This window comes from Hirundo rustica, chromosome 1, assembly GCF_015227805.2.
Source record: "Hirundo rustica isolate bHirRus1 chromosome 1, bHirRus1.pri.v3, whole genome shotgun sequence".
Classification (NCBI taxonomy): domain Eukaryota; kingdom Metazoa; phylum Chordata; class Aves; order Passeriformes; family Hirundinidae; genus Hirundo; species Hirundo rustica.
In genome coordinates this window covers 121,490,328-121,778,685 of record NC_053450.1, presented here as the reverse complement: position 1 = coordinate 121,778,685, position 288,358 = coordinate 121,490,328, and the positions used below count along the sequence as shown (strand labels likewise).

General features: G+C 40.5%; 1 protein-coding gene across 2 annotated transcripts; it reads left to right on the top strand.

The window, feature by feature from the left end:
• Positions 1-49,347: 49,347 nt before the first annotated feature.
• CREB5 (cAMP responsive element binding protein 5) lies at positions 49,348-284,712 on the top strand. 2 transcript variants are annotated; one of them, XM_040084092.2, is made up of 11 exons: positions 49,348-49,384; positions 72,266-72,337; positions 75,521-75,614; positions 84,101-84,222; positions 112,591-112,763; positions 212,883-213,009; positions 215,124-215,234; positions 272,669-272,992; positions 278,120-278,347; positions 279,308-279,416; positions 280,575-284,712. In XM_040084092.2, the coding sequence occupies exons 2-11, from the start codon at positions 72,284-72,286 to the stop codon at positions 280,736-280,738; spliced, it is 1,506 nt and encodes a 501-aa protein (XP_039940026.1). In that variant the 5' UTR covers positions 49,348-49,384; positions 72,266-72,283; the 3' UTR covers positions 280,739-284,712. The 2 variants fall into 2 exon arrangements, with proteins under 2 accessions (XP_039940026.1, XP_039940035.1); XM_040084101.2 differs by lacking the exons at positions 49,348-49,384; positions 72,266-72,337; positions 75,521-75,614; positions 84,101-84,222; positions 112,591-112,763 and adding an exon at positions 184,437-184,485.
• The last annotated feature ends 3,646 nt before the right edge of the window (positions 284,713-288,358 follow it).

Here is a 288,358-nt window from a genome sequence, read left to right as displayed (position 1 = left end):
GAGGTAAAAATCTCTAGTTTGAGAGTAAAAGTCAGAATCCAGGTTGCACTTCAGGCTATAACTACTCTCCTTAGTGCCAAAGCATGTTATTACTTCCCCACAGCTCCTCCAAAGATGTAGTTTCCTGACCTTGTTCTGTTTCCTTAATTACACGTATGTTGATTGGAACATGGGGCCTGCAATAATCTGCATTTCTATGCAGCTCTTTAGTGGAGAAGAATTTGAGAAATCTTCCTCCTAACATTCTGCTGATTTTTTTTTTTTTTTTTTTTTTTTTTTTTTTTTTTTTTTTTCCCCAGGATATTTCTTGGGTTCAGGTGGGAAAGTGAGAGAGACCGGCTAATCTAGTGTATCTTTAAGAAGTTAATGGCACAGGTGGCATAGGTATCAGTTCAGTGCAAGGTGAATAAAAGACAACCTATGGAATTTGTGTATGTATGTATGTGTTTAAAACCAAAAGATTTAAAAAAATTATTCCTTTATTCCAGCTTAGTCAAAGGATGTGGAACTTCCCCCCCCCCCCCATGAAAGTATGGTTAAACCATACAAAATAACAAAGATAGTACCTTCCTTACTCTTTCAATACTAAAAATGTCAATACTAAAAATACTAAAAGGAAAAAGAGATTTGTCCAGGTTTTAGATAAGATCTGAACACCTTCCTGTGAAAGGAGTTAGGCAAATATCTCTCAGAAAGGTTAAAGTCACCAAAGAGCTGTGGGGTTTTACCCTAAAGCATGTTTCTTTTTTGTATAAACCTGGCCCATCAGTGTGGGGTCCTACAATAGTGGTGCACCTTGATTTCAGTCGGACCAGCAGATGCGGCAGCAGTAGCAGCAATGTGGTAGTTTGACACTTTGGAAGTGTTGTCATTGCCTGGCTGTGCTTGGGTTTTGGATCCAAATGTTCCAGGTCTGAAAACAATCAACCTGGGGGCAGCCCTAAGACATCTATGAGGAGCACCTTGAAGGGAGCAGCAAAGCTGGGAACAGGGTTGGAAGGTGTGTCCTGTGAGGGGCGACCTCATTGCTCTTTACCTCTCCAAGGGGAGGGACATGCTGATCCCTTCTCCCTGGGATCCCTGAGAGGACATGTGGCAATGGCTCAAAGCTGCACCAGAGGGGGCTCAGACTGGATGGATATAAGGAAACATTTCTTTACCAAGAAAGTGGTCAAACACCGGAACAGGCTTCCTAGAGAGCTGGTCTATGTCCCACACCTGTCAGTGTTTAGCAGGCATCTGGATGATGCCCTTAATAACCTGCTTTATCTTTTGATCAGACCTAAAGTGGTCAGGCAGTTGGACCAGAATATCACAGTAGGTCCCTTCTAACTGGACTACTCTATTCTGTAGCTAATCTCCACTTTTAATCTGATTTAAGATGTCTTCTTCCAGAGAGAAATTGTGCCCTGGAAGCGCCTCTGTATTCCCAGTGAAAGTTAGCACCCTTTAAACGCACATGTAGATACATATCAGAGTCGATCAGAGGAATTCCATACTTGGTAATTTGAATCACCAGTTTTAACGATGATATAAAGAGTAAGCTTCTATTTTTAAAATAGTGATGTTTAAACTTGTTCTGCCTTTTCTTTTTTTTTTTCCTTTTCCTGTAAAACACTCATTTTCTTTGGTTAGAGAAGCAGTTAAAACAAATAAACCCTTCAAACACAATTTGATACTTGGTTGTGGTTTTGGGGATTTATTCCTCCCCAAAAGGGCATAATACATCTAGAAATGTTTATATAGCAAATAAATAGTTTAATATTTATCCAAACTCTCAATATTTATTTATATTTCTTCATATCAAGAAATGGCAAAGCATTTCTTATTTACTGAATTCTAATTTCAGCTTTGGATTTTATCAAACTGCATTTAGATGGAAACTGTTAATGGTCAAAAGCTAACATTAATAATTTTAGTAATTTACTTGTCAGAAAGTGTGCAGTAAAGAAGAAAGCTTATGAAATAATTGTTTTGAATGGAAAATTAATAAAGCTAACGAGTCTATGAAAGAAACCATGATGGTACCACAGACTGGGTCTGTGCACCACAGACGTGGTACCTAAGAGTCATGTAAAGTAAACTTTGTCTTCAGAAGGGTTTCTGAAAATGCCCAGCCAGCCCAGTGCTCAGCTGCTTGTATAGCAATTACTGAGGGACAACGTCTGTGTGAATTGAATCCTCTGAAAACTTTGCATGCTCTCATGCCTTTGGGAAGTGGGTATCTTCACCAAGATTCTGATTCTCTGATCTGTGTCAAGGATATACCCTCTTTAATGATTTAAATGAGGATATAAATTTTCTTGCTTTTTTCTCCCCAACTGTCTAACACATTTCTTAGCAGTATAAATGGAGGAAAGATTCTTCCCACTGCTGTAAGCTAACTTAAATGTTCAGGGGAAATTCAGGCAAACTTTTTTTAATACGCTATGGAGTCTGAATGTGCTTTCAGTCAGGAGAAATGTAAATATCAGAAGTTGCTTAATTGAAAAGACTGAAAATAATGTAAATATTTAATGTAGTGCATGGCTTTGCAATGTATTTATAAGGTGAGCTGACCTCAATAGTTTCCTTAACTACATATAAGAGTAGCACCTTTTATCTCATTGGAGTTTAAGGAGAGCTCATTGATTCAGAATATTTTTTAAGTGTACATAAGCAGTTTTCAGGTATTAAATCTTGGCCTGAATGTAGGGTGTTATAAAATCAAATGTAACTTTAAGCAGACCTATTTTTTATAATAAAAATATGTTTAAATAGGAAAAAATATTAGCTGCTATAAAGTAGCAAATGTTATCCATCCTGCTAGAATTGTTTAAAAATCCATTGGTTTTATAGGTTATTTTGGCTCATGTAAATTCAAATTTATCAGGCTGGCTGAGGCAGGTGATGCGAATGGCCTACATCTTTCTGTCCAAGGGAGCTAAAAATCTGGTAGTTAGACAGTGAGTTTGGAGTGGGTATTTCAATCTTGGATTCTGATCAAGCTGAAGACCTTAGACAGAGAGACTATTTATGGCCTTGGCCAAGAAAATATGAAGGCATTGTGGAGAGTGATAGACTAGTCATGCAAAGAATTCCCTCGACTCCAGGGAGAGCTGAAGTCCACCTTCTCAGCAGGGAGTGGATGACCAGGAAGCCACATCTTCATTTGAAGAGAGAAGATACACCCTGTGAAAGTCCTTGTGGCTTGTGGAAGCTAGTAGGTGCAGAGCCTACCTGTGTGCCATTTCTGTGACTGTGGTTCATCTCTTCTGCCTGTTCCCTCTGCCACCCAAACTTATCCTCATCACCTTCTCCTTCAGCTGCCTGGAGCATCCTGGGCAGTGGGTGATGCTGCAGCAGCTGCCAGAGGCTTGCCCAGGTCCTTGTGAAGCAGGGAAAAGAGGCATGAAAAGTGAAGAGAATGTGTGAATCGTGGAAAAATCCACCAGCAACTCACAGGTCCCTTACACAGACAAACCAGCACTGGTGACACCTAACGCAGCTCAGTCACACTTGTCCTTGTGAAGTTTTAATCACTGCTCATGCAACAGCAGGTAAATAAATAACCAAAGGGAAGCAATTCAAGTTGAGCAGTTCAACAACCCCTCATGTCTCCTCTGAGCAGCATTATCAGTTGTCCTGGGGTCCATATTTCCTTGGGAAAAGCCAAGAAGATTGTTATGTCTGGACAAAATACTGCTTTTCTCTGCTGACATTTCTCTTTAAGGAAAAGGTGTTTCGAAGAAAAGCTCAGAATATTAAGCCTTCCTCAGATGGATGTGTCACTTTTATTGGAATTCTAATTAAACATAGACTCATAAAAAAGAATACCTTCCCAATTTAAATATGGCTAGCTCTCATGTCTGTATGATTCCACAACTTATGATGACAGATTAATGACTAGACCGAAAGTCTGTCATAACCTGGTAGGATAAAGCTAATCCAAATCGACTATGTGCCATGATTTAATGACACAAAGTTATTGAAAAGTACAAAAATAATTAAGTGGAAATATAATGGAGGAAGTATTTTTCTGAGCTCTGGCACTGTGGACAGAGCCTGCCACCTGATATGGCGGGTTAGAATAGCAGGTCTGGAGTAGTAATGCATTTTTATGCTACTTTTTAAAGAAACTGTGGTTCAAGTAGTCCATCAGTAAAATTTGTTCTGAAAAAAATCATGACAGCTTTGGCAGTTATAAAACAGAGGTGCTTTGTTTAACTGGGTGATACTAATTACAGGTAAGATCTCTATAAACACAATCTTTTGTTCTCTGGAAGCTGGACAGCATACAATAAAACTCTGGCATAACAGAAATGTCATCTATAAATAAACAGAAAATTTCATTTTAACTGAACACAGAGAAGAAAATAAGTTAGGGGAACTTAAGCTTAATTTAAGGCTTTTTTTTTTTTCTTCCAACAATGCTATTGAAAAGCTCTTTGGAATACCTCCATCTGGGTCTTTCAGTGGTGTTACTTGAATGCAGGCTGAGCTGTGCACTGATCCAAGCTAGTCACCTTCATAAACTCGTTATTTTGGTCCAAATCTCTGTGTCTGCTTAAGACTGGCTATGGGCACGGTGTAGGTGCTTTGTCTAGTGATGACCAATATCATGGACAGCAGAGTCCTATCAGTGTTACGTTCTGTCTGAGCCAATGAATGCTAGTAAGAGGCTGAATTCAGGTCACATTTGGATTCAAGACAGAGCTAGGATCCTTGCACAAGTCCTGTACTCCTCCATGCAGACATAACAGCTTCACTAATGCTACCTGGATTTGCCTGCCTTGTGTTTTCCATCACACAGAGGAGATGTATGCTAAGAGATGTCACTTTCTAAGGCTGAAGAAGAAGTGGCCAAGTGGAGGTGTGTCCATCGATAAGAGAGACATCAGAGTGTTAGCAACAGATTAATTAATAGCAAGTATTATATAAACTGCAGGTGAAATTCATCTCCACTATCCTGTATGTCTGAAACCTACATGAAGCTCATCTATGCTATTTATCCAGAGTTCTCTGGAGCTGGTGGAGGGAGTAGTGCTACTCCAGAGGATGAATTGCCACAGAGTATGCCTGAAGTATGCTAGGTAAGACACGCTTTGTCAATGCTTTACATACTATTTAGGACATCTGGCCTTAATATATTTCAGACACTTTAGTGCAAACATTATTTTAAGTATTGCCATACTGAGTATTAATGCAGAAAGAACTAAAATGTAGATATTTTCTGGTTTGCAATTGGAAATATATATTCTGTACAGCTGAAGTATGTTTGGGGTGGGTGAGAGAAATATGTGCAGAAGTCAGGGTAGTGTATGTGGCTACTTTGACAGATGCTGAGGCACTACAATGCCTGTAGAGCAGGCTGGACTGTGCCTGGCAGACCAATGTTTCATCACCTGAATGCAGTGAGGGAGCATGTAGGATGTCCGTGCTCATCCTTGAAAGCCTGAGTTCAAACCATTTCTTACCATTTCTGCAGAAGGGCCAACTCCAAGTCACTGTGAAACACCTTCCTCCCTCAGATCCACCTCTCATTTCACTGCATTTTGGAAATCCGTCTGCAGTTCTCTGTGGTGGTGGTGGAGGTGAAGAAGCAAGCTCTTTGGATGCGATGAATTTTAGAGGTGTGAAGAAAGGTGGCTGTGGGCTCTGTGGGATTTTTGCCATCTACCTCAGGGCCTTGTTTATCAAGAGTGCTTTCCACACGCCCAAGTCCCATCCTATAGGCCAGGCGATGTTTTAACAATCCGGGAAAAGTTTTGTAACTGTTCTTTTCTAAACAGCGCCAGCTCCAGTGATGTGGATGTCCTCACGTGTTGGCCGTCAGTCACAAATTCAGCAGCGGCGCGGTTGCGTGGCTGACCCGACGGTAAGAACCTGCTCTCCTCCAGCTCCTCCTGCCTGCCGGCGCGCCCATGGCCCGGGGCCGGAGAGGGGCCGGAGCGGGGCCGGAGGGGGCTGGAGGGGGCTGGAGCGGGGCCGGAGGGCGGCCCGTGGGGGCCGGAGCGGGGCCGGAGGGCAGCCCGTGGGGGCCGGAGGGGGCCGGAGGGCAGCCCGTGGGGGCCGGAGGGGGCCGGAGGGGGCTTGAGCGGGGCCGGAGCGGGGCCGGAGGGCAGCCCGTGGGGGCCGGAGCGGGGCCGGAGCGGGGCCGGAGCGGGGCCGGAGGGCAGCCCGTGGGGGCCGGAGCGGGGCCGCGCCGGGAGCAGCAGAGGGAGCTCTGCGATGGGGAATGGCCCGGGCGCGGCCCAGCGCGCCGCAGCTCCGCTCTTCTCCCGGCCTCGGGGAAACCGAGCGAGCCCGAGCCCCGCGGAGAGCCCAGCCCTGCCGAGCAGTCGTGGGCAGCCGTGGGATCCTCTGTCCTAGCCGTCCCCAAACCGCGGTATCAGCGTGACTTCAGCTCTTTCTCGGAGTCGGGCTCTGCGGCGCACGCCGCGGAAAGGCTGCCCAGAGATGGCATCTGTGTGGAAATCCTGACCTGGGACAGCGGAGCGAGAGCAGATGGGCCCTGGGCGGCGTGGGCACGGGAGAGCAAGGGGGTTCACCTCGCACGCTCCGAGCGTGAGACGCCAGGTGAAAGGCCGAGGGGCAGCAAGCGCTAGAGCAGGAACACGGCTGGAAGCCCCAGCGCTTTCCCGGGATCAGAAAATATGTTTGTATTGGTGGGGATGAAGTATTAAATAAATTAGTTTAAAACCCCAAGTGTATTCCGAGTGGGTTTTCATGGCTTTTTAATTGCTGTACTTAAATTACCAGGTATACCTCTCGTTTCAGCAGATGCTTTACTAGGTTTTCAAATAATATTCAGTTTCTTTTAAGCTACTTGCTGAAGAGCAATAACAAAATTTTAGGACAACTTCTTTTCAAAACAGGACCAAACTAGGTAGCTTACTCTTAGAAAAGCCGAAATAACTGAAGTGCTTGGAGCTAAGCAGCTTGCAGAAAGTGCTTGTAACATGGATGTGATAAATGTGCTAAAGTTAATTCGTGTTATCAAATTATACAAGGTAAATGTTGAACTGTATAAAATATGAATGTTAGAAATGTGTTCAAATGTACATAAAGTAAAGGTAAAATGTAGAAACTAAAAATTAGAAAATTTCCTGGCTTGGGAAGCACAGGAGGGACACGAGGAAAGTATGATTGGAATTACCAGAGAGGGGGCCTTGAAACTATTGCTGCCGGGAATCCCTGAAAGGGAACAAAGAACCACGGAAGAAGAAGATACAAGTCCGGAGACCAAGATAATCACGTCAGATGGATATCTCTACTCGTCTCCGCTGAAATTAACATATACACGACACACCCGGGCCCGATCATCAACAGCATTGTTCCACCCTACCGGTCTATTCAGACCTCCGATACCAGGACTTGAATAATTAATGAAGACGCCTCGGAGAGGATAACGTCAGAATTTCGGACTTCACTCCGCGATCTTGTGTATAAAAAGGGACAGCCGGAGACCAGAAATTGTGAACTTGGGGGGGATACCAGGCTGACAGAGCTTGTTATCCGTGTTCACCCGGCACCGATCCCGGGCTCGGCGCTGTCCTTTTAAATTGTGGCTTTCCGAGACTGATATTTTGTCTCAAAATAAAATTCTAAATTTTGATACTTTGAATTTGGTCGATCTTATTTATAACAATTCTGGTGACCCCGACGTGATTGGAGTGATACCGGGACCCCCGAGGGACCCCCGTCTCTGACCAGGAGGCGCACTGCTGAATTCAGCGGCCTGGCGGAACTGGGGTATCCGGGAGGAACCGATCAACCACACGACGAACAAAACGGCGAAAGCCACATTTAAAAGGGAGATAGGCGAGGTCAGAGCTCTCGGGGAACTCGGGGAGGTTTTTCTTTGGAAACAGAACCTCCGGAGCCGCGGTGAAGAAATCTACTCATAAAAATCTACGTGCACGAAGAATCCACGCAGGAAAAGGATCGTAAGTATTGCGTGGTTGAGTGGGGAGTGACCGAGCGTGTGAGTGAGACGTGATTTTATCACGAAGCGAGTGGGACCCCAAAATCGCAGTTCCATAGTCCCGCGAGGGGCGTGGTCGGTTGCGGGGGAAGCGAAAGTTTCGGGGGTAAAACGCACCTCACACGTTAAGCCCTGAAAACTCGGGAAGTTTTCGGAAAAGGGGGGTCGGTCACAGGAAGGCTGGGAGGGAAGGTTACGTCCTTACAAGAGTTCCGGGGACTGGTAAACCTTCCAGCCTTGGACCAGGGACGGTCCGGGAAGGAAGCAAGGAGAAGAGAGCTCGCATACACCAGAGGAAACCCGGGGGGGGAGCGATCACCCACAAAGGGCTAGTATCTGGTAAACTCACACCATGGGACAGACAAAAAGCAAAGCTAGCAAAAGGAATCTTAGGAAACCAAAGCGGGGAACCGGTAAAGGAATCCCTGAAATCCCAGTTGAGAGCCCGCTGGGATGGATGTTAGAACATTGGGAAGAATGCCCCATAAGGGAGAGAAAATCCAAGAAACGGATGGTGCATTTTTGCATAGAAGTATGGGGTGGGGTAGAAATACGGGATCACGTAATTTGGCCCGTGTTTGGAACATTTGAAGAATGGATATGTAAGGCATTGGTACGTTATGTCGGAGAAAAGGGAACTGCGGAAGAACGGGAATATGCTGGGGTCTGGGGTAGAATTGATGCAAAATTACTGCCCATAAGGATAAAGGACCCTGCCGATGTTTCCGGGGATAAGTGGGAGCCTTTAGACAACTTGCCTCCACCTTACATAGTACCCTCACCCCCTCCCCTCCCTGAGCAGAACAATCCACAGAACCCGGGGAGATTGGGACCCCCTCTGGGACGGAGAATCCCTATATCCCCGTCTCTCCCCTCTGCCCCTCCGTTGGAGTCACAGACAGTGGCTCCGGTCCCACCGGTTGGGCTCCCTCCCCCGCTAGAACCTGTACAAGCCACTCAGCCACTGGGAAGAGGTACACAAAGTACAGACACCCCTGCGCCAGCCCGAGATGACCTGTTGCCTGATCTAGATCTGGCGGCTTTCTTTAATTCTCCTGAAAACACACAGCAGGGTTGGGCAGAAGCAAAACACTCACCTCCCGCTAGGAGGACTAGGAGACAGCTAAAGAGGATGAATGAGACGGAGAGTGAAGGGGAGGGTGAAAGAGCAAATCTTTTCCCCTTAAGGGAAATTCCCACTGCTCCAGGAATTATCGGGTACGTAAACGTCCCGATTAATACCAGTGATGTGAGAGCCTTTAAGAAGGAGATGGGAAAACTTATGGATGACCCTTTAGGGGTCTCCGAAAGACTAGATGAATTCTTGGGAACTAGCATCTATTCGTATGAAGATCTCACAGCTATTCTCAGATCTTTGTTCAATACGGAGGAAAGGGAAATGATCAGACAAGCAGGGATACGGGAATGGGAACGGAGGAACCCTCAGAGCACTCCTGGAGATCAGAAATGGCCAAGCCAAGATCCCCGATGGAATGCTCAAACTGAGGAGGGTAGGAGAAGCATGATTGATATGAGGAACATCATCATACAGGGAATTAGAGAGGCCGTGCCCCGGGGACAAAATCTGAGCAAGGTCTTTGGGGAATGTCAAGGGAAAGATGAGACTCCCACAGAATGGTTGGAAAGGTTGAGAAAAAGCCTCCAGATATACTCTGGGACAGACCCTGATTCTCCCGTGGGGGAGGTACTTTTAAAAACCCAGTTTGTAGCAAAATCATGGGAGGACATCAGGAAAAAGCTGGAAAAGATTGAGGGGTGGCAGGAGAAGGGATTGCAGGAATTACTGCGGGAAGCCCAGAAAGTCTACATGAGAAGGGATGAGGAAAAACAGAAAATACAGGCTAGGGTGTTAGTAGCTGCAGTGAGGGAAGCCCAGAAACAGGAACGCCCACAAGCTTCGGAGAAACCCTTAAGGAAAGCACCTCCGAGGGGAGCCACACGCCCGCAAAAGGGGACTTCAGGAAAATGGATGGAAGGAATGGAATGTTTCTATTGTAAAAAGAAGGGACATATGAAAAAAGATTGTCCAAAGAAGATGAGAGATGAGAAGATGTTCCGGGAGGACTAGGGAAGTCAGGGGCTCTATCTTTTGGGGTCCATAACATCAGGAGAGCCCTTGATAACATTGAAAATAGGACCCCAGGGAACAAAAATGGATTTTTTGGTAGATTCAGGGGCTGAGAAAAGTACATTCAAACAGCTGCCCCCGGGATGCCGAGTAAGTAAAGATTCTATGGTAGTTATAGGAGCTAAAGGGGAGCCATTCAAGGTACCTATAGTTAAGAATGTGGAAATAGAATCAGAGAATAAAATTTGTTTGGGAGATATGTTGCTAGTAGAAGAGGCTGATTACAACCTGCTAGGTAGGGATTTGATGGTTGCACTGGGGATCAACCTCATCATAAGGAATTCACAGATTACGGTTAGTATATATAAACTAACCTGTGAAGATGAGGACAAAATTAATCCCAAGGTATGGCACACAGGGAAGGAAGCGGGGAAATTGGCTATGGAACCTATATCAATTGAGATTGAAAAGCCTGAGGATCCCATAAGGATCAGGCAGTACCCAATCCCTTTAGAAGGGAGGCGGGGGCTGAAACCTATAATAGAGGATTTGATCAAAAAGGGCATATTGGAGCCGTGTATGTCCAGACACAATACCCCAATACTGGCTGTTAAAAAGGGAGATGGGAATTATAGGTTAGTGCAAGATTTAAGAGCCATAAATGAAAGAACAAAAACTCGGTTCCCTGTAGTAGCTAACCCCTACACCCTTCTGAATAGGATCTCCCCGAGAGATACTTGGTACAGTGTTATAGACCTAAAGGATGCATTTTGGACCTGTCCTTTAGCTGAAGGCAGCAGGGATTTTTTTGCATTCCAATGGGAGGATCCAGACACTAACCGGAAACAACAGTTAAGGTGGGCCTCACTTCCCCAGGGATTTGTGGACTCCCCAAATTTATTTGGACAAGCATTGGAAAAGTTGCTAAGTCAGTTCTCCCCTAGGAAAGGGACCAAGATCTTACAATATGTAGATGATCTATTGGTGGCTGGTGAAACAGAGGAAGGTGTAAGAGAATGCACTATTGATTTGTTAAACTTTTTAGGGGAAAAGGGATTAAAGGTAGCAAAACAAAAGTTACAGTTCACAGAATCTGGGGTGAAATACTTAGGGCATTGGTTAGTAAAAGGGAAAAAGAAATTGGACCCTGCAAGGGTAGCTGGAATCATAGAACTGCCCCCCCCCTAAAACCAAAAGACAAGTACGTCAGCTATTGGGGCTGTTAGGTTATTGTAGGCAGTGGATAGAAGGATATAGTGAAAAAGCAAAATTTTTGTATGAAAAATTAACTGCAGAGAGGATAAAATGGACAGAACAGGATGATAAGAAATTAGAGCGATTAAAGGGTGCTTTGGTGACTGCCCCAGTATTGAACCTCCCTGATATCAATAAGAAATTCCAATTATTTGTGAATGTAGAAAACCACACAGCACATGGGGTATTGACACAAGAATGGGCTGGGGATAGGAAGCCTGTAGGTTACCTTTCAAAATTGTTGGACCCTGTAAGCAGGGGGTGGCCTACATGTTTACAGGCGATAGTAGCAGTTGCCTTATTGATAGAAGAAGCCAAAAAGATTACTTTTGGGGCTCCCATCACAGTTTATACTCCACATAATGTAAGAACAATTTTACAACAAAAAGCTGAAAAATGGCTCACAGATGCCAGATTGTTGAAGTATGAGGCCATTCTCCTTCATGCTCCAGAATTAGAATTAAGGACAACACAAGCAAGTAATCCTGCTGGGTTCCTGTTTGGGGAAGCTTCATCAGAGCCTATACACAACTGTATAGACCTAGTAGAATTACAAACAAAAATTAGGGAAGATCTGGAGGACGAGGAGCTCGAAGAAGGGGAAAAATGGTTTGTAGATGGGTCAGCCAGGGTTATAGAAGGGAAAAGAAAATCAGGATATGCAATTATAGATGGGAAAACTGGGGGAGTGATAAAGTCAGGCCCCTTGGGCACTTCATGGTCAGCTCAGGCATGTGAATTGTATGCTGTGTTGCAAGCACTCAAAGGACTTAAAGGAAAAATAGGGACTATTTTCACTGACTCAAAGTATGCGTTTGGGGTAGTGCATACCTTTGGGAAAATCTGGGAGGAAAGAGGACTGGTGAACACTAGAGGAAAAGGGTTAATACATGAGGATCTAATAAGGCAAATTCTCAAGGCAGTAAGGGAACCAAAAGCTATTGCAGTGGTATATGTAAAGAGTCACCAGGCTGGACTACAGTTCAGAATACGTGGGAATAATTTGGCTGATCAGGAAGCCAGGAAAGCAGCTCTCCTAACCCTGGATACCCTGGAAAGCAGGACAGAAAATTTTGGAGAAGGTTCTCCTCATCCCACAGAAAAGGAGATTGAGGATTTCAAGAAAATGGGGGGAAATTTAATAAATGGGAAATGGAAATTGACTGACGGTCGAGAATTGATCCCAAAGGCTTATGCAAGGATCATATTAAAAAGATTGCATGCACAAACTCATTGGGGAACTCAAGCTTTAGCAGAACAATTTTTGAAATTTTTTGGATGCAAGGGTATCTTCGAGTTAGCCAAGCAGGAGGTTCAGAGTTGCTTGGTCTGCCAGAAAATTAATAAATCAAAGGTCAAACACAATGCATTAGGGGGACGTCCTTTAGCATATCGCCCCTTTGGGAGAATACAAGTGGATTTCACAGAATTACCAAAAATAGGTAGATATAGATATCTGCTAGTGATAGTAGATCAATTAACACATTGGGTGGAGGCATTCCCTAGCCCTAGGGCTACAGCTCAAACAGTAGCACGGAGATTATTGGAGGAAGTAATTCCCAGATATGGAATCCCTGATTCCATTGATTCAGATCAGGGAACCCATTTTACATCTAAGGTCATAAAAAGCTTAGCAGAGGCTCTGGGAATCAGATGGGAATATCATACCCCATGGCATCCTCAGAGCTCAGGTCAAGTAGAGAGAATGAATCAAACTCTGAAGGCACAATTGTCAAAACTTATGCTAGAAACTAGGATGACTTGGATAAAATGCCTCCCTCTAGCCCTCCTAAACATCAGAACACAACCTCATTCCGGTTCAGGATTATCTCCATTCGAGATGTTGTACGGAATGCCTTATGAGCATGGAATGCCAGTTGGACATCCCCGGGTGGAGGATTGTCAGATCCAGTCTTATATCGTTGTGATTAACAAAAATTTGCAGGAACTCCGGAAGCGTGGGTTAATAGCACAAAGCACCCCGCTGGGGTTTGCTATCCACAAGATCCAGCCGGGTGATCGAGTGTTGATCAGAGCGTGGAAAGAAGCACCGCTGTCATCGCATTGGGAGGGACCTTTCCTCGTCCTCCTCACAACAGATACTGCCGTGAGAACAGCAGAGAAAGGCTGGACCCATTGCTCCCGAGTGAAAAAGGTGGAACAACACAGCAGCTCTCCGCAGTGGAAAATCACCTCTGCGCCTGGAGATTTAAAGCTGAAAATTCACCGAGACACCCAATGACCAGCGCTTATCGGATAAGTTGCACTCAGGCAGGATGTCCCTGCTATCCTTTTGTTCATTTTAAGTGCGGGTATTGTGAACAAGTTTGGGTAACTCATTGTGTCCGGGGGGCTAGACCTTGGAATTTGTGTGTACCTTGTTACGAGGAGGAGGTCAGGCTTACCAATCTATTCCTATACGTTGCCACAGAATCGGGATTGTTCGAATTGGATTCTCCTGAGTGGTTCCACTATTACACTAAAGGGTTAAGGGGAGGATTGAATAAAAGGGCGGATCCACTCGTAATTGAGTGCAGGAGAACGTTGAAAGTACCCTGTAGAGGAGATCAAATAAGGAGAACGAGGTGGGAGCAGTACAAGAGGCGATATGCTCAGAGAAGCACCGGCAGGGACCCGGAAGAATATCCCTGCTGCCAAGAAGATGGATTACCCCGCCGCTGGTGGCAACCCAACGGGCGAAGGGTGGAGCAGAGGGATAGGTCTATGGGTAACCCTGGTGATCCTGAGTCAAGCCATGTGCCCCACGAATGGCCTCCACGAACCCCAAGAGGGGATGGGGATGGAAACTAGTCTCCCCACGGTCCCTCCAAACCTTACCCGGAACAGAGTTTTGGAATCCAGGGTACGAGTAGACGGGTTTACACCAAAAAGGGGGGAGAATCGCCAGTGGAATGAAGGGGTTAAATTGAACAAATCCAATCACCCGATGGCAACGGCTAGGAAAAGGAGGGAGGTAAGCAGTCTTCCTTTGATCACAACATGCAAAGAATGTAACAAAACTGTGTGGATTGGAGGGAAAAGGGAGAGTACCTTTGTGGGATATCTCCAAGTTAACCCTTTATGTTATGATAAGAGGAAACTGAAGATGTGTGCCTTGAACGGGAAAACATATTGGGTGGGACAAAATGAGAAATTGCAAACAGCTGCTTTAGCTAATGGACCTATATTACTCGATATGTTGGGGGAGAACGATGAAAGGGTTTGTTTAAGAATGGATAAAGTTTTTTGCTTTTCCAAGGACGAGGAAGGGTTAGACCCTGAGAACAAGATACAAAAGGTAGCCCTGGAATTTAAACGACAAGAATTGGCAGCTAAGAAAAAGAGAATGGAGCAGGAAAGAATGAGGACATTAAGTGAACAATATGATCAATTGGAAAAACAGTCTAATGATTGGAGTCTGGCTACTTCCAGCAAAAATCTTTTCCTGGATTTGGTACAGGAGATTGCTACCGAGTTAGGGCTAACTAATTGTTGGATCTGCGGAGGATTAAAATCCGCCGAAAGATGGCCATGGAAAGGTGAGAGTTTAACTCCTGAGCAGTTGCTAAAATGGGATAATAAAATCTTAAACACTTTAACCCGGCCAGGAGGGTGGACACTGGATGAACGAGTAATAGGGACAATCTGCATTAGTAGGGAAGGGAATGTGTACAGTGATGTAGTGGGATACACCCCTTGTCTATCCACTCTAGCTGTAAATTCCAACAACAGATCCAAAATGTGGCAACCAGAACCCCCAAATGGGTACTGGGGAAAAGAGAAGCAAGGAAAGTGTAATTGGGTAGAGGAAATTGAACTCTGTTGGCATGAACTCACTAACGCTAACCCATATTACTCCTTAACTGAACTGGTGGAATTTTGGGACAAACCAGAAAATATAGACATTAAATGGAAAGCTCCCAGCGGGATTTATTGGATCTGTGGGAAAAGAGCATACAGTGAATTGCCCCGGAAATGGAAAGGGTCCTGTACCCTAGGTATGATTAGACCCTCTTTCTTTACACTCCCCAGAACTGGTAGCAATTTACTAGGGGCCCCTTTGTATGAAACCCTCAGCAGGAGAAAGCGAGAGGTAAAGAAAGGACTCCCACAAGTGGGAGGGAATCAGAAATGGGGAGAGGAAGAATGGCCTGCAGAGCGCATCATAGAATACTATGGTCCAGCCACCTGGGCACAGGATGGAAGTTGGGGTTACAGGACCCCAGTATACTTATTGAACCGGCTAATCAGGTTACAGGCTGTAGTAGAAATAGTGTCTAACCACACCTCAGACGCCCTGGAATTGTTAGCCAAACAACACTCACAGATGAGAGCTTTCGTATACCAAAATCGAATAGCTCTGGACTATTTACTAGCAGAGGAAGGGGGTGTGTGCGGGAAATTTAATGACTCAGAATGCTGTATCGAAATCAATGACTATGGAGAAACTATTAGAGATTTGGCTGCAGAAATTAAAAAAGTGGCGCACGTCCCAGTGCAGAAATGGAATTCGATCCTAAAAGCATCATGGTGGGATCAAATATTTGGAACGGGAGATTGGTGGAAGAAGGTGGGGTTCTTTATCCTGTGCTCAGTGGCTGGGTTAGTGTTCTTACCTTGTTTAATACCTTGCTTAATAAGACTAATTCACACTGTGGTCCAGGGAATGCAAATAGCAGCCCTTCCTATGGATCCGGAATTAGCTTCAGGAGGATCAGCCAAAGGAAAAGCCACCTCAAAAATTATGAATTTAACCGAGGAAAAAAGTACTGCGGCTCAGGTGTTAGAAAAATTTGAAGCCCAGATACAGGAAGGAAACATAGAGAGAACATATTGGAACAAAACGACAGGGGAAAGGTTAACAGAATAATGGTTAAGAGGCTTTTTTATCTTGATAGAGAAAAAAGACTATAACCAGAACACGAATTAAATTGGTGAATTTGGAAGAGGGGGGATTGTGATAAATGTGCTAAAGTTAATTCGTGTTATCAAATTATACAAGGTAAATGTTGAACTGTATAAAATATGAATGTTAGAAATGTGTTCAAATGTACATAAAGTAAAGGTAAAATGTAGAAACTAAAAATTAGAAAATTTCCTGGCTTGGGAAGCACAGGAGGGACACGAGGAAAGTATGATTGGAATTACCAGAGAGGGGGCCTTGAAACTATTGCTGCCGGGAATCCCTGAAAGGGAACAAAGAACCACGGAAGAAGAAGATACAAGTCCGGAGACCAAGATAATCACGTCAGATGGATATCTCTACTCGTCTCCGCTGAAATTAACATATACACGACACACCCGGGCCCGATCATCAACAGCATTGTTCCACCCTACCGGTCTATTCAGACCTCCGATACCAGGACTTGAATAATTAATGAAGACGCCTCGGAGAGGATAACGTCAGAATTTCGGACTTCACTCCGCGATCTTGTGTATAAAAAGGGACAGCCGGAGACCAGAAATTGTGAACTTGGGGGGGATACCAGGCTGACAGAGCTTGTTATCCGTGTTCACCCGGCACCGATCCCGGGCTCGGCGCTGTCCTTTTAAATTGTGGCTTTCCGAGACTGATATTTTGTCTCAAAATAAAATTCTAAATTTTGATACTTTGAATTTGGTCGATCTTATTTATAACAATGGACATAAATGTGAAGTTTCATGTGCCTTTCTTACACTACCAAGTAGTATATTTTAAAACCCTAGTTTGCCCTGGAGTTGTGAAAAACATTAAATATGTTGCCAATTGGAAATATGACTGTTCGCTTTAAGTGTCACCCGTAAATTAAAAATTAAATAGAAAATCAAACAAAAAAGAGAAATTAATTAAATTGAAATAAGCCCAAGTGAGTAAGTGCAATATCTCACTCAAATGAAAAAGCATAGGGCAAGAGCTTGTTTGCTGGAGACTTTTTGTCCTCCCTACATAGATTTTGTCTCACGTTTCTAAATGGTATAAATACTTACAAGTTCTGGGTATTTTCAATTACTATTGTTAGACAGAAAACCAGCTTCAGTTTCTTCAAACCTTATTTCATTGAATGTGTCTGAGTCATAGGAAAAGTCATTCCATCATGTCTAGAAACTGTTTTTACTCAGAGCACTTGTCAGGAAAGAAAATAAACAAGTATTAGTTCCTGCCACCATTCATTTCAGAACAGTTACAACCAATATAATTAGGTCTCAGAATTTTTTTTTAAAGGTCTGAATGAAAAGATATAAGATTATATATGTCAGTTGCTGAACATTTGGCATGAACAGCTTTTCCAACACTTGCTCTGGTTATTATAAGGTTTAAGTTGTAAATGACTGCATTCAGCAGCAAACCTGTCAGGTTGGAGAGCTTTTCATTAAATGTTTGATCTAGAAATTTTTAATCAGCGCACAAATAAAACAAATTATTAAAGCACTACATCAGCTGAAGTATGTGTAATTGGGATGAACGGGGTGATGTAACTGGTGGGGAACAGCACAAGCATTCTTGACAGAAGGCCTGGAGCTACAGAACTTGTTACCACTGGAGATGAAACAGAGCCTGAGTCTTAAACTGTATCTTGAAAATGGTAAGATGCACCTATTAAAGACATTCCCAGATAACCTGGTGATAAATCATGTGCCTTGCAGATCTTTATTGGAGAAGCTGGGGAGGGATCACCTTCTAGAATATCTTGCGTTTGTGGAATAATGCTGGGATGGAGTGTGTACTGAAAGCACGTGAGATTTTATTTATAAAAGGAAAAACAAACATTTTCTATTCTTAAGTTTTTACTCCTGTTATCTGTCTTAAGTGAAGGTTCTTTAGGATGTTACCTGAGGTAAACTATTTAGTGATTTCAGTACATTAATCAGGGTTAGTAGTTGTAACTGTGATGAAATCAATGGACCTACTATGTCTTCAGTACTTGAGATGCTGGTACAAGTTATACTAACATTTTACCTTAAAAACAGGAGGTTTTTTTAGCTTGTCTGGTTAGTAAAATTTCTGAAAATATCAGCAATGAGGTGCTGTAAGTAGACTAACAATGAAAAGGGCAGCTAATTGAGATTAAAAGCCAATGCCACATAACAATCACATACAATTTTTAGGGGGGGGTTGTTTAACATTTATATTTGGACCGAGATACAAAATTTTAAAGTTTTGTTTCTTGTCATTGAAGAGTTTAAGTTAGGAAAGAATACAAAAGCAGGGAGTAACATTTTGCTGAGAAGTCTGCAATAAAGCTAATGTTTCACAGCTGAGAAATCTGCCCTTTTTCACTCCACCAGAGAGTGTTGCTGCAGGTTTGTGTGCTTGAAGTCAGCAGCTGTGGTGAGTCAGTGAGTATTCCTATAGTCAGACTCAGGGGTGAAGTCGTACCCCCAGCCAAATCACCAGAATTTTTACTGCTCTTTTCAGGGGAGACAGAACTTTGCCTTAAAACATTAAATGTGGCATCAGCAAGGGATCCCAGCAATTTGTATCACAAGGGTTACTGTTGGCTTTGTGCTAGGATGCCCATGCAAACTTTTGAATGTTTTCATCTTCTATCCCAGGTATGGCAGAGGTAGAAAAACTTGAGCTCTGCTTCTGGTCCAGAGCCTCACAAGTCTGAAACCACAGGAAGAGAGATGTCTTGAAATTGCAGGATCTGTCATGGTTAAACACAGCCATGTGACAAAAACTCAGTGAAGAAACCAGATCTGGCTCTTGGTCTCTAGGCACACACATTGGCTAATACTCACCACATGGGAAGGCACCAAAGGTAAATGAAAACAATTTTTGGTCAAAAATCTTTCAAATCCCACATTTTAAGTCTGTAGGGCTGCCAGTCTTCGGTGGTGTCTCCTTGCAGGATGAGGGACCGGGAGGTGTTGGAGCAAAATCCATGAGGGCAGGAGGGGTGCTGAGGGGCTGTTTTTAGATGTCTTTGGAAAAATTTGTCTTTAGTGCTCTGTAGGATAAGCAGATTAAAAGGTTTTATTAATTGGTTTGATGGAAGCTGGTTTGGCTGAGGCTCCCTAGGCCACAGGGAGCTCTCTGTATAGCTCGGCAGCCTCAGCTGGCTCTGCAGCTCCAGCCTTGACAGAGGTGTTGTGTTTCCCTCCCATTGTGTCTTTCTCGACCACTGTAGGGTCAGAAAATGTGACTAGTAAAATTTGCCATCATCTCTAATCTTTACTCCCGCTGTATCTTTAAAATTAAGTGTTTCTTCTTCTTCTTCTTCTTTTTTTTTTTTTTTTTTTTTTTTTTAAATATTTATGCCTTGCTTTTTGAACAGCAATTTATATCCTGTGCGCCTTATCTCAGGTAAGATAAAAATAGTGGCTTCACTCCATCAGTGTAATCAGTTGTGTTAATATCTCTGATTGTAGTCTTGGCTCAGAGTTTGCATTACCCCATACAGGCTGTGTCTGTGCAAGTACAGTCTATAGATACCTTTAAAATCTACCACATGTTTTAAAAAATGGGAATGATGAGACAGCAGCTTTTAAGATACTTGAGAACAAAAAAATTCAATGTTTTCTTTCAGATTACAAGTCTTTAAAACTTATCACTTGAAACTGAACAACTTAGTGTACTTTGTCTCATTTCTATGTAAGTTGCTAAACATGCTCTGACAGAGTATAAGCCGGTGCTTATATACACTGCAGAAAGTTCCAGCGTGAAAATCATCATGTGTTTCTCTATATGGTAAATAAGCATATAATTACATGCTAAAATTTTCTGCCTTTGAAGAAGGTTGACTTTCGTACGGCCAAGTATCTAATAATATCCCCGTTGGCTCTCATTAGTTTATTTCTTCTCTGTTTCCCTGAAGTCCTCCCCACATACTACATCTCATACTTCGCCTGGCTATTTTCTGCTCCACTTACAAGATGAATGCTTCCAAAAGAAATTAAACTCCTTAGGTAGTGCTTAGCTCCCTGTTTCAAAGTTAGTCTTTCTTTTCTAGAGACACTCATCAAGCAGCAGAGTTCTAGACAAACTTTCTCTTTGTTATTTCATTCCTGAGGCATGGACAACCTCGGCATTTTTCTGTGCATATATTTTAGCAGCTCACAACACTTCACCCTCTCTAATCGTCGTACCTGCTGTTCCCTGTGTGTCCTCCCCAGTGGGGAAAAACTGGGATGTAAACACCAAGTCAGCAGTTCATAGTAAAACTTGTATAATAATCGCCAAATCTAGGATTTCAGCAAAAGTCTTTTTTCCCCCTCACACTTCCAGCAGGTTTTTTGCCATTTCTTAGGGCTTTCTGCAAAAAATTGATGTCTCAATCAGTTGTAATTGCCTTCTACTCTCCTGTACACAAATAAGCTGTTACATTTTTTTTCCTAAGTATTTTTGTTAAAGAGAACCAGCTCTATCGCTGTCTGGCCATTTAATTTCCATTCTAGCCCTGTGATCTTTACAGCACTGTTTATTTCATAAATACCTTGTGCAGAGTGTCATCGGATCTTCTGGCAAGGGTTGTGTCGTTTTTCTCTCCTGACATTAGCTATTTATCTTCGCTACTGAAACAATACTTGAAACCCTTTAGGAGTACAGCTTCAGAAAAACAGGTTCTCCCTTCTTCCACGATGCAGCTTTATTTCCTAAAGGCGTTTCTAGCAAACCTTGCTATAGCTGAATGATTTTTAGTGGTGCTGTTTGCTTAAAGGACCTAGGAAATCCATCCTGGATATGTAAGTGCATGCATCTTTTCTAGCAGCAGACACTATGAAAAGCTGTTTTATTTCCCATTCTGAATTCTTTTCAAGCTCGGATATGTCCACTCCAGCTATACAAGAGGTAGCAATGGGTACTTACTGCCCAGTTTGTATGGTGGTTATTAAGGTAAAATTGAATTGAAGTGGGATTTTTTTGAGCTAGGAGGATGATGTTTAATTTCTATGCCTCTCCATTATTTGCTCATATAGACCCCCTACCCAGCCATGCTCCCTTGTAATTTATTGACAGGCCCTTGTGAGGCTTTTATGCTGACAAATATTGCAGGGATTCACTTTTATTCTTATTCCTACAACTGAAACATATAACTTTCAACAGGAGTTAATTTACTGTCTTGTTTGGCATCAGGTAAGTCTGAATTTCGGTTACTTGTTTATTTACATAACATGTTAATTTGGTGGCTAATGCTGCTATTAGATGAAGTTCAGCTATGTCTGAATAAGGGTCTTATTTATGCCTTTGTGTAAAATGCAAGAAAAGCCCCTCCTTGAAAATCTCACTGCATCTCATGTACTTTGTATTTTAGAAGACTTTTAAAATTTGTTTGCCTTCAGTGTCACGTTGCAAATATAACTGTGACATACAGTGTGTTGCTTGATCTGTGAGGGGAAGGAGAAGGGGAAATCAGGTTCAAAATGTGTACTGTGTCTTTTGTCCTACTTCTCAATTTACTGCTTTCATATGTCATTTCTTCTTTTTCACACTACTGTGCTGAGGATGGAGACAAACTTCATGCATTGTAAAATAAAATAAATGACCTGAGAATATTCCTGTCTTATTTTTTTACATTATCATCTAAGATTAATGACTGGCTCCATTTCAAAAGTGAAGATATTTGAGTGTTCCTCCCTTTTAAATAAGGAAGAAAACAAGCAAAAGAAAATTGCACAATTAAAACGTAAACAACTCAGAAAGAGATTAAATTAAAATCAATGTATTTTTTAATACCAAGTATCAAACATGCTTCAAAAATCCAACCTACATACAACTACAAGTTATGTAAATATTTTCTCTAGGAGTAACTAGGAGAGGCATTAATCCCTGAATCGCAAGTCTTCAAAATATTTGCAAACTACTCAAAGTATTTTGCTGTAATTTTTTTCCAGTGTAGTCATACATTGGATCCTGTTACATTTTAATAATTGATTACAGACATGGGATGAAATGTTGGTCACACTGAATCCATGGAAGTTTTCCTATTGACTTCAGTGAAGCCAGGATTTTACCCAGGAGTTACATCAGTAAAACACAAGCCTGATTCCGTACTTCAGCTAAAATAAAATCCAGGGCACGTTCTGTGTTACAAGAGTGAAAGCAAAGCTGTACCCATTCTAAAAAAGGTTTTGTGCATCTATATGATTTTGACTAAATGAATGTTTTTGCACCTGTTGGGTTAAAAGCAATAAAAAGCAAACCTGCTATGATTGTTTTGGAATGTGTATCTTATTTTATAATATATAGCACACTACTTCATCCTTCAAAATTAAAAAAATTGCAAGTTTAATTTTTTTTCGTACACAAGTAATATAATCTCTAAGTCACAAGTGAAACTATCATGTAATTTATATAGTCATGATGTCAGTAGTATATTATGTAAGTTCTTAATGGCAGATGAGGTTTAGTAGTGCAGACTGATTTTTGTTTTACTCAATGTGACTTTTGCTAATTTTCCTCTTGAAAAAAGATTTTTTAATCCTTGGGTCACCATGGCTTTTTATTTCTTCCTGAGAGGGCTGTTATTTGCATGTGTCTAAACAACATCATGCTAGAAAAAAAGTTATTGACTTTCCTGACGTGTTTGGGTGAAATGCTGGCAGTACTGCATGGCAGCAAACACATTACTTGTCTTGCTGCAATATCACAATTACAAATTTTACAATTACATGGGAGCTCCTGGGTTATCCCCCTTCATCTCCTTGTCAGGTTTTCAGCTAGAAAATAAGACAAAAGCTTGATTCGCCCTGCAAAGCGCATCTAAGCAGAGTATACAGAGAACAGTAGGAGTGGTTCTGAATCCACAAATTGTGGGAATCTCCATTACAACCCCTCTTCAGCCCTCATCTGCAGGCTAGAAAATGAGCCCCTGACAGCCCATACTGCTGCCCCAGAGTACCTGCACATTCTCATGCAATATATTTTCTCTCATTCAGTTTTCAGCAGCAAAACCCATGAAGTGAGTAATGTGAAGGCATGAGTGAGATATCTTTATAGCACATTTTAAGGGGGAGGAACATCTCTGTATCTCTGACATCCATGACATCCCCAAGAAGAGAACCAGTAGAAGGCAGTCTGTTAAAAAATCACAAACCCACTGAAAAAATGTCTCTAAGATCTTTTTGCCACATGAGTCTATGATTTTTGTCAGTAAATACAGCTGTAATGTTATTTGATTTCATTAATAATCAGAGATTTGACCAAATGAGACAGATAAGAATTTGTATTTTTTACTTCTTGTTTAAATACTGTTTCTAAATTAGGCTCTCAAAAGCATACAAAGATGGTATATCTTTCAACTCCTTTTTTTTTTTTTTTAAGGTTTTTTTTTTAAAAAGGTTTTTTTTTAAAAAACATCATTCTGTTGTAAAACTAAAATAACAACAACCCACCAACTAACACAATCCATCAACTTAAAAAAACGCAGTAATCCAATAAACTGAAACCAACTAAAATCCAGTCGAGGCCAAAAATCTACCTAAACCTCCATATGTGTCTAACTGGAGCTATAGCACGTAAAAATTGTTTATCAAATCAATCTTCCATATCATGCACTAAAAAATTATTACTAGGAGAATTCCAACAAACACAGCATTAAAAATGGTAAAATAAATACAGAAAACATCACACAGGATCTCTGTGAAAGAAAAATAATTTTGTTACCTCATCCCAAAATTCCACAAAATAATGATGTCTGAGTATGAAGGGAACAAACTGTTCTTTTTATTTCCTTCTACACTCACAACAATTCAAAGTCTCTCTTTTTGGTCCCCTGGAACAGAACACATGGCACAGATCTACAATGAAGATATCATTCAGGTATCTGGGATCTGACCTGCTTGGAGAACTATTGTGCACCTGCTTGTCTGCTAGAGGTGAGGAGTTAAATGGCATTGTGTATCAGAGCTGAGAGAACATGTATGCCTTGAACAGGCATCGAGAACAAATGTACACTGAGATCCTGAAGGAGAGGAGGTTGGTCAAACTGCACCTCCTGATATGCTGGTGTCACTCGTGAATGGTGCAGGAGAAATGATGAAAAAAGAGGAGACAATTCTCTCACAGATCTGGGCCTCATGTGCATCCTTGCTATTGTCACCATGTTGAGGAGGCCAGCACACACCTTTCTGCATGAATGAGCTTCCATTTGGGTCTTTTCCATGGGAAAGGCTGTGCTTCTCCATTATTCTGCTCATTCTTTTTATGTGGCACAAGCATGACCTACAGATACCCTTAACTTTACCAAGAGAAAGGAGAAACATGAAATAACACTGATTCTGGGTGACTTAAGAGGAGCATAAAGCCATCATTTTAAGTGTTGCTTAAAGCCCAGTTAGATGCACCCAACCAACACATCTTAAACAATGGTTAAAACCCACGCGTCTAGAGCAAGCCTCCTTCCACCAGCTAGCTCTTCTCAGTAGTTAACACACATCGATTTTCTCCTACAGACACTCAGCAGTTTAGTTCAGACAGGGGAGTTTGGACTTAAGCGATTTGATGCTTCACAAGCAGCCTTCCAGGAAGTGGAAAACAAATGGTCAATTTCTGGGCTGTGGCTTCTGCAGCGCAGATGATGTGAAACACAGAGAGCTCCTGCTTGGCTCATCCGACTTCAAGTCACTTTGCCTTTGCAGATAAACTCTGTCAAAGAGAACATGAATCCCCTCTTAGATCCGTTTTCAGTGCTCTAATAACCTTGTAAAAAACAGCAGGTACTGCTAGGCATCTTTATTTCTAGAGGGCATCAAACTGTGGCAGTTAGTACTGTTATGGGACAAAATGTGCTCTCATGCTCCATATTACAGATGTATGTAGAAACTTACGCTTTCCTGCTTTGCTGTACTCCTACTGAGACGTGGCTCTCTATGTTTGTCACCTGCTTAAGGCACAAATATCATTAAGAAAAAGTGAGACCATCAGATGAATGGGTGAGGAGATGTACGAAGAGCACAGAAATGCAGACGTGACTTGCTTGGCATCCCACACGACTGTTTCACATCCCTGCAATGTATCACACTTCCTTTCCTCTCCAGTCCGCTCGAGAAATGATACAGTTGAACAGGAACGTTGCTTACCATTTACATTTCAGATAAGAGAACTTTTTAGAAAAAAAAAAAGTTTGATACTACTTAATTTCTGGTTAACTTGACTTATTCACCAGTTTCTGTCTCAGCTTTAAGACTAATCCGGTACTTCCTAGTGAGCTCCTGAAACCATAGAAAATACTTGGTTCCCTTCACTGATATCCCGTTCAGTCTGTTATTAAAATAAGGAGAGGCAAGGTCTGAACAAAGATGTAATAATAAAGAAATTGAGCATTTCATAAAAACACCAGAATTACATTTGTTCAGGATATCACTAGGATTATTATACACTAAATAGCATAATTTGTACCTCCTTTTAAAATGTATTTTACTATCACCATGGATTAAAATCTATGTTAAATCTAGAAATCAAATTTCCCCTTACTGTTTTATTTCTTAGGCTTCTGTGTGACTAGTGCTGAATTACTTTTTTTGTGGATATTTTCACATGATAGATGGAGAGAGCTGAAGTTTTAGTAGCACGTAAGGAGGTGAATATATTACTGTTCGATTAGACTAAAAGATATTGCTGAAAAGTACTTGTAACAGGATAATTGCAAGTGCCAGAGCTGAGAGTAACGCTCAACACTGGCAGCAGCTTAGTTAAACCTGTGGTTAATGATGTTACAGGAAGAATGGGTATGTAAAACATTCATCTCTACGAGCAGTAAATATTCATTTTATGTGACAGCAATAGTGACTTGCTGAGACTGATATCTGACATACAAAACTCCTATAATTATGTTAATGTCTTTACTTCCCAGTGGTTTTAATGATATGACAATGAATTTAGGTGTTTGCTGAAACAGCACTTCTGTCATTTACTATTAGTCAAACAAAATGTCATTCTAACTCATATCGCTTCAAATGTCTGCGTAGTTTTCATACCCATTAAGCTGCTGTCGTAAAGAGTGTGTTCTTTTCAGGTTTTATACTTACAGACTAAAACTGACAAAGACCTATATGGTAAACATTTGTTAGAACATACAATACAGAAAAGTATTTAAGTCGAGATTTTGCCATCAGAAGAAAGCAGCTTTATAAAGGCCTGAGCATAAAAACAGAAAAGCAGCATATGACTTTGTACCTTTAAATTAGTTTATGAAAAAGCAGGCAGTGTCTCATGGACTTGATTGCTCAGTACTTTTCATTACGAGTTTCTTCAATCTCTTAAAAACACTGCCAAGTTTTGAACCATTCAGGATGGAGTTTTCCTGCCCTAGGCAGGAGTATTTTCGAAAACTGCTTCCAAAATTCAATTACTCCTGAAGCAATATTCCATAAAAAGGAAATATCCTTGCCTAACATTAACCCATATTTTGCAAGCTGGTGTTTTTTGTTTGGTGGTGTTTTGTTTTGGTTTGTTTTTGTGGTGTTTTTTTTTTTTTTTAATTTATTTTTTTAAACATATAGTGCTTTTGGAGCATGAACCTGAAGTTCTACAGAATGATCGTTTCGCTGTTCCAGGAGGTGCCTTTGATTAGCCTCTAAGATTTGTTCAAATTTGTCCCCCGTATAGAGCATGTTCTCAAGTTACGGCTTGTCAGCTGAGCTGTGGTAACTGACTCTGCGTACATTCCTCATTTGCCGAGTGGAATATGCTAATTCAAACCACCTTTAGAGGATTTCGTATTAAAGAGTTGTATTTCACAGTGACAGAACACAAGCAGACATCAGCTCAACTTGAAAGCAGCAACTTTGCAGGCAGATGAGCATCTCATTTACTATCAAGACCCCACAGTTTAAATCAAGAAAGAACTTGGCAATTATATTTTCTCTCAGTGTCCCTTCTCTGCTCAGTGTCCTCAGGCTGAAGGCATCGACATATTTTCTTCTCTGTGAACGGCTCAGCTGCCAGGGATTAAAGTGAGCATAGAACAAAACAAAGCTGCATTTCAGTGCTCCTTTTCACATCCCCATTCAGAGATCAGAGCGGTCGCCACAGGATAGAGAGAAGGTTGGTAACAGGCAAAAGAAAAATGGAAATAGAGAAGTAAAGAGCTGGAAGAGGGAGGAGAGCAACAGAGTCTGAGGGTGGCAAGTGAAACAGAAGTTGGGCATGGGGGAAAGCAATAATATGTGACACATATTGCAGCAGATTTCAACCTCAGAGGAACCGTTGACATTATTTTGCACTCATTTTACCCCCCCCCCAGGAGTACAGCTCATTTCAGGAGTCTTTCCTCGGGCCCTGAGACTCATATCAGGAACCCCAAACCTCTCTGCTCTGCTGTCAGCGAAAACCAAGGTAACCACATGTCAAAGCATATGTCATGACTCTCTATGGGGCAGACACACACAAACTGCTGCCACAAGCTGTCTGTCTCTTTAAGTGGTAGAGATGTGTCAAATATCTATGTGGCAGGTAAAGCTATTGACCCGAATAAAGTGTTCTCCTCATCTTGCTTTAGGATCTTTTTTTGCCTTAACTGAGTCTTTCTACAGAGGTAGCCAGTGGATTTGGGCCCTGTTGTCCTTGACTGGCACCTGAATTCTCCTTTGCCGTTTGCAGTTTGGTCTCATTGAGAAAACTGGAGAAAAACCTCACTGCAATCCCAGGAAAACCAATCGATCAGCCACAGTGCCAGCTGCATGTCTGTGAGAAGTGTGAGTACATTAAGTGTACGATGAAATCTCAGTGAGAGACGCAGAGCTGTTTCCTGCACTAAAATCTTTTTGTCATGGCTTTAAAAACCGCTGTGTTTGTGTATGCTAAACCCTTCCCGTGGGACAGAAATAACTGCAATTATTAATTTAGTCATCTGTGTAGTTTATAATTTCAGGACATTTAGAGGTAGGGCACTTTGCACTCAATATGCAATTTCCAAAGATAATACCTGACAAAACGAAGGCTTACAGTGACAGCATCATTGAGCTTTATCCTAAGGAGTTAAATGAGTTCAAAACCTATCATCAGTCACTGATAGGATCTGCTTCTATCTGCTTAAATCCTGTATAAAGTGCCAGTGAATTGTTAAAAGCTGAAGATGATAATTAGACAGCCTAATATAAACCTGCGAAAGAATGGTATTATTAGGAGTAAAGTGCTGTATTATTGCCATTTGTAAAGTGGTTCCCAGTTTTGGCAGTACTTCTTATATTACTCTCTCCTCTCTTAATGGAATATCAGAGAAAAAAACCAAACGGAGTAAGCCATTGCAGATTCTGAGACCCTCAAAACTCTCAGCTTTCCTCATGAGACATTCTGGGCTTAGGTGCTAAAACACTGCATCAGAATTAAGTCATACCTCCTGGCATGAATCAGCTGCTAAATCCAGTTCAATCATGTGTATCTTTGATACGAATTCCTCCTGGATAACTGCAGTGTGGAGTAAGGTGCCAAAGGAACCTCCAGACCCAGGTGCTAGAGGCATTGCTTAGGAGCACTAAGCTGAGAGTAAAAAAAAAAAAGAACCAGAAAAAGAGGCACTGAAGTAGTTACAGGGTGGAACACAAACTTTGTCACCGGCAATGGTCCCGGACGACGACACAGAGACGCTGCCAACTAGATGCAGAATGTTTAAATGTTCGAAAAGCTGTGATTGTATCAGTTAAGACTCTTTGTGACCACGCTGCTTCAGCCCCGCTGGGGTTTCGCCGCGGCATCAAACGCTGCCAGGCGGACACCGGGCACATCGGGGCAGGTTGACAGCGGCGCACCCTCGCAGGGCTGCAGCCGGGAACGGAGCTTTCCCCCCCTTCCCGGGCAGCGCGTTACTTCTTAGACGTTTCCTAGATAAAGAAACTCAAGCAAACAAAAATAAGCCGAAAGAGTTCGGGGCTGCAGGACCCGCGTCCCAGCTGAGCGCGGAGCCGCCGCTGTCGCTCAGCAAAGGCTCCGCGCCTGCCGGAGCTCGGCACGGGCTGGCGACCGGTTTCCCCCGGCACCCCCCCGCCCGGCCCGGCTGCGCCCCTTCCCGCCCGGGCACGGGTGTCGGAGCCCGCGGCAGCGGCGGCGCGGGGGGCGGGACGCCGCTTCCAGGCTGACTCACCCCCGCTCCGCCCCGCACCCCGCGGGGGTGGGACCGCCCGAGGCCGCGCCCCCGCCCCGCGCTCCGGCCCCCCCCCCGCCCGACACGGACCGCAATGATTTAGAAGTTCAGGAATCCCACGTGACGTCACGGAGGGTGATGTAATGCTTCTCTAAATAGAACGTATTGTAACCGTCCCTCAGTCCAACGTGGTTCCTCCGGCCGCGCTGCCGGTCCCGTCCCCGCCGCGCCGGGCGGTAAGTTCCTAAAAATACGGGGCTGCCCCGGGAAGGCGCCCGGCGCGGCGCGGCGCTCCCCGCAGCGCGCCCCGCTCCGAGCCGAGCGCAGCACCGCCGGGTGCGCGCCTGGGGAAGGGGCAGCCTGCGGCTGCAGGGGCTCTTCCCTCCGCCACCGCATCTGCTCCGGAGGCGGCGGCGCCGGTCTCCGTCGCGCCGCTGCCGGGCGCGGGGTCCCGCCGCTCCCGCGTCCCCGCCGTGCTCGGGGCGAGGGGGCGTGAGCGACCCCGCGTCCCGCGGAGCGTCGGGCAGGGAGGAGAGGCGGGGGGCGGGAGCGCACGGTCGTCGAGACGCGGGGAAGCCGTGCTCCCCGTCCGCACTTCAGGGAGTTTGGGAAGTCCGTGCGCTGCTTCCCGGGACGGGATGGGATGAGATGAGATGGGGCGGCCGCCGCGGAGCGCAAGCAGCATCCCCGCTGGTGCTGCCCCGAGCGGAGCGGGAGGGTGGGCAGCTCCCGGCGGAGGCACCGCGGGGTCCCCGCGCCCACGGCGGGCTGCACGGCTGCAGCCCCCGCGTGTCCCGGAGGCACCCGGCGGTGACAGCTCGGCGGCGCGCTGCCCCGCCATCCTCTCTCCCCTCCGTCCCCAAAACTTCTGGATAAGTTTCGCGGCGGCGGCCGTGGTTCCCAGCGAGCCGGGAGCTGCCGGCGGCGGCCGCGGAGCGGTGCGCGGCCGCCTTCCCCGTGAGACACCCCGGGTGCCGGGCTGCTGCCGGCCCTTACGTCATGCTGCGGGCCGGTGCGGGGCTGATGCTCCTCTTCTGATGCCCTCGGGTGCGGGGCGGGGGCGAGTGTTGACAAGGTCCCCTCTCTGCAGCCCTTCTCTCCCTTTACAGCCCCTCTGCTCCGCTCATCGCTCCCCTCCCCAGCTCCGCGTCCCCCCGCTACTGTCCTCTCTTACAGGGGTCTCTCTCTCCCCAGCGAAGTTTTCAGGACGATAAGCGCTGCAGGAGTGTAAGGGGAATACTTGCTAAACTCTGCCTCCTCTCTTATTTATGTCCGAGCATGGTGAGTGATCCTTCATCTCCAGGGCTCAATATAAGCTTTATAATTGGAAAGAGAGAGGTAGTTTCAGAGTTGGGAGTAGGAATAAAGGAAAATGAAATGTCCATATGTTGTTTGGTTTTTCTTTATTTTTCTTTTTTAAATATCCAGACCGATGAAAAGTGACTTAAGCAGCAAGATTAGAAGATTTCCATATATTATCAATAAGAAACGGTGCTTATCTAGATGAAACTGAAGCTTGAACAGAAGAATAATAATTACTGTGAAGCATCTTACTTGGGCTTTTTTTGAGACTGCAGTTTTTAGAGAAAGACTCGCCCGCTGGTGTGCACCAGACTTTCCTTGTCTGGCCATTTGGACAAGCAGCAGTGCGTCAAGGAACAGTGGTGTAGGAAAACTTTCTTGTCAGATATATGCAGGCATAATCCAGAAACCGGACTGAAAGAAAAGTGAGAGGTGGAAAGTGAGAGCCAAATGCAAAAATGTAGGGTAATTTGTGGGAATTTTGCTGAAGGAGGTATGCTTCCATAGGGGTAACAGTTTATTTTTATTTTCAGTATAAAAGTGTACAGTGGTGAAAGTCCCCGCACAGTGTTTTGTAACTTTCATGTGGCGAATGAGCTTGTCGGTATCCAAAACTGGAAATTCTTAATAAAAAATGGCTAAACTCCTTATTGGTGACTCCTTAATCCTAAAGGGAGCTGTACAGGTCGCAAAGCACTAGGGAAAAGTGTGATTAATGATCAGTGATTAGTGATAAGTGATTAGTGGTTTTATTCAAACTGTTACCTCTGACCAGAAGCACACATCAGAGGATTAACAGGCTCTTTAGATAAATGCTCATTAGTGGAAGGGGGAAGGCAAAGATAATAGGCGTGAACACAGGGACAACTTTCTAGGAAAATCATTCCTGTCTCTGGCATAATAAGCTCTATTAGCAGAAAGGCTCTTTAATTTAAAAGTTGCTTTTATCTTGTAAATCAAAGATAGATGTAGAAGTTTGCTGCGCTATTATAGCCTAAATTTTCCCATATCCCCTAGATGTGGATTATCTCAGTAGTGATATTTTATTAAAAAAACCCCAAAACAACAAAACGCACACCACAATTGAATCTGTAAGAAACTGAACATTCCCAAGGGCTAAAGCCCTGCATCCCGAGGCATCTGCTCCCAAAGCCTGCTGCGGGCAGCTAACTAGATGGCGCAGTCCTGTTGTGTGCGAATATACGCTCCTGGGTTACGAACTTAGCAAGTAGCAGCTTGCTAGGTGTCCTTCAACACTTACAACAAAGTTGATTCTGTGCTGGGTTGGAGGCTAGACAGTGCTATGAGTTTGTAGTCACATTTTCCACTTCAGTTAATCTAGGGAGTTAAAGGCTGCTGGAAAAATTAGTCTCATTTACTGAAAGAGATGGTGAGAGAAAGAAGAAGAGAATGAGAGAGGGGCAAATAGCTACAGCCCGGGACATAACTCTTGATTGCACTGTTTTGTACTGCTTAAATGAAGTACAGTTCTGATGGCCCTAATTAATGAAGCCTGAAAGCTCTTGGGAGTAGTTCCCCCAGCTATCACTGGCAAAGTGAGTGTTGTTGTTGTTGTTGTTTTTTTTTTTTTTTTTTTTTTTTTTTTTTAATAAGTCACTAAAAAGAAGGAACAGTTGGTGTGGTGAACAAAACAACTGACTGTGCTTTACAGATTATGGTAAGGAGCCTGTTTTTATGATAACTAACCAGGGATTTTTTCATTACTCTTAATTATACGTGGCTTGGGAAGAACTGGTATCTGCTGCTGTTGGTAGCTGTTGATAGACTTGGGGGTTTTCTTTGTCCCATTAGCTTGCATGGGATTTATGTTTGGTTTCAGCTGTGGGGATCATCAAAGTTTCAAAACTTAAAAAGAAACACTTGAGTGAAACAGGAAATAGAAATAATGAATTTATGGCATGAAAAAGAAAGGGCTTTAGTCTCCTATTGTTACATCTTTCATTGGAGACTCTTAGGAATAGTTGGGCTAATGCTTAAAATCAAAAAGTTTTGTAATAGCGTATAAAAAAGGCAATAAGTGCTGTCTGCCAGTCTTGAATATTGGATGGCACTTTTCCAGGATTTAAAATTGCAATATTTTAAAAAGTTTACACATTCAGAACAAGCGGAAACCTTTTCCCCCTTCCAAAACACCCATTTATAGTTCGGCTTCAATTTATCACACTCCACTTCTGCTAATTTAACCCAGGGAATGTAAGGGGAAAGACACCATGTATATACATTTAAAGAAAAGATAGAAGCGAGATTGTGCATGTAATTTTATTTATATCACCACTTAGCAGAATGACTTACACAGATAAAGAGTAATAGGTGCTTTTTAAATTTGATATTCACTTCCTCACACTGAGAACCTAAAATGTGCTGCAATCACATTTATCCTGTTCACTGCTGAGGAATCTTCTGTAAGAGATTGTTGCTGTGAGAGCTAGAGTTCACAGTGGAGTTGTTAAGAGAGAGGTAATCTCCCAGTGCCGTCAGAAGGCAGCTTTTACATACTAAACCTTTCAACTCTGTGTGGGCAGAATCTTTCTGAGTTCAGTAAGTCTTGCAGGATGATTTGAAACTGGGTTATTAACTTGTCTCCTTGTGGCCCCCTCTAAAAACCTGTCTCTGTGCCCCTCATCAGGGTATGAGGATCTTAACTATTAGAAGAATTCTTGCATGGTTGCTGTTGCTTTTAAAACAATTTCTTTAGTCAAGGACTTTTTCTCTAATCTTTGTCATCCTGTGTCTCTAATTTCTGCCACTAGTTAACTTTCTGGATTTCTTATAAACCTGTGAATTTGAGGGTTTATACCTATGTTTTTGCATTATTAGATGTCTTTCAAGCTTAATTTTAGTTCCAGTGACTGCCCTCCTTATAAAATCTTTATCATGAAAAAACTATTTTGGGACAAGATTTTGCAATAAAAGAAGAGAAAAACTGTTTCTACTTCAAAAATTGCTATTAAGGACCGTGTGATTTATTATTGGAACAAATTGCCTTTTTTTTTTTTTTTCTTAAGGCCTGTGAACACTGATTTTTCTTGTAACTCATTACAGGAATACTCTACTCAGTAGATGCAGTTGCTGGAAAAGCAGATGTATAAAGCAGCAAGACTTTCAGTTCTATTTCACAGGTCTAGATGATTCTTTTGCTTTGATTCCATTTTAGTTATCTCATGTTAATCAAATTAGTAGGCAGACATATATAACTAAGCCAGCCTTTTTGGCTTACTCTTTCATATGTAAACTCTCATTGATACACAGACATAGGAGTCCTATTAGAAATTATTAAAATGCTTTGCGATTCTGTCAGTTGCAAGTACTAACTTCAGGGCTGATCAGAGAGCTTGGTGGGTCACTCTGAAACATCTCAAAACAATTTTTGTTGATTTGCCCTCTCTCCATGATGCAAGCTATCCAACCTGTTTCACCCCCCTTCCATCCCTACCCCCTTATTCCTTGGTAAATTATCTCAGCAAATTATAATGCTCCAGAGCTTTCAGGGCTCTAGCCTTAAAAAGAACTTCTAGGGCTTTTGCATTTCTCTGCCTCGAGAAATGATCAAAGTTGATCACAAATTTAAAGCAACAGTTTGAAAAAAGAACTATGAAAACGTATTTTTTCCTCTTACCAAACATCATATTACTATGCTAATTTGCAATTCTGAAGGTGTAGTATTCTTTGACACAGACAAAACAGTGATCTCAGACAATATGTTATCATGTTGTATTTTAACTTTAGCTGTGTTATTTCAGTAAGTACAGAATTTAGCTTCTGTAGACTTGACATGTAAAAACACAATCGTGTTATGGAAATACTTTTTTGTTTTGGTTACACATACAATCAAATAAATTATTTAAATAGTCTCAGGTGTACATAACAAGCATAACATTACATACTTAAAATAATTGTTTTGGATATGTGATGAAAGAACTTGTTCAAGCAGATAAGCTTTTGTGCCTTTTTAAATCCGTGGAGCTCTTGTGTTCGTTTGTGCACTGATTGTTTTGCTCCTATTATGGCTCACGTTGATGGGGCAACCCTGAAACTCTAAAATAATACTTAATCTACTATTTTTCACTGAGGTGTTATTTTAATCTATAATTAAAATTACCGAGAGTCAGCATTTCTTTACTAGCTGTTGCATGGGAAATGCAGGTGTTATTTGCCCTTAGAGAGTTAGGAAGGGGTCGCTTGCACTGGTTTATAGTTTTTAGGTAGTGATATCAAATGCTATTTCATAAACACAAAGAGATTTTCCAAGGATTTTGCTGAAGGCTGTAGGATTTTCGAAGTAAAACATTGAAAGCTTACAACAATTTCCTTAGCTTAAAAGATGTTTTGCTTTTGGTTCTTGTTTCCGTCTTAAACTTTTTTGAGAATTTGTTCAAGAAGTCAGTCCCACACACTACTCCAGAATAAATGCCTTGAAACACTGTCACCAGCAGTGTTTGTGTAGGTGTGTGGTTTTAATAATCTCTTCCTTTGAGACAGCTCATGTCACCGTTGTGCTGCCCTGCCACGTAAGGTGATTTTAAGGTGGGGGCTGCAGCCCCGCTTGGCCAGAAGGCTCCACTTCGTGAGTGATAAAAATTGCAACATCTTTAGAAGAAGCCAGAAGGAATGAGATTTGAATTTAATAGGGAAAAAATACTACAAATCCTCTCTTACCTTTGCCAGCTGATTATTCTGCTTTTTTTTTTTTTTTTTAGCTCTGAATGTTTTCATTGCTCTTACTATGGTACTGAGACCTCTGATAGCTCAGGAATTCGGCATGGTTTGATCTCACCTGTAGCTTCCTACCCCACATAAACTCTACAAATGATTTCTACTGCCTTTTAAAGCTTTGCAGTGTTTTCTCAAGTAGCTTACTTTTCTCTCATCTCAACTTCTTTCCTTCCTAAAGGCCTTGTCTTTGGGTGCCACCAGTCAGTGAACATTTCAATGCAGTTGAAATGTCTGGTCCCAATCTCAGTATGTTTGTGTATTTTAAGGTTTTCTGTCCAGGGGTGTATTGGGTGCACACTAGTCATCCTTAAATACACTGCCTAAAGTTAATACCGAGATGTGTAATTGATTTGGTTGATTTTTTTCTCATTTAGAGGAAGCTGCCTTTTTTCCTTTTCCAAGCTTTGTGGGCTTGTGCCTTTAGTTACTCCCTCACTGCATGTAAGGCAGCACTGTTCATTGCCACCTTTTTCTGAGCTTTTTGCAAGTACCCAGAAACAAATTTGTCTTTTCTGGGAAATGAACCTTGACCAGTGGCTCCTAGATCTAACATCTGATTTTTTTTTTTTTTTCTTTTTTTTCTTCCCTGCTGGTTTAATGTAAGGAATGCTAGTTAATATGCTTAACACAGGGGGCTCTGTAGCACAATAAACAGAATCTGAAATTGGATTTGGGATGCCTTGTATGGAGCAGCGATAATATTAAGCAATAAATTGATATATTACTGTATTGTACTCCCTCTCTCATTTTTTCCTTTTCTGTCCTTTAAATCTTTAAGTTCCAGAGTGCTGAAAATACTACCTGTAGAATAATATTCTGCCTAAGTAAAGGTTCCAAGATATGGATGATGATATTAGTAGATCACTTGGTCATGCACTAATGCTGCAAATCAGCTGCCAGTAATCCAGTTGTAGCTGAACTAATTTGCAATCATTCCCAGTTGAAATATACTTCTCACTTAACTTTTCAAAAAACTTTTATTCTACAACAATACTCTGGTACTAGGTGCAGAGCTTTAAATTATGAATGGCCTCAAGTTGCACCACAAGAGGTTTAGCTTGCATATTAGGAAAAATTTCTTCACTGAAAGGGTTGTCAAACATTGGAATAGGCTGCCCAGGGAAATGGTTGAGTCACCATCCCTGGAGGTAATTACAAGATGTGTAGTTGTGGCAGCTGGGGACATGGGTTTTGTAGCAGATTTGGCAGTGTTGAGTTAATGGCTCAGCTTGATGATCTTAAGTGACTTTTCTAACTTAAATGGTTCCATGACTCTGTAATAGTAAATCATACCTCCACAGGTACTACTCTGAATTAACTTTAGGCAATTGCTTTGGTTTCATCTGCTTTTGGTTCTGGTCAAGTCAGTGAACGATTTTTATGGCTATTTTTTTTTTTAGTTGCCCGGCAGGAACTCCAAAGGTGACCTGAGTGTGTGATGGCAAAGAGCCTGGAACTGTGCTTGTCCAGAAATGACACTGTCTGTATCAGAAATTTGGGCTTGCCTGTATCTTACTTATAGAAAACTTCTTTTCTGGGGATGGTTGTAAAATACAACCTGAAAAAACTAAAACTGGAGCAATGGAGTCGAAACAGGTCATCGATTTCTTTGTTCAGGACTATCTTTTCCTACCTATTGTTTAACTTCATTACTGAATGAATGCTTTAGGAAGAAGAAATTTTGGTTAAGGGTTTGTGATCATTTCAATCATGACATCAACTTCATTTGTTGTGATTTAACACACACCACCCCCCCCCCCCCCCCCCCCCCCCCTTTTGCTGGGGATGATTTGGGTGTGGGGGAAAGGCATTTGCATATTTTTCTTAGAGGTTGAAGAGATCAGGATCAACATATGTAGAGACTTCCATAATTTTCTAGAGTGCACAAAATGAGGGATTTCCCTTCTTTTCTTACTTCCATATGCTTAAGTATATCAGCGTAGCTCGTAAAAGTTGTTTTATATCTTATCAAATAAGGCAAGTGTAAATTTCTTTTACTGGATGTGTGATGGAAAAGTATTTTAAAAAGGCAGTGGGAGAACAAAATAAGTGATGTAAAACTTAAACCAGTTTCTACAATTCCTGTACTGCCCTTTCATTCTTCAGCACTAGTAAAGCAGTATGTGGACTCAGGCATGTAAACAGGTTAAATTTGAGTAATTGATGGTTTATCACAAAAAGTGAGAGAAAGCAGTAATTTAATTATTTTGATGAGAATATTTAAAAGACAAGCTTCTGTAAATAATTTGCTATGAAAGTAGAAAGGATCAAAAGAGTCACGGGTTTTATGACTGGATAAGTAGAATTACATTCCTGTGAATTTAAAAAATATCATAGTAGAGCCTAATTCTCCACTCACCCTGATACAAATCTGGAGCAACTCTATTGAAATCTGTGGAGTTACCAACTGCAATAATACTCATTGAGAAGAAAATTAGATTCGCGGGGTCTATTCTGAACATAGCCTATCAGTTGTGCGCTGTGCAAATCCCATTATTAAAGTAATAGCCTTACATGTCACGTTAAGGACGGCTGTTTCCCCAAGATGAACATGTTTGCAGCTCTCCTCATCTTGCGGCTACTTTTTAAGGGGGCAGGGGGATATTGAGAATACTTATTTTCTGCTCAATTAATATTCCTTCCGTGCACTCTCCTTCCTCTCACGCGCTTTATGTGTGGGTGCGCAGTCTGCACTCTCCATCATCTATCTGTCTGTGTCTCTTTGGCTGTGACAGTCACCACTCTGGCCTCAGGCTTGCACAACATAGATGAAAAGCCCCACCAAGGTTTCCAGTTAAACATGGCAGGATATAATTCTGCTCCTAAATATGACATGCATTTTCACTCTTAACGATGCCGCTGCGAATTGGAAGTAACACCTTAGACTTCAGTTACATTTTATACGTGGAGGTTTTGGGTATTCTTCCAGTATTTGAAAAAGAAAAAAGGCGATGGAGGGTGAAAGAAGTGAGTGCAGCTCGGCAGTTTTAATAAATTGGAGTATTTGTCTCGGGCATCTTGCATAGCACTCAAGCTAGCCTGAGGGTGGGAACAAAGTCTTTGAGAAATGGGGGAAAGATATCATCACTGCCTGAGCTGCTCTGATTTTGTTTTTTAAACAGCAATAAACAGGGAATTTTGAGTAAAGAAAAAGATTGTAAAAAATGATAAGTAGACAGTGCCCAGTGTACAACCCACAGTTTGCCCAGCCCTAATCACATACACTTATTTTTTCCCCAGTTTTCTTCATTTGGCCCAGCATATGTGGAGGTCACCTCTGTTTCTTTTGAAATTGGCATAAATTGATTGAATCCTCTGAAGCTGTGTGGAGTGAGGGTTATGGCCCATGGTTGATTATTAATGGTACACAAAAGGCAACTTCTGTGTATATTCTTTTGTGAGAGGCTATAACAAATATTTTTAGGCCCTATAACCACTATGGTGTGCAAAGTCTCTGGATCCTTAACAATCCAGAGGTTAATTTATTAAAAAAAAATAAAAAATTAAACAAACCCACAACTATTATTTCATTGCCAAACATTTTTAAAAAGCACTATTTATGTAGGCCCTATATAAGCACACATTGTTTTATGTTCCTTCTGCTGGCTTTGCGTTTGACTAAACCATTATTCTCGCAGTGCTGTTGTGCTGAGATCATCAGTGATGATGGTGTGAAAACAAACAAGTTTTAGCATGAGAAGTCACCATATAATTTGACAGGGAGGTTGTCAGCACCAAAACATCTACATTCATTTCATCTCTGGTCAAAGCAAAATAAAAATCAGATGGCTAATGGGAAAAAATAGATTCTTAGGAGGAAGGGAAGGGGATTGGATCTAATTCTGCAAGGTGCTGTGTCAATCAAAAGTGGGACCAATCTCAATTCCCATGGAGGTCAATGGTTGCTGAGGGCACTCAGGGGACTAGTGGCATTGGGCCCCTTTCCTCCAAAGTTTAGTAAAACTGCTGAGATGAAACATAGTTCTTCATTAATTCAAACTGTTAACAAGTTCTTGGGAGTAAAGCTCTCTTTGTTAAAGATCAAGATATTCTGCAGCTCCTCAATAGAGAGCTAAAGAAGTATGTGCTCTAATTCTGTAGCCTTCAAGGAGTCCTTCAGCATGAAGAGTTCTGCATATACTTTAATGGTACAAAAATCCTGCTTTAGAGAAAAACATTTCTGGCCTCCGTTACATTACACAAAATAGGGAATTTTATTCTTTTGAAAGTGACCTTTAATGTTATCAAGAATGATTTTGTATTCCCTAGTGTTAAGTTTAAAAGCTTTGGGACTAATGAATGCAGCTATGTGTAGTCAATAGGTACTGTGAAAAATAAGCTATCGGCTACATGCATGCCCCCCATCATTTTTTCTTTGTTCCTCAACAAAAATTATAGTGGTCTGTTTTTAACAGAAACAGTTAAAGTCAATGGATCCCAGATGAGTCAACCAACTTAATAATACCCTAAAATTTAGGAGTTCCAGATAGTTTGTTTTACTGCTATGTGGTGGCCTTACACTTGAACCTCTTACTGGATTACCTAAATTGAGTGGAGCTTACAGGATACACGAGGAAACACTGAAAAACTTTGCTCCCTCTGTAGCAGTCAGGATGCTACATGTTGTATTTTCTCTCTCGTGCTGTCTGGTTCTATTTGAATTTCCTTGCCAAAAAGTTGCTATTCCAAAATATTGAGACAGCCTATTTCTAGGCTGTCAGTCTTCCAGTTTTCATTTCAGAGTTTTGAGTCAGTGCACTGTCAGCCAAAAGTTTTTCAGCAGGCTGAAAGCTTTTAGGCGCAGAAGGAGCTTAGAAGAAATACTTTCAGCATTGTAATTAAATCCAAATTAATTTATGATGAGGACAATAAGAGGCATGATGATGACTGTTTTATCAAGCTAGTCATGAAAATAGATTTGATTTTCTTTTAAAATTTGAATTTGCTGTGTTAATGTCAGATAGCTTAAATGTACTGAGAATGCCTAAATGAAGCGAGGCGTCAGTTTGGCATACTGAATATGCAGAGATCCTCATTGTAACTCCTCTTTAAAGGAAACAGCCTTCCTTGAACAGGGAAAAATGTGGCATTGGGAGTGCTGCTGAGCCATGTGGCCGTGTGACTGTGGCAGTGGAATCTACCTTAAGCCTCTCCCAACCAATAATATTGCAGCCACCAGAGTTCGGGGCTTTCATAAAGCACAAGCAAGATTTCAAACAAATTTCTCATGTGGCTACACTGCTTAGAAAATACTGGACAGGGGAATGCCTATGTCTACATTTATAGAGTGGTATGTGCTCAGTAGCACCTGGAATGGGCAGGTATTGCATAGAGAAGGGATTTTGTAAAGTATCTTTTTTTTTTTTTGTAACCTGACATCACAGAATTTTAAGATTAAAAACAAGTCTGCAGTTTGGCAGCTGGTTTGTATGGACAGACTCTTGTGTACACAGTAAATGATACACAGCAGTAAACTGTGTAGCTTATTGTTAGGCAAGAAATAGGTAAAAATAAGTGGTCCATGCCATGGAAGTAACATTTTTGATAGAGGTTGGTTGCAAAAGAATTAAATAAAAATCCAAACAGGAGTACCCTTTTCAGCCTTTTATAATTCTGTGGATATCACTTTCCTCACATACCTAGTGCTTTCCTAATAACTATCTTCAAAATATATGCTAAAACAGCATCACCCTTTTGGAGCCCACATTAAAATGCCAGCTATTTCTCCATTTAATGACCAATTCTGTCTGTGCTCACAAGTATGGTGCATGTGAGGTGGTTGGAGAAGTGGCAAGGTCCTGACACAGCCTCTCGTCTCTTGCTAAGCCCCATATTTAGCACAGAGGGGATTTCCTTGCTGTTGTGCAGAGAAGACAGTTGGGCCACAGGGGTTTTTTCTGCACCCAATCCAATCCTGAGTTAAATCAAGTAGCAGTTGCCAGGGGTTAAAGTTGGTGCCCTCTGAGCAGCCTCTTTGGAGGGGAGTACATCTGGCCTTTGCAGCCAGGCTAGTGACATTTTTTGAGGGAAAAAAATACTCACCAAAGACTTGCACACAAAGAACTTTACTGAAAAGAATAGAGGCCTGAAGGTATTCACAGTTAAAGATCAAATTTTCTGAGTAGCTTCAGCCAAAATAAAAGGGGAGAAAATTATGTGAACAAGTCAAAATACTCTATTTCAACATTTTTTCAAAATGAGGTACATCTTCTTTGAAAATTTATTTGTATTAAGGGAAGACATAAGGCACTACATCTTTCAGAGGATTTTTTTTTTTTTTTTGTGATAAATAAAGTCTTTCAGCTTGATGCAAACACTTTTATGTTTATCTGCCTTCATTTGTCTGCTCTTGGCTTGGGAGGCTGGGGTCTCTTTATCTTCCTTGTCTGAACAATATAGTTCTGTGCGTGTAAGACAGGGACAAGCTCCTGGAAAGCTGTGCTGTTTGAAAACTTCAAATAGCTGGGTAGAGGCCTTTTGTTGGCCACATCTCCCAAATATTTCCTAAGACTTGGTCTGGTCTGATTTGACTGGAACAGGGAAGATGATTGCCTTCCCTGGAGTGTGTTGCAAAATCAATGCACCAGACTGATGGGATCAGAAAAAGATGGGCTGAAAGAAACCAAGTCTTTGTGCAACACCTTTGCTGAGAGTAAATTTAGGAGAGGCTGTCCTCTGCTAAGAATACAGTCAGAAATATCTTGAACTTTTTTTGAATTAAATCATTGTGTAATTTTTAAAATTCAGAAATTGGAGTATATGGAGAAAGAGTCTTTTTTAGTTATGCTACTGGCTTAGGTTTTTAGGGTATTTAAAATATATCTCTTCTTTATGGGAAATGTAGATGACTTAAATGGATTTCTCTTACTGGGAATTATCTGGTGGAAGTTCTGATTAATTTAAATATTCAAGGATGGATTAAAAGGGAGCTGAAGGAACAATTAATGTTTCCTAGGTATGGTGCTTTTTTTTTTTTTTTTTTATCTTTGAGCAGATTAGTTTTTCATTTTTTATCAGGAGACATACTAGGATTTGATGAGGAAGAAATTCTGGCTTATTCTAGTTGTGTGGAATTGCTTTTCTTAGACCATGTGTAGTATTTAATCTCCATGTGATGGCTCTTTAACTTGTCTTTTCAAGTGTGTGTTTTGGTGGTTTGATGGTATGTAGAACATTTCCTTCCTGTACTTCAGCATTTTTAACCAAAATCTGAGCATGTTTGAAACCTTAGCTTATTCACACTTCCTAATCATAATCCCCTTGGTTTCCTTGTCAGCACCTTTGTGGTATTTCTCTGGACACCTCTATCTAATATCTCCAGAGGTTATTCTACAGAGTAACCTTTGACAAGATCTATTACTTACTACTTACTGCTTTTAGCAAGGTGAAAAGAGGTCAGTCTCTGTAAAAGGCAGGCATTATTAGAAGACTGCTGTAGAGTCTCTTGGTGGCTTGTCCATCTCTTCTAAGCAACACTGCAAATCAGTTCAGGCACCTCCTCTACAGCACGAAGAAAATTACATTCATGACTGGATGCGATCATATGCAGGTAAGGAATGTCCTTGGGAAAGTGGCTACTTTGTGCATTACAAAGCTCCAGGTGATTTCTTTGTCAAGGTTGTAGCACACTGATGCACCCACTGGAATCGGTGAGATTTTAGCTGTCAGCTCTAAGGGTAACAGGATTTCAGCCTGCTAGTTTTTGTATGATCCATATAATTGAACTTCAAGGCCAATGCTAATGACGTTTGCTGCTGCAAGAGTTGAATTGATAATTTGGTTACCCCTCTTGTCAGAGTTCAGGATCTTCTAAATGAAAGTTGGTGAGTTGGTGGTGTCTGTTTCTTTGCCCAAATTAAGATGCAAAAATCTTTCTGCTTTGAAAAACACAGATTGCAAAATCTCATTTTGCCAAAAAAGTAACTACAAGATCATTTTGGCTGACAATACAAAATCCTAGAAATTAGACAAAACGTATTTTCTTCCAGATTAATTAAAAAGGTGACAAATTGTTCAGGAGACTTTAGACAGTTCCCAGAGGTATTGAAAATACAATTTAAAATTAATGCCTAGTCAGTTTATCTGCATGCATCCTCTAAAAATGAATGAAAAATCTTCCCAGGGAGTTTTGAAATATCTCAGTCTGGGGTTTTGTCAATGAAGGATGATGATGTTTTTAGCCTGGTTCTATCAGTTGCTAATCACAACTTGTTTTTTCATGGTTTCTGTACACATAAATTCTACAAAAACTGCTGGTATACCTTTCATATGCAAATAGGTGTAATACAGGGAAAAATGCCCTGTGAGGTTTAACAATAAATCATAAGGATTTTTCCTCTCATCCCCAAACACTAAAACCCAGACTAACTTGTTGCTAACATGGCTTTCACTTTCTGTCCATAGTCTACCAATTAAGCACATGCAGACAGCGACTGAAATGCTCTGTCTTGGAGTAGAATTTAAATTTGATTTACCTAATGGGAGCGCTCATTGCTACATGACTACTGTGTATGTATGGCTTGGGCAGCTGGGCCTGAGCTCTTTGCAAAAATTAGGTATAACTGTCTGAGAATATTAAAAGTAAATAGGAGGAGCAGGGTATAAATGTGAAATGTGTATTACTTCTTCTGCTTCAAATAAGAAAGTGAATAATGAAGAAAAGTAAACTTTTTTTTCAGTGTGATCATGTAGAGATTAAAATTTAAACTGCCAAGGCAAAACAACTTTCTACAAGATGAAAAAGAGGTTTCCTTGAAGTGTGGTGGTTCCTGATGTTCTGCTTGTTTTCTCTGTCTGCAACCTCCCAAAAATTCATTCACTAAGAATTTACCTGTAAGAGTGCTTGGCATTTTCCTTTATGCCAAGCCCACTCTTTATTTTTAAGCATGCGGAGAGGTACTCCTGTGTTTATATGTGTGTGATTTTAGTTTTACTTTTTTAATTGCGTCTCCCCCTTTGGTTCAAACTCTGTAGCTGGAGATTTAGTAATTAACCAAGCGAATTGGCCTTGCAATCAAGCATTACAACCAGAAGCTGTATCCTGTGGTTACTGTTAAGGGCTCTGTCCTTGCAGAGATGAGCAAGCGTTTGCAGAATGTTACTTTGAGACTGAACCTGAGAGAATGAGACCAAGGGGCTGTAAGGAAACTGGAGGCATCAACACAGCAGAGCAAGAAAGTATATCCAGAGCCTTACTAACAGAGAGGTGGAAGAGCTTGCAGACAATTCTCTGGTCTGTTTTTGGAGGGAGAAATGTAAAGAGCCTCTAGTGGGGATGTTGGAGGCAGGAGCTAGTGTAGAACCAGGGTAGGACTAGCCAATAGTGGGTGAAATCTGCTTCTTTCTCAAGGCCTTCGGGTTTTGTGGAGGCTCTGAAAAAAACCATGAAGTCATCCTCCACAGGTGGAACCTTTCTGTGCTAGAAACTGTTGGCCTTTTACAGTAAATTAAGTCTCAACACAAATTTAGTACTTTGTGCATTTTAAGTTCCAGCCACCAAAGTAAGGTGCTGTCAGAACAGAAAGTAATTACTGCTCTATTTTTGCTAAGATATGGTAACTCGCAGTTGATGAATAACATCTGACTTATATTCTGTCTGAAAAGCTTGTATATGTCCTTCTTTGTTTATTTTATTTCTCCCCCAGACCAGCCACAAAAACCCTACTGCTCATCAGTGGAAAACCTTGCATTGACTGAAGGGGGAATTCCATGTACAATGGCCCAATTAAAAAAAAAAAAAAAAGCAGAGAGAGGCAGGAAAAAGAGTGAAAAAAGGCTTTCTGTTTGTTTTCATTTGCTTCCATGCTTCCTTTTACTCAAGATTTTCAATTATTATCAATGTTAGGAACTCTCTATGTCCCGTTTTTGTTGCACTAATGCTGTAAGGGGGATTTGCATGGATTTTACAGTTTGCTTCAGACAAGAAAAAAGCCTCTGCATGATGGGTAAACTATCACTTAAAATCAAACTCCTGCTGGTCAGTTCCCTGAACCAAGTGGTAGGTGGCACCCAGCTTTGCTACAGCCCCAGAATTTGATGGCTGGGCAGTCTCTCTGCTGAACTACCAAACCTCTTATTAACTGTAAAAAAACTATGAAGCTGTAAATACAGAGAGAGTAAGGAGTTGCAGTGGAAGGTAAAGGCCAAAGAAATTTAGAGTTCAAAGAAAAGAAGGAAAAGACTCAGTGAATTCTTGTGTGTGTGATGACTGAGAAGACTGACTCCCTCAGTGGTTAGCTTTTGTTTGTGCAGAACTTGGTTGGGAAAATTTTGACCAATCTAAGTGCATTTTTTATTTTTTTTAAGGTACCTGTGTGATGGTCAGCTTTAGGAAAATCAAATTACAGCTACAGATATGTTAACCGTGGAGAAACTCACAGCTCTCCACCTTGTGTACCTATGATGTGTTAAAAAAGGGGATTTCTATACAAAATATTTGCTTTCACTTTAAGTGAAAGTTGGAAATGGGAGGTCTGTTTGGTCTAGCTGGGTGCCTGCTTGTCCTCATGGGTATGGCTTTTCCAAGTGATGGTTCACAACATTCTTGGTTTGAATTAGCTGGAGCAGAAATCTGGGACCTGCAGGGGCCTGAGGCTCTCCATCAACAGTTTGGGCTGTGTTAGCTCTTGCTACTCAGCTGTTTCCCGATTAGGAGGATGCATCTGTCCTATCTCCACTGGTACGTGTTGGATAGAGGGAAGGCACATCCCTTGCTTGTCCCTGTAACTTTCTTAGTAGGTGGTCTGCCTGGGACAATCTGTTCCACATAAATCAGGGAATTCCTCCACTCTATGGTCATCAAAATTACGTCTAAACATGGTGTCCTGCAGTGTTCCTAACAGAAAACACCAGCTTATCTGAGCACAAGGCGTGTTTGCAAATTTCTGGAGGTATTCAGAGGTGGCAGGAGTCGTGGTAGGTGAGTGAATATTCTTTCTCCACAAGCTGGACCCAGTTTGGAAGATGGGATGTTGCTTTCTGGCAGACCATGCTCAAGAGAAGACCATCTCTGTGCTCCTTGAGCAGTGTCTTCTGGTGGCCTTCTGTATTCTGTCCCTTAAGGCTGATGAAAAAATCTTGGAGGAAACAGCACCAGGTGAATTGGGAGAAGGGTGAAAGTGAGGAAATGTGATATTTCCCAATCATGATGTTCTCAACCCCTCCCATGTCTCCAGGATAAAGTTCATTTGCCATAAGATAAGGTAGGTTTTCTTATCATGAAAGAATACTTCAGGAAAACATTGGCTTTAATTTCAAAGCAAAGGCAAAATGCGAATTCAGATCAATCAGAAAGACAGTGAAGGTGTTTTGTGTCAAAAGACATGTTCTTTTTTTGTCTGTAAACATTGTTACACTATTTGCTATACAACACTGTTTATACTTCTAACTTTTTGCCCATTAGAACAAATTTACTTTCAAGATGATTAAAAGCTTTTAATTTTAAAACATTCTCTTTATCTGGTTGTGTAGTGATTGCGATTTCTTTGGGAATAAATTTTTGAGGTTAGGTGATTCTGCTGTGCCAGCTGGATGAAAGACCTTGCAGTAAATCAGTATGGTATTAAATCAGATTGCTGCTGTTTCTGCTGTTGAGCTGGGATTCTGCTCTAAGATGCTTGCAATTTCTCCATTTTCAAAGGCTTGGAAAAATACTCTCATGAGAAACTAAACATAGTGGGTAATGAAGGCTAAAATTGTTTATGCTAATCACATCAATTGGAAAATGATCTTCACTCAGCAACTCTTCTACCAGCAAATTAAGACAGCCAATGAGTACGTTGGTGCTGGGGATCGGCTTTACTTTCCGGCGACTTCTAGGGGGCTCTTGGCCTGTATTCAGCCTCCAAACAATGAGTGCATCTTCTCGTCCTCTGTGAGGGCTTTTCTCAGTTGTATGGTTTGTGTAACAAGCCATGAGTACGTATATGCTGCAATTTGTTGCAGACTATCCAGCAGAAGTCTGAGTTCGTGGTCTGCGCTATCTGGGCTTTTGAAGAGCGACTGCAGCCTGTGCACATCTGCCTGCACCTCGGTGGTGCCTCTTCACATCATTAAACACAGCTTTTGGTTACCTTTCACAGTAGATAGAAAAAAGTTGGAAAACCTGGAGGAATTTCTCGCGTACTTTTCTAAAGAGTAGGAAGGAAGAAAATCGCAGCACCTCCAAGGAAAGCACGAGCGGGCTTTTGCCAGTGTTTAATGCCGTGCGAGCACCCCTGGCAGAGGCGGGGATGCTCAGCTGCGGCTGGGGGAGCCGGCTCGGCGCTGAACGTCGGCCGGGATGCCGGTGCCGGATTCCCGGGCCCTCTCCCTGCGCCCGGTCGCCAGCAGAGGCTGCTGCCAGCCCGCGCCTGGCGCCGGGAAGGGCGGGACACAGCGGGCCCGCCCGGGCAGCGGCTGCGGCCGCACCCGCGCATGGGTGGGTGGGTGGATGGATGGATGGATGGATGGATGGATGGATGGATGGATGGATGGACCGACGGACGGACGGGGTCACCCACGGGGTGAGCCAGGGGTACACACACACAAAACCTGAACCACGCAGCTTCAGAGGGGAATGTTTCATGCTGTGAGAACGCCCTCTTAACAAAGCCCAACCAAATGGGGCTTATTAAGGGAGCTGTTGACTTCGCGTTAAGAACTCGGGGCATTTTTCTCCTCTGTACATTTTCAACCCATTCAGCCTTTGCTTTCTGCAGCGATGTTTGGTTTAAAGCAGACTCTCATCTGTCAGTTTGTTTCGTGTGTTCAAGCATTCGGTAACCCAAGGGACTCAACATCAGATGTACATAAATCTCTCTAAAGAGCAGGGAAACTATACAGAGAACTGACTTTTTTGCAGGATCAAGACTAAAAGGCAAGGAATTAGTGCATTTCTGCTATGGGACATTAAAAACACCATTTACGTTAGCAGGGATCCCAATATTTTTGTGATAATATTCTACTTTTTTAAAAAAACCTGAGCATGATAGGTGTCAGTGACTATTTTCTATGGACAAATGAGAGCTCTGTTTTTTTCCCCCCAGGAGTGCATGGCGTTTAATCAGCAAGATTTAGATCTTGGGCTTGTTTTCTCAGCATAGTAGTAAATCATTCCTAAATCTTAAGGAGATGTGCCACAAATTCTACTGGCTTTCAATGTATAAGCCTTCACATCAAACAGCACTGATTTAAGTATAGGTCTCTTGCCTTTTGAGAATATACCATCTGCTTAAATTGTGTTTACTGTATGGCAGAAGTCAGGATTTTCCTGGTGAATTATAGAAAAGTGATAGCATGACTTAGTCTGTGACACCTGTTTAGGAATAATTTGTTAATTGCTACTTCGAGGCTGAGTCTCATGTTCATCAGCTGAATTAGGTTTAGTTAATATCAGATACTAATTTACTGAATAGCTGCTCAGTCTAATGCAACACTAATAACATGTAATTACCTGCTGCGGTTACTCCAGTCTCCTTGCAGGGCTCAGCTCTGGGGAGAGAGAATTATGTGGGATAGGGAGGAGGTCATATTCTTTACTGGTGTAAAGTCACATTATTCATTCATGTCAAGAGATTGCAGTTTGCAATTCTGCCACCCACTTACTTGGTTTTGGGAGACTTTCTCTGGAGGAGCTCCGGTGAGGTACAGTCCTGCTTCCTGCAAAGAGGGCTGCCAGACTGCAGTGCTGGTGTTTGCGTAACTGCTCTTCTGAAGCACGTAACTCCTTCATTTTAGTCCACTTGCAGTCCTAACAGCTGGCACATGTTGAAAATGATAGAAAATTTTTACTAGTGAAACAAGGCAAGTTTAATACTTTTTGTGAAGTTATTGTGCATATCTTCTTTCTATGCCCGATTTGCACATGAAATTTATATCTGACATTATCGCAGACTATATATATAGGCATTAATGTACTTCTGGTAATTTTATTTACTTAGGACACATGTAAAGTTGTTAACTGTGAATGTGGAACTTCAAAATGAAGCTGGGCACATGAATGAAAATTGAAGATACTCTGTTGGGTGTACCCGGCTCTTACTGTTGTCAGCTGGAGATGTAAGTGCTCAGTCGGTGAGGAAATTTGCTTCAGACGTATGTACTGCTGATGCAGGCTGGATTTTGGTCTATGAAAGTCTTTATATAATTGTAGTGAGGTCTTTTATTGGTGAATATTTAGTTGTTTCACCCAGTATTTTTTCACAGCATGTACTATACACACCAGTAACACAGGCAATGCATAGTGATATGGTTTAATGTGGGACTTAAATTGTATTCCAGTAATGCACGGGAGAATATATCAGTCACTTTATTATAGGAAATAGATTTGTTTACATAAAGAAGTAAGTGAGAAAATAGATACCAACAAGTACAGCATGTGCAGTACATACATGGGAGTAACAATTACAGTGATGATTGATTTTGCACTTGCTTGTGCGTGTATGATGGTTATGCATTTGGCTACAACAAGGAAAACTATGAGGGAAAACCTTTTTTTTTTTTTAATAGCTCTTCCCTTCTATACAAAGGATACTACTGGGAAACCGGAGAGGGACCCCTGCCGAAAAAGGGCAGCAGCCACAACAGGGCAAGTGGGCACTTCATGTACAACACTGTGAGCATTAGCATGAGTGGACACCACATTGCAAAGAGAAGCTGCCTTTAGTGATATAACTATTTACAGGGATACTGCAGCTCTTGCTATTGCTAAATCCAGGTGCCCGTAATGCATATGCATGAGCTGTAGCCACCTGGGTGATCTCAGTAGTGAGTTTGGCTTATTTTGTTTATCTGTGGGAGGCTGGGTTGTTGCTCACTCATGACTGGTGAGTGGGCTTGGGAGTGCGCTACTGAGATTTGTCTAGCAACTAGATCTTTCTCAATTTGACATACTTTATATTTTTAAATTTTTTTAAAAAAATCATTTTAATTTGTCTGCCTTTGCCTGTTTTCACTATCTGGACTTTGACTTGCAGACTCCCCACCATAACCACTCCCTGTACAAGGCTGGATTTCAACTGAGTACAAATGTCACATCACTGATGCATATCAAATCTGGAATGACGGTCAAATACTCTGCCCACTTGTGTCTGGGTGTTTCTTGGGGGTCTTGGATTTCTTAGGATTTAGTATTGAGTCCCCATGTCCAAAGCAGGAAGTCACACTGCTTTTTTATTTCAGCTTACCAGTTTTCAGCCTCCTACTCTGCTGCGTTTAGGAATAACTCAAATCAGCTCTTACAGTCTTGAAATGCTTCTTCCTTAACATCTTCTACAGTGACAGCAACACTAATACACAAGTCTCTTCTCATGTCTGGTCCATTTTACAGTAGGCAAGCCCTTGGTGTTTGTATTTGCTAGCCAATAGTTGAGGCAGTGTGCCAGACCTACTTTTATCATCTTAAACTAAGATGCCCTGAATATTTTGCTCATTTCTACAGGTACAGTGTTTTTTTGCTGGGTTGCTGGGTTCAGTAGCTCTCACAAAGCATAACACCCCATGCATTTTTTTTTTTTTTTTTGTGTGTGTGTTGTTTGTTGTTGTTTGTTTGTTTGTTTTTTTTTCCCCCCCCCCCCCCCCCCCCCCTTGGCTTTACCTTGTTTTCTAGGTGTTCCTGTCTTTGAAACTTATCCTATGTGTTCAGCCAGAGGACTGCATGACCCACAGTGACTATTCATTCTCAGGGTATTAGATGAAGGAGTCGTGGTGTTGTGTTGCATTCAAATCAGTGTCTTGCTCTGCCCCGTTGCCCAGCGGTGGGTGGTACTCCTATGAGTCATCTGCTATAAATGCCAAATGATAGCATCTTTTGCTTCATGATGTTCTTGTTGGCAGCGTTGTGCATCACCAGCACTTGGTCACATTTTTCCTGTCTAATATTGCTGCTCATCACAATTGTGATCATGTTGCATCTGGCTGCACAGCCCAGCTGCAATCTAGCTAGTTTTTAATCCAGGAGCACATTTGCAGATACAGCTGATAGTTTTGTATAGTATTTGTACACAGGAGTCTTTTCTTAAGTTACGTGTCCTATATTCTTCTCTTAGATTGGATTTTTCTGTCCTCAATCACTGCCCATACAGCTACATTAGCTACTCACTCACTCCCTTCCCCAGGATTACTGTGGCATTAGTATATAGAGCAGTTCTGTTTCCCAGAGGTGTCCATAGTTTGTGTATTTTTTTTTTTGTTTCAGCCTTTCCTGATGCTTTCCAGATCCTGTGAACAGGAGCAGAATGCCAGCAATCTCAGTCTCTGTTCTGCCTTCTAAATTCTTCAGATGTGTCTCTATGTATTTAATCTTCACTAGAACTTGTCATTGTTTTGACCCTCTCTCTGTGTAACTCAGCTGCCCGTGGTGTTTGCAGGTACTTACCTGAGGTTAAATTTGTTTTCTTCTATTGATAGTTCTACAAATGCTCGTGCCCTAAGTAATGTTCTTTATCTGTCTAAACTTGAAGTGGTTGGCTGCATTCTTCATTCTCTAATGCAAGCATCTATTCCTTCTTCATGTCTCATGGCATCAGGCTGAATTATTTTTCTACACTATCTTTTTATTTGAGGTCACAGAACTCACTGTAACTGATTTTTTTTTCCCCCCAAATATTTCCAGCATTTAAAACATAATCTTATTCACTTTTTGTCTATTTGTTCCCTATACTATTCACTGTTAGACTGGGGGAGAGATGGGACAATGCAGCAGAGCTTTTAAAAATTGGTACGAATTCAGACTGTGGAATGTGTTTTATATGAAAATCATAACTTTTTTTTTGTAGCCTGAATCCCTGCATGTTGCCAGTACTTTCTGTTTCTAAAAGCTACGTAGGTCTTTGTTTTTAACTTTCTGGCTATCCTGCTAGGCTGGTTGGTGTCATGTTTTTGGTATGTTGGGCACTGATTATCGATGCTGGAGGATTCTGTTCTGAAAGTGAAACTTTTAAAATCCAAAAGCCAGCCTGCCACTTTTGTCAATGCCAAATGCTACAGAGTGTCTCTCTAACTTTCTGAACCTGTGGGCAGTGTCAGTGAAGTCAGCGGGCACCAGCTGTTCTTCATCCTCTGGCCTACAGCTGCAGGGGGTACCCAACACACTGGGTACACCTGGACGGCCCAGTGCAGGGATGCAGCAGGGATTTAGGGCAGGGCAGTCCAGATCTGCCTGACCCATGGTGAACCACGCTGATGCAGACCTGCTGTGACAGAGTTACTCAGGTGTCACTGGAATATGTTTCCTGGCACTCTGAGTCCTATGTGGGTAAATTTGATACAACACAAACTAGTCTGCATTGCTCTCATGATAACAGATTGAGCAGGAGAGCAGTGCTTGAATCACCACCTGACCCCAGAGCCTCACAGGCTCCATGTAACACCAGGTACTGCTTTTCTCTATCAGGAGCACAGTTAATCCGCTGAATCTGGAAAACCACCCATACATAATCGAGAGTTGGGCGTGCTGGTGTGTGCTGAAACTTAAGAGCGCAGTTGAGAGCTTTGATGAATCAGGGAATTGATTACCCAAGGTGCAAACCAGTGGGGAAGTGGAACCAGGACTCCTGGGACTTCAGTGGGAACATGGAGAAAACAAAGAAATTATCCAGATTTTAAATCTGAATTCCAGAAGCAGTTGTGGTAATCCTGCAACTGTCTTGCTCTAGTGGTTAGCTTGGGAGCACCAATCTCTTCTTTCCTGCAAATCTGTGCTTCCTTAAATTTTTAACTTTTAAGTCTGTCTCATTCTTAATCTATTCTAAACACAGTACTTCATGGCCCATCATCTCTTGTTTTAATTTGTTCTGATACTGATGTTTTCTCTCCCCTGATGTCCCTTTGCTCACGTACCCTGTCAGTAGAGCAGGGTGAATACCACCTCTGCACCTTCTAATGTTAGAAGTTAGTGGCAATGTTAAAAGGTGGCAGCTGACCCCATGCAGCCCCTCACATCAACAGAGAGGAGAACTGGAAGGGTAAAAGTAAAAAAACCCTCATGAATTGGGATAAAGATAGTTTAATAGGAAAAGAAAAAGCTGCACATAAAAAGAAAGCAAACCAGGGAATTCAGTCCACTTCCTATGAGCAGGCAGATGTTCAGCCCTCTTCAGGAGAGCAGGGCCCCGTCAGCCACAATGGTGACTTGGGAAGACGAACATCATCACTCAAAATGTTCCCCCCTTCCTTCTTCTTCCCCCAGCTTTATACACTGAGCATGGCATCATTTGGGATGGAATATCCCTTGGGTCAGCTGTCCCAAGGTTGTCCTGGTTGTATCCCCTCCTAGCTTCTTGGGCAACCCCAGCCCCCTCCTTGGTGTGGTGGTGTGAGGAGCAGGAAATGTCTTGACTGCATCAGCATTGCTCAGCAGTAACTAAAATATCCCTGTATTATCACAGCTTTTTCCAGAGCAAATCCAAACCATAGCCTGATACCAGCTAATATGAATAAAATTATCCCAGCCAGAACCAGCACAACGTTTATTTATGCTAAGCTCTTTAAAACTGAAAAGTTGTTGTTGTTATTATTATTACAGTATTTTACTGTGAATCTCCTAAAATGTTTTAGCTATTCCAAATTATTTTTAAACTTTCATTTATCCTGCCTTTGCCAAATCTTGAGACTCATTCTAGATTCAGAGCCAGTAACATCACTGTTATTCAGAATTTGATTGGAATGGGTATATCTTCCATATTGGCCTGCACTCCATCATGGCTTTGAACTAGAAAGGTCTTTGCCCCTTTTCTGAACATAATTTCAAACACGTTCATGCCAAAGGAGAACAAGTAATTGGCTAAAAACAAGTGATCATAGTATCTTTTAAAGAAGTCATTATGTTAATTTTCTGTGAGGGGCTTCCTTTTGGATTGTTCTGTAATGTGTTTTTTTAATTAAAAAAAAAAGAAAAAGAAAAAAAATAAAAAGGAACTGTTGGCTCAAAAGCTGCCTCACTGGTTATGAAAGTGTTGGTATTGCACTTATAGTGAATTTAGTTTTTTGGGGTTTTTTTTTTGGGTTGTGGGTTTTTTTGTTTGTTTTTTTTGTGTTGTTTTGGTTGGTTTGGCTTAGTCTTTTTATGCACCAAAAGACAATCAGTGTTTTTTGAAATGAAAGAAAAATGAGGAAAATGCAAATATTCCCTTGTGCTGGAGTGATATATTTCTGGGGAGATACCAGGCCAGGAGTGGCTTTCAAACTTCTAAATCTGTTTTATGTGGTGTATAAGAGATTGCTGTCATCACCCAGATGCAGGAAATACCAGTGCTGGGCTTAAGGGGGACAAAGTAAACTCGACAATGGACTGAAAAGAAAAATAAACAAGCGACCAACCGGTTTTATGGCATGTTTTTTCTCTTGCTTTAACAGTAACATTCACCTTCATTTACCAGAGTTCTGTGAAACATCTGTATCAAGCCTTAAACTTGCTTGACCTTAGTTTAGGTTCAAGGTTCAATATATTCCATGTGCATGGATGATTCTACAAATCCACAAGAGCTTGGTCTCTTGCAAACCTTTTTCCCTGTCCCAGATTTTGCCTCTTTCTCACTAAATAAATCCAAGGACAACTTTCTCTCTCTGTCTTTCTTTCTCCAAAGATTGCTGCAGGGGTGCCCTTGGGGCTTGCAGGGTGTTACAGGGCTTAGGAACAGAGAGGGAAAGTTGCCTTAGAGGATGAGGTCAACCTACTGTAACAGCTGCCCCGGATGGAATCTTTTATGACTTGAAGAATTGAATTTAAAGGCTTCATTTTGCTAAATCTCCCAAAACAAATGGTTCAGCATTTGTATAATTTTTAAATCTATGCTTCTTCTCTCATTTGTAAAATGAGAAAAGATCTCTAAATGGCTCAGAGCAAGTCTCCGAGCTGAAAAATTTCTCTCCTCCTGCTGCCTAGCTGTATTTCTTTGCAGGGTGTCTCTGGGTTACTTTAAAACTACTTAACAAATAGCTGCCTGTATAGGATACAAAATTTGGGTCTTAAAGAAGAACTTGGTGGCTCCCAAACCTGGAAACAGAAATTAAGTTTTTAATTTGTTACAGTTCCCAGCACAAGCTATATTGATATGATTATCATTTGAAACTATTTAAAAGTAACTTCTGTATGGAATAGCATACATGCTCAATTGATATCTCAAGGTGATATCTTGCACACTTGTTATCTTGCAGCTGTACTTCGGAGAAAGAAGGATGAGTAAACATGACTTGTTTTGAGTGTCTTAGATACTCCTTGTGCTGGATTGGCCCCACAGTATGAGATGCCCCACCTTGCTTAGGGTCCTGCATCATGGTGGTTTTCCACCTGAGGAAGATCTGCACATACTCAGCTGGAGGGTTCTGGTGTCGTTAGGGGGGTCACCATGATAGTGTGAAGCATTCCTTTCACATGGATGGTGTAGGGTATTTCCTCTTGCTGGTTCCAGCCAGACCCATGGCCAGGTGGTCTCACTTGAATGAAGTGAGGAAATTGGAGTCAGCCTTCTGCTCTGGTGACAGCAAAACTCAATCCAGCTGCAAAAAAAGTGACCTACCTTGAACAGTTTTTGAACCTATGACTTTCTACCTTATCAGTGCTTTATAAATATGGATAGCACTCTTCGGACAGGCAGCCAGCATTCTTCTAGCTCAGACATCTGTGGCAACGTCGGGTGTGGAAGAGTTGGTTTTTCTGACGTGGTGCCTGACTTAATCGTCCAGTCTTCTTCCAAAGCTAGTAGTGAGAAATTGGCAATTCTAGCTCATGATTCTTCTCTTCTTAATGGAGATGTCTATATCAAGTGGACAGCATTCATGTGCCTGTTTCTCTCTGTTGACTGTGGAGGAGGTCTGGAATGACCGACTGAGATGGAGATACTGAGGACACTTGAAGCCAAGATGATTATGTGCATATCATATGAAGCAGAAACCTCTCAGATGGGTGTGGTGGGCAGATTTCTCTCTGGAAGGGGCATATCCCCATCAGCTGAATTCTGTGTTTAGCTTCACTGAAAGATGTGGCAGATTAGCTCAAGAGCACTGTTGTGCCGATATTACTTCCACAATGTGAGCTGGTTATCTCTGCCCAGCTCTGCACTGTGCCCTGTAAACAGCCACGTTCCCTCAGAATCAGATTTGAGTATTTTGTGTGGCACAGCATTAGCCCAGGCATAACTTTTTGAGGCCACAGTAGATTTTTACATACCTATAGGCAAGTTAATTTGAAAGTTTTGCTCTCCAGAGGGCATGAGTTTTGTTGAAGAAGCACATAAGGCACTGATACTTGTTCTTGTCTCCAAGCAGAAAAGGCCTCCTTACAGACTGGCAGGAGACAACTCTTCTCCACTAATGACTTTGATGCCATGAGATGTACATGCCTTATTTATCAACACACCTCTGGGAAACTATGGATCCCTCCTGCCCTTTCATTCCCCCACAGTCAGTTCAATTTTTCCTTGAAGTAAATGAACTTTTAAAAGAACTCAGGTTTATGGAAGAGGGTTCATGGAGCTGTGATAAAGCACTTCAGGCTGTAACTTACACTTGTTTCTGAGGCTTCACTTTTATTGCTTGAAAAAATTCTCATATGATCTCATTTTAGAATTGGGTACTTCAAAGGTTGTTCAATCCATGTTCCTTCGAGGCTGCCTATGCAGCCCTATAATTTTTTCCCATGTTCTGTTATTTTTTTTTTCCCCCTTCCTTTCATCCTTATTAACTGGAAAACACCAAAGGGATTTTCACAAACCAAAATGAGTAGCCCGGCAATATCGTAGCCATGCTGCTTTAAAAGTTACTGTAAAATCAGTCCATGGTGGATGTGCATTTGCACGTTTGTGCTCTATTCCTAAGTGCCTGAACTAGTCTTGCTACCCAGACTCTGTTATGGTAAATCTGCAGGCAGAACTACTCTGGTAGAGCCTTCAAAAGGGATTTGATTTAAATTAGAAGTAATTGTTTTACCAAATGTGGTTTATCACACACTTACAGCCTTCCGTCAAAAAGCACAAGCTGTGTGAGAAAGGATGAAGGGAAGAAGGGATCTTTCTCAGCATACCTGTAATCTTATGGTTTTTACTTTCTCCTCCCTGCTTCCCAGATATGGAGTCATATTCGGTAGTGAAATGAACTTGACCTCTCTTGAAATGAGGTTGGAGTGTATGAGTCCTATGTTCTCTGTTTGGAAGTTTTGATGGCTGCAAAATGTCGTTCTCTCAAGTCCTGCAGAATAGATTTCATTGTCAGTCACATCATGTGTGTGAAGAGCTGACCTGGAACTATAAAATTCCCTAAAAACAGCACTGAGCATGAAACCCCCAAAATTCCAGAATTCTCCTCTGAACTCTGTGACACAGACTCCTTCACCAAATATTTTTTCACACTGGTTTCAGTTTCCTTTCACTTTTCTTTTTCAGTAGGAAAATGTGAGAATAAGAATAAGATTGCCAGAGAAAGACATTAAGAAAAGAAGAGAGCAAATATTTTCTTAAAAAAATCAACTACTTTCCTTTAGTTTCTTGTTAATGTTAGGGACCAAAATGCCCAGGTTTTTGTTGTTGTTGTTGTTTGTTCTGACACTTACTTGCCAAAGTGATTCATTTCAGTCCTTGTACCTAAGACTGAAATCTGTAAGGAAAAATATGGAGTCTACTTAAAAGGGCTAAGCATTAGCGCTCTTGCAGGAAGCAAGACAACCTGTGAACACCTTTCACAAACAATTGATTGAAATGAAATAAGCTTTCAATGTATTGATCTTTGTTCTTTTATATTTGTTAGAGCTTAGGTAGCACTCAGTGGAATTTTTTCAGGTTAACTTCAAGTAGAAGATGCAGCCTGTATCTCCACATATGTTTTTTGTTATTTGTGATGTGATACCAGAAGAGACCCTTGTATTTTAGATTTGTTAGTTAGCCCAGATGTTCTTACATGATTAGAAATATTTTGTTGCTTCTTTCTTTACCATTGCCTTCAAAGTGCCTTGGAGATGGACCTTATTTTTTTAAACACTGTAGCAACAAAAAGTTCATAATACGCTGCCTGCTACAGGCAAATGCATGCTATGATATAATGCAAACCTGCATTAAACAAACTGTTATATACATAAAAGCAAAATGAATGATCCAAGATCAGAGGTTTCTTCATTTCAGACCAAGGCAGTGCTTGAGAAAGGAGAACATGAGGGAGGAGGAGACAAGTGCAGCGTACGAATCTGCGAGAGGAGATGGATGGTAGTGCTTGGAAGGAGATTCATGACAATCCTGCTTGTTCTTGGTGTTCTCCAAATATTTTTTTATTCTAAAGAATTATGCAAATAATCGTATTATTTGGATGATCCAACCAAAATGTGTGTTAAACATTTTTTGCCTGTTTTGACACATGTGAAGATAATAGTACCTATTTATAAGTGTCATTTAGTGTCTTGAAAGAAAATCTAGCAGCATTAATGTTCAAAAAGCTATTTGTGGCATTGATAAATGCAAAAGCATTAGTCAGTATCTGTAGCTGTCCATAAAAATAGCTCCCTCTGTGAAGAAAACTTAGTCTTACCTATAAAAATGTTGGATACCATGTAACACAAGATTATGACAACTAGAGTATATAGACTTAATGGCCTTCATATCATTAGTGTATGCTTGGAAAGGAGTATCCTGCAGTAATAGGGCTTTCTGAGAAAACTCCTGACTCCTCAGGTGACTGATTGGAGGCAGATGATATACCGAGAGGATCTGTCAAGTGCTTAGGATCCAAGTGCCTTTCAAAAAGTGCACTGACTTTCCAGACACTGAAGCCTGCGTTTGTAATCCCTTTATTGGAGGCAGTCACTGATATTACTACCCTGTGAAATCTCCCTTCACTGGGACCTGCCAGCTCAGTTATGCCTTCGTTTTCTGATTATGTTGCCTCTATACCATAGGTATTGTGAAGTGCACATAGTTATGGGTAGTTGGTAGAAGACATCCCTAAAGCATGTTTGCTTTAAAGGCACGCAGATGGCAGCAGACTTATGCACTTTTTTTTTTTTTTTTTTTTTGGTGATGAATTATAGTATCTATATTATCTATATTATTAGGAAATGTGAATGTTTTCATTTGGATTACTTTCAAAATAAGGCTGTGTTTTTCACTGCCTGGTACAAATCTCAGTGATTTTCTCTTCTTGCAAGGAAGGGGAAAGGAATTATGTATTCATATATTTGCTAGACCTTCCAAACAACTTATATATTAAATTCTCTTTTTAGAAAATGAGGCAATTATATGCTGAAATAGCTTTTAAAGTTTTTTTTTTAAATTCTATTTTAAGTTCTCATACAAAGTATTCGTTAGTCATAACTCCCTGCACCCTAGTTCAAAATGAGATAAATTATATTAATTAAAAATGCAAAAAGCCAGATCAGTCTATGCAGTCCATTCCCAAAATAATGATCTTGTAGTTAATCAGTACATTGTAACTATAAATATATAAGTATTTATTTCCTGACTTTGCCACCAACTTTGCACGGCTTGGGATAGAACATGTAAGCCAGAATCTTCTAGATGAAACTACACATAAAATATATTTAAAGCTCCTTGCAGTTAATTGTGATTGAACGCATCTTTCAGCTATATTAAAAAGAATTAAAATCAGTCTTTAAAAGAGTGTTCTTTAGCCTCTTGTCTATAATTTTGGCATAGTATTGCATCTTTGTGTTAGAGAGACTACTGAGAGAAGAATGAACAAAATAATGTGTATGTTTCTGACTTTTCCTTATTTGCATACTCTCAAAGATAAATATTCCCTAAAGGGATATAATTGGAAGAGGGTGTGTGCAGCAGGAGTTGAAAATGAAGCCTTTTAAAGTATTTCTGATTGGACACATAAAACTGGAGGCACTCAGTATCACTGCTTGCTCTTGAAAATCTTAGCCAAGATTTTTTCGTTTTTCCCAGAAGAGCTATGGCCAGGACGGCTGAGGCTTGAAAGCTGTGTATTTACACAAGCACAAGTTACAAATCTGTGGTTTTTAGAGATGTTTGAATTTCACTGCTTTACACTTGCAGTATAAGTTGCTGCGAGTAGTTCACAGATTGTGAATGTACAGCCTACAGAGAATTACCCCTCACGTTGCCTCCTTCTTGTTAGGAAAAGTAGTAATTTTTTCATATGTGCTAGTTTTTAAGGTTCTTGTTTGTAGTTATGGATTGGTCCCTGCCAGAAATGTGTGGCTAGTCACAGATTAGGAATTGCTTCATTTTGATGTACTGCCTCCTTCACTGAGGCCATAATCCATGGGCCAGAAAGGCTGATTTTTAAAATGTGATACAGCAGTCTTCTGAGAAGCGTTCTGGAAACTTATACTGCTGAGGGGTGCTTGCATCCCTGTAGGAGGAAAGGTCCCTTTGCACACTCTCATCTACCCCACAGACTTGCATGTCTGTGCACACAGACAAGCAAAGTCAGTCCTGGAGTGCAGAACTCTCTCTGCTCCTGGGAGGGTCTCCTGCAGTTTGTATGAACATTTGCCTAATGATGGGCGCTGGTTCAGCTGGTTCTGGAAGGCAGGCTCATCCCCCTGCCCAACCACTAGTAGCAGTTCACTTTGCAGTCTCTGCATTAGTTGAGGACACAGTGCCAGCCCACATCAGATGTCCCTTCCTTGGGACAGTGGCAGTGGAGCACTAGCTGCATTTATGTCCCTTCTGCATCCCAAATCTCTGATTCCTTGAGGTAGGGCTTGAGGTCTAGGCAGACTAGGCAGAAGTACACAGGCTGTGTATAACCTGTCTGGGTTTGTTGTAGAGCTGTGGAGTGCTCCCAAGGGACCAGCAGCTGAGCGGCATCCCCACAAGTGCCTTGGGCTGTGCTTCTGCTCTCCAGTGGAGACCACCAGCAAAGCTCGATGTCAGCCACCATGGGGGTCTCCCCGGGGGCAAGAACCTCAGGGGGCTCAGGAGAGTGTCAGGATAGGATCCATCCCACCTCCCCAGCCAGGGAACAGGACAGCCCCAGCCATGGGCATTGGCATGTCTCTGCCTGTCCTGGAATTCTGAGATGCTGATGTTTGAGCTGCTCTTCTGGGTATGGAGAGAGAGGCAGACTTGTTTGTCTCACATGCAGCAAATGTATTTGCATTGTTAGGCTGGGGACTGGAAGAGCATCTCCAACCCTCAGGAGTACTTCTGGAGCATTCTTGCCTGAGGAGAGGAGAGGGATCACCACTTTTGTGCTCAAAGAAAGCATATATTTGCAGAAAAGCCTTTGAAGACCTGTGTTGGCTTCCCATCAAAGTTAGTCCCTCTCCTGGGTCCAGAACTTTAATGGTTGAGAAGCTTGACCCAAGGGTTGCGGACACATCCAGCCAGAGCCTAGCTGGGGGGTCTGCAGGAGGGCGGGGGGAGCAGCACAAAATAGTTTGGACTTTTTGTTTTGTTTTGGATGTCTGCCAAGCAGACCATTCTGTTCCCTTGCCTAGTCAGGTACCTGAATTGCTGGGGCAGATGGTCCTCAGGCTTCTCTCCAGTGCTGGCTGGAAGGAGGTGTTGTGGGGGATTCTGCCACCAGCCTGTGTCATGACAGGGGAACAGGGACTTCTCTGCTGAGCCTGCTAGCCCAGGGCATTGCTTGTTGCTCCTGGTGTTTTTGTGCTGGGCCTTGTTAATGTTTGATTTCAGAACCCTGGGAGCCGCTGTTCCTGCAGCACAGCACTGTTTCTTGGTGATACCTGCATGGGACAATGTCCTGTGACTGCTGATGGCCCTTCCAGTACTCCAGAAGACTGAGCCTAAAATACCTGCCCTGACTCCCCCAAAAGGCTTTCATTAACTATTGTCAATGATTCTTCTAGCTCATATTTTTAACTCTTTCAATAAGCTAGAAGACTCCAGTCTCACAACCAACCTCCATAAAGGGGTGGTTGTAAGGTGTAAGTGGGCCACAACTTATGGGAGCAACCTTTTTAACAGGGGCTGTTGCAATAGGACAAGGGTTAATGGTTTTAAACTGAAGAAGGATCAATCTAGAGTAGCTATAAGGAGGAATTTTTTTACAATGAGGATGATTAAATACTGGGATAGGTGCCCCGAGAGGCGATGAATGCCCCATCCCTGAAAATATTCAAGGTCAGGTTGGAGGGGCTCTGATCTAGTAGAAGATGTCCCTACTTTATTGTAGGGAGCTGGACTAGATGACCTTTAGACGTACTTTTTGACTCAAAATATTCTATGATTCTATGAAAATATAAATTCTTATTTAATATCTGCAGCTTCTTTGAGTTTTTTTTTTTTTTTTTTTCCTGGGTTATTAGTTCAAGCCAATCCTTGCTTACTGCTTTATTTGTGTACTGCCCTTTCAAAGTCTAAATACATTGTGCTGTATTCAGTGCAATGGATAATTTGGAAGCAGCTTTTTAACCCAGTCTCAGAACTCAGACTCTTATTTTATGAAGGTATTTTAACAGCAAGATGCTTCCATCTCTGATTTCCTAAAAACATATCGATAAGCCTAAATCCAAACTAAAGTTACCCAAAATAGATTGTCACACTGCTGTTAATAAAACTAGTTATATGACTGGTGAGAAAAGTGTCTGAAGATAAAGTGTGTGCATTTGAGATGTGAGCACCTTCACATGTACAAAGTTTAAAGTGTTGCAGATCAGCATGCCCTTGATTTGTCAGGGCTGAAAAGAGCAGCCCTGTTTTCAGTTTTTAGTGTCTAAAACTCTCTAGTGCTGAGTACTGCCTGAGGGGATCTGTGGGCTGCTAGTGTTCTCAGCAAAGATTTGTTACCCCAGAGGATTTTATCTTATAGCTAGAAACAATGAACATTGAAGGTGATTCAGGAGGGGTTTTGGTTTTGGTCATTTTGCAGAGAGAGAAGTTTCCCAACTGAAAAAAAAAAAAAAAAAATCTTTTAAAATGGCAATTAAAAATTGGTGAAGGTTAATAATTAATGGCTTGTAGCTCTTTTATTAATAGCCTCATTTTTCTGTGTAATGAAAATTAAAGTCTCTTGTATGTTAACCATAAAGAAAAAAAAAAAAAAAGAAGTAAAAAGTGAGCTTGGTTTTAGTTTAAAATTATTTTAAACATACAGAATAGCAGAGTTTTATCCATAAAATGTTTAAGTTTGTTTGCAAAGTTCTGGCTTAGGGATTATTTTATATAATAAAATATGGAAGGAAAATTTGGGCTGGCAGAATTTTCAAAGCTTTTAAAACCCCTAACTGCTTCTGGTATGAAAGTCAGCTAAGCAGCCTTGTGTTGTTGTTTCCCCCAGGGTATCTTTTATGCTTTTTTTTTTTTTTCCCCCCTTCCTTCCCTTTGGAAATCCAAGTGTTTATTTGCATGCAAGTTAGGTGAATTCTTTTATCTATTTGTGTATCATAAACCAAAACAATTAGCATACTGCAGTTACAGTACACTTAAAAACCAAAACAACCCTACAAAACCTTCAGTCAATATTATTCCTGGAGGGAAAACTCTTAATTAAATTGTATGCAAACTACAACAACAGGCAAAGTTGTTTGGTGTTTAATAATAACTTTGGGGCAGAAATAAGAGTGAAAAAGTAAGTGTAGCAGAGAGCTTTGCATGCCATTAACCCAAGGATCGAAACGAGGTCAGCCTTTGAAGGGACGGACAACACACTTATCTGCCAGAACTGGAAAGTCCCAGAAGATTAGGTTATTTGCCAGATGTTACTGGGAGTTCATCATTGACACCCTCTGCTTCACAGGCTTCATCTCTCGCCACAGTTGCAGTTGCCTTTTCTGCCCTTTGCAGGCTTCCTGGAGATCTTCTCCAGTGCATAATGCTTGGTTTTTTTCCTTGAAGTAGGGTTGTTGTTGTTGTTGTTGTTGTTGTTTCATGGCAATAGGCATGGTAAACCATCTTAACTTGTGAAGCTGATCTGAAGACTCATTGTTTTTGTTTCATACACCCACAATCATCCTCTTGGCATAGGAACCAAGGACATGAAGCACAGTGACTGCCACAGCTCTGGGAATGGGGCTGTGCTTATGAAGGGATTTGTAGAAAATGGACTACTCACCTCACTTAGTATTGGCAACCTTTTGAAGGTGAATGAAAATTGGGGCAGAGTTCCTCGTAGGCTAAGGCTTTTCTTTTATTTTTTATCCCTTTGCCTGAAAAATAACTGTAAATGAAATTCTAAGCAGACCATTCTTGTATTATTAGCAACTTGGTAATTAATCAAATATCTCACTGAAGTGCATTTAAATGTGTAACCCACCAAAAATTAGTAGTGAGGGAAAGTGGGCACTATCAGTCTAATGACTGTATGAACCTGGAATGGCATTCTCTGCATGTATCTGTTCCTTTAAATCTTTCAAGAGTTTGGTAGTAAATATTGATTTCAGCTAATGGTGGTTTTAACTTCTTTGTGCACATGCTTTGCCCCAAGGGACTCTGTCACATAGAGGGAGAAGCCAAGACTTGTTCATAAAGAACGGAGTAAATATGTTTTTCCTTTAAAATGCTAAATGTTAGTGGTGGTCTCTCAAAGCGAGATTCCTGCCACTTGTGTTACTGCAGTTGGTTTGCAGTTCTGCCACCTTCCTTTGAGCAGAACAATTTGTGGGATCCACAGTGACCTAAATAAGGGCTGTTTTATCACCATGTACATCCAGTACATTATATTATATACTATATTATCACAGTGCATCTGGCAATAGAAGCCTCAATATTAAAACTTTTAAAATAGTGGAGAATCCTTTTGTAGCACACCACTTAAAGCGTTTGATGCTTTCAATCTTGCTTTAACATAGCCCATCCTTCCCTCCTTTTCCTCCCTCTATTCCCTTTCCTCCCTTTATTCCCTTTCCTCCTTTTCATCCCTTTCCTCCCATTTCCTCCCTTCCTTTTTCTCCCTTCTGTCACTTCTTCCCCTTCCTTCCTTTCCTTCTGCTTTTCCCCATTCTCCCCCTGCTTTTCCTCCACTTCCCCTCCCTTTTTTGTCTTCCATCCTTCCTTCCTTCCCTCCCATTCAAGACCCTCATGTCTAACTTAGTCTTGTGACATGAGCACTCCAGTTAAATGTCTGATGATACAGGACAATGATAGTATTTGCTCATGTTGAGATAAACTTGACATTCACATGCTGTTTGACTATCCACAGATACGACATTTCTGCCTAACATTTGTCAAGTCCACAGACCCAGATACTGGTTTTACTTCAGTAGGTCTGGATTAGCTGTTGAATTTCCAGCACAGGAAAACACAAAAATTGCATGTAAGGAAAATGGAGAAGTGCTTCAGGTATTGTTTCTGTCTGTTGGTGTGCAAAACGCTGTTGTCGAATAGTGCCTTTTCCATAGCATGGTACAGCTTGTGCTGCTGCTTGTTCTGTTAAGCAAACCCCCATGCTGTCAGCGAGGTTCCAGTCTGGTCTCTCATGTGGTTTCAGACTTGTAACAGCAGGTATTAGGGTTATTCTGCAAATGCCATCAGTGAGGGACAGTTGCAGAACTACAAGCCTGGGCCATTTCCAGGTTAGGCTGGCCCTGTTCGGCCAATCACAGAGTGCAAAATAACCACATTATTCCTCAAAGTGTTTTTCCAGAGTTGAAGTAATAGCCATCTTGCCCTATAAAGATCTTATTTCTCCTATAGAATATTTCTATGCTGAGATAACTTTCATGAACTCTTTTCAAAAGGGCTAGGGCTTTTTTTTGGGGGTGGGGTGGGGGTGGGGAGTTGGGGGGGATTGTGTTTTCATTTTAAAGTCACTTTTCACCTCTGTTCTCCTATTTCCTTTTTTCTTCTGTGGCCTGTGCTTAGTAATTCTATGGTCCTTTCTGTAAAACAGCAAACCCCTTTGCACTATAGCAAGTGAATCCGTGATGCGTTTCCTATACTGAAATGGGGAGTCCAAGAAATGTAATTGTTTAGACTCGTGCATTTCCACTAGACTTGAGAGACTGATCATCCAGTGCAGAGGACAAACTGTGCCCTCTACTAAACACTTGCACGGGTGATACACAGTGTTGGGCTTTCATGCTGCTGCTACGTGGGAAGGCAGTAGATCATCTGCTTTCTATTTTGAGTTTCTTTTTCAGAGATATCCTTTTACTCCCCTCCTCTTCCTCAGCCCAGCCCTCAGTGATTTGCAGTCCTGTCTTTCTCTTTTCCATTTCCCTTGTGGTTCTTTCTCCCTGTACTTCCCCCACCCTCCTTAATTCCAGAGTTTTCCAACATTCATTTTGTTCCATTTTGAAATATCCTATATTTGCCCCATATTCTTTTAGTTATCCCCAGTTATGTTCTTTCTTGAGAAGAAAGCAGCTCTGCATAAGAAGAAATTCCAGAAGCAGCTATTTGGCTTTCTTTGATAACAGAAATGGTTGGTTTTAGCAGACAAATGCTGGGTTGGGGGATCAAAAACTTTTCTCCCTTGGCTGATTGGACATACCTGTAAGAGAGGGAAGGGACAAAACCTTAGGACTGCTGGGGAGCCTTCCCAGCACTGGATTTTGTTCAGGCAAGCAACAAATAAACCATGTGGTCATTTAAAAAGAACTAGGGTGTTTGGAAGCATGAAAAAAGAATCTTTTTGATACTCCTTTTGCAAATGATCCTGAAGCGAGTCAGTGGCTAGTGACTTCACAGATGCCAGGCACAGGGAAAAGACCGAAGGAGGGCTGCTTGCTGTTGAGGCAATTCACACATCAACTGCTTTTTGAGAGCACTCGGCTCTGCCTGAAGATTTACGGGCCTCTCTTCCTTTAAAATAAATGAGTAAAGGACCAAGCTGAGTGTTTTTCCACACATAAATGTCATAAATGCAATCCCAAAAACATCACTGGAGTACCAGCAAGAGCTCAAGCCCCAGCTCAAATGTGCATTGTGTTAAAGCCCTTCTTGGGGACTCTGGACACAAATTGCTTTCCAACATCCAGAACCATTTGGAAATGCTTTAATCCTGGAACCAGGGGGTTTCTAATGGAAATGCTGACAGACCCTCCGTTGTAGCAGCTGAAGCAGGCAGGGCTGTGTTAATGAGCCCTGTATGCCTGCATGTGGAAAGCGTGATGCTAGCTCAGAAAACAAGCGCTTCCACTGAAAAGCCCATGCTGAGAAAAACCACCGTGCACCGTTCCAGCACAATGCTGCTTAAAATTGGCTTTGCTCAAACAAGTATGTATTGGGAACAACCGTAGGCATTAACCCTGCGTGTATTTCACTTTCAAACACAACAAGTCTTAATAGCATTTCTAATAATTCTAATTATCTATAAATAACACTGTACCAAATAGCCATGACTAGCAGTTTAAAATGCTGCATACATCGATGGGGTTCTTTGCTAGTCGCCAGTGCAGTGTAACCATGTCTCCTCTCACTTTTTAAACATCGTGCCCATGACCCTAAGAAATAGGTGATGCTTCATTTATTGCTCGTGTCTCTGCATACCGCTGCTAACGCTAGAGCCCGTGCATTTTGTACCTGTATTTGGAAATCTCAGTGACCTTGGTCACACCAGGCTGAAGAAACCTGTCTTGCAAGCATGAACCCAGGTGATTAATTTTGACAAACAGGTTGCTTATAAGAGTGTAATTACTCACTTGTGCAAATGGCAGGATGGGTGCACTGACCTGCATTAGACACATTGTAGTATACACCTCCCCATCGGTTCTTTTTCCTCTGTTAATCAGAGGCCTGAAAACCCTGCAACATTTAGACAGCTTGAGGTTGAAGGCTGAAATGTCACTTTTAAAAGGGGGTTAAAAAGGTCACACAGCTGCAAATAATAATAGCCCAATGAAAATCAGATTCTTACTGCAGCCCACTTCAAGAATAACATTGAAACAGGAAACAAGCCTGCTTGATGTTTTTACCAGTATGGCAGTAAGATTACTGCTGAGTTTAAAAAGGGGGAGAGAGAGACAGAAAGGAGCATGCTTTCTCGGTCTTAGATGTAAGAACAGTTTTTCTGGTTCAGAAAAGATCCTGGGGCTCTGCAAAATCTCCTTGAGGAGCCTGAGAACATGGGGTACTTCCCTCTGGATGCTGCTGAGAGGAGATGTAGTTTGTTGCTGTGTTCTGAGGGTGGTTTTGTTTCTTCTGTTTGCTTTTGTTTCTTTGTTATGTTATTGCATTCCTCACTGTGGGCTTCAGTTTTATTAATTATAATAAAAACATTTTAGAAGACATGCAAAAATCAAGGAGTAGAAGAAAATCTTGGCTTTCTGCAGAACCTACTTGTTTCTCTACCACATGACATGGCTTCGATTAGTCTTTCTCTTGTATTTTTATTTATTTCTCTTTATAATTAGAATACCTTAACTTCTCCTGAGCAGAGTGATATTTCAGGAGAATGGCAGGCTATAACAGCATAGCAGATTTCCTCACTTACATATTCTGCCAATAAGGCTCTTTACGTGGTCACAATAGGGCAATAAATGCTGACAGATGTTGTTAACATGTCTATTAAAATTCAGCCCCCTTTTCTGCTGGATTATGCACTCATGGCTATTGTTAGTAATATCAGAACTAATGCTGACATATCAATAATAGTGTTCGCTTTTATTTATAATTCTTGATTTATTTCTTCAAAAAAGTCACAAAGTTGAAATAAATTAAGCTATTGATAACAAAAGAAAAAATTCAAATTGGAGCAATTTTTTTACTTTACAGTCATCATAGATTTGTCTGATATTCTTCATGTACCTTAATTGCAGTAGTTATTGGTCGTACTACAGGAGTTGCACGAGTGTAACTTGAATTTTTAAGATCCCAAAGGCTAATAAGCACCCTAATTAAATGGAAATGCTGCTGCGATATATTTTTATTAGGTGAAGTCAAAATGTTGCCATAGGTTGTGTTATTTCCTTCCTTCACCTTCACAAGGTGTGGAAAAAGAAGACATGGAATGTGTGTCCCAGCAACACACGTGAGACATGTGAAGAGAAGCGTGTGCCAGAGGCTGTGTGCAGCTGTCTGAGCTGAAGGACGGGAGATGCTCACCTGCATCCTGAGAAGCATGCCATGCAAGCTGTGCTCTGCACAGCCAGAACACCTGTGTTGCTGAGAGCCCCCATCCTGCTGCAGACGTGGGGCGAGGCCCGGAGGTGCGGGTGCATCCGCGGCTTTTGCGGAGCTCCGTGGGGTTGAGGCACGCAGGAGGTTCACACTCACAGCCCAGACCTTCAGCTGCTTGTTTCTGGTCAACATTCAAGCATAACGCTGGAATTACTGCCATATGCTAACCAAGCAACAGACACTTGCAAAAAGTGTAGGCAGCAGGCAGCTTCTTTCAGTCATTCAGTGTTGGAAGAGGGTCAGTGGCACCACAGCCTCAGCTGCAGTGATTGCATTGCATGTAAACACCAATTCTGCACGGTGCAAATTGTCTTGAGGGTACTGTACTACCTGGTTCCATGTTATATAGGTCGAGTTGTGCTAAACAGCACCTTGGAGTGCATGTAGTACAGCCATTCTGGATTATTACTTCTTTCATGTTTAGTGTCTGCAAGGAATGATTCTCATGGAAACAGGCAATTGCTTGTACATTTGGGGAAAACAATTTGATGTTGAATCTGATGCCTTTCCAGGTACTGAGAGTAAACACCAAATCCCTCTTTTCTTATATTCGATTTCCTGGAGCTGATCCCTGCACTCAGGATTCTAGTCCTCATCTAGTATGTTATTTTGGTACTGAGTCCATGCTTATCTACCTAGATAACCTTGAGAATCATTTAATTCTTATCAGAACGTGCACTGAGGGATTCAGGGACTAAAGGTCAAACTCAGGGTGGGGAGGGAAGTCTTATACTTGCAATACTCAATAAGAAATCAAACTCTGAATAATTCCTGGTAATGTTTTGAAATTCACTTGGACACTTGGGACCAGAATTGTAACTATCTTGTTTTCTTTAACTGAGTCTCATCTGTTGTTTTGCTATTGAAAATGCTGTTGTCACTGTCCCCTGAGGAGGGGAAAAAGGGGTAACAGAAAGCTTTGGCAGTGCTTCAGTTGCAGGAGCAATTGAGATATTAAATAAAGCCTCTCATTATCTATGCATAGCTTTTGCTGCCTTTTTTTTCTTTTTTTTTTCTTTTTCTTTGTGTAAAGGAAAAAGTTGTCTTTAGGAAAGGCAACATGCCTGGGGTCACATCCCATAAATAGAGGTGGATTTGAAAATCTGACTTAGCTGGAGGTTTTGGTTTTGTTTTTTGTGGGGGTTTGTTTTTCTAGTCAGTTATCTCTCTCCAGCTTATTTCTTTCTGACAGGATAGTGTAATTCAGAGTATTTTCATGGCTTCATCTCTGAAAAGCTTGTCTATGCACAGTCTGGAACTGAAATAACTGAAATTAGAAGTAATTTAACACCTTTAGTTATTTTAGTATGCGAATATACTCTTTCATTTCTGATTATGAGTATCCTATTTCAGTTTAACATAGCTGTAAGTTAAATCAAAACAGGATATGAATAATATTAAAGGAGTAAATTAGGTACAATTTTAGTTATTTCAGTTCTAGCCTTGTGTGTATACATAAGTTATGCCCGAGTTAGGGTCTTTCTTGACACTTGATTGTATTATAAATCACTTGTCTGAGGCCAGGTGTTGGTAGAGATGCCCATATCAGGAAGATCAGTTGATGCTTATTTTCAACTTTTGGGAGCAGTCTCCTTGTGGAGGTTGAAGGGCAAATGAAAGTAGAAATCCTTCACTTTTGGATTCTGCTTCCACAAGTCAGTGGAGTCAGAGTGGAGTTTTTTATGTCACAATTAAGAAAATATACTGTCAGGCTAATATTGTCCACCAGAATGAAGTTGAATTAAAAAGAAAATGTTATCATCCAGTGAAAGTAATTCCTGCAAGTACAGGTCTGGCTGATATACAGGTTAATGTTGAATTACACTATCAACTGTAAGCATGCTAAAGATACTCCTGATGATAGGAAGCAATGAACTGTAGTTTGAAAAAATTCAGTGGGTTTGAGCAACTTTACCACCTATCCTTCTACAGATTTTTGTAGTTTTAAAATCAAATTCTGCTTCTCCACCAAGGTATTTCTCTTTGGTTCATGAAAAAATTACCCAAACACAACCCAGATATTTTTCTAAGAGAGGTTGTGGTAAGGCTGAGTTTTAAGGGATTTCAGGGAATCTCTACACATAAGTCATCTGCTTTACGATGGGTCAGCCACTACATTCTAGCTGGTAAAATCTGTTGTTCCAACAGGCTGAAAACATTTCTGAAATAAATTACTTACTTATTTTACTCCCTAGAATTTTACTAAACTTGTTTTTTTCTGCTCAGGGACACTGCCCTAATATTGACTCAAATTCAGCTGCATAACTGCATTCTGAGGGTGAATGTTTCATCCTTTGCCTTTATTTAAGACTTGGGAGCTTTCCCCCAGGGTTTAGTTCAATGTTACACAGCTAGAACTGCTATGGGGAAGTGCAATTTTAGACAAAACTTCATTGCTGAAGCTCCTGAGGCTCTCGTTGACCTTTTAAAGAATGGGGATGCACAGTTACCTCGTGTGTATAGAGAGCATGTATGTAATGTATTTAAGTTATTAATATCAGACAATGGATGCCAAACTTCAAAAAGCGGGCTCTTTCTCAGAAGTAACCTAGATGTCTGGTTTTAATGTTGTTCAGCAGGAACTGAAGGAGAAAAGGTAAAAACCTTTAATTCAAGATATTTCTGAGAAGACATGGTCTTATCTAGTAACAACGCTGAACATATGCTATTTTCTGAGGCAGATTTATGCTGTGAAAGCTGAACTTTTTTTTCTTTCTTAAAAGTAAATTGGTGCTCAGGAAGGAGCAGTAAGAACTTAGACTGTAGGGAACCTACAGAATATTAGCAAAATTAGTACTCTGAGAATGAAAACTTTGTTCTGATCTCTTTGCGGAGTTTGAAATAAAAGCACAAACTGCGATTTCTGTATGTTGCATGCATGTGTGAAGTTTAGAACGTGTATATTCATAGGTTCCCTTTCTTTCCCCCTCCCCCTTTTAACATGTAGATTTATGAGGAATCAAAGATGAACTTGGAGCAGGAGAGGCCTTTTGTCTGCAGTGCCCCAGGCTGCTCACAGGTGAGTGGAGTCAGCGGTGGTATTAATTGAGTCCTCAGCACTAGCTCTGGCTTGCATAATGCCTCCTGATATATTAACACATGTCTAATAATAATAATATGTGTGTCAGGGGGTTTTTGTGTGTGTTTTTTTTAAGACCTGCTTCCCCTCCATTCTCTCTTTTCCCACAAGACATTATTACAAGATATTTCAAGCAAATACAACAGCCAGTCAAAAGTGAGTCGGTACAAGTGCTCCTCGAGCTGCTTCTGTGCCTTTTCTCATCCCAAAGCCTAATGCTTCTAGCCATGTATTGCAGATTCCTTTAGGGACTAACAAGAGATGGCACACTAGGCAGGACACATTTATCTGTCTTCTGCTGAGATGTGTGATGGAATATATTATGTTGCTGTTGGAGGTGGTAACCCTCCTAGATTTTTTTTTTTCTGTTTTAAATACCTAAATACAATATCTTATTAGCTGATCTTTATTTATTTATGTATTTACTTATTTTTAGTCTTTAAGACATCTTCCTACTAGATATTTTCTGTGGAAAATGCAGCCTGCAGATAAATTTTGCCCCAGGATGTGCATCTGGGATTCCTGTCCTGTTGACTGGTGCTCTGCCATATGTCTCCAAGGGCAAAACCTGTAACATTAGATGTTTAATGAGCTTAAAAAAACCTGAAGTGACATGGATTTTACCTGCTGAGGTTTGAAATGGGGTTTGTGTGTTTTTTTTAGTGATCTTGCAGTGGTGAGGGAAGTTCCCCCACATACAGTGATGAGGGAGGTTCCCCCCCCGCACAGCGATGAGAGAAGTTCCATGTGTGGCACTTCTGGCCCTACTGTGTTTTAGTAACAAGAGTTTGTGAGTAAAATCTTCAGACAAGGGCATCTTCTGGGCTTTTGCCACAGGCTTCCTGTGTGCATCTCTGTCCTGTGATATAGCTTACCCATTTCCCAGAGTCCTCCTCTCTTAATTAGTGAATCTTTCCTTGTTTCAACTGTACATTGGGAGTTTTCAGCTGGCTAATATATTTGCAACTCTTTAGGTTCTTCTGGCAGAAGAATGGGTGCCTGTTAATGAAGCGTAGGTGTTGATTTTGCCAAGAGCTGAAAAAAGAAGTGGAAGCCTTCAGTCCAGTTAACAACTGGCTGAGTGGCTTTGCTGTTTCACCAAGGGGGAGTTTTTCTATGGGAGGCAGTGTGCATCTTTTGGATTATCCCTCAGGCTGAGAATATGTCCCTTTAGATTTCCACATGCAGAGTTAAACTTTCACCATTCTGTCACAGAAGTAGAATAAAAGTATCTGAGTTTAATTGTCATTATTTATTTACCTTTTTGATGAAACTAAATTCCACTGAAATCTGTGGATTTGAGTGTTTTCAGGTCAACTCTTAATTAATTTCCTCAGTGGAGGAGAAGCTGATCCAGCTGTTCATAGAGCAAGTTTGGTTGCATGTTGTTACAATTTGGAAAGACGAACAATGTAGGCCTGACTTCCATCTTAAAAAACATTAACTTCCCATTTCCCAACATGACCTTGGTTTGTTATAAATGAGGACTTGACATGAGCACAGAGCTGCTGTCCAGCTAGTCTGGCTGGGGACTGGCTTCCCTCTTGGCCCATGCGGATGTGTGCTGAGGGCTGATGGAGTCGACCTTCTGCACAAGGAAGAAAGTAGACTTAGAAAAAAGACAGAGAAGTCTGGGCTGGAGGATCAGTTTCTCCGCTGTTGACCCATGTCCTGTTTAAGCTGGCTGATTTCATCATGAAGAGAGAGCATGGCATCCATGAAGAAAAATCCTTTTCCAAGAGAAATAAGTGTGAGGTTTATCCCTTCCCTTCACGATTTCATTGAGCAAAGTCTTTCTCAGATATTCCCTTTGTTCTTAACATAAATTCCTAGTGGTGCATTTCTTCCAGATGAGTAAGCAGTGAACCAGGATTTCACAGTGAGGAAAAGGTCTTTGGGATTTCTTTCTTTTTCGTTTTTTTTTTCCCCCAGAGAATTTGATTCCATTATTTATGCTGCTTTGTCTATGGGCTTGGAGAGATTCTCAGAAGGTGTAACACACAGCAATTATTTATACTATAGCCACAAGCAAAGTCACTTAGCCAAGAGTATACTGTGTTGAAAGCATTGGGTCCCTTTAGCTGTGTTGCCATTTTTTTTTCTTTTCTCCTATGTACCTGTTGCTTTAAAAATCTGCTTTTATTTTTTTTTTTTTTTCCTTCAAGCCTTGGTGATACAACTTCGGGCTTTTGATAGTCCTGAAATAACCCAGTTGAAACCATCTCGGTAACAAAGGTCTGTGTATGCACATTCTGGTGAAGAAAACTTCACAGAACCACTCTTGTTTGAGCCCAAATGTGCAAGTGCTCAAGCATTTATTCAAACTTGTCTGTTTTGTTCAAAAGAAGCTATTTCTAGTAGAGGTCTGTAGTCAGATTGTAAGACAATCTTAGCACACTGATTGGGTTCTTACAAAAAACCTCTTTCCACTTGACAAAGGAGAAGACTCTGATTTAGTATCACAAAGGGTCATAGCTAGATTCTGTAAAACTGTGCACCATTTCATTGCCACTTCAAATCAAGTCAAAGTATCAGATATTTCCAAATTACAGATGCGTTTTGCCTGAACACTTTTGGGTAGAGAAAAGCTGGCTTATTTAGTTGTTTTTATAGCTGTTCATCAGATATATGTTGCAGAAAGACACAAAAGCAGAGAAATCCAGTAAAGTGATTTAAGATTTGCCTCATTACTTAGCACTTGCCGTGGGCAAAGAGCACACAGAACAGCAGTTATCGCAGATCCTCAGGCACGTGGTGACTTGTGAGGCTGGCTTGGTAGCTGGAGTGGGTGTCTGAGACCCTTAGAATCCAAACCTGGACTTTAATTTTTTTCAAGCAGTTGCATGACACCTTATGGTTTGTCATCCCAGAGAGCACAGCAGCAAATGTGTTTCTAAATTGAGTACAGCTATTTGTTACTCATACTCACTTGTATTTTCAAATATTCTGTTTCCTGTGCCATTTGGACACATTTCTAGTTGGATAAATGTCTTTCACTCTCTCATTTTTGAAATTCTGTCCAATGCCAAAAGTTTATTAGAGAATTAAATTCTTTTTTCTTTTTTTTTTCTTTTTTTTTTTTTTTTCTTTCTTCCTCTCTCTTTTTCTGTGTTTGCCTGACAGCGTTTTCCAACAGAGGATCATCTGATGATTCACAGGCACAAACATGAAATGACTTTGAAGTTTCCTTCAATAAAAACAGATAATATGTTATCAGGTAAGAAGACATGAACTCAAGAGTCAAGATAACTATTCAGATGATGTTGAAAGCATGACTCCTATTGGAATGCTACTGGCAAAATGACTCCAAGATTGGTTTTAAAAAGCTCCAGTTAAATAACAAGGATAGATGGATTAAGCTAGAATGCATATCTTTGAACAAAAAGACAGTTGCCCTTCTTCTGGCTTTCATACATGTTTGCCATGAGAAGGAAAGAAATCACTGGATCTCAGGCATGCTGGCAGCTCTATCATTGCTTGCCAGTGAAATACCGGCACTTGAGTGCGTGTCACTCGGGAGCCCAGCAGTGAGAGTGTTAATGAAGTGCATTTGTGCTGCTGCTGTAAGACTTGCTATTTAAGCTGGCCAGACTCGCTTCAGCATCTGGAAGAGGCCACATTGCATGAGCCACCTGTGTGGTGACTCAGGAACTGCCCACTGTAAATGGACGTAACCACAAAGGTGATATCACCAGTGGGTGACATCCAGTACTCTTTCCCCATTTCTCTCTGCGCTTCCCCCTTCATAAACAAGGTTTATTTTGTATTAGGTGCAATTGCACCCTATAATCTCTTGAGTAGTATTTTATGTAGTGTTTTTGTGCTCTTGTCTGTGTAACCAACTTGCTTGCTGGCCTTCAGCCAGTGCTGGGTAAGGTCAAGCGAGCCCTTCATTTTACTTCTTTCCTCTCCTATTCCCTTTCCTATTGTTTATTCTTTGGGCTATAGTAATGGACTATTTAGAATAATATCTCTAGAATTTCTCAGGTTTCAAAGTAATGGTAGAAACCCCCTCCCCCCATGATGCAAATGTGTGTGTGGGTGTTCAGAAGTGTTTGATATTTGTCTTTTGCAATGGGCTTCTTCAAGGTAAATTGTGCCATTTCAGATGTAAATATGTATTTGTTAAAGGGACTCCAGCAGAGTAACTCTTTTATGGTTCAACTGTTTCCATTTCTATGAAAATCATAATGAAGTAACAATGGCTTGCAAATATTTAGGTCCTTGTGTGTTTGTTTGCTGGGACTTTGGGCACCAATGAGAAGTTAGACAACCTTTTTCCCAAATAGAATTGATTCTGCTTTTACATTTTAAAATGCCATGGTGGACTAAGTTTAGAAAGAAACAGTAAACAACATTTTGAAGAGTAGGCCTTGTAAAGTGCCTGAATGCCAGCTATGCCCACAGAATCCTGTGTTTGCAAGCACAAATGAGAAAAAGCTGCTTTTGCATTTGGCTGTGTCCTTTGGCAGTGAAACTCCTCAAAGACATCTGTGCTGTGGGCACATTCACCCTGTGCAAGTGCTGGCTTTTGTTAAAACTTTCTGTTTGGCAAGACTTTAGTTCGAGTGCAGTTTCTAAGAAAGCTGTTCTGTCATCAGGAGTCCCCTGAGCAGAGTAGCTCCATTTGTGTTTGGTAACTTCTGCGATTTAGCCGTCCTGCTCCTTCCAATGGGTTGCTTTCCCGAGAAAAAGAACGACTGTCTCCCAGCACTACCACTGGTACTGGGCCCCCTAAACCTGCAGTCAGCCAACTGTACATACTAAAGCAGAATTTTCTGGCCAGAAAGGCTCTGAGATTGCTTCTAAGGGATGTATCCTTTGAAGTTTGTCTATGATGATCCTTTGTGTAGTAGAGAAAAAGCCACATATGTTCCCAAAGGCTGTGGCCAATGTTCCTGACCGGCCAAAGTCCTGGCAACTTGGTTCTGCTGAGTACTGATTCCTCTTTTTTTCTTTGTTTGGTGGATTTGTTTGGCATTTTGCAGTCCTTACTCAGGAAGCATCATAGATCATCTACTCTCTGCAGGAAGACGTTGAAAAGTAGTTGATTCATTACCCACTGAAACCCTGGGGAAATCTAAATACCTTAAAGTTTAAGATGTTTTATTCTTAGAGTTCAGAATGAAAAATTAATGATATATGGGAAAAAGAGACAGACTTTTCTCTTAGACATTTGTCTTAATGCCTTCCTTGTTTTTTGCATTTTTGCTTATTTGACTTTTTTAAAAAAATTGTTCCTGTCATCAGTAAGTTCAAAGAATTGCAGCAGCAATTGTCCTGTAATAAGCCAGGTGCAGTGTTGTTTTTGGTTGTTTTTTTTTTTTTTTCCCCTCTTTCTCCTAAGATGCCTAGAAGTCAGACTTTCTAATTTTTTTTTTTTTTTCTGGTATGTTGTATACGATCTTTTAATTTGTTGTGTATGATCCGTTTACTATTAGCCATTAGTCCTGAAAAATAACACACTGTATGCTTTCAGGTAGACATTAGAATCATCTGCTCTGTTTACAGAGGTGGCTTAATCTCGGGTCTGGGCTCACAATACTATCAGTAGTATTTAACACACATTAAATACGTTTTCTCTAAACTGTTCTGAGGCACTGAAATTGTCTTGTACAAGACATCTTAGAAACTAAGCAAAATATGACTTGGGAAGAAGGAACTTGTATTTTTTTGTGTGAAATCTGTGTTTGGGTCTGAAATATCAGCTTCTAAGGGTTAAGTTATATGTGAAATTATATGGTGCTATGTAGGTGGGGTCAGTGCCTAATAAACAATGGTGCATGACCTGATTGCAACAATTGGTGCTGTGCTGGTTTATCAGGTATGTCTTTCCAGGAGCTTCCAAGTTATCAGCTAGCTTCAATACCTTTTCTACCATTTTTTTCATGCTGGCTTAAGAAAAACAAGTAATATTAAATCTGGTGAACCAATCCCTTGAACCAGTTCAGAAACTCCAGATATCCATATACACCAAACAGCTTTCCGTTCTCTGACTGTATAAACAGAAGGAAAATCCACTAGAGGCATTGCTCTAAAATGCAAGTGATACTTTTGTTGCACATCTTGACAACACAGTTCTCTCTTTTAAAATTAATGCTATTTGCTCCTCTTTGTTGTATGTATTTTATTTTTGTTTTTAGAAAGTCTTGTTAAGAATATGGATAGAGAGTCATTGATGTTTTCCATTTCCATCTTTCCAGCCAAAAAAGAGCTCTTTGAGATAACACAGACTATCTTATGTAAGTTTTACATGCTAGTCACCATTGCAGGCAACTTTATAATTAAATTGACTGAACTATATATAAACTCTTTGCTATTGTGTTGAGTGAACAGTGTTTGCATTGCTTTGAAACTCTACAGTTTGTTGTGTGATGAAGCTTTTTTTTTTAAACACCAAAATGATAATGTCTGTGGAATAGATTTTTTCCTCCAGGGAAATACTAAAATCCCTGTGGGACTGAGCTTTGGGAGCTGGGGATTATCTACAGAGAAACCTCTTTTCCTTCCTCATTCTATTTACTGAAACCAAATCCTCTAGAATTTTGGTGGTAAAGCCCACTCTGGAGGTAGAAACAGTTTTCTCTAGGTAGAAGAAGTGCCTGTAATAAAAGTTATGCAAATGTATTCCTTTTCCCAGGTAATGCCTGTGTTGGTGATGTAATTTACCTCACCCTTGGTTGCCTTAATTTTTTCCTCCTTGTAGTTTACACAGAGAGGTTTATCTAGGCATGAATTTTGAGGTGTGCAAAATTATTGGGTATAAGGACTCATACTGTAGTTTTTCTTGTTTGCTTCTTAGTCCCTAGCTTTATCAAAAATGAAATAAAAGAGTTTATTTCAGAGTGACCAGAAGACTTTAAAAATTAGTTGTACCCAGTATGTGTACCCCTCCAGGAAAGTCCAACCAGTGCTTTAAAGAGTACATATTTAGGCAGTAAAGTTCTTGGTAGCCCTCATCTGGGTGGGAGCATTTTCACCACCTGTGTTTGGGTGCACTTCTCCTTTTTCTCCACCTAGTTGATGATGTTGAGCTCCTCAGTGCACTTGGGTAGAAACCTGTGAAATCAATGAAGGAACCTTTCTGAACTTCTCAGGACATTCCTCTGTCTTTGTGGCTGCTTGATGAGCAAACCTTCAAATTTCTGTGCTGGCTCTATTACTCTGACTTTGTTATCATTGTATGAAAGCACAACATAAGTGTAAGTGTATAACGTCAACAGAGGCCACAGCTGAACAAGCCAAAGGTCTATTATTATTATTGCACATCAGACTAAACATTTTTTGGTTTTTTTGAAAGAAAAGTGAAGAATCAAGTTACATGCTTTGGAGCTGTGCTGTTAGGTATCTTTTTCCAAATCAGATTTTTTTTTTTTTTTCAAAGTGAAAGCCTGTCCTTGGTTCTCCAGGGCTTTTTTTAAACTGGCAGTATGCTTTAAAGTTTCCTTTTGTGTTTTGAAGGATGAAACTCAGGAAATCAAGGTAATTTTACAAAACACATATTGGAAGAATCAACTAAGTTTCTCTATGGCAAGTTAATGTTGTGTTTCCTGAGCTGTTGTTTTGAAAACAATGTATTGAGGCTGAGTGTCCTTTCTTTTCAATCCCCACACCCCCAAACAAACAACAAAGGAACCCCCATGCATTGCCAAACGTTGGGAGTACATAATGGAATCTTTTGACTTTACTGAAGACTTCAAGTTCCCCATTGCCTTACCATATATATATATATTATGGGTCTGAAAAATCAGATATCACTTCAGACATTGAGGGCAGCAACCAAAATATATACAATATGTGAAATTCTGGTCAGAATATGATTGCTGAGTGCATCTGAAATCCCTTCCTGTAAGATAAAGTAGGTTAACTTGGGATCTGCACAAGTGAGATCATTTGGGCTTGCTCTGGAGCTTATATATTGTCCATTTAAATTTTTGGGGGCTTATTTAAACTTAATGTTTCTTGCAGCCTTTCTGGTCATGACTATGTCATCAGAGAAGCTGATTATTCCCCTGAGTAATAGGCTGAGCAATATTTTCATTGCCTAGTCTGAAGCTTGACAAAATCTGTGTTTAAGCTGGTGATAAAGTTGAGATAGAAAAAACTTCCTAAGTAATTATCAGATGACAGATTTACCTATGAAGTGACAGACGGCTAGAGGTAGATGCCTCAAAGGATAATAAGCTAGTTCTAGAGGATGGGACTAGTTGAGGGTGGAAAGATTTTTACATGTTGAGCAATGGGACTGGGTTGGGATAGTCAATCAGTATAACAGACAGGTATCTAGGGTTAACCTTGATAATTCTGTATCCCAAGCTGCCAATGCAAAGTACAGTTTGTGACGTTAGAGTCCTGGGTTGTGTGAGTAGCAGTGTGCCTGCAGAACAGCTTCCTACATAACGCGTGTCCTCAGCAGGAATGCTGAGAGTGGTGCTGGCTCTGTCTGAGTTTTGGTCCAGATGGGTCTGGCTCATCCAGTCGCTAAAGTGCAACAAATCAGAGCCCTGTTCTCAGTGAGTCTGCAATAGTTGTGGGCGCTGGTGATAGCAACAATAGCTTTGTTTGTACCAACAGGGAACAATGAGGTCAGGCACAAGCTGTTGGAACTATTAATGCATTTTTAAGTGCTGAGAATTAGGAATATTTTATTAATTCTGGGAGACCTGATTATGTAGCTTATGCTAGGGTCTTCTTTGTGACACTCTTCCCAGTTGAAACAGAAAGGCTTGCCTAATCTAGGTAAAAAAAAAAAAAAAAATCTGTGGCATTGAGAGTAATTTCTTCTATTGATTTTCCCATATCCTAAAGGAGAACTGGTGTTTTGCAGAGGCAAAATAGTTGGTTGCTCAGGAGGAAATCAAGCTCATTAGACTTGGTAGCCTTGAAATCCTGAAACCAGTGAGTGCAGTATATGTGCAGTGTAACTACTACACAGAGTCTCAACATTTTAAAATCTGGATCTTTATCACTTCTGCTTTTACACAAAGAGAGGTTTTGTGGCCTTCTGATTCCTGAGAATTTTGAAGGCTGAAGTATCAGAACTAGGAAGGCAGGTCTTGTTTTACATCTGACTGATCTGACTTCCAGGAGGTCTGTGGGTGAAGTTTAGGCTGGTTGATTGGTGGTGCTCCTTCCTCAGTTGGGAGAAATGAGGGGCTGTCTGTTTTAGCAAAAATCTTTATGTGCATTCCTGCCAGTCTGATTTCTGAAATATAGGAACTACAGTAGCAGTATGGGGAGACTGAGGTAATAAAATAAGATCACCATCTCAATATGTAGGTGGTAAACAGTCTCATTTTTAGTTTTTGATCTTTTGAGACATTAAAATAGTTAATTGGAAAGTTCAGCTGCAGGCAACACTATTGGGTATCTTGTGGTGCAGAATATAGACTTTCAGCATGAGGAGAGAAAAGAAGCCATTGAGGCCCTTGTGCATTTGAAGTCACACTCTTGCTCTGGCTTGCTTTTTTTCACTGTTATAATGGATTAATTTCAATGAGATAATTTTTTAGTTCAGTTCTGGGCCCAAGCAACTCTGGAGAAACCCAGGATTTCTGATTCTAGTGAAAGTGGTGGCATCAACTTCTTTACGAAACCATAGTTTCTCATCTTGGCCATGAAATTGATACCTTGCTTATTTGATATGGATATACCACTTCTAACAATGAAAACATTTCCTTTATTTACCTTACATTCAGATAATAATGTGATCTCTGTGTCAGGAATTCTTAGCAACAATTGTCTTTGATTTTCTAAAAAACAATGGTATTGTTCACTGAAGTAGCATTTCAATCCTTCTTGGAAATTGAATATTTCTCCTGCATTTTAGTGCAGCTCATTTCCAGTACGACCTCCAGTCCAAGGGCCAAATACAACCCTGGTGTAAAACTAGTGAGTTTACTGAGGTTATTCTAGAGATTTGTTTCGCACTGCTTGTTTAGGATATGGACCTGTAAAGTGCTGAGTGTCCTCAGTTCCCACCAATGCCAGCACCTTGTCGACTTACCTCCTTATGCTGAGTTCTTGCATAATTCTTAGAAAGTTATGTTTCTAACTCTGGTAATTCAGTAGTTAGCTGTGAAAGCTAATAGATAAATAAGTGTGCATTCCCAAATACTTGAAGTTTGTTTCCTTTAAGCTCATAAGTAGGATGCTCAAGCCAAAAGAAATGAAACAAGAATTTTAACATTAAGGACTTGCATTCTGATGTTCCATCAGAAATATACATGCAAATGAGTGTCTTTGCCCTTGGATTACCTGAGAAAGTCAAACCTGGAGGACCATACAGGTGGAAACTGGTTTCTCCTGGGTTTATAATGGAAGAGGCTGATCCTCTTCCTTAGTTTCCAGGTGAAAACTGCATTTTCTTTTGCAAGTCTTGTTTTTGTACGGCTTAATTAAGGGCTGATGTGCATTCCTATCCTGATCATGTAAAATTCATTGTATCAGGTTAACTGTTTGCTCTAAGGGGGTAATAGTAGAACTTGACTCAGTTTAGCTAGGTGCATGAAACCAGCTTTTTCTTCACCGAAATGGGAAGCTTTTTTCTGAGGTCAGAATTGACCCAATATGGGCAACGGGGTTTAATATGACAGAGTTTTCATTCTTTAAAGAATGAAATACAAATAATGGGTAGTAGTCAAGGACAACACTGAACATTATTTTTTAACATAGTGAGTCCAATCTTTCTGTAAAATCAGGTACAAAGCATCTCGAGCTGGAAGAGAGCCTTAGGAAGAAGGATCCAAGGTGGAATAATTAAGAACTAGCCTCAGAATGAATAGAGGTGCCTCAGAGCTGTGCTTTGGGGAGACTTTGGCTCCCAAATTTAGGCTTGAATTTTCATTTCCTGAAGAAAGACCAGCCATGGTCATCACTGAAACTGCAGTCTGCATGGCAATTTAGCTTGTCTGTCTTGTAGGTTTTTGAAAAGGTGTCAGAAAACCTTGTAATTTCTTCAGTCGCTCTTGCCTGTGGCATTAAAGAGCGTACTGCTCTTCTTGTATTAATTCTGAGAGGGCAGAAAAATCCTGGAGAAGAAGGCATTAAAATTTTTTTGACTCCCAGTTTCATGATTTTGCATGTATTATCAACACTTTCAGGTATAAAATGCAAAAAGATGCTTCTTCATGGCCAGAATTTCACTTTTCATAGCTTTTTTCTAAATGTTGTTTAACTCTTCCTTCAAAAATTGTGTTGGAAGCTGAACTTCTTGCCATGGCTACCTTTTTTGCTAGGTATGTGTATGTTTGAGGTGTTTTTTGAGCACCTGAAGGCATTAACTAGTGTGTATCCACAGCAGTTAATACACATGCTGTGGTGTAAATGTGCATTATGAAATGTATTGTGCATTGTTCTGCATGCACCTATTTTTGGAGGTTTATAGAGTGTTCTAATGACCATTTGCACATGTCAAGGATATGCACTTGTGTTGTGTGCCCTGGGAAAACCCATGCTGTTGTTTTTCTGCCCAAATGATGACTGCTGCCTGGTTTTGGACATTGATGGCAAGCACTGGCTGCCTGCAGCGTTTAGTGTCGAAATTGAGCGCTGTGTGGTTTTTTTCAGTGATGGCGTGGTAGGTAGGGGTGGGAAGGCAAAGAGATGTTTGGTTAGAACCTCTCTTTTCCTGGAAGACTATTTAATTGTCTCCCTCTCCCTTTAATATTAAGCACCAACGACCATTTCTTGTCTGGTTCTCAGATCAGACCCCGACACCAACACGCTTCCTGAAGAACTGTGAGGAAGTTGGCCTCTTCAACGACATCGACTGCTCCCTAGAGCACGAGTTTAGGAAGGCACAAGAAGAAGAGAACAACAAAAGGGTGAGTGTGAGCACACCAAGACCTTCCTGCCTTTTGATTCCTGGAAACGTTAAAGGAAGTGTCCTTCAATCTGTGAGAAAGCAGATTGAGCTCTACTACCTAGTAGTAACCTTTTGGTTAGAAACTAGATGGCACTATAAATTGTGACATGCTTTTTAAAACCATTGAAGCAGTTGACAGAAATAAAAACCCCAAACCAACAAAAAAACAGTATTAAATAATAATAAAAAAAAGTGTAACTGTGTTTGCCAAGGTTTGATTCCAAGTCTCTGCTTTTAAGTGAACTATAACACAAATCACACACCTCTTGAGGAAGTGGCTTGGGAAAATTATATCATCTTTGAAGTGAGGATTGCAAAGTGGCTCAAATACATTACAGAGAAATTTGGCTTATGAAGGGGCATTTACTTAAGAGCAAAATTTTTTCTTTGGTTTTTTTTTTTTTTTTTAATTCCTTCACAACATGGTGGGTCCTTGGATTTATTAATCATCAATACCAGCTTTATTGTATACCTGTATTTCTTATAAGGCATTCAAGCTGAGCTGGGAAACTTTAACTTGAAGTACCTAGTAGATAATGTATCTCATTTTCAAATTTCTTTTAGTTTATTCTGAAGGTATTCTGTCAGTATTCTGAAGTTTAATTTGAATTATATAGACCACCTTGCATGTAAGTGTACTCCTGTACCCCAAGATAGTTAAGAGTGTTTTCAGGGATCCTAAAGTACCGTTAAAATTCTCAAAGAATTGTAAAAGAGCCTAATACTACACTAGAGAGGCCAGCAAGAAAAGAGGTAAAGCTGCCTGCTGAGGTGTAGAACAGGAGAAGAGGCTTGTAGAAAGAGAAGGGAGTCCCGGAGCAGCTTGGTTTGGGCTTACAAGGAAGGAAGTCTAGGTATGGTTCATAAGGAAAGCGACTGGGACAGATAGAGAGGAGAGAGGCTGTGTCATGATATGCTGAGCAAGGAATAAGAGTGTCCAAATGTGAGAGAATTCAAGTTTTGGTCAAGTATTGGGAAAATAGCACAGACTGACCCTCACAGCTTTGTGTGCTGGACAAATGTTAGGAAACAGCCACGTATTGAGATAACTGTGTCTAATTTTAGACTTGTTAAAAATCTTGTGGTTTAGATTCCGCTGAGGGTAGTCCTAGTTAGGATCAGGGAGAACATTTCTGTACATTCCCACTTCTTTGTCCATTACAGGATTTCTAAGTTCTCTCTTCCTGGTATTTATATTGAAGGAGTAGGAGAAGAGGAGAAATCTACTGAGGTGGACCTGAGATTGCAGCGCTTGATGTTGCAGGGAGATTTCAGCTTGCGAGGGATATTTGCAAAATGTGATTAAAACCTAGACAAGCACATCAAATTACCTGATAATTCCAGCTGTTTAGCAGTTTCTGGGAGTCTTACTCTGCCCTCCTACCAACCCCTGCAGCTGCCATTGGTGATCTCCAGGGAGCAAATAAATGATCATGGGGGTGGGAAATTGAATAGGGTGGTGAAAAAAAAGGGAGAAAAAAAGGAAAAAAGAAAAAAAAAAAAAAAAAAAAAAAAAAAAAAGGCGTAAGTCCCACTAGCTGGCTAACCTGTAACATTTGCTCTGTGTTTCCAATTAGTCTGCTGTATGTTCATTCTTACATTACTGACTGACTGTCAGATAGGAATCTGAAGCCGGCCCCAGTAGGGCTTTGCACAAATGCAAGAGACAAAGGCCAAGACAGAAGGAGACTCTTTGGGCTAGAGCTATCCCTAAGGAAATGCTTCTAGCAGCCTGTCCCCTGGAATATGAGTCTGATATAGTGTTGGCCTAATGGACCTACCAACACATGGAGACTAAGGTTAACTGCATGGAAATCTTACTCACTGCACAGAAAAGTCTTCCAAAAATATTTTTGATCATATTAATTTCTCTGGACTCTGAAAGAAACAGCTTTGTTTATTTTAGTATATCACTGTGGCTTAGCACACAGCTTGACACTGAAATCTTGTAACAGAAAAATACTTTCATTTCTCATTGGCTTTTTTTGCTCCTTGAGAGACATAATTTGAAAAGTCAGAGGACAAAGTTCAAGTAGTGGCTTTTTTTCCCCCTTTCTTTCTCATTTTTAATTTTTTTTTTTTAATCTTCTGTGTGTGACCCCATGGATAATACTTAAGAATTTGTTGTGATGAAGCTGGTTATGCAGACTGGTGACTTTCCAAATTAGCTGTGAAGCTGTGAGTACATTGGTTTAGGAACACCATGCACATCTGTTTTTTTAAAGATACTATTGAGTGGAGAGCACTTGCATTAATATCCCAGCTTCTTACCCAGGAATAAATCACTTGACATCCTTCTGCCACAGTTGCTCGTGTGTAAAATGGAAGAAGCATCTCTTTATGCCTCCCATACTTGGTATGCCTTATGGCTGTAAGATATTTGTCAAGGACCACCTCTGACAATGTATGTGGATTAGCCTTGGCTCAGGGACTGAGGGGACTCAAGGAACAATGATGATGACCTTCAGGACCTGGACTGAGAAAAATAAAGCTATAAATGGAAGTGAGTTTTTCCCATTGATTTTGGCTTCTCTGCTGTTTATACCATCCTATATTAGCTGGAAGAAAGGTCTGCTCCCTAAATGCAAGGGATGATACAGATCAGCAATAAGCATATGGATAAGCATGTGAGAAAGAGGCTTTTTCCATCCTCTTGATGGCACTCTTCCTGACACAAGTGTCCTACCACCCAAATTCACCACCTAAATTAGCACAGGTAAAAGCATACCTATACTATATTTCTACTTGCAAAATTGTAAATGTTAAAGCTCTTGTGAGCTTGAGGCAGACAGCAATTGACAGCTCAGACCCAGACAAAACGTGCAACACAACTCAGCATGGCAGGTAGTGCTGGCAGATCACAGGACCGTCTTAGCCCACTGTTTGCAGGTCTTAGGCTTGCACGGCTTGGAACATTAGGTATCCAAAGCATTTGTAGTGGGTTGTAATTGCAAACACATGACCTTTGCTGCTACTGGATAGGCCCTGTTGTCACATCTTGTTTTGAGCATTGAGTTGTGGCTGAGAGGATAATGTCAGAGATAGGAAGTCAGGCTTTGTTTCTGAATAACTCAGTGGACCCGCTTCATTAAAATGCGTGTAGCCTGACCTGCCTGTATGGAATGAGAAAAAGTGGAAATAATGCTGATTGTAGCAAGTGGAGTGTTGCATCAAATAGCATTTACAAATAGCGAGCTGAATGTTTCCAACATGAGGGAATGTCTAAAATCACATTCTGCATATGCTAGAGTTTGGATGCATCAATTCCTGAGACTTATCCTGATACTTTGAAGACTTCTAACCAGTGTTCAGTGCTGCAAGATAATGTGTAGTTCATGCAAATGAGGCAGGGAAATGGCTATTCTCATTTACAGCTTGGTTTTAATGCGGTTTGTCAGTGTCCGTTCAGGAAGCTCATTAGTCCTGTACGTGGCCTAATATTCCTGTTCTAAGTATCCTATCCTAAGGCAGGCACCTCACTGCTAGAATAGCATCAGTTAATTGAAGTGGTCCGATAAAGAAGAAGAACAAAACCAAATACAAAGCCTTCAGTAATAATTATTAAATAATTTCCATCTGCAGAAGTAATAAAAAGCCTGGGTATCCAATTTGGTTGTGTTAAACAAGGGATGATGCTACAGTCTGATGTGCGTCTGAAAGACATATATTTGGTATGTACATTCTAGGATCTCCTTCTACCTTGTGTATATTTCTGTGTATCAGCATAAGAAAGTAGATAAAATGCACTTGTCTAACTTGTAGCACATTGCTATTTCATGCTGAACTCAGTGACTCTCTGCCCTCCTGAAGAAATTTCCTGCAAATGTTTGCTGAATGTCATAGTTTGGTATTGTAACCTATGAGTATAGGTTGATATAATTCAAAGTAAGCTGGAAGTGATAGAATCTGTCTCTAGAGTAGGATAGTTTGGTGAAAAAATTAATTTAATTTCCACACCTTGCTTAAATTCCTTGCAATGTGGATCTAGCCCATAGGTTTTCCCCTCTTCTGAAAAGAAATACAGAAAAATAATAAGGGATTTTGCCTACATTTTATAGTTGACATTATGGCCGCTGAAACTAGCGCTGCAGTAAATGGGGCCCTTAACCAGGAAAGGGTGATATGGAAAGGTCTTACATGAGAAGAAAAAATATTTATATGTTGATAAAGCACACTGTATAAGTGTTTGGGTTTTAGAAGCCTGTATTGTAATACTAATAGGCTATGCAGTAATGCTGGCAACGCACTCCCTTGGTGAAAGAACAGGGATTAAGGGTTCATTTTGGTGGCTGGCTTGGCTGATGGGTAACAAATCAGCCCCAGTTTTCCCTTGTAAGTACTCTGAAACCCCAGTAGGGTTCTGGAGAAGAGCACTGTGCTGGTAGATGTTTCTGAGTCAAGTGCTCTGAAAGGGCTGAATTTCATTTGTGAAATAATACAAACCAACAAACTCATAAGTCTGTTCCTGGAGCACTTTTGACTCATTGTCTGACAGTCTGTACAATGGAAGGAAAGACCTATGTTTAAATGCTTACTATGTTGATTTTTTAAAAAAATTATGCTATCATAAATGCACATATGTACATCCTCCCTGGATTTGTCTAAACATGATGTAAGATCATCCATATTGTTTTAAGTCAAAGAGCCCTCTGATTTCTTATTTTCCCACTGAGATTAAGTATTTTATATACTCAGTACGTCATAGTAGACACAAAGTAAGACTAGAAATTGTTTATGTTAATACAGTTCTTTAGGGCCAGGGTACCATTGTTGTATGCATTGTAATAACTCCAAGCTTTTACTTTATCAATAAGTTAAGCTGCTGTCAACGTGATAAAACTCCCAAAACTCTGAAGTTCAAAGTCCCACATTCAAAGGTTTCAGTATAATAGTTCCTATACTCTAAATAGAACGTCTATATCTGGGAAGATGCAAGCATCCTCACATGATAGCATTTTTTCTGAGTGACGTATTGAAATCCTGGAAAGATACACTGTAACTATGTATGAGTTTTTCTGAGGTTATTCTGGGTTTTCAAATGCATTAATTGCATCAAGTTATTGATCTGCTTTTTGGGTTCATTTTTTTGGCTTGCAACACCCCTTTTTTTCCTAATTAAATTATTTTTTGCAGTATTCCTATGAAGAAGGTAAATGCTCTGTCTCTTATTTTCTAAGGGAAAAAACAGATTCCAGAGGACATTGCTTTCCATCCTTTGTAGTGTGACACCAAGCTCTCGAAGGGATCACATATGTGAACTGAGAATTGCAGGGTATCTGGGTCCTCTTCACCATTCTGCCAAGAGAGCAGCTTTCTGTCTCTTTTGGTTCCTAAATGTCTTTAGCAGTGTGGCCCCAAAAGACTGATAGATACCCTCAAAGGCATTTTGGTGCCTTGCTCTCACTGAAACTAAGCAGGACTAAATCAGAGAGCTACCATAAAGGATCTGGACTCAAGTGACATGCTGAAAATTGCGCAGGAAGTCTGTGGCAGAGCCTCGGATTGATTCCATATCTCCTTGCTCTCAGCATAGGGCATCCCACAGACCATGTGTGTTAAAGATTTATCAGCTGTTGTTCAGTGTTGCTAAAGACAGGAAGAATGCTCTCCTCCTCTCTCCAGATGGGTAGGCTTTCTGGATTTTAACTTCTTAACCTCTGTAGATTTCATGGTAGACATGTGGTGGTTTTTGTATGCGGGCAGCTCCACAGTCGGCGCTTCAGTCCTCTTGTTTTGAGCACGTATCTATCTCCAGGCACTTAGTTGCCACATTGAATTGTGTTACAAAAGGGACACTTTCTGCATAATGGCATAGGAGAGCAGTCAAGACAAAACTGTTCATGACCTTGCAGAAATATTCACAAGAACCAGCTTTAATTTAGGCTTGTTCCTACTGGTACAGCATCTTATCTTCTGCTGGCAGGCAGGTCTATCTTATCTTGAATGGACTTTTGAGCAGATTTATAGGTTTAGATCCTCATACTCAAAGAGAAGACCTGAATGTTTTTCCAGCAATAAGTGTCTATATCATGCAGAAAGGCAATTCTTGAGGGCATACGTTTTTGATTCTGCTAAACCTCCCTAACCATCATCCTTCCATGTTCTTCTGAATTCCAGCTGGTGAATCATCCTGCAGAGCTCAGTCAGGACAATTCACTTTCCTTCCTCTTATTATTGTCTATGTCCCAAAGAAGCAGAGTCACCCTCTTGTAATGTTTGGAGGTTTGTTATGTTTTGTGTATTTTGGCTACGCCCCAAAAAGGAGGCCTATCTGATTTCATTTTAACTTTTCTTTCACAGCAACACGGCAAAGTTGTGCCTTTTGCCTTGGTCTTCCTTGGAATGTTTTTAATGGTACAGCTTCCTTGTTACCAGTTCAGGTTTCAGCAGCATGGACTGGATGGCACATGAAAAAGGAATAAACCTTTCCTGTAGTGGCATTTTTATAAGTCTATCCGTTAGGCAAAGCCCCTAAATCTTGGCAGTCTCTTTAGAGCATACGCTCAGCTATTAAACACGAGCTCTTTGCTCCTCAGAGTGGGCTGCAGCCTCTACGGTTGGGTGGGTAATAAGATACTGCTGATACACTTCAGAGCAAGGTGCACTTTTCCTTTATTTATGAAGATAGACACGCTGGTCAAGGGCTTAATCACAGCTGATAAATCATTTTAGAAAGCCTATTAGAACCATATGCTGATCCCTCATATTAACATGGTGTGTCTGTTTCTAGTCTAATAAGGCAGGGTCTCTTTCTCCTCTCCCTTCCCCCTGCCTGGCGTGCAAATTATTTATCTGTTTAAGTGCTATTGCTTGCTTGGGGGCATTTCTCTCTATGAGAGGTATTGTTAATAAAGCAAGGTGAACAGGGGAAAGAAGGATTCTATCTCTCCAGAGATAGAACCAGAGAGCAAAGCTGAGTGTTTTTGGTCTCCTTTGCCGAGAGGGGATTGCAGAGCAATTGTCTGAAAGCTGAGGCAAGGAAACCTATTGGTTAAAGACTGGGACACTGTGGTATGGCCTTCACAGCAGCATAAGGTTGTCATTTTGGCCCAGGTGGTTACAATCCTGGAGCCCAAGAACCGCGAGGGTTGGGTGTGCTGACATTTTGGTTACCTCACCTTTCCCTCACTTGGAGAGGGCTGCTGCAAGAACAGAATCCACAGCCATCTAATGAGATCCACATTGGTGAAGTTATCCAGAGCCAAGTCCTATTTATCATTAATTGGTGGGTTTGCTTGCAGATCTTTCCTATTATTTGCTGATTATACCCCTACACATTTTATTATCTTGCCAAAATTCAAATGCTAATAATTTATTGATTTATTTTGTATTTATAACACTGTCTACTGCCTAAATAGACATAGTTAGAAGATTTCAAAATGGCAACAGCTCTTTTGCTGACTGGGTTTCTTTCACATTTTGCACACGGCAGTCAACTGTTTATAAACCTCCCTAGGGACTCCTAAACCTTTACAGTTGGGTTCCTCCCATAACTTCAGCCTCTTTTCTCCCTTTCTCCCCCAAGGCAAGTCTTGTTTTTTTGGCACAAAGACAATGATGGTGATTGTTAGGTGGAGAAAATGTCCACAAGCTATGAACTGTGGGTAAGGAGTATTAATTTGTAGAGCAAGAAGGATAAATTGGACATGGGAGACATCCAGTAGAGTAAGGGTATCTTCACCATAAAGTGAGGGATCCACATCTGAGTTGCTAGTGTTCTTTAGGCATACAAAATATGAAACTGAAAAACTGAAAGTTCACTTGTAAAGTGAGTTTGTGTGCACTTGTGTGCATGCTGTAGCATGTCCCATTTCCAGCAGTGCACAAATTTGACTTTTAAATCTGATGTACTTCAGAGTAAAGAAAGGAATAGTGGAGAGAAGAAACAAGCCAGAACAACTGGTCACATGTGATGGCAGTTAATGAACGCCAGAGCGGGATGTATAGCCTCATACATCTCTGGGGCAGTTTCATTGACTTTAGTGGAATTGAAATTTTCAACCTATTACAACCAAGCAAAGATCTGAAGGGAGAAAAGCCTTGCTCAGAGACCAGGAAAAAACCAACTGTGGTCATGACGTGATGTGAAGTATCTGTGTTGTTGTTGATGTCCTGCTAATATGGGCCCTAAAAATAGGGCCTTTTAAAAACGATACTAAGGAGGTAAAAATTATACATATTAACTGTTTCCTCATTCTGGTTTCTCTCTCACATGCTTCTCTACAAAACTTGCCAAGCCCACTATTATCAAATAAACATCAACTTTTTTTCCCCCCCTGAATTATGAGTAAACTGTGTGTGGCTCGGTCCGGTCCCTGGGAAGGGAAAAGACATCAGGTTGCCATGTGAATGTTCATGTCAGAGTGCAGCTCTGCCAGCCAGTCTGGGGCTGGGTGGGGAGAGACACGGGGAGAATGAACTCAGTGTTACAAACCGTCTCTTTTGAATTTCTACAACCTATTAGTCACAGCAAGCTGCCCTTATTGATTTTAGTAAGAGAGGTCACTTTTAATCCTCTAAAGTGGAGAGAGCTACATGCACTCTCCATAGCATGACATTAAAATTGACACAGCTCTGCATCAGTTCTATGAAAAAGCCCTAAACCTAGATGGATTATTGGGTTGCTTTTCAATGAATACAAGCTGCTAACCAGAGCATGCTAACCTAGATTAGGTGTAAAAGCTTTAAAATGCTTTGTAACGAATACACAACCAAAAGAAGCTAGAATATATGAGAACACACTAAAAGAGCTGTCCCCGCAGAAATAGGCCATTAGTCTTCAGATACTTATTTTCTCCATTTAAAAACATTTAAATGTCAACATAAAAGAGTGGAGATTATCATATAAAAGAGCAAACAAAAGCTGACCTTACTCCATGATTATGAAGAAAGCTTTATTCTGGCTGATACCCCTTGCTAGTTTTGTTTATGTTCTTTAGAGAACTAAATCTTTGAATACAATTAGGACTCCCCGACTCGAATCTTAAGTGTGCCTCAAAATAAACAGCAGAGGTGAACTCTCAGCAGTTTTCTTTTCATCTTTGTTATCCTTGCTCTGACCCTTTTTTCCTGCCTCATGATCCTTTGTGGCACACTATTATTAAGAGAAATCTTGATAGAAAAATGTGCTTAACATGGATAGGAAAATCACTGTGAGCCTGGAAAAGTGGTGGTTGGTTTTTTTTTTTTTTTTTCCTTTCTTTCTTGCTTTGGGATTCCAGAAAATTACTAGTACCCTTTTGATTTTATGCTAGTTATTTATTTTGAATTTTTTTCTCTGAAGGATTTTTCTTTTTTTTCTGTGAGTCTCGGTAAATATTTACAATGTAATGTTTAGTGAAATTTGTTGCCTTGTCATGTAAGCTTGGTGCTCTCCCTTTTCATTAGTTGTAAGTTTGCACCAATATTTCTTACTGAAGGTTAGAAATTTCCCTTTCTGAATAAAAGTCAACTGCAAAAGAAACAGTGGCAAAAACCATTCAGGTACAATGTTGAAGTCTAATTTGTGGAGCCTGTCAGAGGTGTCACACCAGCTTTCAGTACATCTTAAAAGTCCTCTCTCAGTAGTTGGTTGAGAAGGTCTCTGAGCTCTTTCTCAACAGAGGTTAAAGTATGTGTGTGTTCATGAAGCCAGCGTGGCTTCCCCTCCCACATCAAGAGATACTCTGCCTCCCCTTCCTCCCTCACCTGAGATGTGTGTGTGGGGTGGTGGTATTTCCTCCCTCTTTGTGGATTTAGCAAGGCCTAGGGAAATTCAAAGCAGGCACAGAAAGGGAGCTGGCTTTTGGCTTTGTCACTGACACTGAGACGTGACACCTGGAAGAAAAGGTGAAAGACACCCAATCTGCAGATTGTCTGGGCTTCTGTCTGGCAGCTTATTTTTGTCCTAGCCCTACCTTTTCTTCTCCTATCAAGGAAGAAATAAAAATAAGGTACCTTGCCACTATCTCCTTCTTTCTGTTGGAAGAGTCCTCCCTGCTGTCCTAGAGGAGAGAGAAAGAGGGTTGCTAAAGGAGGAAAGAAATAAAAGGAAGAAAAAATAAATTTCTTTTTTACTTATATAAAAGATGTATTCTTACCACAGATCAGACTTGTTGGGGAAAACAGTAAGGCAAATTCACACAGAAGAAGAAGGAAAATAATATTACTAAGACATGAAGAAAGCTGAGGGAGATTGTCACAAGGCTGTTCAAGTGAGAGAGATAGGGTGAAAAATCAGCACTCATATGAAGCAGACATTAAAAACACAGCTCTCTGTTTTTTAAGAAGCGGGATATCCAAATATTCCTGTGATATATGTCTTAGCAGAACTGGGGGAGCAGAGATTGGGGAGTGTGAAAAGTAAAATTTGCTTTTCTCCTCACCATGCCCATCCTGTCCCTTCAACCCCCAATCCAAGGACATGGAATTAGTTTCTCAGCTTAATATCAAAATGAGACGTCAAGGGATGCGGCTGTATAAGAGAAGAGGAGACATGAAGGTGCTAAGTTGATGTTGGGTATTGGAATAGCTTTTCCCTGGAAAAGTGGAAAGGAAACTCAGTCTGGACACTCACGTTTTTGCTTTCTTTATAGTCTTCTCTAAGATATTGTTCCTCTCATCATACTCCTGTCTTATCTCTGAGATCTCTGTGTACATCCCTTGGGAAGTATACATCTGTGTAAGTGCTGTTCCTGTAATGACAAAGTAACCATGGTTCTTTCCCATTTATGCTATTTTTTCCTAGTACAGTAAACTCATGCAAATTTAAATTCCAACGTATATGTTTCAGGAAAACCAGGAAAACTATTATGCATATTACACCTCTGCACATAAGTTCTTATTTTGTGGATTATTGAGTGGCTGGAATCTTTTTCAGGTGCACCTCTTATATCCAAACTTCTTTTCTTTGCTTCATCCATCTCAGCCAGTTAAATGTGTATATAACTGATTTTCTGAAATGGGGCCAAAGTCCATGTACTTCAATAGCTCTTAAACATATGGTTAACTCCAAGCATGTGTGCAGGGGTTTGCTGAAGAGAGATAGTTTGCTGAATCAGGACTTCCCAACACCAAGATTTTAAATTGCAAACAATCCTCTATTTTAATGTGTTGTAACGACTGCATCCCATGCACTAACAAAAGGTAACTATTGTTAGCTGACTCCTACAGATGAAAAAAGTTGTACTTGGATAAACAGAAATTTAAGGGTAAACCAAATTTTTCTGACACCCTTCTGTGAGAACTACTTTTATTTTTACTTCTTCCTAATAAATAATTATGTAACATAAAAGGGATGTTCATGTTATGATTAAATACTTATTTTTCTGGGGGAGATAGAAAAAGGTCACTACTTTAAAAAAAAAAAAAAGACATTTGATTTGTTAACAGCTTTTTCTTTTTTTTTTTTTAGATTTCTATATTTTCTAACTAAATGCAGTACTGAGATGATAATAAATGTATGCCATCATTGACCAAATGAATATCAGTCAGCTATCCAGTCTTCTGCATACATAAATCTATGTGATTTATGGAGAAAATATTTTAAAGAACAATGGAAGTGTGTATATATATTAAAAAAAACCACAAACAAACTAAAAAGGCCCAAACTGAACAAAAACAAACAACCCAAAATGCACCCGAAATCAAGCCAACCCCCCAAAAAAACCTCAAAGAAAAAGGAAAAAACACAACAAAAAAATGTAGTTGCCTTTCTCATTCCCTTACGTTCCTCCATGTGCAGGGGTAAATGGGATAGGGTTGCTTGCCCCGTGATGTTGTGGTTTTCTCCATCCTGGATCACAGGTAGGGTGGGGTGGAAAGTAGATTCCACAGAGCAAATGCATCTGTTGGAAGGTGCAGGCAGGGGGAAGGAGTCAGTGAGGGAAATGCTCCTTTCAAAATCGTACTTAATATGCTGTTAGTGATGGAGTGCTCAAATTGCCTTCTTGTTGACAGTTGGGTAAGGAAAGAAAAGCATCTTTTGCAATTGGAGTTGATACACTTAATGCATTGTTTTAAAACAAAATGTTCTTTCCTTGTTTTTGTGCGAGGTGGTAAGACAAAAGAAATTGGTCTTTCTTCTTTTTTTCTTCATAGTTTTCAATATTCGTTTCCTCACATTCTATCTTCAAACCAGCTAATCTGTATCCCCTTCTTCTTGAATAGCATTATCCTGACAACAGACCAGTGAAAAAAGACTGCAGGACTTCTAACAATGCCAGAGGGCCCCAGGAATAGGAATGCCCTGAAAAAAATGTGCTTCCATCCAGCTGCCCTTCATATTGTTGTCTCCCTGTCCAATTTACTAGAGAATTTCCCACTGGCTCTTGGCTCATTCCCAAATGAGAATGTAATCTTTTAAAGATTACGCTGCATAATGGAGGGACAAGGAGCTCTTTATTAACTGGGATGGGGAGTCACTTGCTATTAGGGCAAGGGAAGGGGATGGGATGTAGTAGTGTTTTGTGAGCTCTGCTTTCTGCCCCTTCATGTCAGCAACAGGACGGCAGGTTGGGAGTGGGAAACCACTGCAGCTGCAATGTAGAAAAAGAAGTAATTGAATGTAGCTTATGATTATGGCTATTACTTTTATAACATGAGGGATTATTCCATAACTATTATATTGCCAACAAGATCAAATTACCAACCTAATACCACAACATGTTTTCCAGGAAAATAAAAAAATAATTCTGCTTGTTCCAGAGTTAATGCATTCAAAGACTACTAATGCAGTGTTAAAGAGTTGAGCAATCAAGGAACCTGCAGTGCTGTCTGTACAGACATTGTCTGGATTGGATCCCTGTCACTTCCATGAACTCTGCCAGCTAGACACCCTCACCCTCTCTGGGATATAAAACAAGGTGGTACTCTGGTAATTTTAAATGCTCCCTCTCCTGTCAAGTGGATAATCTTCTGCCAGTAATTGTTAATAAAAGAATAATCAGAAGCTACACTTGCAATGGAGAAATTCTTGAAACTTCATGAAGAGACCAATTTTGCTCATGTAAACCCACTAAACTGATTGGAAAGCTTAAACTTCAATGTATTTTCATACTGGGCTCTTCTTTTTGCTACATCTTTTGAAAATACTGCTTAATACAATGGATATTTATATGTAAAATAATTTTCATTCACCTCTAGTGTGAGGAAATTTTTGCTGAAGTTTCTGGAGTGCGCAGTGTGATTTTCAATGGTTTTTAAAAAATATTTTTTCTTCTGCATGCATAACAAGGTCATAGATGAGGATTTGTCATATAGCTGGTACAGATACAGCCTTGTATAGACTGCTCATGATAGGAGTATAAGCTAAGTTAATTATGCAGGAAGAGCAGTTTCCTTTTGTTCATCAGCTGGAAAATGAGTAGAAAATTTGATTTTGGAGACTTCAGAGATATATCATGTGTTGATCATTATGAGCAAATTAACTGGCTTCATGGAAAAGCCAGTTCTGATTCTGAAGAGAAATGCAAGTTAACAATATAATTCTATAAATATTTTTATTAATTTTTATTTGGTATGTGATGAATGGAACCTCAAGCAGTTGATTTAATTTTTACTGTATGTACATTCAAGTCTTTTCACACCATTGCGCTTTATGAAAATACCTGTTGTCACAAAGCTATTGGATACATTTGGAAAATCTAGACATGCATTTGTAAATCAACCTCTTCTTTTTCTGGTGAAGAACTGGCGTTATGAATATCAAATTGAAGCCAAACAGGAGCATGTTATTGTAACTGTATAGTTTTGTCAGGCTTAGAAACTTCTGAATGACAGCCTATACTTGATTTTATTCTTTTTTTCCCCCTTCCTTCCTTCTGAGTATGGGAACAGAAAAAGAAGCAAATATGATTTCATGGTGGATATTTTTGTTCTGTTGCAGATACGACCAGTGCAACACACAAAGGGTTTCTCTCAATGACACAAGCTCTTGGCTTTTTGACCTTCCTATTCATTTGAGCTTTTAAGAGTCATCTTAGGTAAAGTGTTCTCAGTTACCTTCTGGGACTGAGAGCTCTGGGCACTATTAAGAAGGTTTTATTGTAAGTTGGTTTCATAATTTCCTTATACTGTCTAACCAGATGAACAAGGTTATAGCTCTATTTGTTATCTACAAAGCATCTTTTAGTCAGGTAAGGGTGTATTCTATTCCCTTTGCTTGTATAATTTTAAGACCATCGTGTTTCCAGTGAGACATCCTGTACTAGTTTCCTCTAAGGGGCTTTTATTTTTGTCTCTGGTGCATTAGTTCCTAGCTGGTAGAAACGGTTGCACAAGAATCAACCTGTTTTCTTACATCTCCTATGCCCAGGGCACAGTAATAAGTCTTTGGTTTCTGCTTGCTTTTAGAAAGAAGGTCAGCATGGGTTTATTGCACATCTGCCAGTAGTTTGCAAAGTGCTGGATCCTCACAGTGACCTGTGTGCCCACCAGGCAAGTGCTACCTTTCACAGACTGTGAGGAGGGAATCATAACGCATGGAGAGGGGCCCACCACATGCCTGAGGGCCATACCTCAAGCTGACACAGGAGTTTCACCAGTTCTTGCTGTTCATTTGCTTTCCTGACCTCTTTGCATCATGTGCTTAAGCACCTCCATAAAAGCTAGCCTGTGTCTAAAGGCTTTAACTGCAGGCGGCACTGCAACATGATCTGCTGGAAATTGTAAAGTCAGTGATACAGATTTGTATGGACTTCTGTGTGCCCTCTCACTGTTAATAGGTAATAAAACATTAACATTTTAGTGTGACGGGGGATTTTTTGGTGTGACCCCGTGTTTAACCACCATTGAGACACAGGTGCAAATTTTTTTAAGTTGCATGAGAAGTATTGGAATACTACCTAGATATTAATGTGTTCAGAATGTCTGGCAGTAATATTGGATGGTTTTCTTCATTTTGTTGGTGTAACAGCATAAACTAATTTGAATATAATTTTTCTTTCTTTTCTACAAATATTCCAGTGGAATTATTTTCAGCGCTAAAGGGAAATTTCTGTAAGACCTTGTCATAAGCCATGCTTTTGCATTTTTCTTGTTTTCCTGCCAATTTGTAACTTCCCCGTCTTTCTAACACTTGGAAAACTTTCTGCATATTTATGTCAGTTTCTGTGTCAGCTGATGCTGAAATAGGTTTCAAAACCACAGCCAGAGCCTTTATTTACCCAAATATTTAGCTTTCAGTTTAACCTGACCCTAGACTGAGCACATCTGAGTTAAAGTAGCCCAACAAATCAGCTACTTTCTACCGCCTCTGACATGTAACTGGCTGTGTGGACACTCTTAGCTTGTCCTAAATATTATGAAGGGAGGGAAGGAAGCATGTAAAGGTCAGTGCTGTGGTTTACTTGAAGGACAGTAGTTTGTTATAAGCTGCTGTGACTCAATTGTTTTTGCTACTCTGTTTATCATATCTCAACTGGAAGATGCTAGGGAAGCTTCTGAGCTTTCCAGCAGTTAGAAGAAGCAGGTCTCACCAGCTTTAGTTTTCATGAAGGAACAGGGACTATAAACTGCTTGCATGAAGTATGCTATTTGCTATATGTCTGCAGAAGACTGGTGTTTGGATCCCATCTTCAAGTAATACTGTAGTGCACATAACTTCTAAATTATGAGCCTTATTTTTACATTAAATCTTTCAGCTGGACTTTTTTTTCCCCTTTAAAACAACAGTAGTTTTACAATACATAAGTATAATATAGAAAGTATTCAGTTCCTTTCAGTGATTTTGTTGCTGGATGTAGAGATGCAGCACTAACATCTAGCAAGCAAATACATTCCTGTGGTGTTTTCAAAAGCATATGAGAAACCATATGTTTTCATAGGAAAACAGCTGTTACCAAGCACATGTTTTCTGAGATAGGTGACATTTACTAAAAGAGCAAAGTAGGACCACGGCTTGTCTTCTAAGTTGAATAAAGCTGGCAGTAACTGTCTCTTTCAATGTGCAGTGGCACTGCATGTAGATACTGCCATGTGGAGTTGTAACTGGTAGGAGGGAGAGAGATTAACGTCTACAGTCTGCAGCTTGGAAGAGACAATATAAATCTCTGTCCTGCTTTGAGCTGTGAATGCCTCTGTAGGAGTTATAGTAACAGACAAATTAGCATAATGTAATTGGCTGGCAAGGTCAGCCCCTCTCCAGGAGCATTAGCAATGTTTACTGTAAGAAGAGACAGACCAAGTATTGTAGTGTAGTATATTGTCTGTCCTTTTTGAAGGAAGAATAATCATTTTGGACTCCCTACATCACAGACTTTACCATATCTTATTAAAATTCAGACTATCATATTTCTGCCTTAAAGCAAATAATCTAATAGAACAACAAAGTATATTCTCTACTATCACACAAATCTTTATTCTTTTTGTTTTTGCTTTGAACCTCATTGAGTTTACTTCTCTTTTCTCTCTCTGTTGAATAGCTTTTCTCTGGATGTTAAACTTCCATATGCATCCCTGCCAATACCTAATAAATCTTGTTGAGAAAATTAAAATTTCTGGTCTTATTACATGGCACACAATTAGTAAATCCAGGCAAACTTATCATCTTTCTCGTTTGGCTCTTTGAAAATGAAAACTCAGCAAAATTCTGGGCCAGCTCTAGCAATCCAGACTCATTGGATTCAGCTTTGCAAACCTTTTCACAGCTATAGGTGAGAAATGTGAGGTGATGTGTTTTGAAGGAGACCTTCCACTGAGTCACAAATGGCTCTGGCTTTTCAGCCTTTGTTTTCAAAAATGAAAATTGGTAGCAAGCATTTGAATTTAATTCAAGCATTCAGTTATGAAATGTTTTGGAAATATACAGGGGTCACACCACCTTTTCTTGCATAGTCAACAGGAATGGTGAAGATTCTGATATTTAATATTGTCCGTCTCAGGGAGTTGCCACTGTAATTTACCTAGACAACTGGCAAAAAGGCTAAAACATACCCAGAATCACCTTCTGAGCACTATCTTACTGGAAAACCTCTTTCTTTTTGCTTAGACAGTGTGATCCAATGGATTTCCAGAGCAGAGTCTGGAAAGTCTGTTGTCTTCTGGTGATGAAGATAAAACAGGTAGCATTTCCTGGACCTCGCAGTAGCTATTTTTTGAGTCCTGTGTATTAAAACTATAAGTTATGTTGGCTTAAAATGAGCAGTGTTCAAGGTTGAAGGGTAATATTGCTCTATTTTAATGCTGATACCCAGGAGATAGCTGCCCTTGAGAACAGGATCGTGGTGCTACTTGTTCCAGGCTGGTACTCCTGACCCTCTTCTCTGTTCTTCAACTTTCAGGTATCACATTGCTTAGGTTGTAAACATCCCATGACAGCCACTTTCTAGGCAAGAGCTGCTGTGTGGAAGAGAGCACTCAGAATTAACAGTTCTCCGAGCACAGCTGGGTTGTTGCTCAAGGATGCTTGCCTGCCCTGTTTCATTCATGGCTTAGCTGAAACTCCTGCCTGAATTGTGTTTTGTCTCCTTGAATGAAATTATCTATCTGGCTGGGTCACACCAGGAGGACCAGTTACATAGCAGGACCAATAATTTTTTACTTAGGAAGAGGAAGGAACATTGTGGCTCCTCAGATGCAGTGAGAACTTCACCAAGGCATTTCAGAAGCATGTGGTACTCTAAAGGAATGGTATGTGATTACCCCAGGATGGCACCACTCCACATTTAATTAGTGTGACTGGAAGCGTGTACATCTGGATGATAGTCTGGTAGCATTATCAAATATAGTGCAGCTTCTTTGTTTTTCTCTCCATTTCCTCCAGTCAGAAAAGAAGCCCAGCCAAACATATCCCACTTTACAACAGAGAATTAACCCCCTTCATCACTACCACCACCGCCACCACCATATAACCTCAGTAAGATTTTTAGCCTGACTCTTCTGAAATGGCTCACAATTTTTAGTGCCCATATTTGGATGTATAGCCAGGAATCCTTTAACTGGATACAATTTTCTGCAGGTGATGAGCTCCTCTTTTCTGAAGAATAGATCCTGCAATAGTGTCTGGACTTTCAGGACATGAATATGCAGTCATTATTCTCTTTTACTGATTATATGTCCTTCTCTCACGTTTACAGCTACCAAAATAACTGTTTTTTTGTCTTGCCATTCTTCTAATGTTATTCATCATGTAACTATTTTCTGTATTGGTTAAAGTACATTGATTATAATTTCTTGTAATTTTTTGTGAGTTTGAAATGCATGCTATTTTGAAGTCCTGTGGAGTTCTCTTACAAAAAACCTTTCTTCTGCTCTGTCACTGCTGTGTTATATTGCCTTCCTAGGTATGCTGTGTTGTCTCTAAAAGTTATCCCCTTCTTGTCACTTCCAACCACTGTGTAGCTGTTGAAGGTCTTTGTCTTGTTTTACATGTAAGGCAAAAGAATGTGAAGTACTTTGATCAAAATCATGCAGTAAATCCGTAGCAGAGTGAGAAAAAGGATGGCTGTGCAGTTCCCAGTCTACCTGATTTGCAGAACATGTTTGTTCTGCAAAAGGAGTTCTATTTCTGATCTTTTCTGCTGTCCCTGTCCTGGCAAGTTATATGTCCAAGCTCCATACCAGCTTGCTTACTTGTTCTTTCTCCTATTAACAATAGCTCATCTTCCAGAGATCTCCATCTGTGTTTAAGACCAAGTCACACACCTTCATCAGTGGATGGTCAACTCTGTTTCTTGCAGAAGGACCACTGTTGGTTTATTTTTCTTCCAAGCATGTTTATTCTCCTAGTCTTACTTTTATTTTTTCCCTGCCTGTCCACCATTTGCTGAAATCAAGGAAGAGGTGAACAAGGGCTGCTTCTCCTTAACCAGACTGCTTACCAGCTTTGAGGATTAAGAGGACACTTTCTCGTAATCTCTGTCCATCTGTAGCCCTTGCTGTACTCAGTAGAAGCGAACTTCCTTTAGCTAGGAGCGTATTTAACTTTTTTAGCTTCAGTGTAGACATTGTTTGCCTTTCTAAATCTTAATTTTTTAAACTCTTATGGCAACAAAGATTATTAATTTTTGTCTGTTTGTGTCACCCTGGTTTTTCTGAGTTTTTAAAAGCCTTTTGATTGTTCATAAAATGGAGTCAGACCTTGTAGCTACTGTACAATATTAGGAGCAGTTTTCACTTTTTGTCACACATGTAACATAAACAAATCCTTTGTTTTTCATTCTCTGTCCTTTGTGTGCATATTTCTAACCTGAAAACAATTGTAACTGACAGCTGGTCTGGCCATTCGGCTGAGGGGTGAAAACTCCAGAAGCCAATCTTCAGCCAGACCCACAAATGTATAAAAAGTAAGAAATAAACAGGCAGAGGGTTCTCCGCCTTGGCTCTTGGGCTTAGCTCAGCCTTGAGCTCGCTCAGAGGAACCCTCTGCCCTGCGAAAATCTCTTGTCTCCATGTGATTGCTTTGCGTATCCCAGTCACATGTTTGCTTGCAAATTATGTATCTAATTTTATTTAAGCTTTTTCAGTTCAAGATCTAAACTAAACTAGCTCTCCTCTCCCAAAGCACCAACCTAAAATCAATTGAAGCGATTGAGGATACTGCAAAACTGCATGATTGCCTTTGTGATTACTTCCCAGGAGACGTGGTGAATTAACTTGATATCTCGGTGTTCCTTTTATGATTTTCACCTATCAAAATGATTTTCCTACCAGCTCATTTGAAAACCCACTTCACTGGCTAAACCTATGATCTCTCGTTATGCTGCAAATGGTTTGCCTGGGTCTTTTTGAGACCACCCTTAGCCTTCACTCCTAGGCCTTTCCCAGCCTTTTGTTTGAGTGCCCATGTAGTACTAGTCCGCCTGGCCTAATGCAGCTGGCACAGTGGGTTGGGGGTAACAGAATATTTAGGAGATGTATTTTATTACCGGGGTAGCAGCATTTCCACTTGACTTCTTAGCAGAAAAGTTAAGCCAGCTGGTTTTCTGCTTGAAATTGCCTGAATGGAAAATCACTGGCCGTTTTGTTGCTACCATCTTTGCTCTCTTTACCAGCTGCTCTGTCTAGAAATTGTTCTGGTCATTGAGTGCAGTCAACAGCCAGGGCTGTAACTCATGCATGATGCCAATAACTTATGCCAGTGAAATCAATGATGAGAATTTCAAAGAAGCTTTAGATAAAATACAACAAATTTAGATGTCGAAGTGCTGTCTCTGTGAATTTCCTATTAACAGATTATAAATGGTTTGCATAATGTTGAAAAGCCTAGTGCCTTCAGTGAGCAGTATCAAAGGCTTGTTTAAAGTAATTCCTGGAGGAGTGCTGCCCTCCCCCTCCCAGCTTTCTATTTCACAATGGATAAAAACAAAACTCCTTACAATAAAGAAAGAAAAGCCAGGTTTTCGACTACTCTCTGACTGGCCTCCAGATCTGGCAGCTGCTTTTGGATGTTTAATTGCTTGTCCTACAAAAGTTGACATGTACCTACTTTGAGAAGGTTCTTTGAGTACCCACTTAGTATGTGCACTCTATCTGATTTACAGAGATTAAATGATAGTGGTGGAAAAAACTCAAGCAGAGTTTATAATTCAGTTTCTTTGAATTTTTATCTATTTATTTAAACTTTTCTGGTCTTCTCAATTCATAGATAAGTACTAGATGCAAGGAAACAGTGCAAAGTAAAGGACAAGGCACTGGAGTGGGAGAAAAGAGCCCATGCATTGAGTCCTGATATTTGGCTGAACAAATCACTCTCTCTTTTTCTTTCCTCTTTCCTTGTTTTGTCTCTGGACTCTGAGGCTTGTGGGCAAGTGTTGTCCATCAATGTGTCTACACAGGTTTTAGCACAATAAGGCCTTGATTTCAACTAAGGCTTTAGGAATTACACCTAGTAAGTATCCTGGCAAATTTCTTTTCTTCTTTTCACGTTTCTTACCATTTGAAATGCATGGCAAGCTCCTGTGTTTACAGCAATCTAATGCAACCATAATTCTGTCCCCAAGATAACATTACAGATATAAGCCAGTTTTGCCTTAGACAAAGTTCTATGGAGAATGTATTTTCTTATAAACATGCTTTTTATAAAAGGGTTTGTTGTTTTGTGTTTATTGGTGTTCCATCTGCTCTAGAGAATACATTTGAGAAAAACTAGCTCCAGCATGACATATAATGTTTCATTAGCAGGCATAACCTTGTTTATTTGCTCTTTAAAATTGCATTTAGAAAAGGAAATCAGTTTGCACCATTGACATGCTGCCAGGTTCCTGTTTATAAATGTCACAATAGGCAACTTAGAAGAAATGAAATATTCAGTTTATGGTTTTTGCATAAAGAATGAGAGAACTGGGTAGAGCCAGGCAGCCAGTTCTGCTCCCCCTATTTTTTAGCCTCCCAATTAACAGGAGTTAATGTGGTGTTAGCAGTGCAAAATACCCTGAGTGACCCAAACTGAGCTTTGCACATTAAGTGTTACTGATGTTTAGTTGAACAGAAAAAGCTCTTTGTGTTATGTTGCTTTAGTGGCTATCTTGGACAAGTAATTGTGCATGAAACAAGCAACCCTGAGGAAAAATGGGAATTATCTGTAGGAAACTTCAAGACATAAGCATGCAATCTGATGTCATCTTTTTCCCATAGAGAGGCTATTTCCTGTCAAACTCTGGTGAGACCAATCTTCCAAAGTTTCCTTCTCCTTTAAAATATGTTCCTTAACATTACTTTTTTTCTCCTTTGCTCTAGTAAATGGTTTATCATGGGTACCTCTGGTATACACCATGTATTACTTACTGCGTATGTAAAGAAGGCTTCATGTGTTACAAGCATAGTCTGGACAGACATGCTGTAAAGGGCACGAGAAGGGTAGTGGGGGAAGAGGGGAGGGAATTGTGGAAGACAAGGGTCATCTTTCAGTATTCATTTCTACTGATAATTAGAGGGCACCACTGAATGACTGTAATTAGATCATGTCAAAAAAATTAAGATAAAAGACCAAAAATTCTAAATATCCTGCATTTTGTTCATAGTATCAGAGGAGTTAGAGCGTTTCCTTAAGCCAGCAGCCAAATTGGAGGACAGGCAGGGAGGCTTCTCCTGCCCATGGAAGAAGTTCACAGGCATTTGCCCGAGGAAGGGACTGGAGGAGGTGACGGTGCTCCCTGGTGCCCGAGGGGCACAAGCCCAGCGGGGGCAGCCAGAGGTTGGCCTGCAGCACGAGCAGCATTGCGGAGATCTTGTGCAGAGCTGTCACCCTTCAGGCAGCGGCCTTAAGAGGATTAGTAGTGCTTAAATGGGCCTTTGGATTTTGAGTTACAGTGGTGACTGCTAGAGCCTTGAGATGGCTTATACCTGGCTTAGCACCTCATATGTCTGTCCTGTGTCCTGTGCCACGCTGCTTAGCAGCGCCATGTAGTTTGCTGGAGATTAGCAGATGAGGTTTACATCACTCAGTGTATCTCAGAAAGCCTTTCTGATAACATACAAACAGCTATAGAAAGAAAACAGGATAAAAAGGTTATTTTAGATTTTGTTTTGTTTTGTTTTGTTTTTGTTTTGTACCTCTTGAGGAGCAGCCAGCATGTCTGTGTTTGAGAATAATCCCTCCTAACTTAAAACAAGGAGGTTTCCCTGCATGTTCCAGCACAGAAATTTAGGATAAAATTTTGCAAAGCTCCTGCCAGCGCCAGTACACAAGTCTGATCTACTAATTAACAGTAATTGTCTAAGGCTCCAAAAACTGAAGACATTTTGAAAAAAGGACAAGGGTTACTGAATTTGATAGATACCTCTAGAAATGTTATCTTTTTTTTTGTCAATAAATTCTAGCCACGGTGCTCCATAGCTGTATTTGGGTGGCAGTTAACTCTGGTCTGTGAACTGCTGGTGGTCGCAAAGCTGTGGTAAGTCATCTGCATCTAGTCTGTGGAACCATCTTGCCTTAATTACACAATTTATGATAAGAGCACAGAGTGCTCTGTGTGAAATTCAGAGGGTTGACAGAGGTCTGTGATCCAAAAAATTGGAAACCAGTGGCTGAGACTGATAAGTACAGATTCAAAGCTTTATGATTTCAGTGAGAGCAATGTTTCCCTTCTTTCCCCATCTGCCTATCATTACTTGTCATTCTTGAGTAAGGAGTTTAATTTTTCTTTACATTTTTACCCCTTTGGAGATCAGGTTGATAACATTTGACTGAGCAGCCGTGCCTGGGGTTCAAGAAGTCAGATATACCCTGACTGCTGCTGGCCTTTCAGTCTCCAGTGTGGTGAGGATAGCTGGCTGGGTTCAGTTTAGGGGGAAACTTTGGATGGGGGCCTTGGGGGCAGGGAAGAGTCTTTCCCTGTTCTGGGATATATCATGCCTGCTGTTTCTTGTAATGTGCCATTTTTATCAGGTAGCTGTTAAGTGAGCATTTGCCTTTCTTTGAAATATTTTGAGGAATAGATCCTTTGGCATGAGTTCTGTATTTTTATGTGTCAGCCTCACTCAGTGACTTCATACCTCTTGCTAAGTAGGGGAGTTGAATGGATTTTAGTGGTCTGCAATAAGATCTTCATAGTGCTTTGTCCTTATGCTTAATGTCACTATGCAGCATTTTCCAGCAGTTTCTTTCTGTGTCCTTTTTTTTTGCTTTTAGTGCTTTTCCTCATTCAAAGCTCTACAGATGTTACAGTTTAAAAAAAAAAGAGGAAAAGGTATTGCATTTCAGTCTCCACCAAGTTTACACTCACCCTTCTCTTGTATAATGGAACTTTTTTCCTTTTTTAAAAAATTTAAATCTTGATAGTAGACATTCTTTTTCCTGTAAACCTTCAATTGCATTAGTTACAGAATTGGTTTTGTATCTCTGATTTCTTCTCTAGTTCCTCATCTCTGTCTACTGGCCTTGAGTGGGCAGCAAGCTTAGTTCTGTGCTTACAGGAGTTTAGATTTCGCATGCCAGTTACAGATGAAACAGTTGTGATGGGCTGGTATAAGGGTGTTTGTCTTCCACATTGATCTCAGTAATGAGAATATAAATGAATAAGTGCTGCTTCTGGGGAGACTTGCTAATTTTTGTTTTGAGATTATTTTTTTCTTCTGTCAGGAGAGAATTCATAGAGACTCAGTAATTTTGATGGAGATTATGTATGATTAAAATAATTTTGAAGCCTGCCATTATTTGCCACATTTAATGTATAATTTTCTTTACAACAACATCTTCCAAGTTTTTAAGCCAGCAGCTTCTTTGGTTGTGTAAGCAGTATGTGCAGTGAGTGAGTGTGTCACTGGAGGCTTCCACTCTTGTCTTTTATATATTGGGAAGTTAGGATCTCAGTAATCAGGCAAGATATGACTGTATTAGAATTGAAAATTTATAGAATAGTCGGCAAAATACCTTTATCTACAATTGGTTGTAGCTTACAGCTCTATTATCTAAAAGCTTACCTAGAACAATCCTGAATAGTCTGGAGTTCGTGTAAAACTGGTGTTTACAACTTTTACTAAGCCTCACAGTTAAAAAAATAATAGTAGGAAAATAAAACCAGAAACTAGATCTTATAGTTTAAAACCACAAATAAACTCTGAAACTCAGAATATTATGGTAGGTTGTAAAGGATACATCAGTTGTCTTCATCCTTTGAGTTCAGTAGATGGTAGTACTGTGTGAAATGGATGGGTGTTTCTCTGGAAGAACCAGGGTTTAGGGGAATTGGTGACTGCCTGGGTGTATTTTGCCTGTGTCTGCGTAGCCGACATTTCTCTGCTGTGCTTGCCAACAGGGTGTGTGTTCTTGTGGAGTGATGTGTAATCCTCTCCACCAGAACATGGAAGCATGACTTCAAGAAGTTTTTAGCCTTTAGAAAAAAGAAGTGTGTTGTCTATCCAAACTTAAATGTTTGCACGTGGGAGAAAAATGCTCAAATGTTTTCTTCAAAGTCTGAGGCTAAAATGGGCCATGAAGTGTAAGTGGGGAGAAGTTAATACGATGATCTCTATGCTTTCCTCTTGCAGCTGGAAAGGTTGAGAATGAGCACATTGATTTAAGAGCAGTTTATGGATATGGTTCGTTGCTTTTTGGTTTATTTGTTTGAATGTTAAATATTGATGGAGAGTACTGCATGAGCACATGGGCAAGGGGAGCATTTCTGTAAAAGCACTTTAGTGTTATAATCCTAGTTTCTGCTTCAGTGGGAGTGACTGGAAATTTTAGTGAGGATGAAACTTAGTCCTAAAAGACATAAATTCCTCTTCATATATTGGATCTTAATTAAGATTCACTAAATTGATCTTAAGAGCATGTCTTTTGTTTCTCTGCAGTTTCTGACATATGGATGGCCTGTTCCCTGTGTGAATGTTGGGGTTCAGTTTAATAAAATAGATAATGATAAGCTCATATGTCCTCTTCTAATGCTGAAGCACAGTTGAGAAGATACCTGAGAAAACTGAGAGTGTGTGTGGGTGTCACAGTCTCTCAGAGTATGGATGGGTCTTGGGAATGTCAAAAGCAGAGGGAGAGCTCAGTCTGTCCTTGCTCCCATAGACTTGCCTGAGCTGGAATGCTGGGATCTCCACACCTACTACCAAATAATCTTTACCAAGGGCTTAAGAGCTGGAGGATAATGAAAAGGGGAGTCAAAGGAGATGTTATCTATGGATGCCTGGTAGAAGAACATGAAGAGCTCATTAAAAGTAGAGTTGCAAGCAACTTAACCAAACAACAATTCAGTATATTAAGTGGAGGTCTCAGTTTCAGCCAATGTTGCAGAATTTTTCCTCTTTCTATAAGGGCCCAAAGTTGAGTTTGCAAAGAGCTTGTTAATATCCTACCCAGATCCATTCAGAACCAGATACAGAGCTCAACACAGCAAAACCATTTTGGGAGTTCTAGAGACTGCATCAGAAGTGCAACGAGCCTAGTCTTGCTGTGCTGGTGATACAGAGTCATTCTGCATGTCATGATGCATACAGTGAGATCAGATAGGCTTAGTGTCAGATCTACTGTGCGTTACCTTCCTGCCGCCTTTCAAAGCATACTGATTGTCCCTAAAGTATGAACTTGCTTGAACTTCTCTGAAGATTCACAAACATCTCACTGATGTAAATTATTCTGAGATTGCCAAATCCTTTTCTTATGAATGTCAGAGTCATGCTGAGTTTGACATTTTGTTGGGAAACCTTAGGCTTTCACTTGGCAGCATGGTATACCCTTGCCCAACAGCATTGCTTGCATCACAAGCAATGGACATAATGGACATCTGAAAGCATTGACAGGTTTTCACTCTGCTTTCACTTTCTATGCATCACATACTCAACCTACTTTTTGAAAAGATGTAGCTTATTGGAAATCGTTAAAACTTTGAAAGAGTGTTGGGAATTTAAGCTCGTAACATAACTACAATGTCTTATGGGCAAACAAAATTTTCCATATCCATCATAATTTATCTGTTTGTACCTTAGAGAGCTCTGTAATTATAGGAGAAAATGGAAAGAGAAGGAAAAGAGAAAGGAAATACTTAGTTTAGAAGCACAGGAATCTGATATCAAATCTTTAAGCTCTACCCTGCCATGGTACAACAAAACTCTGTACAGTAAAACTCTGGGCAAGTGCCAGGGTACCACTTGTCTAAGGCTTGTGATGGATTTCCATTTTGTCCATTCCCAGGCCTTGCAGACTCATGGCACCATACATTTTTCCTTTAGAGATTACCTTAGGAAGTGATAGCATTAAAATATTGACTGTATGTGGATAGATATTAGATCTGTTTTTGCAAAATCTGGCCATGATCAAAAAAGCAGGTTTGAATCCTGAGCTAGATTTGGCCGTATAATTTTTTTAAGCTGAACAAGTTTTCATCAGAAATCACTAATCTGTTGAAGAAGTGACATTTTAATAGGAATGTGGTAGGTGAGGGAGAACTTCTTTTGAAGAAGTTTTCATATAGGTAAGGTTATTGCTTCATGGTCATGACAGAATAGTATGCTATGAAATATTACAGTTAAGGTCCTTGGTCTGGCTTCCTCTTGCAATTCATGCTCCTTAAGTGGATACTTTAATCAATAAGGAGCTTCTAGACCTGATTCATAATGTGTCAAATTATTTACTGCAAGAGGAACTCAAAGCTGGGTCCTCTTCATTCCGGTGAGGCAGTGTAACCATTCAACTGTAGGCAGCACCTCTGCCTTGTTATATGTTAATGAAGACTGGAACAACTCCTGTGAAAACAGAGATCCTTGTGACCACCGTGTTCTGGAAAATCACATTAAATATATAAAACTGGGAGATAAGGGGATAACAGCTAATGCCTTCAATTGAGGTCTAGTTATTTGCTCTCTGGTGGTTGTGTATGTTTCCTAGAAAACTGACTTATAAATTGGAATTTTGAATGAAATAGAACTTCAGTTTTTAATCCTGAATATTGCAGTGGTTGGGAAGGTGCTTTGTGTGAGTTGTAGTAGCAGTGTGGCTATAAGGGGTTTTTTTGTCCCTGTTTTCCTCAGCCTAGCATGAGGTGACAATGGAAAGTTTCTTTTCCTCTTGCTGCTAACAGTTCACACGTTGATGCCTGATAGGAAAATAATGCTCTCAAGGTTACCATATTTTTCATATGTGTACATTGTGGCTTATCTCTGGCTTGAGAGTTTTGTTTGTTTATAAGCGCAGGCCAAGTCAAACCCTGCGGTTTAGCAGCAGTGTGTGTTGTGTGTACAGGCATAAGAGGAGAGATGTGTTATTTCATGGTTCCTTCCTTAGCAGTATCCTGGTCTCTTGCTGGTTGTTTGCTCAGTGGATATGAGTTATCTGTGAACTTGTTTGTTTGTTTGTTTGTTTTGTTTTGTTTTGTTTTAAAGAACTTTTTAAGAGCACGGAGTTACCTGAAGCAAACATTATATGTAGTGAAATACAGTGTTATTCTAAGCCTCTGGGATGTTATTGCTCTACAAAATCTATGGAGGCTAACAGAAATGGCTGTTTGCTACTTTGGGACTGTAAAACTTTATTTGCCTGTCAGTCTAAGCGGATGCAGTACACAGTAAACAGCCTGTGCAGTAAATCAAGGTGTCCTGCACTCATATAATGTTCAGTTAGGAGAAATATGTACTAAATATCCCCATTATAAATCACAAGACAGAATCATAGAACAGTGATTAGTCAATCTGTGGGTATTTTTCCCATTTATATTGTCCAATGGAAGTAAATATTTATTTTTCACTTCTTTATTGTAGTTGGTTATAACAAGATCTATTGACTTGGGATTTACAAGGAGCCAGAAACTTTTCATGTTTTGATACTTTCAGATGTCTAATAGAATTCTTGTAGAACAGAAAACCAAGATAAGACATTTATGTATGTATGTATGTATGTATGTATGTATGTATATATGTATTTATTTAAATTTTCTTCCACCATCTCCCATTTCCCTTCTTTTCTCAGAATATCTCCATGCATAACACAGTTGGAGGAGCAATGGCAGGACCTGGATCTCACCAGCTGACAAACACAAGGATGCCAAACCACGACACCAGCGTTGTGATTCAACAGGCCATGCCATCTCCACAGTCCAGTTCTGTCATTACACAAGCACCTTCCACAAATCGGCAGATTGGGTGAGTCCATTTCCATTTTCTCTGGTTCTCTGGATCCTGCCTGTAGAACTAGATGTTGTCCTCATGTCCTCATAGTTCTTATGGTCCAGCTGCATGCAGAACCAGATGTTGTTCTAGTGGTTTTTGAGGTGACAGAGTTTGCTCTTGACCCTGCCAGGATGAGCAGGGACCCCTGCAGCACATGTTGCAGACTGTGGGGAATGGCCAGGTTAGTCCTGATATGGCACCCTGATTCAAAAAGGACAGAATGTTGTACTTACTGGAAAGTCCTGCTTTCTGCATCCAGTTTTTTTATCTTCTTATGACCAAAGTGCATGTTTTTCTATAACTGATCTGGGAAGAAAGACAAAGTGTTTGTGAAGCTGATCCTTTAACTTCCTTCAATGGGAATTCTGGGTTTTCTATGGGATTGAGCTGTTTCCTATGTCCTCCGTTTAAATGAAGAATGCTGAAAGTCAAAAAGACCATCAAGATAAATACAGTTTGGCACAGTGTGAACAGCTCCTCAATTTGTGATGATGGATCCATATTTATACCATAAGTTGACAGTATGGATACTTATTGTATTGCTTGAATGCCAATTGAGTGCTAACGTCTGGAGAACTGTGTGAACAAAACCATCCATGTTTAGTACACCTGGTTACTTCCAGCAAGTATGAGGTCCTCATACGTTACAATAATGTGTTTTTAATTGTACAGAAACTGCCCCGATGGCTTGAGGGTACAGTTTTTCATCACACAGCTCTGAGAATTTGGGGCAGGGCTATACATGAAAATGTATGGATAAAAGGATATATTAGTGGACTAAGAAAGAAACAACAATATAGATTCATTATCTGTCATTCGTAATTTGGTCGCATCAATTAAGTGATATGTGCAAAAGCAGTCTCTGTCCTCAGTCATTATCTAAAATACTGTTTATCAACTTTCAGACTTTTCAAAGTAAAACCAAAAAGTGAAATCTTGGCATTGAAAACTGAAAATCCAGTTATTCTTGAGGTTTTTTTCAAGATTCTTGGTGTAGGCAACAGGCTCTGTATCTTCCATGGTAGCTGGAATGGCCCATGGCACCAAGTTATGGATTACCCAGCCATGCACAGAACACAGATTCCATCTGCTGCCCTAATTTTGTGCTCCTGACCAAGCTCCTCTATTTTCCTTTTTACTACTATTTCACAATTTGATTCTTAATATATAAATCTGGTAGGATGGGTCAGGTAAACCTATTTGATAGACGTGCCCTTTGTATATGTTACATCTTGGCAAAACACAGTGTTCACTGAGATTTCACATGCAATAATGTTTGCCTGCGAATCCAGAAAAGTTGTTGTCTTATTTATGTCACATTCTCTTCAAAGACAGGGGGCTGAGAGGAAGGGAGGGAGGAAGAAACAGTTTATTTTTCAGTTTTAGAAAGAAAAACATTAACTAATGCCATTATTTGTGTTAAGGATGATTAAGCTCCTGTTCAAATTGTGACTTAATAGGTCTAGTGGTAATTATGATCCTAATTAAAAGCATAAAAAAACCCCAAACAACTTTTAATACTCAGTGGTGAGGTGTTTTATGTAAGACTGTACTTGGCTTCCAAACAATTGTTTCTATATGAGAAAAAAACTGCATGTGGTTTTGCAAGACCCTGTCAGTCAGGTTTTAGGTTTGTGTTGGTTCGGGGCCATGGTGATTAGAATCTCCAAAGTTGGAGGGGTTGAGGATAAAAAGGCCTTTTCCTAGTCAGTGATGTGTCTCATTTGGGAAACTTTGTCATGACATATCTTAATTCTTCCCTGTGACTGAATCACACAAATGTTTCCTAAGTCTGAGTCTAAAGCTGCTTTATTGGGAGGCAATTGTCAGCATTTTAGTCTCTGTGTGAGTTGGTGTGTGAATGAGACTTATGGTGTGACCTCCAGCATACTCTGTTCCCCATTCTTCCCTCTTCCTAGGAGGTTTTGTTTTTTGTTCATGGTGTGTCCTAGGAGATAATTGCTGTATTTTCAACTTCCTCTACTTGCCAAAGTGTTAAGCATCTTTGTTTGTCTTCTTTTCCTTCAGTCTTTTCCCTGTGGTGTCTGTTTTACTTATTCAAAGAACATATCTTGTCATTTCCATTTATCTTCATCTTATCCTTCTAAATGTGCTAAGAATTATATCCACAAGTCATTCATGAGGAATACTGGACAATGGTTCTGGTATTAAACAACTGAAAAAAAAAAAAAAATCCAGATGAATTCAGAAAATATTTGAGTTCTTCAAAGTTTGGTTGTTTTGCTTTAGCCCTGCAAAATTGAGATTGTTTAGCTATTTAACTAGCCTGAACTCTGAGGTGCTCAAATCAGTGGGTTTTGGTGAAGTTTCCCTTTTTAAAAAATCATCTGAATCTGCCCCAAAGGGTAGATGAGTCTTTACCATGAAGAATTGTGCTGGGGAAAATGCCTTTTAATGAGCAATTAAACCAGCAGAGAGAAACTGGGTAAAACTCTCACTGAGTTCTGTAAGAGCAGGATCAAGCCCTGAAGGTTATATAGAACCATCTTGTAGCAATATTCTGATTTTTATCACAACCACAAATATTTTAGTGTCAGACTATGGCCAAGCCACCTGCAAATGTTTATGATGGCCTTGCTCCAATGAAAACAGGGAACAGCAATGAAAGTCTTCATTTAGCCCCTGTTTGTAGGCTGTGCTCTAGTAACAGAGAATGGGACCCACCTGTGCCCGCACACAGCTCGTTTCATGGTCAGGAGTGGGCGAGTTTGTAGCAGCTGACATTCCCAAGGGATGTAATTTTTTCCTACTTTCGTTTCTCCTTCTCTTTCTTCTCCCTCTAACCTTCTCCCTCCCTCCCTCCCTCCCTCCATGCCTCTATATTTTCCTATCCCCTGCTCTGGGGGCTTGCACATAAAATGAGATATTGACACAAGGCATGGGAAAACATGACAGAATGTGCATTGTTGGGCAAGCCTTACTGGCACAGTGTATATCCACACATTGTTTCAGGTATTAAGCTTCAGCTACTACTGAACAGGCACCCAGCCAGATAAATCAGATAAAAGGAAGAGCATGAAGGTTATTAACTTAAAAAATAAGACAGGGTGCAGCCCCGCTTTCCTCCCACCGTGTTCCTTTTGTTGAGAACAAACAGCAACATTACCATTACAGCAAGCTGGCAGGCTGGTATAAAGGTCCCAGATAGTATTTATGTGGTGAGGCAGTCTCTAACCTCCTTGCCATCCCTCCTCCCTACCTGCCAAGCCTTCAGCATGTGGGAGGAATGCTGGAACTAGTAACTACTTGTGCTGATGAAAAATCAGTTGAGGAACACTTAGCAGTGAAGGGTGTCTTTGGCTGATTAATAGTACATCATTTCTAGATAAGATACATTGAGGAAAAGCAGTTTGGCATATGGAGGAAGGCAAAAAAAAAATGATATAAGACATGCATTTGTCAAAGGTATAGAAAAGCCGATAAGCTGAATCAGCTCAAGATATGGGACTCTGAACTAGGCTCTACAATAGCAGTGCTTGTCTTCTTTTTAAAATAACTCAGTTTTCTCTGTGAGTGAATATACATCAGTGTAGTGAGAGAATTCTGGGCAGACAAATTGGTGACAACACTGCGTGGTGGTTGCTCTATCTGGACACCCCTTTTGCTAGGGAAGATGTATTACTGTAGGTAGCTGCAACATAACAGCATTCACAGAGAGGATAACTTGCTTTCAAGGTAGATTTTCAAGCTAGTAGTGGACATAACTAGTAATTATTCCAGCTTGAAACTGACTGGTACTGCTCTGCAGCTGATAAAGAGCATGTGAGGATGGAGGATTGTCACAGATGCAATAAGTTGTTAACACTGTAGTAGAGTGAGAGTGAATCCAGTTTCAGTGAGCTCAGGCTCCAAAGTGGACATAGAGCACCAGCCATGTGATGTAGATTATCTGTTTTAAAAGTGTTGTAGAGCATTTTAATTGAGATAAGATGGTCTTCTGGCACAGCATCAAAAGGGAAAAATTGCAACCACATTTGGAGAAATGCAACTAGGTAGGAGAAAGCAACAAAAGGGGTTTGTAAGATGCCTCTGGTGCCTTGATGTTCTGAAGAATCATGGTACCAGTGGGAGAACAGCCTTTCATTCTAACACTTATGCACTGCCTTACCCTTCCTCTCTCTTTCCTCTCATGATGCCACATGTGCCTCTCTGGTCCCTGTTTATCATCTTTTCATGGGTTTGAAGACTTTTCAAACAAAGGGACATGGGAAATGGAGTAGTCAGAAAAATTGATTACTCTATGCATGTAGTGGGACTAACACTTGGCCTTGGCCATTTGGAAAATGAAAAAAACCCAACTCTGTCTTAATTGAAGGGTCTCAGATGGCAGAAGGACAGACCATCTCTGTGGCAAGCACAGGAATTTCACCATAGCAAAAGCTATCTGAGACTGCAACTGCTCGTTGAGTTCTCAGACTATCCTGCTATCATCCTTTATAGCTTAAGAAAACAGAAAAAAACTCCTGTAATAGACAATCACAGGCAGAAACCCTTCCATAACACAGCTAGTTCTGGAAGGCACTAGGAATAGGCGGGTGACTAAGAAGGGCCTTTGTACATCCAAGAGAATGTCTCTCTTTAAGCTCTTAGTAAGCTGGTGGAGCATGTGGCATTAAAGAGGCCATGGAATTATGTGCTTCTAATAAATTCAAAGACTAGTTCCCTTTCCAGGAACTCTGTGATAAATGCCTTTGTTCCAACTCATGTATTTGAACTGAACTACTACAGTATGTTATGAGATGAAAAGAAATGTTCAGTGAGAGATGAAGTATCAAATGACCACTCAGTCTCTTGATCAAGTCCATTCCATAGCCTTGGTTGTGCAGCATGTAAGAACATCAGTGAGATCACTAGAAGGGGAGGAAAAGAGAGAGGTGGGAAGAGAGAGCATCTGACAGTGTCACTCTGTCCAAATTCTTTTTTTCTGTCTTTGTACTAAAAGTGGGTCTTTAATTCCTGTTTAATGATCCTTCTTCTTTTTCCTCTGTTTATGCTAAGACATGTTTTCTGTAGTCTCTTCTACCACACTGACCTTGGCCGAACTTGACATGGAATCCCATCAAGTCATATGCGAGGAGCAGCCACAAGTCTCTGGGAAACTCAGGTGAATTGCTCAGGAAATTATTACAAGTTAGCTGTTCCCAGAAAGAATTTGTCTCATAGCTTAGATTAATAGTGAGGGTGATGAGGGAGAAAATGAGCTGGACCCTCCAAAGCTGTTCATACCTTTTAGGAAGCTGCTGCCCAGATATTGGTCCACACATTGACCTGAAGGTTGAACCATGCTGCTCTGTCTATGATGTTTAGAAGCTCTGTCTGCTCTCCAACCTCCTCTGTTGTTGTTTGCATTGCATGTTCAGGAGTTGCTGACTCAACTTTTCCCCATACTGCTGAGTCAGGAAGAAAAAAAGCAAACAGCGCACCAGTCTCTGTGTTAGGCACAGCACAAGCAGGTGGTTTGGCTGTTCACAACACCGCTCTCCTATCCTCTGCCTTCCCGAAAGCTCTTCCTTGCTGCAAGGTCTAGGAAGGGGCTGGAAAGTACTAACATATATCAAGTTGACTTTTGGGGGACTGAAAGGAGGATCATTAGCCTGGTAATAAACTGCCTTTCAACCTGAAATGAAGAGAGTTCAGTGTGTTTCTTACCTGACTTGAAGTCATTGTTCTATTTTTCTGAAAGTTATGTACTTGTTATATATGTTGGTTAAATTGATTAATGAACGCAGTGTTTTACACTTCATACTTTTCCACTTGGCAGAAGTTTGTCCTAAGTTTGTTAGAAATGTTGCTTTCTCACAGCGAGAACACCAAAACCAAAAAGTGTACGGAATATTGTGTGACTTGCTGCCCACTAACTCTTACTAGGATTGTTGTCTGTTATGAGAATAAACCAGCCCTCTCCCTGTCCTGATGGTTGTTTGAGATAGGCAGTGAAACCATGCTCAAGCCAGTTCTCATGCAAGTGATTTCTAAGAAATGGATCATGATGTTTGTGTTCTGAAAACTTGTCCCACCCAAGAACGATAGGAAGACAAGGTCAGAATAGCGTACTGCACCCACAATTTTATCTGAACAGAAAACTGAGCTTTCATATGCATTGGTTGGCTCTCATATCAGAGAAAGTCTCTGATATAAATAGGACTTAAATATGATATACAGAACTTGGAGAATATAGCATTAATTCCTTAATTTTAGTGGTTGGTATCTCTTACATACCTCCCGTATATATATAATACACACTGTATAAATCTTCATTAAAGGTGTCATCAAAATTTATGGGCAGAGCTTCTGATTTATACGACTCTTTGAACTAAAGCATATGTAAAATCATTTTTGGATGGAAGAGGATCTCAGAATTGCAGTAGGTTTGATATGACAGATCAAGCTTCCCCTAGACCAGAAGAAGATCATTAGTGCTCTGCACAGCCGAATCACATAGCTCTGCTCTTCATCACAGGTTTGTGCTTAACATGCCCTGATGCATGATTCCAGTATGTGTTTTATCCAAGTGTCAGCCTGTTTGACAGGTAACTAAGCTGCAGTAAAACACTAACTCAAACAATGCAGACTTTGTTTGGTGTAAGGCTTTTTAAAAATTTTCTTTTCATTTAAGAGACTAATTTGTAGGTTCCAGAGAAGTAGCTGGGATGCTGCCTTACACCATGTTAGTTCAGAGAAGGGCTTAAAGGTATGCTGGGGGTGGCACAATGGCTACAATGAGTAAAAAATGAAGACCTTTATATGCAAAGAAATCTGATAAAAGATTAGTTGCCCACTAAGGAGTTGCATTTGTATCTGTTTCAATAAAGGAATTTGCGCTGATGTCCTCAACAGAGAACACCTTGATTTTACATTGTTTGTCTTGACAGTGTCTTTCTTTTTTTGAACACTTTCAAAAGAATATAAAAACATACTATAAGTTAATAAAGTGTTAACACTTCAGGTTGGTTTTTTTTTTTCTTCTTTTTTTTTTTTTTTTTTTTTAAGCTGGTACCTGGCTGCAAACCAATTACAATAGTTCAGAGGAAAGTGCCTGAGGGAAAACACGGGAATTACAGACTTTGTGTAAAGTATATGGATCCTATTTTACCACCTGTAAGAATAGGCCTCCTTATTTATTGATGAGTTGAGTTTTCAAAATCATTGGTACAGTATAGTTCCGTTTAAGGCATATATATGGTTCTGTTTATAATTATGGACAGGCTAAATATGCATTTGAAGAAGAAAAACAACTAAACAACAATCCCCTCCAAATCAACAATTTGAATTAAAGGCATGGATAAGTCTCAGATGACAACATAACCAAAATTAGTTCTTTACAAAAATGAAATTATGCTTGATTTAGAAGGAAAAAAAGTAATTTAAATGAATCTGTTATTTTGGAAACCTTCTAACAAGATTCCTCGTGGTAAACCATAAATTTAAATTCTCTTAGCTACGTTTAGTAAAAAACTGCTGAGTTGAACAAGGAACTGATGGCTAGACGGAACTTGCAGGTAGATTGAGAGTGCGGGAATAGTGTTCCTTGGAAGAAGGAACAAATTAGAGAGTGTGTTTTAGAAACATTTGCTGCTATGAGCATCTGTGTTCTGCCAACAGAGACGTTTATTCTGAGCTCACATAAATGAAGTGGAATTTTGCCAGTAAAAGAAGGGGCTGTGTTACTCCAGTCATAGGATCCAGGTCCTAATTGGTTTATGAAATGAAGGGGGCAATCTTTGAGCTATTACCAGCTTCCTCTGCTGCAAGTGAAGTAAATCGCAGCTGTTCTGATAGGGTCCATAAAACTTGGTGAGGTAATAAAATGTTTGCAGTGAACAATTCTCAAAATGAGTGAAATCCAAATCCCTAGCTTATTTGACAGTATTAAGAGAATTGAATGTACTTCCTGGGGAATTCTGAATATTATGTTACTTTTATCTAGTTCTTTAATGTAAGATTCAGGCTCACCAGTGCTGTAAATGTAAGGGCTTAAAGTAACATTCTTTACATAATATTACATAATATAAAGTAACATTCTAAACATAATATTTTAAGCCTACAGATTTAAATGCAGTATGTACATACATACATATATATATATATGTGTGTGTGTGTGTGTTTGTGTGTGTGTGTGTATGTGTATGTGATATGGGAGAAAGCTCTTTGTTGCTCATTTCCTAATGTTTCTGGCTTGTACATTTTACTTCTTTATACTTTTCTCTCTCCCCATCTCTTGCTCTGTTTTGGTGAGATTTAAAAAAAAAAAAAAAAAAAAAAAAAAAAAAAAAAAAAAAAAAAAAAGCATGGTTAGCATCAAATGATGCTATACAGAAATAGTTGTAGTGCTCCTAGTCACACGATTTCTTTAATGAAAACAATAGATGTTTTTTAAATCTTCTTCAAGCAACTTAACATTTTCTAGACCTGTTTAGAAATCAGGTATGTGAATTCTAACTTCATAACAGAGCAGTTGTTCTGAACCTTTTGTTCAGTTCGTAGGAGTTTTGACCTAAAGATCTTTGATATGAGTTCAAGTCCAAACTGCCATTTTTGGTATCATTGGCAAATATTGAGGAATTCACAGTTTTCCTCAAAAGTCATTCAGTGTTTGTCTAGAGTTCTGTTGCTCTTCTCAGCATTGCCAGAATTAAGCATTTTTATGAAGGGCTTGGACATCTTTAAACTTCTTCTGTTTCTGCTTTTTATTCTCTGCTTTGTGAAATATCTGTGATTTCCCAGGCAAAGACAGGATGATAGCACCTTTGACAGTGAAATGACCTAAATATAATACAAATGGAGAACATAGTGAGAAGTTTCTTAGACTAATGAATTGGGTTTCCAGGTCAGTTAAATGTCAGCTGGTTGGGCTTGCTGCTCACGTTGATGTGAGCATTCCCTTTCACACCTGAAGCTGGGATGTTACAATGTAACATGGAAGCTTCCCCCTTTTTATCCATCCTTGTATGACAGATGTTGCTCATCATATCTCAGACTGGCTGTTGCCTCAGGTGTCTGAAGAGTGACCAGCCAGCATTTCAACCACAAGATACTGCTTGAAGGGCCTCTGATCCTTTAAGGACTTTGGAAGGAAGCGCTGGCAACAGTGGAATATCTGGCTTCCTTTTCTGACGGGTGTTTGCTCATGCTGTATGTCCCTGGCTTGTAACATGCAGTAGGGTATTGCACAGGAAGATGTGCAAGAGATGCACAGATCTGAATGGTGGTGGTGTCCTGAAGCTTCTCTTCAGAGCTGCATGCAGAAAGCTTTCCTGACATACCCAAGGCTAAAGCTTGTGTTCTCAGCAAGTGTTTTTGAGCTGTTATTAGAAAATGTCCCTGGAGAGATGAACTGCTGACTTAATGTGCCTGAAGAATCTCTCTTTGGACACGACGGACTTCATTAATTCATTATTGCTGTGAGTTGTTGATGTAGTTTTTTGGGCAGCAGGTGTACATTAGCATAATGAAAGTGGGAAAAAGCAGCAGTAGTTTTTAAATACTCAAACAAGATAGTCTGTTAAGCTCAACAGGTTGTCATGGACAACTGATTCTGGTTGAAATACACCTACAATATTTGACAATAAATATAGTTAACTGTAGCTCATAACCAAAGGAGACCAAATTTGAACTGATCTTGTATTATTGCCTCAATTTGTCCTTGTTTTAAGTAGTTTTGTCTGAGATTATACAGCACAAGTAGTAAACCAAGACTGACAGTATGTATTCTGTAGACGACTATGAGAGCCTATCAATACCTACACCGAATGGAAGAGTTGTGTGGAAAACTTTACCTCTTTACAATTAATTTCCTTCTTAGTCTGTTTTAATTCCTTCTTTCTCTGCGGTCTATTTCAAGCCCACAGAGGAAAGAGACCTAGAGTGTTGTTGAATTTTCTCTCATCTGTAGGGAAATAAAATAGGAAGCAAAATAATATTTCTACTCTGAAGTAGCAAAGGAAGTTGAAAGTAAACAGTCAGTGAGTTCCCTTTGTGCCGTACTACATGGATGTGAAGTAAGATATAGAATCTGGGCTCCATGACAGGGAAGAAAATCCATACTTTCTTCCAAATTTTCCCCTGGCCTCTATATTGTTCTATTGTTCCAATAAGAAATCTGTGACTCAGAGGATTTATTCAAAATCCATATAAAACATAATAGGCAAACTTCATTCCAGAAGCCATCAAGTGAAACTATACTTCTTTATGGGGAAAGCTGGGGTCCCTTCCAGTCTGGTCTTTTCTGTACACAGACTGGTAGCATGGAGCTTTTTGTTGCACATTAATGCAACATCAAGGGTTGTGGGGCCTTGAGTCCTATAAAGCAAATGCTAGAAACAATACTGGACCCTAGCAGAACCCATAAATGAAGAGGGAAGCAAAGCCCCATATATAAAAGAAAACTGTGTTTGAGAACAAAAGCACAAAACCACATTTCAAGCCTCAAGAGGGGGGAGAAAAATCAGATTTTTTTTTGGAAGAAGCATCCTTGGAAATGTTCAGTTTTCCTTACGACCATGTTGGGAAGCTGGAAGTTGTGTCCTCGAAGACAGTGTAAATGACTCCAAGTCAGAAAAAACCTATTCCATGTTGACAAGAAAACCCCACCACTGAGGCATACATTTCCTTTTTTACTCCTGCTGCTTGCCCATTAGATGAATAGGGAAGTAGAGACGCCCCTGCCATGTTTACAGGGCTTGCCTTGTTATTTGTGTGATGGACAGAGAGCTAAGAGCTGTGTTGCCAACACTGCTTATTGGAAAAACCTGGAAATAATTAAGGGACCTCATTTGTTATTGCTCGTATGTTCACTGGTGGAAATAACTTGAGAGAACTGTTCTACTGGTACAGAACAGTGCTTGGTAATAGAACCGCAGAAAAATGACAAAGACACAAACAGCTTTGGGCAATGGGATGTAAAGCATTATTCTAAAAAAAATTCTACATTGGTTTTGAAAGTTTTTTTTGTGTGTCTGTGTGTTTTCCAGTAGAGAAAATAGAATGTAATTTGCCTGAACTAGAGGATGAGTTGTAATGTTTTTAGTTGTTACTGATTTATTTACTTGAATGAAACCTATGAGTTACAGTGTAAGTTTCAGTTGAGTAACATTCAATATTGTGTTATGTTATTTTATTACTGGGTCTGCTGAGTGTTCCTTTCTATGGTGTCTTCTTCCAAGAGCTATGAGCACTGTGAATCTTTTTCATGCTACTTTTTCAAAGTCAAGGCTGTGCATTGCCAAAACCAGCTACCAAGGGAAAGGGACTTTTACTATTTCAGCGAACTGCTCCTTTTCAAACTACATTTTTCCTGAGCTGTCTGCTTAATTCCAGATCTGGTCCCACAAGCCGTTACAGGTCTTTTTTTACAAGTAGGGTCACAGGATATGAGGTGAGTGTACCTGTTGTACAGTGCCTTTCTTCTTGTTGTTGGGATATGATGAGTTTTTCTGGGTGGGAAGTGGCAGTACTGTTGTTTCACTTGAGCGAGGCATATGGCAGAACAGAGTGCAACAGAAAGCTGTGTTGATGAGTGAACAATGAGTTATTAAGGCGAAGCAAAGCATTGTCAAAAGAAAAAGACTGACAATTCCAAATCAGCTCAAGATCAGTATCTGAAGATTTCAGGCTTTGTTGGACTTTCTGTTTGCAGTTGCTTCTCTGTTATGTAGTGTGTGTTGGATGCCTTCTCTGTTGTGACATTTGCTGTGACAATATGTATGCTGTGAGGCATACATATGTTTGGATGCTCATGCAGTTTTTCCAGATGTGATCACTTAAAGTTGCACTTATGTGCTCTTGTGCCCTCTTTTTCTCTCGTTTTGCAGAGTGGCAAGGGGGACACAATCCTTTACTATAAGTTGCGACACTTCTACTTCCAGTTCAGTGGTGGCTCCAGGGTTCAAACTTGCAGCCTAATAATGAACCAGGCTAAAGGGCTGTTACTGTCAAGAATAAAGCCATGTACTGTAACTGAGAGTAATCAGTTTGGATCGCATTCGCAGATTCTTTGTATTAGCTTTATCAGGTCAGGCCATCAGAGAGCAGATAGACAGGTAAGACCAAAAGACCTCTGAACCCAATTAAAGTTGTACCACAAAGAAATCAAATTCATGTGGTTTACATTTCAGAAAGTTACATTTGGTGGGCTGTACTTACTTTTATTCTGTAACCTAATGCAGACCATGTGAACATTTGAAACGCTTTTAACAGTTAACCAGCTCAAATAACACAGAACCAGAGCAGCAATAAAGAATGAATTAAGACTGATTGCAATTACAGCCCATTTTTTTTTCCTCATAAAGAAATACAAAAGGCTGATATATTTAAAAATGACTATATATATAGTAATTTTATTTTCAGGTTTTAGCATGACAATAGCATTTCTCTTATCTTTTAAAGTAACTGTTTGGTTTAAAAAGCAATCCTAAACCCACGGTCTTTTTCCTATTTGCAGTGTTTCAGAATGAGTTTGGATGTGCTGTGGAACCACTGATAGTCACACTGATGCACATAGTTTGGGAATTGGTCATACAGCTCTGAGATAATCCTGAGGAGCTGACATTTAAAATACTTGGCACAATAAGAGCATGAGCATGACAGGATAAGAAAATAGGTGTTTTATTAGTGTCCACGTTCTTAAAACCCGTAGATGTGTGTGTAGGTTTTCTTTCACAAACACTTCTTGCTTGCTGACATTAGATAGGCCTTACATGTGGAGCAAATAGAGGTTCAGCTTGCGCAGACTGCTGGGTTCAGTTTTCCTATTTTCGAAACAGAGTCTGAATGAAAGTCTTGAAGCCTCCAGGAGACTAGGCTAGAGGAGGACAGTTCTAAATGTGCCTGTGTCCTGCATCTAACTTCAGGAAAGTGGTGTGGTTTACATACAAATGAAAGAAAAGTGACTGGCTTGCTAAGCAGCAGAATCATTCAGTTGGATCAGTTTCCTCATTTTTGCTCTGTAATGATTCTTCAGGACTTTGAGAGATCTTGGTGTGGGGGAAAGAGATCAGGCCCACAGCTCTTGCCTGTGTGTTACATTCTCTCCTGAAGAAAGATCTTCCTACAGCCCCAGGTCTTTCCTAGGGTCTCCAGGACGCTGAGATGCAAAGCTCGTGCCATTCTGCTTTCTGGCACTCAGCCACCTGGCTATCAGCAAACCAGCCCAGCTTCCAAGCTGCAGAGCATGATTGCTATCCTGGGTGGACACAATTCCTTTCCTTCAGCAGCTGTCCTGATGTGCCTTTGTACAACAGCTTTCCTCGCTTCTCCTTGCGTGGATCAGGTTGCTCTCCTGTCTGCCCTTTTCCCATAAGCTTTTGGGGCTGATATAGCAGAGAGGGCATTCAGGCATGGGACTCTTAATCTGGCTGTGCTGAAAGTTAAGGCTGTATATCATCCAGACTATTTTGTGGCTGCTGCTCTTCCTATGGGCCATAGAAGCTGTCTTTCTCTCCCTGGGCTGAGCACCTTGAAGATTTGCTGTCTTGCTTACTTTTCAGAAGCAGACAAGAGAGGAGAGACCTGGGTGGATTTTTTTTTTTTTTAATTTTTTTCTTTTAAATCTTATTTAAATATCTAGCAAACCACTTGTTTTCTGTGAAGGAATCACCATTTCCAAGCAGTGAGTGATGTACTGCTCATGGAATGCAAGCTGTTTCAAAGTGTACGTGTGGGAAACTGGGTCTGCCACTGCTGATTCACAGAAGTGCAGGGACTGGAAGAAAATCTGCACCTCCACCAATGCACAGAGACTGTTCTACTGTGCACAGACCAGAGCTGGTGGGGTGAGAGGGAACACACTCCTCACCCTCTCTCACTTTTGTTACGTGCTGGGTTTGGCAGTCTAGCTCAAGATGCTTGCATGGAATAAGTAAAGGAGGGATATGTACTGGGAAGGTTAAATGGTTACTGCTTCTAATGCTGCCCTGTCACTCAAAAATGAACAAAAAAAGCCAGAAGACTTTATCGAGTTCTTTGCAGAACAGAAACTGTAAAAGGGGAAAACATTTGAGTTCTGATTATTAGAACAACAGAAGAAGCATACAAAGAACAGATCAAATCAAGTGGATGTTTGACAGAAAACAGTGCCAGAAGTTATTAAAGTGGTAGTCTGGACCTAAGGAAGTTCATTTCGATTTCTAGTTCACCACTGATTTCTTTTGGCAAATTTCTCGGTCTCTCTCAGATTCAGTTCACCAACTATAAAATAGGAAAATAAATACTCCCTCACTTTATAGGAATGTTAAAATTAATTCAGGTGTCCAGGAGAAGGTAAATGGGTTCTTCTGATACAATGTCTTGAACATTTGTTATAATTAAACATTAGGAATTCTACTCAGTGTATAGTTCTTTGCCATAGAAATAGAGAAGAATTATGGTATTATGTAATCATGTCTAAAATAATGTGCCATTAATTTCCTGGAAGCTAAAATAAACTGCTGAAGAGTGAGACAACAGTGAGAAAAATGAGAATGCTTTACTAGACTTTCTCCAGGCATCATATTAATCTAGTGCCCACCTATGACAGAGGGGTTGGACAAGATAATCTTCAAAGAACCCTTCCAGTGCAAATTATTCTATGAATCTATGTTTTGCAGAAAAGAAACTGAAATGAAAGTTAATTATCAGACATATTTATTGAAATAAACAAATGCTAATACATACAAAAAATACAACTAAAAGTAATTTCCTTAAACTTTTCAAAACCAAGATAAGGCAAAACTAATAAACATCAAGATCTGCTTCAAAGATGTTCAACATATTGAAGTGTAGGAAGGCTTTTGTTTTCTTTCCCTTCCTTCTTTTTAAATTAAAATATGATTTTTTTAATGAATTCCATGAAAAAACCCATATTCTTAAATCCGACATTCAAAAATCCTGTAAGCACTGACTTTTCTTTTGAAAAAGCATTATGCTTTGGTTATTTTTCCTTCTCTCCTTCCGATTAATTAATTCTACTATGGTAGCCCTCAAAGACTCTAAACCAGACTCCATTATTTGCAAAATACTCAAAAAAGAGTGTTATGTCAAGAGAAGTACAAGCCTGAAATCCTCTCTCTTGTCTTCTGTCTCTCTATTACAGGCTTTCTTCTATCTCTTTAGATGGTATCCATTCATTTGTCATCTTTTGTGTTTGTGTTTTCCTTGTTTTCCCTAGACTGGGCTATGCAAACAGTCTTAGTGGCAGACAGACTCTGAGGAAGTTTTCCATCCTAATTTCTTTCCATTAATCAGAGTTAAGAAGCACTGCCAGTGTGAATACTGCCTATAAACAAGAAGTGAGTGAATTCAATGCACTTCCCTAACCCCTCTCCTCCATGGGGCGAGTGGGACACCAACAGATAAAAGTGACACGATGACAACAAACATTGGAGGCGTATCCATGCAGACTATTTAAATGAGACAAAGCATTTTAGAAAAGAGGAGATGTAAGGTTCCACATACATCCAAAGGAGCTCCTTTTGCTTCCTCCCGATGGGAAGAGTCTGCTGAATTCCAGGAGTTCCTGCATTGCCTTCAATGGACAGGGCAACTGGAAAGGTGATTAGAGGCTGTAGAAAAGCACTTCATGTGCTCTCATGCCAGCAAACGTGAGCTTCTCATTCGGGTATGAGAATAGCAAGCTGAAAGAGTAGGAGAGGAAATCCAGTGTGCTGTACCCTGAAAATATCCAGCTTCTATGAGCAGGGACACACCAAATACAAACAGTGGGCTATGCAGTAGCCCTCCCAAGTAAAAACCTCTCTAAAAATAAATTCTACCTGGTGCACTCCTAGGCTCTTAGAACAGATTGTTCCAAGAACAATCAAATATTTTGGGTTTTTTCTAGAAAGAGATTAACAGCACTTCAAGAATTATACCTTCCAAATAAATAATGCAGCCTATCACCTTACCAGAAAAAATCATTATTTCCGAAAATTCCTACTGACAGAGTGCCGCAGCAACCATTCAAAGCTGGTCCCACATCCGACGACAACAACAATAAAACACTGTGCAATTTTTTTTACCTCATAAAGTTGTCATCTCAGCACAGCTAAACATCTTAGTTGCCACCCAGCCTGTAAACATCCTTATGTGGGGAAGGTTATCAAATAGGTCATGGAGACGCAGCTCTCCCATTATCTAGAGTATTATCTAGAGCCATCAGATTTCCTGGAGTCCTTTCAATCTGGTTTAAGACACAGTAATTTTACAAAGACACAGCTATTTCTTGGCCATTGCTAGTCTCTGATTACTAGCTTCTACTAATGGATGAAGACTAAGTGCTCAATCTAATCTGACCTTTCAGGCGTGCTGGCTGTCAGAGTGTGTTTGCCGGCACCCCTTCTATCTTAACAGCGTCCCTCTAGGAAAGTGCAGCAATCTCAGCAAGAGAATACGCTCCCTTTGGGTTGGCACTTCTAATCCTGTGCCCTTCACAACTTCTACTGTTAAATGTGGCAGACTCGGCTGCTGCTTCTCAGAAGAGGAGCAAGCACCCCACTGTCCTAATCCCCTTCTAGCAGGCCCCTTTCAAAATGCCCTGCGTTGGACAGGTAGCATTCTGTGCAGCATATACACCACTCTGATAACCTTCTTTAGTATCTATTTGCCATGCCAGCCTCTAGACTCCTGGCTGCCAGGTGCTCCCTCCCCTGCTTTTGTCAGTGCTACTAAAACAAGGAGGCTGCACTGTCCTCTTCTGCAGATCCACTTTTAGAGGTTTTCTAATCAAGTTTTCTGACATTAAAATTGAGATTATATGAAATATGGGTGCCTTGAAGTATTAAAAAATAAAGTGGACAGGAATATTATCTCTAAACATCAGCTTTAGCCATTTAAAAGCAATATATTCCCAGATGCTGGGTCTCCTTAAAGCCTTCTTTCTTTGCACAGCCAAGTGCCTACACCTCATCAGCAAACAATGGAAAAGATTCAAGTAGCAGGACCCTGCCCAGTTCACATTTATTTAACCCTTTGTTCCCTCTATATTCTTTTCACTAGCCTTCCTCTTTATGTCTAAAACAGATGCTGAGATTGTTGGTGCCAGAGAGTTAATTTTATTAATAGTTTCTGTGTTTATTGTCAGAGGGACTTGGTTACACTCTCCTCTCTGGGCCAGTAGGTCAGGGGATTCAAGTTCCCCACTGGGGAGCTTGGAGCAAATCTCGCACCTTAGACTGGAGGAGGGGGGATGTGCTGCCTTGATACAGATCTTGAATTTCCAGTAGGACATAAAAGCAAGGTCTTTTCTGCCTTTTTCAAATATATTCCAGGTAGAAATTACTGGACCACTTCCACAGCAGGGAATTCCACTTCCACTGCACTTCACACCTTTTACATGATGGGAAGATGTGAGTTTTTATACCTACACCAAGAACCAGATCTGGCTAATTTGCTACACTGCCACCCAGCAGGGAAGTGTCCCCTTATATCCCTCAGGGAAAATGGTGGGGAGGCTGAGTCTTAAGTGTCTGGGACCAGATCCTGTGCACTTGAGGTACAGCGGTCTGACACACTTACTTCAGACCAGCAGGGAGTAGCAGACATATGCTGGAAGGAGGAAAAAACTTGAGTCTAAACTCTTTCATAATATGAAGTGATGACTGAGTTAAAAAAGGTAAAAAGAAAGGAAGGGAAAAAAGCTGAGGAAGATGTTTTCTTTGGGCTTTCCTTGGGACTGTCCCTTTGTCTTCACCAAATGGAAACTTCAGGAGTTCTCCTCTGCCTTTCACCCACCACTCCTCTGTGCTGGGAGAATGCAGCAAATGGGGTAAGAACGGAAAAGGGCTTGTGCTCAAGTGTTTCCAAATGTTTCACAGCCATAAGCATTTATTGGTTCTCACCCTCCACCCTATCACCACTCCCTCTATATAAAATCAGAGATTGAGCTCCTGCATCCAGACAAGAAGGAAGCCTTCTTCTCCTTTTTAGAAACCTACATGTTCTGATGCAATGCTTATAACGCACTCTCACTCAGCTAGGACAACTTGCCAAAGGCAGTGTCAGAAAGCTGCTGAAGGAAATGTCTTTCAAAGATATCCCAGAGAGTCAGGTCATTTGGTGTGGAAAGCAGACAATAGTTCTTTCTGGGTTCATGGATATAGGGAACTTCAGCTTAACTGAATTGAAGGATTAGCAAAATTATTCTCCCACTCTACCCCCTGCCTTTAGTACAAACCCAGCAGTTACTTTCCACTCCACTCTGTATGTAAAACTAGGCTGAAATATGATATTTAAATTATTCCCAAGGATGCCTTTGCTGAAAAGGAAGGCATGAGCCAGATCCTCCCATGTGCTTGTTCTTTGTCAGCCTTGAATTTTGGATCATTATATGGAGGGAGAGAATACACTAATTCCTAACATTGCTAGTGTTTCAATGAGCACTGCTATCAATCATTTAGGTTCTCACTCTCTCTTAATATTTGGATAAGTAGAATTGCCAATAGTGCAAAAAAAATCAACCAAAGTCAGCCCACAGGGGAAAAAAAATCCACTGCAAAACAATAGTCTTGAATGTAGTCCATTGTCTATTTCTGTACAGAGCAGAAATAGTAAACTAGCATGAGTGTACGAGAAGAGCCTGTGCTTAGACGGAACTGTGGCAGAGCAGATGAGGAGCTTATAAACACAGGCTGCCACACTGCAGTACCACTTCACTGTTGGCAACTTGAATGTCTGGGTGTGCTGCCTGGTCACTTAAAAACTCTGGGTCCAAATGCAGCTTCACTACAGATATTCTCCTTTATACAGACACTGCAAAGAGATATATCCAAAAACTGAACAGACTTTAGAAACTTTCATTCATGGTATTATTTTCAGAAAGAAAAATAACTGCTGCAAACTGCATTACAAAACATGCATTTTCTTTCCAATTAAGCCTGTTGCTGTTCCTTCTATTACCAATAAAGAGAACAGTTGAATTCTGTTTATTTGAATTTGAATAGCTAGTACATTTTCACATGGAAGATTTAAAATAAAACAAAACAAAAAAAGAAGAGAATGTAGGGGCCCTAGAAAGACACCAGAGCTATGTGCCCAAAGTAGGGTACTCCTTGTCACAGCATTGCCCGCGAGTGATTTCCTCACACATCTTGCAATTTGTGGTTCAGTTCATTTAATGAAGCACTAGCTTCCACATTTCTGCAACTCTAGGAGATGTTTATCTCCCATTTTCAAGACATTTCAAATTCTTACAGCTGGAGATAAATCTTGAAAACATGAGCCAACAAGTCTGTAAGAGGAGCAAAAAAAAATGTTTACTTCTTTTTAATCTTTTTGGCTCTAATGAAGTATAAGGCACAGACATTAATAAAATTGATAATAAAGTAGGTGTTCCTTTTGCTTGACATCTGGTTTTTCATCCTGTGGCTGTATGTTGAGACATGCTTTCAAGTCATGTTTTTAAGGTCTCTCTGTGTCCATGAGGGCTAGTAATGCAAGTTTTCTTTTAACTGGAGCATCAAAGTCTTCCAGAGCCAGTATTTGAAGAAAAGGAAGATGCAGTGATGCTCTCAGTAATAACGCTGACATTTGAACTGAAGCGATAATAATGGAGGGCCAGAAAAGGTCTCTTATCATCCTGGCAGAACTCAATAACCTCTTTTTTCAACATCTGTCTTGGTACTGTGGCTACTTTCCAGCCCTACTTGTGTAGCTTTTCACATCTTTTCCTCAAGGGGCAGAACCAAGCAAACTATTATATATGAATGACAGAGAAAAATATATTGAGTTGTTTCACCTAACTCTGAGACTTCATGATGCCACTGTGCAGATTTGGTATGGACCTTCCAGCGAAGTTTCTGGGTTTATTTTCTGGATGGTGGCAGCCATCTCCCCTATGTGAGCTGTGCCTGGCAAAGGGCTGCTGCCTGGATGCCTGTTTTCACCAGAAATTACTTACACATGAAGAAAACAATGGGGATTTTTGCTTGTGTTGCAAATGTGTGTGTGGGTATTTACTTTGCATTTTATAGTGGTAAGCTGCAGTTGTGGGGAGAGAGAAATGCAAATGATGTTAGCTGCTGTCAAAACCTTTGGCACATTCCCGGAATCCTGGGTAATGCCTGGATGGTTGTGGAGGGTAGATCACATTGAAATGGTGTGCTTGCTTTTTGTTGTTGCTGTTGCCTACCCCAGTTAAGGAGCTTTCTACCAAATGATGACTGACTAGAAAGTATGGGCACCATGCTTTAACATCCGCTCTTTTAAATAAAAAGGAAAAACCCAAAAAAGCTGGTAAATTGTCCTTGCTCTGGTGCAGGGATGGCTGGAGCACAACTGCAGCTGAGCACAGCCTGGCCCTCTGGGCAGGGAGGGAAGGGTCTGGCTGACACGCTGGCACTGGCAGACTGCAGAGAAACCTATGTCCAACCTCCTTGGCTGAAGGGGAATTGACTGGGAGAATCATTAGGCCTTTGGGGTGGGAGGGAGGGAAGCAGGAACAACCTACTAGCTAAGACAAGGTAAAGGCTTCCACCTCTCAGGTCTGGAAGTCTTCAAAAAGCAAAGTCCCATGTGTGTGACATTCACACAGTTATGAACTAATAAAGTTAAAAACAAATTAGCTGGGACAGAAATACTTCTTTTTAAATGAATGTATGTGTCAAAACACATATGGAGAGTTTGGAGAATGACTAACATAGATCTAATAAATACCTCACTGTTTTGAAATTATTTGGAAGTCAACTTCTTCTGCTGGTACTTAGTCCCAGTGAAGCTACTGGCAAAACTTTCACCGTAGCTAAAACTTCTCTGTTATACACAACATCCTTTTTGGGGAGCAACCCAGCATAATCAAATTTACCAAGACTATCCATTTTTGTGAGAACTGAGCACTGGCATCTGCATTTAAAAGGAAGGGCACCTAAGAAGATAATTTTGTGCTGAAAAAATTAACTTTTTCTTTGTCATGTTGGTTTAGTAGTATTACCGCAATATTTTTTTTTTCAAACCTGTCTCTTTCTGGTCTATTCTACAGAGTACTCTGTGAAACACAGTATAGCACAGGACACAGCGTTTCTGGGCTATGTCACTGGTTGAGAGAATTGTTTATCAGTTCTGACATAGAGGTATAGATATTTTCTTATATTTCTTCATCTAGTCCTGGACAGATTCCCCCAAACCCCCTCTGCTTTTCTTCTGCATTCATGTTTGCCCTTCCTCTCTATTTGAAATCAGGATGCAGATTTCTTTCAAGTGCTTTTAATATTCTTTTTTGTTTTGTTTTTGTTGCTTCTTAAATGGTTGATAAGTCTGAAAGTTAATAGAGATGAAAATATGGGAATTAAGCCATGTTACTGCAAGCAGAATGAAGCTCAATTTATTGGTTTAAATTTTGGAAAATGGAAGATGAATTCTAGAAAATTAATTAAATAGTGACTTTGATAAATGCTGACAGACTTGGGAAAAAAATTAAAAATGTGTTTTAAAGATCCATATTTCCTCTAAAGAATGGCTTTTTAAGTGTGGTTGAGTTTGCCACAGCTGACTTCTTCCTCTCAAATCATATTTCAGATGTAGTTACTCTTTCCCTTCCACAAAGCCCAAGCCAATGAGTGACGCATGTAGTGCTTATTGTATTATCAGGACCTCTGTCTGAAGATTGACACAAAACCAGTATAGCACTTTGTTCTCCATGTTCACCACCACTGCTTGTGTAACACCTTTCTCTGACCATGGCCGTGACCACTATTTTGCCTTGAAATCGCTAAATGGACACGCTGGTTTTGGTTTGTGTCTGGCTTGTCGAAATCTTGGTAGAAGAATTTTGTCATGGGCTGAAACTTGTTAGGAAAAGGAGAACAAGAGTAAAATAGTGTAAGATTTAAGTCAAAACTTTTTTGAGGCTGTTGCAAATTTCTTTTGCAGAGTTGTTTTCTCTTCAGACATTCCCAGAGCTAGGGCCATGTCCAAATCTGATGTGGCTGAAAGTTTTCAGCTTCGGGACATGGGATGTGCAAACTTCAGACATTCTGCTGATTTTGCACAACTACTTACCTACTTGCAGTGAAGCCCACGCTGAAATAACTTACTGCCTCAAAGCTGTATCATACCTTTTTGCAAGAACTTATACTATACAAACTTACTTGTCAGTAGTCTCACCGCCTGAGGTCATCCAGAACACTGAATTGAAATATATTCGTGAGGTGTTTGACAGTATTTTAAAGAAGTTATTTAATTTCAATGAAAATTAATTGACTATATTCCTAAAGAACTTCTGAAAATTAATTTATGTTTACTGAGTCATAACACTAATCCTGCATTCACCTAATTTGATGTTCATGTATTCATATCTTCCACATGAACAAACTTAATGCAGCTGAAATCACTCTGACCACAGAACTGAATTTAAATCAGTCATCTGCTTACCTGCGGTCCTTAAGCAGTAAAGATGAAGACAGAAAAATCGTCTGCTTCCTGCTCCAAGGGACCTCCCCCTGACATGTCAGTGGGGCTGGTACCAAAGTGTCCACGATGACAGCCAGCTGCTGCAGAACACAGTGCCTTGTGCTGGCAGTCCTTTGCTCCCCCTCTAGTGCCTTTGCTTTGGTGATAGCTCAGGCAGGCTATCACAGTGCAGCATGCCTTATCTCACTCTATCAGTGCCAGCTCTCTGACCTTTTCCAGTCCTGATGTGTGTGAGCTGATAGCATCTTAGGACAAGCTTGTGCCAAGATTTTTTTGTTGTTGTTCTGTGATGATGGGTGAAACATGATGTAGTTCAGCCTTGTGCTGTGCTCTTCTGATCTGTACAGTGAATGACACTGAACTTGTCAGAGTTCTAAGAGTGTTGAATTGACTTGTAAATAATGGGAACAGTTATTAATAGCCATTAAATACTTACTTTTCTGCAGTTCTGTCATCTTTGTTTATTCCCTTTTTTTTTTCCTCTGTTCAAAGCCAAAAACTGAAAAACAAGTGAAACTGAAGGTTTCTGCATCATCACTTTAGTCAATTTAAAATCCAATACTTCAATTCAACTATTTGTAAGGGCTTGGATGCCATATTTCAGTTTATGGTGTCTACTGAAATTTTTTTAACCATAATATGTTTTAAAATGAGACTTTTCTCCACTTGCCTTGTCTCTGTCAGGAGTCCAGCTGTGAAGCATCAGTGGTGGTTTGGTCTTCCACACCAGCTACTTCTGTTGTGCTGTGCTCCACCGGTTACCCGTCAGTCCCAAAATTCTCTGTGTGACCCACCTGCTCTTGGGGTGGAGCAGGGGTGCCAGGGTGGGTGCCAGTGAGTGGTGGTCATGGACAGAGGGGGCAGACTGTTGGGAGGATGTCTCTGCCAGTAGCAGAAGAGCTCCGTCATACCGCAGGAATCTCTGCCCTGGGTGACGGGCAACGCTGATTAGAAAAAGGCTAAATGTCAACATTGTTCTGAACTGGTAGTTGGCAATTTTCCAAGAGCATTTTAGACATGAGACTTGGGAGGTTTTCTCCTCCCAGGCTGCTCTCCCTTCTCCTCCTCCTCCTTCCCCCTCTAACCATTGTAACTCATTCTGTCAAGAACTGAGTGCTGTCCCTTCAGACCTTCAGATAAATCCTTTACAGCAAGGATTTTAAAAGCTGCTGTAGTGTCTCTTTCTGTCTGTCTGTCTTTTCTTCTTGTCTTCCTTCCTTACTGATTTATTTTGTGGCAAGAGGAAGGCGGCCCTGTGAGCAAGGTGAGGGTGGGGCAGAGCAGAAGGGTGAAAGCCGTATTTTGACACATGTGGCTTTCCATTTTTGCAGAGGTCATTAGCACTGTGCTTAGTGACCAGAAGTTGATTACAAACACCGTGTAGCACTGATGCTTTGCCAAAACATTTGGAGAGGAGATCTGCGCTTACGCTCCCCTTGTCCAATTTGTCTTAAAATATATTATTACCAAAAAGATTTAAAGAAAAATTTATTGCTTGCAAAGAGGGACCCAAATCCCCAGGGCAGAATAAATAAAATAAAAACATGAGAAGTGCATTTATAGTCCTCCTGAAAACAAGAGTGCAGTCTTAAAAAGGTTTCCTTAAAATGAAAAATGAATGACTGAGTCGCCAACTGCTACTAATCTAAAAGTTAGTGCTTTTGATAGTGATGACTGTGCTGCTAACTCTTCGTTAGCAAGGGTATTTAGCTGTAGAATAAGAGTGCTTTATAGAACATTTGCTCCCCTGTGGTTTAGAAATTAGCCTGTATATGGAATAAGTGAGCAAAGATGGAACGTATTTTCCATTGCCCTAGTTATTCCTATGCATGTGTGTGTGTGTTGTGTGCTCTTGCATGTGTGTGTCTGTGCACTAATAGCTTTGTGGTGATGATGGAGATCATCAAGATGATACAGAATGGAAATACTGTGTGATTTTCTGGAGTCAGCCTTTTAGGACTCACTTTAGATGGGAAAGGCAGTGATTTCTGGAAAGCAGATTTGCCAGCAGGCTGCACTTAGACCCTTAGATGGTATTTACTGCAGAAATGCACATTACGGTGATGTGTTTGAATCTGGAAATAATTTCTTACCACAAGGGAGAAAACACCTTGTCATAAAATATAGTGTATTTTACTTGTTTATTCAGTGTGATGTTTTTCTAATAAATTGTGGACTTAGCCTTGTTTTCATTTATGTTAGTGGAAGATTTTCACATGCATTCAATCTCATAATATCTAGCTCAGATGCTCAGTGTGAGATTTGCTTTCCAAAGCTTATACTGGGAATTCTGAGGGTCAGAAGCTGCAGCTGTTCCTCAAGCCATCAACAGCAATGCGAGCCCCAGCAGAAAACCTGTCAAACCTTTTTCTCCTACACACAGTTTATGTGTTTTCAGCCCCTATCATACTTTGGCTGAGGACTCTATCCTCCACCCTCCAGCGGTCTCTGTGCAGAAGGAGCAGAGACATTCAGGAAGAAGTACACTGGTATTTTCCTCCCAGTGTGGCAGAAAAGCAACGTGTGCTGGTGGGGTAAGAGCCAGGGAACTACTTGGGCAGAACTTTCAGTTCAGCTGCCAGATCTGCTTTTTAAGAGCAGCTGGTAATGGGGAAACGAGTTGTTCAAACTGACTAGAGTCTTGCTTGTACTCTAGAAAATGGGTCTATTTTCTTCTAACTAGGGTCTACTGAAGGGAGTACTGTTTTCTGCTCTTTCCTGGAAAAAGAGCCAGGAGAAATCCCATTTTTCCATAGTATTTGTTGAGCTTTCCTCTTTGGAGTGAAGTCAAGTCTTTCTCTGTACCACCGTATGCTTAACCTCATCACCTTTTTGTCAATTGGTTACAGTGCTGAGCTGATAAATGACTTGCGCTGTGGGGCAATGTCTTAATGCAATTAATAACAATCCTTTAAGCAAAATTTATATTTCTTTAAATTGAAAGTGCTGGTAGCAGTAGGCAAACCTCCCCTTAGGACCCATGGTGGTGAAAAACCTTGGAGGCAAGATAAGAAGCTCTCTTGGAGAGACTGTACATACAGTATCACTTCGTCAGGGTGAGTTGATTCCAGTTTCTCCATCTCAGTGCAATGCTGGACGTCCTTGACAGAGTGACAGCCAGGCTTTATTCATTGAAACCCTTCCTGGCACTGAGGCCACAAGAACACCCCAAGTATTTTAAGTTAGCTACGTAGGTCCTATTCTTAACTTTTCATCTCATCAGATACTTTTCTTATTAGGACTTGAGAGCCTTCCCTCTAAGGTAATGATGATGTACATTAAACATCCGTGATCAAGTCCTAGCTTGTGTGCTTCTAATGTGTTATGACTGTGATTCGTGCAATAGCTGTGCTCCATCCCTGCTGGGCCATGTGACATAATGGCGTTTTTAATTTCCTCCTTCCAGCATGATTGTCTGTTCACATGTAGGAAATTACTTTGTTTTTCGTGTTAATTGGTAGCATGACCTGTTTCAGCAATTCACCGTCTCAAAGGTATGTCTGAGATCTCCAAATGACTCACTGACATAAACGCAGATGAGCTAAAGCCACTTGTGTTACAGAAGGGCCGAAAGCCAAAGCAGAGTATCTTGATATCCAAGATAGCCTTTTAGCCTGTAGGACCGTGAGCCCTTGGCCCACTTTGTTAATGACTGCATTGAAGTCTAGTGGCAAATGGTAGGTTGTAAGAGGCAGCCCGCAGAAGCAGTCATGTTAAATTCATGGCCTCTAGCTCACTTGATCAATTGCAAGCTGGTAGACATTTATTTAAAATTTATACCACATGAATGTCTGAGGTAATAGGTGAATACTGTAAAGGGTTTATTTAAAAGAATATTTGACCAGTAGGGTCTTTAGAGATCAAATATTTCATTTTCAAGGCTGTCTTGCGTATTTGTAGAGGAGGAGGGGGAAGTAAAGAGGGATTTGGATAATGCGAAATACCACAGAAAGCAAGATTTTCCAAGGAAAACACCAGGAAGCTTGGTATGAGCATTTAATGTATGCTGAAGTTTTTAAAAGGAAACATTAATGGTGAAACATGCCCTCAAAGGACAAGCCAGCAATAAATTTTGTGTCACAAAATTACCTGTCAGTGAGATTGTGTTTAAATAACGTAGAATTGTTCCTGCTTCTTAAGGGGTTGGGAGAAACTTCACGGGAGATTGTTCAAAGTATTCAGAATTATGCTCACAAATCCCATTAAGAATAATGGGATTTGTGTGTTCAACCCTGTTCAAATGGCATTGAAAAATGTGGCTGTTGGTTGTTCTTCCCCAAAGCCCAGACATGGCAAGGGAGCAATGAAATCCAAAATATTTTCTCTCAAGTTTTTTTTTTTTTTTTTAACCTTCCAGACTCAGAGTATCTGACTAGCAGCCTGTGTGTACTGGATTATGATTAAAGCCTACAGGCAATTCTCCTTTTCCCTGGGTCAGGGGTGGGGTGGGATATAATAGCAACAGCAAAAAAATTCCTCCAAACAGATTTGACATGTCAGTGTTCCCATTATCTATGTCAATGGGGAACATTATTACATAAAAGATCAGCAGGACTATGAGCATTTTGAATGAGTGGACTCCAGCAAAAGGGGTTTGGCGTCGGCTTTTTTTTCCTCTAATGTCCTTACTTGAAAAAAATTATGGTCTTTGTTTGGATGATGTATTGCAGATGAAACCAAGTTCTTACGAATTAAAGTATAAGGCAGAGAATGCTCCAAAAGTGGAAGGCAGAGGAAGAAAGAGGAAAAAGATACAATTAAGTCAACTATGACTGAACATGTTGCTATGGGATTTGATCTTATCCTATTTAGAAGAGAAAACTTATGACTCATGGGTTCTAAATGATCGAGTCATTACTCATTTATGGAGTAAAAAAAAAGGGATACCTTTTATGGGATTTTTATAAATAATGATTACTTCCCCATATTTGTGAATACAGAGCAAAGACATGCTGCAGTCATAAAACTCTCTGCATGCGTGGCTTCTGTGCAGACTTTTTGAGAAGTATTTAGTGTTAAGTGATTGTTTCTGTTTTCAAGTTTTATTCTCCATGGGGTTCTGCTCATTGCCTGTGCTGAGTTGTAACTCTTATTTCATAAAATCACAAAGGGAAAGTAGGATAGGTTTTTGCCAAAATCCATACAGATCATACCTAAAGTGCAGTTCAGGATGGACATGTAAAAGATATCTTTTTAAAAACTATTTTCTTTCCACCTAAGCCTGGGAGGGCTCTGCAGGATTCCAGCAGTTCTGGCTGCCAATGATCTGTTGTGGTGGTGATGATGCTGCTTACCACATACTTTTTCCTAGTCAAGATTTTTCAGCTGTTCCTGAGGAGCTTAAAAGACTTTAGCCTGCCTCTGCACCCTTTCTGGACACTGCTGACTCATGGGTTATCACCCTGTGGCTCTCTGGTCCAGCTTTACTACTGTTTTCTTCTGCTGGTCTTTGTTAGGTGCAGTTAATGATTTCTTTTATCTCTTCCACTGCCCTCACTCACAGGATTAATAAAGCAGTAACCATTATGATCTGTTTTTGAACTCTGTCTTTTTGCCCTGGGAGGGATCCATGCATTGTCGTGGTGCATGTGAAGTGCTAACCTCTTGTGCTGCTAACCTTCCTATGTGGGTTTGAAGAAGTGCATGTAACCATTAATAGGAAAGAGATATCTGCATATCAGATTAGAATCTGATTTGGTGAGAGGAAATCCATATAAGAGCTTGTGTAATGGAGACGGTCACAGAAAAATGAATATTTTTTTTAAATTTCAATGCATGACAGCTGGGTAGATACATCAGGAAAATTGATTTTTCAAGGGGAGCAATTGTAGTTTTAAATTTTATTGTTTGATGCATAGCCTTTGCAGTAACATTTCTCCTTGGGTGGGCAGTAATTTTATGATGGCCACAACTGGCTTCTGACTGAGTTCTAATCTAGAGTGTTCCAGATCCTAGAGATCAAGCCCATTTATAAATTTTACATTTGGAGTTATAAATGTTTTCCTGACAGAGAGTATGTGAAGAGGAGAGGATGTGGGAGCAGTGAATGCTACATTAAGTTCTGGGGTTACAGTCTACCTATAATATCGTTCCAGTTGTGTTTGTGTATCCATTTTTTCATATCCCTGAAAGTATTTCTGTCTGAAAATCAGATGGACTTCTACGGAGGGTTCATAGATGTGGATTCTTAAAGCAGCTGGCCATGGTATTGGGATAAGCTTCCCAAGGCTTTACTTGATTCTCTGGAGAAAAGAAACAATTGGAAGAGAAGCATAAAATGAGTATGCTCGTACAACAAAGACATCCCATTGATGCAGAGATTGGAAACCACTTGTTGAAATTAATTCCTAACACCTGTATAGATGTGTAGAGATGCAATTTTTAGAGATGTATGTTTTGGGTAGATTGACTCTGGATACCAGAACAAAGTGGAATCCACTTTCTTGTTAATTCTGTTTCTGTGCCAAACTCTTTGTTTGTGGGAGAATATGGCTTTTAATGTACTGGGCAGTAAAATCTAGTAATTGACTTAATGTGATTCTAGCTGGCTTATGATGCGCTAAGTGTTACAATACAGTCAAATATTTTAGTGGTTGCTCCAACTCTTACAATCAAAGAGAGCTACATGATAACACTGCCTCAGAAAAAATGAGAATTAGAATTTATATTTTCCCCTTTATATATATATATATATATATATATATATATATATATATGTACCTGTACCATTGAATTGCAATCTGTAGGGAATCCTTGGAAGAAAATGGAAATTGCTACTTATGGAAAACTATGTACAAAAGACAATATATTTGTAGAGAAAAAGAGAGAGGATACTTGCAGCCTGTCTGGAATAGCAAAAGCTTTTTAGTTCTAGTATTCTTTTATTTGCAGTACCCAGTGCTCAGAGACCCTTTTTGTAAATTAAAAGAAGCATTAAAACTTCACACATGCTTTAACTGGAGGATGTGGAGAGAATTCTGGATAGCACTATTGTTCCTATGAGCAAAGCCAGTAAACTATTATCCAAATCCTCTTTCTGCTTTGGTGCCAGACAAGGAGATCAGCCAAAATGCTGGACTTACTTGGCATGTATTGGGTGTCAGTTATAGACAAAATCTTGGTTCTAGCTACCAGAGTCATATCTCAGAGCTGCTCTCAACAAGTTAGATCAAGAAAGCTGTTGGGTTTTAAAAAACATTCTGCTCTGTGCAAGTGAACGAATGTCAGTTGTGTTCTGGACGGCTGTTGGACATCACAGCTGTAACAACAAAAAGTAAGATTTTCTTTTTAACATCATGCTTCAAAAGTTAAATTAAAAAATCTCTTGCAAAAATAACTCAGTAATAAATAGAGTATGCATCAATAAATGTACCAAGGAAAGGCAATCTGCACCTGATAAAATAAAAATATTTCTCATGAAACTTCTGTTAAAAGAAGTGGAGCAATTAGTTGTGATGGGTGACTTCTTTACAGAATTTTAGAATTCAGTTATGGGATGGAATTTCTGTTATATTAATGTCCCATTTACACTGCTTTGGCTTCATAAAAGGTACTCAAATATATAGGAAAATCTGGTCTATAGAACATTTTGTGCTCTGAGAAGAATCCTTTATTGAATTTTACAGGTTGCCAAAGTTTTCAGGTCCTTTTCTGTGGAACTTGGAAATTTTAATCATTGTTAGTGTAAATATGGTAGACACGTGTGGCTTTATTTTGCAGCAAAACATTCAACACCTCCTATTTTAGAATTGCACTTAAACTCAGGCTAAATTTGTGCTTACAACAGCACAGAAAGATGCTGAATTATCCTGAAAACACTTGGCAGCATTCAAATGATATAAAACCAAAATCCTGCTCTGGCTTGTTGGACAGAGGTGACTCTTCTGGCAAACTTTTTTTGGCTTGTAAATATTTAGCATGTGGTAAAATCACTGCCTAATTGAGAATTGTATTTGGGAGGAAGGTGTCTGACCTTACACCAAATTGGTGGTTTAAGCTGTTTTTTATTTTCTCTCTCTCTTTTGGTCCCCCACTGTGGTTTTCTAAATACTTGTATATAGCTCTTGAACTACAGCTAATAGTATTGTAATAAAATTTCAGGATTTGAAAAACACCCTACATTTAAACCTACAGGTCCATATATGTGAACAACTGTCAATATTGCATAAAACTTCCAATAACCTTATTTATTGAGAAATTAGATTTTTTCTTATAAGTGAATACACTGTTATATTATTTTTAGGATAATAGTATATTGACTACCGTGACACAGTCTGCTGTGAACTAACTTCAGATGTTCACGCTATGTGATCGGAAAAATATCTGTGTGGAGCTGGATTTTGAAAGCTTGATTCTGCAAACTGAACCAAATGATCTAGCACACTTTAATCAAGAGCCATTTTCATAATCACCCTTTTGTGGTGTACCATAGTATCTCCTGTTACATAAATAAGTATCATATCATGATAAACAGAGATAGGTTTTTCATTTGTTGTAGAAACAAGATGTGCCTTGATAACAGAAATGACTTACCAAGTGCCGGAATATTTAGTTTCCATCCATTAAAATAAAAAGGGGAAGAGCTATGGCCTCTTAATACTGGTATGAGTGGAAAAATGGAAGTGCCTGATTTCTGCTCCTTGTACTGGAATGATGCCCCAGGAAGGGTGGAAAAAGGCATGAGGTTCTGCAAGCATGAACCAGGATATACACATGCTGCTAATCTCTTCATGTGCTTGGAATCCTGCTTACACAGATTACTACCCACTTCAAACAGGATCATTTAGGGAGAAGGAAATCTTTCACAGTCTAATACCAAGAAATAAAATAAAAGATGATGAGGAGCTGTAGGTTGCTGTCAAAATTGGAAAGAGTGTCCCCACTGTCTCCCATGGATCCTGCCTCATACAAGCACCTCTATGGTTGTTAGATCACAACTGCTGACACTGCACCACATCAGTTCATCATTTTCTCTTCAGTTCTAACTAAATTTAAAGAACTTTTGATTTATTAGATATTTTTCTTATTTATCATAATTGTTTTTTGTTTTTTGTTTTTTGTTTTTTTTTCTGTTATTGCTGCATTTTCATGACAGAAGAGTGAGATATTGCTCAGAGGTGCTGGTTTTTCTCCCTTGACTTAAGGATTTCTCTGTCCTTTTTCCCTCTCCTTCATGTCTCCAGGTTACTACACTGAGAAAACTTGTCTCTTCTGTCTACCAGTGATAGCCTTTAGGTCACGGTATTGTTTACTTCATAGCTTAAAAATGGCTCTTACTCCTTGATCTGACTCACTGTTTTATAGTACAATCACTTACAGATCAGTTTGGTTTCAGATTCTTAAAGAAACAGATTCTATGGGAATCTATTTTTTCTGTTCAGGAGATGGTACCAAACTAAAATACACTGCTGGAGGAAATATCCTTTCAACTTTTCATAATCCATTTGAATGTCTGTTTCACCCTTCTGCAAACTTTTTGGGATCAGTTTAAGGGAAAAAATGCAGATATACAGACACTCCCATGTCCTGTGAGGCATTTGAGTTATTGTTTATGGCTTTTTAAAAAAATATTTATTTGTTTGGGTTTTTTGTTTGTTTGTTTTGTTTTGTTTTGTTTTTCCTCCTAGATACATAGGTAATTTCTTTGTGGATAGAAGATTTTGCTCCAATCTGCCCTATGAATTTTCTTTTTCTAAGACTGGAGATGGGTGTGGGGGGAAAGACTCCAACCCCACATTGTCATACAACTGTCACTCAGTGTTTGAAGTAACTGTTTAGCAGTTTTGAAGATGGTTTTCTTCATATTTTTTAGCTCAAAAGTGAAAGGGGTGGGAACACTGTAGTATGCTCTCTGCTCTCTCAATCCTACCTGACAGACATGGTTAATTGATAGTTCTTTATTTATTACCGGACATTTCTTGGTTTTTTTGAAGAATGGTAAATACTGCTTATATTGGTGTATCAAAACTACTACTTGACACATTCCTCTTAATATTAGATTTTTTTTTTTTAAAGGTTTTTTTTGTCTTTTGTATTTTAAAAGAAATTGTTAACAAAAAGATATTAGTCTGCATGGCAACATAACAATATACTGTCTGTAAGAAAGGAGGGAGTCCCTGGACCTACATACTGCAGACCTCTAACATTCAGCCAAGCCTCATCCAGATGCTGATACGTGATTGTATGTTTCTGTCTGCCGAATCCCAGACAGGCAATGAAAGTATCGTGCTGTGCAGTAGATCCACTAGGGAGAAAACACATGTACACATCTAATTAAAAAAAGAAATCCACCCCAACCCTGAGTACAGCCCTTTGATGTCCTCTCTCTTTTAGCTGAGGGCATCATATGATGTGAGGAATGCTGTAACAATATTTAGTAGTACTGTCCTTCTGTAAGGCACCTTCTTGTTTCAGATGAAGTTGTTATCCTAGGCTGTGTTACTTACAAGTGTAATGTAAGGATAACTTCCTGTATCCCTGCAGTGCTTTAATTATTATTATTCTCACAAGTTAATGTTAGAGTTATAATGCTATTCTCAGTACTTTATGAGGGTAACAACAAGACAGTCTAATTTTACGTCTTCTTGTGGAAACCAGTGCTTCAGTCTTAACCTGTGAACACTTTTTTAATACTAGTGACACTCTCAAGGATAAACAGTGTGAACTTGCTGTAACTGGTAAATAATCTTTTTACAAGAATGGCAGAAGGCAACAGTTTGCCTTTTCTTTTCTAGAGAAATAAAGGGAAGGAAAATAAGGAAACAAAACCAGCCATGCCTTCTCCTCATGAACAGAAGTGCAGAACACAGTCTGATAAAGATGACTTTCTAAAGCAATTGTTTTGCTTATAAGAGAAAAGGAATAAAACATGTACATCATGTTTGCATACAGATTTTCCTTTTAAGTGTGTGAAGGAGAGAACATATGGATTTGCATTCTTGTATAGCAGCCTTTTGCAATCCCTCTGGCTCTAGCAGAGACCTCCCTTCTATTTGACTTGGTATTGAGCACCTGAATGTCCGGATTGAGGACCATGCTGGGGTCTGCCATATGCTGACAAGTGGTGGGTGAGGTGAGAACGAAGCGCTTGGGCATCCCACGACACGTGCTCCACAGATAACCCAGAAGGAATTTTGGCTGAGTTAGGGTTGTCCTTAGGCTATCCCTACAGCTTACTCCCTATGCTCTTTTCAGCTAATTGTAAGAGATAATGCTCTCTCCAGGCTTTTAGTCTTTTTCTCTATCCCCACAAGAGAATCTAATTAATGCCTATTATAGCATTGACTCTGTGAGAAATCATTTAAATGGGGCTATCAATCTGCTGTCCAGCTGTTACAGATCCAAGTGGAATTTGAATTGACAGAGCCTGAGAGGAGCTGTTTTATCTCCCTTCCATTTTCTGGTGTATCACTTTAAAAGCGTGCACGGCAATAGATAGGGTTACCAAATCTATATTTTGGGACCTGACATCCAAAGGAAGTGAACACCTGCATCTTTTATCGAGTTTTGCTGAATTTGCAGATGATGCCTCTGCAGATCAGGCTCACTTGAATTCTTGAAACCGGATTTCAGATGTGTGGTCTGTGGACAACTACATCCAGGGATCCTTCTTGATCACCATTGCTTCTCACACGTACCAGCAGGGCTACCACAACCACCTCCTTCCCTACATGAGTAAAAATGGGAACTGAGATCCCTCAACAAGAAATTCCTCTTCCCCTTCAGATGACTAAAGCTTCCTTGATGCAATGGTTGCAGTCATAGAGGAGAGTGACCACTGTCCTTCCTGCCCACATTTCATCAAGGCCTCCTTGTTGCATACTGTGCTGATTTTTGAGTTACTGGGAAAATCACAGAGGTTTAGTGGAGGTCAAGGCAATAAGCCACTAACTTAAGTAAATTTAACTCTAAACAAGGGCAGTGGAAAGGAGATGCTGTAGGATATGAGAAGTAACCAAGCAAAGGAAAACCCTTTAAAGTTTGAAAGTAGTTAATGCATTTACATGGTTGCCTGTATTTTGGGCTCTAGGCAGCGAGAGATGGGGATGGAGGAGAGGGAAGGGAGGAAGTTAATGAATTCTCTAAAGATTTTGTTCTTTCCCTAGAAAGTGGTATTTTTCAAAGGCCAAAGTTCAGTTGCTACCCACGTGCTACCACTTCAAGCATATAACATTTGTCTTTGTCTTTTACAGCGATCCATTTTAAAAAATTGTGATACTTTTCTGTCAGTCATGTACTTTTAGAGTACTGCTAATAAGCTTTGGGACTTGCTCAGAAAAAAAGACCTTTAACACTCTCAAACTGTGGACAGCTTTTGAGGTGATGGTGGTGGTGGTAAAGTCCCGTTGCTCTGGCTGTGATCTAAAGACTGTTGAAGTGAATGGGAATCTTTCCATTTACTTCAATAGGCTTTAGATCTGTATCCCTCCCTATAAGCAAAGCTAAGTCTAAACCATTTAATATTTGGAAGAAGAGAGAAACACAGATTACATTTCCTGGCTCTGGAGTTTCCTTTGTGTTGTTCTCAGGTCAAAACTTGTCTTCAAATTCTGTCTCCGCAATGTTTATTCTCACAAAAGAAGATAAAGGTCTTTGTTCCTCTAGAAGTCCCTAGATGACTAGATTGAACAAACAGAGCAGTAGTTCTCGCTGTTTTCCATCACCTACTAAAGAGCAGAACCTTCTCCCTCCCCCAGCGTTTCCATTTCCTCTACTTCCTGTCTTTGCAGATTGGGTAACAAATGCTGAATATTTCCTGAAGTTGACTAATGACAGGACATTGGTGTCTGCAGCTGAGCAGTCTGGTTAGTGCTGGGTTGAATTCTTGACTGAAAGGAGGTGCTACAGCTGTGTTTATGGAGTCGTCGTGTCACCCCTGTGCCCCCATATGCTTCTGTCCTTTTAATACCTTTAGGGTATGGTATCAATCTAGTCTAAGCATCCTGTGGAAAACAGACTTCAAATTACTTTTTATTTTATTGCAATATTCTTATTCCCTCAAAAAGATTATTGTAGGCCAAGCTGAGATACGATGTTTATTTATTTTTTTTTTCCCCTAAATTTTGCTCAACAAAGGCCATTAATGATTGGGGAAATTCATTATCTGCAATGAATGGTTGTATTTGGTTTGTGCAAATTTTGGAAGCAGGGCTGGCTACAGCGGTGGCTTCTGTGAGAAGCTGCTAGAAGCTTCCCCTGTGTCAGAGGCAATGCCTGCTGGCTCCAAGATGGGCCCACTGCAGGCCACGTCTGAGACCATCAGTGATGGTGATAGTGCCTCTGGAATAACAGATATAAGATGGAAAAAAAAAGTTATTGCTCAGAAATACTACATCTAGAGAAAATAGGAGTGAGCACACATGAGAGGAACAACTCTGCAGACACCAAGGTCAGGGCAGTAGGAGGGAGAGGAGGTGTTCGTGCGCCAGAGCTGAGATCCCTCTGCAGTCCCTGGGGAAGGCCCTGGTGAGACAGGCCGTCCCTTGGCAGCCCGTGCAGGTTCATGGTGGGAGTAGAGATTCACCTGCCCCCCATGGAGGAGACCCACGCTGGAGCAGGTGGATGCTGGAAGAAGGCTGCGATCCCATGAGAAGGCCATGCTGGAGCAGGCTCGTGGCAGGACCTGTGGATCCATGGAGAGGGAAGCCCACACTGGAGCAGATCTGCTAGCAAGGCTTGTGACCCTATGGGGGACCTACATTGGAACAGTCTGTCCTGAGGACAAGCACCCTGTGGATGGGATCCTTCACTGGAACAGTTTGTGAAGATCTGCAGCCTGTGGGAAGGACTGACATTGGAGAAGTCCATGGAGGAATGTCTCCACGGCAGGGACCCTGCACTGGAGCAGAAGAGTGTGAGGAGTCCTCACCATGATGAAGAAGAAGTGCCAGGGACAGTGTGATTAACTGATTGCAGACTCTGTTTCCCAAACCACTGTGCTGCTAAAGGTGGGGAGATAAATCTGGAGTAAAGTTGAGCCCAGGAAGAAGAGAGGGGTGGGGAGGAGGTGCTTTAAGATTTGATTTTATTTGTCATTATTCTACTCTGATTTGATTGGCAATAAGTCAAATTATTTTTTTCTCCTGTCTGTTTTGCCTGGGATGGCAACTGATGAGCCATCTCTCCCTGTTCTTATTTTGACCCACGAGCCTTTTGTTATATTTTGTCTCCCCTGTCCAGCTGAGCAGGGGAGGGGCAGAGTGGCTTTGGTGGGCACTTGGCATTCAGCCACGGTCAATGCAGCACAATGGCCTTTAAAATTAGGAGGAAGAGAAGATAAGATCTTCCACAGGTGGAAATCACATAGGATTTGGTTTACACAAAATTCGGTTACTCACTCTCGAAATTGAGAATGTTTAGAACTGGGTTTCTTAGGTCTCCTAGCTATCCTTTATATTGAGAGTATAACTGCTGAGAGGGAAAGGAATTTTATTTTATAGCTTAGGCTTTTCTTCTGAAATGGCTAGACTGTCTCTCTTTTTGTCTGGGGGATTTCTTTCTCATTATGTCATTAAAACTTCAGTTGCTCCATTTCTTTTGTGGTGACAGAAATGCATAGATCTGTGTTTCTGTAGGTATCAAATTATATGGTCTTCTACGAGAAAAAAAAGTCAAATATCCATGTATCCCTTGGCCTGATTAGTAATGGCATTCATGTGAACAGAGAAAGTCCAGTGGCAAAGAAAAACAGATTATTTCCTTAGCTGATATGCTATGGCTGTTGATTCCAGTGTCCTAAAGTGCTGCTAGAAATGCCTGCTTTGGAGCTAGAAGCACCTCTTCAAAGACAGACAAAGATCAGCAACCAAAACAGTGGGCAACACAAAAATTTAAGCTCCTAAACAAGGAAGGTGAAAAGTTGGGATAGAAATGTGTTGTGCAGTGATATGAGGGTTAAGATAAACAAGGAATTACAAGGAATCTTTCTCATGTGGCAACAATGCTCATGGATCTTTGATCTAAAATCAGATTGTTGCTTTGTATGTAAATCTAATGAGTGGAATTCACATTCTGATGCCTGCTGGCAAATATACCTATGAAAAAAATCTTAAAATGAGTGGGCTCATCTCCTGGCATACTACAAAATCTATTTCTTTAATACATATGCTTTCTTTGGCACCATTGGCTTATTCTTGACTTAAAGAGGATTTTAGCCTTGTTTAGTAAATGAAAGTAGAAGACATATTTGGCTTTTTACATAAGGTGAGAAAGATAAAAGTAATCTAAATGTAGCATACACATAGAACACTTGTGACTAGTTCTGGGACATATTTTTACTTGCTATAAACCATTTGTCCTTTTTCAAATTGAATAATATCTTTGCTTTTATATAAATGTTTGCATGCTAGCTATAACAAATGTAGGAAAAATGTGCGGTTCAGTAAAAAGCCCACACACCATCAAATCCACAACACATTTCTTCCCTTTCTCCATCTTCTCCTTAACTATTATCAATTTTTTCCTTTGCTATGTTCTGATTCTCCAGTGTAGAGACTTTCAAATGAAAGTTAACAGATGCTCTTCCACACAATCTGACTGCTCCTGAGGGGAGCTTGTTCCCACCAGACATTTTACAACATCTGTTTGAAGCTAACTTCACGTTCCCTCTGTTCCATCTCAAACTGGAAGCCCTGACGAAAAGAGATGAGAAGGTACATGTACAGAGGAAGAGCTTTGATCCGTGATGCCACACACTGACTGACATTTCCACTTACATTGAAACATGCTGCTCTCAGATACATGGTAATAAACAGGACTCTTCAGCTGGCTAATAGAGATGGTGTTGAGACAGCAGAGAAAAAAATTCACCTTTGTTAGCAGAAATGTTTCTTTATATCTAAACCTTGGAAATATATTGCATTGCTTATATGGACTATAATATATATTTTTAAATTCACATATAGAATGAGATTTTGTGAATTTATTGATATGCTAGCATACTTTTTCTAGTGGGTTTGCTGAAGTTTGTAGGTGGAACTTCAGGATTTTTCCCTACAACAAATTTTATCACTTCAAACTTACGTTGCTATAGTGTGTAAATACAATTTTTTTCTCTGTTAGAGCAATACGAACTTTTTTTCGTATTAAACTTTTCTCATTCCAACTATTTTGTCTTTCTGTTTTTAAGTAAAATTAGTTGCCTTTGAAATTATAGCATTCAAAGCTGTCTGTTTAAAAAAATAGGGAAACGAAGATACACATTTTTCAGAGGCGGAAGGATATTGCAAAATTGTTTTCACAATTCTTCAATACATCTAAAAATGTAACATTGCAGAAACAAAGAAATTATTTCATTGCAGCTCCATAATACAAAAAGTTCTGTAATCAACTGAAAACTTTTCCACTAATACTGATGAACAGTTTTCTAGAGCTCTTTCTTTTTTAACATGTTACCTTTTGAATGCTGATTTGTGAGAATAAAGACATTTTTTCAGCTTTTAAAAAACTTTGATAAGAAGTATCTTCTTTTCCTTTTTTGAAAACTGCATGTTTTATTATTGTAAACTATAGCCTGAACGCCAATGAAAAATGTTGAAGACCTTAAGTTATTCTGGGCATTTTAAGTAAAGGTTCTGGAGTGACCTAAGAGATTATATATTTTGAAAATTAATAGAAATTTTATCAAAAATTCTTCCTGCCCAGTGATCATGTCATCTCTCATTCTGTTATGGCTCCTCAACCTTTCACAAGCTGTTTAATTTGAGTCCTCCAAGACAGGAATTTAGGAATAAATTGGGTCATCTTTCAAAGTAGTAATATTGACCAAGTACTAATTTTAATAATATGTCATTCATCCTTTGTGTATTGCTATGGTCTGTTCCAGTCCTTTTCCTAGTAAGTCATCCTCCTGACTTACTTGCTTCACTGCGTTGTGTCAGCAGCTGCTGGAAACAGGGATGGCCAATGATGCAGCAACCCTGCCATGCCCGTGAGAGTCACAGCACTTCCCAGACTCAGTATTTGAACAGCTTGTAGTTGAAAAATCTCTTTTAAATTGTCTCCACAAAGTTCTGGATGAATCTTCAAGGGTTCCCAGTTGCTTATGTACTATATTGCATACATCATGTAACAGTGATAGACTGAGTGTCTGCTCGGAGGTCATCACTCGGTCTCACTATGATGAACTCTGAGAGACAAAGGAAATTCAGGGAACTCTCTCACTTTGTTCTTCTGCAAACTAAATAGATTGGACCAGTGGTATCTCCCAAGATCAGCATGCCAAATCAGTAAGCCAGGCAGTGGAAGATGCTCCAAGATGTGAGAATACAATACAAGAGTTTCTAATATTTCAAGCTGGTTTTTGAAAGTACTGAGAATCTTAGCTGAAGCATCTGACAGGAGGCCAGAATGAATTTCCCGCTTTTCCAGATCTTTTGTGGATTACTGTGTCATGGCAGAGAGAAAGTGTGGTATTATCTTGTGACTCAATCTCCAAATCCACAGCTCCTTCCCTTCCTAGATGGTTGACTCCAAGAAAGGTTGGAAATTTGGACAGTCTGGTCATGTCACTTCAGATTAGCGGTGGTAGATCTAGCAGCAGTGACATGGATGAATGACTTCAATAAAGAAGTACAGTGGCATAGCATCTTCCACAAACCTATTTGTACCACATGTCATGCTCCCAAATGCTGCTTTAGTAGAACCCACAACCTTGGGGCCTTCTTCTTGTTGTTGGAAACATTTGGTGTGAGTTCCTCACCATTTTCAGTGGTGTGGTGTGGTGTGGTGTGGTGTGGTGTGGTATGTGGGGGGAACACGGAATATCTGTAAACAGTAAATATTGCTCTGTTCATTGACATAAACCGGCTGCCAGATTCTTGTGGGACCCAGGCTGATAAAAAACAGGGAAAAACTATTTTATTTGCAATGTAAGGAATTTTAGCCTGTGGAGATTTTTAGTTCAACAGCAGTAAAGGTAGGGACAGCAACCAGTGAGGCTGTTAAATGTTACATTCTCTCCCACCCTCTCTTTTTTCCCAGTCCCTTGAGTCATAATTAAAACTCCAGAAAGTGAGAAGCTGTTACTAATGCTAACATACAGTTTGGCACAACAGAATCATGCATTTACTGACTTGTGGTTTTATTTAATTTCATTTTTTATTGGTCAGGCTGAAATTTTATTTTACTATTTGGTTTACAAAGGGCTTTTTTTCTGAATCTGAAACTTTTAATTTGATTTAAGAGTTTCCCAGGTATAACAATTATGGAAACAAACATCTTGTTCAGCAGCCTGACAATAATTATCTCCTAATGGAACAATTAGGCACTTTAATCAGATGTGACTTTAGTGCTCTAAAGTTGAAAATGCTGGAGATGGTCTCTTGTGCTTTGTATTGTTTAGAATTTCTCCCAAAAACTTAGCTGGACACAGAGATGAATTAGTTACCCTTTGTATCTTTTTGAGAGCTGTTCAGATTTGAAGGAGTGGTTTTTATAATAATATTTATATACTATCTTTCCCAGGACTGAAACAGTATACAGGGCTACTTAGAAGGTCCCTACTCAGACAAGACTTTGTGAATCTGGTGGGTAAAGTCTGAGAAAAAATTTAGGAATCTTCAAAGCTGCTTTCAGCCGTTTCCTTAATGCTCCGAAATGTTTTGTGACTCATTTATAAGAAAGGCTCTCCGTCAACACAAGATTCCTTTGAGTACCTGCTGGAGAGGCTTATTTACAAATCTTTATGACTATTCATGTCTGATGTTAACTACTGACAGGTCTTAGAAAGCCATTCCTCAGTAGAAGGTGATTATTTTCCTAAGACAAACTGAGGTAGAAGGCTGTTGCTCAACCCTGAGACTCGTATATGAGCTTATACTTCCCGTGTACAAATATCACAGAGGCAATTTAAACTGGTCAGTGAGATTCTTGGAAAATCTCACAGTGAAGGAGAAAGAATTATTGGCACCTGTTGGATCACCATTGCCATTTCTTAAAATACATAGCCCCTTTTAAGGTTATCTGTTACACTACTGGCCACCTTGACCTTGCAGTCTGGTGTGAATTCACCCCAAGGTAATATGAACTAGTAGATTAAAAAAAAAAAAAAAAAAAGTCTCCCCCCTGCTGCAGATGCATTTCAGTGCTTAACAGCCATTTGTGTTTTCTTTTTTCCCCTTTCTTGTCTACGGGACATGATACCTTTGGTCTCAGAAAGCCTGAAAAGCCTTGAACTGCAGTTCACCTGATGGCAATGCAGTTCACCAATAGATCCAAGTTTTTCTTGTGTACTGAGACCACCAAATTTAGATCAGCCATTCCCTGTTTCTTGACTTGGCATTGCTGTGCAGGATATGGCAAATTGCAGGGCACGACTTTTCATGGGTTTATTGCAAGACCCCAGACATGCAGATGCAAAAACCACAGTATCTCTTGAAATGCAGTTACAATCCTTGAAGAGCACTCCAGCTGCCATCCTCATTCTCACATTATTTCTTCATGCTGCCATCTCTTCAGTATGACACAAGAAATGTGAATTGTGGGAAAAGTTTGCCTTGTTCTCGTTCAAAGGATAGTACATGAGGTTTAAGTCTTCACCATAGATTGCCAGTTACCAAAATCCATTAGATAAAGCTGCTTCCAGAGAACAAAATATTGCAAATTGTGAAATCAAAGAGTACTTCCCCTCTGGTTATCTAGATGGCATATCAAAGTATATTTGTTGCCATATTTAATATGGCAGAATTGAAATTCTGCATTCAATTATGAGATTGAGGCTTAAATATGTGGTTTTTACCTACTAAGATAGGAAAAGAGAGTAGAATTGCTTGATAAGCTTACCTGTGCTGCTGCTGCTTGGAATACTATTTTGTAGTGCTTATTTTCTACAAATATCCATCCATCCATTTTTAATAAGAGTGAATCTCAGACTAGGACACCAATTTCCAGATGCATTTTTGCTATCCTGAAGAGTGTTTATTTTCATTCTGAAACAAAGTGAACTCTATTATCAGAGAATATTTTAAATTAAAACAAAAACATCTCAAATTATGTATTGACACAGTGGATTTGTTTCTAAAAACCTCAGAAGAAGCCAAAAAAGTATCCATATTGAGTAAACAGATTATTTGCTTTTAAAATATTTTTAGCTTCTGGTACTGCTCCTAGTCTGATCTCTGGCTTCTTGATTATTGAACCCTCAGGGTAGGGTCAGAGAGTCAGATGTTCTCTCTCTTGTTTTAGGTCAGGAGTTGAGAATGCTTCCTTAATGTCTTCACGGTTTGTGACCTGTAGACACCACCGTAATATTAGTAATAATAAACACACTGATGCGTGCCTGGTGGAACTCCTCTGAAGCCAATGGGATTAATATAAGGTAAAAATTAGGCTGATTATTTGCCTTAAAGGCATCCTACACTTTATGTGTCTGTAAAAGCTATTAACAATTACTCTCTGGGTAGCATTTACAGCTATGGTGCAGCTGTATGAAGTTTTTCTGAAAGTTTTCTTTTTTTCTGTGTCAACAATATTTAAGTATGTGCTGTCATGGAGGATTATTAGTGCATCCCTAATATTGCTGAGCACCTTCTTGTTCTGTAATGAAGCAGAATTATAAGTGGCAGTCTGTAGTGCCCTTCACAGTAGTGTATCCCAAGCTCCCAGGACTGTTCGTCTACATGCCATGACAGGAGATGGCACTTGGATTGACATTCCAACACCTTTCTTGCCCACACAGCGAAGCTCCAGCATTGCCAGCTGACACTTTCTTTTCACACTGGAATTCAGTAGTTATAACTCAGTCTGTTTGCATGTCTCAACTTCTATTTTTAAGCGTCGCTAATCCCCAGCTAGGGGCCAGCCTTCATCTGGCCTTACAAGGGTGTGCGGTGGTGAGGGAGGTGGTGAGGAGGGACTCTCCCAGACCTTGTGCGGCTGTCCTTGAGAGCCAGGCACAACTGCTACCTTAAAAGCATGGACAGACAAGATGCTCTTACCCTGTCTCCCCACTGAATGCAGAACTACCAGCACCTGGAGGAGCTGTACCCTACCACATCCCATATGCCCCAGAGAAAGAATGTTCCCTCTCTGGAGGACACTCCTCAAATGGCAATGTGAGCCTTCTGCTCACTTCTGTTGTGAATGTTGTCTGCAGAGGGCAGCTGAGCTTTGAGGTGGTTGGATATGTATTTTTTTTAAAACTGTGAAGGTCCTCATTTTGTGTGCTTTCCCTCAGATTCACAGAACTGTAGAATGGTTTGGGTTGGAAGAGATCTTACAGATCATCGTGTTCCAATCCCCCTGCCATGGGCCTGGGACAACCTTCTGCTAGAGCAGGTTGCTCAAAGCCCTATGCAATCTGGCCTTGAACACTTCCAGGGATGTGGCACACACAGCTTCTCTGGACATGTTCCAGTGCCTCATCACCCTTACAGGAAAGAATTTCTTTCAAATAGCTAATCTAAACATATTCTCAGTTTAAGCCATCAGCCCTTGTCTTATCAAGGTTAACAGTTGTCAGTTCACTCAAGGAAATTAGGTCTGCAGACTGTGCAGACCTATCCTTGCATTTGTTGCATGTTTCCCTAAACAACAGGAAAGTAGAGATAATAGAGTGGAAGTCATGTTGCAAAGTGAGCAAGCAGCCTGTGTGCTGCTAAAATAGGTAAGGAAATTCTTCTGTCTGTCAGGGAGATATTGTTTCTGCTGGAAAACTCTTTTGGAAAGGAGTAGGGCACCAAAAGGGCAGCACTTAAACAAACAAATAATTGTTTCCTTGAGAGAACCCTACTTTTTGTTGTGTGGTTTTGCAGTCCATCTCCTGCAGCAGCTCAGTGAGAATGATGTGGAAGGTGACTTTCCTGCTGCAGACTCTTCCGGCTGTCCAGCTGCTGTTGCATCCAAATAGACCGTGGAGACTGGAGAGCTGATTTTATAGTCTTTTGAAATAGCTGGCTTATTGAAGCAAGGAAGGATCAAGCCTGCTCTCTTTTTTCTTCTGGGAATGTTGAAGGCCCTACAGATAGGGAATTATGTTACGCTTTCCAAGAAAAAAAAAAAAAAAAAAAAAAAAAAAAAAAAAAAAAAAAAAAAAAAAAAAGAAAAAAAAAAAAGAGGGTTAGTACACGCTATTGTTCCTGGCAAAGGCTCTTGTTCATTAAGTGGCCAGCAGGAACCTAACTGCTAAAGCTTGAAGAAGATATGGTTTCAGTGTGCTTTTGCAATCAAAGTAGCTGAGAATGATATGGTCTCTTGGAACTTTTATTCACATTCTGTTTACTTGGTATCCTTTCTAGTCAGATGTTGAAATCTGTTTCCTGCAATGTCTTAGAGAAGCCCATCTAAGTCCGGAGCAGTTGTTTTTTAGCTGGGCGAAGCCTTTGGCTGATCAATTGGAAGAAGGATGGTGATTTGGAGGACACGCACAAAGAAGGTCTCATCAGTAGTGATATCAAAGGATGTCAGCCAAAATGGGGTTTGCAGGAAGTGTACAGAGAGTCTCAATGCCTCTAGGTTTAAAAGCATCTATCCACTAACATTAACCTTTCGTGACAGAGTAAACCACATTCAATTAACTTTTTCCTTCAAGTCAAAGTCTGCAATTAAAGTTTTGTTTGTCCAGGCACAAGACTGGCCTCTCCATCTTGCGCCTGGATCCCTGATGTTGGGGGCCAGCTGGGGAAACCTATCACAATGTAAACTCATCTGCCACGTGTTACATTCAAAACCTAAGAAAGAGGGGCATCCTGTGCAAATTAATTTTAATTTCCAATAGTTATCTTTCTACTTGTGCCAAGCAAGTATCGTGAGACTCACCAGTTTTTACATTCTCACTTGCACTGATGTTCTGCAAGATGGTAAAGGCTGTGGAATCTGTTGTGCACTTTTATTGATATTGTTCTGCTTTATTTACTAACTTCAGTTATGACACTTCCTTGAGTGATGGCAAACTAGTGTGGAATTGTCCAAAGCTGGACCTGAACGAAATGTACTCATTGGTATCTGCCTCAAATTTAATTCAGTGGTGAGTAGCACACAGTGTTCTGAAAGCACTAACTATTGAAACTTCATCTTTTAATTTTTAACAGTAGAAATGAGGAAAGGAAATAATTGGCACTCTATGTAAAGCAAAGCTATTAACAATAATTTTCTGTTTATTATTTTATCATTTTATTAGGGAAACAAAATATACTATACATTTTGTTTTGCCTGAAATTATATAGGCAGTAAAAGTTTGTGAACGAAGGAACACATTTTGCACTAATACCACAGCACTTCTATTTCATTTTATGATTTTTTTTTATTTCACTTCTGAGAGTACTTCTTCTGAATTCAGGGAACAGTAGGAAACCCGCCCACTGGCTAATTTAACCTTTAAAATTTGTCTTTCTTCAAGTGAAAAGACAAGTAGCCTGCTGACTATTTTATGTATCTAATTTCTGTTTCCAAGATTGTTCATTCATATCCTGCTGAACTTTGATTTTGTTTTTTTTGGTTTGTTGTTTTTCTTGGGTTTTGTTTGTTTGGTTTATTATTTATTAAGTTTAGTTTGTTATTGTTTGTTTGGATGGTTTTTCTCTCCATTAATTTCATAACATATTTCTGATATTAATCTAAACTGGGAAAAAAGAGCTAAATTAGACATGTACTTAGAAATTCAATCAACAAATGTGCAAAAAAGATTAACTATATCTATAGATGCAGAAGCTATTAAAAAAAAAAGGAAAAAAAAAAAGGAAAAAAAAAAGAAAAAAAAAAAGGAAAAAAGGCCAGCTTTTTTCCTGGTCAAATAAAATAAGACAAAAACCAGACTGGAGGTGAGATTCCATGAAGAAAAGCATTCTAAAAGGAAGACATGCAAACATTTAACCCTATCTTTTTATGGTTAGTCTCAATATAGTTTATATAGTGAGCCTTTATTGACATGCCAGCTTGTCTAGGTAAGACAACTTTGTATGGGTTACTTGCCCTATTACCAGTTGTCTTTTAAACTCCCATGTGGAATATTTTTTATCATCTGGTATAATCCTGTTTGATGCTTATCTTCTCATTTATAAAGTCTAACTGGAATGTGTCTGTAATCTTTTATTTTACTTCACAATTGCTTTACTGAAATGTTTGGGTTACTTTTTCAGACCAGTTTTCTTCTAGCTATTTTCTTCATACAGTCACTGTAGATTCTGCTAATCAGATAATCACAGCTATGGAGTTACAGAGAAAACTTTGAATACAGAAGAGAATAAGGATTTGAGTTTTACATTTAGTAGACGTCTTTACACATCCCTTTTCTATTACTGTACTTTAGTCCGTGATTCCAACTCATTTAACTTATCATAAGAAAACAAATATTTCCTTGTTCTGCTCCTCTTACAGACACATGCATTCAAAAGACTTTGAGCCATCATGTTCCTTACCATTATTTATGACCCGCAGAAAACATGCTTATTTAGAAAGTTATGTGACTTAGCCAACAAATGCTGTTCAGTATCCAGAAAACAAGCTGTGGAAACAAAAGAACTTTTATTTAAGAAAGAACTTATTTGATGGGATATTGTACTGAATTCATGGAAAATTCTGATTTTTGAGTTGAATTAAAATTTAAAAAAAGTTTGTGACTGCATGTAGAATATATGTATGTGAAAATGCACAAGTCATCTGCACAAGCAGTCACCTCGACCCTGCCGACTGGGCTCCATCTGTACTTGAAATTAAATGAGGAATCAGTGAGGCTGTGTGCAGCCCTGTGTGTGCAATAGGTGGGGGTTTGACCCAGTCAGTTACATGTGATGTTAATACAAGTTGGGCTGTGCATAGACCTCCTCACAGGAATAGAAGGTTTATACTTCTGGCAAAGATACATTTTAGGGTGGATTATGGCATGGTTCCTGCTGAGGTTTATCTCTTTGCCTTTACTGTGTGTCAGACTGCTGCCTTTTGCTCTCCAGGACAGCCTGATGTGTGTAGTTGTTGCTGCTGCTTTTTCCAACCACACGGGTGAAAGCTGATGTTTTGCTCTTGGTTGAGCCTCTGGCCTGGGTCATGAGGCTGAAAAGAAAGGTGCAATCTCCTTGCTCCCAGCTCTTTGCCCTCAGTTTGGGTCAAGGTGAGCTTAGCTTAATAGCAAAGGAGCCTTGCAGGAAAGCCGTCTAAAGGCTGCTGTGGAAAGCAAAGAAAGACATTCTGGCATTCAAACACCACAGAGCAATGGGTGGTTTCATGTGTAAATTTTTGCTGTTCACTCCATCTGATGTGAAGAACTTCTCTTGTTCCCCACCCCTCTTTTTCAGTCCTTTCAATTCTTTAGTATTTTATCAAGCAAGCCTTGTGTGACTACTCTGTGGTGCAGCAGATGGTAGGCCAGCCAGAATTAACAGTTCAAAATCTGTGATTAAGGGGAATACTCTACCTAACTTACCTACACAGAGGCTCTGTGAAGAGAAAAAATTATTTGAATTGGTACTTCAGATTGAGAACAAAGTGCTAAGCATAAGTTTTATGAAAAATTATGGGGATGAGCATAATTGCTTCTCTAAGTGGTGTGGACTTCAAATGTAATCTTGCATAGCCCTGCCAAAAAGCTCCTAATGCCAATACAAGGATTTGACTTGTAGTCAATTGACACGCAGCCAGTTTTGACTCAGAGGGTAGAGTGCTACTGACTGAATTGTTAACACTGAGAGGTTCCTAGGAGGTCACTAAGCCAAAAATATAACCTTGCACAGCAATGCAGTACTTAATGAAACTTGATGAAATCATAATTTCATTTGCTGTGATCTCCTTGAGGCTGATAACTGTTAGGACTTAAGTGGCCATCAGATCTGGGCTGATGAACTAGCTTTCTAGGATACGAACTGTGATGACTGCAAGGTTTGCTTTTCCACTATCTGCAGCTGTTGTCCAGCTATGGCTGCTACCTGTGAGCTGGGAACATCCATTCTGTGGTTTATGTAACTTTAAACAGGCTGGCTGAGCTCCTGTCATCCCGGCAGGCTGTGCCACATGGAGGGAGAGCGAGTTGTGCACGTTGACCTCTTTACTGTGGACCTCAGGACTGTGCTGCTAACAGAGCCTGACCTACATAGCATCAAACTGACTCCACATACCCTGTGAGTTACGGCCAGCACAGCAGAGGCTTAATCCAAGACTGTGGTGAGGACTACTTGGATCAATCCCAAACCCAAAGGAATACAATTTTGGCAACAGTGCAGCTTTTTACCTTGTAATATTTAGTTTTAAACCCAAGTTATTTGTCACATCTAAGGTATTCCCTTACTGTCATTTTATGACACTGCTTTTCAGCCAGCAGTGCACATAAAGTTCATGTTTGTGTTTTCTGTACTGACATATATTCAATATCTTTTTCTTTATAATGATTCCTTGTCATTGTCATGAAACCTGTTTGGCAGCCTAGACTTTTTTTCCATACCCTGTAGAATAAATGACTAGTATGATCAGTGGAACACTAGTCTTTAAATACAGTTTGCCAGATTAATATGTAAATGGTCTCAAATAGAGCCTCAGTTCATACCTCCTACTATTTGACCCTCTGCATCTGGAGGTGTGGCTTGGACGGTGTGTCTGTCTCAAGTTACGCTGATGGTGGGATAGTTGTTATTTGAGGCTCTGAGTTTTCCCTTGAATAATTCATTTTGCAAAATCCTAGCTGATCAGTCTCTTGTGTAGTATACTAGAACCTACCAGCTATCTCACACTGGGTGGTTAGATATATGGTATAGCTGTTAGTGCAGTCACATCCTCATTCACTGAAAAATTCTGAGATGTCTTCAATGCTTTATTATGCTTGTAAATCTCTTTGTGCACATTGAACACTGATTGAGCAGAAAGATTCACCACTAGTTATAATTCCCAGGCCATTTACTGAGCAGGTATAATGGCCCAGCTTATGACTTTCTCATGCTTTTCAATCAGCTGCTGCTGAGACTGTTCACTCTGCACCTATCACCTCTCTAATGAATTGGCACAAAATAACATATGTGGACAAGACCATGTCATGTGCTGCTTGAGCACTGGTAGTTACTGCTAGTGAAATAATAGAATGTGATGCCAATTTTTCTGACTTGTCTCCATCCATCCATCCATCCATCCATCCATCCATCCATCCATCCATCCATCCATCCATCCATCCATCCATCCATCCATCCATCCAACCATCCATCCATCCATCCAGTTTTCCAACTGCATGCTTCCCTGTACTGAACTATATTGATTATCTCATGTTCTAGGAGTCCAAAAGTAAGCCCCATTTCAGACTTCACCAGAGCATTTTGCAGCCATTGAAAAGAGCGGCTGCTAATTTCTATACTTTTGGAAATACTTTCAAATGTCACCCCTTGAAATGCCTGGTCCTGATCCTTTTTTTGCTCTGCATCTTGCCCTTGTGTGTCTTTAATGAATCTTTCAGTTTTCACTCCTCTGTTATCTTCTTCCTGAAAGATCACTCAGATCTCACAGCTGTGCTGGAGGGCCCTGGCATGCACCAAAAAGAGCACGGCTGCACTGATTCGCACAGAAATGGAGAAGACAGTATCAGATAGACAGCTAGATGAGGTCTAGCCCACTGGCCTATAGTGCTCCCAGGAGGACTTAGGCTGGGTTTCTCAGGCTCCAAGCTGATTAAAACAAGAGGTAATATAAAGGCCATATCGAGTCTTGATTCTGGGGCTGTGGAAGAAGCTGACAGCTGTCTCGCAACTGGAGGTAAAAGGGCCACAGATAGCAGCCACAAGTATGGGAAAATCAACTGTAGGAGCTGATAGTCAAGAACAAATTAAATTCTGGTATGCATGTGTTTTTCTTCAGGACATACATATATTCACATAAGAGTAATTACTTTTCTGTGTAGATTTTGAGGGTCAAATTTAAGCACCAAGTTCTGTGCTTACTCACTGTTAAGGCAGAGCAGTTCTGGTTAACAAATTTTAAGTATAATTATTGCTAATTTACTAAACTCCATCAGCATGTAGTGTTGTTGAAAATACATGAGGTAGACAGCCCCTGTAATAAAGACCCTGTAACATATGCTCTGTCTGACACAAAACCAACAGAACTCACTGGGAATAATTAGCATACAGTCCTAACATGTGGTGGTGGTTATGTATCTTATAGTTGCGATGAGCACTGTCACAGTAGATGCTTTTGAAAAAAAAAAAATCTGCATGGTTTGTCCTTGGGCATCATGTGAAAGGGTCACTTCTTTCTGAGGCATAGGGGTAAAAAGAGGCAATGTGTTAGGAAGGGAAAAGTAGGTACTGGTTTGGGGAACTACAGAGAAAAGCTGGATATCGGTGATGTTGGCATGTCATTAAACTAGAGACAATTATCACTGTAGAAACACAGGCATGTTGTTAAAATAAATATGTTTAGGCCTTTTTGCCTTATAAACATACAAGCTGTAGGAAACTCAAATCTGAAAATTTACTGCTTATGGCATGGAGGGTTTGTAATTGCATTTCTTCCCTACAGCTTTTCTCCTAAAATATCATTGCTACACTGCAAAGTGTCTTAGAAAGTTACCAAAGCTCTGGTCAGATTTTTTAAAGCAGGTACTGAGGCCCATTGAAAATGTATGATTGAGATTTTATGCTTAGTTATCTCATGTTACATCCTGCAGGATGAGATACTTTTTGAGAATTTGTAACACTGAGTCTGAGAAATGTATGAAGTTGAGAGGACTTGCAGAAGGATTTTGATTCTATAATGCCTGGGGTGTGAAGCTATCAAATCTTATCATCAAACTTGTGATTCTGTCTAGAAGTCTCATCAGTGACCTCAGTCAGTAGCACTTACTCAGAGAGTTAAGCATCTCTGAATTTAATCTCTTAGATTTTTTTGTTGTTGTTTCTGAAAAAGCTGGTGCCTAACTTACATTCTTATGGCTCCTCCAAAAAGTATGATTAATTGCAGTGATAAATAGCCATTTTCTCAAAATATTCCTTCCTAATTGACTTGCCACTGTCCTTTCAATTTTCTGCTGTGAAGATTGTTTTTATAGGCAAATTCAAGATCGTGTGGTTTAATTGAGATTATTGTACAGTTTGAAGTTAAGGATGGGCTGATGTCACATTTTCTGTAGTCCTGGGTTTAACTCATCACCTGTATAGTCCAGGCTTAACTGCCAGACTGTTCAACAATGCATAGCATACTGTGTCATCTCCTTAATCAATTTACCTCGTCATTTAGCTGCCTAAATAATGGAGAAGAGGAAGAATACTGACTGCCACCTCTTTCCACAAACCTCTTGCTCCTTGGCTACTTATTCTTTACAGTATGAAGTCCCTCAAGCAGCTGAAAATGACCACCATAGCTCGAATGTCTTTTGTAGCAGGCAGATTAGTAGCTGCTCTGTCAGGTTGCAGGACTTAGAAAGGTCTATAAAACACTTCTTTCTCCATTCTGCAGTTCATTCTCATTCACTAAAATCACAGTGAACTCTAGAATCATTCCACCAGTAATTAAGCGAGATTTATGTCAGCCCTTTTAAAAATAAATGTATTTAAAACATAATAACATATAACAAAACCATAATCAAACCACTAGATGTAAAGATTACTTGCTAGTGTAGTGTATTCCTGGTATTAAAAGAAAAAAGTTATTTTGGCTGATTTGAGTGCAAATTTCTACTTTACTTTCCATGTACTTCTATTATATACCTCAGGTATTTAAATACTTTTCAAAATGCAGATTAGCTTTGCCTGGTTAATGTAAGATATTTTTGACATTGAAATATGAGCAATTTTTTGCTGCAGGCCCTGTAATAGTACCACTATTAGCATCACAAATGCTCCAAAGTAGCATACATGGCAGGTAATAGTCTACTCAAGTAATAGCTAATAGAAATTTTAGGAGAAACTATTCCAGAGAGCATAGTCTCCTGAGCTGGATCTGAGCTGTGGTATCAACCAGGCTGTCTCAGAAGGGTGGTGTAACCATGGGGTTTATTTTTAATTAAAAAAATATATGTTTTGCTCAGGAATAAAATCAAGCCAAAAATTTCACTGGGGAATATTAGACTTCTCATTCAACACTCAAGAGTTTTGCAGTGTCAGTTTCCTGTTGGGCTGGGGAAATACATCAGGATGTTCCTGCAGAAAGCAAATTTTTTATTTGAAAATGAAAAAGTGCAGAAGTTCTTGTTTTTCAAAGGTTCTTTTTTCTCCCCAAATCTAGTAAAATGTTTTTAACCATCCCTTACCCACACTGTTATTAATATTGGCGTGGGTTCTTTAGAGATCGGAGACAGACTCCATGGTGTCTAGTGGACAGTGAGGACGAAATGCTTGTTTTTGTAGCTTAGTATCTTTTCCTGATAACTTAGTATCTTTCCTGATACAATGCTCAGAAAGCACAACAAATGTCTGTGCCTAGTCTATGTATGTATGAGGCTGATTGATGTGGCTGGGGTTCCTTTCAAAAGCAGATGTAAGGAATGGGAAATGCTGCTGATTAGAAATGTTGCCTGAAGGGATGGGATGTACATATTATGAGGATAAAGGAGTGGCTAAGCTGCTTCCTTAAAAGGGAAATTTACCCTAAAGTGTTTTTTACAAGCTGTCATCCTGAAAGGAATCATGCCTTATTTAGGAAATTGAACTTTAGGAACAAGGAACGTGTAAAGTATACACCTTGGACTTTACAAAGTATTAAAGAAGCTGAAATAGAGCAGAGAGACTGAACGCTGCTTTGAGGAGCCTGGGAGTTGTTGTCACTGGTAGAGCTTTTTTAGAGGCTGAAATAAATCTGTCTTCTGTGAAAATGTGCTGCTACAAATATGTTACCACAAATGTGGCTTTACAAATATTAGTTATTTCATTAGACAGATCTTGAGTATAAGGAAGACCTTTCTCTTTTCCAAGTTTCACACTGACATGGTGCATGTTTGGGAGTAAGTAGTTGCAGTCACGTCATACTCTGGGTGTAACTTCACTGCAGAGTGCAGTGGGAAAGGGTGGTACCTTTTTCTTGAAAAACCAGCAAGTACAAGAATATTGGAGTTGATATATATATATATATTTTTTTTTTTTTTTTTTTTAAACAGAGACATCATATAATGAAGTATGGAAACAGTCATTGTTTTGTCAGTATACAGTTGGTCTTGTACATCTGTCTTAGACATTTCATCCTAATGTGCAAGCAATTTAGGCATGTGCCCCTTTGCATTTGGAGAAGGAGCAGGCAATATTGTTCTTGTGTGTGGACTCCATCAGTGCTCACACAAGGGACTGCTCACACAACCACAGGAGCACCAGAGGCATGCATGCCTGCCTGGCTGCTTTGGACTCTTTAAAAATATGTCCACAGGAGATTTAGTCTGAATTTCTACAAAGCAGTTCCCAAAGTGCATGTTCTGGTGTTCTTTCAGCTTATTTTGAGGATTACCACCACACCCCCTCCTACATCCCCCCACCCCATCACTAGAAGGGTAAAGATATTCTGCAGGATAAATTGCATACATGTTGGGAGGGAGGAAATTAGCTCAAGGGCGCATAAACAGCAGAATATTACTGAAATGAGTTTGGGTTTATAAAAATAGCAAGAATTTGCCTTGCACCCTTCTGATTATTTTGTTATATTAAAACCCAACTAATCTATTTATTTTTCTGGTCACAGAAAACTGACTGGACTTTTTTTCTCTAGCATGGCAACACAGCTCATATATTTCTGTTGTTATTTTTGAATTGATACCCATTTTTTGTTATGAGCTTTCAAAAATGTGCTGTAAGATAAGCCATTTAGATTAAAACCACAGCAAGAATCCCACATGCCTATACATGCATATAAAATACAGTGAAATAAAGGAAAGTTATGAGCAAATGATAGTTGTTCCTGAAACAACAGGCAGACCAGCCAGCTGTGAAGGAAACTAACATGATGTACTAAAGCAGAAACACAATATAATGGGGAAATGCGGCTCTTTGTTCAGATCCGTTTCCTATTAACACTTATAATGTTATGCTTGTGCATGCCATCCCCTGAGGACCACTTGGTCAGCCTTAAATGAATAACAGTGGAATATGTAAAAACTGCTAGATGCATAAAACTTCTGTGCACCCCTAGTCTGTTGTGTGTATGTGTTCCTTTTAAAGGAAATCTGAGCTATTTATTGCATGGAAGTTTGAGTTAAAACACTGTTGTGTTGCCAGGGGCCAGCCACTAGCAGTAATTTTAAAGGGTGAGAGCAGAGGAGATTAGGGCAATTTGAGCATGATACTTAAGGTTGTCTGGCTATTAGTGAAGGAGAAAATGTTTTAGCATTGAAGGAGGGGAAGTGGACTTGGTAGTGCCACTTAGCTGGGCTGAGAGCAGTGAGAGAGGCTTCTGCCAGGGGCTGTAAGTCTGATGCCCTATCAAAGTCATCTGTTTCTTTGCTCTGTAGGGTACTGAAGCAGATGCTAGTCAGGTGTGTGGTGGAGATTCATGGGGAAGGCTGCTGTGAAACACTCTTTCCTGCTGATTTGAAGCTGAAGTGGAAGATCTTAAATAACTGTTCATATGTCTGATCTTACATACTCTGCCTAATTTGGGGGTAGATGTTGAAGTCAAAGGAGTGAACATTTTTCATTTACAAAAGTGTGTTCATTTGAGTGGGCATTCACAGAAAAAGAAGATAATGTGGATAAATGTAGGAATACCTGTTTCATTGGCTGTTTTAGTTGCAGAACTTCCTCCTGGTATAAAGAGCTCACCATTTCAGGTATTTAAGCATCTAGCATCCCTTAGAAATTTAACACTGTATACAGTGTCACTGAAAACAATTCTGAAAGAAGCTGAATGCAACAACCTGAACTATCATTGACACAGGACATTTATATTCTGAAAAACAAGTGAGTTTGTTAACTAATACATGGGTGGCCAACCTGAGAAGATGTTCCTCTGGAGGTGGACTATCTCCTAAGGTTGTTTGATGTTTTAAGGACTGTCCTATGCAGGGCTTCACCCATGCTGCCTGATCCAGAGCTGTGCTCTTCCCTGAAAGGCTTGGTGATCAGCACAAGAGGATATGGTATCCATGGTTTGAATATAAACTGTTATCAAAAGAAGAATATTTTGCTGTGTTAGCTATCTGGCTTACTTAAAAGAATAATTAATGACCTTCCTTCTATGGAAAAAGTGAATTTAAAATACATTCAAATAATAAAATAACATTTTGCTGTTTAGTCTTATTCTAATGAGGAGAGAATAAAAACAAAACATGCCCTTTAAAGTGTAACAAAATTGGGATCTCAGAGTATACAAGGGAAAAAGAAGTGCATTTTGTGTCTCAGCTTGTTAACTACCTTATTGATATCACTTCCAAAAGCACAGTTCCAATATGTCTGTAATTAAGCAGAATTACTCTCCTAAAACTCTCTTACCACAAGACATTCTCTCAGTGTCTCCCTGTGCAATACTTCTGAACACTCATCATGTCCATTTCTCCACCCTGAGGTATGACTAGTTGAGACTGATGAAGTCTGAGCATGGACTTCCAGGGATTTCTAATGGTATCATCAGGAGGTGGCTGTTGAGCTTCAGAACATGTCATTTTCAGGCTTCAGTGTTTGTTTTAAAGCTTAAAGGGCATCTTAGCATTCTTAAAAAAATTAGTGAACAGGGCCTCCCAAATGCTCTTTTTGGTTTGGTGCTTTTGTGGCTTTGTTTTGGTGGTGGTTTTTTTTTTTTTTTTTTTTTTTTTTTACAAAATTGACAGCATAGTCAAGGACCTGTTAGGTAAAGGAGATAAATATAATGGAAGAACAAAGAGAGGGAGAAGAGAGGACTTGTGTGATAACATATTCTTCCTGGATGTCATAGACCATGTGCAAATAATGAGCACACTGAAAGAAAGGCAGAACCTGTTTAAGTATTGTGTCAGGAGAGCCTGTGATCTCAGGCTATTAAATACTACAGTGCTCCTTCAGAGCATCATAAATTCTAAAGGAAGGTGACAGTGCGGTACCCGTGAGCTGCTGCCTGGCACTGGGCTGGAAGCGAGGGGGAGCGGGATCAGAGCAGGCTTTGGGATAAAAGGAGGTTATCTCATTTTCATAAGGAAGATTGCTCAGATACCTGCTTTGACCTCTTGTGTTAGAGCATGAATTTCAATGAAGGGATAAATGGTGACATCTCACCCTTTCGCCAGTTTTTGAGGATTGAGCTGTGTTGTATTAAATCGTGCTTGGAAATCTCTGGTTAATACATTTAGAGAAACAGCTCTCAGAAATATCTACCTCCCTTCCTTCCTCCTTAAAACAGTAATGAATCCAAATTGCTAATAAAATATAAGAGCTCAAAGATGTTGTAGACAGACCATGTTTCTGGGCTGAGTATTTTTTTAATGTCAGTTTTCCCACAGCTGTTAAAATGTTACAATCATTAAGGTATCAAATCTGTCTAGCCAAGAAGAGAGACTTTTCATTCTTTACGCTCTTGAGTTGTTTGAGTATTTTGTTTAGAAGGGCTCCATTCTTTGGAGAAAGTAAACTTGTAATCTGTCTGTACTGTAAATCTAAGTTAAGAGCCATTCATTGAAGAATAAACTATGCTTTCTCCTGTGAGGCTATTTTTCTAACAAATAGGATTACATGCCTGCAAACGAACAAAGAAGATTAACAGATACATGTTGTCCCACATGCACTTTGAAACTGCTTTCTTAAATCATAGGAAAAAACTCATTTGAAGGTTATATTTATTTAAAAAAAAAAAGAAGAAAGAAAAAAAGTACTGACATCAGGATTTATTTCTCCTTTGCCATGGACTGCCAAGCAAAACCAGGGAGGCTGTGCTGTAGTTCAGAATAAGAAAAAGACTTGTTGAAGGGATCAGGAATATTTTGAAGTGTATGTATTTATTGCAGGAAATTAGGTCCTTTTTACATGAGCATGGGGAGCAATCAAAGGACCAAGGATGTCTTCCCTTCTGCAGCCCTGGACCCCTGTACTCAGCATCCTGACCCAAAAGCATGTTTTTTTCTCAGGGCCACATACCAGTTCTGCTCAGGATGTGTTTTAAACCTTTCTTCTTTTTACATTTGCATGCTGCCTCTTCATCTCCCTCCGGTATGACAGCAATCAACCCGCACGGCTTTCCCTACAAAATAACTTGGCAAAAGCTTTTCCCTCCAATCATCCTTATTACTGAGTAACTTCATACTTTTTTTGTCTTTGTTCAAAAGAGAACAAAAAAACATCAACAGAGAAAGGAAGGATAGTTTCAAGGCACTTTAACGTGGACTTGAGCAATGCATTTTCTGGGAGTATGTTCATCCTTAGGCTTTTTAATGCAGGGTGCAAGAGGCCCTGTCAGCTGAAAGGGTTACCAGCTAATACCAGCCCCATAATTTACACTCCAGGGGGGTGATCCAAGCTGCTCTGAACTCAGCAGCTAAACAGGTACTCAACTGATGGGAAAACCCCCAGGAAAAGTTAGTGTGTTTCTTGAGGTCATACCTAAACATTGGGGAATGTCTTCCTTTTCCCCTTTACCCACACTTTCCCCTTTTTCTTCTCCAAATAAAAAAGGATCTGACACTTCCACAAGCATTAATAAAATTTTTCATCATTTACGGCATTGTTTATTGACTTAGATGTGAAAACCCGATCTTCTCTGTAACTTTTTGAGAAAAGAATGGTGGAAAACTCTGGTTACATCTATGTAAACAAAAACCCAGGTGAGCCAGATCGCAAAACAAATTTTGCTTAGAAATCTTAAGAATAGGTAATTTTTGTAGTCATGCCCCTAAAATCGTGGTGCAGTCTTTTAAGCCTATTTTATGTCATGTGTTTTAGGCTTTTTTTGGTGGGGTGGAATTATTGTTTTAAAGTTAATATAAATAGGAAGAAATCTGTAATCCCAAAGCTATAAATATTTTGCTTTCATAAAAATTATGGAATCATTGAGCTCTATGGCTGGAGGGGACTTTGAGTGTTCATCCAGTGCTCTGCCCAAAGTAGGCTTAAGTAACATCTACATCATTTCTGACAGAAATATCTTTAATGTGTTTTTGACAACCTCCAGAAATGCAGAGCACAGATCCTGTTCCTGTGCTTAACTCTACTCACTTTGAGACAAGTTTTTCTTTCAGGCTAACTCAAACCCTCCCTGATGGAGAAGCAAAAGTCCCTTTTATTTTTGATTCTACTTAATATAGAAATAGAGAGATTATTTCTTCTTTCTGGCTTCAGCAGCCTCTTGTGCATTTGAAAACACATTATGTCCACCTCTGCCTTGTCTTCAATAGAACAACCAGGTTGCTTGGTCCATCCTTTGTCATCTTCTAGTCTTCAGAGTATTTTTCCAGCTGTCCCAAGTATTCTCCTCTGCCTGACTCCCCCTTTAGCTAGGAACAGTACCTAAAAGTGGATGTGGCACTTCAATGGGATCGTCTGAAGTAAAGGAAAGGATTCATATACCTGTGGTCAAAAATTCGGGTAGGAAATAAAAAAAATCACTTCCTATTGGTGAACACCAATAAGTCCAGTGACACTTACAGATGGTTCCCATTTGAAACACAATGTTTGCCACAGAAAAAGCTAGAAATAAATTCTTTCAGCTTATCCAGATTAAGGAACTCTGCAGAGAGGATTTCTCAGCAGCAACGACTTCTTAGTTTTTAATTGCAGAATCCATAGCATCACTAATAAATCATGACAGTGTGACAAATGACAAGTCTCAGCTGAGGATCCTGCCTGAGATCCCATTTGGTTAATGGTGTTGCACCTACCAGGGTTTCTGCTGGAGTGGCTGGTTCAGAGCTGACTCCAGGGGAAGTGTGCCACCTACTGAATCACCGGCTCTGCTTCCTGAAGCACCCTGGGATTTCCTTGGAGGGCTCCCAAATGCATTTGGCCGAGACCAAGCCTGTTTAGCTTATGAGAGCAGACCAGATCACAGCCTGAGGCTGTTATGGCTGCTGGCCATATTACTCATTGGGGATGTTTAGTCATGTATCTCTATGAAGGGAGACCATATTGCATTAAATGTCTCAAGTTAGTTCTGCATATATTGTTTGTAAATTGCTTTGTGAGCCTTTCTGAGTGGAAAGAGCTGCATATGTATAAAATATTAAGACTTAATGGAGTGTATATAACATGTATGTATACTTTGAGGTAATTTTTATAATAACCATTCACGTATAGCTGTGTCATTGAAAATGTAATAAAACAGAGCAGGAAGGCAGCCTCTCTTAGGTTCTGCTGTTTCAGTTCTGAATTATTCTGATTTAACTGTTGAAAGTCTGGCTTTGATACTTATATGTAGCTAAATTTCAGCAACATGGTTGTTTAAATCTAATAGAAGTGAGTACTGGGGTAAGCACTCTACAGCTAACTTTAACTGGAATGCAATTCCACTTGACTGCAATAAGTCCTTATTGATATTTTATTATTAATACATTCACAAATGGTAGATGTCTTTGCATTAACACACCTCATTTTTCTCATTCTAGGCAACACTCCCCCCGCTCCCCCTCCCCCCCCCCCACCCCTGTAGGTAAGTTACAGCAGTACTGTACAAGTCTCCCAATATTAGGAAGAGTTATAATCTTAAGAAAGAAAGATGCTGCTATATTGTATGAGATATTTGTCCCCTCTCTCTAACTTTTGCAGGGGATAAGAGTTAGGCAAAACAGACACTGGTGGCTCAGGATCCTCATTATAGGGTGGACCTTACAGTAGGATGAGTTTCAAAAGTACAGATAAACCCCCAAAACTACAAACTAGCATGCTTTAGACCTCTGTCCAAATTACTAAACTTGACATTAATTTTTTTTTTTTGCCTCTTTTAGAGGTACTAGTATAGGTACTAGCCCTAAAATATGTCTTGTCTTCTGTGAACAGTCTCTGGTCCTAGCATTAATACCCCTGTCTGCAGTCTTTGCCCCATTGTACCCCTTTGAGTGTGTACAGCAGGAATTGAAAACAAAAAAAGCATTAAAGAACTGCTGGCACCTTGTGGTAAATGTTTGAAAAGCATTTTTAGCAACAGTTTATACTGTAAAACATGAATTTTATCAGTCATTAAGACTATTCTGATGAAAAAGAATCCATATAATTCTATTTACCTCCCTTCTACGATCCTTCAGTCCATTTTCTGCCTGCTGCCTAAAATGCTACCTGGCACATGCTAAAAATAGCTTTTTAAAAAAGAAGTTTGCAAAGTTACAGTGGGCCTGGCTGCTTCCAAATGTTATAATTTTGTTTGCAAGGCTACCGAGTGAGAGGCAAGGCTACTGAGCCAGAGCAAATTTGTATGCAGGATAGAAAGCTTAGCTCAATGGAAATATGTTTAGGCAGAGAAGATAACTCAGACATTTCCTTGTGCTGGTTTTGCTTCTTATTAACTCAATGCAGAGAGGCAATATGAAAGACGTGACTTGGGTGGGATTTGAAAAATGCAGAGCTGTGGTTTGGTGAACTAATTTGGGAGGTTTTGCTCAGGAAAAAGAAGAATGAGATTTCAAGGAGCCTTATTTCAAGGGAAGAGTTGGGTTGGAAGGGAACAGAACTACAAAGGTCACAAATGTAGCCTGGAGTAAGCTGAGTAAAGGAGAACAGGAAGAATAAAATTGGTATCATAGACCAGGAGAGCCAACAGGTTAGATCAAATATATGTGTGAAGAAGACAAAACAGAAAGCTCTTTTATGAAAACATTTCTTGGGAATGAGCTGAGCTGTGTTTCAGACAGCATATCAGCCCGTCTCTCATCTGTGCTTGTCTCTAAATTCACTAGCACTCTGCACTTTACAGACCTTTTTCTTCCTATAAATTTTTATAGAAGCAAGGTGAGCTGGAATGAAAATGGAGTTGTTTTTCTTAGGTGTATGATTTCAAGCTTAGCGAGAAGACTTAGGGAAAATATAACTGGCCTAAACAAAACTTTGAAGGGCTTCACCAAATAAAATCTAATTTTTATCAATGCCCTTTTAAACATTTTTTTTTTAAATGGACTGCTTTCATGGCAAAGTTCAAGTTTGTTCCCAGGGTTTTTGGCTGAACAATTTTTAACACTTTTTACTATCCTTATAAAAGACAGACAAAATGGTTTAAGGAAATATTTTTTAAAATATTCATTATCTGGCAAAGACCAGGCCTGCTGTATTTCAGCCTAAAAAGGGAAAGTTTTGGAAGTTTTTAAAATTAACTAAAAAAGGGAGATAGAATGAATATGAAGATACAGCTGTCAACGTAAGTTTTCATGTCATTCATCCTGCATCTTTTAAAAAAGACAGCTTTATCTTTTTACATAATCACATTTATTATATACACATAGTGCTTTCTGTACGATAATATCTTTTATCTAGGTGTGTGTTTGTGAGAGATGCATATTGGTATTACGAGCACAGCAGGGAGGCAGGTGAAATCAAAGCAATCACAACCTAGAATTAACCCTGGTTTTGTTTTGCATTTACCCGTTTGGCTCTCAATTGACTAAATCCTTGGAGCTGCTTTTGGGTAGCTGCAGCTTGCACTTCTTTTACAGTACTTGCAAGTACTTAATATGTTTTTGTTTGAGCACTATGGAAATGCTGACCAGCTGAGGAATGAGATGCAACTGAACAGAGATTTTCTGACTTGACTTCAAAATATAGAGGATCAAGAATCTTATAAGCTGTCCTGGGTAAAAGTTAGGTGATGACTGTGAGGGCTGCCCATCTTTATGTCTCTTTAGGCTGGCAACACAGAATAGCTAACACGGATAATCAAAGCAAAATAAAAACACGAGAAAGTGAAGACATATTTACTGACCAATAAAAATAATAACATCCATGATAATCAAGCAACCAGACTGTAGCTTGTGCTCTGAACCTTGCCAAATTTGGGGCTGCTGGCAAGCCACCAAGAATAGCACATCCAACAGACAAGGGCCCCTCATCTGAGAGAGCCTGGCTGCAGCCTCCAGAGAGCTTTGCCCTATGAACCGACAGCAGGAGCGTCCCAGCCGGACTGAGCAACGGCGTGAGATCGCTGGGAAGGGACACTCAGCCCAACTTGTGTGCCGTGTGAATTGAGATTAAACGAAGGGACTCAGTTGTTATTTAGTAAAAACAGTTTCCTAGGTTACCTTGGAGCAATTTTTACTGTGTTGGTATGATGTAATCAGCTGGTTTAACATTTAAAGCTAGTAAAATACGTGCATGCAATTCTTTTAAAGAAAAGATGTGCCTAATCACTTTCATTTTGCACCCACTTAGCTCAATATTAATTGTTTGTGTTGGCTGAGGATTTACAAACACGCTTAGGAGTGTAATAATTTAGATTTCTACATCTGATGGCCTGAAAGTTAGAGGGAGTGAAGAGTTTTGTCAGACTCCTAGATCTTTCCTCCCACACATGCTGGCCACCAGATAAATCATGTGTATGAGTTTATAGTGGAGTCAGTGCTGGATGTTAAGCAACACCCAGAAGTGAAGTTCTTGAAATAATTTCCTGTGAAAGCAACAGTAGACAGATTTGTAATCACAGATCACGACATTAATCAAGTAAACAAACCATCCATTTTTTCCTGTGACATTACTGAAATCCCTTTTAGGAACACTGAAAATTGTACATAATGACACCGCCTAATAGCAAGCATAACTGGAGCAAAATGGGACGCAGTGCAGGCAGCTCCTCAGGTCTGTGGAGCACAGATGTAAAATTCCTCTCTAATACGTGCTGAGTGCCAGCAGACATCTGAAATACTGCTTAAATATTCCAGTAGTATTAATGCAACTACTTATCTCCATTGTAATTAAAACATTTTTCCTCTTTAAATTTTTACAGAAAGTTGCTTATTGCACTCTGTCAGCCAAGAGAAATTTCAGGCAGGGCTGAAAGTGAACCTGTAAATTAAAGGTAGAGTTTGTCCCGCGCTGTTATTCACTCTGACGTATTCCCACTCAGTAAAAGCTGCTGACAGCTGCAGACTGCTCGACAGCTGCAGCTAATGTGGAAGAGTCTGTTCTAGGAAATAGGACAGGTAGGTTTCACTTGATGTGCTTTAAACTGAGGTTTGCTCAAAGGGAGAGAACTGTGTTGTGTTGAAAGGGAAAGGGCCAGGTGAGGGGAGGCTGCTTGTGGAGCTACACAGTGTCCAGAATAGTCCTGATTTGGTTTAGTGCTATGTTATCATTAATGATGGTAGGGAAATTATGTCAAGTCCTGCTGGTGACGCAGGCTTTGGAGACATTGGCGATACCGAGACAGACCTGGATATCATACAAAAGAAAACAAAAAAGAAAAACCAACCCAAAAAACATGGATGAGCTTTGAGTACTGAAGTAAGGGCAATGGAATGAAATTCAGTATTAAAAAATGCAAGGCTGTGCCTGGGGGGACTAATAAAAATTTCTAGAAACAGAAGAAGAAGCTGGGAGCTCATCATCTGGAAATGTCTGTGTAGGAGGAGGACTCATGGATCTGTGTAAGTGGTCATGGAGTGGCAGCAGGCTTCTGTGGTGATCTGCTCATTTCCTAGGAACTTGTACTTGTAAATAACACTGCATCAGGAAGATGGCTTTCAGAGGGGATGGGAAGTATTAGATGGCATGGTGGATTGATCTGCAGCTAACTTTTAATACTTATGAAAACATGCTAGGGAAGGTGGGAGAAGGTTGCAGGAGGAAAACTAAGGTGATTAAGGGATACACAGAGAGGGTTGACATGTTCAGTAGAAAGGGCTGGGAAAAAGGTCCTTGCAGCAGGAGTCCAGGCAGATATGAAATTACATTGGTAAAAGCCAGAGAAAATGATGTTGCAACCATTGACGTGCGGGGTGATGAGACATATGTTCCTGTTATGAAGCAATTACAAGAATATATAAGCCCTGAAGTGTTTTCAAGCTAAATTCAGGTTGGCATTCCATGCCAGTTAATTAACACACAAAAGCTTGAACATAAAGAATGAAGACCGTAGAAAAATTTTAAAGCCTAAGAAATTGAATTCATGCTACTTGAAAGGAGGAAAGAAAGGAAAGGTTTTGGGCAGACAAGAGAGAAAGAGTAAAGGCTAAGGATTTGGAAGGTTAAAAACTGACAGGACAGATCCCAGCTAAGAGGAGAAACTGACTGAAGAGCTGCTTCTCTTGCATCAAAACTATTCAGTTATAATCACAAAAATGTTCGCTGACATTATGTCTTGGGTTGTGAGTGAACTCTGCAGGTTCTCAGATGAGTTAGTCATCATTGTTTTAATCTGTCTATCCTGTTTCCATAATAAATATATTTTTTCCCTTTAAACTTATTTAAAGTTTAGTTTGTTAGTTGTTTGTTTTTCTTTAAATTGAGCTGTGGATTATTTTTCAACCTGGTACACTTTTTCCAATACAGAATTTACAGAATTGCCTCATTTGTATGGGCTGCAGTCACTAAGGACAAGCAGAACCATCTTGGTTTACACAGCAGCAGGAAAAAGCTAGTGCTAGAGGGTATCCCAGCAGAAGACTGTGTAAATCTAATAGAAACTGTTTATGTGGAATGTGTATGTACTCACTGTGTACTTCAGAGTACATGCGTGATACTCATTTATTCCGGAGTTTGTTTGGGTTTTTTTATGCACGAATGGGAAAGCTGTATGTTTTGATTCGTAGAAACTGATGTTGAAACTAAAGCAGCATCCTGCACCACAGAATGTGAAAGTGAAGTTAGAAATTATTTCTCTTTCATTTATCATCACAGTAAAACTAGCAGTGTAACTCTAATTCTGATGCTTTCCAGTCAGTCCTGAAAGGATTTATCTGAGTGTTTTAATATGTTTGGAGTTAATAGATAGCCATACTTTTTCAGAAGAAAAGCATTGGAAGACTAAACAAATATGCAAATCCTAAAACCCTAAGTGGGTACAGACGGACCTCACTTGATTTCAGAATGGATCTATCAGATAATGGTTCTGTGGCTGGAGAGGTTCCTGTGAAGGAAACTGAAATGGGACCTTCCGGTTAAAAAAAAAAAAAAAAAGGAAAAGAAAAAAGGAAAAAACATTAATTATTCCCTTTTAAAATATCTGGTCATGTAATAGCTTTATCTTATCAACTACAGAGTTTTAATTCTTATGGCTGACTTGTGACACTGGAAACTTCACATCACATTATGTTTCAATGAAAGGCACTACAAAGATGGAATTCCAGGCTGGACCTTGGTTGTGGTTGCATCTCAGTTTCCGTGCTGCAGAGCTGTGTGATTTTTCAGAAACATTAAAAACTTCTAATTTGCACAAGAAGATGCTGGCATTTAGGTGTCAAGATTCTGGATAGAAATTAATTTCAGATTCTTAGATAAGGCCAAGTGGAAAATGGTACCTCCTGGATCATGAATTTTTATCATTCTGATAGTGATTTAGTGCTGTAAGGCCTGTGTGTGAGGATGAACCATGATCAACAGAATTACTTGGCTACTTGTAATTCATGGAACTCCAAAGCTTAAGTCAGTTTGTTCAGCAAGAGTCCAGAAAAATTTCCTAGTGGATTGTTATAGCTGTTCATTTTCCAGGAGGAAATATTGTAATATCAGCTGGATTGCTAACAAAAGAGGGCGTATCTTTAAAAACAAGTTATCTTGTGTATGTTTTTATCAAATAGCACTATGAATTTGTCCTGCTCTAATAAGGCTGACCTGAGTCCATGCACTCTCCTTTTCCAGTTGGAACTGAGTTCCAAATACTTGCCTATTCTAAAATAAAAGTTTAATTAGAACATTAATTATTGCTATCATGCTGAAAAATAAAGATGAGAGCTTACAAAAATGCATGGAGATGACAATTTAGGGGAAGAAAAAAAAATTGGTTCAGTGCTAAAATTTGTTTTAGAGCTGCACTATTTATTTTTCACTGCTTACCATACTCTACTTCAGAGAACATATTTTTAATTCCAGCATTTAAGTTTGCTCTTTTAATCCAAATTTTGTTATTTTAGCTTACTTTTCTGTCTGCCAGAAGTAAAATGAGGAAAGAGCACCAAAACCAGATCCTTTTTCCTGCTGCAATCTTTGAGATGCCGCTATAGGTGATAAAGTTTTCAATGTGTCCACGACAAAACCTGAAGAGTTTTGACCAAAGTTTAAGGTATTTGAGATCTAGGGTCAAGATATTTAGTGCAGATGTATGGCAAAGCTTTTTTGAGCAGTTCTAAAGAGAGCAGTGGCTCCACATTTTGACCAGCACATACTAATTATTTGTTAGAGTGATTAGAATTGCAGTGGGGAAAGGGAACATCCTATTCATTATGCATGAATATTAAAGATTAGACGATGTTTTTTATCTAATTGCAGCTGTTTTCTTCTGTCCTTAGTCAACATCTCCCCTCTGCACTCCCGTGTCATTGGTTGGCTGGCCGTGATCCCCCGTGTTAGGGGTAATTGCACCACATGACTTTCAATGGCTGGCCCGCAAGATGCTTTGGGATCTTTCAGGCTAGAAGGTCCTACTGAAATGTAAAGTGCTATTAATTATTTTGCATAAATTGCTACATTATTTGTCTTGGGTATTTGCGGTTTACAGCTCCAGTAAAAGAGGAGGCTGCTCACACTGCATGACTCAGTGATATGTAACTGGACACAAAGCTCTTCCCTTCCAGGTCAGCCATTTGCCACTGGCCCGTGGCTATTTGGCAAGTGTAAAGTAAGTAGCCTGTTCTATTTCCTAGCAGTTGAATGTTCCCAATACAACGCGCCCCCCATGATCCCAAGTGGCTTTAACGTGCTTAGAACAGTTAGTGGAAAGTTTTTCTTGAGATCAGTCATAAAGATTCATTGCCAAAACGTTTTGGGGAAGTCTACTGGCCATTGTGCCCATTGCACATTTCCAGAGAAGTTGGACCCAAACTTTGGCAGTTCTTCATTAAGTATTTTCAGTGAGGGCTTTCTAATTTAGCAGCACGTTTGAGCATGTGTGTGAGAGAGATCTTTGCTCCGGGTTTCATTTAGGCTTTGTCCAATCCAGTGTCTTAGAGTGCTTATGTTCAATAAATCTGGGGCGGTTCTCACAAAAGGCATTTCCAGATATTTTATTTCATTACAATTTGGAGAGTTCATAGGAAAACCTTTGATACAGCTCAATGCTGAGCACATTGATCTGAGTCTTCTGAAACAAAGAATGTCCTTTTCTGAAGAACCAAAGGGACTTGGGAAAATGTGCCCCATTTTCTCACTAGTAACTTGAAGAATCTACTCTTAGCACTTCTTTCCTTTAGTTTCTTCTGAAATTGTGGATATTTACCTTTTTATGTCCTTGCTAGTGACAGCTAGCCTGCCCAGATGGCCTCCCTTGTGCAGACATTTGTGCAGAATGTCCCTCTGTCCACTACAAAAGCATGGGACACCCAAGTTGAACTAAATGCTGAATACCACCACATGGGTTTGCACTGGTCTGTAACTGAAAAGGTTCACTGGAAGCAATTTGCAAAGAAATCCTTAGGAAACCACCTGGATGGTTATTTTAAATTAAAAAAGGAAGAGATGCCACTTAAAAAAAATAATTTTTAATACTGGGTTTAAGGTTCCATACATGTGATAGTCATTAAAGCTTATTTAACCCTGAAATTATCTGGCCTCTTTAATTCCACAGGGACTGTAAGGCTCTTGGGTCAGAAATGAAAAATAATGTCAGAATGAAAATGAGACTTTCCTGAGTGCAGGACCATTATTATAGAATATTTTCTTAATCAAGCCTCTTTAAGTGCCAAGCAGTGGAGGAAAAAAAATAATCAGGTCATGCTGCTTTTATCCACAGGATCTTTGCTGATGCTTTGGGCCACTGATTGACATAGGCAAAAGTCAGTCCCAAGGGCTGGATGAGACACGCTCACCTAAAATGCGTGTAGGACCTGTGATTCGTCCGTCCACAATCTCAACTGCAGTACACCCAGTTCCTTTACACAGTACGCATTTGGGATAATCCCAGTTCACTCTGACGCTTGGGCTCTTAAAAGTCAGAGCTTTCTGGTTGTTGAGACTGGAAACTTTCAGCAGAAGCAGTGATTTTTGTCAAGTTTCAGTTACACCAAACATCTGTGGTGTGCCCCACCACCCTTTCCCCAAGGATGAAACATTCTGCAGGGAGGGTGTTGCAAGAATTCCTGAACTAGACAGCTAAGCTGGAGTCATAACTGTCCTGGCCAGGGCCCTAGTTTGAAGAAGGCTCCCACTAGAATTAAAACATCCCATAACTCTCATCACAACAGACCTATTCTTGATGAACATGGAAATTTAAGGCTGGGGTTGGAATGGGGGGAGAATGAAAAGACAGACAAGTAAACAGATAAAGAGGGAGCTCTTGCATGCAAGTGGAATTTCCTCTGAGCACACGACACTCTTTATCATTAACTGGTCTGTCACAGGAAGGAAAAGGGGAAAACAGTGTTTCCTGTTAGGGGGAAGAAAAAAATCAATAGGCTTTGGAAATACCTGCCTGGAAAGAACTTTCTGTTTTCCCATCAGCAAGAACAAATAAGCTTTTAACTCCTTTGAGCATGATCTCTGTTTTAAAACAGTTTATTTCTTGAAATAGGACTTCAGTGTAAACATGTAATTTAGAAATGCAGTTCAGACTGCTTTGATCTTTCTTGTTCATTTCATAAAATGCTCTTAGTCCTGGAAATATCTTGTATAAGACACTGTTTTGAAAGCAGTTTAATTCTGAGTTTGTGTCTATGAAAGTAAAAATAATTAGAAGAGCCATTTGCCATACACACACAGTAACTCCTGCGATATTAAGATGCTCACAGATGGGCAATGGATCTGCTATTCCTTCTGGTGAACAAAATTTTCATTTGGAAAGAGAAGATTTGCCAAGCAAGTGCTCAGAGCCTCAGGAGGACAATGAATTACCCTGCAGCTCCTGCATCATCTCTTTGGTTGCATTTTGCTTTGAATATCTACAGTGGTAGAAGTGTGGGGTTTTCTGAAGAGTGAGAAGAGGCCCAAAGAGTGCAGGAATGGATGTATATGCACAAGCAGCCCCGTGGTAACCTTAGTTGCTCAGGGTAATCCTTCTTCTCTTTAGGTGGCAGCTTCCTTCTTTGCAAAGCTGGACCTGGGGATTTAAAGTTGTGCCTCAGCTGTTGCCACATTCCCGTGTTCTGAGCCAGAGATCTGTCCTGGGCTCATGACAGTGTTACAGCAATGTCAGTGGATAACTGAATGAGCAGAAGCTATGTAATGCAGCAGTATAAATGTAAGAAGACAAAATAAAAAGAAGGAAGGAGGGAAGATGACCACTTAGACATGCACAGAAAAACGGGTGGAAGTTTCATCTTTTCAAATGGAGAGGGAGAAGTGGGATAAGCTTAAGATCTAACTACCAGCAAGGCTGGAATTAAAAGAGGGCTTTAGGAATGATCTAACTTTTATTTTATTACATGACAGAAGACAAAAAATCAATAGCTGGTAATTCAGACATAAATGAGTTATACAGGCCATTGACACAATGGACCAAACTTTATAACAACCACATCTGATGCTGTCAAGCCACAGGCTTCAGTGGCGCCAGTAATAATTATGGCTGATCACCTCTAATTCAGAGCTGCCTTGCTTGATAAAGGTGTCACTCTGTGTGGCTGCAGCATCAGTATCAATTGAGGATGTCATCCAGCAGGTCAGGTTGCTGTGGAGAACTGTGGTTTTTTAAAATTGAATAGGGCAAACCCTTAGTTTTCTCCTCCTCTCATTCTGTTTGTAAAAATCATTTATATCTTTAAAAAATCATTTGAATTCATGACTGAATCTATTTGAATTCAAGATCAAACTATGACAGAAGCTAATAGTGTTGATCCATAGAAATAAACCCTAAAGATAATTTAAAACCGTAAGAGTATTCTCAGAAGGAGACTTCGGTACTTTACAATAATCTCTGTTGCACTGCTGCTGTGATCAATTAAAGAATCCATCCCCAAAAAAACCTCAGTGTGGTAAAATGCGGCTAGGCAATAGAAATTGATTTTCCATAAACTCGCATCATCATAAGGAAGAAAAGGAAGCACACTGACTTTGCTGTTTTCCTACTGTTTTCTAAATTTGGGGGGCATAAGTACACCCACTGAGTGTTGGAAAACTGAGTTTCTCTCAGAGATATGAGGTGTGAAGTAGCGTTGTGAAAAAAATTCTTGATCTATAATGAAAAGAGACACTTTTAAATACCTCTACGGTGTTCCACGTGCCATTAATACTTACATCTGCAGCTTGATGTTGAAACTATTAGTCTTTGAATTGCTCAGGGATGTTATGTGTGCTTAGACATTTTCATTGATGATGACAAGGATAATAATGATGATGACGATGATGATTGTTACATAGGCTTTGCATTCTTTTGTGGACCAACCGCTTGGTACTGCATTGGCTACAATCAATTGGGAGTGATGAAGAGTGAGAAAGCCCCCTGTGGGGGAGGACATGAGAGGTATTTCAGCCACAGCCGCTGTGGCATTTAGCATCAGGAGTGCTTTGATGAGGCAGAGCACCTTGCACCACATAGCTTATCGCTGCGTGCGTGGAAGTTTATTATAAGCTCCATTTAGAAACATTCTCTATGCTTAAAGAAACCAGCCTTGTGAGAGAAACGCCGGACAGGCAATAAGAGCAGCACGGCAGTGAGTTAGTTATAAGCTTGCTGTGCTGTATGGCTTTTCTGGTACTTTTTTCGGTTCTGGGGGTAGAAGGTGCCTTGCGCCTGTGTGTTTGCATACGGAGGAATACGGTGCAAGACACAGCCCCGTCGTTTTCCTTCAAAAACCTGAGGCTCAGTTCCAGCTGTGCTCCGCTGAAGCAGAGAAATCCCGGTCAAAGGCATAACCCGCAAAGCTGCGCTCTCCATCTCCCAGACCCGCGCACACACACGCTGCTCCCCGGCTTCCCCGCTGCCCTCCCCAGCTCAGGCTCCATCTCCTTCCTCTTCCAGTGGCCGCATCTCCCCGATGCGGGCCTTGGGGAGCGATGCAGGATCTTCGGGCGATCCCCAGTCAATCCTGGCAGCCCCGTCCCTGGTCCCAGGGTTTTCCTGCGCTCCGGCAGGCAGCTGCGCAGGCCCTTCACAGGCAGCACTGTTTCTTTCTCTGTTTACTCGTTTCCAATGGCAATTGCACCACCGAGTCTCAGTACGTCTGGAACTTGGCCTGGGGCTGTTTTGGTTACATTGAAGTTTTTGCTTCAGCGCTGCCAGATTTAAATGGTGACTTCACCAGCACTGAGCTAAAAAGGAGAAAAGGGGAGGAGGGAGGTAGTGCAGCGAGCGGGAGCGAGGGAGAGGGCCAGGGCATTACATCATCGCTTGGACGGGAATCAAATGGGAAGGATATGACTCACTCGGGCTAGTTAAGCTTTGGCTCAAGTTCTACATACACTCATTCCAGGGCTCTCATGTTCTGCACCTCAGCAGGGAATTCAGGCTCAGTGATGTCCATGAGGTTTGTTTTTAATTTTCTTTTCCTTTTCTGATTTCTATATAGTTTCCCCCCCTACTCGCCTTCCTCCTCCTCCTCTCCTCCTCCCCTTCCGAGTCCCCCTTTCCCACTCTTTTCCACTTCTACAGAGTTTGTTTTCTGGTGCGTGTAACCTCAGCTCTTAGGAGCAGAAGCTGTTTTTTTTCGACCAAACCAAGCCCAAACAAGAAGCGCAGCAAACTTGAGAGAAGTTTGGTAGTTTGTTGTGGTTCGGTGTCCCCCCCCCCGCCCCCCTTCCATCATTATGTTGTTCCTAATCGGAGGAGACAGGGAGAGAGTTAAAATGCGGGAACCAATGGCTTGGACGGTGATGTAATGCTGGAACGGCAGGGTTGTTAAGTAATGTGAGAGGAAGGGGGTCAGGGTTGCAAAGCATTTACCTGCTGTCAAGGGGCTTTAAGTTTATTATCAATTGCAGTGACTGTAACTGGCTTCAGACTGCACTCTCTAATTATTCACAGACTCCCCTTTTTTATCTTTTATTATTAAAAGTAAAACTATATTACGGTATTTAAAAAAATGTGATATTATCACAGCTGCGAATTATTTTCCACCTTTTTTTTTTTTTTTTTTTTTTTTTTTTTTTTTTTTTTTTTTTTAATGGCTTGAAACTGGATGTCTCTTTCACGAAAAGCCCGGAGAGAGCAAAAAGAGAAAGGCAAAAAGGGGTGGTTCTTCGAGCGTGGCTGGCGAATTTGAAACTGTTTGAAGAAAGCAGTTCAGCCTCTGCCTAGCAGAGCGAGTAAAAGCTTCTACTGTTGGAAATCCACTGTAGAAAATAAAGCGCTTAAGGGAGGCAGTTTGCAGAGCTCATCTCAGCGAGCCTCAGCTTTTCATCCCTAGCACTTGTCAGCAGTGTTCTGATCCTCAGCTTACCCCGGGCTCGTGGCTGTCCTGCCTTTGCTGGGACCGCGGAGGTCCCGACCCTGCGCAGCAGATCCCCTCCTGTCCCCGTGCTGCTCTCCAGAGCTACCAGGGTCATGGGCCACCTGCCTAAATGGATTTCCTTCACAGGACAGAGCGCTGTGCTTGCCTTAATAAGTATGTCAGTCTCCCAACAGACCTTTTAGTCGTTTTCCCACGTAGCTAACAGCTTCTAGGTCTGGTGTGGAGCGAGGAAAGGTACCTCTTCCCCGAGTTCACTGTGACTACTTTGCCCTTCGGGTGGGCCACAGAGTTTAACGCTGTGCCCGTGCTCGGGCACTGGTTGTGTTTAGATGTGGGATGAATGCGAGCTATCAGGTGTGTGTTGGTGTCCTGAGGATACCCGTTCTGCTCGGAGGAGCTCTGCATCAGGTTTCTGTGTCAAGAGCTCTCTGCTCTTAAGGTATGACTCTCAGAAATGCCTCTTTCAAAGGGAATTTTTGTCTCTCAGGGAAGCACTGTATTGGTACCCACTGGAATTACAGCGGACTACAGATTTGCTTGGTTAAGTAAAGATAGCCTTAAACATGCTTTTGAAGGTTTAGAGATTTATTTATTTATTTATTTATTAACAACCTGTATTGGGGACTGACAGAGAAAAGTAACAAGCAGTGTTGTTCTGCAGTTGGTGGCAAAATTCCCCCTCTCAAGAGGCTCACAAGAGCCCGTGGTCACCTCCTGCCTTCCCTTCCCTTTGGTAACCATCATCAAAGCCATCTTATGTCGACCTGTTATATTCCTGCACTTTATTTGCAGGTTTTCCCTAAGTGCCTTGATTTTCAAGCTCCTCAAGCACAAACAATTGCTCCCAGGCCAAACCTATATCATTTGAGTGCCCAACAACATTAGGACCACCCAGCCCTGATCCGTGTTGCAGTGCAGATATACCATATGGACTGGATTGCACAGTGCTCCGTTGAGGAGGTGTGGGTTGAGGAGGGAGCTGTGCTGCTGCAGGAGTTCCCGTAGGATTTCTGACTCATACTTTCTCCTAGAAATGTTGGGAAGTGCAGCTCCACAGACCATCAGAATAAAGAATAGTGGATTCTTCCCTTTGCCTGCCCGCTTTAGATGCTGGGATGGACTTGTCTTCACTCTTTCCCTTCCTGCCTTTTCTGGCTGGAGACTTTGTTCAGGAAAACTCCATCAGTGTTGTCCTAGGGTAGTGCCTAGCCATGCTGGCAAGATGCTGGGCAGAGGATAACAGACTGTCACACTTAATCTTTCCTCTGCAGAAATGCATTCCTGCTATTTCTTTTATAAAAACACATGCAAAATATGCTGCGCAGCGTGGCCTGAAAGTCTTTGGGTATCAGATTGCATTCCACAGGGGATCAGAGTCTCACTTGTCTGGTACTAGCTATTAACGTGTCACCTGTCTGGACGGGCAGCAAAAGAGAACGTCTTGGTGCTCTGGACAGTGTGGACTGACTGAAGACCCTGCTGTTTACTCAAACTTTCACAAATTACCCACCCTGCTGATTCATGCTCGGTGAAGTTAGGTAGAGGGTGTAAAGATGTAAATTGTCCTTGCCTTTCAGGAGTGCGCTACAACCCTAAGTTACAATTTACTGCTGCTGCTTCACTGATTTCAACACAGTACCACAGGAAAAAGTTGTAAAAGCTTCTTGCAAAAAGCTGCAGTTGTGAATTCCATATGCATACACACACAGGTGTGTGTGTGTATATCGGTTGTTGAAACAACAAAACATAATTAATGAGGTATAACTGTCCAGATGAGAGCTGTGGTTGTGCTTGACAGGTGCTTTTGAAATGCACGTTCTTTTTGGACAACAACAACAAAAAGAAAGTAGCTGCCCATTTGGATTCCTCTGCGGCTAGTTCCTGGCACCCAATGTGCAGGCTTGCCAGTGGACTTGCAGCTTCATGGTCAGAGGTCAACAGCCCTGACAGTCAAGTTCCACGCATTTGAAGCCGGGTCTTCTGGCAAGAGGATTTTCTTATTGAAGGATGATATCTCTAGGGACCTAATTTTTAAACAGCAGCCAAGAGAAATGTGAACAGTACTCTGAAAATGAGCATCAGAAGATAGATTCAGAAGCCCATGTAACCTGTCAAACAAACCAGAGGCCAAACGCACCAGAGCTTGGGACTGATGTTTGCACTGGAGAGCCAACTGTGCGTGGTCGGCCTGTGAAGAAAGGCAATCTGCTCCTAGCAGAGCCTGGCTGGACGAGTCCCAGTGAATTTTCCCCACCGAGATCCCAAGTAACATTTCCGCCTGCGTTGCTGAATGTGTGCATTGGCAGACTATCTGCTCTGTAAGCTGTGTGATATTAAGCCATAATGTGGTGCTCCTTAGCTGGTCTCTGCATGCACAAAAGAATTGGGTCTGTTGTTGCAGTACAAAAGCAAGAGGTAAATATCAGACAGCTTGTTTTATTGCGCTGAATGTGATCCCTCTGCTCCTGAATTCCTCAGTTTTTGTAGCTCTAACTTGAGACCTTTCCCTTGAACCTTTCTGGAAGACTTGGTTGATGTTTGTGAAGCCCTGTGAAGCTTTCAGATCTGGTGTCCTATGTGCTGGGATCAGAGCAGGTCAGGTGTTGGACAGAGGTGGTGGCAGGGCTGGCCACTGGTCAAGTTTTGGACACAGCAGGCAGGAAGACCAAGTTGTTTCCTGCACTTGTGCGGGTGTGCAGGGGCAAAGTGTCCTCCTGCGCCCTTCTCCATCCCTCTGTACTCTCACCTTCCCACCCTTCTTTTGTTCATCCTGCACATGCCTGGGCCGTGTTCAGCCCAAACTGTTGAGATCAGCTTTGCTGAAAATTACACCTCAGATCAAAATGTGATTTAGGTTCCTCCAGTGTGAAGTGAATGCTGGGTCTTTCTCTGCAGCTACAGATAAACCAGATAGGAAGGTAATTACATCTCATTCCTATCTGACTCTCTTATTTACCATAATCTCTTTTAATCCCTTTGATACTCATCATAATAATGTTAATCTTAATGAACTCATTTGGTATTAATGCGGATGTGATTTGTAAGTTCAGAGCAGGCTTGCCATCCTTGTTTAGTGTTCATTAATATCCACTTAACTCTGTTTATGCTCTCTTTCTCCTGCAAATGGACTTGCATATCTTTGTCTTCCACCTAGATGATGTGGCAATTTCCATAGTGGAACTCTCTTTCCACACTCAGGTTTGTATTTCCTTTCTGTTCTTCTTCCTCCTTACAAGATCCCAGAGCAAAGAGCTGTTGGAAACACTGCATCCATCTACTAGTGGCTCTCTGTACCCTGTTGCATAGTAATTTCTTCCACTTTTGACTTCAAAATTGAAGTAAACCTTATCCTCTTATTTCTCATTCATGTGGCATTTCTTCTTAGATCGCTTCAGAGATATTACCTTACTATAGCCCTCATTTTATTGTTTCCAAGGGTGAACAAGTAAGAGACAAAACCCCTTGTCTTGGCAAAGAGACAAATTATTTGTTGATTACTACCGTACTCTCCCCAAACGCTCTGTTTATGGGTGGGGTACCTTGCCCAAACAGTTTCCAGTGTGACCAGCCAATTTTAGTGAGTGAGGACTACATGTGGATGTTGAGCCTGATCCAAAGCTTATTGCAGTGAATGGGAGAGCTGAGTTGATGGGCTTGGGATAAAATCTGTGGAACTATCCTCTTTTCAGTCCTTTGAGCACATATTTTCCAACATCTCTAGAACTGGAATGTGCCCTCTTGAAAAACTACTTGTTCAGCCACAGTGATCCCAGAGGCTGATGAACCTTGGATCTCTATTAATGTGTGATTTCCTCTCTACATGGGTGCTTGTGTTTGTTTTTAAATGTGGCATGGAATTTTTGTGTTGTGGTGCTTGCTCCCTCTCTACTTCCTCCAAACACATTTCTAATGCCTGTATTGTCAAATAGCATGAATTATTTTTCAGTCCCAGTGACACACATTTTGCTTTTTAGGTCTTTTGAATCCTGACAGAGCCAGGAAAGTATAATTTACTTAGCACAACACTGTTTATTCCATCCTTATTTCCATTCTTTATTTTATGGCCTGATGTTTCCTTGTAGCATCAACTTCCAGTGTTAAAACTAGTATCTCCATTGAAAATATACAACTTTTAATTTACTGAAAGATTTCTGCACTTTGTAATAAAACTAGCCCTTCTCTTGATAAAAACTGCTAAGTGAGAGTGAGAATCATAGTCTCTCAGATCAACACAAGCTGTATTTCTGTGGTGGTCTTTATTTTTACATCATATCTTTAATTCAAGAGCATTGCAGGATGTTTTGAAAATCACAGCCAATAGTCAAACATATTAAAGTTCTGTATTATTATAAATATGAGGTGTGTTAGTGTGAATAACAAGATGGAGAGTTTTACTACAGATATCTGTAACTCTTGTGCTGTTCCATGACCACAAAGAATATGGGCAATAGGCTTCAGATGGGCACTATTTTCTACAGATCCGTAAATCTATGCCCATTAGCAGAAGAAAAAAAAAAAAAAAAGAAAAAAAAAGTTAATTTTCACAAGCTCTGTCAAAAGTAATGTCAGTTTAATGTTTTACCACACTGGAAAAGCCCATCAGCACCAGTAATTTTATATGTCAGATTTAACATGAGCTAGTTTTTTCCAAATGAAGTCTTACAAACCAGAACAGAAAAAGTGTGCTAGACCAGATTCTTCCTTGACCTCAGTTTAAGGCAACTCAGTATCACGTCAGAAAAGTTCCAGTACTGTGTTCTTTGTTATCATTTGGTTTCCAGGTCAAAATGAACTTTTCTTTCACTGCAGCTAAGGACCTGAGCTCTATTTCTCTTGTATCACAGAACTGCAGGAATTCTCATAGCTCTGTATACTTTTCAGTTTTCTGATACGCTTTGAATAAGTGAGTTTCTTTAGAAAACTCATGTAGAAATAAGGTTGTGCTGAAAAATCAATATAAACACTAAATTAAGGTTCATTTTACAGTTTGCCTGAATGACCAGGTTCCTTGCCATTTGAATCCAGTGCTGCCAAGTTATCTCCTGTGGCCATTAGTGTGAAAGAGGGATGTGCTGCACAAAGTGCAGATTGGTACACAGATCTTTGTATGTGTGGATCTATTTGTGCATGTAGGGGGTATGTGTGTGTGTTAGTGTGTGTTTTTCCCCATCTTTGAGACTGCAAGGCAAAATTAACTTCTGCTATTCCTAAGGAATCATACCAGAAAGAATTTATCAACTGAATAAGATTGCAAGCTGCACGCCTTAAGGTGGTGATATTGGTATATAAATTTGATTGATGGTTTCTTTCTTTTTGAAATTGACACTCTATTAGCACCCCTCAGCTCTCCCTCACATTTCAAGTTTTTCTTCAAGAATGAGAAATCAAATTTAGGACATTGCTGTGCATCACTAGGTGTTCGTTTTGACTTTTTACTTGCTAACCTTGTGCAGAATGGAACTTTTCCCAGCTACTGCAATTCAGTAGATATTCTAATATTTAGTAATTGTTAAGCCATTTCATTTAGTTTATACTATTTTGACAAGACTTTGTAGTGCCCTATAAAAATACATGCAGTACATACTTCACGAAAAGTAAAAAACCTTACCAGCAATATTTGAATTTATAAAGGTCTTCTTAGGAAAGCAAAATGCAGCTGATAGAAAAGTTTCCAATGAAGATCAGTAATTATTAAAACTTGAGCTTTTGGCAACATTTTTTTTTTCAAGAGAAATTGGGATTTATTTTGCTGACAGATACCTTTTTTGTTATTTAAGAAAGGTCTTGAAAAAGAGTATTTTGTACTTGCTATGCGCTGAAAGATGATTAAGCTTTGTATATTTCATTTTCTGTTTGATAATTCAGTGTCACTTCTAAAACGTTCTGTTAATTCTGATTTGTTTCTTTGGGCAAATGTCCAGAAAGTGTGACAAGTAACAAATGGTAAAGCAGGCAATAATACTCTGGCATCTGCACGTGTTACATTCCGGAGTTTTAAACTTTGGTCTCACCTGGTCTTGCCCAGGACAAGTTCTTGATTGAAAGCACAGCCAGCTGCAACTCTAATACCTCCTTCTTTTTTTTCCCCCTCTTAATAGATAGTTCTTTATCTCAGGGAGACTTGTTTTAAAGGTGCAATGCTCCGATAACAGGATGTTTTGGAGTGTAGATCGGGTTGAGCTGGATGAAGGACGGGTCTGTGGCTTCCCTGTGTAGTACTGAGCACAGGAGCACTGAATTTCAGCGGCACATCTGCACTGGCATGTTTCTTGTGCAGAGTAATTATCAAACAGGACAAACATTACATATAATAATTAACTGATTGCCTTAGGGTCAGATATTAGGGTTTGCCCAAACAATCCCCAGAAGACTTAGAAAGATCTCTTTTGTGAGTGTATTAAAAAATGTTTGCACCCAGCCAGAGCTGAGGCAGTTTTGGGAGAAATCTGCTTGGACTGTTGGATAAATCCAAACAAATGGGCACCCCAAAACTGCACACATGTTCTTGTGGAAGTCTGCAGTGCCTTACTGGAAGGTGGGTCAGTTGCACAGAGGACTGATGGCATTATGGACATCTTAGGCTTAAGGGAGAGAGTAGCTATAGAAGCAGAGACAAAGGCAACTTGGTTTATTTACCCTGAAGAGATGACTACCAGGGCACCTAATTGCAGCCTTTAGCTGCTTACAGGGTAGTTGCAGAGGAGACAGGGTCTGCCTCACTTTGCAGCATGAAGACAGGAGACAAACAGGCTCAAGTTTCAGTGAGACAAAATTCCATGAGACGTAAAGGAAGTGATGTTCTAGCAGAAGAACTGTGGCAAGACGCAGCAACTGGCTGGAGACAGTCTCTGCTACTGCAGGTTTTCATTCTTTGTCTTAAAAAAGGCCCCCAAGCAGCCAGCTCTGATACTGCATTTAGTCCTGGCTGGAGCAGGAGGTTGGACAAGGTGACCCTCTGGGATGCCTTTTGACTGAAACTGTTCTCTGGATCTGCACTGAGCAATGATGGCAGCACGAGCTGTCTGTGCAGTGGGTGGAAGCAGGAAGAATTTTTATGAGCAAAAAGCAATAAGAAAAGCAGAAGGTGAGATAAGAACATAATGTCATCTAAAGCATACCCTGTGCCTGCTTGTGTCCACCTTGACTTGAGAAATAAAGAGTGCATGCGCTTGATGTAACACTCTAAATGTGGACTCTGAATTGCTCTGTGCTTCAAGGTGCTTAATTTCCTAACTTTCCCATCACACTGTAAGTGACAGGCACTCAAGTTTTAGTAGATGCCTGATAAACATGCAAAGATAAAACAGTGATAATGAAAACCAGCCATGTTTTTGGTTGAAATGTTAGGCAAAATACAGCCAAATACGTTTTCAGTTTATAAGCAGGTAAAGGGATCTTTTTCTCTCCTCAACTAAGCATCTGAAGGTTTTGCTTATAGTGAAGAATTGCAAGAGAATTCTAAAATCCTATGAGAAAATCCATCTCTGATGTTTTTCCGAATTAGTCAGCTCTTTACAAGTATCTTCCCCCCCCACCTCTTTTTTCTTTATTTTTAAAAAGGTGATGGAATTAAACCATAACAAACAAAACTTTTGAGTCGCCCATGGAAATTTTCAGCATGTTTTGCAGAACTAGGAGACAAGCTTTGTCCATAACCATGTGAGGGCTCCATTTGCTAATATCCCTGTGAACTCAAATGTATGTTTTACAGGAACTTAGCTAGCTAGCAAAAGCTGTTCCCTCTATAAAAGTAATGGCAGATTAATGTCTTTTTGCAGTGAACTCCCTGTATACCTTATCCTGCATTCATATTTGTCCATTAACTAATGATTATCCAATATTCTGTCACTACTATCACAAGTAAAATCAAGCATGTTCAGTTATTTTATTATTGCAAAATTAATAATTTATTATCAAATAGAACATGAAGACTGAGGATCTGTATATGACTCTTCACTGACAAAATTTTCTGGAGTGGAACTGACTCGATCTTATATTCGTCTTGAGCTAAAAGGCTCAGAGAAGGATGTTCAAATTTATGAAGTTTCTAAAAATTCAGTCTTAGAGTGTACAGCCCTGTTCTCACTACGCCCTTGGCACCTTCTTTATTGTCATGCATTCACCTTGTGTGCAAACTCCTTTTTTGTAATCAAGATAAGCTTTGTCCTCTTAAAGTGCTGCGCCTGACGCTTCGGTAAATGTCAAAGATGATTTTGCACTGCTGTTGGATGCAGAGCAAATCACGGAATCTGGACGTGTGGTAAAAGCTTCCTGGCTGGAAGAGCTAATCTCCTTGGAAAACAAAACAAAAAGTCCCACACTTTCCTGTAGAATATCGTATTTTCCCTTGAAAACAGCATTCCTACCCAGTTAATTTATTACTGAATCTAATCAGTCTTTAAGATAGCTTTGAAATACCAGTGTTAGTTCTGTTTTTCATTAATACATTGATATTGATGTTCAGGTTTCTAACTAGATGTGAAAATCAGTTAGGAAAAATCTAGGAAAGAAGGTGTAAAAGAGGAATGAGTTGGAATATTGGATTATTTTTAATAGAGCAGGAAATGAATAAAAACTGACAGATTTAAGGTTTCTTTTGTGTTATTGGTGTGCTATGCAGGTGAGGCATAACATGAACCAGTTTTATGTGAATAACAAGCCGGTTGACTTAGTGGCTGAAATTAAAAATAGTAATTTAATTTAAGTCAATATGATTTAATTTCTTAATTATTCTATCCAAATAAACAACACGGACATTTTTGTGTTTTCAAAACAATTACATTTTTAAAATAACTAAGAAAATGTACAGATTTAATGTGGCATTTCAAAATTGAATGTTTAGAAATGCTAAAAATTTCTGCTTTACCAGATATTCTATTCTTCTCCACTTCCAAGATTTATGAAATAAAATTTGTTAGTGAATTTAATATTTTTGGTTAACCTGAAAGTGCTGCTCTAGCATTTGAGCTTGGCTGCAATTTTCTGCATAAATCACAGCAGTTAGAGTGCAAGTGATTTCGCAGTGATAGAGTATATTTAATTTGCACATACACTGTAGATAATTGAAGTATCTATCCTCATGTAACTTCAGGGGTTTGAGTTGGTATCAGGAGCCTCTATAAAAAGCTTTCTGTCATTTTTAAAACAAGTGTGGCACCATTCTCATGATGAAAAGGGGGTTGGTGCAGAAAAGGCTTTTGCAACTTAATTTTTTCCAGCATATCTTTGTTCTCGGCCGATGTGGGTTTCAGGGCCAGCACTGCATTGTGCTATACTTTCGTCATCTCTTCCACGGTAAAACGAACTACAAGTTACTGTGGCTGAAGAAATCTTGCAAGGTTTGTAGAACTGAGGAGTATTAAAGGAGGGCATGTAATTTCATGTAGCTAGATGATTGCAGGATTGGAGACTAGATGTCCATAGAAGATGATTTAAAAGAACTTTTTTCACTGGTGACAGATGCCCAGATGTTCACTTTTAACAGCATTTCCAATCTTTCAAGACCTCTGGGAAGGAGCTTCTTTTTGTGGAAACCTAGTGACATAAAGAGTAAAATAGAGAGTTAATTTTTCTCTTCAGTGCCCTTATTCCCTGGAGTTTCAGTGACTTGTTACTTTGTCTGTCTGGGGTTTTGATGATTTGAAATTCCAAAGGGACCTGTGACGGTTTTCATTTTCACATGGTGCTAAGGACTCACGTGGTCAGTAGGGCAGGTGTGACTGGATGCCCACAATGTTTATTGCATTTGAAAATGCATGCATGCATGCAAGTTTTTGTTCCAATGGGGTATTCCTCAATTATTTTTTCTTCTTCCGGTAGGAGTCAGAAGTTAATGAGGAAGCCCATAAACCTCCATTTTAAGATTGCATTGTTTAAGTCATAAAATGAAGGTCCTTTGGGTGAGACAAAATGGACTAAATATTAAACACATCATTCAGAATGATTATTTTTATTGAATGGTCTTTTTTTCTCAGAAAAGAGCACAAATGGAAAATATGTAATCCTCTGTCTAAGAGAAAATCTATCAAGACCTGACAAGTTTTCAGTTGTTTTTTTGTTTTGTTTTGTTTTGTTTTGTTTGTTTGTTTGTTTGTTTTGTTTTGGTGAATAGCAAGGTTTGGCTATGATGCACTTTCATTTGGTAAACTTTTTGATGTGGAGTTCTCATTTTGTTATTTCTCTTTGTGCTGGTCCTTGATATGTTGCTTAAAGAAATGTCTGAGCAGTTAAACCATATGTTTATATCATAGCTCCTGATGTCAAAATTTTAATTGATTTTCCTATATTCGGGATTAGGAGGGGGCTATATCATGTTCCACTATGTCATAAAATCAAAAATATTTAAAATATGTTTCAAATAAAATGAAGGGGGAGAAAAAAAAATGCTTAACTTAGAAAAGATGTGGGATTCATTAACAAAGGAAAATACTGGCCACGGACCAATGGCAAGCCAAATGTTTTGCCAGCAGTTTGCAGTTCACAGTCATCATTGCATGTCACTCCTCCTGCTGCACCAGCTCCTCCAAACATATAGGCCTTCCTTTTAAAGAGAAACCTGTCTGGTTTGAGTTGTATAAATTAATCTGGGTTTACTTAGTTTAAAAACAAAAATATAGAGGGCCCAATTTTATTTCATTATGCCCGTGGGTAAAGCAGTCCAAGGTAATTACAACCACAGTGCTTGTTGCTCTATCTTAATTAAAGAGGGTTTTTTTGCACAGAGGTTTTTGCACAACATAATAAAATAGTTTGTGGTCTGGCTAGCCTCAGTATCACAAGAGTGTACTCACTTGAGAAATTGTGCAGCTTTTCCAAAAGCTGAGGCCCTTCCACTGGAGAGGAAGCATGGAGCTGCTCAGCAGCTCAGCAGAGCACAGGTAGTTTACAGTAAGGGCACCATTGTAAATCATGCAGCAAACAACCTTTCATACGGTCTCGTACACTAAGTGGTAGGCTTGTCAGCAGCAATGAATCTGGACTTCAGTAGGTCTTTAAGCAATGATGTGTTCCGCAATGTGCAACACTGGTTACACACCTGTAACCAAATCTCTTATTTTTCCAAGCTTCCCTGGTAGTGTTTTGATTCCATTCCCCCCTCCCCACCCCCACCTCTCTTTTTTTCTTTTTTTTTTTCCTAAGGGGTGTGTCTCCTTTGCAAATAAGTCGTAAATATGACTTATTGCTTAGCAAATAATTTTAAAGAAAAGGCATCAAAGACATTTAAATAATGTACTTGGCATGCTAATTAAAAAAATCTCTGGACTCAAATCTCAACAAGCATGGGTGAGATGGCCTGTTATTAGGAAAGTCAAAGGAGGCATGTTTGCTAGTTGAATAAATCAAGTAGCGTTGTAAAAACACTGTCTCGGGGATGATTAAGGGTAAGTGATTTTCATTACTATGTTAAGTTCTCCTTTCTGTTGTGGTGCTTTTTATATCGCATCAAGCTTAGCTATTTACTTATGCTGCTTTAAAAAGCCCCAGCCCCTCACTTAAATCATGACCTAGGGCATCGATCTAGAAAGACAGCAACCCAGCTAACTTGACTTAATGCTCAGGAACCTGACATGGGTCCTTCCTTTGTGAGTTCTCTCTACAGTTGGTAAAACTGACTTAAGTTTTGCAAATATCAGTGGACCAGACCCCAAAGTGACTCAAGTCAGAAAAATTTTGCTGCTTTCAAAAGGTTTTCCTCCCTACCTGGTGCTAGTGGTTTCCTTCGAGTTGCACAATTTTCCATTTTCATAGATTAGAATACTCTGGTATTTAGAGCCACCAGTTGAGCTGAGCCAGGTCATAGTTGGGCTTATTGGCAGGGGCACAGTTCACAAATATTTATGAAACTAGCAGGAAGGATCTCAAGGTTGCCGTAAGGAACATCAAAAAGGCCCTCAATGCCTTAGTGAGTGACAGGCCATAGATTTTGTGTGTTTCTGTTGGGGGCATGGATTCTCCTACAGAGGGACAGGTGAGTTTAGCTTCAACTGCTTGAACTGGCACAGGGACACCTGAGCTTGCATTTATGGAGCAGGGAATGCCAACAGGATGTGCACTGTACCCCAAGACAGGACTCCAGCCATGGGGAGGACAGCCCTCAGCTGCGTTTGGGCTGCTCTGAAGCACCACTAGCAGTGGCTTCCTGCAGGACAAGGGGAGCTGGAACATGTGGTGTTTGGCAAGGCTGAAGTTATCTTCCAGCCTCCTTAGGCATGGCTCGGGCCCTCAGCAGCCCTGACTACATCGGTCTGGGCGTGTGCTTATAGACAGCTGGACTTCCTAGAGATCTTCAAGCCTAGAATTAACCATGTGTAAATGAGGAGAATTAGCCTAGAGGTGGACCAGAGAGACTTCCATCCTCCACTCTTAAGTTCAGAACATGAAAATACTGGCTTACTTTCCACTCTGTGTGGCAAGGTTGAAGCAACAACATCCAAGTACGCTTCTAGGATGCAGCTGCCAAAGGAATGTTTCACAATGAACACGGAGGGGCATCCCTGTGTCAGCCTCAGCTGAGGTGCTAATGATTTCATAACCTGTTCCTTCATTATGCAAGCTATAATACCTGCTGAGACTGTTCAGCACGGGAGTGCCTGCTGCCAGGGCAGGAGCCAGGGGGAAACGGTGGATTGACAGTGGGTTTGCATGTGGAACAGATCTCTACTGTGTGTTTTACATAGTTTGAAACTACAAGAAAACAGCCACTTTCTATTTCCATTTGCATTAGAGGCTTCTTATGAATATATGAAATAGACGTTTATTGCGACCATAACCCTACTACAAATTAAAATCAGATCCCAAGTCCCCTGTGAAAAAGAAGCTCATTATAACATGTGGAGATGTCAAAAATGATAGTAAATGACACTTAACTTTAATTCCCAAGCACTGCTTATCCCTAACTTAGGGTTAAATCTACACTGGAAATAAGACCAGGAGCTAAGCAAGGTTTACAGGGGTGGGGGATGTCCCAGTAGATGTATAGCCACAAACTGAAGAATAAACAGCTGGTTGTATGTGTCTGCCAAATACAAAGTGTCTGCTGCGTTTTCTTTTCTCAAGTCACAGATTACCTTTGTTACATATCCTGCATGGACTGGGTCAGATTTATATGAGGTGCAATGTTGTCGATTCACATAGTTTGTTGCTATAGTGAGAGATAAAGGCAGATTTCTGGTCTAAAGGTACATGTATTCCTAAATGCTTAGTTTCTCGTCAAATTTTATGTATGAGCCATTTTAAGGACATGTTATCTGATAGGCTAATACAAGATCTAAATCCATGCTTCACAAAATACAGAGGCCAGGGGAAAATCAAATACAAACATGCTGATCTGCAGTCTGACTTTGCTGCTATTCTTTATGCTCATCATATTTGCCTTTCCCAATTAAAAAAAAATGAAGTAGGACAACAGCAGAAAATGTGGAGTGGAGTGAGTAAGCCATGGCTTCCGACCCCTGGAAATCAGCCATACTCACTGCTGTGCAAATTCCTGCTGCTCTCTGAGCTGAGATCATACTGTTGGAGATGGCAAGTGTATAGAGCACAGATCTGTATCTTTTCTTCCATTGCTAAATATTAACAGTAAAAAATAAACGCAGGTGATGCAACAGGCTTTGACTGGGTCTATTTATGTGACTGTTGAGATATTTTAACCAGATCAGTAAAATGTCTGGCTCCCTGTGACTAAATTGAATAGATATGATAGTGTAAACTGAGTGGAGCTGCCACTTAGCTATTTAGGAAAAGTTAACATTTTTTAACATGTTCACCTGCAGTGTATTGACGTGTCTCAGGGTAGGTGGGACAAACACTTATTTTATAGGAGACATTTGGAAAAGGACACATTTCCATTATTCATCTGCTTTGTCCCCTCCCTAAGCTGAGAGTCCTTTTCCTCTGCCCTTCCAACTGCTCTAAGCAGTTAAAAAAAAGGAAAAAACCTACAAAACCAACTAATGTTTCTTGAATGTCAGCATGCACTGACTGTCAGGCCAGCAGGACAAACAAATTGTATTGTCAGAGGCTTTCCACTGACAGCTCCAGCTTACCCGTTCCCAGAGTTTAAATCTGGAAACTCTTGATGCAAATGCTGCGGTTGATTCTGGTGGCTATAGTGGTACTTCACTGAAAAGTGGAACTTTGGATTTGGGGTTTTGTAGCATTGGGAGTTGGTGGGAGTTGAAACAATGCTTGTATTTATGGGAGGGCATTTTCAGTCCTGCGTGTCTACAGGAGACTCAGGCCACGTCTAGATCCGTGGCATTACTTCAAGTGTGCAAATGCAGCAAGAGAGCACCTTCTAGCTTGGTCACCCTGGCCTTTTTGAAGTACTTTATGCAAAGATCATTTCCTCCTTGATGAATTTTTGTGTTGAGAACCGTGGGGTACAATATCTTAAAGCTGTCCAGTACCCACAGAGTTTCAAAATTCACGTGACTCAATTTTTGTCCCTGCTGATCGTAATGCTGCTCTTTTACTTGTCTGGCGTGGCAGTTTTGTAGTAAAAGCACTGTACCAATGTGACAGTTATCAAAGGGAAAAAAGTGGAGGAAGAAAGAAACAGTTCAAACCATGACTATTCATGGAGTATGCATGAACACTTATGGTTCATGTAAAGACATTAAATGAATAATTAGCAGTGTGTTAGTTTATACTGCAGACTCTTGGAAGCTGGCAGGATGACCTGAGCTTTATCTACATGACTCTCTACTGACCATTAAGCCCTTTACTTTAAACTGGTGCAGAAGATTATTTTAATCTTCAGTGCAAAGTTCTGGTTTGGGGGAATATTTCCTCTTTAAGACAGCATTTCTTTCAAGACAAAGATAAAATAAAAACCCTCCAAACAACAAACAAACAGAAAAACCCCATCTGCAAAGCAGTAAACCAAACACATCTGTACAAATTGGGAGGTAAATATGTAAAATAATCTTTTTCTTTTCATAGTGTGATGTAGCATGTCATTAGCAGGCATTAAGTCAGTATACAGGGTATAATTTAGGAAAATGTCTTCATAGGGGTCATGCCTTTTTATGGGTCTCATTCTGTTGTAAATGAATGTATGAGCAGCACTCCTGTGAACTTAATGGCAAGAGCATCGTGCCCAAAAGAACATCTGCCACCTCTCCTCATCTTTTTCGACTCAACAGTATGTGCTGCACAAGGCCAATAGGCTGAACTGGACAGTGGAAAGGTGCTTTGCAGATCAGCATAGGCTCCAGTGATGGTATCAAGAAGAGTAAGGGTAGAGTTTGGCCAGTGCTTTCAGGAGGAATTTTGTGAATATTATGGAGATCCCTCTGCTTCACTTCGTAAGCTAATCACCACCAGGGAACAGGAGAATTTACTTGGTAGCAGTCCACAGATGTCAAAGTGGAAGATGAGGATTTTTGTTTTCTTTTGAAGCATCAGACACGGATCAGTGTCGAAGCTTGTTTTACAACTGGATGTAGTGCATGTTATATACTGTCTGTTTATGGAGTGTGCGTGCATGTGTGTGTATGAGTGGGGTTCCCAGTTGGTTTAAATCCATTGTCTTTGGCAAAGCTGTGTGCTGTACACCATTGAGAATTGGCTCTCTTGCTGTTGATGTATTCATTCTATTCTTGTTTTCTCAAATGATTGTGTTAACTGAGCTGCAGGTCATGAGATCTCTTTTTTTCTTCAGGTTTATATTTCCTCAACAGTAATTTAGTCATAAATAAGCATGTTTTGAAGATCACCAGACAGACTAATGTGGGAAGATTTTTAGGGGAAAAGTTTTGAATACGATTTTTGAATATTGATTGTCTCATTTTAAAGAATAATTCAAAAGATAACTTGGTTAAAAATTCCTGGTTAAAAAAAAAAAAAAAAAAAAAAACAACTCAGAGATACTTACCTTTTAATATTTTATTCAGTTTCCACCTGCTTCTATTTAGAACATTTCATAACATTAACTATCCTTTCTTCTTTAAGCTAGAGAGTAAAAAAAAAGTGTGCTTTGGTATTTGCATTACTGGTCACTTAGACTTGCTGCTTTTTCTCATGTATATTTGCTGGTTTGTAGGCATATTTCTTAAACCAAGATTTAAGATTTACATGTTATCTGAAATTTGATCAATAACTTGAAAGGCTACTGTAGCCACAATAAGAATGAAAATAACCCTGAGCTGTTGAAAATTCAGCTTGGAGCACCCAAAGTGGTAATGACTGCAATAGTAGTTTTGTCGATATTTATAAATCAATGCAAACCAGAAACTGGATGTTTTAATTTACTGCAGTTTCAATGTAACTGATACCCACAAGTTTAGAGCCTTAAGCTTTCTGAAGTGCAATGTTATTGCAGGGCATGCATCCAATTTTTAAAACATTATATAGATTGGAGACAGATGAGCTTTTCAGAATTATTTTAGGCCTGTTTTGATTGAATGGCTGAGATGCATTTTCCACTGGAAATTAATTGCATTGATGTGAAAACAAATGAACCCCAACCTCAAAATTAGCTGCAGGTTCCTGCTTGAACCAGTACTTAAAAGAGAGGGAGTGGGCATGGATAGTGACTGGGAATTATGATGACAATGTACACTTTGTTGGTAGAATAAAATAACCTTTCTTCAATGCCTGCTCTTTTTTGCTGTGTCTCTTAGCATGCATGCATGCGTAGACAGAGAAATTTTCCCAGGTATCTGTGGCTGGACACGAGTGGACAATGGCTTTTATTTGCTATCCTTGCTTCCCTTTGCGTGCTGCTGGAAACCTTTGCTCGCCTGTATCAGCAAAATCTCCCACAGCCACTACCTGTAGCACTTCTGTTGTTGTCATGGGGCATTTCTGGAGCACACATTTCTTGGGGATTGTGCTAGGTGAATTTATTAGTAAATAGCAGCTACCATGATTTCCACCCTTCAGTGTAATTTGCCTTAGCTCTGTAAAAACTGCGCTTTTGATTCCTGTTTCTTTGACTGATGCTCGCAATCAGTGGATATCTTCCAGTGAGAGATGAGCAGAGAAGGCAGTGTGAATCCTTAAAATTACGAGAGCAAACAGCACTGGCTTGGAGCTGAGCTCTGTTGAAGTACAGCTGCAGCAGTTCTCCATGACTTTGTTCTGTGTGCTTTGAGGTTCACCTCTTCCCTGTGCTTCTCATTTGTACTAATATAGCTGTCAGCTGGGATTTTTAGCATGTTTAAGAGATGAAGCGTGTGCAAAGGTTCCTCCCAAGAAATGGCATATGTTCATTTTGATCTTCATGAAAGTTTGAAGGGAATCAGTGAAGTGGATTGGGAATGGGAAGAGGGTCACTGAAGATACGTAGCTATTTGGCAGCATTAAAGTATTTTTACACCTGGAGATGACTTGCTGAACAAATAATTGAGAGTATGCCCTCATGTATGTGTTCCTTTGCCTCCTCTCCCACTGCCACCCACTGAAACAACCAGCAGCTTTGAGACCCTGAGCATATTTGAGGCTGTGACCATGGTGGGCAGTGCTAACTGTCCTCTAGGCTGTAGAGAGAGGTTGGTGCTGCAGGAACAATGTGCTGATGGCAGAAGTGCTTGGGAGGAAATGAGCGTTTAAAAGCGCAGGGTTTCTCCTTGGTATTCTTGTTAAAGGATAGGGTTAAGAGCTGGATTTTGATCTGCTACTGGTGTCATATATCATCTGAGAGTTTTTCAGGCTTCTAATTTTCAAATTTGCTTATTTCCTATTTTGTTTAGGAAATCATGTAGAATTATTTTATATAACACCTTTCTTAAAGATTTCTACAGTATGTGTTACTTTTATAGTATTTTTAGTGTTGAGTATAGAGTATTTTTAGTGTTGAGTGTAGAATTTAAATCTCAGTAAATAAACAATCTCACATGTGTATTCATCTACGTACTGTCTTCATTAGTGACTGTGCTTTGCTAACCAGAGCAAACTCTGCTTTCCATAGTGGATACAGAAGACTTGTGTCTTGTCAGCAGGAGGCAGACTGAATCTGCCAGTGGCAGATGATGGACTGGTTTTCTCTTATTTAGGCTGTTTTCTTTAGTCAGTCTATTTTTTATATAAACTGTAATCAGATCTCTGCTCCATGCCCCACCATAGCGTTGTGGCTGCATGTGCTGCGAGTTGTATTGGCACATGGTCTTGAGGCTCAGCAATGCCTGGAGCCACTGTCTTTGTACAAGCTCTAGACTGATGAGCATGAATGAGAAACTGATGGTTACAGTTTTATTAGTTTGTTAATATGGAGCTGAAGGAATGAAAAGATTCAGATTAATCACCTTTTAATTAATGTTATTTTATGTTTCAATTGCTGGAAGCTTCTTTTGGGGTCTGCTTTGTCTTTTTGTTCACTACCCACAGCAGCTGTTTTCTGCGGTGACCTAAGTTAGGGACCTGAACTGAATAAGCCACGACCAGAAACTGGCCTGCAGTTTAAAACCTTCACTTAGGTAGCAATCTTAATTTGATTAATTAATGCAGGACCCTTTTTCCAACCTCTTTGTACACAGCAACCTTTCCGCTCTAACTTCTACAGTGTGGGGTGTGGGGCCCCACGGGGGCAATGTTGAGGAAGAAAAAGTCAAGAGAGGTAAAGCCACCCAAAATATTAGTATAGCAGTCCTGTCTGCCTGCAGGCACATGAAGACATCAGCAAGTACATCTTTCTTAGACACCCAGGCAAGCAAACATCTCTGAAACACGGGGGCATGAAACTGCTGCTGCAGCATCCATCATCCTGTGAAGGACAGTGAAAACATGTGCTGTCATCTTTGACATTTTAATTGAAAAGAAAGCTTACACAGATTTCGACCTTAAGCAGTATGTTTATACAAGTGTATACAGAGAAATAATCTGTCAGTTCAGTGCAGGCTCATTGCTATAGGAGTTGGTTTAGTAGCTGAACAATCCAACATTAGCTCACACACCTTGCCTTGTTCCATGCCTCAATAATTTTTAGTAGAAATACTTTGCCTAGAGGCATGCAGTTATTAAAAAAGAGGCTCAGCTTGCTTAAAGTCTGGAATTATTAGCTCATGGTAACAAGCCTGCACTGGAGAAACTGTTGGTTCTTTGTTTTCATAACTTTGCTGTAATTCACCATCTTATTTTCAGAGACAAACTTCTGCATTGTTTGGGAAGTTAAAAAAAAAAAAAAAAGGAAAAAAGAAAAAGAAAAATAAATCACTTCAAAAAGATTTTTTTTCCCATTTTTATTATAAAGAGGGTTTACAGAGCTCTTTTATCTTAGTATTTCTATTAAATTGCACTGGTCCAAATAATAAGGGTAAGTAGAAAGACAATTTTGAGAAATTTGTTTTATCCTATTTCCAGTATAGGCATCAGTTGGCAGTCAGTAATCAGTGAGAGCTTTCTGAAGACCCTCTCAGCCCTTTAAGAGTAAAATGTGCTCTTTCGCCATCCTTTTTGCAACCTACTGTCTCTTTCAGATGCAAAGTTGTGAAGGTCAAATAAAATCCATTTGCACTGCTATAACATGGGTGTGAAAGGAGTCACCTGAGCAAATGAGGGCTCCAGTACTTTTAGATAACCCAAACCTGGTAGAGGAATTACTTGGTGTTCAGTTGGCACTTTATCTGGATGCTGCAGGTAGGTTTCTTTCCAACTGTTTAACCTGTTGATATTTTTCCTCAGTGAGCCTCAGCTTTTCAAATTTTCTTGATTTTGCTTTTCAGGCTGGAATCCTAAGCTCATATTTTAGAAAGAATGGTCATGTTAAAAAGTGTTTGTGTAAGCTTTATTGCCATTATTATTCCTGGGTTTAAGTCAGCTGCCATTTGATGTATTTGTGTGTTATAGCTACCTATTTTTTCAATCAAAAATTATACAACTTTATTTGTGGGGCTGCAAAATCATTTATTTTCCTGAAGAACTAGCCCTGGTTCTGTCTGAGCTGAGAGATTGCAGTGACAGTGGAATCAGTTTGACATCGTTGCTTGCTTTTGTGATCAAATCATATTTATGTTGCAGTTTTTTGTGTTTATCCCACTTCTTTTTTTTCTTATTTTAATGCAAGAATGTGGTTTTATATGGGCAAGTTCTTTGTAATCCGTGAACCTGCCTTTTGCAGCATTTCCCTGTTTTGCTTTAACTATGCCATTATCCTTCACATATCATTTGTGAGTTCCAGCTGTGTGCATAACACTGTGCAGAACATAAACTTCTCCAAGGAGGTTGTAGTCTAAGAAACCATTTTAGCTTTTCTTATTTTTCTTGTAATGGGTCAGGCAATAAGACCCAGTGAAATATTTAGAGGGAAAGAAAGATTGAAACCAGCAGTTTCTAAGACCTGTAAGAGCCAAAAGGCAAATGTTAATGGGTTTTGTGAGGCTTCCAAGGACCTGCTGGTCCTTGTACTTGTGCTGAATTTGCAGAAGTTCCTTAAACATGTGTTCAGGAAATATAGGTGGCATTAGCACAACTGGAGTTTCTAAAGGCAAGATTTATCCTTTACTAAAACTTTAAATATACTTTGGCCCACTAAATACATGATGGGCCTGCTGATTAGTGGGGCTTTTCTCCTACAAGCTCAGGTGAAAAGTACAGAATTTTTAAAAAATTTTGAAGGCATTTTTCCTCAGATGATAGTGTTTTACTGTGTACATATATCCATTCTCCAGTGTTTGTTTGTTTTACTTATTCCTTCCCTTCATTTGGGTGTTCTGTCCTTATGTATTAGAGCAAGTGATTGATGGAGAATGCACTTCTGATGGAGTTGCATTGTTTCCAATGAGCAGCTTCTCCTCAAGTGGCATTGAGGGATATTTGAATTGAGAAGTAACATCTCTTTAGTTGTTTTTGAATTCTGTTCTATATAATTTCATATCTGTCTGCTGCATCTGGCTCCTTTTGTAATGCTTGTTGCTGAATTCCTTCTTCCTCTGTGCCAGTGTGTAGCTTGTTACCTTAATTGTGCCAGCTCTTCTGAGACACTTACATGGGCTTTACCTTCACTTCTGAATCAAGCTTCTTGTCTTTAAGACGTTTGCAAGCTTAGCCTTATCTCAGTCCAGCAGTTTCTCATTACAGTGTCAAGCATCACTTTCGCTTTGCCAGTGTCTGTACCATCAGCTGGTTTCTGTTTCCCAGGCAGAAATCTCAACTTGTCCAATACTGGGAAAATACCTAAAGGTAAAAAGTATATGAAGATACATGCACACTCCATTTTTAAAAATCTCTACAGAAAGTGTAGCTTTGACTGGATGCTTCCCAAATCCTCTAAGTTATGAGCCACAGTTTTCCCTCTCTAGAGTGTTGCCATTCCTATGTCTCAGTTACTCCCTTCCTCTTGCAAACTTCCTCAGTCCTGTCATTTCTGAGCATACCAGTTAAATAAAAAACATAAACAAAAAGGCAACCAGAGTTGTGCCTCTAAATTGTCTCCAGTTCCTTAGCATATTTATTTGCTTGTGTGTTCTATCTCCCTCTTCTACTTTTCATCTGGTTTGTGTCCCTAGAATGTAAACACGCTCTGTATGAATTGTCTCTTATCTGTGTTTGTACAGTGCCAGGCTCAATGGGGTCCTGGTCCTGACTGGGACCTTTGGGCACCACCACAGTATAAATGTCTGCTACTGATAATAATAATCTGCCCACATCATGCAGATGCCTGAATTGTCTGAGAAATACAAACAAGGATCTTTGCTAGGTTGGCAGGGAGCCATGAATTCTAGATGCCAGTTTTCTTTTCCCCTGAATATGGTTTGGCTCTCTGAAAAATCCTGGTGACACAAACCTCCCACTTCTTGGAAAGCTTGGCTCTCTGGTGGTGATGTGATTAAAACATCATTAAACATGGGATACAGCAGGTCAGGTGAGGTCCCTTGCAACTATGCAAGGTATTCCAAGTGCTGGTCTGATGCTTTGTTGTTCCTTTCCCTTGTGTTTATTTTTTCTTTCCTCCTCTGAATGACAAATGGATAAATTGAAACTAGACAGAACTTCCCTACTTTGAGGGTGGGAAATAATGGATCATTTCAAATGACGAAAGCTCTAGTTAAACTGATAGGTTTAAATAATGGCAGTGTGGATCAAAAAACAGCAGACAAGCAGTAAATGAGGAAGCCCCTCCAGTCAGAACACATTTCTCAGATTAAAACATTCCCTCCATGTCTTTGCCTCTGACTGAATTATTTAAATATTGAAGGCCCAGGACAGTTCTTGGGCCAGGTACTTTGGCTGCAGTAGCTGCTGTAAAAGCAGCTTGCAGCTCGTCGGTGGAAACACATGCTCCTGGAAACTTACTTTCTGCAATGACAAGTTTAATTGTGACAGTATCTGGCTGTCAGTGAGACTTTCAGAGGGTAGACTGCAGCCAGCTGTGCTTATTCTCAGTATGGTAGACCACTTGGGGGCTTCAGCCTGAAAGCCCCCCAAAGCACATGCACATACTGACATCCCTTGAAAGGGTCAAGGCTACTGGAATGCAGTGACTGCTCCTCATTGCATTGATCATAACGGTATCTTTGCTGCCTTATTCACCTCTGTCTCCCTATTGCTTCTGCTCACTCTCCCTCATTTTCCCTTGATTTCCAAGCTTTCTGGTGCAGAATTTCACCTCACGCATGTATTTTAAACCAAGGCTTCTAGGCACTTTTGTAATAAATATGTAGATAACATACATGTTTATACATATGTATATACATACACATAAATGATGAAAGTCTGATCAAGTGTGTTGTCTGACAGCAGTGTGGTACAGAAATCCCTCAGCCAGTGCTGACCTGACACGGCAAATTTCCACAGCACAACCAGCCACCTGTGGGCTGCTCTGGTGTGAGCTGGCTGGGTCTGAAGGCTATGAAAAGTCAGGAGACGAGTTCCTTTACTCCAGTGCAACTCAGTACACTTCTGGCTAGACTTTTTCCGTCCCAGAGCTAGATGAAATGGAACAAACAGGGTTGTGACGTAGGTATCCTTGATGACCTTGCATGAATGTTACGTGCAGGGGAGTAAGAAGCAAGAGAGAGGTCGTGGTAAGACCCGCTGACCCAGAGTGCTTTAGCATAACAGAAAACATTCTGCAGTGATACCTTAAATAACATCTGCTGAAATTGTCCTTGAAGACTTCAAGTTAAGAGAAGCCTCGTCTTTTAATAGATGAGTGTAGTGTTTAGTCGTCAGGCAATCAATTGCATCATATCAGACAGAGTATTTGGTATTAATAAAGGAGGCACACACTGAGGTATATATCCTAGATATTTGATTGCATTTGAGGAATTATCTTTAATCATTGAGTAGAGTCATATGATGGAACATGGTCGACTCACCATGGCTTAGCAGGGTACCACCCATCTGTTTAAATGTTAATAAGGGTGACTCACTGCGTTAGCATGACCATGCAGAGGAAGAAGAGCCAACATGGTCAGTTGGAGCAGCTTGGCTAACGTGTGGCGTTTTACTAGGCCACGGTAACACTGACTATCCAGGCCATGTACACCCAAAGAGACAACATTCAAATGCTGACCGAGACCCCATCGTGTTCAGCAGCAGGTTTCTGCTAGAACTCAATAAAAATTCTTAAATTTTGGAAAAATTCCACAGGTAGCCATATTTTCAGTGAGGTTAAGCATCTATCAGTTCTCTGTCTTATATGACCTTTATCTATGGGCTCTTTGCCCAACAGCCCTATTTATTAAGCAACACAGGTGCCAAGGAATGAAAATCTCCCAGTCAGCAATACTGATTGACGGGCTGCAGGCAGTACGTCCTCAGCATTTACAAAGAGAGGAGCGGATTCAATATGTCTGCCATTAAAAATGACAATTATAAACTCTCACTGACTTTCTTTGCTGCCAGATAGAAAGCAACAACAAAAGAGATTGCGTTGTTCTTGGAAGAGATGTCTTAGACAAATTGAGTATCTCAGCCTGTGCATTTTTGTGCCATACACACTCCCTGAACTCTGTGAGAATGAGTATGTAGGAGCACGTGCTAAATCCATGACCTGTGTTAGTGTAGGAGCAATGGAAGTATCCATGAGTACTGGCCAATGTCAGTTGCCCTGATATGGGAGGGCGGAAGCTGGGGTGCATTATGTAGCACTTTTATCAATGGCAGGAGTGCTGCAGGCTTTTCAACAGAGGCTCAACCTTGAAGTGCAAGGCTTCTCTGACTGCTCTGCACCTCTTAAAAAACAGACTTAGGAACAGACTAGCAGGAGTGTAGTAAGAAAAAATACCTGAAGAACTAAAGATTTTTTTTTCCCCTCTAGCTAAGAGTAAAATATGTGCTTTTCCTCTAAAACGAAACACTGTTAAAGGTAAAATTGGGGACAGCAAGGAAGCTTCTTTGCCATTTTAATAAATACCAATAATTCCCTTTTGCCCATGCCCCATATTCCCAAACTCATTAAAGCAACTTTGGAGATTTTTTTGGCTCTGGAAAATATAAGCAAAACCCAAACCCTGTAGTCCCTTGAGAATCGCTTGCACAAATTGTATAGGTCAGGCCAAAATAAGTTTCTGTCAAACAGCCTAACACCTAAGCTTATTATGAAACTGGTGAATTGTACAAAGGGTCTGTATGTAGGGCACTCTCAGATTGAATAAAGGTGTGGGGGGGCTCTTTTTGTGGTACTAGTTTTACTTTGACCCCACTGAAAACTCAAGAGGTATTTTTATTGAATGCATGACTCTGGCCTGTGCAATTCCCATAGATTCTGTTCCACAGATTTAAGTTCCCACACACCTGAGCTGGAGGACTCAGAGGGCAGCTGAGTGGGCAGCTGGGTGCACACCTCATTCCAGGCCAGGCAGGAGAGTGCACAAGTGCTTTCTCCTTTCCTCCCCACTCCCCCTGCCTGCTGTCTGGGAGAAAACCCTATGCGCATCCCCAGCTGAAGCACACTCTGTTCTGGCCCTCGAATGCCCCAGCATGGGGCTCCAGCCCTTCCATCTGGCATGTGCCCTTTAAAGCATGAGGAAGAGATGACCTGTTGGGGTTTGTTGTCGGCTGCTCTGTAGGGCAGTAGTTCTGAATATGGGCCAGTGGGAAGTGGACCCTGCTTGCTGGGGTCACCACTGCCTCTAAAAATGAAACTGAGATCTCCTCCTCACATTCAACCTGATATCTATTAGCTTTTTTCTTTTCAAAAGAGAACTGAATCTGCTTCTCACGCTGTTTTGACCCTGTCCTATTGATTTGTCAAGTCCTCGTGTGTGAATGAGTGCTGGTACATGGAGCAGCTGAGTTTAAGTGGACAGTAGAATGGGTCAAGGTCTGTGTACTTTGAGTATATTTTTTGAGCTCATTTTTCCTGCACTGTATCAATTCCTCTTATGCCATCTCCGCAGCTCCCTAGGCTTAGCCGTGTGCTGAGCTGACTGTTGAGCCACATATCCCAGAAATTCATTCATGTTCCCTCACAGAACTTACTGCACTCTCTCACAGGATTATACCCCACATTTGGAAAATGTTATCTTGAGTTTTTATGAGGTGATTTGAAGACATAAGTACATCGTATTCCTCCATCAGCAGATAATCGGGAGGAATAGGAAGAACTTGTCTGTATCTGAGATACATTTGTTGTTATTTTTGGGTTTCTTTCTTCCCCTTCTGAATAAGTACTGTATGTGTCTGGGAGGATTTTTAAAACATCCTTCAAAACACAGGCTTTTTCTCTCCATGGAGAACCAAGACAAAAGGATGGGTTCAGTTGTGTGCAGCTGCTAAAAGAGGGCAGCTGAGGGCAGAGGGGTGGGAGGAGCAGAGTGTCTGAGTATGAGGGAATTGTCAGGGCAAGGATTTTGAGGTGGCATTTGTTAGGTTAGAAATGTTTCTAGGGAAACAGGGTTGAAGAGACGAGTGTTGAAGGACCGCAAGTCCAAGGAAGGGGAATACTGGGAAGTTTTAAAGAAAAGGGGATGAGGTTGTTTGAAGTCTTGGCAAAGAATAAGGTGACTTGTATGTCAGAAGGTGATTTTGCCATTTGACAGACACCTACACTTTGGGGCCCTGGATGTGGCGTCCTCCACACTGGATGCCTGTGAATCCCACTGCTCACAGACTTTGAGCTTTTTGCATGTTGTTAGATAACTGGAAGTGACAGCTAAAGTTAGGGGAGGGTTGACAGTATTCATGGTTACCAGTACCACTTGCAATTGGAGGGGCAAAATATAAAGCCCCATCATTTGATGTGACACAGTTCAGGCCAAGCAGGATAGTCTTACCCCTTGCTCTTCTAAGGTTATGACTCTGCTTCCCCTGACCAGGTCAGCCCAGTTTTGAGGCTTTTATGGCTAGCTGTGTATTCATCACTGAAGCAAAGGATGCTTCTGCCAAGGCTTTAAATCAACCATGATGCTTAGAGGCTCTAAACATCTCAGACTTTTTCCATTATAGCCCCTGCAGAGGCGCTTCAAACTCCCAGATTATGCACCCTCTTCTCCAGTCCATCTCGTCCCTTTAGGGGCAACTCTCTTCCCCAATAAACAGTCTAAACCATGTGCTATACAGAAGAGCATTCTGTTCTCTGAGAATTTAACACACCTACTCGTACTGTCAGTGTTTGTTGGGGCACTGTACGTGAAAACTTTATTTTCAAGCTTTTTGAAAGCTTGAAAAGGTAGCAAATTACACTCACCTAAAACTTCAAGCAACTCACACTTTCTTAAAAACTAAAAAAACTCCAAAACAACAAAAACGATAACATAATTTTCAAGGCCACATTCTTAAAGGCTTTTTTCAAAGTGTAGTCCCAGAATTGTTTAATCCATTAATTTTATGATTCTTTTTTGTCAGTGGGCCTGCTTTCTCACATGCAGTTTTCCCTGTGCTGTACTTAAAAAAAATCCTTCTAAATCTTTTGAACCCCTTTTGCCAAAGTAATTCACTCTGCTTTTCTGTAGCCCATATGTTTTGCTTTCATAAACTGCTTAATCTAAATATAGTTTTCCTAATTTTATTTCTACCTTTTCCCCCCTTTTTTGTCCTGGTGGTGTGCTAAGTGGTAAAATTAGTAATCCTGCTTTGGAACAAAGGCTTGGTAGATTTTCACAGGAGAGAATATCAAGAGTGATTTGAAATCCTCATTTTAGAGTAGCTTATTTGCAGGTGATACAATTTCAAAATTAACTTAAGGTTAATTTTCTGTTCTATTCTGCGAAACTGTCAAACAGATATTTTTGTTCCTAAACTTACAGCAGTGCATTAATGCCAGCAGATTTTTCTGGTTTGTCTGTAGAAAATCTTTTGCTAGCCACTATACCATGCAGAGGTGCTCAGACCGAGACCAGCTGATACATTTACATTCATGTTATATCAGATGAACTACACTGGTGCTTTAACTGATAAAGAGAAGAAGGGAGGTGATTCATCTTCTTGAAAACTTTATGCACTGATTTATGCAGGAAAGGACAAATCTGGATTGGTTTAGCCATGCCTGCTTGTCTGGAGCTGCCTGTGCCTAACAGTGGCTGGCAGGGTAAGGCTTGTTTTAGTCTCCACAGCCCATGACAGCTTTCTTTTCTTTTCCTTTCTTCTAGGCCTGTCCCAGGTTCTCTGTCTTCACTACTGCACCTACACAACCGACAAAGACAGCCTATGCCTGCCTCTATGCCCGGCACCCTGCCCAACCCTACCATGCCAGGATCTTCTGCTGTACTCATGCCTGTAAGTTTTCTGATTTGGCTTTTTTGCAGTGTGGGAAGTTGTGTTGTGTTTGATTCAATCTAAGGAGATTGAATCTGGGGAAGTCTGCGGGATTTTGTAAAAACCCAGTGTAATAAGTTAAGGAAGCTGGACTTTTCTGGTGCTTCACCTTAGACGAGTATTTCTGATTAAGTCAATGGCATGCTAATTAGTGGGAGAGTGATTAGAAGCAGTTTAGACGAGACTACAGCTTGTGATTCTCATACTTGTTCATGTAGGTGAGATCAGTATGTCTGTGCTGGAACAAAAAGATTTTTCTGAATTCAGAAAAAAACTGGAAAAGCAATGTATATAAGTTATGCCAGTGAACTCCAAGTGGGAGATAACCAGTTAACAAGAAAGAAATGTGATTTACTTTTCAGGCCTGTTAATTGGCACTTACTTAAGTAACAATTGCTGCTCAGCTTTCGCCATTTCTGGAGGGACTGGAATATTTCACATCTGATGGAAGCCAAAGGGCTGCTTTACAATTGTAACTTCAAATTTTAATTGATTTCAACCTCTTCAGTAGAAGACGTTTGGGCAGGTTAGGGATGGAGAAAAGCAAGGATGACGTGGGGAAGAGAGGCTGGAGAAAGAAGTTTTTGCTTCATTTCACTGTGTTCAGTTTGCAAGACAAACTTGAGAGCAATTGACCGTGGATGGGAGAAAAGCACTGCTTGTTCTGGCTTTTATGGATCAAGGGAAACACTCCACAGGGATACAAAGATTCAGGTTTGGCTGCTATTTGAGCAGTCATGAATAAGTTATTAATTATTAACTTGTCAATAAGGCTCTCCTGGAATATCGATCAGGAAGTTTAACAAAAAAACCCGTAAGACCTATCATTGTGGGAAGCTTTTTTCTGGCATGATTCCCAAGGAACCTGAAATGCAACAAACATCCAGCAACAGTGTAGGTTCAGTGGCTTCAGTCTGCAGCCGGGGAGCCCTTTGGGCAGCTTTACTTGCAGACGTGCAGGTGTGCTCTGGCTGCGAGCCCTGGAGATATGAGCATGGAGGCGAGACAGACCCTGTCAGCACTGGCTGCTCCCCCTGCCCCACAGCACTCCTGAAAGGGCTGCAGGGGAAATGGCAGTGGGAGCTGCTCCTGCACCATGGAGAAAGGGTAAGGGGCCCTTGGCAGCCTCTCCCTGCCAGCAGGCAGCAAGATATTCACATTTCCCCAAAGCCCAGCACCCATTCTTGCAGGCACCGTGGAGGGTGGGAGACAGGACTTCACCACAGGGCACAAAAAAATAGCTCCCCTGCTTGAATTGCTCAGAAGGACCCAAAAGTGTCTTTTTTGTAAGAGCCAAAGATTGAGCAGACTGGCTCAAAGCAAGGTGGGATGCTCAGCTCTCTCTGGAAGCAGGACCATAACCCTGCTTTACCACCCCTGACAAGGCCTAGCAGTGTGCAGGGCTTGTCTCTTTTTGGGGAATACCCTCCAGAAAATTATTTTCTAGAGGATTTACTGCCATTAGGTTTTGTTTGTATCGCTCCCTCCCAGCCTAGTGAAACTAGCTTGCAGAAAGGGCGGTGAACAGCCAGCAGAAGTTTTGCTTTGTTTTTTGCTATCTCAGCATTGCATGAAAACTTCCCTTACAAGACATGTGGAAAAGTCTTCCCAGCTGAGCAGTCCGAGTGAAGGAAAAACAGCCAACTTGTTTTCCATATGCTTGAGACTGTAGATTTTTATTTATGCTTTTAACAAGCTAAGTTGGGCTGCACTGGGAGGGGAAGCTACAATTTTATACAGTGATGCTTTTAAAACCACTTAACTCTGAGTGTTGTTATACTGGAAGGGAGAAAATCATTACAAAAAAGCACAAACCTGGGTGGCTGCTACATTTGTTTATTAAAGAACCCCTTTCTTTATAATTGGCTGTGAGCTTTCAGGGCCGATTCTGATGAAACACACGCCTACGTGCATACACATATGCAATTCATGACACAGATTGTTATTTTCTCAGTCATGACTTGAAGAAATAAAGCTGAGTCCATTTAAATAGAAACTGAGAGTAAATTCTTGCAAATGTCTCCAGATGTTTTCAAACCTTTTTTTTTTTTTTTTTTTTTCATTTCTTTTGAAAGATGGAGCGACAAATGTCAATGAACTCCAACATCATGGGGATGCAAGGGCCGAACCTCAATAATCCATGTGCTTCACCTCAAGTTCCCCCAATGCATTCAGAAGCCAAAATGGTAAAAAGAGAATTTTTTGAAATTACTGTATTTCTCATATTGCTGTTGCATACCAGTTACCCAGACAGTGGGGGAGATGTAGCCAGACACTGCTTACTTCATTCTTAGTCATACATAATACTCTTTTTTTAATATGCTGCAGTAAATTGCCTTTGTGTCTATGAACTTTCAAGATGTTCTTAGTCCTAACTGATCTTTCAATGAGAGGGAACTGAAGGGTGAAGTATCTGATCCATACTGTGCTAAATAGGATTTTTGGTGCAGGTCAGTAGAATCTAAGCAAATGGTCTGGCTGGTTCTCTAATGGTGTCTGTGCTGCACAACTTGATCTAAAGAAAATTGTCAGTTCATAAAGGATGCAGTATAAAGTGGGTGCTGCAGAAGGAGTGTACACCGTCCTTGTTTTTTTCCAGATAGGAGTATGGTGTGTCACAGAAGCACACCAAACTATATATATATATGTATATAACTGGGATAGTTTCTTTTTCTGGAATGCAACAAAGGTGTTCCCATCAAAAAGAAGTGTCAGAATTTGGATAAATGTAATTTATTTATACCAGTCAAATGTCATAACAAAAAAACCAAAATTATTTAAAGTTGTTCTACATCTTAAAAGGTCAAAGCTTCTCAGCCATATGTACTGTTATAGGATTAATGTAGGCAAACTAAACTACAGGTGGACATTTGTAAGTTTCCCCCAGCTTTATATGCACTGTTGTGGAGGTATTTGGGACTAAATCCTTGGAATCAAGTTATCAGTGTAGAAACACTTTGACTTTTTAAGTTTCAGAACTGCCATTTGCTGCTGACTAATGGAAACATGAAGACAAAAGTTTTTAGTTTTAACTCTGTAGGTTACTTATCCTTTCAAGATATCTCGTCATAGTGAAAAACAGGAGTAATTTCATTGAACTTCTTTCAGTGGCATTTTGCCAAGGTAAAATTGCCGTAAGTGGGAGAACAAAATCAAGCTGACAAAGATTAAGCAACCACATATTTTTATAGATTTCTACTTTGCATGACTGGTACAGCCTTTAAAGTTGTTGTCATCTATCCTGAGGCAAAGAAAAATATCTACTTGTCTATAGATATGGTGCGTACAAGAGACTCTGGGTTGAGAGCAACAACATATACGAGTTTATTCTACCTCTGATTTCTTAGGTTGGGTAGGTCATGCCTTCACCTCACTGTTGGTCTGGGTTAGGCTGTTAACCCAACCTCTGTTAGCACTCTCTCTAAAACCACATTCCGTAAACATGCAGCCATTTGGCCGGAGGAAGAGTGATAGCCAAAAATGCCGGCTCCCTCAGCCAAGGAAAACCTGTGGTCGAGAGTTCTCTCTGCTGTACCACACAGTGACGGTAACATGCCAAATGGCAACAGCATCTGCAGCAGAGCTTGTTAAAAACTTTTTGGAATAGGCAAGTGTTTTTTCAATGCAAGTGTAGCTGAGCCAAGCTAAATACTCCTTGGCTGAATAAATCCAAAACTGGCATATGTTTTGGGGACTAAAGGTTCTGTAGTTTACTCTCCCCACACCCCCTGCTTCTTTTTTACTGGTAGTGTGAGGCTACTTAAAAACAAGATTAAATTATTGGTACATATGGTGAAAATTCTGTGCTTTAATAACTGAAACTATACATTAACACAAATAACCTCTTAATCTGGGTAAGCAGGTTTTGTCCCTAAATCTAAGGTATGAAGGCATTTTAATGCATGAAGAAATTGCCATCAGTTCCAAAATTTGGTGTAGTGAACAAGAGCCTTTACTTCTCAGGGCCATTCTGCAACTCTTCCAAGGGTAGAGAAAAATCTGCACACATTAACTCTTAAGAGGTATAATTCAGAGTTCCAGGACTTTTCCTCTTTTCAAATACAAATTTGGGGTTTTAAAAATATTTTATATTTCTATATTCTAATTTTAAACTTTGTTTCTGTATGAGCACACATGCAATGTAAAAAGCCCCTTCGTTTAATGACTGTTTTGAGGAATATAGATCTGTTAACAATACTCTGTATTAATACAAAGTAAAAAAAAAAAAAAAGTAGGAAATATTCAGAACAAAATTATTTCTTGCATGTAAATTCTTTGATTTTAAATCAGAATAATCTGTATTACAAGGATATTTTTTCTTACTGTTAACCATTTCACTTTTCCTCAAGCTTAAAACAGGATACTTCACAAACTCTGGTGACTTAGTTAAAACTTAAAAGTGAGGGTGCTTAGTACCTTATCAGACTGTGTCCTACATTAGGAAAGAATTTCAGATTTGCCTGAGTTCTGCTAATGCTATTACTGCTGGTGCATTCCACATTGCTTATGTTCTCTTTGGCTGGCCCCACCCCGAGAAGAATGAATCCGTCGAACACCAGACAGAGTCATCTGAGATGCTTGTAGCTAGTGACTGAAGAAACTGGAGAAGTCCAGGGGACCTTGGGCCTGATTCATCAGGTGCCCAAATCCATGAGGGTATCAGCACTATGTGAGAGAACGTGGGACAGGCTCCTCTAAATGTGAGACCCAGATGTGAGACCAGATCCTTCTGGCCTCATGGCACTGGCCTCATGGCAGTGTGTACCTGAGCAGGGCAAGCACAATTTGGCATGCAGGAGTCGTAACACTGTTTGGAGACACATGTGACTTAATTTGCCTCTGTAAAATGCATGTGAATAAATAATATCAGTAGCGATGCTGTGTGACACCAGTTTTTTAAAGAAAGCTGATAGGTGGCAAAAGATTCACACCCTTGACTGGTTCATAATTTTTTTATAGTGGGAAATGGAAGCCCAATAAATATATACGTTATCTGATATACAAGCACTTCTACACACAGATATAGAATATGTGTGGCATTAATGTAATGTTTCTATAATAAGCAATATGTATTTTAATCACCTTGTATCACCTGGCATTTATGAAAAGCCACACTCTGCCACCCAAGATGCTTGCCTCCTGGTTTAATTTTTTTCAGGAGAACATTCCATCAAGTATTAAGGTATTGTAGATGATATCCCAGAAGTGATTTAATTTATCACAGCAATCTCAGTTTCTCTCACTGTATGCCTCTCAATTAGGTTATCACCCAATGCTTTAAAACTGTCCTGGTAAATGAATGAGTGAACGTCTAAATCAATACTGCTTTCTTCTTAGATTCACAGTTGAGCGGATAAAACTCCTGTGCTGCCCACCAAAAACACACATTGGTTTTATACTAAAATATATTGCACTGGAAAAAGGAGGAAACATATAGCTCTTAAGTATACATGGTAAAAATATGCAGAGTTGCACGTGTAGCATATTAACATATGGTTTAGTAGGCTGAAAGTATTATGAAGTTGGAACCGCTGGCGGTGCCTTTGCCTTAATATACTGCCTACATACACCTTGGTTTTGCACTTTCAGAGCACTGGAGGTTTAGAACTGGGAAGTGCAATACTGCGTGGATTGCTGGAGTGAAAGATAAATAGTGTGCACTGAACTGCTGGAAGCCTGTGACAGCAGGTCTTTTCGATGGAGCTGATGCCGTTCTATCTGAATTTTGCAAGGCATTGATCTTTACCTGCAGAAATTTATAGCCTCTGAAAGGAGTTATAAAAAGCAGGCTGGCAATGAAAGAGTTGAATTAAAAAAGACTGTTCTCAATTTAATCTGTTAATTTTTTCTTTTAAAATTTCTGTCTGCCACTTGCTGGATATGTAGTTTTACAAATTTAAATTAAATGTTATATGTGTAGCTTGGCAATGCCTGTAATCCTAACAGAACCTGTATGGAAGAAGAAAAAAAAAAGAGAAAAGAAAAGAAAAGAAAAGAAAAAAGAAAAGAAAGTATTTCAGAAATATACAGAAATATTTCTGTATCAGAAGTGCATAGGACTGTGGGCTGTTGTTTACTATCATTACTAAGTTAAACAGAAAAAAAAAAAGGGGGGGGGGGAAAGAAGAAAAAAGAAAAAAAAAAATCTTAAAGTGTCTGTCAGATGAAACAGTGAAAACTTAACCAGAAAAGTAATACATTGGTAGAGTGCATGTTCCTAATTATAACAGTTAAATAACTGAACCTTCTAATACACCTAAGAATGCCGGAGAGCTTTGGCAGAGGAGGAGAGAAGTGAAAGAAACTACAGTGAGCCAGTTGTCATCAGCACTAATTTTTATTCAACTTAATTAGAAGTAAGGGTCCAGATCCTACTGGTGGCTGTGTAAATCCCAGTATAAGCATCACTCAGCTCTCCATCCCAGAGGAAAGGCCAGGCTGTCTGCAGAGACCCGGCTGAACTAAGACAAACACATCTCACCGTCTGCAGGAACACAATATGCCAGCCAAATGGGAAAGGCTCTGCCAGGAAGATCGAGGGCTTCCATCAGATGCAGATTATGGTCTGAGTTTGGATGGAGTCTTCTGCTGCTCCTTGTTTTACAAATAACATGTGTTTCTGTGCCCGTGAGCTGTGATGCTGCAACTGGTGCAAAGCGAGAAGCAGCTGGAGTAAGCTCTCATCCCGGCCCCGCTTTGGTACTCGGCTCAGCCAGTGCAGCAGCTCTCGGGTGTGGAAGCAAAGAGTGCTGCCCAAACAGCAGTGGCTGGGACAGCTGGTGGCCTTGGGAAGGATATCCCTCTGGATTCCTGCTCTGGGCCCAGGTTTGCAAGGTTTTCATGCTGATTTCAGGCAAGGGGCTGACACTGGCAGTCTGGGCAGGATCAGAGCCGCTGAAATTCTAGGTTTAGATACTTCAGGCTTTGTGACTGAAGATACTTTGTTTAACAGAATAAGGGGTTTGAAGTCTATGTTTTCCTATCAAGCTGGCTGGGAATGGAATCACTTTTGTAGAGCAGCACATACTGCTTCAGGGCCAGAAGGCTTTTCTTTGCATAGATTCTAGACTGATGAGCAGAAAGAAAAATGTTGCATCTCTGCAGATCTATCAAAAGCAATTGCTCATCTTGTATTTCTCAATAAAGCAATGAAAGCAGCATAAGAGAAAAAAAAATGTGCCAAGTAACGTTTTTCCAAATAAAATCTAGAGTTATGATGAAATTTCTTGTATCAGTAACTGTGAAATGGTTTTGCAGAAGGGACTGCTTTATAGTTAAAACCCATGATGCTTCTGCAACTGTTGACAAAACTCACTATTCTGAAATCGTATCTCCTGTTACATTTGTGCTTATGTTTTAAAGTCCTCAAAGCCAAACTTTCAGTGTGCTCTTGATCTGTGCTTTAAAACCTTTCCTGGGCAGTAGCTTTGCCTGCAGACAGTGTGCCTTGCTGTGGATTAAGGTATTATCATGATGGCTGAAGATAATCATATTCTGGTTTGTTTACTGAAACAGTACCTTGTACCCGTCATGCCTAAATTCTGGATTATGTACTAGACTGGGTAGGAACTAATTCTTCTTAAGCTGTCAGTGGCTCAGTAAGTTCACTAGAGAAGCAAGGCGGTTCAGTTACTCATAGCTGCTGCGAATATGTGCCGAATATCTGATCTCGCTTCTCCCGAGTGCATTTGAATTGCGTTGCTTCTAGCAGGCACAAGTTGTAACAATTCCTTGCATTTTTCTTTCTTTGTGTCACTTTATCCCATGGTGATCTTATCAGCACTATTTCCCTAGAAGAACTTGGATTTTTATTATTTTGTTTGCCTTGATTCAGCTGAGTGTTAAAGTGACCTCGCTTTCTCCCCCACCCACCAGCCCTCACCCTGTCTCTTTCTCCCTGTTCCTCCACCACCCTCGTTCCTTAGAGGATTTACCGTTTTTGTAGATTTGTTTCTCTTTCTCCTTTTCTCCCCAGTGTCCACCCTGATTTTGTAACCATAGCAATAACTGAAATACAATCCTAATATTTGCTTGCTGTAGCTATCATCTAGCCCAACAGATGAACTTTTGGCTTTTGTGTGTTACAAGGTTTTGAAACTTAAGTCCAATACATCTGTAAATGTCGGGGTAATTTGTTTGGTGCCCAACTGTCCCTTACAGAAAAGGTTTTGTTTGTGTAAAGTTGTGTGTCAATGAGTCCTGGTGCAAGTAAAAGCAAGCCCCTGTGGTAGTGAAGCCAGGGAAGGGAGCTGTAAAAATAAAAACATGGTTGTATTACAGGGAAATTCTGCTTCACACAGATATATTTCAGTCTCTTGCTTGGAATATGTACAGCTTTCATTTTCCAAGATTTTTGCAAGATCCATTAATAATAGAAATTGTTTTGAGCTTCAGGCTGTTGCACATTAAGCCCAGCATTTGATGGGGACATGCTAGTGCATCTCATGGCAAGTGATGGGCTTTGGGTGGAGGAGATGGTTTTACACACTTCAACAGCCCCATATTTTAACCACTGAGGACACAAGAGCTGGAAGAAAAATTCTCATGGCAATAAATCTCTTCTTTATGGACAGACTTAAAAACTATTTTCTGAAAACTATGCAGTAGCTAATGAATTAGTTTATTAATTATGGTAGTCTTCCTGTGAAATGAATAATTTCAGGCTGTTGAACTGAGAGAGAAAATTGAAGTGACTCACTAGAGGCCACACAATTTGTCAGTGGAAGAGCTGAAACAAGCACAGAAGAATTTCTGGCTGCCAGTTCCAGAAAACACAATTTCTGTCTGAGAAAAATGTATGTATACTTTTTTTCAAGTTAATATTAACATTGCTAATATCAATAAAATTGTTGAAATACACTGTTTTTTCATGACTAGTGAAAGAATGGGAAGGCTGAACTCCTCAAGCTTAAAGGGGTTGCAGGCTCAAATTTAGGATTCAATCCTAAATGAAGGTGGTGCTTTGTGTTTGGATTTAACAACCCTGAAATTTCCTGAACTTTACTGATGAGATTTTGATTCAGAATGACAAAAATTAACTGATCTTCTGAGACTTCTGTCATCTGAGATGATGGAAGCCTTGTGAGATCAGCTTCCCTGGCACTGTGGCTTTCACTGAAATCTCAGGAGAGCACTTACTTTCACATAATGTCAACCATATCCAAACCAGGACTAACGAATACCCCTGCAGAGCTGCTTCTAAGATCACAGGCATATTTGAAACCCTGCTACAAGCTGTGTGCAGTCCGAGGGAATGTTCACAGCATTTGTTGTTTCTTCTGTCGGATAAGGACGGTGACACTTCTCAGTGCTGGGAAGGATATATGCTGTCTTCCAGATGTTCATTAGTGCAACTTCTCATTTATGTTCAGTGGAGGTAATTTTAGAACTGAGACAGGCTGGGTCTCCCACCCTGGAAACACTTATGCAGCAAACTGTGCTCAGCCCTGGTTTTTACTAGCAAATTGCAGGCCAGTAAACTTGTCTGAGATTTTAGTGTGTAAAATGCTATGAATAATCTTCCCAAACGTGCTCTGTAGTCAGACTGCAAGGGATGTGGCATAGTTAGTTGTGTCCTCTGCGCTCTGTATCCCCTTTATTCTGACTGCTGCATGGCTCACTTTATGGGCTGCCGCTCCAGGGGACCTGAGCTGCCTTTGCTCCGTTTGTTGCTCATGTGCTGGGGACTGACTCTGGCAATGTGGGCACGTCCAAGTTACTCTGCTTTGGATTGTTGCCTTTATTTCAAAGAACTTATGTTACAAAAAAGGCAGTGAAATACTGGACATAGCTGGAATATTCCAGAGGCGGGGGGAACAGGGACTTTGACCAGCTGAAGGTGAACTAGCATGAAGATTTGACTAAAAAACTGTCAGGCTTTTAAGGAATAGAATTCAGTTTATGAAATACCTTCCTCTTCTAGTCATGGATGTGCTTTTTTTTCCTCCCATTTTTTATATTAAAATCACTCTGAAACCTACTCTTTTTCATATTGAAAAAATGTTCCACAAATCTTACTTTAGGATAATATCAGATTCTTCATCTAGTAACAATATCAGTGGGGAAGTACTTTAATTTAGGATTGTTACCTGCATGATACACATTTTCATTCATGAAAGCCTGGTCTTAAAATTATGTTTAAAAAAAAAAAAAAAAGGAAAGCTTTTGTAAAACAGAAAAAAGCAGACAGGATTCCTGAAGCTTTTGTTGTCCAGTCCACTGGAAATGATTTAATACCAAACATCCACCTTTTCACTGTAACTCTTCTCCTCTCCATTTTAGTTTCCCAGAATGAGTATTCAGAAAGGAGACAAGCCCCATAAGGAACTCAAATAAAATTTTCATAATCCTCTGCCTTTAAAATATCAGAGTCAAGATTTTTTGGTATAGTCGAAGATTACCTTTCAACTTTAGCCCTGATCCTCAGCTCTAAACTTGGATAAGCTGACTTCAAATGAATTACATGTTTTTTGCATCATCTGAGGACCTGGTTTTTACTTCTGAATCTCAAAATTTCCTTTAGGCCCTTCCAGAATTTGATACTGACAGGTAAGCATTTTGTTTATTTTGGCTTTAACATTTTTTTTAATTTAGGATTCATATTCAGTGTTTTACAGAATGTTGTATAGACTATATGCATTCTGACTACAGTGCATGTGTGGGAAGGTTATTCATACCATTTTATACACTAAATATTTAGTACATATTTGCCTCTTGTTCTTGCACACTGGTGTTTTGACAACTGCTCCAGAATCTCGTATGAACTTTATTTGACTTCATTTTTCAACTTAGCTTCTGGTAGGCATTCATTACATAATATTTAAGGATGCATTATTTTCTCTAATTCCCAAAATAATATCAGAAGATTTTTATAATTGATTCATCATATCAAACAAGCACAAGCAATTTTGTGACAGGTATTGGTATCTGTCCCTAGTGATTCATAATGAAAAACTGACAGATATTTCTTTGAAAGTGATGGATGATTCATGTTGTTCTATTTAGGTCACATTATTCTGGAATGTTTAAATTAGACTACAAGCCACCTCTGAATATACACGTGCAAACATAGAGTACATTTTTAGTTTCCCATCTGGAAATACATATAAAGTCCAGGACTGTTTGCAAGTCACAAGAAATATTGTTATATTTTTATTTTGGTATTTCAGTTCACACTCATACTTACATGAAAAGTTTAGTAATGGCATATCCTCAATACTGCCCTTAAATGCCAAGGTTACACATGAAGTCCAATGGGATTTAACAAATGTTTATACTTTTATTAAGGCCCAAAGCCTAAAATAGACTTTACTAGACCTGTACAAATTATTTTAAATTATGTAAATATTTTTAATATGTCTGGCTTCTGACAGAACACCACTATACACTGAAGTATGACATTCGCCTTAGTGTGCCAAATTTTTGACTTTTTTTTTTTTTCTTCCCAAAATACCTAACATCATTACTGGATTTGACTAGAGTCTGCTTTATGTGCTGCTTGTGGTTCAGGAGAAATATATGTGAAGAGGATGGACTGTGTTCCCCGACTGTTAACAGAGGCTCCTTAGCATGAGGTTAAGCATGAACTTTGTTTTGGCTGCCAACAAAGCAGCCAGGAGATACCCAGGGTAAGGATGGGGGGAGTCCTGATCTGCTTTCCATCTAATGGACGTGTGCAGCTGCTCTGCAGGCTGGTGTTGGTGTGCAGTGTGTGACTATGTCAGAGAGAAAACTATTTATTTGGAGGTTTGTAACAGATACTGTTCTAACTTCATCTTCCAGGAATTTTATTAAATTAAAAAATCCTGCCAAAGTATTAATATATGGATGTGTACAAAATCTGGGGTTTTGAGAACTTCATTCAAACTAGAGGCAGTGGTAGGTAATAGGGAGAGCTAACAGTCTGAAGTGCCCTAGGTTTATTGGTCGGATGTTTTAATGTGTGCATGTTTGTACACATGTCCGTTTTTCTTTCCTGTGGTTATGGTTGGTCTTTTTTCCTCCTCCATTCCATGCAATTTTGCTATGCAAGCATAATCTTATCTAGAACTATTTGGCTAACTTTGTCCATCTATTTATTTGCGTATTACCTTATCTTCTGTTTAGAAACCACTTTTCCTGAAATGCTTTAAAATGCCAAAAAAAATAAATGTCTGAAAATCTATGTGTGTTATCCAAAGAGCGCTTACTAACGCTTAGGATGACTACCATTTGCACAAAGAAAAAGCAGTTTGTTCGGCTACGTGAATTTGCTGAGGCTTGTCAGTCTTCTAAATCATGTTAATGGTGGATTAGTTTGATTGGAAATTTGATCCAAGCAATGCTTGAATTAGTTGCACACAGAGTTCCCAGAGGTAATCTAGAGTTTATGTGAAAAAAGGTCTATAACCACATCAGTATTGAGAATTAAAATAGGAATTAATTGCTCTTGTTCAAGGATACTGAAATCCTTCATTTAAATAAGAAATAAGAAAATAAGGTAGCTTAATCTCATTTTAAAGATTTTAGAAAGTAAAACTTCCTTTCCTACTGTGCTTAAAATTCAAAATGTGTTTATGCTAGCCTTAGTAAGACCGGTATATGTGACTCATGATGCTAGTTTAATGCTGCCCACAAAAATCCAAATAACATAGCTATGACTTGTAGTATCCATCCAGTATGTTCTTTCCTCCTATAGGAGTGAAGGAGGAAAGTTATCCCTAGGGTTCCTGGTCACCGCAGCCTGAGTGATGACCAGCTGGATGAATTAGCCCTAAATTTCCTCCCATTTTTGTCTTGTTCCCTCCGTAGTGAAAAAATCATGAACATGCATTTCTCTGGAGCATGTGAGATCTTCCTGCAGGGACTTTTCAGGTCTGAAGCAAAAGTGGAGCTTTCTTGAGTTGCAGGTGTGAAGGAGATTATAAGGAACCAAGATTAAATCCTGGATGTCTTTAAACAGATTTTAAATTCTGGTGGTTTTTTTTTGTTTGTTTGGGTGTTTTTTAAAATCTGCTGTAGATTCTGTTGAGCCTCCTGCCAGTTACAGGACAGGAGATGTCATGAGGCTCCTGAAGTAGTGAGGTGCCTCCTGTGAATCTCCATCCTTTGTTTCCTAGTGGGATGTTACCATCACAAGTGATGGACCATATCCACACTGATGGTGACAGCACTATGCCAGGAGTTTCCCTGGAGGGGGCAAGGCAGAAGGAAAGGAGAGGAGCCCAACAGGCTCTTTTCAGCCTCCAGGTGCTTCTAGTGCTGATACTGGGCCACCATACCCAGTGAAGAGAGTCCTGGTGCTCCTGAGGGGAAGGAGCATATGTGCCATCTCATCAGGAAGTAAAGCAGGACCCCTTCCCCCACAGTGTTTGTAAAAGACTATGAGAGCCCAGTTCTCACCAGCAGACATCTCCTGACCCTTCCTGACCCTGGTGTAGGGTAGGCAGGGGCTGGTGTTGGGTTTTCTTTGCAGGACAGCCAGCAGCACATCTGTGTCTCTACGGCTGCTGCTTTTCTTTGATGGAGAAAGCCACTCAGGACACACCCCCAAGCTCCTCTCCTCTGGTTTTACACATCCAGCAGGTAATGTTAGTGTGGTATCAGTGAAAACCCTACCTGTCCACTTGAATCTCCGTGTAGCATTTGATGTATCTCCCATAATAAATTATGTACTTTGAGGAGCAATAACAATAGCTGAGATTCTTGAGACGAGAGGAGTCATGTTACCAGAGGTACCAAAAAGGCTGATTAAAATTAAATCGTAGCAGACAACAGTTGTGTTACAAAGGAAGGCTCGATTACAGCCGAATCACTTTCTTTGCTAACCTCTGACTTATTTATTTCTCTGGCATACTGCAGTCTGCATACTCTTTCTGATTGTAATGAGCATTAATTGATTAGCTGGATCTATGAAGAGCTTGAGCACTCGTAAGTACTATCCCAGTGGGTACACAACTAAATAGTTTATGAGGTAATTAGTATTTTAATGCTTTTTCTAATGAGCCTTTTCAGTAATGAAATCTCATGAGAACATTATTGGTTCATATATATTTCTTCAGACAAAACAAAAGGTAAGCTAATGCTATTAAGAGATTTTAAAGTTAGTTTATAAAATGGTTTTCAGTAACTTATTTTTGAATGCTTGCCTTGGTTCATTTTGCTTTATTAATAAAAAAAACCATCTTAGTTTTTCCCACTACTCTGCCTCTTGCACTCCTCTATTTTGACAGAATTCTTACACTATACTGCAATTTCAAATAATTGGGATAATTTCTGAGGCTGCTACCCGATCTCCTAAACTCAGCTGTAAGTAAATAATACCATACTGTCTGAGCGTGTTGTTTCAGATGTGTTCTCATCCTGGAAAAAAAAAACAACTTTGTGCCTGGCTGCACAGTGCCTTGGATTTATGACTCTGTCAAGTTTGAGAGAATGACCAACCTCTACAAAGCTTTTCAATGTCAGGCTGAGCTCTATTCTGGAGGCTCGAAAGCAGCACAGAACTTGAAACCATACAGGCAGTCTGCAGTTTTGTTGCATATACTCCATTTTACCTGTGTTTAATCCATAGTGGAAAGGACAAGTCCTTTGCCTTGAACTTTATGTATCTGGTACTTGAAAGAAGACATTTGAGTATGACTTTTCTGGGAAGAGTTTTTTCAGTGTATGAATGGGTCATTTTATCATTGTCCACAGAGATTTTTGTTCTCCGGACATCACAAGGTTTCAGTAGCTTTTATGTTCTCATATCTTAAGACTCACTTCTAGATGGAAAGTGTAGTCTTGTCCTGTGTGGGACTTCAACTGCAGTTAGAAATGTGGGGAAAGAGCCTGAGCCAAATAATGAAACATCTGTGTTTTGGAAACCTGTTTCATAAATTAGTTTTATATCAGTGAAGCATCTGTGTTTTGGAAACCTATTCCATAAATTAGTTTTACATAATCTAGGTGATGCATGCCTTGAAATGCCTTAGAAACTTCATTTAAAGTTAGAGGTGAACAAATCCTATTTAACATTAGAAGATGTAGGAATAAAACTGTAAGAAATTCCCCTATACAGCTCTCATTATGTAATGTAAGATGTAATTAGTCTAATTCATCCTTAGGGTATCATTAATGGTGTCAGCACAGTTTTTGCAAAGGATGGATTTGGCCTAGGGACATTATCACCATAAAACCTGTCTTCCACTGGCATTTCTCTCTCTGTCTCCAAAGCTTTACTGAAACTATGATATATTAGTAGCCCAGTACTAAATTAATAGTAGTATGGGTGTTGTTTTCTTCCAATGAATATAAAAAGCCCCATTTTCAGTTAGGGCAACCCTAAAAGCCTCCTCCAGAACACAGAGAAATTATGTCTTTGGCTTCATGTGTGTGACATTGCTTGCAGTACCATGCATTAGCAACGTTTATGAGATGAAGAACGCCCAACACTGACCACTGCTTTCCATGTTGCCTGCCATCTCCACACCCTTTTGCAACTCAAAACCTAACAGCACAGGCGAGGCTGACGCCTCCTGTGTCAGCTCCTAACAGCGCCCGCGGATTGTCAGGCTCTCAGTGCTCGCCCACGGTGTGCTGGAGCCCTCTTGACAAGGCACAGCCCAACATACTTTTAGGATGGAAGTTGAACAGCCTAATCTGTTCCCTTGGCTAAGATGGGTTAGCTCCTCATGTCCGTGTTAACACTTGTTCAAAATGCAGAGTGAGTCCGATTCGCCTGCCTTTCCCTTCCCAGGTGAGCCAGCCCCCTGGCAGCCCTGGGACCCTCTGCGTGGTCTGCAACCCACCAGGCTGCAGCCACACCAGTGCCCAGAGAAGAGAGTTCAAGAGAGAAGGTGCACATCAGGTTACCAGCCCAAGAGCAGAGGAAAAAATATCCTCAGAGAAATATTTTGATTTCCATTCTGGAAACTTCACAGAGCGTGTTTCTGCTCTATATTCAGAAGCTTCCTTTGGGGACAAATGATCCCTCATCTGTCTGAGGGTAGGAGCTCCTAACTGCCTGTCTTTCATGGCCTTTGGACTTTGCTGAGCACTAATGGAGCACAGTAAGGATTAAGCTGGGTTGGTGGGAAGACCAGTTGCCAGCTGTTGCTTTTGATTTGGTAATATTTCTTTTAAACTTGAAACAGGCTGCAGTTGTTTTCCTTACTTTTTCAGAGATTCTCTCTCTATTTGTTTGTGCTTCCTGAGTCATCACCTGTCTTTGCCAAGACTTTGTTATAACTAACAAAAGGTATATTATTGATGCCCTGTGGCATGCACAAAGCCTTTCTATGAACTCCACTAGACCTGTGTTCCTTCCAGATTCATTTTGCTTCCTGTCTCTGCTCCTGAGCAAGTCCCTGCTCCAGGCTCAGCTCTGACAGTGTGTAAATGCTCGGCAGGCTTTGACACCTCATCTGCTTGAAAGCACAGCTTTCTCAGGTTTTGATGCTTTCAGATCAGTCCTCTTACCTTTCTATAATAACATGTGTATATACATGTAGGCACTGAAGAAATGTCTCTGTTAGAAATACTTGGAAAGAGCAAAGGCACTTAGACGTTTGCCACTCTCTTTCTTTCTCCTCCTTGTGTATACCATGAGGTCATGATTAATGGCTTTGGTGATGTTGAGAGGGCAGAAATCACTTGTATGTTCAATTCAGGAAGACCTCTGAATCGCCAGGGCCAGGAGAACTGGCAGCTCTGGGGCTGGAAGGACCCATGATGTCATCTCATGTGGCCACAGGGGACACAGTTATTGCTTCTTTAGGCATTACTCTTGGATAGTACTAAGGTGTGTGGGGTTTTTTGGCCTTGCAAATGCTTCAGTTCTGCCCTGAGCAATGGACCCTCTGGGGAGGCTGTTTGGGATGGAGTGAGTCTTAATGCACAGGACAGGGGGCTCTTGAGGGTGTGCATGCAGGATAATCAGCGGACTCTGGACTTTGCTGATACACTTCTAGTGATGCAAACTGAATTCAAAGGAATGGGAACCTCTAAATGAAGTGTACTTGAAACAAAGCTACTATGAGACGGAGAAGTATACACAGTAGAGAGAGAAATAGGATATCTTCACACTTATTCATGGCTTTCCTGGGATGTCTTGGGCTGTGCAAACTCACTGCCATTGTGTAAGTGAAAACCTCGATTCCCTAAGGCCATAATTGTCACTGAAATATAACTTTTGCTTTGAATAAAGAAAATAAAAAGCAAATTTATTACAGTAGTGTAACTCCTGTCAATCCCACACATAAAGATATTATGAAAAATATGTAATTTAAGAAATTATGGACAAACTCATAATTTTGTGACTATTTCCTTCCTTCCATTCTGGGAATATATATTTTCTAAATAGAAGGAGGAGTAGAGTTGAACACCTTCATTTTTCAGCCTCCTGTTTCAGTAAAAGAAGATGCTATTCAAGACATGTCAGATACTCTGGTGTCATTGAGAAGCTCTGCCAGAGATATGCTATCTCTGTTTTGCTTTTAAGCTAAATGAATACATTCAGAAGGCATGGATAGTGTAAGCATGGTACTCTCAGGAAATCTTATTTCCTTACAATCTACTAAACTTTAATTCAGAATAATTGTGTGTTGCATTTACAGTTCAATTTAGATAATGTTTACTGCTGTTTACATATTGTGCCTGGCTAATAGACAGCAGATATAGAATGAAATTAAAATACAGAGAATCCAGACAGCAAACATCCCAGTTCACAGTTAGACTGTGAGTCTTTGTGCTTCTTCATAGTGTGATTTCAGAATCTAATTAAGCAGATGCTCAAGTGGCTTGGCGATCCAAGCCTTAAATTGCTCTATTAAATTACTTTTTCCTATCAGCTTGAGCTTAAGTGTCAAGGATAAATTTCCAATAAGGAACAAATATTTAGGATGAAAAGAATGACATTAACTAAACCACCTCAAGAAGCCAGAAATAAACTATTAGCTAACAACATAAAATGCAAACTGAAAATGTGGGAAAGTACAGTTCATTATACAACAGGATTGCTTATTGTGAAAAAGGTAGAGCAAAAGATATGCCTAAATGCCTGATTTGTTTTCTGGGAATATGCTACTATTTTGCATACAGGTATTATTTACATTGCTAAGTAGGTTCATTTGCTTTCCCACCTGTCAGTCACATCCAAATCAAAAAATTGTCCCAGTGTATTTGGTAGGACAGGAAAGAGCTAGTGGCATATAATTTAAACTAAGTAGGAGGAATATCCTAGTTTATATATAAATAAAGTAAAAATTGGGGATGTCTTACACTGTAATGTCTCTTTATGAGTATCACTGCTTTATTTCATTGATGGTGTTATTCCTCAGCAAAGAGAAGAAGATTTCTGGATTTGTAAATGAAGCTGAAACCATGGGGTTCGCAGTATGAGGGTCACCCTGAGTACAATGTCTGCATTAATCCTTGCTCCTTGCACAGAAGGCTGGAGCTGCCTGCCAGAGCTAATGAATGGGCTCTGACTCTGCCACATTAGGCTATTACCAAATACAAAGGCTGGTCACACATTATAGTTTGTCTGATGGCTTCAGATATAAGCATTGGAAAAACATTTGTTCAACAGTAATAATTAGTCGGCGATAGAGGAAAGAAAAGTTTTACAGATTGCTTTGGATCTCTGAAGCAAATGCGACTTTCTGTGGGAAAAAATATGTTGCCTGTCTAGTGATTCATAAAAAGCATAAAAAGGCACTTCAGTTGCATCTCTTCTAAAGGTGAGACCAAACCACAGCATTTCGGCAAAACCCTAATAACCTCAGTCTTTACTGCAAACACTGTAGTGTTTTAAGAGCACTACTTTTCCCCAGTTTAAGAACAAAAAAACTTACTGGGGAGTTGTTCCTAGCTTGGATTAGGGTCATGCTTGCACAGATACAGTGCTTCACTGAGTGGATTATTTTTAGCTTAAACCGTAACAGTTAAATTAGAAGAAAACTCACAACTGGCTCAGAGGAGCTCAGCAAATCACCAGGAAGCCTGGGCTGCTGAGATGCTTTCGTTCTTTAGCAGTGAACTCATACCTTGGGCTTTTGTATTCTCGGGGAGAAGAAGCCACAGTTCAGAGAACTGCTAGAAACAGGATGGTTAAATGAAGCCCAACAGTAAGCAATTCGTGTTACTGAAGCATGTCATTGAAACTTGGCACAAGCGCTAGGTCGGAGCTTGTGCTGTGGAATGGCTTTAAGTGCTTGTCATCCCATAGATACCGCTGCAAATGTTCTGTATTGTCTCTCCTTTCCTGCGCTGTCTGGGAGAGTGAGTACAAGAATAAGTCTACGCGTTCTCATTTGTTTGACTTTGAGTTTTCTGTACTTTGGTTTCAGTAGGTGGCTATCAGATGAATGGGGTTGAACCTGTGCCAGGAGGGATGCAAAACAGGCCATTACTTCATTGTGTGGGTGATTTGCTTGTTTGTTTTAAAAGTTTGCATGTACTGGTGAATTCGAGGGGATGATAGCATCTAATAATTGTAGTACTGGCAGGAGCAATGCAAGTTTACCCACACAGCCTGCCAAGGTACCTCTAGTCTGGCTTGCAGCATCTTTTCTTTTTCCAAATGGTTGTCCTGCTGCCGTAGCACAGACCCAGAGAGCAGCTTTAAAGTACTCACAACTGGCGTATGCAGGGAGACCACCAAATTAATTTTCCTTTTTCATGTGATTAATTTTTGACTGCTATGTTGCCATATCTTGTGCCAAGGTAGTTAACAGGGGGCTCCCGCTGTGAGAGTCCTCATTTCCACTTTTGCGCTGATGCAACTGAAGGGAAATTATTCCCTTCCCAAGATGATCGTTCTGCAAAAGATTTTCAGAGGGATCTGCCAAGAGCAGAAAGTATGAATAGATTAATAAATGCTGGTAATCCCTGCATTGCAGAAAGATGGACTTGATCTCTGTATATTTGCAGGCTTGCGTCAATAGTCCAGAGAAATATGATACTGTCCTTAAGAGCTGGTAATAATTTCAGTGCATATATTTTGCTCCAGTTCTATCATTCTAGAATTACAGGTGTCACAATGAGGGCTTCCTCTGCTGCCCATATTCCCCTGGCATGGAATCAGGCGTGGCAAGGACTTCACTGTAACAGTGACTTCTGTGATACAGAGCAACAGAGCATGGTTGGTCATTAAATAATCAATTGTTTATAAGGACATCCTTACCAATGTTAATTAAAATACCTGTAATTACTAAATTATTTCATTAGTTAAGATAAATCTCCAGATTATTTTCTGTTTACTGGGTTGCTAGGGGGTACCTAATACATCAGAATGTGTAGAAGTGTTCAATGAGGCTGCCAGGTTTTTTGAAAGAGTTTTATATGCTTCAGAAGTAGACTCCAATTGGCTAAGGAATTGGCCAAAGCCTAAAAATGTGACATCATTCTTGGCAAGTCATAGAGATATTTTTGTTAACAGATGCTATATAAAAAGTGTACTATACTACTTCTAAGCAAAAATCTGGGTGTAAGAAAAATGAAATATCTTCTAGTCGGGAATCATTTTTCATTGCAGAAATGCAATTTATTGACTAGTCCTGTGTATGAGTCTGTTAATGCAATGTATTTGTTCTTCCATGTCCTTTTTCTCTTTAAATACGTTTAATGTGTATGACCTGAACACTTTTAAATCAATACCATTATTTAGCAAATAAATGCAATTATTCCTTATTAATTCTTCCATCAGTTCCACGTCTGTGTAATGGACATACTGCAATTGTCTTCTTGAGTCCAATCACAAATTTCAACTTCCAACAATTATGTTTTAACTTAATTCCAATGACTGATTAAAAGCATGTGTATTCAGGTTTAGATAGATGTGCTTACTACGGGGTTGTTAGACCTGCAGAAAATATGTTTTTAATAATCCATTAGTATTTAATTAGCATGCAATAACTGTCTTATTAAATCTAAATTAAAACCTTATTTGAAGCATGTAATTGAAAGTGCCACTGGGTAAAATCTAATCTGTCAGGAATGAATTTACATTGAATAACAATGCTAAAATTTTCTTTTCTGCAGCTTTTAGGGTCTTCCAAACATTTGCTTAGTCATCACAGTGGAATCTTGCAACAATCAGTTTTCTGCAAATGCAGCATCTAAAATGTGTTTTGGGTCAGAGTTGTCATCTTTTGAGAGTTCATCTTGATTTGAGAGATGATTCTCGGGGTGGAAGATGAGGAATTCTTAAACGATTACCAGATGCCAAAATGTATGTGAATGTTACCAGCTAGCCAGTGAAGAAGAAGAGATGGTTTGCAACACAGAGCACGTGCTTAGGTGTCCCTCAGCAAACCCTGCAAATATGAAAGGAAAAGAGGGTTTTGTGACTCTACCTCTTTATAATAGAGAAGTTATTATCATGTGTTGCTGTTTAGGAGAGGGTCACACAACACAGCTGATGAGAGCAAATTATAGCAAAATTAGACTATTGCAACACAGTTCTGGGATAAGGGGGATCCATAATCCATCCAGAAATGTGAATTCATAAATGCTACTGGCAGACTTGCTTCAGCAGGATAGCTGGAGGAGTCTGTGTAAATTATCAACCCAAATTGCTTGTAAAATGCTAAACATCATCAGTTTGAGATTAATAGCTATTAGAGTCCCTGTAAAGATGTGTTTAGTTAACTGGCTAACAAATCTATAGCAAAAGTCGCCTCTCAGATCTGCTTTGAAGGGTCCAAGTTTGTTGTTTCCTTTTATCATGGTAACCTTGTCCCTCCTTGACAGTAAGTGGGAAAACTGCAAATGCAGGAAAGGCTTGCAGGTGAGCAAGTGGTTTATCAGGTGAATCACAGGAGATAATATTCCCAAGGTAATTTGTATTTGTCAGCCTCAGTCTTCACTGGATGCTAGACTCCATGGACATCAAGGTCCCATTCGGGAGCTAACCATTATCTTGTTTGTATCATTATTATTACCTTGTTCTGAGTAATGTCCACATGAACCTGAGACAGTTCACCAGATTGGGATTTGGCAGTACTAGATGGGGTAAATCCAGATGTTGATGGGGCTGTCTAAGGATCTAAGACTGTGGTTAGGGAGGGAACAAAATATTACTGAGGATGGAGAGCATGGGGAAGCAGCAAAATATTTTGCTGATTCTGTAGACAGTGTTGGCCAGCAACACCTAGAGTGTTGACAGACCTCAGTTCCTGAGTTGTGGTAGACAGTTCTGTCCCTTCTCAAACTGCTCAAAGGACAGAAATTCATCTCCTCTGGTTTTTATTAACAAGCTGGGGAGGATGAAGACCAAAAAAAAAAAAAAAAAAAAAAAAAAAAAAAAAAAAAAAAAAAAAAAAAAAAAAAAATCAAAGAACAATGTAAACCAAGGAAACTTTCAAAGGACAAGGAAGAAGCTCTAGAACAATCTCTTCCATGGACAGAAACTTGGCCTTTGAAGGAAGACAGGAATTTTCAAAGACATGTACAGGACAACAAGTGAGCTGAACAGAAAGGCATCAGGGCGCTCTTTTGAAGAGGGCCAAAGAAAATTATGTATCCAGTGATGGGAACAAACCCTAGAATTACTCAAGTCAAATTAAATGGTTCCTTTTACTTGAAATATGTTTATGCTTAGGCCACACATGAATAGCTGTCATGGTGAATGCACTATGCGTGAAAATTGTGATCTGTTTATTTGAACTTAGACTCTAAGTGTTACTGGATACCCATGAAAGACTGGAGTGCTCTTATTCTGGAGCTGTGAAAAGTGTCACAATTTCTGTAAATAGCTCCATTTTTCTGCAATTTACTCCTACCATCTGTGTTATGTGATTACTTAGACATAGCAGCATGTGATAGAAACTCTTGTTATGAAGTGGTACAGCCCATGAAAAGCTCATGAAAACCCATGGGCAGCAGAATTCCATCAGACCACCTAAGCCATGTAGTAGTAACCATCCAAGTACACAAAGCACAGTCAACACAAATGACTGGTACCCCATGGAGCTGTTCAGAATCAACACTGCAATGTTGACATGGGGGGGGGGGGCAGGTTAGCTGAGGCTGAGAACCACTGAGCAGAAAAAATAGAGTGCAAAATTATTTAATTGCTCATCTTCATTTGAAATTGGTGGCATGTCGGGTATACATATGGAAACTGCCTGGGGTTTATTTACATAGCCCAATTTGAGGCACCTGTCTAAATCAGGAGCCAAAGCTCCTAACAGGGTTAATAGATCACTTAGGTTAAGAGCTAATAACAGCTGAGGTTCTCTGAATGGCTCTTTAGTGGCACCAGTGGACTGCCCAGCCAGGTGGCCAATTCAGGTGGTGTAAGCACTCAGACCCTGAGCTTCAGAAAGTTCAACAGTAATTCTAAATTAATTTAAAATAAATTATATAGTTTTCATGGCTATCTGCATGGTTAAAAACTGCAAGTGACAGAGAGAAAGACATTTCACTTCATGAAATGGCATATATGCTGCTAGCAGCTTGGGGTTAGGGTTTCAGCAAGGAATAAGTAGTATCTATAGACCTGTGTTTACTTCACCAACACCAGTTTACACCTGCTGAGAACCAGACACAGGGTTGTTTTTTAAGAATTAGTCTTCTATTCACTCTTGATGTTTGCATGTGCTCTATTTCCCTCTCTTGCTAATATTGTTAAGCAAGATAAACTGCTGTGGCATCACATAGGACAAGGATATTAACATGGTTATTAGAGAAATTTTACAAATGATTCATTGTCTTGTTTTTCAGTGTTTGCCTGTAAAATCAAGATTACTAAAAAATAAAAAAATCTCTTGCAGATTGCAAAAAGTAGAAGCATTTGACTTTCATTTCTAATCAGACAGGCTAAATATTCATGTTTATGTGCCTAAATGAAACTTTTGTATGCAGTCTTCCACCCCATCTGCATGAATAGTGGCATTGTAACAGGGTGAGGTCACTGCAGAAGGGAAAGTGAGGTAAGAACACAGCTGAATCTACAGCCTCTCTGCTACATGGTGCACCAGCTTGTGCTTAAAGGAATATAGTGCTTTTGCCTGAGTCAGAGTCGCTGCGGGCACTGCCTGCAGAGCTGAATGCCTCTTGCAGGGCTCTAGATGCATTCCTGGCTCTGCTGTATGGTCTGATGCACAGTATAAGTTTCCTCTGCTTTTACAAACTGCTCTTCGGAGACCTCTTCACGCATCTAATATAAGTGAAAATCCATATGGTTTTTTTTTTTAAAGCCTTAATTAAAAAAAAAAAAACAAAAAACAACCGAACAGTTCTCAGGCCTCATTCTACTTTGACTTGCGTGGCATAAATCCTGAGCAGTCCCTCTGTAACATTCACTGATGTTCAGGTTTTATGCCAGCATCAAGGGGAGCAGTGTTTGGCCCATCAAAGGGCTTTTCCCCTCTCATTCTTTCAAAAGAAATTTCATTTTATGTCAAAAGAAATGACTCAACTTTATAAAGACTGATGGCTTCCTATTGGCATCACCTCTGTCCCTAGCGGGAATTCTCATGTATAGAGAGTGTGGCATAACCCACTGTGTGCATCTGAGAACTGGGCGGTGGAAGGGTGACATAGTAAAGAGTGTTTGAAGGAGTGTGAGATCTTCTAAATATGTGTGTCAGTTCATATTTTACCTACTCCTTGCATTAACTTTAAAGGCCATATAAACAGGTTGCCAAGGGTACGCTGGCAAATCGCCGTCCCTCGCCCACCATCATAATTAGAATTCTGAGAACTTGGAAAAATCCTGCCTAGTGAGCAAGTCCTTCTTGCCCTTTTTCCACAAGATTCTCCAAGCTCACAAACCTGGGCAGACTTGCTGGAGCAACTGCTGCTTCAAATGAGACTGTCCATCCTAGTCTCACCACCTAGCATGGGAGCCAGCGGGGCTCTCTTTTCATCCCACGCTGTCGCTTGCTGCTTCAGCTTCCCAGTGTAGCTCCCTGAATTTCCAAAAAATTTGTCTGAAATAGAAATACCATCTTGATTGCCTTTGCCACATGATGCAGCAATGAACCCACTAGTTTTCCCACCCCAGATTTACTGAAGCAGCCCGTTTCTATCTTACCCATCAAACTCTTCCCTCAGTCAGCTGCTGGTAACCTTGGGATCAGACCAAAATTCTGTCAAATGTTTCAGAAGCAGGACTCTCAGTATTATGTTCCTGCTGCAGCAGGCTCAGTTCTGATCAAGCCAACACCAGGGCTTAATAACCAATTTTGGATCTTTTTTTTTACTTTTTTTCCCCCTCATATCATGAGCAGTGGGTTGAGCCACAAGAGTTAACATGGTAAAATTGTAAAAGTTTTAGAAGGGTTTTTTCAGCTCATTTGGTACCCTCATCTTTGCACTGCAAGGGAAAAAGAGGTGGGAGCTGATGAGGCGGTCTGCGAAGCACGGAAATTCCTTTTTCTGTGAAAACTAGCCATTTTTCGGTTACCTGTGCCAAAACCTTGTTGGCCCTAGGTTGCCAAGCAGGACTGTGTGTGTGTGTTTTTCCTGTAGAAAAAGTAGCTCAGAGGCTATTTTATCTTTGCTCCATGAATTCCAAATAATTTCTGTTTTCCTGACTGCACAACATCCAACTTGCTCATGAGCGCTATAGCTGAAAATGACATCTGTCCCTGGTCAGTCGTGGTCTAAAATCTTCTCTTTCCTTCAGCCTCTCTGATTCATCTGGGAGTTTGGGATTGTGGCAGCACAACAAGAGAGAGGTACAAGCCTGGGTAATGGGGAGTGTGATAGTGGGATGTGAATTGGCATAAAAGTAGAGGAATAAGTGAAGCAGAAACTTCAAAAAACATACTTGTATGAAGACCCTGCAAAAGGAAAAGGGTGTTCAGAGAACTGTGGGCAAAAAACAAGTATCTGGGTAGCATTTCAAATAGCCACATTCAGTCTATGTAAGGCTAGACATGCACCAGAAGCTGCTTTTAATTAGGAATGCACAGTAAATGTGACACAAAAGAGTAAATGCTTGTGCTTCTTTCCAGTTCTGTCCTTTGGTGTAACTTGCATCTGACTCTATTATAGCAAAGGAAACATTATGGGGCGGAAGCAAGAGAAGCTTGCAGGGCTACCGGAAAGAGCAGGCTGTCTGCTTCCCTTCCCTCTTTCCTCCTCCTCCTGCCTTTGGCCACCTGTTAGCATCCCCTCACCCCCTCCCCCATCATCCTCACTCCTGCCAAAACCTCCCTTTATCTTAATGTGCATTTGGTCTTGTTATGCTTTAATTATATTTTCTAGTGGCCGTTGCTTCTTTCCCAAATGTCTGTGGCCTGTTTTTGTCAGGACAGGAAAGGCTGAGAAGCAGAAAGGGGAGGGGGAGGAATTCAGGCTTGTGCAGCACAAGCGTAAATGAGCCTTTTGCTTCCAGGTCAGTAGTTCAAATCCAGCTTACAAAAGTCAAGTTGGAAAGTGATAGCTGCTTTGGAGCCTGTGTGTAAAGCATTAGTTGGTGGTCTCAGAGAAGACAGGTGTCCAAATCCCTTCTGGCCCTAATCGGCATCTTTGCTGGCGGCTTCAGAGGCAGGGCTGAAGCCTGTGCGGGCACTGAGCCCGCGGTGCCCTCGCCTGGGTGGTCCTCCTAAGTCGGTGTCCAAGCAAGCTGGCAAGGTAGCCAGGGGGGCTCAGACTGCTGTTGTCTGTCTTGTACCTCCTGTGTAAATAAAGGGATATTCAGCTCTAAATGCTGTTCCTGCATCTGTGATTCCACTTTCAAGAAGGTAATATTTCTTGTCTTTGCACTAATTTCTTTCTTTCTTGTATTTTACCTTTGAAGTAATTGCATTTTGAGTAAACTAATGGATTAGAAATATAGAACTAAACTTATAGAGAGGCAGCACAGGCAGCCTATTTTGGAGCAGCTGGTGGAGATGGATAAACTGGAGTTACCGGAACAGCCTTAGTCCGGGACATTTTAAATTACTTTTGTCTACCAAAGCATCCCAGCCATGATACCTTCCAGTTCCTTGTGTAATCAACCTCGTCCAAGCCCAGGATCAGTTAATGTAATTTGAAGCAGGATTATGTCTTTATGGTCTGTGATGTTTCTACACCCTCTACCTTTTTCACTTTTAAATAGTAGCTTCCAAAAAGATAAGGCTCTGTGGGGTTTTTATATGCATTTCTGAAAGCCTTGGGGAATCTTGAATATGTGTATTTGCATCCTTCAACTTCCCTCTTATTCTTTTCTTTGCATTTATGCAGACCTGTCAAGTCCTGCAAATCAGGTGCATGAGGCTGTGTGATGCTGGTATGTGATGAGAGCAGGCATGTGGGGGCAGATTTTTGTGCTGGTGTTGTCCAAACACAGTGATGATGGGATGGTAGAGGCTATCAGGCTCTTGCTGAGGATTATGATGTCTTTTAGTTCTGTCTGGTTGCTGCATAACCTTCCTGTCCCTCTTCTGCTCCAACACCTTGCATGGTCAGGTAGCTACTGCAGGTAAGATTTCAGATCATGAGAGATGCAGTGGTGTCCAGATGAAATTCCCCGAGACTCTGGTGGCCCCAAACAATGGAGCAGGAGATAAGGCCGTAAGTTTTGAGTCACTTGGGAACTAGCAAGTCTTTGTGCTTACTGAGCAGAGCAGGGTCAATCCCCCTGGCTCTTAGCCCATATCCATGCAGTCAGGCTAAACTAAATAATCCCAGTGGCCTCCTGGTGCTGCTCTCCTCTCAGGGGTGCTTGGAGAACTCTCATGTTGTTCTGCCCATGTGCGCTACAGTTTTGTCTGCCACAGCTTCCAGAGCCCTGCTAGGGACAGGGTTGAGCAGCCTGTGGGCAGAGTCGTGTAGGAGTGTTACAGAAATGGGGAGCACTAGGAAACATCACACGTGATACCCTCAGCTTTGTCTGGTGTTGCAGATCATATTCCCAAAGTGAATGTAAATTGTCACTGTACGATTGACTTCAGCATTTTTCCATCCACTCACTCCAGGTGTCGTTCTGCCCCATAATCTTCAAAATAGTAAAAATACATTCAAAAAAATGTTCCCCACCTTTGCTCTGATTTTGTGAAGCTCTTAAACCAAATTCTGCCTGGGCCTCACCAAGCATGGCTGCTGCTTGTAGATTTTTTTAACTCTTGCAGTGGTGCTGTCATTGCAGGATGTTGTAAAATTAGCTTTTTGTCTTAGTCCAGGTTATTGTTGCTAATTGCACATTTTCATCTACAAGTGCCAAACTTTTGCTTTAAAAAAGAAAAAAATACCCAACCATATGCTAAATTCCTCACTGTGTAGTAAAGATTGATTACATGTGTTTATGTGTAATTTAAAAATGGTTCATTCAGGAAGTGTATGGTCTTTTAAAGGCAAGTCTAAAATCTTCAATTTTACCTAAGTTTATTTATATTAGGGAAATTGGCCTGGAGTACTGAGCAAACCCTCATGATATATAGGGTTCAGCCTGAGAATTCTCTGAACTGTTTTATATATTTTTATTCTATCAATATGCTCTTTCATGGCTACTAATTAGTTTTGTTAGTTGACTTACAGAAAAGCACATATTAAATAACGAGTATGTAATTCCATAGCACTAATAGTATTAATGAAAAGCACAATGTCGAGGCAATTGTAAAAACACTACTTCAACAACAAAAAAATTTCTTATTTGACTTATCATGATTAATTGCATAGATTTTCCTTGTCACAGCACGATGAAATTGAAATAGCGAGGATGTTCTGAAGCTTTCGGTGTATAATTCTAGTATATGTTAGAAAAGAGTTGCGTACACATTGTGTTCACATGAATAAGATAAAGCTATAAAGAAATGATAAAAGACTAAACTTCAGAACTACTTTTAGCTAATACTTGAAACAGTATTAGATTTAATTGCAGAGGAAAGTTAATGTGACTGTAAGTTGACATTGGTTGCTCCTATGTCATGCAGAGGGGTATTTGGATCCCCCAGCTTTTGCACTACGTGCCTAATTGGTTTACGTGCTGGATGCATTCATGCAAGCTGCAGCTATTTTGCCTGGAGGAGTGAAAGAGGAATCACCCCCTTTTTCTGCATACTATCTGTAGTATTCGCTTACTGTGTGTCCTGACTCTATAAATGTCACACTGTTTGCTGTTTCTCACTGTGGGCTGGTGGAGTGCTGGCTGGGGCAGACAGAGGATGGTAGCGGGTGCCATCACTCCCACGTGCAGCACCGGGGTGCGGATTGTTCTCCTCTCCAGCACCGCGCCTCCTCGCAGTGTTCCTGATATGCCCAGGTTCCCCTAGGCCTGCGGTGCGCCCTGAGTGTTTAATATGTGGAAAAAAAGGAAATCCTGCCAATCCGCATCGCTAATGCAAGTTTGTCAAATGACATCAGCAGCAGAGGAGAATTTAGTTTCTGACCACATGCAAATAGGTCCCAGACTGCTGGTTATGCCATGATGTCAGCTCTGATTTCTCATCCATTATTTGCTGGGCTTCAAGTTATGTTCAGATATCTCTCCTTTTTCTCTCTTCTCATGCAGAACTTCTGTGTTTGTTTTGGCTTTATTTGTGAAAAATATGTTTTGAACAATGAACATATTCCTCGGGAGAAGTTTATTTCAAGGATGATTTCCTACTCGAGCCTTCCTTGTCTTTGTTATCATTTTACATTACGCTGAGGTGTTAATTACCAGAACAGTTCCGATATTTTCCCAAGGGATTCAACTAAGTGTTGGTAATAATTCCAATGCCCTTTGTCAGGAATTGGCCTTAACTTTGATAATAAAAGCTCCTGCATCATTTTGGCCACGTGAAAAATGTCAGCCTGCCTGCAGGTATGCCAAGATACACCAGCAAAGCAGGTCGTGTCATGCCAGTTAACATCAGGGTAGATTTTACGGCACGTAGGACTACTTGAAATGGCATGGGCCTCCAGACTGTGTAATTTGGGGTACTGGGACATGGAACTTGCCACTGCTGAGTCTAAGGATTGAAGCCAGCTGAGCTATGAAGTGTGTGTTTCCTGTCACCAGGTGTTAGCTGTCTTTTCCAGCCTGGAGAGAACTCCTCCTGTAAGTGGTAATCACTTCCTGGGGGTAATTCAGCCCTGAGACAGAGGATGGTTTGTCCTCTACAGAAATAATCTAGATATGTGTTCTAGACTACTGAGCCCTTGTTGAGCTCTCCCTGAGGCAGTTGACTGCCATTTGAAAACCAGTTCCTTTTTCTCTGTATCTTTCCCAAAGAGACAAGCAGTGCATTGACACCTTCTGAGCATGGGCTACATCCCTCTGTGTGCCACTCCAACAGACCTCTGCCCTAATAGGACACTGGATTAGTTGCTCTTTTAGTGAAGAAAGATGAAGGACTTGGGAATACTTTATGACTTTTGGATTTAGCCTGGATCCGTTATTTTCAGAAGAGAGCTTAGAAAATGTGGGAAGCAGGGAAACTTATGCAGATGTCACAAGCAGTTGAATTTGGTTTTCAACCAGAGGTCTTTGGGCCACTTCACTTCACACAGTTCCGCACTCATCAGTTCAAACTGTTCCCTTATAAGGCATTCTGTAAATAGTATTTACAACACAAGGGAGCTTAAGCTACTAAAGCTACTAAATAAATACACAATACCAGAATAGAAATCAAATTACAGGGGCTGATGTCTTTCTAACAATGCTTAGTTCAAGTCATGGAGGTAGTACAGGCAAGTGAGAGAAACCCTCCAATCACAGATGTAATTAATTGTCTACATTGCCAAAAAAAGGAAAATATTTGACAACATTTATTTGGAGCAATTATGAGTTGCTCTTTCTTACATCCCCAAAAGGCAAAAGCAGGAATGTAACTACAATACATTGCCCTTTTTTTCCCCTACTTTTTCTTTTCGATCAAGTCTTAGAGCTCACATATTGAGTAACTGAGAGAGATGCCAAAAACATTCCCTTTACAAGTGATTTTAAACTATGCATGAGGTGTGTTTTTTCCTTTTGTTTCATGGAAACTTCTCTGGTTTTGGCAAAAGTTTTGAGTTAGGAAATTTGGTCTATGATTCTGCATTGCCAAGGTTTCAAGACCAGGCCTAGATGGTCCATAAAATTATTTCCTCTTGAGCAAGAGTTCCACCTTATTAAAAACAGAAACTGTGGCCATCCCATGCCTTCCCCTGATCACCAACTCTCCATTCTGGGGATGCACAGATGGTGGGAGGTTCAGCAGCCCTGCATCTGTCCCTTCCTTTTGCTGGAGCTCCGGGATCTCTATGAGGTTAGTGCTGAGCACTGGTTTTAGGGCAGTGGTGGGGTGGTGCAGAGGTAGAGACGGGCGTTCCTGCCCTTGGGACCCTGCTGGTGTTTTTGGGGATACGTAGGGAGGTCGTGAAGCAGTGGGCGTCTCCTGTCTCTGCTGTCATGCGGTCATGATGGGGACCGTGCCAAGAGCTGCGTGCTTTTGGGGAGGGAGCTGCTAAAAGAGCTGACGGGGGACAAATCCGTCATGGCCCTTCCCTTCAAATCTGCTCAGACAGGAGCACTCATCCCTCAGGCCTCCCCTAGGGGAGGAGATTCAAGGGAGAATCAAACAAGGGAGACAAAAGTCTGCAAGTAATGGGGCGTCAACGGAGCGGGACTTGGCCTTTGGCTCCAGTTGGAAGGTCTCTGAAATCATATTCTGAGAACTGACTGCAAGCCCTGGCTGGACCATTGCTTGCTCCTCACGCCTGACAGACAGACGGTAGTGCCCTGACTCACAGGCAGCTCACAGAGCTCACAGGCAGCCAGCACCCACCTTGCTGCCCCCTCGCAGCTCAGTGGAGGTGCAGGTTTATGAAACGGTAAAGCTGCTTGGGTTGAGCCATCCCTCATCAGGGCAGGCAGTGCTGTATGACCCGAGTCTCTGCTGGGGGTTGGATTTCTGCTATTCTCAATCCCAAATTCCTTATCTGTTTACACACTCACCCATCTTTCTTTTCCCCAAATGTTTTTGCAAATTTATAAGTAATTACTGGAGCTGAATGGGCCTCTGCAGATTATTGCTTTAACTGATTCAACATAAACAATACGCATGAGTAAATGAAAAGGGCTTGGCTTGTATAAAAGCCAGAATGGTAAATGAAGCATTTGGATGTTTGTTTCACAAACTGCTTATGGTAGAGATATAGATAGAGGCTAATCGAGGAGAATGCAGTTAACCAAGGAAGAGAAATCAAGAATTGCTCTTGTGTCTGTTTCAGAACTACCTGTGAGAGCTGGCTGGGTGCTTTTGAAAGCCACCTTCTTATGGGTATTTATCCTGATCTTGACAGATTGACCCATTAGCACATGGGATATAGATTGAGGTTGCTGAGTGCATTTGTGTCTTTTATTTGAACTTCTCAGGTACATGGTAGTCAATTACACCCGTGTTAGCATAGGAAGAGACAAAATTTGGTCTCACCCTGTTTTTTCATGCTTGCAGTCTTGCTGCAGTTCTTCTGGGTTTGTTCTACCCTACATAAAAGTTAGATCACATTTGTGATATGGACTGAGGTGAAAATACCACTGCTTGCTTTATTTTGAGGCGGAGGGGAGAGGCTGATGCACATCACACTTGATACAGACTGCAACCCAGTGATGCTTTTCCTCTCTTATTTATATGAAAGATTTTTTTTTTAAAAAAATGCCTGTTGCCATTTTTTTTTAATAAAAAGTGATGTTTTCATTTTCTGTTAATTTGTCAGCTGCTGGAAAAATCTGGATACTTACAAGAGCAGACAAAAAAAATCAGACTAGACAATGATGCAGGAGGACTGTACAGATCTATGTGCTTGTGAATGTGGGCAAGTTACAGATGACCATAGTAGTTGCCAGGTCCTCTTCCTTAGACCTCTCACTGCTTTAGACCTGTATGCACTTTCTGAATTGCTGCTTTTCAAGTGCAAATGTCCCAAGCTTGATGGGATGACAGAAGTGTCAGAAATTCAGTGGGATTAGTCACTGTCTGGAAGTGCTTATCCCTTGCATAGGCTATAAAGGATGTTTAGGTGACAGGGTTTAACAAATTTGCTTCTTGTGGATGTAAAATAAGATAAATACTTTTAAAAATAGGTTTACTGCTGAATAAAAAGGGCCAAACTGGTACATTTTATGTCTGTGCAACCTGATTGGTAATACTGGAGTGTCTGTGCAGGTGATGCTTCCTGCTGGAGCCTGTTTTACATTGCATGTTCATTTCCATTGAAGTTCCAGGTATTTCATCTATCTCTGAGTTCAGAGAGAGAGTGGATGCTGTACATTCATCTAAAAATTCATAAAAATAACTCATAAAAAACCATAGTTTTCTTGTTTCAGGTGAATGCAGGCAAGTATGCATCCTTAAGAGTCACTGTTGCTGTTGAAAGTCTTAGTAATTCAGTTATTACTTCTCAGCACCACAGAAGGGCTCGTTAAAAAAAAAAAAAAAAAAAAAAAAAAGGTAAATACATTCTTAAAGTAATATGTTTCATGTGTTATTTCACATCATCCATTCCCCTGAAGGTTGGAAGCAAAACTGAGGCTGATGTCACTGGGAAAATAGTTAAGTTTACAATGTGGAGTTCAGATCCAGATTTCACTTCCTGTTAATATGAAAAGCAGTTTGAAGTAGTAGATTATAAAGTCTTTATCTACCATATTACTCACTATTTTCTCTGATACTTCTGTTCGTAAAATAATCTTTCATACTTTACCTTAGAGTAATTGGATACTGGAGATCTATGTTGCTCCTTCTATTTCCACATTTCAGTTGTCACCTAGGAATTTATATCTATACTTAGGATAATGAGATTTAGTAGGGTCATTTACACTCTGTGAGCATTCTATAAATCACCATTACCCACTTGTGTATCATGTGGCTTTTACCTTTTCTATCATAGATAAATATTTTATACAGTCTCTTACTATTCATATTCTCTTTATAAAATTCAGCATATACTATTCGTTTAGACAATGACAACAGCAGGAGATAATGTGAGGTCCAGTTTAGTCATTGGAGTGCTGTTTGGGGTTGTTAAAAAGAAAATAACTGAAAGCATAGGTTGCCTTTCAGTGCTCTATTTATTGTTTTCAGATGTTAAAAAGGCTCTTGCTGTACTACAAGCAATGGTTGTAATCACTTGCTATTACTCGAGACAGTTAAAGCAATTGTGTTGTCAAATTACATTTTAAAAATCAAAACAATATAGTAAATTTCAGTGTATATGGTCATTCCCAGGATATCTTTGATAAACATCCATTGCAACACACTTCATTATGTTATTCCTTTAAAATTCTTCTTTCTTCCTTTAAATATATATAATGAAAATCTCTCTTTTCTAACCTAAATTAATTCAGGAAGTCCCTTTTAGGGTCTTTACCATATTTTCTGTAACTCTGTCTCTAGTAAAGCAAGTTACTGATTTCTGTAAGTTATGCTGATTTCATTTTATGTTTTTGTTCTTGGCCTGGGCTCTAATTTCTAGCTGAGCTGTACTTTACTGTCATTTGCCCAGACTATGGCACAAAGGAGTGCTAATTTTTACTGGGGCAATGTAGACTCACACAGGCAAATGCGTTTGCTAGCAGAGGAGATAAGGAAGCAGTGCCTTTCCAGTCCTGTTTCGTATTCTTCCCTGATTTGAACAAACTTTATTATTTCCTTCATGTTCACAACTCAAGACAAAAGGATGGCCTTGGTGAACCAGACTGCACCAGGGGCAGTGGGGGCATCGCAGTTCACCAGAGCAACTGACCACAGTGATTTGGTCTGACCTTGTGTCCTGGACCTGTTCAACATCCCTGCATTGCCCTAACCCACACCCAGAATCTGCAAAACCCAGCTGGGCTGAGGAAGGAGCACCACTCTTCACTCCTTGGGTTGAGTGATTTGATGGTGATCAGTGGTGGTTTGAGCCAGCTCTTACTTTGCCATCTAGATTGCAAAGAAATAAAGGGAGAGAATTGGGAGAAAAGACATGCACTGACAGACATTCCAGGGATCCAAAACTCTTGATTGCATTGCATTTTGACAATAGTCCTATTAAATGTGAATCATTCTGTGTGTTATTCTTATTACTCATTCACCTCATATAATAGGCTTGATCCAAGCACTGCTGAAGTCTTTCCACTGACTTTACTGGGAGCGGGATCAGGTCTTCAGTGCCACATTAGCTGGGTGCTTCCATACTCAGTTGTAAATCTTTTGTTTCACAAAGCCTAGATCAAAAATACAGAAAACACATCCTTAATGTTAGCTGAGTCCCTTTTGCCTTCTTCAGCTTTGTTTTTTTTTCCTACCAATGGAGTAGATTGATTTACTGATAACAAAGAAATGTATCCACATAATGATCCCATTGTTCGGGTACAAGTTGTGGCAGGGGAGGTTTAGATTAGATATTAGGAAAATTTTATCACAGTTTGATAAATTTGAAAGGGTTTTAAAGCATTGGAATAGACTGGTGGTGTCACCATCCCTGGAAGTGTTCAAAATACATGTGACTATGGCCCTTGGGCACATGGTTTAATGGTGAACATGGTGGTGCTGCTATGCTGATGACTAGACTTAATGATATTAAAGGTCTTTTCCAACCTTGAGACTTCTGTGATTTTATTATGAAGCACAGAAATTACTCTGATGGCATTCAGAAAGGAAATTGGTACTTTGGGTCGTTACCATGTCCTATTTGCTTGGACCTCTGTAGTCAAATGTCAAAAAAGGCTCTGGGTGAACTCTCTCTGGCTTTGAAACTGACATATTGGAATAAGTCTACTGGACTTATCTATTTGGAAATACTCAAAAACAGTTGTTAGGTTGAAATGGTACAAGTCTCTCTACACAGTAAAGTTTTCACAACCAAGAATTAAATTGTATAAATGAAAATTGATGTACACTGTAGCAGTATCTCTCTGAGACATCTCTGTGTGTAGTATCTTTTCCTGAATATGCTTCTTTTTACAAAATTGGGCCAATGAATTGTGGCCATTAAATGCTAAATTTACTAGCTGGTGTTTGCTGAATCTGGCCCTTATTAAATGTCCAGACAAGCTTGTTGTAGTTTATTTCGCAGGACGTCTGGTTAGAACATTAAATACAAGAAGGAAAAATAAACTTAAAAGTAAAATGGTTCAACCCCTGCCCTACTGGGATTTTTTTTCCTTGATTGGATAGAAGCAGAAATAGGTCACTGTTTCCGTGTGAATTACCCTAAGTTTAAGAATTGGATCAAATAATTTTTGTAAGGGTAAATCTTACCAAGAAACTTTAATTTTTGTAAAAAGTTGGGGAGGGTTTTGGTGATTTGTTGTTGTTGTTGTTGTTGTTTTGTGGTTTGGTGGTTTTTTTGTTTGTTTGAGATTTTTCTTGTGGTTCTGGTTCATGTGATTAGATTAGTTTCTATTAAAATGGGGAAATTTTGCTAGAACCAACAACATTTGCCAGTAAAAAGATTTTTTAAATAACCTTGCAGTATCCCTCAGTAAAAGTTCAGTTTCTATTCAGATTAGAGTTTTTCTTCTAATTGAGATTCTAGTTGTAATTTTTTAAAAGATAAATGAAAATTGTAGCCTCTAAAAAATATTACACGTGAGTGTGCCAGCCCATGACAGACTGTGCATCTGCCACTGGGAAAAAAAAAAAAAAAAAAAGTTCCTTTAATTTTTTTTTCCTTTCCTGATGGTCCAATGTCCTCAGCAAATTTTTAACTTATCGTCAGAGTAAGCAGTGTTAGCAATGAGCTTCTGTATTTCCTAAGCAGTCTAGCAGAAATTTCCACATTAATTTTAATTACTCAAAGATTTTTAACAATCTGAGATCTGTAAAAGTCAGTATTTCCCCCTGTTACTACACAGCAACAGCAATAATATCATTATAATTCCTAATTTTAGCATTTCTCTGTATTAGACTGTAGTGGAATGGACTGTCTAAGACACTTTAATTCGGAAGTTTATTGATAGTAGATAGTAGTAGTATTGATAGTAGTAAACCCTGTAGTAATTTTTTTTTGAGAATTCCTCAGTAATGTGTAGTTACTGTAAACATCACATGCACTAGAGTACACTCAGCAATCTGGGATGTTCTCAATAATGAGGCTTTGGTACCCTGTGTGTTGAGATTTGCAATATTCCAACACAAAAGATGTCAGAGCAGTAGTGAGGAAGGGTTGCCTGCTCTGTCACCCTCCTTCCTTCACAGTTTGAATTCTGAGCCTTGGGAAATGTTTGATTTTTGGTTGTTTTGATGTGGCAGGTTTTGTTAACTTAGTACTCCATCCAGTCCTGATTAAACATCTGTCAGGCCACAATCCTTCCAGGTTATTTATGTCTTCATCTTCTTAATCATCTTGATATTTTTAATGCTTTGATTACATTTGCAAATACTTTCACATGATGTTGAGCAAATTGGGTGAAACGTAGGTGTTCCATAGTTTTGGAAATTAAGGACTCATTTCTATCAAAAAATGGGCTCCTGAGTCATGCTTTGCTGAACAGGAAATGTTTCCCACTTAGATGGAAATAAAAATGGGTGCAGTGATAACAGTGCTGGGCTTTTCCACACATCACCTCTGCACCAGCAGGACCAAAGTAGTGTCCTTAGTTGGCCACCATGTGGCTCTCTTGGTAAAGCTCTAATTTGTTAGTGCCTCACCTCAGAAGTTACTGGACAAGGTAGGATGGGTATGCAAATATATAGTAGTGTCATTATTATGTATCAGTATTGTCATAGTGCCTGAAGAGCCTAATATATTGTTCAGAGGGTCTGTGGGCGGATGCTGAAGTAATAGGAAATTACAATGACTGTGGGTGGTAGAACAGAAACCCAGAGGTAAAAATACCATAAAATGGGAGATATATGAACCAGGAACACAAACCTTTCCTAAAGCATCCCCTGAATGTTTCCCTAAAGCAGTGTTTCTTCACATCTTTAAAACTGGCAGGGCATCTCACTGTTACGAACAAACTCCAGGGATAACGTATCCTGCTGTTGTTTAGACATTGGGCAGGGAAGGCAGGGGTGGCGCTGGGGTGATAAATGAGCTATGCAGCACTTATGGTAAACTGAATATTATTTTGTGAGGTCATAATTTTGTTGCTCTAATTACAAACGTTAATTAGACACTAACACAAATAGGGCACCCACTCCCAGCTAGAACCCTGCCTTTAGACAGTGATGTCCCAGCTGCACAGCATTGTGCGCGTGAATTTCCACACATTTCATGGACCACCTTCTGATGCAGACCACCAGTTGAGTAACACTGCTGCAGGACATACCGTGTTTTACCCTACAGGCATTTGACATTTGCTTTTTACACTTAGGTAAGATGCCGTCTTCATTGCTCGTGTGATGGGATGTTGCACTTTATATGGGTCCAAATGACTGTTTGAGAAGAAAAGAGAGTTAGATGTGTGGTATTTCATCTCAAAGCCTTTAGTAAGCTTGAATGACTTTTTATACTAAAATAAACTAAAAAGTTTGAAGTACAAAGTTGTAGCTTCTTAGAGAATCAATCCTCTTGATAACTTCAGACAGAAAAGGGGGATGCATGTTCTAGATTTGCAGTCATGATCTTAAGGTGGTAGAATATGAATATTCTGGATATCTCTTTTCATGTGAACATTCTAGGTAAATTCTTACACCCCTTCAGTTATAAGTGACCGAGGCTCCTGTTTGGAAGAAGAGAGGAAAAAGTACTTCCCACCGGTTAATTTCTGCCACCCCTCACCTACTGCGCAATGCTGGGTGACTGTTTTTTGCTAAAAGAGAAAGCCGTGTGCCAGCTGGATGTCTTCCTGCGGTAGCTAGGTTTTCCTTGGAGGTTTCCCATCTCTATACTAACTAGGCTTGACTATGCTTGGCTTATTAGCTTTTGCAAACATGCTTGCCAAGGTGGGATGACTGTAGGCAAAGTGAGTGCAGCAGGGAGACAGAGGCAAATAAGTAGGAGTGATCAAAGTCTAGAGATTTTCTGGCAGACGCGCCTCCTTCCTACGCGCTCCAGCCAGTGGGTCCAGTGCTTTCCCCTTCTCCTACGGATGAATCAACACATCCAAGCAAGCTCTGCCAAAGCAGGGGGTGGGTGGGAGACAGCCTTAGCACTGTACAGCAGCTGTTGTTTTGCCAATATACTCAGCAGGAAATTCGGAGCAAAACTTGCCTTTTGGCCTTTTGGACCACGAATCTCATTAAAGTTCACCAATGACTGGGAAAGAGCGGACTTAGTAGGTTTGCTGGCTTTATGCTGTTACAATAGAAGACACTATGTAGATGTTGTAAAAGGCTGACTTGAAAGTTTGGTGAAGGTGTCTGCTGCCAGTCCTAGTGAGATGCTAGAAGTGGTAAAAAATTGAATTTGCCAGCAAGAAACATTTATTACTGCGTGGCAGAAAGTGCTTCCTGTTGAAATAACAAATTTGGCAGAGATTCTGAAGTCAATTCCCTTTAGTTTCTTCACCAGGGTTTTACAAGAAATCAGTGGTGGGAGCCAACAGATGTAGAGTAGTGTTGATACTCTCTCAGAATTTCTTTATTCTTGGTCTCCAGTGTGAAATTTAGTATAAAAATATATACAAGTATTTTTACAAGAAAGTATCTAATATATATTTTATATGTATGTTAAAATGCATATGTGTATTTTAATTATTTTCTTTTGTGGCAAAGGCCTTAAAAACCAAAGTTACCCAAAACATAGAAGGAAACCTTTAGCTGGCACTGCATGTAATGTTGTAGTGCCAACTGCCAGTTTGCTGGGCGGTTAGCTTTGATTTATACTTTCCCATATGGGTTTGAGTGGGTGGCTCACAGCTTTTTGGTGCCTCATTTTCCATATTTTGTAACTTTGGTTAATGATTTCATTCACTGCAGTCCCTGTGTCCAACAGCAGATTCCTACCCTTGATGGGCGGCATGTTTGTAGCTCTTCAAGCACTGAGCTCCTCCACAGTGTTAGATCCCCGCCTTCTCCCCCTGGTTGTGGTAATGTCTTTTCCTTGCTATGCTGGAGGAGAAGCAGATCCTGTGCCAACTCTTTGAGCTCTCACTCAGCTGCTGCCTTCCCAACTATAAACGTTACCAAGCGCCCCCGTTGTTTTCATTCTCTATCCGTATACTCTATACTCACTTGGAAGTGAATCTTATGGAAATTCTGGGTTTGTGAAGAACCTCGCAGATATTTCCACTTGAAATGCCACGGTAGCAATAACACACTGTGCTTGCAGTTTGCCATCCACCTAGTGATCTTGAACTGCTTTGCAGCAGCTGCAGAGTGAGATGCTGAGGTGGTGGCAGCTGTGCCCAAGGACCTGTGAGGGCCTGAACAGGGATGCACAGGAGGGTTTTACAAGGGGGAAATGAAAGAGAGTAGAATGAAAAAGGTGCCAGACACGCACACTGGGCGTGTGCACAAATGCACAGTCTTGAGTCCAGCATGAAAGGAAAGACTCAACTACTGTCAGACACATACGCAGCAATTCACCTCTGCAATCTGTGTGTGCAATGACTGACAACACAAATTCAACAAAACATTCTCCTTCACCATCCTAAATGCCACTATGATTATTTGCAATCTCGTATCCTATCTGTTGTTTAGGCAACATTGTCCTTCTAATGCTAATGCAAAACCACATTAGAGCAATGTGCAAGGTGACCTGCAAAGTGTCTATAAACTCTATGTCACACCACTTGTATGAACAGTGGGATTTCTGGGATGCTTGCTGGCACTTTGTACTGGGCTTGCATCGATCATCTGTATTGAAGAACCATAACGTAGCTGAAAAAGTTGGCTTTGGTGGCAGTGATACACCAAGAGGCATGCATAGTTCTGTTCAGTTTGCCGCACCTCTTGCATAGAGTCTGTAGAATTCAGGGTAATGTGCACAGGCATAGCTTTTGTGAAGTAAGCACAATCATGCTCAAACTCCGTGTACTTTGTAAACCCTCTTACCCAGATTGCTTATGTTATCTAGTTCATTCCTTGGGGGGGGTGTTAGGTTTGTGTTGTTTTTCTTTTTCCAGAATACTGCTTTAGCACAGTATTTTGAGGAAGAAATTGAAACAGAGGAAGATAAAAGGTGTTCTGTGGTTTCTTTTTAATTGGAGACCGGAGGCAAAGTGCCTCCAGATAATTTCTCGGAGAAAAGTCATTGTCTTCTCCCACTCTTGTCATTAATCTCTAAAATTATTGCACAATTTCTGTTTAATGTGCTAAGATTTCTTAATATGTTAAGACAATGTGGAAAGAAAAATTTGAACAGGAGGGAGCATGTTTCTTTGAATGCATAATTTTTAAATCTTTTTCTGAACTCTTCATCTATCTTGCCAGGCCTTTTGCAGTTAAAAACTTCATCAAACCCAGTATGATTAAAAATATATTTTTATAATGGCAATCCATCAAAAGAACTGAATTTGCTACAAATATTGAGAATTATGGTCATTCAGATTTTGCAGAGGCACAGATTGCTTGTGCTGTTTCTGTGTTAACCATCCTTGAAAACGGGGATTCCCAACATACGGTTTATGTGATACTTTCAGTTCCAGAGGTTTTTATGTGTTACAAAGCAGTGGTGAATGTCAATGTATTCTAACACAACATACGCTTAAGTGTAATAACATGCCTAAAAATATTGCAGTACATGTATGTTTTGCTGTGTTGCACAATAACCATCATATTGTTTCTGCAAACAAAAATTTGGGTTCCCTCAGTATAAATTTCTATTTCTGAAATTTAGTGTGATGTTGCATTAGTGAAGCCTTTTTTAATCAAACAGAATTAACAGGCCCAAATTTGAAATATGCTGTGAATCCATGGGGTCCTCATACCAGCTTTTTTTGATGGCTTGACCCTCACATTAGTGTGAAATTACTCACTTGGATAGTCTCAGTGAGGACTCCCAGATTTCCAGAAGGAGGGCCACCAGAAAGCTGTTATTTTCCATTCTAATTCTGCTGTCAGCCCAAGCAGTCTGTTTATGTTTTTTTCAGCACATCACTTTGAAGTTTAGTAAGTCAGTGCAGGTATCTTTGTTGACATTGTGATGTTGAGCATCAATCAGGAACACCAGCTATTTGAACATGACTATGGCATTATTTGCAAAAACAGTTATTCTGGATTTTCCCCCTCCCCCAGATCACTCTCACTCCCTGGATTGTTCTATATCCAGCTCAGAAGGACATATTTATAAGACTTGTTATTCTGACTCACTGAGCTGAACAGTATTACACAACTATTTTTCTGTCGGTCATGGGATAATATTACCAAAACCTCTCTGTGGCTTTACCTATGCATTTGCTGGGTTTTGTGGATGTTCTCCTACTCAGCAAGGTGGGAAGTATTGAATGGGTATCAAAACACAGCCCCAGCTGCTGCAGAGGGTTACTCAAGCAACACTGTATAATTTAGATGCTCAGTAATCAACTCGGAGCATTGCGACAGTTTGAGTTGTTTTTGTTAATAGAGATCAAATTATGGGTGTAACTAGCTGGCAGTCTTCAAACAGACTTTTGCAAGCTGTTTACTCAGCTGTCCCACGGCAACAACTGCATACGTGAAGTGAATTCTTCCAGTATCTCTGCTGTGGTATATTTAATTTATCCTATTTTGCCACAGTGTGAGAGAAACACATCTTGAAGGAAGTACGATTCATGTTGGATGCTGCACTGCAGACAGGCTGTGAAACTGGCTGCACAGTTTGACATTGAGGGAGAAGATTTTATTACTCCAAAGTATACTCTTATTTATTTTCCAGTCATTTAAACACCCAGAATTAAAAGGAGGAAGAGATCAAAGAAAAATCATAGTATGTCTAGCATAGATGAGTTTTATTTTTAAATCAACATGGCTAATAGTAATAATAGTAATACGTTCTGGAAGCAGCTGCTGAGATTTGTCCAATTCTAGTTTAAACTAGATAGATACTAGTTTAAGTGGACATTATTTGGTCCACTGAAGCATTTACCAGTTTATGAAACACTTGTAAAATAAATCATTATTTCTTTTTTGGGGGGGAAATCCTGTTAGATACGTGTTGCTCTCAATCATATCACTTCTTACTTAAAATGCAGTGATTTTAAGATCAGGAAAACACATTCATCTATGCCTACATGGTTTTCAGTCAGAAGAATATAATGGAAAAAATACCCTTTTCACAGTATGGACTTTGAAGACTGGTGAAATTATATAGGACCCTGCTTTAAAAAATGAAAATACTAAATGAGTGAGGTTGTCCCCTAATCTTACTAAAATGTTTCAGAATGCTGTTTTAATGGGAAAAAAGCTGCTGATAAAATTGATGGGAAAGAATTGAGAAAAAATTTAAAACTACTTGCAGGCAGTTTTAACTGCTTCTATATCCCATTACGTTTTCTCTTCCACCTCAAATGTAATGAGAAATAAAATAGCAATAGTTCTTCAAGTAGCAGCAAGAGAAAAGGACTTGTGATAACAAATAATACTGAGGCAGAACTGTGCAGGGCCAAACTGTGTGTAATACTGAAATACAGAGCAAACATGAAACCTTGCTTGCTGTCCTGTGAAGCTCTGCAAAACAACGTATGTGACTTGATGGATGTTGTGGTCTGAGGCATTTCTGGAGCAGGGGGGGAGGAGAGCAGAGGGAGAAGAGAGAAGGTGAGGCATTGTAAGGAGTGAGGCCAATTGATCACTTCTGTCAGCTGCACAGAAAATTAACTACTTTACAATTCACTGGTGTGTATAATATGTCATATTCCTCTGCTCCAGATTAAAAAGGTCTAGCAGTGCCACAGCCAGGGCTGAAACTAGCTCACTGTCTTGGGCTGGCGATCCAGTTCATCTGAGCATGTGGAGCTAGTTTTGAAATTTAAAAAAAAAAAAAAAAATTCAGAAGAATTTTAGTGGGCTGCTTTTGACATTGTTTTTTAAAACTTGGTAATGTCTAGACTGATTTCTAGAATGATTTCTTACATTGCAAAACACACTGAGTGTCCTTTTGCCTGAAAAACTTTCCTTATGATTCATAGGTTCTGGATGCCTGGGTCCCTTTGGACCTGGAGTACTCGAGCTATAGATTTTCATTGTCATAAATGTGATAAAATGCATAAACCTAAACAAAAATACCCCTGGCTGCCTTCTGAGAACTCAAACACAACCAGAAGTGGTGTTAGCCGGCAGCGCTGGCATGGACTCGGATGGACTGACGTGTCCAGGTTCTCAGATGACATGGAGCAGTGCAGCTGCCCTGCAGCCACCATCCAGCTGGCAGGGGAGGGCAGGGGAAGGGGCTGCCCACCTGCCCACCTGCCTGCCTGTCTGCTGCATTTGGTCTGCCAGCATTGGCCACGCAGAAAAAAATCAAATAAGCAGCAAAAATACGGCCTCTTTGCTTAGCTTTCCTTTTTTTGGTGCACAATTTATGAATTGCTTTTTGACCGCTTAATGGTTGTTTATAAACAAGAGAGAAATGAGAGACAAACAAAATGAGACTAGAAAATAAATTAATAAACAAAAATAATAATTTTTAAAAATCCAATAGCCAGCCACTCAAATTCAGAGTCACTGTCCTGCCAGGTGGTGACAGAGTTGCTTCAGACTTTCTCTTTGAAACTGCATTGCTTTGCTATATGGGCCAGTGAAGGAGTGAATTTATTAGCTGCTGAGTGAGCAGGGGTACCTCATGTAGAAAAGATAAGCTGCTAATCAGAGAGGAAAGTTGTGACAAAGAACTTTTCCATCAAAAAAAAAAAAAAAAAGAAAAGAAAAAAAAAGAAAGAAAAGAAAAAAGAAAAGAAAAGAAAAGAAAAGAAAAGAAAAGAAAAGAAAAGAAAAGAAAAGAAAAGAAAAGAAAAGAAAAGAAAAGAAAAGAAAAGAAAAGAAAAGAAAAGAAAAGAAAAGAAAAGAAAAGAAAAGAAAAGAAAAGAAAAGAAGAAAAGAAAAGTCTCCTTATCGAGTCCATCTTGGTCAGAGCTTTGGGGAAGCACAATTGCTGAGCTAAGAAGGAAACGATGTCAGAGAAGAGAAATAACTTACTAAATTGTAGAGCAAAGTACACCCCTGTGCTTATACCTGCAACCCTGTGTACATGATCTGTTTATCTGAATAATTATGTCCTTGACACATTACATGAGAAGAATTATGCATTCACTGATTTGTTAGATGAGTTGTTACTGTCTCTAGTAAGGCACAAGAAGATGGATCCTTTTTCCATCCTGGAGACTTGCAATACCATTGGCAGGAGGGAGTTAAAAGGAGCAGCACTGTTGCCTGATTGTCAGTCTGCTCTTGGGTCTGCTCTTGGACTATGGTTCTGGCTCTGCCACTAAGGGTTTCTCTGATATTGAGGCAGTCTCAGAGTTTTAGTTCAGTCACCTGTGAAATGGGTGTCCCACCACATCTAGTGACACTGCCTTCATCTTCAAAGCACTGTGAGGTGCGGCAGCATGGACCTGTGCAAAGAGGCCTGGCAACTTCCACAGTTGGGTCTGATGTTTACAAAACGCTTTAGGATTCCTGGAAAGCATGAGTGCTTGTTGTTCACTCACAGTAGATTGTGTCACCAATTCCCAGGCCAGTTGCCTCATAGACCTGAATTAACTAACCCAGCACTTGGATATATAAAATATTTTAAGTAGCGTGAAATTGTGCCTGCTATCGGAGAACACTGTTACAGCTTCCAGCAGAGCCAAAGATTTCCAGTTTCTTCCGGCAGAGACTCCATGAGTGCTGGCAGGTTCCCTTCTTGCCTGCTGCTATCTGAAGATGGCCTCCACCTAAGTGGTGGTAATCCTCTCCTAAACTGTGTCTTTGCTAGATGGGTCTTCAGTTTCCTTTGGTGTCTGCCTGACGTTTTGAGTGAGCGATATGTTTACATGCGGGTTTATTGAAAACCTAGGCTGCTGCTGTACTCCATAAAACCAAAAAAGGCTACAAATTATATAGGACAGCTTTGTATTTAAATTTAATAGTTTAATTTCACATGTGTGCTACACATACCAGATTTTCTGAAATACAGCAGCAAATGCTTGTTTCACTTCTTTTTTCTGCTGTTTGGCAATGCAAAACTTTTGGTTTTGTCTTTGGGATGGTTGCTTTTATTTATGATGGCAAGGAGTAAAACATATTGAAACAGTCATGGTTGCAATATTTATAGATTCTGAATGCATATTAAATTAGAAGCAATGGAGAAGCAGAATTACATTTGTTTTGTAACACTGTACAGTTAAAGGCCAGAACCACTCCTGCCAACGCAGCTGCAAATGCTTTAGCTCATAGCTGAGAGTCAGAGCTACATGGCTAAACATGGGTGGATGGTATAGCACAATACAAGTGTCACCCATTGAATGAGGAACCCCTCAGAGAATCTGGCAAGAGTAATTAATGAATCCATTTGGAAAAGTCAGTGCCCTTCAATTAGCCTGAATGTAGCAGAGCAGATGGGATCCCATCCTCCAGGGAGAAAATTGAGAAAGATCCTAAGAAATACTGCTTTGGACTGATTTATCTGGGTAATTATAAGCCTCATTTGCACGAAACTGTTCAATATGGCTGCAGTGAGAAAATTAAGAATTTATAAAATGTTGATAGGTGGTCTAAACTATCAGTGGTAGTGGAATCATCTGTCAGGAAGGATCTTGGTTCAGAATATTAAACTAATCATCTGCCTAATCAGGAGAAGTAAAAGGCAAACTTGGCTGTGAAACTGAGGGGTGGAGGAGATGTACTTATAGACAACCTTTTTTTTTTAGAGGCTCCTTTGAGCTTATGTGCAGTGGAAACATTCACTGCCATCCTAATTAGATATGGTGTCCTGCAATTGAAATATCCTGCAAGGGTCCAGAAGGTAGAATAATAAGTCTAAAGAAACTTGAAGGAAAAAAAAAATTAAATGCTGAATTTCCTTAAAACATCTGGTTGTGCAGGAACAAAATGACAAGAGCAATGAAAGAGCATTTGAGAGCATGTGTGTGTCCTAGCCTTATCTCATGGAGATCCCTCTGTCCTTGCCAGCGATCTCATTTTTAAGTCAAAGCTTTGCAGGACTTATATCGATGAATGGGAAGCCATATGTGCCTTTTATGCAGACACATAAAAACTGGAAGCCAGTACATCTATATTGCAACTGTGTTTATGTATGACAGAAAAAGAAGCGGGATGGCTTATAGAAGTGAGAGAAAAATAAACACGGTTTATGACAGCATTGGAATCGCATAGAAATGATGGTCTGCAGGTTCTAGGGCTGAAGGATGTATTTGGCCAAAGAGAAATTGTGCTCCGGCGCTGTAGACTTTTCACATATCTTATGTTTTTAGTAACACTTCAGCTCAGATAGCTCTAAGCAGCGTGTTGCACAGTATTTTCTGAATTTGGAGCTTCAACAGTCAGAAGTCTGAGACTTTTTAACAAGTGACAAAGAAAACTTGTATTCTTAGGCAGAAAGAAGAAGTGGTCTCACCACTCTTCAAGCCCTCCTAGTTCAGGGCATTTCTCTGCTATTCCAAAGCCAACCATTTTCCCCCCTATGTTTCCTTCCTCCTTCACAAATGTCCCTTTCTCAAAGATGACAAATGTTGGTGTGTACTTGGGCAGCACACTCCCTCTCCTACCCCTTCCAGCAGTGCTCTGCTGTATTAAGGTGTTGGTTTGGACATTATCCCCATTGAATTCAAAACTCAAAGTGTATTCAACTGTTTTACTTAAGTAAAGAATTCAGTTCTGGCCAGATTGTCAGACATAACCAATACTTTTAGGGCATGGAACTGATGACATCAAAGCTGTGAGACTTTGATTGTAAGCCTGCTTTGGACATTCAATGGTGTGCATAATGTGTGCTGTTGGATTTTTTTATTTTATTTTTTGCTTTTCTTACCTCAGAAGGCCTGAGATAATGCGGTGATGAGCGCACCGGACAGAGCGGTGGGGGCAGGATGTTCCCACTCCGAGTCATCCTCTCAGCCCGACAGCAGGCGGTCTGAGACTGGCACAGTTTGGCCTGTGGCTGCACCTTCTTGCCCTCCGCTGATAAATAAGCAGGCTAATTGAATTAATAAACAGATAGCTCTTTTCCCTGCCAGCTGGAGCACTATCAAAATGCGTGATAAATTATCTGTCAATGCTTTAACTGCAGGGAAAAAAAAAATAAAAAGCTGCCTCAACCTTTCCTCTCCAATTCTCCCACTTTTCCCCTTCCCCTGTCCACCCAAGCACCCAGTTTGGTTTGTCTCAACCCTCCTTGCCCCTGGTCTTTTGTCCTTTGGCAGAACTCCAAAGAGAAGTAGCGGTGAGAGATTCACTCATTTGGCCAGGCCGCTAATGGCTTATTAAGACTGTAGGCAGAGCAGACGCTCCTGCGGCTCGCCGGGAAAGAGCAACAGAGGCACGTTTTTGGGGCAAGACTGCCAGTGTCTCAGGTGCCAGTGCACAGCCATCTCTCAGCTGTGACCTCCTGTGGCTGAGACAGAAGCCGCACATGAGGGGCAATGAGGGTTGCAGTCAAGCAGTAAGGGCTGTTGTTTAGTATCTTCATCACTGCCACAGACAGAGGGGTCAAGTGCACTTTCAGGTTTGCAGGTGGCACCAGGCTGAGTGGCGCAGTTGAAGTGCCTGAGGGATGGGATGCCACCCAGAGGGACTCTGGACTGGCTCGAGAAGGGGGCTCGTGGGAAGCTGATGAGGTTCAACAAGGCTTAGTGCAAGCTCATGTAACCAGGTTGGGGCCACTCTCAGTATCAATACAGGCTGGGGGTGAAGGGATTGAGAGCAGCCCTGCCAAGAAGGACTTGGGGATATTGGTGAATGAAAAGCTGGACACGACCCGGCAATGTAAACTTGCCACAACTTCCCTTCCCTGAGCTGCATCCAAAGCAGCATGGTCGAGGGACAGGATTCTGTCCCTCAGCTCTACTCTCATAAGACCCCTCCTGGAGCACTGCATGCACCTCTGAGCTCCTCTGCACAAGGAAAGGCATGGGGCTCTTGGAGTTGGTCCAGACAAAGGCCACAAAGATGATGAGGGGGCTGGATCACCTCTCCTATAAAGACAGGCTGAGAGAATTGCAGTTGTTCTGCCTGGAGAAGAGAAGGTTCTGGGTGGACTTTACTGTGGCCTTGCTGTACTTAAAGGGGGCCTACAAGATCAGGACTTTATAGCAGAGCCTGTTGTGACAGGATAACTAGTAATGGTTTTAAACTCAAAATGATTTAGCCCAGATAGAAGGAAGAAGATTTGAAGAAAATTCTTTATGATGAGAATGGTGAAGTCCCCAGATTTGTGGTAGATGTCCCTGCTTATTGCACGGGGCTGGACTAGACAATCTTTGAAGATCCCTTCCCACACACACAGTTCTACAGTTCTGTGATTCTATGAGACAAGGCATCAGGAAGCTTTACATTGACTTGATGGTGTGCCAGACAAAAGGGGGATCTTCATCATAACCTTTGATGTCACAGATGTGGGTAATACCTGAGACTTTTTTGTTTCTAAAGAGAGGAAAATGATGAGACAGAAGTGGTGAGTGATTTTCATCATACTGTCAGAATGCCCCTTCTGTCACCTCTCAAAGTGGTGTTCCCTTTTGGAAATATCTGTGTGCCTCAATATTCCTAAGTAACAGGTGATGAGAAAGATTTTACTGCTTCAGACTCTTAAGTAGGATGTAAATAGCTGGACTTCCTGTGGCATTACCTTGATTTCCAACATGCTTGTGTAAGTGCTCATGTACCTTTGCTGGTCTGGTTTCCCATTACCACATCTCCTCTGTAAGTTTCCCAGTAAACAAGCTGGAAAAGCTCCCCAGTCCTTCTTTTTCTAAAACAGCAAGATATGGGAGGTGCTGCAGAGTCTGAGATGGGAATGAGATCACAGTTATGTTCTTGTTCAGAACATGACATTTTTTTTTTCTGGTGCATATGTCAAATGAATCAGACAATGGTGGTGTCAGGAAGATGTATAATGCTGTCTGCAAGGCAGGGAGAGGAGACAGGAAGATGTGTTAAACAAGACGGTATTTATGCCTTTCTCTCTCACTCAGTAGAAATACACAAGAAATATTTTAAAAAGGAAGGTAGGGTAATAGCAGGAGCAACTAGATCCCTGTTATGCTTTTCAGAAGACTCATTTGTGCTGTGAAGGACAGTGAGCACAAATAACTGGTGTGCAGGAGTTATTTCTTCCCAGGATGCTGGCAGCTGCTTTGGGTAGGTGAGGAGGTATCTGCTTCTAGCATCACGCCATTTCCAGGTTGGTGCTCACCCAACACATGGTGTTCTACCTCCCTCAGGGTGCAGGTTGCTGCATGGACCCTCCTCCCATCTGTCCCCAGACAGTCCACTTCTTCCAGGAATTTAGATGGTTACTTATGCCCTCTTTCCACTGGCAGGAGGAACAGGGAAGCGTCCACAATGAAGCGAGGCAGGATATGCTGTACCTGTCACTTGGTGCTGGAAGGGAAATCCTACTTGTGTGACAGCCACTGCAACTGTGGGTCTAGCCAGGCAAATTTGTTTTGTATCCTGTGGTACAGGCCAAGGGAAAGCCAAATCCAGCCGTCCAGAAATGCCAGGTTGAGTCCATGGCTTACCAAGCAGGCAGCATCCTTCCCTTTGCTGGAGAAAGTGGTTGTTTTGGTTTGCTCTGACACATTGCTCTGAAAAGCAGCATTGCCAAAGAGTAAACATGCCACATGCAAGAGAATAAGTTGCTAATATATTGCATTTTGCTAAGTCATTGCTTGTCAACTGAACCATGGGGAGTGTGTGAGGATGCATTCCTAGCCCTTTCAAACACAAAGTAAAACCCATTAGTGTAAATCACCAACTCGAATAAAAAAAGGAATGGTTGAAATCTTCATTCTTCCCTCTTGTTTCACACTGTAACTATCCTAAAGTGTATTAAAAAACCTTGTGGCACTGATAGAGTAGGCAGCTGGTATCTGGTAGGGGGTTGAGATGTTGCTGCTCCTGGAGCCTCAAGTGGCTTTGAAATTCAATGCTTCTGACCCAAGACACCGCTGTTTGGAAGCAGCTGATACATGTGAGGTGGTGAAAAACAAGGCAGCAACTCGAGCTATCTGTGAACAAAGGGGGATGGTGTTGCAGGTGGAGAACAAAAGGGGCACGGTGGAGGGCAGCAGCTTGAGGGATGGAGTCAGGAGGACAACATGGGGAAACCTGGAAGGGCATAAGAGACCTTACATGGGGACATAATAGGACAGTACTTATCAACATGATTGTGTTCTGTGCTGAATATTCATGATATCCATTCATATAACTCTCAGCATAAATTATCTTTATTTTATAACAGTGAAAATGGATGCTATATTAACCTGTTTGCTTTCTATGGTTTGTATCTGCCTACTACATGCTATACTGGAGTGCATGTATTTAAAAAGCCACTGGACCTTATGTTGTCACAGCTAGATAATTAAAAGCTGTCTGCTGAATTAAAATGCTATTTTCATTCTTTTGGGTTAGATGAAAAAATAAAGCTTTAAACAAATGTGAAATAGCCCATAAGAACCCTCTCATTTTATATGTCCCTGTACTGTACTTTATATTCTAGTCATTTCTGGAAAAAAAAAAAAAATCCATGAATGCTTTAAAAATGTTACAGGAATCACCTTTAGAAAGGAAGAAGAAAAGTATTCACCTGAAACTGCGTGGTAATGAGACAGTGTGTGATTACCTGCAGCGAATTCTCCAGTCAGGCCAAGGGGCTAATGAACATCAATACTCTTTTGCAGAGAGCCCTGGGATCTCTAATGGCTGTAAGTGGTCAGGGCTTCAGTTTTACATTTCAGAGTCTGGTTGGTATAATCTTGAAACAAAATCTACAGACCAGATCGTGTCCTCTGTGCTCTGTGTGTGTGTGCGCGCCCTTGAGCACTGCACATCTGGGATGAAATCAAAGGACTTTTAAGTACACACGTATCTGATTTCTGGCCTGCTAGTAGCCCTTTAAATGTCCTGGGTTTAATCCAGGAAAAACTAGTATTCAAAAATCACACCACTGAAGGGAAAAAAAAAAAAAAAACAAACACCCAAGTTTTATGTACTTGTACTTTTCTTTGAATATGAATGACTTAATCATAATCAGCCTTAGTGAGGTGGGTGATGAAAGTTCAGAAATCTTCCGACAGGAAAGACTTTGAACCTGCGCTTCTTGCGTTCTTGGTGTGTGTTTTGTGCTCCTGAGAAAGAAAAGGAAAGTAAGCAATTTGCATTGTCATCAAAAAGCTGAAGTACACATTAAGGGGTCTCAAGGCTTCAGAACAGTATTCTGTAGGGAGAAATTTTCACAGATCCCATCTGATCTCTGAGTACAGATTAAAATACACAAACCTAGTGTTCCTCGCAGTGTTAGAGTGCCCTGATTTGAGGATTTGCTCTATATCTGGCTTGTATAGGAAATTCCCCAACTTCCTCTGAAATCAATTCCCACTTTTCTCATTAAATACAATCATAAATGTTTGTTGTGTTCTCAGGCAAGATATATATAAATATAGCAATGCAAGCACTGTACAAACACTTTCCACTTGCATTGTCCTGGAATATGGAAACAGGATTTTAGAAACTTAGAGCATTTGCTTGCAGGAGTTAAGAAGTTCTGAGCTCCAGCTCTTTGTCAGATACTTTGCTAAAAGTGCTGTATGTCCAATATGAAGAAATAATCTATGGTGCTGCACCTTGGCAATGAGCTTTAAAATGGATCTAAGAGAATAGATCATGAAGATGAGCAGTACAGACTCAGGTGCCCTTAAGTACAAGTTTTCATAGTGTCTTACAGGGTGTGATTAACACTGAGTAATTTTATTCCCACCTCTTTTATCTGTGTTTTCCACAGGTGATAATGTAGCATGCATGGGAGTAGCCCATATATTAATCTGGAGGACTAAGTAAGCAAAAGACTGACTATTTGGAGAACTAGAATGCAGGTTTGGTATGTGCCTACCTACTGACAGGTCGCAACTCAGCCCCACACAGCTGCTAGCTCACTTTCTCTTGGTGGAATGGGGGATTGATTCAGAAGGATAGAGGTAAGAAAATGCATTAATCGAGATAAAGATAGTTTAATAGGTAAGGCAAAACTCACACAGAAGCAAAGCAAAACAAGGAATGAATTCACTCCCATGAGCAGGCAGGTGTTCACCATTCTCCAGGAGAGCAGGGCCCCATCAAACTTAATGGTGACTTGGGAAGACAACGTCATCACTCCGAGCACCTCCTCTTCCTTCTATTTCCCCTCACTCTACATCCTGAGCAGGACATCAGATGGTATAGAACATTCCTTTGGTCAGTTGGGATCACCTGTCCTGGCTGTATCCCCTCCCAAGCTTCCTATGCACCCCCATCCTCCTGGCTGGTGGGGCAGGACAAGAAGCAGAAAAGGCCTTGACCCTGTGCACACCCTGCTCAGAAATAACAAAAATGTTGCAGTGTGTTATCAACACTGTGTTCAGCACAAATCCAAAACACAACCCCATACTGGCTACTATGAAGAAAATGACGTCTGTCCCAGACAAAAACAACAAGCAGGTAATTAATCCCCAAGTGTCAGGCATTTTGCTGTCAGAAACTGGCCTCTCCAGGGGTAGGTAGCAGCTAAGTAGCTGCTTTTCTTTCAGACTCTGGCACAAAGTGGGGAAATCAGTCAGAAGTTGGTTGTATTTTTTGGATCCTTCCATTGGTATTGTTTGTTGAAATTATATGACACCATGTGCCAGTAATAAATCACTTTGCTATCTTTTGTGTGATTACATAATTAAATATCCCTTCTTGGGGCTACACATAGAGGGATCGACTTAGACTTGGTGGGAATTAGGGGTTTGATTTTTTGAACTTTACATTTCCTGACTCCTGTGCAAATTAAATCCAGTCATTTAATACTGAATTGAGAAATGGTTCATGAAAGAAATAGTATATGGTGAGAAATATAAACCATTCTTTCAGTGTATTTTCTGCCTTGATTATAATTTACTTGTTCATTAAGAATACATGTAGAGTAGGAACATAGAATTCAGTCTTTTTCTAATCCTTAAAAAGGTGGTGCATTTCACAAGGATACTGGTACTTATCGCTTTTGCAAGGTGTTCTGAGATGAGCAGAAGGAAATTGATGGGTGGAGCTGGGATGTAACTTAGTTTTTCTGCTGTCCCTGGAGCTGCGGCTCTTCTCAATGAAATGCCATCACCAGAAGATGGCAGTTCCGACAGAATACCCTTGGGTCATCCTGGCTTTGACCTGCATTGGATTGCTTAAAATTGTCAGTCACGCAGAGAGTCGTCCGTCACTGGGGCTGATGTCAGTGGGCAGCGTGGCTGCTCAGGGCTCCCCTGTGCCCCCAGCTCAGGGACACTGGAGCAGCTCTTGCAGCTGACCCGTCCTTGAGCAGCATGGTGTCTAGTAGTTTTATTGCTGCTTTGATTGTCCGCAGTTGATTCTTGCTGCTTTCTGCTGAAGTTTAATTCAGTTTGCATTTGGAAATACAAGGGAGAAAAATTTGTTGTTTTTATTAGAGGCTGAGCTGCACTGAAGGCTGCATGATGATCCATTGTTCATGTTGTTACAAAATCCGACTAAGTAGGGAAGAAAGCACAAAAGGAGGGGAAAGTATAATTCAGATTTGCCAAACAGCCTGGGAATAATTCAAAGATTAGCAATTTGGCACTGTTTACTGGCGGGTTGTGAATTAAATGTATCCCACTTTTCTCTTTACATTAGTGTAATGTGTCGCTTCAGTTCTGGATTTCATGTCCTTCTCACACATCTTACTCCTCCTTCCATCAATAGGCAGGACTGTATTTTACTGCACAAGAAATGTAAGAGAAAGCATTTAATGTGGCATCAGAGACTTTCTAATTGCCGGTCTCTGAAATGTGCTCCTAAGTATCTGCAGTTCATTTATTGAGTGGAGATGAATCGCTTCCAATTTACTTTTATGAATGTGACTGGAACATTTGCAAAGAGCGGTTTCTGTTATTTACACTGTGAAATGCTTGTCAGCAGCCAACTGTAAAAGACCTGGGTGACATTTATGCTAAGTTCTCTTATCACAGTCATAGTTAAGGGAAAGGATAAATTTTGGTGTGATGCTCTGAAATGCAATGGGTCAAGTTCTGTTCACAGCTTGAGCTGTCACTGGCTTAACTCTGTGTATTAATTTTGGGTATGATGCTTAATGAGAGAGTTAAAAGGAAAGCTTCACTATTGCAGATGAGAAAGCGATATTAGTGACACTGAAGTCAATGGTATGCTTGCCATGAAGTTTGGCTAATCAAGATCATTACCCTGAGGTTGCTGCTGAATTGCAGATGTGTGGCGATGCTTGATGTCTGTAATCCTTTCCTATTTCCCACCCCTCTCTAGACTCTTCTGTCCCCTGTGGGGAACTTATTGAGCGCTTGTATAATAGCGACTAGAATCACAGTCACTAGTGCAAGAAAATATCTTTGAGATCATATTTCATGTGCCTTCCGGGGTCTGATATAATCTCCAGATAAGAATATACTAGACATTAACTAGATACTGCAGCTGGTCTTGTCTCTTTCTAATTTAGTGGGATTCGGGCGTGTAGACCAGAAGGGAAGAGAGCTTTTTTTTCTGAGTGCAGCAATGCATACTTATTTGGAACAATTCAATCCTATTCAAAAGCAGCATTCCATGTCTGTCTCAACCTGAAATTCAGCTGGGTGTTATAGTAGCTTATTGTTTGATGCAAGCACAGACCACCTGTAAAATTGAAGATTGTTGTAATTTCTCTACTGAGAGATGAATGGGAGAAAGTTGTATCTTATAGTCATATACAGATTATGGCATATAATATGTACAGCCTGTTTTAAATATAACATTATATAAATATTATAAATATTGATTAAATATTATCATATAGAATATATCTTATTCTATATTCTATATTACATATTATATATGAAACTCACAAAACTATTTGCATTTTTAAATGTGGGAAAAGCAACCTCCAAATTTACAGTTTCTTGGGTTTTCTTCTCCTTTTAACAAACTGAAGAAAATGCTGTCTGTTTTTCACTAACAATTTTTGAAAAAGAAAGGTAGGGCAAAAGCCAAGCCAACTTTGAAATCCACTTCACAGTTGAGGAAAATTAGAAAGCAGCAAGATCCAGAATAACAGAAGTGTTAGAGAAGCTGATACTGTTTTTCATTCAGGATCTCAAGTGCTTGAAGGTTATTTTTGGCAGATTTGGGGTTTGTCCAGAGATGTTCAGTGTATAAGTTAGGATCTGTGTTGATAAAAGGAAACATCAAGTAATTAACTGCACCATGATGTCAGTCTTTAGGTGGAGGAAGCACTGTGAAAACTCTTGTTTCCAAAAACCCCCAATACTCCAGGTACAAGGATAACTTCTTCAAGGTGTTACCTTCATCTGGCATTCAGTGGGGTGGCTTCAGAGTAAATTTGTCAGTTAGGGGCATTGCCATAAGGAACAGTTCTCTGTTCTGTACAGGGAACACACGGTGAAGTCAGTCACACAGTTCCTGAAAAAACTGAACGGCCGCAGAATTGGATCTTGGGTTACCATTTCATTGTAGAGGGGATTTGGTGGTGTCGTCAGTCCACTAAGCTCAATTTTTATGCCATCACATTTTATTTGACACTAAACTAAAACAGCTGCTTGCAATTAGCACACATAAAAGAAACAATAACAAAACTGCAGCCTGCCCTTGGAGCGCTAACATACTCAGTGCAAAGAGTTTACCAAGTTCTGGTGATTTTCCCTCCCTCTGCTCTAACCAAAACATCGAAAACAATTGATCTCACTGAAGACTAGATGAAAAAAAAAGTTTATTCGTTCCCTGAATGTTTCTGATGGGCAGCAGTGACTTGTTATTGGAAGATTGAGGCTGCTCCAGATGTGGGCATGGACAGAACTCTCGCTGCTGCAGAGCTGATCTAAGCATGCAGTTAAAGGGAGGCGAAGGCTGCTTCTGCCCTGGGACAGGATGATGTAGAGAGCTGGTTTCTTACCAGGACTGGGATCCAGGGCAGCTGGCCCACCCTCCCATTGGGAACAGTGAACAAGGAGCTTGTAAAATACACAGACCAAATGGAAATGACCCCTATTGACTGAAACCAGCTGCATGTCAGACCTCTCACTGTCTCTCTTGATTTGCTATCTCAAATAAATGGATATGGTAGAAAGGCTACAGAAAGAAAACAAAATAATTTATTCTCCTTGAAGTTGCACCACACTAGTAAGCCTCAGTTTTTACAGCTGAAAAAAAAAAAAAAAAAAGTTTATTAACAGATTAAATTTTTCCCTCTTTTTTTTTTGGAGCTTTGAAAGTCTGCAGTTTAGATGACATACTGTAGTTCAGTTTCAGAGGTCTTTGACAAATAGACATGGTAGATTTTGTAAGGTATTTGTCACATAAAACTGCTGGCTAATGAGAGCTTGGTTATTTTGAATTTAGATTCAGAAAACAGTTACAACAACTTTTGGTTGTGCTTTGGCTTAGATGTGCATGGTGGCTCAACTCCATGAAAAGTGAGTTTTGAAGAAACATGACACAGAGAAAGACTTGACTTCTTAATGCATTTTTCCCCATTATTTTTCCTAATACACTCCCGGGTAACACCAGTTAGTCTGAGCATTGTGAGGAGCTGCTTGCAGTAACCATGGTAGCACTGGAATACAGGAACATTCAGGACAACAGCTGCTCCAGTCCTCCATTTGATGCTCAGATGGGTTACTGCTATTGGTATTAGATTGCCCTCTGTTCAGACTTTAGAAGTAGAGAAGGAGGTACTTAACCTCACTGGCACAGTGACCTTTGATCTCTGTTTTTGAGAAGATCATCAGGATGGGACACATGCCATGTAGTCATGGTTTGATAGACTTTTTTAAGGAGCCTTCTTAAAAGACATCAGTCTAGACTTCATTCTTGCAAACTGAGATGTGTTTTGCAAATACATATATTATATGTATATATATATATTTAAGTCTTGGTCAGCCAGTTGATCATTAGTGACAGAAGTAATCAAATTTAGATTAATAGAGCTATTAGATTGTCTCCATATAATGACATTCATGAAGTCTAAAAAAGCATGTGCATACAAAAACTTGAGGATGAGACTTTGAATTTAATGTTACTTCTTTTTGCCTTCCATAACCTTCTTTTTTCCTCTATTTTTCTTTTTTTTTTTTTTTTTTTTCTTTCCCTTAAGGAATTGTTTCTTTCTCATTCACGGTTGTACAAACACAGTACAGTAACAGCTTTGACCACAGAAGCTTTCACCTGTGGCCTTGCAGTGGTGCAACAGACAGATGTTATTTCAGTACGAAATAGACTGAAATCCCCATCTGTAGGTTCTAAGTGTCCTGGCAGTCACTCTTTTTGCTTTAAAGACAGAACTAAAATGCAGCTCAGCCTGGCCATTGTTCCTCTGCTGGCATTTTTTGTCACATTGGCTTATAGGATCTTCTGACCCACAGACAGATATTGTTATGTGGAAAGGCTCACCTCTATGCCTCCTACCATTCACCTCTCTGCCTCTTACCACTGCATTTTTTTACTGACTGTCTTATGGTGACGTGACATCTCCTACAAATGAGCTCTCTGCTATTTGTTCTATCCTCTGGCTGGATAATGAGTTATGAGGTAGTTGGATTATTCAAATTGTGCTGGTCTGGCATCAAGTGATACCATACACCTCCTCCCTTTCTTTTTTATCTTAACATTTTCTGCTAATTACTTGCATTAGTGAGAGTAAATCAATTGACTTCTTCGGAAATATAAAGACTTAAAGAGGTGTTGGGTGGCTGCCTGTAGATAATCTTCTATGTTGAGCAAGAAGCAGAACCATGGATGTGAAGGAGGCTTCTCTGGGTTTGGAAGAAACTCTTCTCCTAGCCGGTATCTGTGAGGCTCTATCTTTGGTACACTCGTGGAGGATGCCAGCGATTTCAGTAGTCTAAGAGTCAAATGACATCAGCAAGGTGATTGTGTGCTGGAACAGCTCACAACTTTGGGATGACCCTGTAATTGTGCTGAAAGGGAACTTTTTCACTCTGTCTTTCCACAATGTCCTTTGTACACAAAGGCTCTATGCTGCAGTCCAAAACTGACCGAATTTCACCCTTTCCCACTGGCCTTTACTTGTGTTCAGATAAAAGTGAAGAAGTCCCATTGATACTAAGGAAAGTTTTGCCCTAGTCAGATTCCATGGCGCAATACAGTTACATGTGGCATACAAAACAGAGAGAAGGAACCAAGTGACAACAGGACAACACACGCTTGAGCTTTTCAGCAAAGAAAGAGGATCAGGTTGAAGCCACCCTCATTATTTTCCCATCTTTATGATGAAAGAACAGGCTGGGTACTAGAACACTTGAATTTGAAAAACACATCAATGCAATGTATTTTCCAATGTTTCTTTTAAATAATATCTGAAGACAGGCACTTTGTTGCATCTTGATTTTAATCAGTTTCATTTTTAAAAATTGCGAGAATAAAAGCTTGTTGAAGGTAACCTTACTAAGCTGGCCAGTGAGACAGTTATTTTTCCTCAGAAGCACAGTTTGAAATGTGTAACTGTTAAATTTCAGTTCAGACATTTGTATCTTTAAATATTTGCAGTGGAAAACTAGATTAGAGCTCAATAATATGTTCTTTCTCAAAGTGAAATAAGACGCCTTTTATCAAGGGAGCAGCAAGAGAAAAACTACATAAATCTCAAAACAAGACGGGGCACAATTTCTGCGACAGCATTTCTGATTGGTCAGATTACTGTGTACAAATGTTGAATTTTCTGCCTTGTTCTGTTCCAGAGATTGAAGGCAGCACTGAGTCATCATCCTGCCGCCATGTCAAATGGGAATATGAACACCATGGGCCACATGATGGAAATGATGAGCTCGCGACAGGACCAGACACCACACCATCATATGCACTCACATCCTCATCAGCACCAGACGCTGCCACCTCATCACTCATACCCACATCAGCACCAGCATCCGGCACACCATCCTCATCCTCAGCCTCATCACCAGCAAAACCATCCCCACCACCACTCCCACTCGCACCTTCACACACACCCAGCACACCACCAGACCTCACCGCACCCCCCGCTGCACTCGGGTGGACAAGCACAGGTAGACCTTCGTGTCCTGCTGCATTGCTGAGTTTTGCTCTTGGGTGGAGTTAAAACCTGATCTCAGTATTGTTTCTTCTTGCGTGCATGTCTTGCTAGATACAAGCCCCTCAGGCTACTTGTAAATGTCTGCTAATGGTGATGGGGATGCTAAAACTTTATTTAGAAAATGGAGCGAAGCAACAACTTGTTTTGCTGCCTAATTTACTAGACATTTGTAATTTCTTACTTTATAAGGAGCTCCAAGGCTTTTCGGTGCTCTGAGCTCTGCAGATTGCCACATACCCTTTTATGGATGAGGTTTATTACAGAGATTGGCATATTATATATGTTGCTTTATGTGCTTGAATCTTCTTGTGCTTCTCAGGCCAAGATTTAACAAGCTGTATGAGTTCTACCTGCAGAAATACATAACAAAGTCTTTAGTGAAATGAAATGCCACTGGTGTGTGTGGAGGAGGGGGGGGTGGGGTGGTGTCCAAGACTGGAGATATTAGAGGTAGTTCTAAGTTAGAATATACTGTCTTAAAAAAGATGAAATGATCCAGACTCTATGAAGAGGACAGACGTCTGCATAGAATGAGAGAAAGACATTCTGCACTGAGTACAGACAACTGTTGGTGCATGTTGTGGCAGGAGGAAAAAGAGGGTGAAGAAAGTCCAAGGAGAGATATTTAAACAAAGGCAATTTAGACTTGTATTCATGTGACAAGTCAGTGAAAGTCTCCACTGAATGAGGTGGAGGACTCAATTTTTTGGATCAGGTATATTGGCTTCAGCAATTTGGATAATTCAATATCTGAACTGAATGTTTCTTGAACTAATGATCTAGTGAGCACAAACTTTAGAAGAGTTACTTTTAAGAGGAATTCTATTAATGTCTTAAGATGATAGGCTTCTGCATCAGGATTGCACAAGAAAAATAAAGCTCTGGGAGCAGTCACTGTAACAGGTCTGAAGAGCAAAGTTAAGGAAGACAAACAGGCAGTGCATGGAATGGGAGGACAAAGAGGAATGCCAGCCATAAGAAGTTCAATCTATTAAGTATTGTGTTGCTTGCAAATACCTTTCAGACAAGCTCTTAGAAAACATTAAAGAAAATGAGAGTATTTGGCTGGCATCCCAGTGTCCCACAACATTAACTATTTACTAACATCTAGCTTTATTACTGCAGAGTCTGCAAGCACATGGGATTTCCCTAAAGTATTTGCTAATGTAAAATGAATTGTCAGCTTTAGGGAAACAATCTAAGTAAGAGCAGCAGACTCCCCTGTGAGAGGATGTCCAGAGCTTTCCTAAGTTTACTTCAGTTTTTACTTTGTGAATTCAATTATTTTCCCATCTGTTAATGAGCTATTTTCCTTGGAGTTGTTTAAAAACTCCAATAAAAAAGACATCATCTCATATCAGAGAAACCAAAAGTAACCTGATTGCTGTATTGGAGATCCCTGAGAGAGTAAGGATAAAGTTGTGCTTAGCCAGCTGAGGACTCCATGGATGACATGGGGGAAGTCACTTAACCTTCATTGAGTGGTTGGGAGGATAAACATGTTAATGCAGTTGAGGGCATCAGATCCCATGGTATGGAGCACTGCTGGAAGACATCCACAGTACCACTTTAAATGGGTGAAGACAAAACTACTGGGGATAACAGCTGCTATGGGTAAACAAACCTCACAGTTTTAGGGATAAGATCAGTAAGCCAATAGCCTTCCTCTGGACACACTTGAACAGGGACCTTGACTTTCTTACCGCTTAGGACAGCTTCAACTTCTTGTGCTTTGTGTTCTCTGCTAGCTAGGCACCACAAAAGACTCTCAGGCAGGCAAGAAGAGATACAGGCACGTGGGTAGGTGGGCTGACTGGCAGCCACAAAGCTGTGTCAGGGTCACCTCATGTCCAGCACTACACAGTCTCTGGAGCTAGGTCCGTGCAGACAGATAAGCTTTGCCATGTACAGTATGTCTCTGGGGGCAACAAACCCCATGGGAGATCAAGGAGATCTTCACGTCGTCCATAAGTGTAAGGGTCACCAAGGGGATCAGACAGAGAGTGATGGAGTAGGAATCCCAGAGTCAGTGGCTTCCCCAGGCAGCAGAGCTCTTGCTGTGCATCTGCTCCTCTGGAGCAAAGGCAATAGTGATTTCTGAACAGATGCATTAGAGGGGAGAAAAGAAGGGTTTGCTGAGTAATAACCACATAGTTATTACTTTCAAAGCTCATCCATAGTCCCCATGGTAATGGCTTCTTTGGGGATCAGATTGCTCGGGCAGACATTAATTTTATGGTGCGATTTTCTAATTATTAACCTTCTTATTCTTCTGAGCCAGATTCTTCCATTCCAAACCACCTGCCAAATGACAGCTTGGTCCATGCTGCTGTAAGCTGCATACTCCCATGCTGAAACTGTTGTTATTCTGCACTGTGCCCTTCTGCAATGTTAGAATTCATGTCATGCTTTTCAGCTACCATTTTGATACACAGAACCCCAAGGCATTATGTTTTATTAGAATAAGTGAATGGGTATTAGTTTTGGGGTAAATTGCAAAGAACAGAAATAAATATTGGATAAAAGTAGAAATCAGCTTCTGATAGGCATCTTTCTGAGAAAGAGAAATATTTTATCAAGTTCTAGCTATGCTGCCTCAACTGCTACAAAAATTATATTATTCTGCATTGGTCCTCTAAAGATTTCTTTATATCAAACTTGGCAGAGTAATAGCTCAAGCAGAGTTGGAATTTGGATGCCATTTCATTCTCTCAGCTGTCCTATGTTCATCTTCATTATGGATATGTGATTAGCATCCTCTAAGAACACCGAAATTAACCTATATTTTTATATTTAGTTTGTTTTCTTTCCTATGTCCTAGGCAGGGCGATGAAATCCTGCTTGAGAATGATGCTTAGACGGTTACTAAGATATAGTCTAACATATTTCATTGCTAAGAGCTTTCAAGTAAGAGTCAGTTAATTATCCCACATGACATTATTAGTGGAATAATGGCAGCCCTTGTAATTAATATCTTCCTGAGATGGAGAGAAGATTTTGTTGTTCTGAAAATGCACTCTGACTATCCGGAGACTGCCTGGTATATTCTGAAAATAAAATTACTCAGTTATTCAGGAGAAAATGACCATATGAGAGGAATTAAAAAGAAAAAAAAATGTATAGTTACCTTTTTCTGCCTTTGTGCCAGACTTCACTGAGAGAGTTAAAAAGTAAGAATTTTTAAAGCTGAATGGAAAAGGAGGAAAAGGGGATAATGAAACAAATAACAGATCTCTGAAGTCTCGAAAGGTGTTATGTGTGAGAAAATGAAAGGTCTTTGATGAGATGTTGACATTAAAAGGTACTTCTGAGACCTCTGCACTCAGACGTACTGCTAAAGAGGCAGCATGCCCAGCCCTGGTGGACAGGGAGCAGCTGGAATCCCTTGGCAGCAGCGTCTTGGCAGAAGCCGGGGGATGATGGTGAGAATGGGGGCTGTGCCCACTGCAGCTGCCATGGACCTGGCACTCCAACCCTCAGTGTGGACAGCATGTTGAAGATTTTATCAGCAAACATATGGAGTTCATGCAAGCTGAAATTTTAAAAATCAGTCAGAAAATATGGGGTGGCTTACTTAATTTTAGAAAGTTATTCTTAAATTTATTTTTTTTTTTTTCCCTGCTCCTGTGAGAGAGATTCCCTGAGAGTGCAATATGAAGCTGGGAATAAATTTGGCTTTATGCAAAAAGTCTTATCAGATGTACAGAATAATTACACATAAAATTGCCACTGTAATTGCCACAAGTCAGCTGGGGGAGGGAGCAAACTAGATTCTAGACAGAAAAGACACCTCAACTTCTCAAGACTCAAGACGATAGTATCATTTTAATTGAGACAGACAGAGGTGTTAGGCAAACACATTAATTGCAGCAATTGAAATTCAGGGCTCAGTCTGACAAAGCACTGAGTACGTCCACTCCCTGGAGTCAAAAGGAAGCACCTTGGAGGTTTGGGCCCTTGCCAGAACAAGAGGGCTAATTTTGAGTGAACAATTCAAGGTTCCAGACTATTCCAGACTGTGCAGGAGTGGCAGCAGCAATGTGTGAGCAAGAGAATCCATGGACTGGGCTCCCAGACCCCAAGCAGAGGGGGAGAGAGGGTGTCTCCAGGGCCCTGTAGCCTGGGTGCCACAGAGAGGCAGGAAAGTAGTCCTGTTCCCAGGCAGTTGAACATTTAACCTGGCTCTAGTTCCCGACAGGGAATGTTCCATCTGCCCAGGAGTCAGCTGGAGAATAGTTTACTTGGCGCTGCCCCCACCATGCACCTTTTCTGTACTGTTGTGGGACAGTTACTTTCAGTAGCAAGATCAATATTCCCCTGCACTTGAAAAAGCATAAATACAGGGTTTTTCCATAGTTTTGTAGCAGTGGACTGGATATGGTATTTCCCTACTCTCAAAGCCAGGGATAAATTGAATAAAAAAAAGTACAGCACAGAGGTCAAATGGAAACTGGTAAGAGGAATATTCCTTATCCACACAGTGCAGGAACATCAAAACACAGGTTCAAGCTCAATTCATCAAAACACAGGTTCAGCCAAGCAGGTTCTGTTGCCCTTGCACAATCCCAGCCCACAGCTTCCCAGTTCCATGCAAGTGCACAGAGTTCTGCAGCTCCTGTTTCCAAAGACGGCAAAGATTGAGATGGAGATGGTGAATCTTGGGAAATAGAAATGGCCTGAAATTTTGGAGGCAATTGGGGGCCAAGGGGAGAAAAAGAGACACAGAAATTAGACCACTACAGTCCTCTGCCTTGATCAAAACAGATCCTGAGGCAAACTGGCCATTCCTGGTTTGAAATAGGTGGTGGCAGAGAATGCATCTAAGTGAATGTTTTTCTGAACATATTCTAGGGAGAAAAAATATTCAGAGGATCATTTAAAAAAAATCTCTCCTTTGAATGTGGCAAGAATTTGCCAGCAGCTGCTTTCAGTGGCACTAGGTGCAGCTTTTGACTTGAGCCTGTTGCAGACCTTGCTGGGGAGCAGGCAGAGTGTGTGAGATTTCCCTTCCCAGTTCAGCATCCCCCTCTGTAACTTCCCCCCCTCACCACCCCCTGCAAAACGTCTTCTTGCCCTGCAGGTTTCGCCGGCGGCGCAGCAGATGCAGCCCACGCAGACGGTACAGCCGCCACAGCCGACTGGAGGTCGCCGGAGGAGAGTGGTGGACGAAGACCCAGATGAGAGGAGGCGGAAATTTCTGGAAAGGAACCGAGCCGCTGCCACGCGCTGCAGACAGAAGAGGAAGGTCTGGGTGATGTCACTGGAAAAGAAAGCAGAAGAGCTCACCCAGACAAACATGCAGCTTCAGGTGCGAGCCACTGTCTGCGCCCCTGGAGACACAGAGGGGCTCTTTGTGCTTGACTGATGGTGCCTTTGGGGCTGCCCATGCACAGTCAGCTCCTAGCGGGAGCTAAGGCATAATCAGTCTCTTAATCAAGATGTGTGCGCTTCAATTAAAGAAATAATTACATTTTAACGGGATAAGCCAGGAAAAAGCTGTCTTGGGATTTAGAAACCTTCACTAGATGGAGTTGTATTTATTTTCTTTCCTTGTCACTGCTTTTTGTGGCGATTTCTTTTTTTTTTAAGTGCCATTAACAAATCTGTAAAAATTTTTTTCATAGCAGGGCATGTAGTTAAACCCTCATTCAAAGCCAGCAAGATAGAAGCACAAATAGATCAGTCTATCAGTGAGGAAAATGAACCAGATAGATGAAAATACCATGAATAAGATGATAAAAGCTTTTCTTACAGTACTGTCCTTCTTACAGTAGGCACAGTACTTTTGCTTCATGCAGTGGTGTGCCTGTGTGCTGCCAAGGGCAGAAAACCATGTGTAGAATGGCACTCCTCCAAAACATTCTCCCACAAAACTCAGAGGTGTGAGCAGCACCCAGGCACTGAGCTGTAGGTGAGAGCAGTCCATCCTCAGTCAGCGTGCCCCTGAGCACAGCAACACAGCCTTTGCCCCCATGGGTTTGCCCTCTGGCCTCATGAAGAGAGCCCCGGTATTTCCCAAGTAGACTGGAACATTGCCTTAAGTATCTTGGGTGCTGTGAAGTTAGTTCATTTGTGAGACTGCCTTCAGAGGTTACAAAATAATGTCACTGACAAATGTTAACATAAACCCGGCACACAAGTGCTCAAATGTCTTTTTTGCTAGGTTCTTTCAAAGTTATGGAGCAGGTTTTGTATTCTTGGGTTTAAGCTTTGCAGAATAGCCTGGTTTAAGCTTTGTTGCTAACCAAAGTCTCTCTTTCTTCTGTAGAACGAGGTTTCCATGCTGAAAAATGAGGTAGCACAGCTGAAACAGTTATTGTTAACACATAAAGACTGTCCGATAACAGCTATGCAGAAAGAATCACAAGGATATCTAAGTAAGTAGCTGGTATGTTTGCGCTGTCTCCACACTCCTCACAGGAAAGCAAACCTTCCAATTCTTCCCTCCAGAACCCCTTCTTGGTCATATTATCACTTGAACCTGTCTTCTCAAACATCATCCGAGCCATCCAATCTCCTGCCCTTATTTATCCAGCCCCGCTCAAAACCAAAAAAGCCCCGGTTTGCGTCCCACACAGCAGAGCTAGTCTTCCCCACCCCTCCTTTCGGCAAGGAGATGCACACGGATGGACGCTCACTCCCCTGTGGAGGATCCTGCTTGAACCCACAGCTCCAAACCTGCAAGAGTCCTCCTGGGCGCGGCGCTGCCAGAACCTTAAAATAACTCTCAAAAGGAAAGTTAAAAAGGAAAACATTACAGCCCCCTCCAGCGAAAATGGTACTGTGCTCTGACAGTGGCACAGACCAGGCCTGGCGCAGGTTTTCAAGGTTTGTTAACTCTTTTTTAATTATCATCTTTCTTTCTTTCTTTTCTTATTTTTTTTTTCAAAAAAATTCTCAGTTAACAGAGGCATTTAATCAATTCTTTCTAGTTGATGCATTTTGTGAGTGTAGTAATTTAGAGAGAAATTCTCTGTTTCATTCTAGAACGGTTCTGAAGCACCTCGGGGCTTGCTAGATTGTGACATAGTCTTAAAATAGAGCCCATTTCTGTCTCCTCTGCATCACTATGCAACTGTCTCTTTAACAATACTCAAAGAAAAAATACATAATTGCATTACATGCCTATCAGCTGTTGCTCGAATGAGATTTTCTGTGCTGCAGTGCACTGCACTCTGATTTCGATTCCTGCTGGAACAAATAAAGCATTTAAGCAGCCCAACTGATTTTAAGGACCTTAAGATATCAGGCTTTTTATCCCAACATTAGTTTCAGTTATTAAGGTCTTGGACTTTTTTCAAGGCCTCAACTCCTGAAGTCAGGTTGATATCAGAGAAGCTGGTTTGAAAAAAAGAACAAAACCTAAAACAATCTTAAGACTGAGAGTGTTGGATAACTGTAATTATATTTTGAAATCCTGGGACTTGTGCGTGCTTCAGGTTATCAGTATTTTTAAGAGTATCACCCAGCCTAGGTTTTTTACTTGGATGGAAAAATGAATGTGTGATGTCTCTGTGTCCTCATTCCCTCCCCAGGTCCTGAGAGCAGCCCTCCTGCAAGCCCGGTCCCAGCTTGCTCCCAGCAGCAAGTCATCCAGCACAACACCATAACGACCTCCTCCTCCGTCAGTGACGTTGTGGGAAGCTCCACTCTCACCCAGCTCGCCAGCCACAGAACAGACATCAACCCCATCCTTTAAAAGTGGTTGATCAGAAACTGCTGGGGGAGTGTGGTACCGTATCAAAGCGTCCTCTCTGCTAAGGACATGTGCAACTGTAACTCAAGCCTGGAAGATTCCTCAGTTCTTGAAAGACTCTGGCTCTTCATTTTTATAGTTATTAAAATGTCTTTTATACTTAGTTACATAAAAGGGAGTTAGGCAATTAATATGCTATCAGCTTGAGAAATGCTTTGGTGCTTTCTCCATTTTTTTGGTACCAGTTACTTGTTTATAAACCTAACTGTTTCTGTACATAAGTCATGTTTCCTTCTCACCAGTCTAGCCTGCAGCCTCAGAAATACAAAGTTGTGTTAAACTGCAGCTTGTTAGCCAATGTGAGGCATGAAAAGTATTAAACAGAGTCAAACATAGGTAACTAGGAGTAATTAGGCTATAAATATAGACCGAGGGCATCTGCTGACAGCATAATAAAAAAGAGTTAGCATTGTGCTATCAGCAGACCGTGTCCCGCATTCAGAGCCTCTTTCAGAGCAGTTATATAGGATGTGGCTTCAGGACAAAATCAAGCCCAAATAGCGTGCTCTTTTGTCCAGCCCTCCCCCTTCTCCTTTCTCCCCTACCCTGGCCTTTTTCTCCTCCAGTTATTCTCACACCTTCCTTTTCCCTTCCCTTTTCATTTCCCAGCCTTTTTTTTTTTTTTTTTTTTTTTTTTTTTTTTTTTTTTTTTTTTTTTTCATTCCAAGGCTTTCTCACTTCCCTCTTTTTCTCAAACAATGGTAATGAGCAAGCAAAAACTTCAAGCCCACCTAAAAACTGTCGGCACGGCTGCTGCTTTCACTAGCTCTTCACCCGCAGTTGGGCTGCGCCAAGCATTTGGCTTTTTAAAAATACAAATGCTCCTGATTTAGTGTTTTTAATAAATAGGGGAAGGCCAAAACAGCACAGCCACAGGTGAAGCAGGACGGTGAGCCAGCTGTGTTGATGCTAGCAACCCTGTAAGCTTCTGTGGTGCAGTAGAGGCATAGCAAGCAACACCTGAGAGTCACGGCAATTTTTTGCACTGCCAGTCATTAATGTAGGAAAATCCATGTGTATATAATAATTCAGAAAACTTCTGTTCCCTAACCTGGTCGCGTTGTTCTAGCAACGAAAGCTAACAGCCTCAGGCTTCATGGGCTATAAATGAGAAATAAATCAGTGTAATGGTTCTGACCAGTTGGAAAAATGCCATTTTTAATTCACAGGGAAAGACCTGCTCTCTGCAGGCATTCCTTTAAACGTTCACAGACTGATCCCAAGCTGGCAGACAGCAGTGTAGCTTCACTGACTTTAATGGCACTTAACACCCGCTTACCACGGGTGAGGAATTGTTCTTTAGGACGCTAAATAATTTTTAGAAGGCAAGCAGCGGCTAAAAAATGCTGCAAGAATGCCAAGTCCCACACTTGGGATAAAATACAGTCCTGCAGAGAGGGTCTGGAAAAGAGCCTTATGCCACAATTAAGGTTTTTGTTTGGACTCTGAGCCTGCCCCTCAGCACAACTGATTTGCATCCCCGAGTGGTCCCAGTGATTGATGGGAAAATCAGACAGAGATGATGCCAGTTAATTATGCTGCCTTGCTGTATGTTGGGAACTGATTTTGCTCTCAAATCTGTCAGTGGCAAAACCTCCTGCTGCTTGCCCAGGGAGTAGGCTCTGAGCTGGTGAAAAATGTTCAAACATTTTGAGCTGCATCTTTAATTGAAAAATTCACATTATTCCCAGCAAATCCTCTAGCCCCGAACACACTTTGTCCTGAAGCAAAGCTCTCTTCCTCAGCGACTTTTTCTTTGGTCTTTGGAGGAGTCATGGGTTTTTAAAGGGTGGGTCTCCTCCATGCGGGAGGAAGAGTGAAACAACTGAAGTGTGAGGAGGCACTGTAAGGAGCAGGGCCTGCCTGGAAGGGAAAGCAAATTTCTGAGCATCATTCATTGCTGAATTAGTTCTTATCTTGGTGACTAACTTTTTATCAGTATTCTTTTCTTTAACAGCTCACTTTCCATTTATGCAAATACATTCAAAAAAAGAAGACTTTTAATGTACAGTGTAAATCTTGACTTGATGATATTGTCTAAGAACCAAAAAAAAATTATGAAAAAATACAAATGTAAATGATTTTCTATTATATTTTAGACAAACATATACTTTTAAAGTGTTTTAAATACTGAATCTATAATTTTTTTTTAATCTCCAGTTGTAATAGCTAAATGGTTTTGCTTCATCATGGCTCCCAAGAGAACTTTTTTCAAATATGCAGTCGAGAAAAATGTTCCAGCTGAGTATCCACTATGTAAAAAACCCAAATAAGCATTTCCCCTGCATCTGAATTTCATCATTCACCATCAAAAAGGAAATGCCATTGCAGGGTTATTTAAAATAAATTTCCCTCTATATGGGTAGCACTTAAATGCATTAAAAAATAAAAATCAAAGTTGTTGGTAATATCAGAATACCCAGTTGAGCTACACTGCACTAGGATTACAGTTTAGCTTCATTTTATTCAGTCTCCTCAATTAAAATATTTAGCTGTTAAAATGAAAGCCTCTACATTAAAAAAAAAAAAAAGGAAAAAAATACAAAAACCTTGTCTAAGTTTTGTTAAATTCAGCAACCTGACAGTTTGACTGATGTGTATTATATATAGCTCAATTATTTCTTTTTTTAATGCTAACTAGGCAAGCCAACCACACATGTTGGCCTAAATGTGTAATTACAATGAAATGTCTCCTCTCTATACTATTGGCCTTTAGGTATAATCCTTGCTAGTGATGTGGAAATAAGTAAAGGATGAAAAGCTATTTGCTATTGCTTCTTGTAACTCTGTCGCAGGTTCACAGGCCAAGACAACATGCAGCATATTTATATCGGCTGTAACATCGGGAAAAGGACCAACAGTACCAGGCACCTTATATTATTCATCAGATTTGCTTCCACATTAAAATGCTCTTGTTTTCCAGGGGAGTGATCCTGCAGCCTTTCCTCAAGCTGCTGGTCCAACTGGGCACTGGAGGCTGCCTGATCAGGGGCTGCGGGAGAAGCCCCAGCCCTCTGTCTCCGGGATATTCCTCTGCCATGTGGTCAGTGGCAGCAGCCTCTTCCTAAGCACGTCACTCTCTAAATGCACTTCCTGGTCTCTTTCCATCAAGGAGGAATCCTGCTTTTCCACGAGCTACTTCTGGAGACTGCTCCATTTTCCTCTTGCCCTGCCAATCCAGCCTGTTGCCAGGCTCACCAGGCTCTGTGCCCTATCCCACTGCCAGCGAAGGACAACTCAGACCACTTCCATCATCCACTCTGCAGGGCACTCGCCGGATGGTGAGCCTTGGCCAGTGCCTTGTTCAGGAGGAGGTGTTACCGTACCATAGACAGCATCTCGTGGGTGTGATGTTGGAAGCAGGTTGGAAATCTCCGCCATGGAGAACTGCAATACTTTGATCAGAAAGAAATGATGCTGCGATCCAGCTCTGGCACCCCTGCCCCCCTTCCCCAAGTCAATTTATGCAAGCCATATTCATAACGCTGCCTGTGGGAGACAAGTAGTTTGTGTGCTATCATGGTGTGTTTTATAAGGACAACGACCATGATAATGATGGTGATTTATGGAGAATTTCATGTTGTTGGGAGTTAATTCCTGCTATGAAGCTAAATGTCTGCTGCACATATTCTGAATAGTGGAAAGTCAATGGTTCAGTGCCTCAGTGCGTGTGGATTTAGTGTTAATGAACTCAGTCCTGTTAACTAACAAGCCAGCTATAACTGTTGTTAAATGCCCAACTTTTGAGGATTCATATTTTTTTAAGCAACAATATTTAGTGTTGAAAACTAGCCTTTTAGTTTAGGCAAAATGTGCTTTTTCGCAGCTAATACCTTTTTTAAAAAAAAAGCGTATAGAGTGAATTTATGAAAATTCATGAGGACCAAAGCAATTTTAAAACAGGAATCTATTAATTTAGTATTCACATAGAATTTTATAAAGTATTTATTAATAAATGTTATTTTAACACATTCCATTTGAACAGTATTCTTGTACAGAATCTGTTTGTTTTTTTGTTTTTGTTTGGTTTTTTTTTAAGTTACAATATTAGTTTTGCAATAAACTACTCTAGGTGTGTGTGCATCTTAATCGTTCAGGGTCTCAAGCAGAAGTCATCCATCTAAGATGGAAAAGTTTGCTGAGGTCAGTTGTACAGAAATTCCTAGAATTAAATGTTTTCCCTGAAGCAGCATCTGCTTGCTTTTTTTTTTTTTTTGGTAACAATGAAACAAATTATAAACCTTCAGTTGTTTCCTTTGTATTGCAAAATGTGCTTTCTCATTTTAGAAAGCATGGGTCAATGTATAACTGGAAAGCCTGTAATTTTTTTTCTGCTTTTTTTTTTAAGGCTGATTTTTTTACATCACCACAGAAGATCTAACCCCATCCTCATTTCTTGCCTAATATCACATAGTGAGTTGCACTATACTGCCTTACCATTGCCTCTTCAGTCCTCTTACTAGAGCAGTGTTCCTTAGATTTAGACCATTGAAGCTCCATTATACATCAGAGAAAATCACTGGAGGGGGAAGAAGAGAAAAAAAATTGATCTGTAGACAAAAAACCTAAACTGTGCCTATAAAACAAAACCAGTTACAACAAATTAGTATCTTATTTCTACATTTCAATTATTTATATTCTTTTAAAATTGCACTTTAGCTCTTGCTCTCTTTCTTGCTCTCCCTTGTTGAATCATTTATAAATATTCTTGTAAAAGTTTTGCACCAGATACATTTATATGCTTTCACTGGTGGCATATCTACAACTTGTCTCTCACACCTGTCCGAGCGGAGAAGCCGAGACCAGCCAGTCTGCAGTGTGACTTAGACTTTAAACCCTCTTCATGACAGCATATAAATGTTTTATTATGCAATGTGTGTGATGTGAGGCAGCATCTAAGCTACATTTATAATCTCTCACCCCAAGAACCAAAGTGTCCTGTATATTGTAAGGTCAGGAGACTGGCTCTGTTGTGCATTGTGATGCACTTTGACTGTTGTCCAACTCACAGTAGCTGCAAAGCTGCAGTGGTAACAGTGGCCATACTATGTATTAGAGTTCTGAATCAATAAAATATGTTGCCTTATAACTTGACTAGGGACAGCACCTTTAAAAAGAAAAAAAATAAGAAGGGACAAAAAACTTCTAAGGACAAATAAAAGCAATAAAATCTCAAGTGATTTGAACACCAAAAAAAAAAAAAAAAAAAGGTTCAATTTTTCAACATCTGAAACCATCACCTTGCTGCATTGACAGAAGAGACTGTTTACATCCATAACCTCTTTTTTTTTTTTTTTTTTTTTTTTTCTCAGAGCTTACATTTATCTCAGTTTTATCAGTAGCTTTACACTTAAGAGCTAAATTGCTCACCATTATTGGTTTTCCATAGCTTTCAAAATGACTTTACAGCAAATCCTAAACTGCATGAGGCCAAAAATGTCAGTGTTCACACACACTCAGAGACAAGATTGATTCTCTAAGTGGAAATCTGATCCTTTCCCAGGCTCTCCTTGGACTGGAATCAATAACTGCAACTCGTTATATTTAGATCAGTGTGTAATACCTGGAATTCAGGATCTCCAGTTCTACATTTATGCAAGTTAAATGTTAGTATTGCTTAGGTGCACCTGGTGGAACTGTTCACAAAGCTCATGTTCAGAGCCTGCCATCTGATGCTGTGAAGGTCTTAGACCCAAGTATCTTTCTTGACTAAAAATCTGCGTGACAGCCTTCTGAATGAAGACTGAAAGCTCCTTCCATGTCTGCAGAAACTGCAGCGCTGTCCTGGGGTGAGGGAGGTGGGAGGATTGATTGGGCATTTCAAGAGAAATGTTTTCCTTGTTGGAATCTAGGAAAATTTCACAGAAGTATTTTCCCCACCCCACAGAGCTGAGGTTGCAAGGAGTTCCCTGACAGAGATCACCTTTAGCATGCTTCCACAAGAAAAACTACTTTGCACGAAACACGAAACTCTTCTGACTAAGAACAACAGCCACTGAGAGTTTTGCCAAGGACTATATCATTGGGACCCAAGTGTTTCCCAGCCCATGGCCTTGAGCTCTGTATCCCTCTCTCTGTAGCAGCTCTCTTAAAACACTGGGTAGCACTCAGTGAACATTGCTTCTTTGGACTATTGCCATTGTCCTGTTTTTAAGGAACTTTTAGCACTGCTTGGAGTAAGCCTAAACTATCGAAGTTTATATATAAATATATATAAATATATATATAAAATATTAAAAAAGGTGCTGTCACAGTAAGTTTTGGGCTTGAGGTTGTTTGTATTGTATGCAAAGGTTTTGTGTTTGTATGTCTGTTTGTTTTATTCTGTAAAGCAACCACCTTCCTTACTGGAGGGAGATACTTTTTTTTTTTTTTTTTTTTTTTTGGTACATAAATGTAAATACTTGCTGCAGCATTTAATATGTTTAATTTTATGTTAAGCTTTTTGTTGCATTGTGAACCCATTATTGTTACAAATGGACAATGAGTTCATTGAGACTGTTCAAATAGGTCAGATTTTTACATCTCTTTCTAGATAGAAGAGAAAGGATTTTTGTGCATTTGTACAAATGTTAATAATATCACTGCAATTCCAATATAATAAAGCACTCAAATACAAATAATTCCAATAGTTTGCCTATACTCCAGACTTTTACTGTACGTATCACTCCTGCAATTAAACCAAACTACTCTTCACTGATTTCTGTTATGACCTACAACCCCTCACCTCCCTCCAAACTGTAGGAGGACCAAGGTCTTGGAGGACCAAGACCTCCTGTCTGGTGGCAGGAGCAAGGCACTGTGCAGACCTTGCAGCTCACCATTGTCCCCTGGCAGCTGAGGTGACTTTGTAAGAACTAGTTCTCTGAACTTCTTCCAAGCAGGGAGGCTGCAGAGCCTCAAACAAAAAGACTTACGTGGTGGAGCCTGACATGAGGCCTCCGCATACGGATGAGACAAGCTGTTACTTTGCTTTTCCTTGCAGCTGGAGTGTGCTTGTATCAAAATACACTCCATGCTTGTTATCCCGCCAACCTCTCCTCTTGCCAAAAGCTGCCTGGAAATGGATTTCCTGCTGGGCTAATTAGCTCTAATTGTGATGCCCCTGTTATCTTGCCAACCTCATTTCTCACTATAAATTGGTCCAATACAGACCTTGGCACAATAACGCGTAAACCGTAATCTAAAGTTAGTCGGGATGAACCCATCTCTCCAGTGGGAATTAGATTAGCTGGAGATTAATGCAACTTGATGTCTTGCTGGCAGTCCCAGTGCGAGGGCCTGACCCAGCGGTGCAGCCTCGGTGACAAGGACCAGCCTGCCTGCAAGCACTCTGTGCTGGTGTCACACTGCAGGGTATCGGCCCCGTGCAGTGTGACCGTGCCGCTCCCTTGGGGGCCCTGGCACAGGCACAGCTTCTGCTGCTCTCCCCCCTGGTTTTTAAAAGGCTAAATCTGGCCAAGAGCATTCACCCTCCTAAAATGGGTAGGAAAAAGGCAGAGCCATGCCCTTGTTCCCATCCTCCCCTTGTAAAAGCTGGAAGATGGGGCAGTGGGTGCACAT

Bases quoted from the DNA above. Each gene is read 5' to 3' on its own strand.
- CREB5 (XM_040084092.2), top strand. From the start codon at position 72,284: ATGAACTTGGAGCAGGAGAGGCCTTTTGTCTGCAGTGCCCCAGGCTGC. The intron at 84,223-112,590 runs GTGAGTGTGAGC...TTCTTTTCTCAG, and splicing joins AAGAAGAGAACAACAAAAGG to AATATCTCCATGCATAACAC. The intron at 112,764-212,882 runs GTGAGTCCATTT...CCTTTCTTCTAG, and splicing joins TCCACAAATCGGCAGATTGG to GCCTGTCCCAGGTTCTCTGT.